Genomic DNA, 286,300 nt, shown 5'->3' with positions numbered 1-286,300 from the left:
GATTAGGGAGGGTCTTCACACAGAGGTTTCATTAACAGCCAATCGGTTAACCTGGCATGACTCCTGTTTGTGCATTTGGATACTTTAAAGCTGGAAGAAAAAGGGGAAAAAAATTTGTTAATTGGTATCATTATTTCCCAGTTCAAGAAACACTAATCATGCTGTGAGAGAGATTTTTCTTCCCATTTCCTTGATTTTTTTTTCTTTAACCAGTGTAGAAAACAGAACTGAGGGTTACAATTTAAGCCATTCAAAAACGCTGATCACAGTATGTGAATTCTGGCAGCACGAAGTACATCAGTAATCAAAGGGCACATTAAATATCCAACCATAAGCCATGAAAACTTGGATATTACAATCCAGCTTAATGAGGTAGGGAACGCAGGCCAAGTGGTTGCACTTTTTAAATATACCATATTAATGTGTCTGTGCCTATTATCATCTGTTCATCTTTTTGGAGGGGGAGGAGGAAATCTGATCAAATCAAATGGTTGATAGCATTATAAAATGAAGTTAAAGAACAAAGTCAGTATCATATAACAATATAACTATTATTGTTATCCATGGGAAATTTTGAGGTATTAGCGGCATATGGTTTTGGAATAGAATAACCACAGTTCCAGCAGTGACTCCCCATGTGAGCACAGCGCACCATGTCTCTGTGGTTTACAGAACAGGGATATATTATAAATGAAAGGATTAAATTTAGTATTTCATTATATCCTTAGAAACCAAATGGCTGGTTGCAAACCAGTGAAGTGTTCACAATAGCTTTACAGTTTATAAACTGATGAAAGCACACAAAACCTGCTAATTTCTTATTGGACTCAGAACTTGGAATAAAATGAACAAGTATCAGTGATTTGGGGCACATACATTGAAAACCTTGACAGAGGAACTGTGTGGGCTTATTAGTTGTGACTATAACAACAAGATGTAAAAATTTTGCAATAGTTTTAAATATTTGTGTCAATAACAAAACACAAGGCTCCGATGCTGCCTTCTATACAAGTTGTCACAACCTTTGAGTGTTTAGATATTTATCTATTATTAATGAATACCAATAGTCCACTGTATCTCAGACACTGTCCATACCATACTCCCTGAACCCCCCACCTCCCAGATGTCCAGAAAAACAGATGTGCTCTGTAACATGCCCTGATATTTAAATTATAGGAGACTATTTAGTACAAACTTTTGAAAATTTACTCTCTTTCATGTTAAGGTTACAGTTCAAGCCTCACTGGCATTTGCAAATGTGGTGATAACACACAAGAGAGAGAGACTGCTGGAGGAAAAGACTAGATTTAAGGCTTCATGGATAAAAAGCAGCAACCTTAACTATATGCAGGATTTTATTGGTAGTCAGATGCTTTTCCTGCTGGATTGTTTCCTGCATTTCCTTTACCTTTCATTACCTTTCTTTTTTAAGCCTTTGCAAGAAACATACAACAGTCCTATCATCAGTTTCCCAAAATGAGCACTCTCTTTTCCATGATGGCAAGGATATGAGCACAGCTACTGCCTTATACGTTCAAACTACAGGTCCTCTTTATCCAATAGAAACCAGAACATTTTCTACCCATCACAATGTTTTTGTTGTTGTTAACAATTGCATCCCTGGATATATGTTTATTATCCATATACAGATATCATATATAGTCTTTATGATACATTTAGTTTTCCTCTGTTTTCTGTGGTGATGAATTCCACAACATCAACAGCAACAGCTAGAATGCACTTCTGCTATCAACACTGCTAACACACTGCCACTGTTCCTTTGATTTTTATCTGCCTTACGGATTTTCTGTTGTCTTAGTAACATCAAAACTGTGTACCTGGGGCTGACTGCTCCGGACCAGCACACCACCTGTGACAAGAGGCTTTATCGTTTGGCAGGACACAGAAAGACAGGATGTAAGGTAATTTCATTTCCAGTGAAAATAATATTATTCCTATGTTAGAAGATAAGGCTGTGATCTATGATTTCTATATTTATTTTATATGCATTTTATAGATTTGTATGAGACTGAAAGGCATGCAAGGACAGGGAGTTTAAAATCTTTAAAAGTGATTTTTAACAGTTTTGTACAAATAGCGTATTTCCCCTCATAGCATCTTTCCCTGGTTATGTTGTTCATTTCTCTATGCTTTTTAATGTGGTTTGACTTCACAAAAAGCACTGTATAAACAGTATGTGCCTGTTTGTTTCATGTACTGAAATTGAGCTTTCCATAAAGATTAAAATTAACAGAAGCTATGTACATATCAGGTCTTTGGAGATTTTATTGCCAGAATAAGGACTGCTTCCTCAGACCTCTCCTGGCTGTAGCAGGCTTTGGATCTAGCCCCTTAGAATGTACACTGTTATGAAATAATGGGGCTTATTTTCATTATGAAGTTACCAAAGTCAGATGCTCTGTGGTGTTTATTTCTGGTAAAATCTGAACCTTTTCTTAGCTTGTTTTAACCTGACATTTTATAGTGGTTTGTACAAAAATCATTATTGGAGGTTGAGCGATAGGATGCATTGGCTTCTTACGTTTACCTTTAGCTTTGAAAAAAAAAAATAAAAAATAACATCAATTTCATATAAAAGATTATATAAGATTTTGGTTTTGTTGTTTTTCAAATGGACACCCACTTTCACCCACAGCCAACTCACACTGCGTTGAAACAGGGGTTGATGCAGAGATGGAAACAATCAAGCGAAGCAGCCAACGCCGCAGCCCATATCAAAGCATTCCTTTTCCAGACCATCAGCCACAGCGCAGGAAGCCTTCCCTGATTTCACCACTACTGAGCGACAGCTTGATGGTGTTTATGCATCGCAGGACCCCACCGGCGAGGAGACCTGCAGCTCCGGAGCACCAGAAGTGATGTTTAAGAGAAACGGGTACAATTGACAATGGAGCTGTTCACGGCACTAAGGCTGCAAGCCCATCAAGCATCCCCTCTATCATGTTTATTGCACATTACTCAGCTTTAAAGAGGCTTTTTTCCTGGAGCATTTAACTGAAATATTTGCTTTTCTGACATTTTTCTTATTCAGCAAATGAACATCAGGTTCAACAGACATCAGTGGGTCTAAGAGTTCATGGGTTACATTTATCTTAAAACTATGCTGCAAGGCTTATGCAACACCTCAGCGCAGGCTGTCAAACGTGTTTGTCCTCCCCGTTACGCTAACTAAAACTGTTGTGTCACTGGGCACTTTGTGTCCTTTTTCAGCTCTATTAGGAGTGCCTTATACTTTGACTACATGTTTTATGATGCTGAAACCATCCAGAGACTTAAGTCTTGTTTTTGGCCTCCAGGTGACCCTATAACACCATAAATGTGTTTACCTCAAAGCTTCATCCTCCTTCGCTCTTGTCGTCTGACACTGCAGCTCTAGTGCTAAGCCTGGGATGTTACAGTGATTTCCATGGCAAATGAATGCCAAGGAGCGGGGTTTTGCTTGATCCTGCAAGGAAGTGAGATTGGGAATCAGAAAAACTTTATCAGAAGATGAAGAAAAGATCTCTGACAGGAAAAAAAAAAAAGACACATCAATAACTGCAGTGAAAAGGCAGAAGCATTTCCCAAATGTTTCCAAAATACATTAATGAAAAATCCCTCCCAGCACATTCAGTTGATGATGATGATAAGATACTTTCCATTTTAATAGTAGCTCAGAAAGATATTAAAAATCGGTTCCTAAGAACAGGCATTGATGTGCTTAAATAACTTATATTTAGAGATTTCAGAGACAGCTTGCGAAGGAACTCTATGGGCCAATAATGTTGATTATCAATACATTGTGGAACAGTAGAGACATTGCAGAGACATGAAAGACAGCTATTTTTGTGCCAATATTTTAAAAGGGCAAATAGGATGACCCAGGTAATTATAGGCCTGTCACAGTGACATTGATCCTAAGGAAAATAGCTGGCTGATACAGGACTTGATTAATAAATTAAAGGAGGGCAATATAATTAATGCCAATCAACATGGATTTGCATCAAGCTAAACTTGTATTTTTTATGATGAAATTACAAGTTTAGTTAAATAGAGAATAGTGGAGAATTCATATATTTAGACCTCTTTACAACATTGATTTAGTACTCACTGATCTATTTATTTATTTATTAGCTAAGAAACTATGGTGACACAAACACAGCATAGCACAACCCCAGGTTCCAGTATAAGTTGGGGAATGACCTATTAGAGAGCAGTGTAGGGGAAAGGGACCTGGGCGTTCAGGTAGACAGCAGGATGACCATGAGCCAGCACTGTGCCCTTGTGGCCAAGAAGGCCAATGGCATCCTGGGGTGTATTAGAAGGGGAGTGGTTAGTACATCGAGAGAGGTCCTCCTTCCCCTCTGCTCTGCCCTGGTGAGACCGCATCTGGAATATTGTGTCCAGTTCTGGGCCCCTCAGTTCAAGAAGGACAGGGAACTGCTGGAGAGAGTCCAGCGCAGGGCAACAAAGATGATAAAGGGAGTGGAGCATCTCCCTTATAAAGAAAGGCTGAGGGAGCTGGGTCTCTTTAGCTTGGAGGAGACTGAAGGGTGACCTCTTTAATGTTTACAGATATATAAAGGGTGAGTGTCACGAGGATGGAGCCAGGCTCTTCTCGGTGACAACCAATGATAGGACAAGGGGTAATGGGTACAAATTGGAACACAAGAGGTTCCACTTAAATTTGAGAAGAAACTTCTTCTCAGTGAGGTTGACAGAGCACTGGAACAGGCTGCCCAGGGGTGTTGTGGAGTTTCCTACTCTGGAGGCATTCAAGACCTGCCTGGACACATTCCTGTGTAGCCTCATCTAGGTGTTCCTGCTCGGGTGGGGGGATTGGACTAGATGATCTTTCAAGGTCCCTTCCAATCCCTAACATTCTGTGATTCTGTGATATCAGGAAAACTATGTGACTGACAGGTCTCCAGACATAACTGCAAGTGGATGTGCATCATTGAGAATGTAGGGGGTTTTGTTTAGATCCCCACAAGTTATTTGTATCAAAAACCTGAAAAAAAAAATCTCTATAAATATATACTCATACTCACATACGTATATGAATCCATCAGGGGTAGTAATTAATGAAGAGAACGGCAAAGTGGTACAAGCCAGCCTATAACCTGACCATGAGCAAGCACTTTCATCCTAAATACTGCCACAGGTAAAGTAGTAACTCTGAGAATAATCACTAGTTCTAGATTGCAACCTCAAACAGTCTCTGAAAGAAAAAAGAAAGAGAAAGAGAGTTTTCAGTATGATTCTCTACTTAAAAGGCCAAATACAATTGCTGGGTACAGAAAGATTATGTTAAAATAGAAAGGGAAGTTGCATTAACGCTGTGCTTTGAAATTGTGCTGCTGAATTTGTAGCACTGCTCAGCACCAGTACCCAGAAGTAAAGAACCATCCTGGGGAATGAAGAGTTTGAACAGAAGACAAGAGAATGATTTGAGGATTAGAAAACTTACTTGTGGTACTTGAGAGCTCGGTTAAATAATTTATGGCAAAGAAAGCAAAGACATGACCATACTATATTCTTTAGGTACTTATTTAAGGAACAAAATTGAATAATAGAGGGCTTTTCAGTCCAGATGAAGATTTAACAGGTTCCTATTTTTATGAGCTTAAGTTGGGAAGGTTAGACCAGCAACAAGCTAAAACTTAAAGAATAACTGAAAAACTAACTTTGAGTAACCAGCTCTTTACAGAGTCCTCCTTTTTCTTGCTGGGCCCTCCCTCAGATCAATGATTCTTGAAGTTTATTTTGAATAGTTGTGCAGGGAGGCGAACATATTTTCACACAGAAATAGCCTAAAGCTGATTAGGTGGTCTAGTCCTTCAGGACATAGGAGATAAGGATTTTGAGCCTTCTGTGCAGAAGGGAGGATGTGCCCTTCACTCCCCTGTCCCTTGGCTTTTGCCCCGACCACTCACAGCTACAGGGCAAAAGCTCTCCCTGGTGACGATGTCACTTTCTGAAGAGAAATCAAAGCTTGCCGCTACAACTGATGTGGAACACCCTTCTATAAAAACATCCCATCTGCTATTTTTAAGAGCATTTGCAGGTAATTTTGATGGAGAAAGAAGAAATATTTAGTTTGTGGCTCTTGAATATGCACCCAACAGCCTTTAGCTTCTCCAGTGTGCTATTGATCCACTTTTTGTTACTCTCTAAAGGAAGACTTCAGGCTCCTGGAAACCTTGCAATTCGGTATGGAAGTTATTTACAGAACTGCGGTAACCTTGGACTTAGTCATCATCTGAAAAATATTTTTCAGGGTATCAGGAATATAAATTAAAAAGTAAAGTGAACTCCATTGACTCTTCTAGATCTAGGCCAGAATGCTTATGCTCTATCACAGGTGCAATTCTTTGCAAACAATTCAGGAGTGTACTTGGAAGCAAAGAAATTCAATTAAAAAAAAAATACATATTTTGAGTACTGTCTTCTCTGATAGACATAAGATTAAAAAAGAACACTATATAATAAAATAAATGCATATCAATACAATGATCTATAATCTTGCCCTATAAATACAATTTTGTCCGACAGGCAGTTTCCTGTAAACTTCAAAATGCAAATTTTAAATCTGTATTTCCACTTTTCTCTATTAAAAAAAGTAAACTTCACAAATGGAACTTACATATAGTTATTTCTAGGCAAACACAAGATTAGACAAAGGAGTTTACCCAGTAGCGCTCAACAGTGGTCTTGAAAATCCTGAAGAATATAATATAGATCAGAATTTCCTATTGGAGCTTTAGATTTCTTTGCTTTTACATTTTAGTCAGATCCTTAACTTTATTTAAATGTTTATTTATTGCATCCATAAAATATTTAAGTTTTAATATATGCAGCATCATTTCATTATTCAACACCGTGAGAAGCATAAAAGCACAGGAAAATAATAGCTTCCTTGATATACAAGAGGATTCATATGTATGAATTGAATTTTTTTTGTATTCTATGAACTCACATTTCATGGAGAGACCAAATTTATACATAGGGAAAATCCCTCATCCAGTTTCAGCTTCATAAGAGCTTAACACAGAAACATGAGGTATGTGTGGTCCTAGTATCACCTTTGCAAACTAAATTTCAAGATGGAGATCATTAGTGAGTATCACTTGCAGAAGTGATTTTTTTTAATGTTAGAATTTAATTTTTAAACCAGAGAATTTGGGTTTTTTGCTGTGCTATTTCAGAAAGCTGCAGTGCATGGTACAGAATAAAGATTTTCAAATAGTTGTTTAGGAACACAGCAAGCAATTTAAATTAAAGAATAACCACTTTTGGTCATCAGCATATTAGTATCTTCTAGACTTCTGTGACTTAAACCTTCTGCAAAAAAATGCACTGATAAAGACACAAGCATCTAAAATTGATTGTCATTAGCATAATTTAAAAAAATCCCCTGTGTTTGTAGAAAAACAATACAAACAAGAAGTATTACACAGCCCTTTTGGGGTACCTCTATAGTCCAAATGCCACCCATGTATAAAGAACAGTAGCATGAAAAGACATTTTAAAAAGTGATCAGACAGACTGGGTCTTACCATTTGAAAACATTTTTTGAAGAGTTATTCCTGTATTTCTCTCCAATGCTTATGTAGAACAGCAAGTGGACTGGTGTTGCTTTACTGTTCTCTCTCAGCATGTCACCAAGAGAGGAGTTTTGTTCAGCTGCAGTTCCTTAACTAAGGAACGATTTTGTTCAAATAAAATGACAGCAAGGTAATGCTGAGGTCAACTGTCCAAAGGCAATTTTCGAACTTCGCCATTTTGAAAACTTTTGCAAATATATATGGCTATAATTAAAAGTCAAATCCAGCACAACAGCAGAAAGTGGTGCCTAAATAAGAGTGGTGGTGGCTGTAATTCTTCATGAGGGTCCCTCTCGCAGGCAGGCTGCAATGTCATTCCCAGCTAACATATGGTAGCACTCAAGCATGTAATCTATCTGGGAGTCTTAGTGGCAATACAAACAGGCTACATCCGCCCACTCTTCTTTAAGGACATATCAACATGCACTTAGTTAAGAAAAACTGGCATTCCTTCAATTTCATCTCACCTGCTTGGGAGACTTATTTGGTGCGAAACACAATCGATCTGGTTTGGACCCACCCAGGCTGATGTCTTGTACCCAATGCATCAGTCTGGACAAAACATCACTTGCTCATTCTGCCCTCAGCTGCTCCTTTTGAACCAAAGACCATAGGAGAGTGTAGAAAACAGTAAGTGTCAGAGATAATATTTACTAGAATGGTAATACCACTCTCGAGAACATGAGTCAAAGCAATCAGGTTCCAAATGCAGATGCCTGCAGCTTCTTGTTTTGCTCTCTGTTTTGGTACTTGACCTGTAACAAGCTTCAGTTCAGGGCGAAAGCATCTTATGAATCAAAGTTGTTCCTGAAAATTTTATTCAGAATTTGACCTTGAAAATATTATTTTGCTCAGTACTTACACATGCACTTCTTTCATGACAAAGAGGAAAACAACAGGGAAAAGAAAAGTTTTTCTACCAACACCATAGTCATCCATTAAAGAAAAAATGACATAAGGTCTCAAAAAAATTCAAGTCTGAAGACATTTCAAAATAACACTCATGTGTTTACTCTCAAACTTACGCAGTTAGGAACACAACTTTTTTTTTTTTTGAGAAAAAAAAAGACAGTAAATCAACCTTTCACCCTTTTTCTAGACCTTTACAACATATAAACTATGCAAATCTGACCTTTGCTTTAAGAGAAAGCATAAAACAAAATACAGCCCAGGGGCCAGTTCTTGGCTGTGTGGGAGACCACTGCTTAGCACAGGAGTGAATTCAGTGACTCTTCCAAACACAGTGCAACCTCCATTGGCTGCAACCACACACACAGCCAGCCAGCTAACCTGCAATTTAGGTATTCCCATAAGTTCTTGTCTGTTTGCACAAGTAGTGTTATCACCTATAATTGACTACAGGACTTCAATTACGCTGGTAAATTTAGCAATAATTACACATCTTTGCCACCATTCAGGAATTACCTCTCAAGGCATGAAATCTGTTTATACTCACTTTTAACAAACTCAGAGTTCAGCATGTTTGCTCAGCTATGCAGGTTCATTTGGCAGGAACAATCTCATTCGTTACATGAAGCGCTCCATTAAAAAGTATCTTGATCCACTCCTTGGTTTCTCACAGAAACCAGTGTAGCTAAAGGACGGTTTGTTTGGCACGGAAACAAAAACATCTCTCTCCTGCTGGCACAGAACTTTCTCACACACACACCAAAAATTCCATTGGCATAGGAAATGAGTTTTGTGGTAGAAAGAGTTGCTGCTCAGAGAAGTCTAGCAGCATCTTAAATTCATTCCTTTCTTCATTAGGCTCACTACTTATTGACCTCAACCTTCCTGCTTGTTCATTTAAAAGAATGTTTTGGAGCTTAAGAGCTCACATAATTCCCTCCTTGCAGAGGCAGAGAAGAAAACAAGCCATTCTTGACAGGGATCAGAAGGCATCACTTTGCTTCAGAAAAACACTCACCTACCACAGTGGTAATGCATGAACTTCAGAAGAACAAAGCAAACTGTACTATGTGATTCACCAGTTTTTCTGCTCCATCAAATCCAGAATGATTTACAATACTTTGCTGCTGCGCTTAATTTTGCCCTTTTATTGGGTCTCACATGAGTAAATTTCCTCAGAGCTGCGCTGTCCTGCTGTACCCCCACCGCACTGCTCTTTGGGCATCTTCTATTCCCCCTTGAGCACATCCCCTACACCACAGGAAAGGAGGAGAAACAACACAGCACCTGGCACATGCAGATGAATGAACGGAGAGGAAATACAACATAATAGCCAAAGGGAAGGTTGAAATAGGGTAAATTCGTAGGGTAACATTGGCTGAAAAGGGAGCACTCACATATACCACACACGCTGTGTAAACAGCACCCCAGGTGAAAATGGTTTCACATCATTGCTTTAGAGTAAGCCCCAGCTGGGCTACCTGTGCCCACTGCTATGTCTTATCTCCCCCTTCATCCTTTTTTTTCTTAAGGGAACTGATTAATTTATTAAAACTAAAGCAAATTCCTGATATTTGTTCCATAAAATGATATATGAATAATCATATAGCAGTTGTGGTTGGAAGGGACCTTCAAAGGTCATCTAGTCCAACCTCCCTGCCACGAGCAGGGACACCTTCAACTAGATCATATGGTGTGAACTGTAGAGCTGCCATATGCAGGGGCAGGAGTTGGACTGTATGATCCTTGTGGGCCACTTCCAACTCAGGATATTCTATGATCAGGTTGCTCAGAGCCCCGTCCAGCCTGGCCTTGAATGCCTCCAGGGATGGGGCATCCACCATCTCTCTGCGCAACCTGTTCCTTTGTTTCACCACCCTCATTATAAAATATTTCTGCCTCATGTCCAGCCTGAACCTCCCCTCTTTCAGTTTAAAACCATTGCCCCTTGTCTTGTCGTAAGAGGCCCTGCCAAAAAGTCTGTCCCCATCTTTCTTATAGGCCACTTTTAAGTACTGAAAGGCCACAATAAGGTCTCCCTGGAACCTTCTCCAGGCTGAACAACTCCAACTCTCTCAGCCTGTCCTCACAGCAGAGCTGTTCCAGCCCTCTGATCACTTTTGTGGTCTCCTCTGGCCCCTCTCCAACAGGTCCATGTCTGTCCTGCACTGAGTGCTCCAGAGCTGGACACAGGACTCCAGGTGGGGTCTCACCAGAGCAGAGCAGAGGGACAGAATCACCTCCCTGACCTGCTGGCCACACTGCTTTTGATGCAGCTCAAGGTATGATTGGCCTTCTGGGCTGCAAGTGCACATTGCCGGCTCATGTCCAAACTTTCATCCCCCAGTACCACCAAATCCTTCTCCGCAGGGCTGCTCTCAATCCCTTCATCCCTCAGCCTGTACTGAGGTCAGGGGTTACCTGGTATGTAATATCTTTTACTACAAAAACTTTGCAGAATAAAACCTTTTAAAGCCTGTCTGGCAAACCTGAGTGCTTGCTGCTGATATAACAAAAAATATCTCACTATACAGCAAAGTTCAGTAAAGCGCACATGTAATACTGGAAATTGTTTCTCCTTGCAGCAGCACCTTTGGAAACTAACTCACTGTTCTTAAAAACTTTCTTTCTCCACATCAAACACTTGTCTGGAGTGCTGTGGCTTCTCTCTTAGGAAACATAACCACCTCTGCAAAGACCTAATTTCTCTGTGAAGGTTAATTAGTTTAATACAGGAAATAGCCTAGTGGAGTTGGGGATTTCTTCTTCTAATAAATTACTTAGAGACTTCAGTTTGGTAAATATTGCCTGGAAAGCGTGGCTTTTGGATGTAATGCTTCGCACCAAGAGCATCACTATATTAAAGAAGAGATAATAACACTCTGCAAGTTCTACCTGAGTTGGCAATCTGTTAAGCTTCCTATTAAACACTTAGAAAAACTGGAATGGCCTCATTTGTGGGGAGGAATTGCTTCTTGCTTGCTTTTGTAATACACTGTTTAGTTCATTACACACCTGATCTGAACCAGAACATGCCTGATGTTGGCATTTCTGAATGAGCTGCAGGACTGACATCTTGCTGAGATAAAGATGCGTAGTAAGGGGATTTTTCATCATGGCATATCAAAACACATTATTTTAATTTGCTCTAGACAATAGCAGTATGCAAGAGAGTAAAGAATTTATTTTTGTTGCATATCAATTTGCATTTTCAAGATCATCACATACATTTCAGATTGTAAGACACTGATCTCTGAAGCTCAGCCCTAAAACCACAGCCTATTTGGGCATCACAAACTTCATTATCCCAAATCATGTCACTTATGGAAATGCTTATTTAGGAGATTGTGTTCGAACTAAAAATTTAGGTCTCAGGGTTTGATTTGTGTTCCTTCTTTAATTTTAGGGCGCTTACATTTCTTCCCTGTCTTACCCCAACACATTCTCCCCTCCCCGGTTGATTTTCAAGAGCTGTAAACTGCAAACCACCGTGCAAACAATTCTGTTGATATAGCAGTAAAAGTTACCTCCCTTTTAATGAGTTGGGTAACAGGAGAGGCAACTGGATACACACATGGTCTGACAATTAGAAAAGGTCACTTTATTGCATGTCTTCTCAGAAAAAAAAAAAGACTACTTTAAAGAGGGTATTGTATAGGCTTGATGAAAACATTTCATATACAAACCTATTTTTCTGATTGTTTCGGTAGCCTGTGCAGTGTTTATTTGGACAGTTTCCCAGGGATTTCCTGCTTTATGAAGGAGACCGCATCCTGGAGCTTACATAACTTACCTACGTGATTAAATGAGGTAAGTAAAATACCTAGAGGATGCTTCTGATACCATAGGAATGATATTGAAAAAAGACTAGTTTAATAGGGAAAGACTAACAACAAACTTCTTCCTTCTTTAGGTACAATGACTATTTTTAAGTCATCAGGAAAATTTCTTTGTACATACACACCAGAACAGTTAATGCTTAGTAAGAACCTACAGAAAAATTAGGTGTATTTACCATGTACTAAGAACTGCTATGTTTTAGAAACTTGAACTAAATGAAGGCACTGGTGTAAAAGCACCAGCTGGCAAAAATGGCTGTTGGCAAAACTTCTACCCAGAGCTTGGGCTGCTAAAAGAAAACTTCAGATGACTTAAGATAATTTAACAAGTTTCTTTACTAAATTTAAATTATCTTCTCATTGATTTAGGACATTAGAAATACCACCAAAGATCAGTGCTGCCAGGTGAATAGACATTCTTTTTCTAAAACTTCTTTTTAACCATTTCAGCCAAAGCCTGCTTAAATTCTTGTTATGAGGGAGCAAAGAGTAATTTAAGTTTCTTGGTTGGTTGGTTTTTTTTTCCAAAAGGTTAAAATTCAATTAATAAAACACCCACAAACCTGTTATTGAATTTGGCACAGGGCTGCTTAAAGTGTAATTGCATACTACAGCATGCAGGCAAATTCATTATTTCCTATTTTGAAGCACTTAATTTTAAAATATAATTATTGTTCAGAAAAACTACATGTCATAGCAAAATTTCACAGAAATTACAATAGAAAATGTTGCTCAAAACCTAAATAACAGATAGCCATACATAATACTTATAAAATACCAGATGGTTACAAATGCCAACCAGAGCAATTTGGATATCATTGCTATTGCTTTTTGTTACCCCTCATGTTATACTTCATAACTCATACAATAATTTGAACTAATTCTAACACAATCAAAGCTGTAGCTAAAAGGATGCTGGTTCTCAAACAGATCTGCAGCAGGATGGCTTTAACTAATACTGCCCAAATCATTTATTTGTTGTGAATGGCAACAACCAGCAGCAAATAAAATCAAGTGCCCATTGGGCAATTCTGCATCATTTCAGTGCTTCTCCTCAGTCAGGAGACAGCAAACAAAGTGAGGCTGAAGCAGCAACAGTTTATGAAATATGAATTATATGACATTTCCATACCAGTTGGAATTTTTGAATTGAACTTAAATACATAAGATGGTCCAAGTTGCCTAGACATAAACTCTTGATGCTGTTTAGAGGCTTCAGGCTACCTGAATTTTCTGTACAGCGTTGGCAGGTACAACATCGCACCTACGGGAGGGAAACCTGTATCTTCCTGAAGTGGCAACGCATCCTGTCACCCACAATGTTATTAGCTTAAAGCTAACTAGAATCATCTGAATTTCAAAAATCTGTTCTCCGTATTTCATTTAGCTGTTTGCCCTTTTAATTTTTCTGCCAAATATTAGATCAAGCAAATCCCTTCAGGACAAGAGGAATATTCTGCTATATGCCTTAAGCACTCCAGTAAGCAGTGGAGCTCAGCAGACATAGGATAAGCTTCATGAACATACATACCTTTTATGCTCTCCAATAATAACAATCATTATGAAAGACCATGTCCTTCATGTGCTGAGTATCATTAAACAGCCTTTAATATATCATTGCTGCAAAGAAATTATGAAAGTTCTTGCCAGTCTGGCTGACACTCGGCAGACTACTACATCACTTTACCTCAGTTTCTCCATCTGTGGATATGGACACATTTGTCACAAACCAGAACTATAAACAAAAAGCACTGTGAGATGAAAAGTGGCTTTTGAAAACATTTTAAGAAGTGATTAAGAGCTCGCTCATCATTCACAGAATGTGTTAGTAACTGCAACTGGTAGCAACTTTGCAAAGTAGCAACTGTGCTTCCAACCAACTTGTCAAAGAGGTATTATTGTTAAGAGGATTCTTTACACAAGCCATAGGTTTTCCTCTCCCTCACCACTTGCATATCTTCGTCTATTGGCAAGTGTTGGTGTAACCGCAATTATAAAGGGTTTAAGTGTCTCCAGCTTGTACACTTTTCCCTATCTACAAGCAGAGGTGCAATGCAGAAGTGTACGCGCTGCTTGGTAAAGTTCACTCTTTGAACCAACCCCTCCATTTTTCTCCTTTCTTACATTTATCTAATCTGCTTGAGATGCACTTATTCTGCTAACCAGCTGAAGTAGGAGCCCAGCTGATTGCGTTACAGAGATATTCACATAAGTGACCACAGGCCAATTACCTCTTCAAATAGACCAGGCGCATTTATTTGTATGTGTGATTCCATAAACATGAGAAGACTGGAGTATAGGTTTGTGTTGCCAGCAGCAATTTTATCTGCTTTCACAGTAGCAAAACAGAACCATACTTAAAGCATAAGAGACCAGGGAAGTCCTGCCTTCAGAGTACACTAAAAGGGGGCCCCAGCTTGCAGTTTGGATGCTGAGTGGCAAACACCATCTGTATCCTTTTCCCTTCCATAAAAGGAACCTTTATAGGAGCGTAAAGGAAAACAAAAGAAGATTACTACCAGTAGTTAAAAATACTCAAATTAATAGCTAATCATCCAATAAGAATGTGAATTCTCTCAAGACATTGTACTAAAACAAATTAATCAAAAATACGAAGCTACTGAACAAGGGTGCTCCAATAAGCAAGTGATAAATTCAAAAAGGCAAACAAAAATCTCTCCCTACCCCAACTTTACAGCTATTATTCAAATGTAACTATATGGAAAAAAAAAACAAAAAACCAACAAACCCTTCAAGCTAGAATTTTTATTTTGCTCATGTTTCTCATGTCTTCCACTTTCAGTCAGAAAAGCTGAGGCACAGCAAGCACGCCTATGTGGGATTTGCTTACAGAGTTCTAAAGCCAGTAAATTGAGATAAATACTGCTGGGGGCACTTAGAAAAGCCCAATTTTTTCTGCTGTTTTCAGTCAGCCAGCCCTAGAAATCAACACTGAGAAGAAAAATAAACAGTTTTGACATGTACAGTAGCAAGAATTAGCGTTGTATCCAGACAAGGAGCAAGCCATTTAAAACAGAAGTTAGTGGATTAACCATCCTAACAGCTTAAACTGCGTGTTTATTCAAGCTGTGACAAGAAGTCAGCCAGGAAAGCAAGAGCCCTTCATTATGAGTTTGTGCTCCACACACACAGTTCTAACAGCTTTAAGTTCTTTTTTTGTTTAAGGAGTTTGTTTGTTTCTAAGCAGAAAAGAATTGGGAGAATATAATTGACCCAGTTGGAAGCAGGAGGCTGGTAGAGGAACAGCCTCTCGAGCCCTACGTGAAACACCAGCACCATCAAGAGGCAACCAGTGGTTAGTCACCTAGCGCAAAAATCACATTTAGAAAATGACATACATGTATTATGCATATTCCGAACAGCCTACAAGCGTATACACATATATGTATAAACACACAGATTAGGTACTTAATTTCAAGGATTATTGTTTTTTAATATCACTTGGAATATTCCCAATGACGAGATATACAACGTCACCCAATCCTAAATTCTGTTCTTACACATTTGTTGTCTTTACCTTCCAATGCAAAAACATCTTAATATCTGGAGTACAGATGTGAAAGGAAGTCAGTGCTTGGTTCATGAAAGGTAGTTAAAGCTTTTAACTGCAATCATGCCTACCTAGCTATATATGGCTTGTCACTTCACATTACTAGGTGTAAAGGCATGTGGATTCTGAAATAAAAATAAGACAGTGAACATCCAATGACTTAATGCCAGGGACAACTGTCTGAACTTAATTTGGTATAATTCCATTTACTTTTTTTTAACAAACTTTCCTGCTTTCTGGAAAAATGTGATGTTTTCCATAAAGTTCATGTTTTGAGTACCTTAAGACAGCAATAACTTAAAAGTAATATAAAAACCCCAGATCACATCCCTCAAAACAATTTCAAGTAGTTTATGTGCCATCTCACCTAAATACTTTTCCTAGAGATCATTAGGGCACCAGGGATTTTCTGTTGTTCAGCACAATATACAGTTCAGTTCTTGACATGTCAGCCAACCCTTAAAGGTTCCCAACCAGAAACTCTTTCCCCCTGTACCTCCCTCATGCTGCAATGTTTGAAGGCACATTGGCACAGTCCTCCTGAAAACAAATATACAGTAGGCCATTTTAGTAATTTCAGCTCCTACATCAAGGAAATACAAATTTTAAATAAGTATTGGCGTGTCTAATGTTATACACCTAAAGCGACTTCCATTTTGAGGAATGAAAAGAAGTCATGCTCAACAGCCATAATTTGTAATCATTCACTAAAGTGTGGATGCCCACCAGCTAATCTTGAAAGATATCAGCACTTTGAACATGTAGCAGATTTAGAATAAACGTTACACTCTAACAAAAAGATCAATGCTGGTAATATTTTGATTCCACGTACCTAACATTTCCCCCCGATTTAAAAGCGATCCCCAATTAAATATATAACGTGCACTTTAAACTAGATGGAACTGTTTTAACTCTCAGCTTCAATATGCGAACATGCATGATCTGTTTTCTCCTCTATCTAGAATTATTTCAGGCACTGCAATAAATTGATTTGGATTGATTTAAGGCCAAGAGATTTCATTACTCTTGTCCAACAAGAGAAGACCAATACAACAAATGGCAGAACCTTCTCTTACCAAGTTCTAATGACAAGCACTGTGTGCCTTTCCCTTCCCCTCTCAAAGTATATAAAAGGTATTAAAGAAACTATTCCGGTGACTAGTTGACGATAACACCATAGTCATAGTAAATTTAATACTTACATTTGTTTAATTTGATGAGAAATCTATATATTTTATTATAATAGCTAGGACTCTCTCTGCCCCCTCCAGGCACACACACAAAAAAAGCAGCACAACCTGAATTTGATCTAATTTTCATGGCTTACTACAAAGGGGACTAAATCCGACTGTTTTGTGACTAGAAGTTTTCATGAGGAAGGCAAAAAGTTATTTTCATTTTGCATTGTCAGGCATTTCCAATGACCTTTGATAGTTAGATGACAATTTGCGGGAAAAGTCACTGAAGTTTTTAAATATCATTAGAGGAGTCAGTAGAGAGAAAAGGAAGCTAAAAACCCAAACCGAATCAGACCACAGTAACTTCATCTGAACAAATTCAACCTGCCTGAAAACAGCACAAAAGGCATTAAGTACTTCAACTTAACACTGCTGCATGAAAAAGCTTCAACACAAGTGTGTTAATTCCCTCTGAACTTGGAGTATTGTAGAATTATTCTAGAAATTTAAGACACATGAACTTTGAGAAGCCAAGTAGTATAGAGCCAAAATGCAGCTATCAGCCTAGATTGAAGGTTTTACGGTAACCAATAGCTTCAAATACATACTTCAGGAAGTGTTTTTTTTTTTTCTTCAGTATCTTAAATATAAACAGCTGGGCAAATATGGATGCATCTTTAAAATGCCCAGTATGAAAAATTACAGTACACAGCTAGTTAAGTAAATTTTACATGTATTCTGCATAAAATTAAACTCTCCTTCTTCCAGATTTGTTTAACTATACTTGTATTTTCAACAATGCAAAAAGTCATCCTGCAAATTAATCCTCAAGGCAAGGCAAAATAAGAGAAAAAAAAAAAGCTCAACCATTTCATCTTTTGACCTTTTTATTTATTAAGACAACAGCTAACACAGAGTTAACAATGCTGAACACACTGTTCATCATGCAAGAAGTATATTTAATCTTAATTCTTTTCTAACTACTGCTACTCAGAGATGGTATGGGATTTTTGTATTTGCAGGGCAGAGCATTTATTAACTCAAGCTTGTCTCAAGTGTGGCACAATCAGAATGTTCTGAACAGCTGGTTAGGAAGATAGCCAAGATGTAAGAAAGACGTCTGAGCCTCCTTTTCAAGGGCAGCCAACTCTTGTACTGTAGGTGCCAGAATATCCACATGGCCTTTATACAGTCCACCTGCCAAAACAGACCCAATCTAAATGATGTGTTCAAGGCCATTTTTCAGTGACAGTCATTCAGAAAGTTAAAGGAACTTTGTTAACTTGTTAAAAAAAAAAAAAAAAAAAAAGAACAAAACAGAAACACAGGCATACATACACTTTGGCCACTTGCAACCCATAGGCTGCATGTAACAAATGCAGAAGACAGCAAAGAACTAGCAGGGTTTTTTTGATCTATCATTCTGTAGTTACGCAGCAGGCAACCAGGAAACTGAGCATTGCACGGGAAGGTAATTCAAGAGTAGTGCGTTACTTACCACCCAGAGCTCTTTTCTGCCCATATGTAACTTTACCATCAAAATCATCCACTGGTACTTTTATATCTGGTTCAACTTGGGCAATAGTGCAGTTTAAGTGTTCTTCAATCTCCCCCAGCAACTAAAAAAAAAAAAAAGCCTTGAGGTACTCTTAGAACCTAAGACTTCCGAACAATCACATTCAAGTAGTTTCAACAGGAACTATACGCTGAAAACAACTTCGTCACAGACACCAAAGACTAAAACATTTTTTGCTCAAATGGACTACACAAGTTTTTACATTACCTAGAAACATTTAACATACTACCCTGATTATGTGAGTGTATTTTATAATGAAGAGCTCACAGTCCACGCTTATTTTACCACAGATATTTCATTTACCCTTCTTTAATGTAGAAAGCAGTGAAGCACTGTGAATTTAACAAGTACTCATAGTTGGCACTTAAGCAACACACTATTTCCAAGTTAGAGGAATAACCATTTTAAGTTACTTATGAGTTTTTAAGAAACCATTTAAACAAAAATGCATAAACTAACAATTTGTAACTCTTAACAGCATTTCATCAGGATGACTTTCAAGAAGCTGAAAGTAAGACTCCAATAGAATTGGCTAAGAATATTAAAATAAGCTTTTATAATTAAAGAAATAACTTATTTTTTCCATAACTTGCAAAGTCTGATTCCATTTGAAGAAGAAATGAGAAAACATTATAAAGACACCAAAATTAGCTTTGTACTTCAGCAACACAGCTAGAACATGAACTATATCCCACAGTCCTTTAGGAAATTAGAACATTCTGGTTAAGCAAAACATTTACCTGCATCTCATTGTACCATATGGTACAACCTCCTTCTTCTTTCAGTCTAGTATTATAACACCCTTTTCCACGACTACTGCATACATGATACCAAACCTAGAAATAAAGGAAAACAACTTCTAAACTTTGTGAGATGGTTTAGTACCTTCATTTTGATTAACTATAGCATGAAAAAGAATTCAGATATTTATTTAAATTCCTTTTCAATTAAGCAAGAACGAACAAGCAGTTTTCCAATGCAGGATATTAAAGTCAGACATCAGCTGCAGACAGAACCTCAGTAAATAACGTCTGTTCAATTTTGCTTTGGAGTCTAATTACCTTTTCCTTCTCTTTTGCCACAAGAGAGATTGCCAAACCCATCCTGAAAAATTAGGGGAGAAGGGAGAGAGAAAAATGTACTTAATAACTGTTGCCAACTTATGAAACAACAACAAAATATCAAGAAAACATGGTGACTACTCTGAGTATGCACATACCTCTCAGCTCTGCCGACTCTCCCAATTCGATGAACGTAGTTCTGTTTTTCATCAGGGAGTGTGACATTGATAACTGTATAAGATACAATCCATAGAGAATACAAGATTTTTTTTTTGAAATATATGAGCTAAGGTCACAGACCAGACTCCTAAAATAAATATGATTTTGATTGCTGCAATCCTTCTCCTTGGCCCATATACACACTTTATGTTCTACTACAGCAGTAACAGGTATTATTAGCCACAATACCTACACTTAAGGCTTCCACTATAAAACTGCTTCCTCCATGATTACATTTTGACAAAAGCGGAAAAACAAATGAAGAATCCCCAGCAATGTAAAATATCATGATGTATTTCAGAAGGTATGGTGAACAATCAAAGTTGCAGTTCAAGCCTTTAACATCTATGACTTTTTAAAATGAAGCTGTAAGTCATATACCTGTTTTAAATAGTTGACAGGACTGTAGATACAGTGAAACTGTATGTAATTCAATAGCTTAGTTTAAAAATTAAGTCTTACCATATGGAACACCATGAATATCAATTCCTCTAGCAGCAACATCTGTGCAGATCAAGAAACGGACATCGCCTCTCTACAAAAACAAAGTTGTAAACAAGTGTTGTGCTAAACAAACCAAACAAAATCCCAGGCAATGAGACAGTAGTCTTTTGCATTTACCTCACCTGGAAGCACCTCTGTACATTTAGCAACACTTCAAATAAAGCCTTTCCACAGTGGAATGGTGCTTTTTGAGCATGAACTCATTGGTCAATTTATATCCCTATTTCCTTCCTCAACAGCATAAAGCAAATATAAACTGATGAATGGCTTAATCAAAAGCAAACTGTGTAATATTTAAATAACTTTGCTTTTTTTTAATGTTCAGAAACCAAAGACTTTTAAAATACAATGTAATCTGTCACTGAGCTTAAATTTAGGTTTAATTTATAAGTCCACCTATCCTGTCAATGAAAACTCAAAGGTCATATTGACAGTATAGATTTCCACCCACAGAAATCGTGCCTCACAGAATTTTAGGAAGTGAGTCATAGAGCATTCAAACACAGTTTAATTTAAACGAAGAACTAGCAACACAAATTAACATGATTTCAGATATCAGGAAGTAAGGGAAAAGCCGTCAAGAATGTGCTGCATCACCTTAAATCTTTCCAGGTTTTGCTTTCTTTCTTGAGGTTTTCTGTCACCATGCAGACAGACACATGAGAACTGATGTCCCTTCCTGTCAGGGCCTGAAAGAGTTGCTATGCATTAATAACATCATATATAATTTATGACACAACACCATAAAGAACCAGAAAAAAAGTACATTTTATGGGCAAAAGTAATCTCAGGGGAATGTCACTTAATTTATTAACAACATAAACTTGCTAGTGATAGAGGTACTGGGGAAAACGACAAAATTAAACAAACACCTTTCCTTCCTCCTCCCCAGAGCTGTGTGCAGGCACATCTCCTCACTCCTTCCTAAACATCTCTGTTTTTTCTACATGTGTGTCTTCACCTTTCTCCTCACACGTCCCCTTTCAGTGTCCTCCTGTGTTCTCTCTCACATTTCTCCTTCCATGTCTCCTCATGTGTGCACATTCGTACACATTTCCTCCTTTGTTTCCTGTCCCCAGCAACTATCGCTTTTTCTTATACACATTTCAGCAGAGACACCACAGGCTCCTCTCATTGGTTTAAGTTTTGGTGCACAATGGGTTATTTCCAGCCATTTCAGTGCTGTCTGGAACAGGTACAGGGCATTTCATTACCCCCTCCCACAAAGGGCACCCCTGCAACTCCTTCCTACCATAACCCTGACTTTTATGCCTAGTCAGTGTGTCAAAAAACTTAAGCACAATTTTATTTGTGTGGTGTCCAAACATCAGTGACCTCTGTCATACAATTTTGGCTTTGAAATAAACAGAAAAGCGAGCAGAATATGGTCTTTCAGAAAAATATTACCTCCGCCCTGTTGGATGAAGTACTGCTCCATATTATCGCAATCTATTTTAGTCCTGCAGAAAATAATGGCTTGGTCCATCTTATGTTCTTTGATTGCCCGAACAGTGTACTCTCCTTTTAGAATTTTAATAGCTTCAGACCACATTTCTAAGTAAAAGTAAAGACATTATTTCACTCAAATTGTTTAACAATATGAAGAGACTTTGAACAGCATACATTTCAAGTTTTCCTCTAGCCTTTTAGAAGACAGTTAGACTTTCATTTGCAGAGCAAGTGAGTTACACCTTCAGCTTTTTCCTCACCATGCACCCCTGCTCCAAGGTAATATAATACAGAAAGAACAAAACTACTCAAGAGTTTAAGGTTACTCATACACACCAAACACATTGTTTATATACCTACAAAATACATATTTAAGTTTTTTTCTCTCTCCCATAATTACAGAAACACATTTCTCTTCACAACTAAGAAAATTTTGGAGGAACATGACTCAAGGCTGATATCTACTATAATTTAGCTTTACTTCATAACATTTACAGGATTATTTCACATGCTATTACTTAACTAGTGTTGCCAATTACCTGGAGTGTTAGCACCAGGTCGTGTATTGTCTTTTGCATGTACTTCATCAGTCTAGAAAAAACAAACAAACAAATAAATTCTCCAAGTCATTATTAGTCCATAATTCACAAAGGAAATATTTCACTCTATTAAATTAAAACTAGCAAGAAACTGAAAGTTTAAAAGTAATCTTAGCATTCTGTTCTCCCATCAAACTAGCTAATCTACCTTTAGCTAATGTCTTGATTATAAGCACAAAACTTGTTCATAATAAAAGACAATAAAATAATTTATGTAGACACTGGATAGAAATCAACTGTAAACAAAGTGATGAATAAAAAAGCCAACCAACCAAAAAACACCAAACAAACACTAAACTGAAAACAATGTACTATAAACACAGCTAAATCATACAACAGTTGTTTCTTATTATTTTCCCTATGCTAGGCTGAATCAGATATAAACCTAAAACCCAAGAGAACTAAATTAATGCTAAGGTTTAATGAAGAGGCTTCAACAGACCAAACACAAGGATGCTCCAGAAATAAAGAGGGGTTAAAAAAAAAAAAATATTGATTGCAACTGTGTAAGAGGTGCTGCGAATTAGTTACAGTCCCAGTTAATTCAGAACTTGAAAATTAACAACTTCAACAACCACCACCACCATCTCACATGAATAGGTGTCAGGTTAATGTAGAATTTAAACTTGGGTCTCAAATGTAATTGAAGTTTTAATTGCTCATCTCACACAGGTTAGAGACAAAACTACTTCAGAGAATGATCTATGTTGGAAAGTTTACTTCTTCCCAAACAATCAGAAAAGACACGTACTAACTACAGTTAGGCCACAGACCATTAGCTGTGAAAAAGCAGCACAGTGCCACTGTTCTCTACTACAAATCAGAATGTTGCTCTGGTCAAGATCTTCCTCAATCATGTTTGTAAGACTGAGCCGTTCAGAAGTGGTGTTACGACATCACCAATATCACGATGCTAACTACCATGGGGAAAAAAAAAAAAAAAATTCACATACACTAAGCTGTTTCAATAGTTGGCAAAGAGCCTACAACATTAAACCCCAATTCTGAAGGTTAAAGAAATAAAAGTGGACAAATAATCTGAATTTTCTCCTGCAGACCACTTACGCTGATATGATTCTTGCCAAGTCTTTCCCAGAGTTTGTCAGTTTTTGGATTTACAGGCACAACTACATGGTGTACAGTTTCAGGGACAGAATCTTCTCCTTTCAAATCAACCCAGGTGGGAAAATGCATGATCTTTTCAGACAGTTTTTTCACATCAAAGGAATGTAGTGTTGCAGAACACACAATCACCTGAAAAGAAAAAAGCCATATAGATACCATTGAAGATCAGATTCTCCCACCAAAAACTGTCGGCACAGAACTAGAACAATGTTATGTAGTTTAACAGCATCATGTAGCACAACAGAAGGACACCCTGACTAGCTTTCCTCATCACAGGAATCACCCAGATGACAAGAGTCAAAATACAAAATAAATAACTATTCTCTCACAAAAAATAAAAAAAAGAACATTTAAGAGAAAGAAAGCAGCATTATTGAGAGCTGATGAATCAAGAGTATTAGAGCATGAGAAATTATAACATATGTAGTCACTTATTTTTCAGATATGTTTGTATCTAAATAACTCAAATACTGCCGAATACTGGGCTTCAGGATATAGGATCCTATAAAATACATATGCACAGGCAATCACCGAATGCAATGAAAGTATTAGTTTTGGACAAGAGGTATAACAAACTGTACTTCAAATAAGCTCTACACCGTGTAATAGTCAACAACTGAAAGCAGTGCACACCACACACAGAAACCTCAAACCCAAAACCACAAACAAATTTTATACCTGAAGTCTCTTTCCATCTGAAGTTATCTGAGGAATTTGACTGTGGATCCTGTTTATGAAATCTGAATAACCTTGGAGGAGAAGGCCATCCTACATGGGAATAAAAGAAATAAAGCTGCAATTCTTATTTCTCATTTCTCAGTCTAAACACACACGAGTTAAATAAGCAATACACTTGTAATCTCAGAAATTCTCTTTTTTAATTAGCTGGACAGATCAATGCCTGACTGGGATATTATTACTAAGGAGTTAAAAGAAAAAGTAAAAACTTGGAGTATTTACAAGTACAGCTGCTGTGCTTCACAAGAAATTGAACATCTGTCTCAGCACCTTCTCCTAAATAATACCCCAAGGCATTTCATCTTCGTGAATATTCAGTTGTAGTATAACAGATCAGATAGATGGGCACTCATTTCACAGCATATTGACTACAACATTCATTAGCTTCAAGACCTGCTGAGAAATCAAAAATGTTTCTCTTGCCTTTGTTTTTTCAGGCTCCCTGTACAGCGACAGGGAGAGACTTCACTACCTTGTGAATACGGCCTGATTTCTCTATCAGAAAAAATTCAAACAGCTTTACCAGAACAGCTAAGAGGGAAAAAAAACCCACAGGTTACTATAGCTACAAACAAAAAGAAAATTAATCTGGGATAGCCGATAGGTAGCTAATTGTTCCACTGAAGTACCAAATGCTATAGAACAACGATGTTTCACTGACTCTTTTAGGAAATGTCATATTGTGTTTAAGAACAGAACTTAAGTATCACTTAATTCTCTACATACAGCTTCATCCAGAACCAGGAATCTAACTTGAGATAAATTAAGCTTTCCCGTTGAGACCAGGTCGTCCAGTCTTCCAGGAGTTCCAACGACGATATCCACCTATGAAATACATAAGGGTATGAACTGGTCCCATAACTAACTAGAGGCATTACCATCTTTATATGAATTTAAGACTGAGACAATTATCAGTATGATGCCCTATTTCCTATTAATTATAACTTCATAGAAACTTCCAGTAATTTGCATTAGAGGGTTCTTCTGAGGTCATCTGGTCTCCACTCCCACCATTATATGCAAATCAAGGACAATTTCCAAGTTGCTTTAGGCAGCTGCCCGAGAAAATTTTCAGTATCTTCAAAGAGAGAGATCCCACAACCTCCCTGGGCAACCTGCATTTCAGTTCTATGACCATTTTATCAGCAGAATCTGCTTTAGGTAGGAAGTCTTCCCTTATTTTGGGAAGTGTTGTGACGCTGTTCCCTTCTCCCCGCCCCTGCCTTCCAGTCTGTGAAACTTTGTTATCTGAAGCCAAACAGATTCATTTTCAAATGGGGATAAAATGGGCTAACAGAATTTGACTAAGCACTATAAGCTTAGTCAATTGACAGTTGTCATGGATGTAAAGCAACAAATGCTAGACCAGGGTAAGATGAGCTTGCCATCAACTGCATAATTTCTTTTTATCAAGCTTACAGGTGTTACGAGAAGCACTGTTAGCACCTCTAGCCACAGCATGTTATTCAGAACTCAAATCATATGAACAAAAATATAACTTACTCCTTGTTCCAGTATAGAGAGCTGATCTCTTGCAGCAACCCCACCAATAATCAGCAGTTCCCTAAAATTACATCAACATATTTTAACTTTTGCTAGTTTATTATATTCAGAAGATACATTGAACATCTGACTGAAGACTGTTTTATTAGTAGTTGATGATTAACAGCTCTGAACAGTAACTTTAAGAATAAAAGAATAGGAAAAAAAAATATTTCAAAATTAATCCCTTCATATGTAGTGTACCATGTATTATTCAAGTGAAAGTTTTGTTACCAAATTGTATTTGAATTTGATTACTTTATCAAAATTGTACTAAACACATTAACACCTTAACCAATTTAATCTAAAAAAGAATCTGTTCCCTAAAAAAAAATCTCAAACATAAGTTAATCAACCTGTGTTCTTGAAAGCCAAAAATGCAAATAACAGTAAACTAGGAGAATCTTACATCATAGCTTGCCTCTCCCCACTGCTACTCCCCTGCAATTCCAGTAAAAGCACTCTCGTAAATTGATTGCAGTTTAGAATATGGAGACATTTAAGATTCGTAAGCACAGTCAAAAGAAAAAAATCTTTACAGCAAAGCAGTTTGTAGACAATTCACTTTTCAGAATTGCATCTCCATGCTAATCACCGTAACATCTGTCCTGTGAGCACACTAATGTAAACAGAGCAGACCTCGTACATAACTATTTGTTGGAGATGAAAAACAAACAAAACTAGGGTAGGGGGAGGAGGTGGGACAAAAAGATGGTCAGAAAAGTAAGGCAGTAAGCAGAAGACGTGCTTTTCTTGATTAAAAACATTAAGTATCATACACCTTAGACAATCTCCAGGAAAAAAAAAAATAGATTTGTCATAACAGAGAGATGCAGTCCATAAATAAAACACATCAAAAAAACCCTAACTGGTCTGACTATAGCTGAAAAGTCAGAAGGTTGGTTGGTAGCAGATATTACTGAGGCTATTCTCAGCAGCACTGCAGGTTAAGGTCCACTTAGCTATGAAGTGGAACACCGCTCATCCCTTGCAAAGTTATGTCCACAGACAATACCACAAATACACTTATAACAGATGCACTGCTACCTTAATTTGGGATTATCGACATATTTTTTGAACTGCTTCACATTGTTCAAAGTTTGTTCTGCCAGCTCTCTTGATGGTTCTACAATCAATGCTTTTGGAGCATTTGGAAGGTTCTGTGTTTGAACCACTTGGGCATTTCCTAAATTGGAAAAAAAAAATTAGTTCCATTAAGACAAGCTACATTCCTATCCTGAAATTTTTTACTAGAAACAAACTTGGACTGTTTACTAATAATCTAAAACCTCATGATTCTAAATGCTCCATTAAAGGGCAATATTATCACTCATTCAACTATGAATACTTCCATCTTAATATTCAGAGATTACAAGTGAATCTTGGTATATTGGCCATGCAGTATAATTAATTTCTGTGCAGACCTTAAACTCACACACACACTTACCTTTAAGATTATATTGTTGAGTAACTTAGCTGAGCTTCTCATCTAATGCAATTCTAATTTCAAAATATTAGACTATTTCCAGTTTAAGATTAAGAATATTTGGAATACTTTAAAAAAGCACTAATGTTGCTACCAGTAAAATAATTGTATGACCTCGAGTACAGCAGGAATTAAGCAGTTAAAGTTATCAAAAATGCTCTATAACACAATCTGAATATAGAACTGAGAGAAGTTTAAAAATCTAACCTACCTGAGTGTTGTGATTTCACAACGTTACCATCAGGAGCCTTGCAAAGACCAATATAGCCATCTTTTGGTGGAAACTTGAAATCTTCTTCACCAAAATTAAATTTCAATTCAGCATTCTAGATTTCAACAAAGTTGCATCATAGAGACAGATTTAAGAGACCACGTAAAATGAGAAACAATTCCATAATTTATTTCCCTATGAGAAGACAGCTAGACAAGGAGAAGGTGCTGTTTTCTCCCACCTTACACGCTTCTCTTCCCCAAGTAATTTAAAACCTGCCCGACACTTTGTGCATGATTCCAGCTCTTAAAACTCTTCTTCTACATCAAAACATTCCCACATTTACAGATACATGGGAACTCTTTGGACTTGTACATTTCTCTGACCACCAAAATGTTTTGCTAAAACCTTCACTCAGTAAGAGATCTTCCCAGAGAGACTAACTCCAGAAAGACACGAACTACTACACTACTGTAACACTGAGAATAAACAAAGACGGAATTTTGGCACTTTCAAGTTATTTGCTTATATCCCTTGAATCATAGTGTATCTAAGTTCAAGACAAGCAAGACAGCACTGGTACTAGGAATTACTTATCCATGCTATTCTACCCTTATATTCAAGTTTAAGTATATAAATTTGAACTTAAATATTCAATATTTAACTTGAACAGTACTAGTCAAAGCTAACAGACTGTGGTGACCACTCTAATAGTGAAATATTGGGAGATCAAAGGAAACAGAGAGTGTACAAGCACAACCAAAGTAATTGTGGGTCACTGTGCAAGCTTTATATGTAAGTATTAGTTACCAAAGCTAGAACAATTTTCATGATTTTACACATCTGTGATACTCCCAAGTTACCTTCAGTACACAAGCTGCAAAAAGCGCCTGGTTCCTTATGTGTGGTGGGATTTCAAATGCAAGGCCAAGGTCCTTCCCTGAAAGCAGCATTAGTTCAGTGAGACTTGGCATGTGTGCGCATCCTTCTCCCTGCCCCTCCCCCAATACAAACATCCCAATAAAATTCCAAAAAAGAAAGTGAGTAAAACTTACCATTTTTGGAAAATTTTATTTGTCCTTTATCTATGTCTAGATAACACCCAATTGTATCATGCATAGTGAATTCCTGTAACAAATAGAAATTCATGAAGCTGAGAGATTTAAGTGTTCAGTGAACTGAAAAAAGTAACGTTCTGTCAACTTTTACAATTTTACCACTTCTCCCTACTAAATGCTGTTTTTTTGAGAGAAACAAGTTCAATTTATTCCAATAATACTGCTGTAAATATCATGCATATTTTAATCTGATTGGAAATCTTCAGTGAACTGCCCAATTTATCTTTGATATTTAAGCATTTATTGCTGCTTTAAATTTACTTTAAAGTCAAACACTTGGACAATGATAAATTTAAGTCATTTACCTGGAAGTACTCTGCATTACAGAAAAGTGCATTAATCATGTATTTATTAGCCAATGTAATCTAAGCTTAGGGCACCAAAGATGGTAACAGAAAACTACATTTAGACTATACCAAAAGACTAACTTTTGCAGGAGGTACTATATGCATATTATGCGTACTTCAGTACTTCATTCGAATATGCTGAAATCGGTTGATTGTAAAGGTATTCAATAAAATCTGTATATTATAAAGTGCATCTAATTCAACAGCTCAGAACTCACTACTATAAGAAAAAAAATTTACAACAGTGATAAAAGTTGCGAGTTATGTGGCACTGAGTGTTCATTAATATCACAAACACATTTGAGTTTCTGCTGTATTATCCATATTTATATAAATTATGCTTAAACATCTGAACTCTTGACCGGCATACTGCACAAAAACCACCAGAGGTATTCCTAGTAGACACTTTCAGAAGTGTACGTTAAAGTAACAGTTTCAATGGTAAACCCAACTCAACAGCCAGAAGTTGTTTCTTCTCATATTTAAGTGGAAACTCCTGTGTTCCAGTTTGTACCCATTGCTCCTTGTCCTATCATTGGTTGTCACTGAGAAGAGCCTGGCTCCATCCTCCTGACACTCACCCTTTACGTATTTGTAAACATGAATGAAGTCACCCCTCAGTCTCCTCCAAGCTAAAGAGACCCAGCTCCCTCAGCCTTTCCTCATAAACGAGATGCTCCACTCCCTTCATCATCTTTGTGGCTCTGCGCTGGACTCTCTCCAGCAGTTCCCTGTCCTTCTTGAACTGAGGGGCCCAGAACTGGACACAATATTCCAGATGCAGTCTCACCAGGGCAGAGTAGAGGGGGAGGAGAATCTCTCTCAACCTACTAACAAACCCCCTTCTAATACACCCCAGGATGCCATTGGCCTCCTTGGCCACAAGGGCACAGTGCTGGCTCATGGTCATCCTGCTGTCCATCAGGACTCCCAGGTCCCTTTCCCCTACACTGCTCTCCAACAGGTCATTCTCCAACTTATACTGGAACCTGGGGTTGTTCCTGCCCAGATGCAACACTCTACACTTTCCCTTGTTATATTTCATTAAATTTTTCCCTGTCCAACTCTCCAGCCTGTCCAGGTCTTGCTGGATGGCAGCACAGCCTTCTGGCATGTCAGCCACTCCTCCCAGTTTGGTGTCATCAGTAAACTTGCTGACAGTGCACTCTATTCCCTCGTCCAAATCGTTGATGAATATACTGAATAATACAGGCCCCAGTACTGATTCCTGAGGCACTCCACTAGATACAGGCTTCCAACTTGACTCTGCTCCATTGACCATGACTCTCTGGCTTCTTTCCTTCAGCCAGTTCACAGTCCAGCTCACTACCCGATCACCCAGTCCACACTTCCTCAGTTTAGCAGTGAGGATGCTGTGGGAGACTGTGTCAAATGCTTTATCGAAATCAAGACAGACCACATCCACTGCTTTGCTGTCATCTCTCCACCTCGTTATGTCCTCATAAAAGGCTATGAGGTTGGTCAAGCACAACTTCTCCTTGGTGAAGCCATGCTGACTGCCGCTAATGACTGTCTTACCTTTGATATGCCTTGAGATGGCACCAAGGATAAGTTGTTCCATCAGTTTCCCAGGGATGGAGGTGAGGCTGACCGGTCTATAATTACCTGAGTCCTCCTTCTTGTCCCTTTTTGAAGACTGAAGTGACATTTATTTTCCTGCAGTCCTCACGCACCTCTCCCGTTTCCCACAACTTAGCAAAGATGATGGAGAGTGGTCCAGCAATGACCTCAGCCAGCTCCCTCAGCACCCACGGGTGCATTCCATCCAGACCCATGGATTTATGGATGTCCAGACTGCTTAGTTGCTGCCTAACCCAGCCCTCATCAACCAAGGCAACCTCCTCCGTTGTCCTGACTTCCTCTGGGGCCTCAGAGGTACGGGGCTCCTCAGGACAGCCTCCTCCCATGATCTATAAACTCTCCTCTTCCATTTGAGCTTACCCAGCAGTTTCCTGTTTAACCACGCAGGTCTCCTGGCTCCCTTCCTTGACTTCCTACGTGAGCCTGGTAGAAGCAGTCCCTGAACACTAACCAACTATCTTGGGCCCCTTTACCTTCAAGCAGCCTTGCCCATGGGATTTCCCCTAGCAATTGCTTGAAAAGGCCAGAGTTGGCCCCACTGAAGTCCAGGGTTGCAATTCTGCTTGCTATTCTGTTCCTGCCACACAAGATCCTGAACTCCACCATCTCATGGTCACTGCAGCCAAGGCAGCCCTCAACCTTTACTGCTTCAACCAGACCCTCCCTGCTAGTGAGGATGAGATCCAGCAGTGCATCTCTCCTAGTTGGCTTCTCCACCATTTGCATCAGGAAGTTATCATCAATACACTGGAGGAACCTCCTGGACTATGGCTGGCTAGCTGAGTAGTCCTTCCAGCAAACATCAGGGAAGTTAAAATCCCCCACTACAACCAGGGCCTGTGATTGTGAGGCTTCTCTCAGCTGTCTGCAGAAGGCCTCATCAAATTCCTCACCCTGATCTAGTGGCCTGTAATAGACACCCACAACAGTATCACCCCTGTCAGCCTGCCCCTTAATTCTCACCCACAGACTCTCAACTCTCTCTCCTCATCCACCTCGGACAGCACTCAATACATTGTAGTTGCTCTCTCACGTAAAGAACAACTCCACCACCTCGCGTGGCTGGCCAGAACACTGGAACAGGCTGCCCAGGGAGGCTGTGGAGTCTCCTTCTCTGCAGACACTCAAAACACCTTCCTGTGCAACCTTGTCTAGGTGCTCCTGCTCTGGCAGGGGGATTGGACTAGATGACCTTTCAAGGTGCCTTCCAATACCTAGCATTCTGTGATTCAATGAAATAAAGCATTACTAATTACATCTTATTAACATTTAAGTATGTGTTTTGATGTACTGGAGAGTTGTGTGATTACTTCTACTTTAATTATCAGTAAACAGGATACGATGCCCTTGCTTAGACAATCACCAAGGTATACAGGCTGCCTGGCATTGTTTGAGCTAACGCGGAAACTAAGTCAAGAAATAAATCTGAGAGATGAGTTCACCTCTAATCTGTAACACACAGAAAAGGTTTATCTTCTAAACAAGAGTCAATATATTTGCGGTCTAGCCACAATCACATGCCTCAAGCTGACGACTGCTTTTGTTAAGCCTGTTAACGTGCTCTAAAATCCAAAAATCCTTCAATATCTCATAGTAATTTTGTTCAGTGATCTACCCTTAAAAGTTAGCACTATTACAAGACAGTTGATTGTTACAGCACAGAACCAACATGCAAAAACCTTTCATAACATTTCCACCAATAATCAATTCAAGCTTACCTCACCATAGCTGTCAAATTGCTTGTTGTGAGATTTCTTACCAGTGCCACCAAAGCCAAAGCCAAACTTATCAGTACCTGAAGACAAGACAAAACACAGCTTTTTGTCTTTTGGATGACAAGTTACATTTCTTCCTCATTGTATCAGCAACTGAAACCTCTAACAGTACCATGTAAAAAAATAATACACAGTGCTAACTAAAGAATTCTAGCTTTGATATACCCTAAATTAGTAATTTTGTACCAGTACATTTATTGCTTTTACTCGTGTCCAGTCATCTTCATTAAAAATTCAAAATAAAAGGGATAAAGTCCCAAGAGACAAGAATCTTTGCCATCACCTAAGCAGATTTCCTCTTAGAAGAAAAGCAACACTTGTAAAACAACTTTTAAATTCCCTGATATTGCTATCCTTCCCAAGGGGCCCATTCTCTGCAAGACTACAACAGTATTCCAGCCATTCCATGCAAATACAAAACTGGCTATGGAATTCTTCTTTTGAAGGAAACTCACCCAAATCCAGTGAAGCCTGCATAGTCGACCAACCAACTCTGCACAAGCCTTGGTCATGACAGGAAACTTCATAGTAGTATTTCCCTTTAAAAGACAAAGAAAGGATCCAAAATGACACCTAAATTTCAGTTTCACCAAGGTGATTCAGTTTGTTTACTTCCACGACCATGCAAATCTAATTTCCACCCCAACTGAAGAGTGTAACAAAATCCCGTCTTGCGTTAGTGTGAAAAGGTTGTGTGGGTACCTATATATGTACGGAAGAAACAAATTATCAGAGAACAGCAGGCAAAAGAGAGAAAAAGTACATGCTGAGAGATCGTGTGTGAAAGGCTCCAAGTGAGTGATAAGCTAGAGAGATCAGTGCTTCTATTGAATCCACAAGAACTGCTAAGCTCTGCTGAATCAGTACACGACCACCAGCATGCACTAGTGCCAACAAATGGTTGTGTAACTTGAACCACATCCAACTGGCTGCTATGTACAGACAGATTACAGGATTATCTGCACACCTGATGAAATGAGACCATTTGAGGGTCTTTCTGAACACCCATCTAGAACCACTGGGGTATCAGTGTGACTCTGCTTTCGAGTAAGGAGCTGTGATTGGCCTCTCAATTCTTGCTTTTACCATGTAACCATGAAAATTGTGCATGTATCTGTGTGAGGTGTGCAAGGAAACAACTGGAAATACTGTGTGAGTAGCTATTTCCTATTAATAACACCTTAATAAAATGTGTTCTAATTAATACTAGCTACGATTCTGTCTGCTCTGACTCAATCACCTATAAAGGAAAAAGTAATTTACAACACAAGGAGAGTAAAACAAAGGTATTTGTCATTCCAAAGTTTTCAGCTAGCAATAAATTGAGTAATGGCACACTTGCCCAGATGTTTAATAAGCTTTAAATGCAACCATCTATATTAACAATGGGTGAGAAGCAGGCATTTCACTTGAAACTTCTAGAAGTCTCTAAAATGCATAATTTTATATTTACCTTTAGTCACGCCTCTAGTTGCTCTGCATCCATGCCATTCTTTTACCTCTCTGCTTTGACAACACAAACCATCCGATCCAATTGCTGAAAATTACAAGACAACTTTAGTTAAAGAAAGCCCCTCTCTAACTGCTTTTAAAAGAAATTTTCATGCATACTTTCTTCTAGTTAATTATTTTTTTCATCAAGCAAACATTTTAGGTAGCATTAGGACTACTCACCAAAAGCCGATCCTCTATCATACGGGTTCATTTGCCATTTATTGAGAACTAGGTTTGGAAGACAGCAACAGAAAAAGCATTAAACCAACGTGATAAGCCTGGAAAACTCAAATCAGAAATTCATATTTGCTCTATAGTGTTTGGCTTAATTTTCTGGGGAACCAGCTTTGTTCCAATGCAATTCATACATGGTCAAAACGAAGGCCTGCAACTTGAAGGAGGGGCACAGATACATTAGCAAAGGTATTCTATGAAATTTTGGATTATTCCATTAAGGAGAGCACAGATTAAGTTACTTAAAAATACAACTGAAAACAATGAAGACATTTTTAAAATAAGCCAAAGTTCCACATAATCAAAATCAAATACAGCTAGAAAATATCCAAAGCTACAATAAGAGCAATAAATTTGAAATGTATTTCCTATTTGTGTTCCAAGTTTACATTAAAGAATTTTTCAGGGTATCAGTTAAAATGTCATTACTGAAGAGGTAACATACATGCACATATAGCATGTAAAATTTGACTTAATTTTTCATATGCCAAATAACATGTTGCAGTAAAATCCAGAAGTTCCACGACATATGGATTTTTTTATACAATTAGATGCCATTTCAGTTAGGATTACTGACTGTATTTACACAACATTATTTCAAGGAGGTTTTTTTTTTAAGTTGGCTGTAATGTCACCACTTTATTGGTAGTTATAACGAACCTAAAAGATAAGAACTTCTGTAACATCTTCAAAGTGGTGTTTGTGCAGCTACAGTCACTTACCTAAACCTCAATCTATAAATATCACAGACTGGGCCTGGTTACCAGCTTTCAAGTTGTAAACTTATTCAAATGGATGTATAATAGGCCCTCAAACACTGTGATGACATTATCAAGGTTACAATCCATTTTATTTCAGTGGATTCTGGCCCTGTGCGTTTCTTGCTCAGTTTAATGTTTACTAGCTCAAATCTGCAGCAACTCAAGATGTTGTTATTCAGCTTCCAAACCTACCTAGGTGCCAAAAGGAATGCAACAGCTTTATTCAGCACAGCAGGATTGAAAGACACACTCCAGTGCTACCCCAGCCACACAAAAATAAGTTTGACCCTAGAAGAGCTTTCTGCTCAAGCTCCTCCAAGAGGCCCAAACCAACTGTGTGGAGTCACCGCTGATGTCTCATCTATCCCTGCAACTGAAAGACTTTCTTAAACTTTTTTTTAAGATGGACGCTACTACCTCTCCACATCTTGCAATGCACTAAACCAGTATGGCTTTCAGAAGAACACTGAAGAGCATGGTGTGGATCAGCCAGCCTTGATCATTACAAAGAGACCGAGTTCAAATGCACCCCAGTTCTTTCCATGACTACACTACTAAATTTATATACAGTGTTTTATAAAATCCGGGGTGATGATATTTCATTTACACTATCCCAAAATAAGGAAAAAATACTTATCTAATGGCAAGTTAAGTTAAGTTTACTTTGGGAGGTGATGGAATTGACATTAATTAACAGTGTTCCAAGCTTGAGAAGTGTGACATACAAAAAACTTACCTGCCCCACCGGTTTTAATAGTTGCTTTCCCTTTCTTGCCTTCCATCTGGTCCTTCAGCGTTTCATAGACAATCTGGATAACTGGAATGCTAAAAGCCTAAAATGCAAAGTTATTTTCATTCCACAATTTATACGGATATTTCCAGATACAAGGTCAGCCTAGTTTTCAGTTGCAATACTCAGCATCAGAGACACTTTAAAACGTGACTGTGCGCGTTTATAAAGACTATTAATAGTACTGCTTAAATATATACACAACACACACATGTTCTCTCTGTATATACGTGTACACACAAGCACACACACCTCCTCTCACCACTTAAAAACTTTTACTTTCTGCTAATATAAGTTGGATTACTTACACCAGTTTTTCCACTCCCTGTTTCAGCAGCCTGTAGGAAGAAAAATTTAAGAGTTTAATCAGGGTTGCAACTTACACTGTAAGGCCTGTTCTACAGTTCTTATTAAATAACTATAAACTAAGTTTACTTTTACTTCTGCATAATACAGAAAATCTTAGAGAATAATGCCATTGCTTCACACAAATTAGATGCAAATACAAACACAGAAAACTTTGACAGTACCTAAAAAAAAACCAAAAACAAAAAACAACAACCCTCAGAAAAACTATCTGTATTTCTGGAGGTGATAAAGAAGATTACAGGAAGCATTACTTTGGTTACAGAATCAAAAACACTGACATCTACAAAAGATGTGATGAACAGGCATGCTAATCTGGTATCTTCAAGGATATTGATATTGAAGCATTTGTTTAGGCAGTATCAGTCATGTTCCATGTCAGGTGTTTATGACAAAAAGGAGAGTAGCCTAGAAAGAATGAACCCCATCTGCAACAACAGCTGGAAGCACACCAGAAAGTCAAAGAGGTTTTTAGCTGAAAAATATACTTTCCTATTGAAAAAAGACAAGAGACCTAGTCTAACTATGGGTCCTTCTGGAAAGAAGGGAACTGACACACAAACAAGAATTAAGACACAAGCTTTCTAGGATTAGGGCTATCCCGCACACATACCATAAGTACATCGCCACCTCCCAGGATCAGTGGGATGGATTCTGCTTGGATATCCGTAGGCAGACTACAGGAAAGAACACGTTAACACAAATTGATGATACCAGTAAAAGAAACGATTTTTGTTTATATAGGAACCCACAAAAACCACGGTCATCTGCAAGATGGGAAATAGCAGGTAAATGTTATTCTTCCTGATTTGCAGCTAAGGAAGTGAAAAGGATTCCATTTGCAAGGAGAATGTGGACCAAGAACTGTACCTTGACAGGAAGTGACTAGTGGATTCAGCTGCACTCTGACAACAGGGCTACATCTCACATTGCTATGCTAAACTATAAAAGAAACAGATCAATCATCTATTTCCTGTTTTACTTTCTTCAAATGAGTTTCGTTTCTAAAGCCACTTGCACAGTGGCTATTTAAAACTGGAAAAGAAAGTAAAGATAGCTAAATGTAACCAGCATTTTCAGACAGCCGCAGCCAAATAATACCATGCATATGAGAAAAGAAATACATACACTAAGATTGTCCATACTGACAACATTCTGAATGACAATTCAAAACAAGCTCTGAAGTCAAATATTTTAGCCAAACAAGTAACTAAAACCAGGAAGAATAACTTTTGTAGAAGATTGACACACAAGCATCAACTTTGAAGAACACAAATTCAGACCACACTCTGCAAAACATTTACTAAACTAGCATCAATCATGTGACAATATTTCATCCAATAATCCCACAACACACACACACACACACAAAAACCCAACAAAAACAAAAAACACCACACAAACCAAAACAACAACAACAAAAACCAAAACCAAAACACAACACCAAAAAAACCCAGAAGCACAGAGGCTTTTATGAAACAAATGACACTGGAGTATAAGCGGTCATGCTTTGCTCGCCCAAGTTTACCATTGCAGTCACAGTTTGCGTGCTTTGGTCATTCACACTAAAAAGAAGTGCATGAGATGCAATGACAGTCAAAGGAAAACACAGATCTACTTTGTTTTAATGTGACAGCAGAGGTATTTTAAGAAGCATGTCATATATCACTGAAAGGCAAACTAGTTTTTGCCGGGCCCAAATGCATTCCTACTTACAGCCAGTCCATCTCCTCCACTGCTTGAGCTATCTCAGGCATAACACCCATTTCTGCAACACAAGAAAAAAGGAACAAGCAGTGTTATTTACCTCAATACAGCCCAAAAGATTTTCAAGCATCAACACTTCTAACTACAGACAAGAATAAAAAAGCACTGGTTTTGGCAACAGCACATGCAGCCTTCTCAACAGAACTCAAATGATAAATAAGAAACATTCTCCCTCTCCCACACAGAGCTTTGACAGCTGTCCCCACTTATACTGGAGTAAGTCAGGCATATACTAGGCACAGGAGCAGGTGCTGATACAGCAGCAAATCAAACACACTGGGAACTGAGTGCCATTTCAAGGGCAAGGCACTTATCTTTGCACATTGAAGGACAATGCCTACACAAACAACAGGGAAGACTTTGTTAATCATAAATATCCTGACTCTCTCTACAGCTGAGAGTTTTCAAATAACAGAATAAAACCTGCCTCATATAAGGATTCAAATTTGAGAAAGCGAAGTTTCTTTTCACCCAATCATGCCTTACACACTCACAGCAGATACATTAACTAGACAATGCTTTGATTTTCATACAGTGACTAATCACATCCATCTCTGAAAGGTTTTTTTCCTTAGAGGCCCTTCTGGTAAACACACGCCAAGGTCTGATAGTTGTACTGCAGATACAAGTTAAATATGAAGCCACATAATAATGTTTGTACATTAATAAACAAATTCTACTTAAATAAAAAATAATGAGAAACCTGCAGCTATTCAACGTGGTAAGAGGAAAGCAAGTGTTAACCAACTCAAACAACAGCATTATACCATCAAAAGAACAATTTAGCTGCTGTTTGTATTTTTCAGGTGCATAGGGTTACTCTAATAAATCCATTTCTTTAGATATGAATATACACCTTCCTAAATAGAACTTTTACGTGCTAGCCTTTACACTGTCACATGCTGGGTTTGACACATCCCATACACACGTACAGACAGAGAGCTAGGCTGACATTATTGATTTATGCAGCCAAAAAATATTCTTCCATTTGCTATAACACAAATGCTAAAAGAAACATGTTTATTTCTAACATGACTGCAGAAAGGTTTAATATTTTCAGGCTTTAGCCTGTACTCCTAGAAAATCAGACAATCTACATAAGCAAAAAAACTTTTCTCCATAGCATGAAAAGTACCTATTGATTCCAAATTATACATAAATCCCCACACTTTTTCCTTTTTTAATACACTTCAATTTCACATAGTTTAATTCAATATAAAGTACAAGATTTTAATCCAACAATGACACTATGACATTTTCCTCAACTCTAACCAAATTAATCCCGCTGTCCAGCATCTAAACTGTAGCTCAATGGAAGAAGCTTCAGCATTTTCCCTCATGATTAGACGTTTAAAAAAATCAGTTACAATAAGCAAATCATAAACCTCATATGCATTAAAATTTTACCCGAATGTTGACTGATCGGCTATGTGTGCACATAGGTGCATGGGGGGTGGTTAAACAGTGATGCTTTCTCCTTAGAATGCTTCAGCAGTGAACTTTCAGATTACAGTTAAGACTTGCATTTCAAGCCACATCACAGACCAGAGCTGCTCCTATAAAATCCATTTGCTACCCACTGCAATACACAGCACAATCAGAAAGCAGCTGGCCTAAGGAACCATTACGACTTTCATGCAGCTCCGTTTGCCGGATGCTCACACACCACATATGCGCTAAAACCTGCAAATCCATTTCGATAACCACTGCCGAAGGCCTCCGAAAGCCCTAGGGGCCGGCAAGAGCAATGACAGCCCCACAGGCCTCTCGACCGTAATCCTGCTACGCGGTAAATCTCAGAATCTGGGCCCGTCCGCGGCGGGGACACCGGGAACTGCCACCCCCACAAGGCATCGCCAGGCCTAGAGGCAGGAAGAGATGCCGGTGCTTTGCTACCGGCGGCACAGTCGACACCCCCCAGCTGCCCCAGCACCACGTACCCGAAAACGCCGCCATCTTCGCACCACGAACGCCACCACCCACCACCCGCAGGGCGCAAGCGCCGAGCCCGTCCGCGGTTTAATGGCGTCGGGTGGGAGGCAGGAGGCGCCGCGCCGAGCGTTCCGGGGCCGGCCGGGGTGCGCAGCCTACGGGCACGGGGACGCGGACGCGGGCTCCGGCGTGGTCCCGCGGCTAATACACCAGGGCCAATATCGAAGGAGGAATTATATTTGTTCTGGTTGCGGATCTGGAATATTATGTCCAGTTCTGGGCCCCTCAGTTCAAGAAGGACAGAGAACCGCTGGAGAGAGTCCAGCGCAGGGCAATGAAGATGGTTAAGGGAACGGAACATCTTCCTTATGAGGAAAGGCTGAGGGAGCTGTGTCTCTTTAGCTTGGAGGAGACTGAAAGACGACCTCATAATGTTTATAAATACATAAAGGGTGAGTGTCACGAGGATGGAGCCAGGCTCTTCTCAGTGACAACCAATGATAGGACAAGGGGCAATGGGCACAAACTGGAACACAGGAGGTTCCACTTAAATTTGAGAGGAAACTTCTTCACAGTGAGGGTGACAGAGCCTGGAACAGGCTGCCCAGGAAGGTTGTGAAGTCTTCCTCTTGGGAGACATTAGAAATCCGCCTGGACACATTCCTGTGTAACCTCATCTAGGTGTTCCTGCTCCAGCGGGGGGATTGAACTACATGATCTTTCAAGGTCCCTTCCAATCCCTAACATTCTGTGATTCTGTGATCTAGTCCAACCCACCTGTTAAAGCAGGTTCACCAAAGCAGATCATACAGGAATGTGTCCAAGTGGGTTATGAATGTCTCCAGAGAAGCCTTTCTCAAATTCAGATCGTTATATGATACAGGGTTTTTTTTAATGTCAATTGAAAACTTGACTTCTATAAAGCTGTACGTGCTGTTGCCAGAAACAGTGCTTTTTTATTTTTGTCTCTACAACCTCTCTGGGCAGCCTGTTCCAGTACTCTGGCACCCTTAGAATATTCAGATGGAACGTCCTGTGCTTCAGTCTGTGCCCGTTGCCCCTCATCCTATCATTGGGCACCACTGAAAGGAGTCTGGTCCATCCTCTTGACACTCACCCTTGAGATATCTATGAACATTGATAAGATCCTCTCAGCCTTCTCTTCTCCAGGCTGAACAGACCCAGCTCTCTCAGTCTCTCCTCATTTTTAGAGGACACTCAGGTCACCTGCTCACGATTTCACAATTTTTTTCTGAAAGCCCAGCATGTTGGTTTTTTCTTTTCCCTGCAAATCAAAGCTGAAGTATGTGGTGCCAGGCCCTGTTGTGGCAGGTTCATAGGGACAGCAAAGTCAAGAGAACATATATCCCAGTTAACACCTGGAGGTTACCTGGGGGCGTTTATATTTTAAACACAAAGCGTGTCTTTACAATGAGCATATGCTTTACATTTGTGTAGAGCACTGTCATATTTCCATTTCATCGGTGTAATTCACATTTGCATAGCTTTCTACAATAAGCATGTTTGGCAGAACATATTCTGGGTTTTACATGAGCAGAAGTACCTTCACACATAGGTAACACACCAATTTATTTTTTTGTACATATGTTAATGAGGATACATTCTTCCCCAACTTTTTACAGATGTTTCCTCAAATTCTGCCCAATCTCTTTTTAAGGATAACTTCTAGTGAAGTTGCAGGTGAGAATCTCTGGGGTGTAAAAGTAAAATTAGATTGCGAATAAAAAATGCAGCCTCTACAGTTACACCAAGAATCAATGGTACATTTGTCTGCTAAGTGGAAGACACAGCATAAAGTATTACCTACTGTTTTCTGCCATGAAACATGGCTTTTCTGAGGCAGCCCTCAGGCACAGACACACCTTGTTCAAAGGCCAAATAAATGACCACATCTCTGACAACACAGCTCTTCTGACTACTGTGTTGCAGTTTCAGTACTGGTTTTGTCCTGAGGTTTATTTCAAGCCCTTTTTTATAACACTCACTGAGCACGTATTTTGTGTCTTTAGTACCAGGCTGTTTGCATCATGACAGCTTCTCATCTATTTATAATTCCTTTGGGAGTATCTTCATTTGATATGCTTCCTTTCTTTCACTATTACTTGCTACATCCATCAATCATTATTTTGCTTGCTTTTGGATAAATGACAAATCTAATAATTTTTAAAGGCACAAATATGAATAATCTACAGAGTCAACATTATTCTGAGAAACTGTATTTGTAAGCAGATCTCGATATCAACACGTAGTGCTGCCTGTTGGCATGGAACCCAGAATGTAATTTACTATAAAACTCTCGTGATTCTTGAAAACTCATGAATGTGATGTTATACTATTTGACATTGCTTTACAAACTGTGTTGTCTTATACAGCTAAATAAATGTTATTAAGTACAGAGAAAGCCAGAAAGCATTTTTTTTCTCATTTTCCTATTGCCTTGAATCCCCAGTTTCAGAATTTAATTTTTAGTTTAATCTAATTCTAGGCTGCACAGTTGCTTGCAAGACTAAGAGGCTACTAAACAGAAGCTACAATTAGAGTACAAGAGCAGAAGTGGCAGAGTACGAGGTAATTTTCTTTCAGTTCTATGATAGGATAGGGACTAAAACCTTAGTTCTTCCATAATGATTTATACATAGCTCATTTTTGTCTGCTTGAGATAGCTGAACTCTATGAGTGCAAACATCTGCAGGACTGCAATATTTATAAGTTCTACATAGCAGAGTTGTGTCTATCATTAAACTTGAAGGAATAGTTCGTGAGAAATACATGATTTTTTCTTTTTTCTTCTTCCACCCTTCTCGCCCCCCCACTTTTGCTGAGGGTTTTTTAAACTTGCTCAGGCCTTAACTACGTCAGGTGCTCCTTACCCTAAATTTCCTCACTACCAGCTTTCTGGACAGTGAACACCAGGCTGCAGCTGCAGGAATTTCCCCTGAGCAGCCCTATTGAGAAGGAGTGACAAGCTGTGGATCTAAAGGCTCTCATACATGCTCTCTATAGGTGTACATCAGATATTATATTCGGTAGCTGTCTCCTCGTTTCTTGTCCCAAAAGTGCATCCCGCCCCTCGTGGCCCAGCGGCAAGGCTGAGGTTTCTGAAGCCGCAGCCCAGCAGAGGAGCCGCCGAGGTGGTGAGGGATCCTCAGCCTCGCTCCCTTGCCTTCAGCTTTGAGCCTCCCCCCGAGCAGATGCCCTTTCAGAGCTCCAAAGCCCCTCGGGCAGGGAAGACTACGGCCTCTCTCCCCGCGGCCAGCCCAGGAGCGCAGCACTTAGCTGGCAGCAGCGCTGAAAGAGTTAAAGGCACCGGCTCCGCGAAGCCGCTGGGCGTTGCTAGTTTGGCCTCTGCCGGGCACCGTCGTCGCTGCGGCGCAGGGTGGGCCTGGGCCAGCATGGCAGCTGCCGGCGGAGAGGGCAGCGGAGCGGGGCCGAGAGAGGAGGGGATGCCTGGTGCCGGCGAGGAGGAGGACGGGGAGGAGAATATCCTGTACGACCTGCTGGTTAACACCGAGTGGCCTCCGGAGACGGAGGTGCAGGTGCGTGTTGTCGCGGCACGGCCGGGGTGCGGGGACCGGCCACGTAGGCGCGGGGCGGGATGCGCCTCGGGGGCCCGGGACGGGCCGTAGGGACGGGGTGTTTCCTCCAGGGGGGCTCGCCAGGCTGCACGCCCCGTTCCTGACGGACACACGAGCCGGAGGGCGGCAGGGGCAAGTGCAGGAGGTCTCTGCGGCCGCCCTGCCCCTGTCATGCTCCCGTGTCACTCACTTCCCGCGTTGTCACCCTCGTTTGTGCCGCCGTGGATGCCTTGAAGTCTCTCTCGTGCATTACCTGTGAACAATGTATACCCGGTTTTACTGTCGAGCTCATGCAAGCAGAGCTGTCATGAAGTCCAGGTCTCGGCTCCTGAATCAGCTGTTCTGAGAACATAGCAGCTGTCTTGGGGGAAACAAGGTCTCCATCGAGCATGAGGAAAACGAGATCTGTCTCCAGCTTGTACATCAGAATGGGCATATCTCTATTATCAGGAGTGCCTTAAGAGAGAGAAGTGTATCACTTTGTGTTTGCAAGGCACACAAATGGATACTGAAGCTTAAAAGATGAGAAAACCTTGTTATTGTATTACAAGTTTTTGCTTGCTTCTGTGTGTTCTTTATGGGTCAGTGGAAAAGCAGATAAGCTCTTTCATTTTTGCTTTTTCATTTCTTCCCCTGCAGTGTGCTGAGCTTTATGTATACTCCTGTCTGATCTGAACATAGAGGATCCAAGATATGTGGTTTTATTTCTTTCTTCAGTGGCTTTCAAGTCTATTGCAGTCGTTAACGCATTTCCTACTAAAAGTAGTTTATGGAAGTATTTTTACAAAGTTTTATACTTAATGAAAACATCCGAACAGAGAAGATGTAAAAGCATCACAGGTGGAAGAATTTACCTATTCATAATTACTAAAGCCGTTCTCATATCCTTTTATTTATCAGAAATACTTTTGTTTTTGTTTCTCTTGATCTGTAAGTCCCCAGCTGCAGCAGCAGATATGAATGTTTGGAAAATATGATTGCAGTGTTACCAATTACTAGCCTTATAGATTGTTCGTATAGTTGAGTAGGCAGTTGTACCTATTTTTATTTAACTGTGTTTTGAGAGATGGTAAGTAGCGTTTGTTTCTAGTAACATAGGAAAGTGATTTACATGTCTGTGAACCATGAGGAGGACATAGGTGCGGTGGCACAAGACTGTGATTCTACAAGTCCATTAAGGGGGCACGTTACTGAGAAGTAACCCTTCTCTTCTGCTGCCATTAGTGTTCTTTAAGTTGTATGGTAGGCTGATGAAAGAATATATTAACCTGAGAAACAATCATGTTGTTTCATTTCCTTTTGTTGAGTGTAGGTACCAAGGGGGGTGAATAACACATTGGTCAAAGCCGAGTGAAGTGTGAGACCTCTCTTTAGCAGCAGCATGTGGGTATCCCAGTTTAAAGTGATTATGGAACATCAGTCTGAGGGTCCTCATCTACCCTGATAGTCAGAATTCCTAAGCATCATAGAATTCTGCGTGCCAGCTTCAGCAAATGGTACAGACTCTTTTAAAGTTGATATTTCTTGCTTGTTTATTTTCAAGATAATTTGCCTTTTGAATGGCAGAAATAGGGAGACTTGAAAATAATACGCTATGTAGTTTGTTTGGATTTACATCCTCCTTGAAGACTGTCAATAGCCAAGGACACTTCTGAGACTTTTTTTTACACTTTTGTCAGCATAATTCAGTTTTTGCCTTAGGGTGCCTTAACAGTGATATTTAGGTGATTGTGACTTCCCCTTTGGAACACCTGCCTCTTTTAATCCTTGTTTATTCATGCTCTTTCCAAAAGTCACAAAACACTCTCTGCCTTACTTCTGGTAGAACTGAATGGTTTGGAATGAGTGAGGTGAGGGACAGCAGAAAGGGAAAGGAAGTTGAATGCTGCACTGGGAAATGAAATTAAATGTCTTCCTATACTGTCACCTAGGATACAATGCAGGGCTTTAAGACACATTTTTTCAGGTCTCTGTTGACTTAGTTTTATTTTTGTCTTATCTCATTTGAGATGACTCATTTTTAATTGCAGAGTGCTCAGCACTTGCAACTGTAATTTTGACCATTGAAAGATGAATCCTGTGATGAACATGTAAAGTGTTAAATCCAAGACACTGATAAAACTAGCATGGATTTCTTTAATTGGAGCCCAAAATAGCTTTGGTTTTATTTTATGTTAGTATACCTGTGTTGAATTTCCCTTTTTTTTTTTTTTTTTTTTGGTTGGGGGAAACAACAGATATTTGTAAAGGAATGTGCAAGGAACTGACAATGCCAGAGAAGAGAGAGGTGTGGAAATCAAGCAGTCTGTATTCACTTTACTGATGTGACTGTGATACTGTGTAATGTACGTAACACATTGTTTGGGAACCCCAAAAATATATAATGAGAATAAAAATAATTATAGAGTAGTTGATCAGTGAAAATAGTGAACAGGGCAGTGGATATGGAGGAGGTTGCAGGGGAGGACTTGTGGAATCATTTGTGTAAATACAGACAGACTGAACTTCCCCTTTTCTCCAGTAGACAAGTACTGTCTATCTCCTGAAATGTACTGAATGTATCACTTGATTCTGTGTTGTTGGTTGGTTTGTTTGTTTGTTTGTTTGTTTGTTTTTTAATTACCATCTAATATTTTGAGATTTCCCCAACACCCTTCCCTTCCCCTGCCCTAAGAGCTTCCTGACTGTGCAACAAAATCCAAAATAAAGTAGGTGTTTTGTCAGCGAGGAAGTTACTCAGGTTTTGTTTCTGGAATTCTGTAGTGAAGGAGAACTTGAAGTTGTTTTCCCCAATGGGAATGAATTAAAAAAGAAATATAGCAAATCCAGTAGCCACTGCTGTTACTGAGGTGATAGGAATACATTATAAAAGTTGTTCAGAGTATAACAGTGAATCAGCTTTGTGGAGGGTTTAACATGCAAGGAGTAGGAGCCTGTAGTTTAGACTTTGGAGTGGACACTAAGATTGTTTCAAAAAAATTCTAAAGAGGTAGAAGAAATTTTTGGAAATGTTTTTACTGAGAACTTTTCTTAATCCAGAAACTTAAAGAAGCTCTGCTTTTAACCTCCCTAGGGAAAAGCAGATCTCCCCAACGTACTATGATACCTGTAAGAAATAGTTTATACTTGCACTTACTTTACAGTAATGTCTTGTTATTTCCTGGTTGATCAACCTGAATTTGGAACATTATCTCTTAGTGCGGCTGGATTGGCTTCTTACATACTGTGAGATGACAGCTTGATTATTTGAAAGACTATTTCTGGATTGCAAACTTTTCATAGAAAACTGCTAATCTTTACTTCAGTAACTTAAATTTGGGAGCCAATTTTTTTTTTTTAAACGTGGACGTGCTCTGGAATTTTGATGAATTTGTGGGTCTTTCAGTGTTTGTAACTTGGAGTTGAGAGGTCTGAATATTTCAGTTAACAAGTAATAATCTGCTTGATGTATTCTGTACTGAAGGGAAGAGGAAATTCATTACTTATTCTAATGCTCAGTTTGTGGTGCTTAAGTATTTTCACTAGGAAAGATAATCGTGATTGCTTATTTTGAAGATTTGTTTGTGATGCATTCCTTATTGGTTATCTTTCCTGTCTTTGGACTTTAATCCCTTTTTCCTGCTTTCTTATTGGCAAATAATTTTACATCTTATAGCTAAGAATATACATCCTACATTGCCTTGCATTTCTTTTTCCTGTGTTTGGAGACTGCCTTCATTTATAGAGTGAATGTAGTTGTTCTCCTCTGCCTTAAGCAGAACAGGACTGCTGGAAAGGCTGTGTGGGCACAGTGGAATACAGGTGGTGATCTGAGTGGCTGTGTCACCTAGTACAAATTGACATAAAAAGAGTTTCTCCTCAGAAGGTCTTGGTTTTTCTTAATATTTCTTAAACTTTCATGAGTGATCTTTATGTAGCTGAGCAGTTATATATTAGCATAATCTTGTACACCAATTGCTTTGACTTCTGGGCATTACAGATCAATCTGACATTCATTTGGCATAGAAAAAATGATTTATAATACCTTACAGGAGAACATAATCAGAAGTCAGTGTCTTTTGTTACTACCCAAAGGTCAAGGCAAAGCTGAATCAATAGACAATCTGTAGTACATTTTGTTTATTGCATCATGTAATTTAAAATAGTTGGATTTATAGCCTGTTTTAGCTTATGCAGTTGAATTACTATATTAAGTTGCAAGTAATAGAAAATACGTAAGCAACTTGTAGGCTAGCAGGCAACTGAAATTTAATCAATGAATATATGTGTAAGTGTTGTATTTAAGTTAAAATGTATTGCTTAGTATTTGACCATTACTGTTGTAATTGCAGCCAAGAGGCAACAGAAAACATGGTGCGTCATTTATCATCACTAGAGCAATTACAGGTAAAGATGACTTGTTCTTATGTTCATGACTCGTAAGAATGTTGTGTGGATTGCTTGTAAAATTTACAATTTCTGCACTTTAACTTGGCTAGTATAATGGAAATAGAGTGCAGGATGTGTTTTATCAATATCACTGTTATTTTTATGTCATTTCTATGAACTTTCTTGTCTGTATTATCTTATTGGGCAAACTAATAAACCATACATCTAAGGAGTTTAGAAGCTCTATTATATTTTGCAAAATGTTGTTGAGGTTTTTTCCTTTACCAGCTCCCACACTGAGCTGTTTGCTAGTTAGATAGTTCTATAAGGAAACTTTACATTCTGATTATATTACATTGCCGTTCAACACTGGGTTCATGCAGTAACTGCATCACTTTTTCATCCAGTAGGAATTCCTCTTAGAATTTCCAGAAAATGGGTAGTTAATTTTTTGGTCTGTTGCTTGCATTTAATCTAATCTAACAATTCATTGACCAAGGATAGAGGGTATTTTCCCTTACCACATTTTTCTTTTGTGAGAATTTCTGAGATTCTATGTGTAGGAAGCTGGAGAGTATTTTAAAACCCCTACAGGTGTAATTTTTGCCTCTTTTTTCATTGCAGGTCCTGCATTGTTTTTGCTTCGGTACATCTGGTACAGATACAGGTAGATTTTATGAAAATACTAGTTCATTTTTTTTATTTGTTAATACAGCTTTTTTGATTTGATGGAAAGTTATTTTTCATGTGAGTAAAATTGAACACTTATTTAGAATTTTGTCCAAGCGATGCTTAGTTTATTCTCTGTTTGAGTTGTAGCTACTTGAGTTGTAGCTACTTGAGTTGCGGCTGAAGCCTATCTAGAAAAGAGCTAGTGTATACTACTATGACTTTTTGCTTTTATCAAAAAGCCTCAGTAAACTTGCTATTGTCCTTCTCCCTCCCAGCTGAGATATTTCTTAAGCCTCAGTGACAGGTATGATGGCAGGATTTGCTGCTTTTGGAGTAATAATTTGGATTTTTTTTTTTTTGACATTTCAAACTGTCATACAAAAAGCTTTATAACTACTTGAGTGACACTCATGCCATTTAAGAGTTTAACTTCTAATTCAAAAGGCACTTAAATGGTCCCAGAAACATATTGGGATAAATACAGTGTTCCTGGAGAATTTCAGCTCCGTGATTATACCACTCTGTTGAAGATATCGGCTCTCCCTTTTTAGGGGTATTCCGTTGGTTTTGAGATATATGGAAAGGGACATAAATGTTTCTCCCAGTGAAACAATACTATAGTGGAATTTAGTGGGCAATGCTGTTTTACTCTATGGTTGGTGTTCTACTTTATTTTTTGTAGGGTGCAGTGTTCATTCATGTTTAGTTGCTCAAACCTCCCAGGTGACTGATGATTGCCTTGAATCTAAGTCATCTAGCATGGCTATCTCAGGTACTGCTTTTGTTAGATGTAAGTTCTGCTTTATCTTAATGTTTTTATTATTTCAGCCCTGCAAAGTTTTCTCTTCCTACTGGACTGATTCGTCTAGTTAGTAAGCAGATCAACTGGCACCTAGTGCTTGCAAGGTAACTGGCTTACACGCTTTTCCATTTTGGCAGCAGTGAATGTATTAATGCTTCCTCTCCTCCCCCTGTCCCCATTGGTAACAATGCTGAGTTAATATTGTGCTAGAGTCACATTATTGTTTTTGGTCAAGAAAAATGCTGGAGGCATTCACAAGTAGCCGTGGGAAAGAACAGTCAGTCCGCTACCTAGCGGCTTCCACGCTGCTTCCCTTCATTTAATGCATCTCTCACTCAGGTCTTAAAGTCCTTGTAGCTTTTGAGCAAAGTGGCTTGCAGCGCAATCGTTCTCAAGCTCAAGTCTTGAATTCGATCATTTAAAGACCTATAACTTGGCAGGATATGTAATAAAAAATGCTTATTTTAAAATGGGTGGAAACTGAGTGCACAACCTCAAGACTTGTCTGCTACAGTATGTATCGAGGAGAAGTGAGAGATCCAAGGCTAGAACCAGCTGTTCTGCAGTCATTTTAGCAGCATCAGTGAGATCACTGGCTTTTAAAAATAATCATAAATATGTACAGAAAAATGGTTCAATGACATGAAGGTAATATGGGATGGTTTAGTTCATTGTGTATGATCCCCAAATATGGTAAGTGGTTCGTGAAGAGTTCTGTACTTATGAGAGAGGTGGTGATTCTTTGAGGGAAGTGATGATCCCTTTTGGTGCACAACATGCCAGATGCAATGTTGTGTGTGAGGTATAAAGACAGGAGACCTGAGGAGATGATATAACTTAATAAAGTATTTTTAGGTATGGCTGTTAAAAAATTATCCCTAAGAAACATCTGACTCTGACCTCCCCTGCAGCAAGATTTTAGACATTATTTCTGTTTTCTTTACTGCTACTAGAAAAGAGTGACAGATGCATTACAGTGACACGAAGGGAATCTTATTACAGCACTGATTTTTCTGGTATACAAATCGATATTTCCCAATTTGTTGTGATTTATGAAACAGGTAATTTATATCTAACCTTGCAGAAAAGCACCCAGAGCTCTCATGCATGTTCTGAAAGGACTGTACTTGAAATGAACTTTCACGCCTGTATTTTTCTCTTTCAGCAATGGTAAATTGTTGGCAGTTGTTCAAGACCAATGTGTAGAAATCAGGTAACTTAGTATTATCTGTTGCTTCATGACCACAGTTGTAGAGTTCTCAGAAAGTGTTTCTAGTAATTTATAAGTATCTATCTGTATCTCTCTTGTCCTTTTTTTCAAGATGTGAAAGAAAAACAATCAAGATGCTTCAAAATGCAAACCCCAAATCGTGGTCTTCCTAACCTTTGCCTTCTGTTCCCTCTTGAAATTCTCCTTTAGTCTCTCTGTAGAGTCGCTGGCATGTGTAATACTTCACCTTATTTTACAAGTGATATGGATTGCTGTAAGGACCAACACTTTTCCTTAAGCTCTCTAAAAACAAGCTCTCCTTAGCTGGTTCAAGAACACATTCAGCTGTAGAATGGATCTTGATTGAGTGTGTTTACTTGCTTCACAAAAATCCATTTGCCAGAAGGTCAGACCTTCTATTTATATGTAAAAGAAGCAAGTGTATGAAAATTGTTCAATCAGAAGGGGTATGAACACCATAAATGTCAGCTTATAGACTATAAAATAAATCTTGTGTTTCAACTGTATTAATGTAACTATATTCTTGCATTGTTTCTAAAATTGTAACCTAGAGAATACTGACTACTTTTTTTTTTTTTTTTTCTAAAGTTACATGCAGAAGTTCTGAAAGGCTGCTCTCCTGTTTTGAACAGCATTACTACTAAATTAGGGTTATTAATATTTATCCATTGGGAGGAAGGTTTCTAAAATACTAGTATTAGTTGCTGTAGCTGCCTAAGGGTGAAGACCTTTCTGAACAAGTAGTTAAATACATGAAGGCCTTTTAATTGTGCACTTAAGGTATTCTTATAGCCTTCTGTTTATTCTAGAAAATTGAATAGTGATTATTCTTCTGATTTAAATCCATATGAGTATTTTTCTGCAGGTCTGCAAAAGATGACTTTGGATCCATAGTTGGAAAATGTCAAGGTATACAATATGGCAGAAGCGGTGCTGTTGGTTTACTCTAAAGATAATGTTGTACTTCTTAAAAGCATTGTGAAGAATCTCTTAATGATTTTGCTTGTGACTAGCTACATTACCCTCCCTCCCCCTCTTCTTTTCATGATGGTTAAGGTATAAAACCTGAATCTGAAATGAAATGATAGTTAAAATTAGTGGGTTTAGAAGACATAGTGGGTGTTGGATACTTTTTTTTTTCCCTCTGAGATGAGCTTGTAATGATGGTCATCACCTTCCATTTTTTTGATGCAGTTGACTTTTTGTTCTGTTTAAGGGATTATATTTATGTTTCACTTTTTAATAACTTTTTTCCTTTTTCATAGTGCCAAAGGACCCCAACCCTCAGTGGAGGCGAGTGGCGTGGAGTCATGATTGTACGTTACTTGCTTATGCTGAAAGCACTGGCACAGTGAGAGTGTTTGACCTAATGGGTAGTGAGCTTTTGGTCATTTCACCGGTAAGTGCTCATTTAGATTAAATATTAATATAGTAGAATTTTTTGTAAGGACAGTGTTACTTCCATTCTTTGACCTTTTTTTAATCATGGCTTAGTTTGGTAAAAAGGCTTACAGTTTGAATACTGTGCACAAACATACCATGAAGTGTTTATCATGCTACGCATATATTATAGTTAAGTCATGTGTGCACTTATAACAGCACAAAGAATATGCTTTATATCTAGTCAGAATCTTCATTTTTCTTAGAATTGTGGTAGATCTGCAGGTACATCAGATCATGAAAGTATAGAATCGCCAAATTAGTAAATGTGGAAATAATTAAAATTTGTACTACTAGATTACAAGTCTACAGTTTATATGCAGAGTCACTTATAAATCAAGAAATATTGCTGATAAAGCAATATGAAGGCTTTATATTTTAGTTCGTATTAGAATAGATAATTATTGTTGGCTTGCTCCACACAACATATGTTATATTTTGCATATTCAAAGGTTGCATTAAACTAATTTGGTAAGGTGGCTCAAGTGTATTTCTGTAGTATATTGTCTTTGAAGACTTTATAGTAATAAGATTTCTGTAAAATCAAGATAAAAAGAAGTGTATTTTTTACTGATACAAACTATGAAACTTCATTTCTTGTAATAAATTTTTGTGCAGTATAGTATATTTAACTCCTAGTTCTTTCAATAATGAACACTTTTTTTTTTTTTTATCCCCTTTCTCTCTCAATGTTTGTCTGCATTTTTGGGTGAAGACAGCAAGTTTTCCAGGAGATCTGAGTTATGCTATTGCTGGACTGATCTTTCTAGAATACAAAGCAAGTGCCCAATGGTCAGCTGAACTCCTTGTCATTAATTATCGTGGAGAACTGAGAAGTTACCTTGTAAGGTAAGCATAAATTTTTACTCGTTTTGAGAAGGCATGGTGAACTTCAAGGGAATTCTTTCCACTGATTAGAGAAAATAAATCTGAAATAATATGTGTCATTTTTTTTTCCCCCATACTTAGTGTTGGAACAAATCAAAGCTTTCAAGAGAGTCATAGTTTCAGCTTTAGCAGCCACTATGCCCATGGAATAACTACTGTCATTTATCATCCTGGTCACAGGTAAGTGTTCTGTTTGCTCCCTGCCAATAACATGGATGTGGTGAATGAAGGTGGTGAAATAAACATTGAAATGTGTTGGATAAGGAGGGTGAGGGGAAAAAAAAGTATTTTAATATTGATGTTTAGTGAATCAGTAATAACAAGTCATGTATCATTGTACCTATGTGTACGTATGAAGGAAGCCCTAGCTGATCTCACTTTACCAAGGGAATAGTGAAAATTGAGTTATGTCTTCTACTGTTTGAATACTGTACGTAAGCAGCGTTTTTTATAATGTCAGGAATAGCTTCAAAAGATGTTTCTGAATTTGTGGGTGTAAAGGCTGATATAGAAGTTTGTTTGGTTCTGTGTTTTGTTTTGTTTTGTTTTTTCCTGTCTGGATATGAGAGCTGGACATGCTGGCCAGCCCATTTTCCATGGTGTTCTGGCAGGAGCTGCCAGGCTTTGGTGTTTGGCATTGTCTGGTGATATGTTTTCTCTGTTGATAATGTGTTGGGTACAGATACCAGACTTGAAATATGGATGAATTGGCTGCCTGCTCTTGAACCAGATGTAGTTGGAATAGATCTTGGTTAGCCAGTTACGTATGCTAAAAATGTACTTACCTTTTTAATATCTACTTGTTATACAGCAAGATAAACTCAGCAACTTATTTTTCTATTTCTCTGCAGTTGTAGGAACTGTACTTCCTTCCAGATATTTCTCTTATATTAAATCTAGTAGGATTGAATTTGTCAGTGCAGTATGTTATATCACTGTATTGTATTAAATGCAAATTAGGGTTAGCTATAGAATACCAGAAGAAACTCACAGTTTAAAACTTGTTCTCATTCGTCAGTGTTACTTAAGAAAAACAAACAAACAACAAGCGGTTATTAATGAAAAGTAATGGTCTTCTAGCTTTGAGAGATTAATTTTGAGTATGTTTTTTTCTTTCTACCTAGTTATATCTAGTAATTCCACATGATTAATACTCACCTCAGAAGTCTAGATTTCTTATAGTAGTAGGTGTGGGTTATGGAGCTTTGGTAGCGCTGACTGCGCAACAGAACTTCTTTCCTTTGATCAGGCCAGGGTTAATGGTTCTCGACAATTGTTTCCCAAGTTATATTTTCTGCTCCTAATATTAGGAAGTAGATTGATTGTAATAGTGAGTGTTGCAAAGAGTATTGTTAATATTCAGAGTATGATAAAGTAATTATTCTGACAAAAAAGCAAGCACATCCATCTATTATAATTATTTTTGGTGCGTTTCTGAGTAAATGGTGTCAGAGCTTTTACATTCTTATAGTGGATGAACCCATTAACAAGTAAATACATAGAAAGTCAGCTGGCATAGTTGTCAGCCAAATAGTACGGACATTGCTTTGTGTGTGCTAATGGCAACTTCTTGCCATAGAGGTTTTAAAGAGGAGAGGAAAAAAAAAAAGGTAAAAACTTAGTTTTGTTTTCTTTATTTCATCTCCAAGAGAAGTAATACCTTTGGTTTTCCTACTATTCTTACAAGATCTGAGGTTAACATTTTTAAAACTTGATCTTAGCATGAAGTAAAAGAGCAGGCGACAATGCTGGCTTTGTGCCTAGAACACTTTATTGACAATATTAGGAATTAAAGTTATCTTTTTATGGAAGCTTATGGTTGGCTTTTTTGTTGTTGTTTATATTTCGTATTTTCTAGGGAGACAAATGCCCTTTCCTTACATCAAAATATGTGGTTATATCTACTGATGAGGTAATAAGTTTGTGTAATGTGTGTGGCATACACATTCAGGAATTACTGTTTTTATCAGGAAATATCATGACTTATTCCATGAAAATGGAAACAGTCATGTGGAATCCCCTGTGATCTTAGTATCTCCTGATACGTGCTGCCAGTAACCTTGCTTAGTAAAGTTGAAAAACTGATACTTGAAATAATACAAAATTCCTTGGAATGGATGGGAAGCAGAAACAACCAGTGTTTTGCCCTTCATGTAGACAAGTCTTTTCTGTTTTGAATTTACCTTGTGGTAGAAACTTCTAAATTTGACGTTAAAGAAGTCTAAATTAATGAGCAGAGTCTCTTGCTGAAATTGTCTTGTTATCAAAAAAACCAAACCAAAAGAGAACAGAGTGAGTTGAAGGAGGCAGTTTTTTGAAGTTGCGTGCAATAAAGAAAATTGTAGATACATATGAACACTTCAAAGTTTTCATTCTGAATAATGTGAACTTTGATGACTTAAGTTCAGGTTTGTCACTTTATGCTTTCTTGCGTTTCATTCAGTTTCAGATGGTGAAGTTATACTGATCTATCTCCACTGCTTGTAAGCCTTGACTTACTGCACTCTATATTGCTGTGTATTTGCTCGTTATCTATTACAGTGCAATAAAATACCACGTAAGAAATTAATAAGCTTAAATTTTTCCACTAGGTGTATTATAATTGCAAAAAGAATAAGTCAGTAGGGAATGTGTCTGAATCTGTAGGAAAACTTGAAACAATATCTTTGGGAAAAAGTCTAATAATGATTTTCACTGCAGTTGAAAAGCTTTATATACCTTTCTTTAGATGTGTATTGTTGGTGTTCTCATGTGATCCGGCATTCATCTGTGATGGAATTTATGGTGCATTTTAGTAATGTCTGCTTCAGTGTGTGAGCTCTCTGTGGGCTCTAATGGAAGGTTCGATACCTGCTTATTTTGAGTATCTTAATCTTGGGTTCTCTGCACTTGCTACAGAAAATGTTTGATATTGGAGCCCAAAATTTGTGATGATGATTGGAGGTGAAGGGTTTTAGATTCAGTTGGAATTTTCTTACTTTACCAAAACTGATGAGTGAAGAATTGTGTAGAAGTCTGAAGTTTTTTGTGGACGTCTCAATTGAACTTGCTGTTCTACTGTATTATACTACCTATCTTCAGCCCAGTTTCACAGAAACCATTGAAATAGAGTGCAGTTGAGCTGCTGCAAGGGCAGTCATTTTTTAAGACTGAAAAAACCTCTGGAGATCATCTAATCCATTCCCCTTCACAAGCAGGGTCAGCTGGAGCAGGTTGCTTGGAGCCATGTCCTTGCAGCCCAGGATGTGCACATCTGTGTCCTCCCTGAGGAGCGTGGGCTGTGTCAAGGCCTATGATGTGCTGGGGTGGCTGCTCCAGTGGGTGCTGGGGACTGAGCCTGATGGCTCATCACCACAATCGATGAGAATATCTACTGAGAGAGTTTCTGGCCATCATTTGCTGCACAACATGCTGAATCCACTGGCTATGCTCTAGGCCTGGCACTTCCATAGGTGTTTTTCTAGGACTTGTTGCAAGAGTTCTTGACCCATACCAATCAAGAGTTTGCTGGAACAAAGCTCGAAGCACCCTTTGATCAGGAATACATGAAAGACCTTGTTAAAAGCTTCTAGAACTTACTAGCTGGCTCTTCCTGGCAATGGTGGGCACCGTGAAGTTCCTCAAAGACTTCCCAGGAGACTTCTGATGGTCCCAGAAGCATTCAGAAGATTGAGAGGTTCTAGAAACAGAGTCCACAAGCTGCTGCATGCTAGTTATTCTCTGTAGAAAACACACAAAAGTAAAAATTATTTAATATTTTAGCATCTTAAGTACTAAAGGAAGTTGTGTTGATCTCAGTGTCCATAGCAGCATGCCACACAAAACTTTACCTAATGGGAAGTTAACTTTTAGGTGTTATATATTGAGTTAATGTTGCTTTGTGATCCCCCTGGAGTGATATAAAGGTGCAGTTGATATGGTGTGATTTAAGAACCCAAATGTTTGGCCAGGAAAAGTAGTTTTTCACATCACTGGGACCAAGAAAGTTGTTGGCATGGTATCTTCTTCTTCTGAGTAGCACTAACTTAAAAAACCCCGATATAGTAAACAGGAAAAAACCCCTCTCCTGTTGCTGCTCCCAGTCTGCCTGTCAGCTTGTTGGTTTGGAGTCATCTCATGTCTAGTCCCCAAAAAAAAGTAATTGGTAAACAAGGCCACATCTTTGCTGAGGCTCTCAGGAGTATCTTTCATTTGCTTTTGATGTCAGTTGTGTTATTCATCTTAATAGTTTCTGCCCCTGCTGTTGCATTTTGCTCTCTGAAAAGCTTTTTAAGATTTTAAATATGTGCTGCCATAATGAATTTCTCTGCAGTCCTGGGAAAAGGCTTTTTGTCTTGAGGTTGTGTGTTTTTTGTGTGTCTAAGCTGAAATGACATCTTCATTCCAGCTGTCATTGAATTTCCTTTATCCTAAAAGATACTTCTGAATATGTTGCACTGTATGTGACAGTTTTTCCAAAATTTATATGAGAAGATTTATCTTGATGGAGCTTTTGAGAGCTCGTTCAGGCACTTTTGGAGCTACTGCTGTCACCATTATTGACAATTCTTCTCTTGGTCTTTGTGCTACTGTTTGTCTCTTAAGTTACTTCTAGCACAGTGTGGTCAATTGTAGTTGAGTTCTAGTCACTGCTGCTGTTGAAATTTTTCATTCAGTGGCATGTTGCAATACAAGGAAGAGCTTATGGAAGAATTTAGGTGCCTAGGAATGGACAAGATTATAGATAAGTTAAACTTTCAGAAGGTTATGCCCACTCTCTCTTGGTTATTAGGAATTGACAACTGTGTTTTCATGATTTCTTGAAGTTCTTGTTTACTGATTTTTAATTGTATTTTTTAAAGCTTTCCTCATGGTGAGGCTGTGAAAGAGACATGTGAAACTTGCTTTCTGTGCTAAAAAATGTTAGGAAGTCCATCACTTCATATGTAATGATTGACCTTGCCAACATTTTTCAGAGTTTTTAAGTTCTGATTTCATGTTCATTGATACTAGCCTGTGTGCTCAGATGTAAGTAGCCTTACATGTTTATTCTTGACTGGCTGAAACATGCATAAACTGCATCATGTGCAGTAGGGTGGATAAATATTTTGCCCTAAAACCTTTTAAGCTGTTACAAGGAATTTCATGTGGTGTTGAATTTCATGTGGTGTGCTGTGTCTCTGCTGAAACTTGATTTGTTTGGAGGTATGTCCTGCAAGTTATTTGAAAACTTGTTACTTCCTTGTTTTTAGGTGAAGTTGCTCAAAAGAACTGTGTACTGTGTCTAAAAGGTGGCTTTGGTATGAGTTGGGGGCAACTCTCATGTTCTTTGACCGGTGGTAATGTGTAAAGCTTCTCCGATAGAATGATCATAGGCAAAGGAAAGTCGCAGAACAGAAATATCTGGGAGAAGGAAAATAAAAAAAAAAAACCAAAACGCAGAAGAAAAACAACGAAATGGTTTCTTAAGTATACAACATTTGATCTGTGAAATTTTTCTCTTCCAAAGGCATGTTTCCCCAGTAATCAGCAGGAAGTTTGATATTGAAATATTTTGTGTGGTTCTAAGAGCCGTGTTATTTAGTGCTGGCTGTACCTCAAGTGTTACTGTTTTCCGTGTTCCTGGAGGACTGGCGTTCTTTTCTCCAAGCTTCCCTCAGTTAAAGTCACTTTCTTCATGAAAGAAAAATGAACTGTTCAGTTAGTTTCTAGTTATTTGTTGATCACAGAATCACAGAATGTTATGGATTGGAAGGGACCTCAAAAGCTCATCCAGTCCAATCCCCCTGCCAGAGCAGGAACACCTAGATGAAGTTACACAGGAAAGCGTCCAGGCAGGTTTTGAATGTCTTCAGAGTAGGAGACATTCAAAACCTGCCTGGACGCCTTCCTGTGTTCCAAAGTTGAAGGAAAATTAAACTTGCTGTGTTGTCCTGCTTATTGCTTCTGATTTCCTCGGTTGCTTGACTACAGAATTGCTTAAATATTCTGTTTTTCAATGTCTGCCTTTCCATTATTGTGATTTTTAACCAAACCCGTAGTCTTTAAGAGTCCTGGTACCAGAGACATCCTCAGATTGAGCTTGATTTTAATATGACTTGAGGAACAAAGTATTCTTACAAGTATTTTGGATTAAAGTGGTGTCTTGGTAGGTTCCTCTGAGTTCCTGTCCAACTATGTACTTGAGAGTTGTTCTGCTCTCAAGTTGACCAGAATGGACAACAGTTGCTGTTGATTGGAAACAATTAAAATGTAAACCAACTTGGTTTCATTTAAGATGTAAAGTTTTTCGCATAAAAGCGTTGATGCAGTCTTATATTATTAGCTTGTTCAGATAAGAGATCTGCACTGTAGGAGTTTGTTGGTATTTTAACACTGGGATTGCTGTGCTCACTGAGCAACAGTTGGATTCTCTGTTTAACAAGTAGTATTTATGGTGAAGTTTGTTTTGCAATCTACATAATGCTGAAGTACAGTCCTCCCTTGTGGCTGCGTCTGTGTTGGAGTCCTCTCGCGGACTGTCTAACACCATGCTTTTGCTAATCATTGTCATCTTCATAAACCAAATTACTTTGAGTATCTACTGGAAAGCTATAATAGGTGAATTTTGTGTCTGCTTTTTTTTTCTGATGTTACTCCTACAAAAAATGTATTCTAATGACTCAAGATATGTTTGCTTCCACATGCTGTTCAGGTTACCGGTTTTAAGGAGTTTGAAACGTGATCTGCGCTGCTCATGGTAGATTTCTTTAGGTCTGATAGGAATCTGTTTGTTCCTTAAATGATAACATGGTTTCTTCTTGATATGCTACAGCCAGAAACCATTGCGTCATGGGTGCTCAGTCAGAATCTTCATGTATACTGAAGTTAAATAGCATCTCCTTAAGGGAGAAGTAGTTAGTCCTAGCTGTGCTATGCTTTACTTTCTGATCATAAGAACAATGCAAAATTACCCACTTTCCTGTTAATTATGGTGGTAAGTGGGGAGTCTTGGAGAATGGTAAAAGGTGTTTCTGTTCTGCTGTCTCAGGCAACTCTTTACACCAGGGGCGTCAAACCCATTTTCGCCAGGGGCCACATCAGCCTTGCGGTTCAGACAGTCCTAAAATTACCTCCGGCCCTTTGAAGGCAACCGCAAGGCTGATGTGGCCCCTGGCGAAAATGCGTTTGACACCCCTGCTTTACACCACAAAATAACTAAAACTCTTAAAAACTTTATTGGACTGTAAGCATCCATGGTATAAGTCATGTTGTTGTGAACAGCATGAGACCTGGGAATGTTAGATAAGTTTTAATCCCCTTTAAGAGGTCAGTAAATGTTGAAGGAGGTTTTTTTTTTCTTTCAATTAACTCTCACAGGAAATGTTTTGAAATGCATCCAGATCACAGCTGAGAGCTGTATGAGCATCAGCCACTAGGTGGTAGAGCATTTCAAGAGTAACGCAGACTTTGAAAATTCATAGAGTTCTCAGTGTTGAACTTCTGGCTCTTCCAGCCTGTACATTTTTTGCAGATACTTTACTTTTTGATGGGTTGTTCACTATAGTGATGGTTCCAGACAAACATAGGCATCTGTGTTCAAAGTTTTTTTTGTCAAAATAATCATTAGTTAAATATAAAATTGCTTGCTTATAAGGTGAAAGAACTTAAAAGGAAGACATTTCAATACATTTTAGTGGTAATCAGCAATAATTGAAGTTTCCTCAAAGTTTTTAAAATATCCATCTACTGTGTGCAATGAAATTATTGCATGCACATTTACAATTGGTAGAGTGGCTTCAGAAAATGAAGTTGAAAAACTGCAATGCATTCGGTTTCCTGTTAAAAGAGAAGCAGCTTTTTTACCACATCTGAATAAATGGAAGCCTAATGCTTAAACAGAATTATCAGAACTCTTCATAAGCTTAAGCTGTAGCTGTTATTATTCTTTGAGGGTAAGAGAGAAACCCAGATTTGTAGCCAGATGTATTTTAAGTGTTGGGAATTATGCCTTATTTGGAAAGCTAGAGGTGAAAATGGATAGGGATAAATGCCACAAATAACAAGTGTTACTGAAGTAATATTTCAGTCTTTTTGTCTGTGAATAAGCACCCTGAAGTTTGAAGTTTATTGTTGCTGTTAGATATCTTAATATAGTAAGACTTTCTGTTACTGCAAGCAAACTACTATAGTTCTGACTTAAGACAATTAAAAAAAAATCTCATGACAATATATGAAACCATAATATGCCTTTATATATTTTACAGACTTCTGCTTGTAGGAGGGTGTGAAACAGATGAAGATGGAGTATGTAAAGCAGCCGGTTGTGGAATATCTGCTTGGAGAGTTCTGTCAGGCTCTCCCCATTATAAACAGGTCACTAGTTATGAAGATGACATTAGAACAGTAAGTATGTGTTTTCATTTTACTGGGTGAATATTGTCACTGGCAGAATTATCTAACTGGGAGTTCAATATGAATCTCTTGTTGAAAGAAGAATTTAATGCAAAGTTTTGCTATTTTGTAAGTTATGATGTGAACATCTAATAATTTGTATCTTCCCCCGTAGCATCTGTCTATTTTTGCTATTTCTGTAGCATGATTTGAACTTCTAAGTTCTTGATTATTGCTTGTGGTTGGTTTGTTTGTTTGTTTGTTTTAAACAACAAACAAAACCCACAAAGAAACAAAACCACACAAAACCCAAGCAAACAAAGACCCCAAACAAACAAACAAACCAACAAAAAGAGCCCCACCACACAAACAAACCCCCCCACCACCAAGAAACAACAACCAAAATTTGTAGTGCTGAAATATACAAACTCTTTAGTTGTGGACTGGGATATGTTACCTGTCTTTGTTGGAAAAAAGTCGTGTTATTTTTGTCTTTTTATAACTTCATAACAGAAGGCAGCACACGGTTTGTCTGACTCTTGATTTCTTTTGCTTCTTGTAGAGGTAAATGTTTGACCTGGTAACAACTACTGTGTAGATGTACTGAAATCTATTTAGAGTATGCTGGGATAAACCCCAGTATTTTCTCTTATATGGGTATTGCTTACTATTAAAAGTGAGCTGTTAATTTTATTGCAAGTGGGTAGCGCTTTTCTGCGGCGTGAGACATACCTAATTAAATGGGCAAAGTTATACAACCTGCATTTTATTATCTGTACATTATTTTAAAATAGGCAGTCTTATGTAAGTTTAAAAACTCCTGTAGAGTTATTTTAGTACTAGTTTTTGGTGCATAAAACACTGTATGAGATTGTCTTTCATTGTATGATATGTTTCTGTTCTTACAGGCACAGAGAAGAGGATTATTAAGGATTGTGAATTTAAGGTTTTACAGCAGACGGGGAACAGAACAGGTATTAAGGTCTAGGGCTACCTCAGAAATGTATTTTACTAACATAATTGTCCGTTAATGACTGCCTGAGAGAGTGTTTGAAAGTAGTATTTAATTTATGCAACTTAAGAACTAACATTTTGATAAAATTTATCAAAAATAATACACTTTTAGTGGTAAATGGAGTAGCTTGCCATTTGTTTGACTCGTAAAAAAAAAAAGTTAGTTCATGTGCTGAAGCTTGAATCTTGGATTTTCAGCATGCTGGCAGAATAGGTCTAGAGATGCAGAGGAAGGTGTAAAGAGCCATCTAGTTCCTTGTTAATGAATGTAATGATCATAGCATGTTAGGTGTGTTATATATCTACAAGAAGAGAGTAGGTTGTGATGATGTTTCTCAAGTATATACCCAAGAGGGAAATAAGAGGAACTCTAAAACCCAGCCTTTGGTACTACCCCACTCCCACTAGAAAACAAACAAAAACCCTCTCATGGGCCAAAATTTTCATGAAATGTGGGGAAGAAAAGATGTGCGGATTCAAACTAGTAATTCATGACTTAAATGGGGCAGATACAAAGACATTAATTTTTACAGTCTGTTTTGACATACTATGGAAACATTTTGCTAAGTAGCTTCAAAACTTTGATATTGGTCAAAGTTCTATGACCAGGACACATGCAGACCTAATGAAACTGCTGATCAGAATCGGCTTGTTCTTAACAAACCCTGGGTGTGGGCCTCGTGTTCTCCTTTCCCCTGAATGAGTGAGTGTTAAATCTTGACTGTCATGCTGAGGTGTAGGTGTTTGCTTTCTGTATTTCTAAGGCTTAGCACACAGTGCTCGTGGTTTGCTTCTACATGCCTTAGGAGCTACTCATTCAGCACTACACCACCTTCTGTTTCTTGTCTAGTAGTTGTGTGTTGCCTTCTTTTGATTCTTTTTTAATCCCTTTTCCCTCCTTGTAAAAAAATTGTATTCCCTTCTTTTGCTTTACAAGGAAAGAACAGTAAATAATCCCTCTATCACCCTCACTGTATCCTCCTGAGAGGAAAATGGCTGGTCTGAAGTTACATGAACTTTGGAAATGACCTTAATATATTTTTTGAGATATTTAGGTGATTGGTTATAAGAAGAAATTACATGCCTGATTAGAGGAGAACATACCTTTTTGAATCTCTCTGAAGGGTGGAATGGGGAGAGATTTTGTTACCTTCACCGAAAATACAAAAGAGAAGGCTGAAGTAAACTTTTTTTTAAAGAAAGGCTAATACTGAGTGTTGCGGTGTTCAGCTTCACTGTGCTTGCCAGTACTAAATTTACAAAGAAAAGCAGTGTTTTAATCAGATTTCTGAGATTACAGTTCAAATATGTGAAGTATAGTTTATATTCGTAGTGGGAAATTGGCAAGTGTTAACAGGCACAGCAGCTAGAGAACTTGTATGTTAGAACTGGCTATACTGGGACTTGATTCTTAGTGTTGCTAACTTAAATGACACTTGCAAAATGTGTAGTGACAACCTGCAGAGGTTTTTAGTGTCTTGTTCAGTAGTTCCCTTATGTTGACAAGCTGTTTACTGAGGCAGCATGGCCTGCTTTGCCAAACGACTGATTAATCTCTATAGATGACAGTGATTGGGTGGTAGATTTGAATGTGTTAATGGCCACCCAACATCTAAATTTAACAGCGACAGAATTATTACTGACTACTGAGTAAATCTTTAATCCTTGATAAGGTCCATGATATATACCACTGACCATTTATCTGAGTGGGTTATATATCTCTTCTTTGCCCTTTGTGCATGGGACTTGATTTGTAAAGACTGAATTGCCATTAGTAGGCATGTACAATTCCTTAGCAAGCTGTAATAGAGATTGCAGTACTCTAGCTGCCTAAGAATATAATTGGAGAATACTTGATAATTATTTATATTAGAAAAAAAAATCATAATTTGTATAAAAAAAAAAGCCTTAGTAATTCTCTCCTTTTCAACTAACAACACATTTAAAGGTTGGATTTAAGCAGTGCTTTCAGTACCTGCAAACCATAGTACAACATCAAGTGAGCAAATCACTTAATCATCATTTTTGTGCCATAGCTAGAACTTAAACAGCCTAAGAAATAAAGTAAAAATCATAAAAAGAAACCCCACAAACCCAAACAAACCTCAAAATAATAGTTGTCTTCAAGTGATACCTACCACTTATGTCTTGTAGAAACTGTATTCAGACTTCTTCATTGTATGGATGGCTAGTAACTTTTCTGTACTTCTTTCATGTCGGAGTGTTTTCCAGGAGGGGAGGCACTGGCTTAAAAATTGATTAGCTGCAGGCTTTTATAGTTCTAACATTACTAGGTTGAATCTTTCATAGAAAGTTTTTAAAAGTGAATTGCACTAACAAAATGGGATTTTAAAAGGAATATACATTTTGGGAATCTACATCCTACTGTCTTTCAGTCAAGACTAGACTCTGAGAACCTAATGACCTTTCTGAAAACAGAAGTTGTGTTGAGGATGGGGGGAATAAATATAAACTGTATTCTCAGAAATTGTTATGCATTGCCAGTGACACTAAGTTTGACTTTAAAATTTGAGTGTATATTTAGAGCTGTTTGTCTTGTGGAAATAGTGTCTAGATTCAGCTGTAATTATGTGGGACTTTGTGAATCCTTAAGGAAGTATTTTGTTGGAAGTACATTTTGCCTCTTAAGATACACCGAGCTAAAGGAAAACTTCAGCCAGAATTTTTGTAGCCTTGAAGGACTTGTAGATGTTGAGTTATTTCTTCCATATGGGCTTAATTTGATGTTTGCTATATTGCTGTTTAGTTTCTTGTTACCCAAGATATTCTTAAGCTCAGATTCAGTGGCCTGTAATGAACAATGTGCTCCTTCAAGATCTTCTTATCTATGTATCTCTTGTATCCCCTTCATTTTTAATTGTATTAATGCCCACCCAAAAGTTTGTTTCTAGGGATGGAGAGCTGTACTAAGCTGTGTTTGGGCAGCACTCACCCTGGGTGGACCTGAGAGGCAGGACAGTAGAAAACTAATGTTGCTGAATGTTTTTTCTGAAGAGATGATTGGAGAACAACCTGCAGTTTCTCCTCCAAGTAGCTGCATTGCTCTCTGCGCTGTTCTTCTGGGAATGTCACACTTCCAGATTTTGTTTGATGTATGACAGTGTGATACAGTTCATGTTCCTAAAGATTTGTTGGTGTTATGATGGTGTTCTTCCTTTATACAGGTTGTTTTTACTCTTCCATGGCACAACTGGTATTTTACCTTTACTCTGACTTTTAACATAGTGGTGGTGGTGTTGTTTTTTTCTGTTTGTTTGTTTTTCCTTAGGGGCGGTGGGGGAGGTATTCCTTGGGTATTTTTGTTTGTTTGCTTGTTTTTTTACTTTGCTGACAAAATGTTTGGCAGGATGGAGTTTTCAAGATGAATCTTTCCCCTGATGGAGCTCTTCTGGCAGCTATTCATTTCTCAGGAAAACTGACAATCTGGTCTATTCCATCTCTCAGACAACAAGGAGAATGGGACCAAACTGATCAGGTAAGAAGGATGTAGGAAATTTACCCTGTTTTAATCCTCTAGAGGTATGTTTTCCTAGGAGAAGACAGTAGTTCATGTAACTGTGTTTTAGCTCAATACTGTCTTTTCAGTCAACTGCATACTTTTCAAGAGTGCTCTGTTTACTTTTCAATAATCTGTTTTAATGATAAGTCTTAAACTTTAAAAATTAAGAAAAAGAACCAACTGTGTTGGAATGAAAATTTAATGAGGCATTTTGATGCCAAATGGGTAACACTGGTAGAGGTCGACTGAAATGATATTTTTAAAATTATAGTGGAGTCCAACACCATTAACTTTGAATGGCTGAAACCACATTCTGTTTCCCAGGTAACACTCCAGAATAGTTTGTTCATCAGATTGGTGTTAGTAAGTCACATACTTTCTACAGGAATAGATTAAATATACAGATTGTCTATGTTACAAAGACTTACTTGCATATAATCTTTTTTTTCTAGCCAGGTTATGATGAGATCAACCCAGACTGGATACTTTCTAGTGAAAAGAGAAAGAAAATAAAAGGTATGTGGTACAATTAGATTATTATTTTATACCACTGTGTAGTTAAAACTATTTACACAAATGTATGGAGATCCAAACTGTCTTAATTAAATCTCAATTAGAGTAGTTGCCAAAATTGTATGTATTATTTGTATTTGTAGCGTGGCATAGCTAAATGAGCGTCACAATAGGTTGTATTAAAATCCTCTCTTGGGAATGCTTTTGCAGCCATAACCATAAATAAGAGGATATTTTGGTTAGTGCAGAACTTCATTTATTATTGATCATGCAATTATGACTCTGTAGAATGCTTAACATTCGGCAGACATCTCGGCTTGTATCAGAAGCCACTAGATCATACTGTTGTAGGTAGCGCATTGTTAGAGTCCACAGTTTAAAACCTACACTTTACCTTTTATTTCTGTGAATGTCTTCTAAATCTTAAAAGCTAATGTAATTTTAAAAAATTGTTTTAAAATCCTGAAACAAAAGGGCTTTGTTTCCTCTGACTGGATTTGCCTCATGTCAATCTCTCCATTCTTTTCCCAAAATTCAGGCCACCGCATGCAGCCATTTATCACCTGGTTATTGCGTGGCTCTTCCAAGAGTGCAGAGATCAATAGCTATTCCATCATCTATTCCCTATTGCTTATACACATCTATTTTATTAAAAGATTCCTGTTTCTTTGTACTCTTTTTCTTGGTGATTCTGTCTTTGGGTTAACTCGCCTGACCTTCACAGCTACGCTGTGACTAAGCCCTGAAGTGGCAGACAAGTGATAAACTCTTCTGTTTCTCAGTGCTCTTTGGGGAAAGGCTCATCAGAGAGGTGAGAAATGACACGGTAGTGCACAAATTGAGGTAACTCTCTGGTGAATCCAGTTACCATAGTCAAAACAACCTTAGAAATTACACAGCTTCCATCCTCAGTCATGGTGACTTTTGTGTTTGTTTGTTTTGTTTCTTAACAATGTTATTTTGTTGGCTGTTTCAGGAGCCTTGTTCATCGTTCTCACTTGTCCTCAAAAGCAGTGTAACCTTTTCTGGTTTTCATCAGTGTTGTCTGTTGCCAGGAAGGTTTGGTTAAGGATGGCCCAGAAAGTATTGAAGCAGATCTTTATCAAATATCTAAAATTTGTCATGTTTTGTGCAAATAAATCAGTTTACTGTTTTTTAACCAAATAATATTAAAAACAAATAAGTCCAAAATTAAGGATTTTTTTTCTCCTCAACAGTCAGCTTTAGTTAATGAAGAACTGATGTAGTAAAATATAATTGATCTAAAATACAAGAATGCATATACAGTAATAAATGTTTGTTAAATTGGGCCACCAGATGAAATGTTTTAATAATTGAAGTCACTTGTGTTCTTAGCAGGTGTTTAAAGTTCTATTCTTTGTATGGTATGTTCTTATTTATTTATTTTAGATAAAGAATCTTATTACCCGCTGATAGACGTAAACTGGTGGACAGATAATTCTGTCATCCTGGCTCGCTGCTCTGGTGCATTGACTGTTTCATCAGTCAAGACGTTAAGAAACTTGCTGGGCAAGTCGTGTGAATGGTTTGAGAGTTCTCCTCAGGTCACTTCAGCTCACGATGGAGGATTTCTAAGTCTGGAGGTGAGGAATGTGCACAGGCAGGTATATTTTTGGAATGCAGTAGAAACAGTTTGCTTTTCCATGTGTAACCTAAGGGTGTTATGTGTGTGTGCTATGGTTTAAAAAAGTATAAATTATTATTGGAAAAATGATTCTGTTTCCTTATCTCTAGGTAGGTATTGCAGGAAATTTCTGAACTTGCTCTAAGTTAACTGTCTTAATAAAAACTTAATTGTTGAATAACTTCTAGAGAGTAGATGCAAGACTCCTAGAAGGTTGAATCTAATTGAGAGGAATCTTGCTGCAGGAAAGTTTGTGTTGACAGTTTTCACCGCTTTGTATGTTAGTGCATTTGAAGAATACTGCAAGCATCCCTCTGCCATTTTGAAACAGGTACCTCTTATAGAGGGAGTATATTTAAGAAAAATGAGGAGCACATTTAAATTCAGGCCAAGCCGTGTAAGTGATCTATTTTAGTATGTCTGTAGTAGACTTCCAGGAGGAAGTAGAACATAATTTTGGTTAAGAAATTAGCCAGGAATTTCCTTTGAAACCAAGAGAATGACTGTTTCTTAACGCTTATACTGAAATAGGTCTTAAATATCTTAAACAAGTGTTTACAATAATATTTATCAGAATATCTTAATACATACTGAAGCTTGCATGTGTATTTTTTGAATGTTTTGTATTATTCTGGAAATCAGATCTAGCCAGTGACCAACACACAGAAGATCTGGCTTTGGATAACTCAGGGTTGAAAATATTGCCGTACACTTCAGTAAGCTCTATAACAATGCACCAGGATGTCTCCATAGTTCGGTGTTGTCCAGGGGGTGTAGGACTTTCAGTGTAATAGTGGGTTACTATTACAAAGCCTTCACTCTTGCTTTAGCAGATAAGGGATGAAGCATCAGACCTAGGAGACTGACTCTATCAAGGTTTGTGGATTATATTAAGTAAGCAGATAAATAAAGGATTTAAAGGAGTAGAAGGGGAGGAAGGATGTTGATTCTGAAATTTGAAGTACTGGAAGTGGAGATGTACTCAGTTCTCACGAAACCAGTTAAGATGTAGTAGGTGGACGCTTCATATTCTACTCCTTAAAAATTGTTTTCTGTGCAGTGTGAGATAAAACTCGTTCCAAAAAGATTACGCTTGGAGAGCAGGCCTGGTGATGAAGATGAGGGAGAAGATGACTCTGACTCAGATGATGAAACTTCTGCTAAGGACAGATACTTCAGCTACCTAAAGCAAGGCCTGTACTTTGTGACAGAAATGGAACGATTTGCTCCTCCACGGAAACGCCCACGAACTATTACGAAGAATTTCCGCCTGGTCAGTTTGAGATCTACGACTCCAGAGGAACTGTACCAGAGAAAGGTGCGTGTAGAAGCAAAGGTTGTATCTGCTAATGAGTTTTATTTAGAAATTTATTTTTTAAATAATTTCTTTATTAGCAGAAGGATTTAGGCACATAATTCTAAGGGTCTCTTAGTTGACAAGGGATTATTGTTTAAAACCGGCATTATAAAAATTCAGATGAGATGATGTTTGCAGGTGACTGAGGAGACACTGTGCATCATGAGTTTGGCCAGATCTGGAAGCTACTCCTGTGAGCATTTACAAATAATGGAAGACCTGACAAATATAACTAATGTAATTAGTTTAGCTTGCTTTTGACCAGGGAACGGGTTAACTTCTACTCTGATGTTAATATAGTTTACTTTCATGTTATTTCAGACATAGATGCAAATTAACCCTTTGACTACCTCTGACTAAAGAACAGATACTTCTTCTGGACAGTACTTTGTCTAGGCCATTTCAATTGTACTGATGGTAAACTAGCCCAGTCTATAGCTATTAGAGTTTCCAGGGACTGTTGATATAATGCCAGTTATCTAAATAACTTCTTCCTTTTTCTTGAGGAAAAATTTCTAGAGGTTTCTGTGAGATTTAAGGCTTACCTATATCTTGAGCAGTTATCTTTCCTACCTGCTTGAGCGTACCCACAGTAATTTTCCCTCTACCTGTTTTAACATGCAGAATTAATTAACTGATTGTTTAATATGGAAATAGGATGACTTTCATGTGTTTGCATTTTAGATTGATAACGAAGACTATGGGGAAGCTTTGTCTTTGGCTCAAGCATATGGCCTTGATTCTGATCTTGTGTATCAAAGACAGTGGAGGAAGTCAGCTGTTAATGTCGCTTCAATTCAAGACTATTTGGTGGGTTTGTTTTTTGTGACTTGCAGGCTTTCTTATCAGAATGTCTGTGTTATCTTTACAGAAATTGAATTCTCAGTTGCGTTCTAATTTATGCAACATAAGTTGGTGGCAAATTCCACTTCATGTCATCTGGAAGAGAATGATCTTGTTAAATTAACTGAAGGCCTGATCTGGAGACCTTGGAAGTTAATAGAAATCTTTCCTTTGGAGTATCTTCTAATTTCTGATGCAGCAGCTTGCTTTCTGTATTGTAATCTCTCCCCCACATGCAGTGGTAGATTGTTGCATGGCAAATGATCAGTAATAATAATTGAAAATATAAAGTATTTAAATAACTTCAAAGTATTTTAGAAAAATAAATGGGAAGGTGTAGTTGGTATCAATAGCTATAGCAAAGTTTGAATAACTAAGTTTATATTAAACTCTGTTACCTGTAACTGGAGTTTTTCAGTAGAATGAAATGTGGGGTTTTCTGGCTTAGATGAAAGACCTCAAATTCAGCAGACAAGCATTGGCAACAATGCGCAACTTAATGTTACTATAGTGTAAAGCTTTCCAAGAGATCAAGGGAGAGTCCCAAGTCAGATCATAATTTAATGTAAAAATAAGATTTTACCAGTAGCCATTCTCCTTGTGCTATGCAATCTCAACTGAAGATTAGCAGATAAGGCCAATAATATTTTGTTACCCTGGTGTGTCCTTCCTATCACTTGATTCTATTGGCATGTTGACATTGATACTGAAAATGACTTGAGTGCTGTTGTGGAATATACTCAGTCTATAATATGCATTTTAGCCTCAAAACATCACATTTTGTTTAGTGTGAGGAGGAGTGATACTAATTAGGGAATACAAATAATAACTTCTGTTTCTGTTGTTGCGAAAGTTCTGCTAAATCACTTGGCATTTCTGTGCCCTTTTCTGCCACATATACTCTGAGGGAATTATGCTTTTCGCATACTTTGGTTCTCTTTCTATTTGTGGGCTTTATACTGTGGGTGTTTATTACCTTCAGGATGCAGCTTAACTTTCTGCAGGTGGGAATCGGACTTCCGCTAATGAACAAACAGTCATTAACAGAGCACTGTAAAGAGGCTTAGTTCCGTTACATTAACCAAATAAAATTAAGTCCATGTACTGATAAACAGAACTGGAGGCTTAACGTTTGGGGGGTAGTATTCTCACCTCTTTAGTTGGTTGACATTGCCAGTCTTCAGATTAACCTGATATTTTCTGAAGTGGAAGAAACACATTAGAAGATTTTAACTTCTGTGATTTCACTGCTTTGGATTGAAGCATATAACATTGTGCCTATGCTCTTGTTCTTGGACAGAGCAAAATTAAGAAGCGTGCATGGGTTCTTCATGAGTGCTTGGAAAGAGTTCCAGAAAATGTGGATGCTGCTAAGAAGCTGCTTCAGTATGGCTTGAAGGGCACAGACTTGGAGGCTCTTGTGGCCATAGGAAAAGGAGAAGATGGTGGCAGGTTTGGGAAGAGTATTTTTTTGTTCGTTTTCTTTTTTAAAGAATGATGGATTAAGTATTTTGTAACAGTTTAAAGTTTTTTGTTTTGGCTTTGTTTGTTTGTTTTCATTTTTTTTTTTTTAGTCGATGGAAATGTTAAGATGCTTTGAAGGATGTAGAAAAGTAATGCTTTTGAATCAAGGTATTCTAAAGATTTCTATAGGGTTCCTGTTCTCATTTTACCTTTTATAAAAGTAAAATTGCTATTTATTTTGTACTGCATTTGCCCTCTTCTCTGGATGTCCTTTATTTTCTCTATTATATAAAACTTCCGATGTCACATTTTTTCTATGAGAATTTGTTTTCTGCTGCCTCTTTTGGAAGCTGCAGCTCTAAAGGCATTTTATTGTAATTCTTAATTGTTATAATGGTCTTCTGTTGATCAAGTGGGGAGGGGAGCAAAGCAAAACACAATGGGTCTTTGGGGAAATACATGCAGAGACAATTCTCTTCAGTATCCAGTTATTGGTGGTGGGAATAGAACATGCTGTTCTTTCGTGCAATCCGCAGTTACCATTGTATGCTGTAGAGCTGCTGCCAGTCCCAGCGGTACCTTTGGAATTTAGAAACTTTTCACAAGCATCAGAACTGTGTAGTTGGTGTTTTAATTTTGTTTTAGGAAGAGGGTAGAAGCAAGAGGTGATGTCTCTTGTAGACTTGTGATTAGTGCCTGCTGCTTTACAACGGCCAAAGTCACCATTATAATTTTCTATACAAGTTTAGATTTTTAGTCAAGACATAAACAGAAAGCTGTGTTAGTATGTTTATTCAATAATTTGTTTGTGTCAACATTGATTACATTGCTGGTTTTGTCCTCCAGATTTATCTTACCAGGAGATGTGGACACTGAAATTCCCTATGAAGACTTTTTGTCACCAGATGAAGAAATGGATACTAGAAAGGAAAAAGAGGCCAAGAAGCGTCGAGAACTGCTATTATCAGTAAACTTCTCAAAGTAAATGAAATGTTATAGTTTTATTATCACTACACAATTGTAAGAAAGCAGTTACTCTTCACGTATGTTATTCCTAAAAGGAAAGTGGTTTAAATTTTAATTGGCATTATATTGTGTTGAAGTTCTCAATTTAGTTACCTTCTTGATATATTCCAGTGCACAAAGTCATTAAAATGTGTAACCATTGTCTTCATATGTACATGATGTACAGTATCAATTCCAAGCGTGAAATTCCTGTTTTGCACATAGGCTGACACTGGAACAAAAAGAGCTCTGCCGGTCCAGGCTGAAGCTGTTAACCTACCTTGATCGCCTTGAAACCTATGAGGTGAGGAAACTCAGTAACTCGCTACAATTCTCTTGTGTTCTCATTCCATAGGTATGTCTGTAATTTTTTCATCACATGATGAACTGCTTATGAGGAGTGGTTGAGGGAGTTGAGGCTGTTTGGCCTGGAGAAAAGGAGGCTGAGGGGAGACCTTATGAGGAGGTTGTAGCATGGAGGGTGTTGGTCTCTTTTCCCAAGTAGCAAGTGGTAGGATGAGAGGAAATGGCCTCAAGTTGCGCTGGGGGAGGTTTAGATTGGATATTAGGAAAAAATTCTTCCTGGAAAGGGTTGTCAGGGATTGGAACAGGCTGCCCAGGGAAGCAGTGGAGTCACCATCTCTGGAGGTGTTTAAAAGGCATTTAGACCAGGTTCTTAGGGACATGGTTTAGTGCTAGAGTTAGGGTATGGTTGGACTTGATGATCCTAAGGGTCTCTTGCAACTAAAATGATTCTATGATGATATCATTTTTGCTAAATATTATAGTATTAATATTTACAGTATTCTTGAAATGCTACAGTCTCTCACTTGAGAAATTAAGCTGTTTTCTGTTAAAGTTACTGTTTCTCCTACTTCTCTGTGGCAAATGGCCGCTTCTTATGTTGAGAGGTCTAGTTGGGCAGAAGCCTCCTCTGAACGTATTGTGAGTGAAGGGGATTAGGTTTTGTAACAGCATGGAATGTGGAGTTAATGCAGAATTATTATTTCCCTCTGTCGGTCGAATTAGCAAGTTCTACTCAGATTCTCTAATGAATGTCTTTCTTCCATGAACTTACCAAAGTGGAGGTTTTTGAAATGTCAAACTGTATTTTGCTTAGTTTTTCAACTTTGCAGTTGTTACTAGTCACTTAATGACTTTTCCTACATCTCTTTGTAACTCATGTTGGCTAAACCCTAACTAAAGCAGAAAATTCTCTTAGCTTATAAATAAAAAAATGCGTCTTTTTTTTTCATACTGAAACAAGTAGAAAACAAGAGCATACTTTTCCACATATATCTCATACTTATTCATACTAAGATAAAGAAATGTGTAGACTTTTTGGTGCATTTGTGAATCTTGCATAAAAGCCAATCTTTTAAAAGTGCCTTTTTTTTTTGTTTTGGTTAAAGGAAATTCTTGGCGGGCCTCATGCAGCTGAACAGCACTATGATGCTGAATTCTTCAAGAAGTTCAGAAATCAGAATATTGTACTTTCAGCGAGAACTTATGCTCGGGTATTAATATTTATTTTGCTAGAATGTAATTTTGTTTTGGTATTGCTGTTTTCACTTAATTGCATTTTTTAACCCCTTTGGAACTTGATTGGTTCTCAATGGGAATTTAAGAGGTGGAGAGGGGTATTTGTTTGATTGTAAATAAATAAATGCAGTCTCTGTGAGATAATGTTCTTTCTTGCTAAAGAAAATTTTAGAATTAAATGTTTGTTTCATAACCTAAGCTTGTATTTCCTGCTCCTTTTCAGGGTAAATCAGTCTTAAGCTAGTTCTGCAACTTTTAACATTTTGTTTCTTAGGAAAGCAATGTCAGAGCTTTGGAAATTTTGTTCACTTTCCATGGATCAGCTTTACTTCCACACAGACAGGCAATTCTCTCCAATTTTCCAGAGACTACTTCACCACATGAATATGCTTTCCTGTTGCCTGAAGCTTGGTAAGTATTTTTTTTTAGGTGTATAAATTAGCTTCCACGTATGACAATCTGCAGTTGGTTATTACCTGGAATCAAGAGAGCAGCTTTGTCTTCATGTACTTGACCAGTCTTCATTTTCTGCTATACTTTGTGCCATTCATGGAAGCTTTTTGCTCTCTTTTGGTTATTATTAGGAAAACAGGGATTTTAAATGTTCTTGCCTCCATTACACGTAAGAGGAAGCGTGGCCTTTTCTGACCTGAAACTGCCCAGATTTTCACAAGTGCAAGTACAAGTCTGTAACTAGTTTGTAATAACAGTCAGCATTAGGAAATAAATAAGGCATGTGTTTAGCTCCTTGGAAGCAATTACTTTTTTTCTGGATTTGTTTTGAAATGCAATTTAACACTCAAGCAATCAGTAACTTCAAAATCATTAATCTTCCTGTTACTGATTTTTATGCAGCTTGCTGTGGTAGAGGCTTTAAATCCAGACTTTTCTACTCTTTCCTTTCGGCATCCAATGTTAGTTTACTGTCAATTTAATATAAATTTTCATAAGAGAGTCTTCCTTGAACATCATAACAATGTTCTGTGTGTTAATTAAAATAATTTTTTACTTCTAGATTAGTTCTTTCAAATACTTCAATTATTAAATTAGTTTTGAAGCATACTGTTCAGTGCCCATAAGAAATTTGGAATATTTAATTATTTAATATTTTACAATAGGAGTTTGAAGCTTTACTTCAGAGGGGTAGTTTTTGGAGTAACTAATAGAATTTTTTTGTAGTCTTCCAGCATTATAGTTTAGTTTTTCACTTCAAAGTTTCAACAGTCTCATTTGGATAATTCTCCATGTGGAAGAGGTTTTTTATTCATCAGGTAATTCCTCTGACATTTTTCCTACTTGTAAAACTTTTGTCCTTTCTGAACAGAAGTTAGTATTTATTTTATGATATATAATGCTTACTACTGCACTTTTTATTATGTTTGTAGTATCAGGAACACATGTAGTTATTCACTTATGGTGTGAAAACACTTCTATTATCATTTTCTGTAAGGCAGCAGTTAGGACCATGGAGACAAAGTATTGCAGTAGTTATAAAATTTGTAAAATATATTCCAGTTTTTCTCTTTTGTTTTAATAAAATTTATAATGAGAGAGGCAGGGAAGAAGGGTCTTAAATGTGGTTATTATATTTTTTTTGGTGTTCAAAAATGGGTTCCCCTCCGTCTGAAGGGTCGTTTATTCTTGATTTTTGCATTTTTATTTAGTTGTTTTTGTTTAATTTGGTTGACAAACTGACTTATGGGCCAAGAGGCAAAATGACAGTTAAAACATTTCACCAGTGTTCTACTAGTGGAGATGTGAAGTTGTGGGTCAAGAACTTCATTTTTTCTGCTCTTGAAAAATTCAAATATGTAGTTTGAATGTTTATTTGTGTGGCAGACAGAACTTCTCAGTGCTGGGATCAGATATGTCCAGGTTCATGCTTTTTTTTCCTCTGGTTGCAGAACAGATAATGCTCTTTGTCTTTGAAATGTTTGTCTTTGATCAACTACAAAATGGCCATGAGAGAAAATCCTGTATACCCAGATCCATTATAATCCATTAATGAGAATAATAACTAATGAAATAGACTTAAGTTGTACAATATAATGTTTTCTTATTAATTTAAAAGAGATTTTTTCTTTTGAAGTGGGATGGGTCTCCCCACTTAGTCCAAATAGCTTTAGCTTCCAGCAATTCTTGTTTCATGCGAATCAGAGTGAACCCATGTTAATCAAAGAAAAAGGAAGTTCTTGGTCATTTTAAGGGAGTGGGCCTTTTAATTCTAGCATTTATTTTTTTAATGGGATGTTAGTATGAATAGAATTACTGTCATTCTGTAGATATGAAATTGTTATGAAATAGGGTTTAAATGAGTGTGCTATTTAGTTTACTTCTCTGTAGAACACATGATATAGCTGTAATTTGCTTTAAATTGACTGCCTGAACAAGGTTCTGGTTTTGTGAGTTGTATTTCATTACCACATAGTACTAGAAAGTTGCAAATGCTGACTGTAATTAATACAATTCTGAAAAAAAGGGAAACATTGCAAAAATATAAACCCCAATGTTTTAATTGGTAGAAATTAGAATTATAACTTTTCAGTTTATGCAGCTTGTAATTACAGTGGTCTTAGGAAAGGAGTGAGAATGATTCAATCTGTCGTTGTGAACTTTGACTCTCGACAAGTGTTATAAAGGAATCTGAGTCAGGCAACAATTTAATCTGGTTTTCCTTTCTAAATTTCACACTGTTGCAGTTAGGAAATAGGATTTTCTACTTTCACCTGCAAAAAAAAAAAAAGGCAGATCTTTACTGTGATTTCTTTTAGCTTGCTGCTTTTCTGGAAAGTCAAGGCCATAATTGTTTTGTACCAAGAGATTCTGAAAGGTGCTGTGGTGCATGCAGTGAGACCACTAACATGGACCAAGTGCACAACAGCGCCCACGTTAAGCCAGGAGCCTGGTTTAAAGCTGCCTTGGTCATGCGCTGTTGATGCTGTGGCTGCTCAGCCTCCTGCAGCTCAGACCTGCTGCTGAGCACTGTGCAGCTCTGGAGGCTGAAAAACATTTTGATGGAGGAAAAATATACCGTAGTTTGTCTTCTAGGTCTTCATATATGGTCCTGTGTGTGTGTAGGATGGAATACTGCTTGGAATTGACCATATTGTGCCTGTGTATATGGAGCACTTTAAACAACAAGAGGGTTGGTTGCCAGCTGGAGCACTCTGAGGTGGCCCTGGTCCTTATGGAAATTCATGACATGGCTGTGTTCTCTTAGTTCCTCCATCTATAGGGGAATCTGGCTGAGGAGAAACTTGAGATGGTATAGCAGGAGCTACCTTTTTTGTGCATGAAACAGCTGAGATGGGACAAAGAAGCGCCTGCAGCTATTGCCAAGGCAAAAGCATTGCAACACAATTGCTTGCTGTACACCACCAGCAACATGAATGCACACAGAAGTGCTATATCTGAAGAATTTCATTACCTGTGAGAAATGTCTTTGTAAAGGTTGCATTATAATTGCAGTTTCCTTTCATCTGGAACCTCCAGTTCAGCTGCAGATGGTAAATTCTAAGTACCTAGTGAAAGGCTTGTTTTGCTAGTGCATTCTATAAGCATAAAGCAGTTGTTGTTCTTGTTACTGGCACATGTCACTTACATTAGGATGGCATTTAGAGGCCAGTGTCACAAAAATTTTAAGGTCTTATCAGTCAAGGAAGAGTTGGCATGACAAATGGGGGGGGAAATAAAGGTAGAAGAATTTATTTTTTTTCTGTCTTGTGGGCCACTTTGTTAGGAAATATAGACACATTTTTTCCCTGTATTTGCTTGTAAAAAAGTCTCAAGTGGTAGATATCCTTTTGCTTCTTGTTTTTGGCCTGTGTTTTGTAGCTTAGCATCTTTAGAGGTTGCTCTCACTGAGCCAGCAAAGTGCGCTTGCAGCCCAGAAGGCCAATCGTATCTTGGGCTGCATCAAAAGCAGCGTGGCCAGCAGGTCAGGGAGGTGATTCTGTCCCTCTGCTCCACGCTGGTGAGACCCCACCTGGAGTCCTCTGTCCAGCTCTGGAGCACTCAGTACAGGACAGACATGGACCTGTTGGAGCGGAGCCAGAGGAGCCACAGAAATGATCAGAGGGCTGGAACAGCTCTGCTGTGAGGACAGGCTGAGAGAGTTGGGGTTGTTCAGCCTGGAGAAGAGAAGGGTCCAGGGAGATCTTATTGTGGCCTTTTATGACTTAAAAAGGGCCTGTAAGAAGGATGGGAACAGACCTTTTAGAAGGGCATGTTGTGATAGGACAAGGGGTAATGGTTTTAAACTCAAGGAGATGAGATTCAGGCTAGATATGAGGAAGAAGTTATTTTACAATGAAGGTGGTGAAACACTGGCCCAGGCTGCCCAGAGAGGTGGTAGATGCCCTGTCCCTGGAGACATTCAAGGCCAGGCTGGATGGGGCTCTGAGCAACTTCATCTGGTTGAAGATGTCCCTGCCCGTGGCAGCAGGGTTGGACTGGATGAGCTTTGAAGGTCCCTTCCAACCCAAGCTATTCTGTGATTCTCTCAGAACTGTTCAGGAGGAGGTTTGTGATGTCTGAGCAGAAGATTTATATATTCAAGAGACTCTTGGAAAGGACTGTAAGTTACATAAGCTCAACAGCTCTCAGAGCTGAGAAGAAATCTTAAATACTGAGTCGCATAGGTGGCCATACATGCTTGTCAGCTTCAAATTTGTGTTGTGATAGACTGACATTATTCACTAATGTGTTTTTGCAGAATTGTGATTGTAATGTTTTCCTACTGGTTTTGTATTATTTCTCTGTTTCTTCTATGATGATGGCCCCTGAATCTCTGCTGTCTCTTAGTCATTGGGATTCATGCTTGTTCTCAAGGATCCATGAGATGCACAGACTTCGTGTGTTAAGATAGCTAGAGTGATGGCTCTTTCTAATTTCGTTTTAATAGCTACAGCTTGCGTTCTTAGTCTATAGTTAAGATTGTTGCCCTCAGGTTTTTAGAGGTGATGTCGGCGGAAAAGAATGCTTTACCACTGTTATAAATACATAACCAGAGTCTTTCTCCTTTTCTTTTAATTTTCTTATCCTTTTTACTACATTTAACTGCTATATTGCAACATTACTGCTCACATTTCAAACTCATAGAAGTTGAGAAATTCAAATGTATGGTTCCCTCAACTGCCGTAAGTCTACTATATTGCACATTACACCAGTAGTAAAAACCTTCCCTCTGAGATAGCAACTTTTTATATGTTTCTGCTTTTTTACTCCTTAACTTTTTTGAATTTTGGTTTTAAGTTGTGGCTTAAAGGGAATTTTTACTGGAGAATTGTGAACTACATTTGCCAGGTGGACTGGGGAGGGAGTGAAGTATCTTCTGAAAACTTACTGAAACTTTTAAAACTTGAAAATTTCCACATAGTAGACTCTCATCTATGAATAGATAAATACTACACAATTAAACCTAGAGGTTCATAAGCAGTTAACTTTGCCTTTCCGTAATGATATCTTCTCCTGAACTAGGTTTTTAGTTATTGCCTGTGGCAACGCAGTTTCGATAAAGCTCTTACAGTTTCATCTCTTCACTTCTTAGTATGTGTATGTAAATAGGTTTGATGACTGAAAGTCTGCAGAACTGTTTAAAATATAGTCCTTATTTTTTCCTGTTAGTTTTTCTTCTTCTCTTCTGAGGTTGAATTGCTTTTGTTTTTAGTGTAGTTTGGAAGTGTTCATGTTAAAAGAATTATTCCCCTGATCAGACCTTTTTTGTTAGTTTGTTTGAATTAATTTGTATAGTGCTACAGCAAAATAAACGAGATGAGCATAAGTTTTATGTGCACTTCTTTTCCTTTGCACTAAGGGAAAAAAGAAAAACAGTTTAGAGGTAGGAGGGATCAATATAGTTAATATTATTTCAAGGATGTGTTTGAGGAAATAAAATCTTAGATCTTACCTTCTACTATGAAGTAGGAAAAATAACTTTTGAGGGAAAGATTAACTTGTATTGTAGTACTTGTATTCCTGTCTAGATTGACTTCTGGTAGGAACAGGGCTGAGAGAGCTGCTTGTGTTCGGAGGAGGTTTCTGGAGGTTTCACATGGGTCAGTAACAGCTTTTGCATACATTCCTGTAGCGTGTGAGCTGAACAGTGCTTGTGCTGTTTATCCACAGAGCATTAACAAGGTTTTCTTTATATTTCTGGCATGTTCATGCCTGAGTTGTCCTGTCTTCATCTACCATGTGTGTCTGTTGCCTGCATTGTCCTGACCTGTACCTTGGCTTACCTTTACCAGTCTTCTCATGAAAATGCATTGCTGCCATTGTCTTATTTGTCTGGCACCTTTTTGCAGGGTTTAGAACAAAATTTCTTCCCTGAACCTCTATTATACGTTATACAATTCTGAAGGACTATTTTCACTCTATGGTGGCAGACAGCTTTGATCGTACTTGAAGTTCAGCTGTGTCCTTAAAATAACCCATTTTGATTTTGTGAACTGTTGCCTCACAATTTTGGTTGTATGCATCAAGGAAAAAAACCATAGTGAGCTTCTGAACTGCGATTCTACGGTGTTGGCTGATTTTTCTGATGTTTAGATCATTCAGTCTAGATTGTTTTAGGAGGAAAAAGGAAGTTCCCCTCTCCCAAGGTTCTGTTAAAGTTTGACCATGTAGCTAAAACATAGCTTGATTTAGTTGTGTGAAATTAGATATAACTTTTCTTCTCTAGTGGCAGAGTTGCTTCAGAAGACCTGTCGTCACAACGTGCGCAGCAGGAATTCTGAAGGGTTGTTAACTGTGGCAGCCAAAAGCACCCGAGATACCTTTTCCACTAGTTAATGTGGATCAGTTTTCCCCAAATGTGGGGTGTTTCTGGCACTCTGGTTTGGGCACCACCTGTACTTAAGTCTTGATGAATTTGTGGCATGTCCTGTGGATATTCCTGGAAAATGAAGACCTGCTCTCTCTGCCCACCACTTTTGGGTCACATAGTATATTGAATTATTGGAAACCTAAAAATATATGTAATCAGTTATATAGTTACATTTATTAATTCACTCCTAAACCACTATAATTGTAGAAAAGAGTGTTTTCACACAATATAAAAAATGCAAAACATATCGTAGCTGTTTAAGACTACATATCTGGGATGCATTTGTTATTATATTTCATCCTCAGTTATAGAATAATTGTGGCGTCATGAAGCTATTTCAGAGCCATTAGAATTGCAGAGCAACAGAAACTGGCACTGATTTCCCCATTGCTGTCTGAGAAGATACAAATTTTGGCCAAATGAGTTTCTGGATTAAATTAAAAAAAGAATATTTTATAAAACTTCTCTTGCAGATCCTGTATTATATACAGCTACATGTATTATATATATATAGCCTACTTTCAGTGCCTTCGTCTGTATGTAGTGGGATTACAGAAGTGCTAATTTGAATATGAAATCTAAAACACTTTACAGTGTGCCTACAGTAAAATATGGAAATCATAAATTCTGATAAGTCTGCAAGGGGGAAAAGAATATTTGAAGGTTCAGGATTTTATATTCCTCTTATCACAAAACATACAGTTGAGATAATTCAAAACATAAGTGTCATGAAGTTGGAATCAAGCACATTCTTCAAAAACATTTTGAATGGATAACAAAACCATTTGATGGAAACACTACCTTATTTTATAGTTCAGAATCTTCACATATAGCTTTCTTACCTTTAACAGATCAATACTCAGTGTCTTACTTAAATGAGTTATGTTCAGAAGTATTCTAGTATGTAACACACAAGCTTTCAAATGTAGGATTAGTGTTTATAACTTTTTTCAGACAATGAGATGATTTAAAAAACATTAAAAAAATAAAGTTTCATCTACTTCCAAAATTTTTTTTAGAAAAAAAACCCCAGACATACTCTTAAAATTGTGCATGTCTTTCAGCAAAAAAATAATGTTTCCTAAATGTGTTGGGGTGAATTGCCCTTTTGCTTGGAGTCTGTATTCAGTGTGCACAAGTTTACAGGGAAAAAGTTTTTAAAGAATCACCTAATCCTTAACTACATGAGTTTCAGAGCCAGAGCTGCTGTATGAAATGCTTGAAGGAAAAAAAACCCACAAAAAACACGGAGTTGCCATCAGTCATAGAAAGAATTGAACTCTGACCTTAAAACTGAATTAGACCTTCCTCTTTTTAAAGCCTGTCCTTGGAGAGAAAAAATAATCTGCAGGTTTGAATAAATGCAGTTGGTAGGATACAGAAACTACAATAGCATAGACCTCTTTTGTCAACGCAAAGAATGGGAAGAATTGCCAAGCCAACGTAAACAACAGTGAAAAGAGCAATACAGGAAAGCTCAGCTCTTTTTGAAGAAATAGAGTTGAATACTGTCAATTTACTGGGCTCCAATCATATTTTTTCTGCTGTTGAAAATAAAAGAGAGGAAAGGATGGGGAAAGCAGTGACTCAGGAAAAAAAAAAATACCAAAAACCAAAAAACAACCCTGTGCTAATATTTATGTAGCGTTATATTATGGCACAGCTGATCGTTTCTTTTAGTTGGAAAAGGCTCCTCCTGCCTCTGTGGCTGCCGGGATCTGTCCCTGTATCTGGAATTTCAAGTGGGTGCCCAGCGATGCAGACCTACGCTGCCCGTGCTTCTGACCTCTGGGGGGTTTCAGTTTCCGGAACAAAACTGCAAAGGTGGGCAGGATAAGGACAGAGACCGAGTTCTGGATGCCATAGGACAGAGTCTGTGCCCATCTGACAAGCTGCCTGTGCGTGCTGAATTCACTTTGTGCAGCCCTGTGAGGTGCACACGCTGTGCGCAGGGCCTCTGCGGTGCTTCCCACGGGCACCTCTGCACCTGGATTTGCTGCGTGTGTGTTGTGAACAAAAACATGGTAGAAAAATGAAGTCCTACCTCTTCATGTATGTCTTCATGTCTGTATCTCTTGTTCTTCTCTGTCTCATCTGCATTTATGTTTTCGAGTTTGCAGACTGCGAGTGTGTTTTGATGCCTGAAATTGTTCTCAGCTCTCTTGTTTCCATTTTACCAGCTACTACTTCTGCGTGAGTCAAAGGAGTCACTGCTAGTGGAAATTTGAGGAAAAAAAAAGCTATGCGAAAACTTAACTATCAGTTAAGAAAGATCTCGTGATAAATGTTGAGATTAATACATTGTTTACTAATTTCTTTGCCTTTATAAAAGCCTCAGGTACAGGGATCTCCCATCCTTTGCTGGCATCGAGACTTTTTTATTCCAGTCCTCGTATTTGAATTCAAATATGAAGAGTTTTTCTAAAGTCTTCGTAAAGAGGAGAGAAAGTAAGGACAATTGGATGCAGGCATGTAGGGGGCAGGAGGGAGTTATGGATTTTTAATTTTAGCCTTGTGAGGAGGTGAATGAAGTTACAAGTTTTAATTGGTGTGGTTTTAGCTGTGCGGTTTGTTTGTTATTTTTTATTTTTTATTTTGTTTTTTGTTTGGTTTTGTTTGTTGTTGTTTTTGTTGTTGTTCTTGTTTGGGTTTGGTTTTGTTTTGTTTTGTTTTTCCCTGAACTTAGCAAGAAATGTATCTCTTAAGACTGATTTTCCATTATTGCTGATTTCTACTATGACATTTTACACTTTTTTTTTTTTTTTTTTGGTGGTGTTTTCTTTAAGCATTTAGAGGAGATAGTTATTGAGTGTTGCTTGACTCTTGGTGAGAGCTTCAGAAATCTGAAGTTTTTCTCTCAACTTATTCCTCTGCTGAACCTGAATGCTTTTAAAATGGGAAATCAAGCCAGAGCAGAAAATACTTTTAAAAGAGTTTTCCATGGCTTATCCATACACCTGACTTAAAATATTTTAACTCTAACCTTTTCTGCTGTGAGAAGGGAAAAAAGATGAAGCAGACTTTTCCCAGTCAAGATAGCAGTTCATGATGATTCTTTTCCATGAACTGAAAAGTCTTTTCCACTTTAGTATTTCGTGGTGGGGTCTGTTAATAAGCTTTCATGAAAAACTTTTGAAGTATGCTTATAGTACTTCTTCAATTGATGTGTCTGGACAACTGTAGGTTTCATTCCTGCAAAATCTTGTGCTGAAACATGAGATTGGTCTTGGTAGCTTTGGCCAGAATGCAAATGGCCAACAGCAGTTGCAAAGGGAATAGAATATAGATACAGGCAACTGCAGCACAGCATTCACCTGGAGTTTCTCAAGTGGCTCAAATATTCTACTAGATATTTTCTAGATGTAGTAGACTCCTGTGACACTTTATTAGAAGAATTCTTAATATTTTTGAGCCCAAATACACCTTTTTTTTTTTAAATCTATGGCATGCAGCAAGTAGCTAACAGCTTAGCTGCATATTGTGTAAAACAGTATCTGCTGCTGTTCATATGAAATGAGGCCTCGATGGTCTCCTCAGTGCTCACAGTGTTGTAGGGAGTAAAAGCAGTGAAATGTCATTTCGTATTTAACTGAAACAAAAAATGAACAACTTTTTATCAGTCTTAACATATTCATTGCTTTCTTCAGGGATTTTTCAATCTGCTCTGGCTCTCACAGAAGGGATGATCACACACTTCTTACCTTTTGCATTCACGTTGCTTGTCTCTTTGCTTTGCAACACTTCTCTGTTGAGGAAGGCAGGCAGAGGGAGGCAGAGCTGCACTTTGCTTCCTCACTTGATGGATTTTGGAGGTGAGGGGAAAGGGTGAAGCAAATCATCTGTCATACAAAGAGAGCAAAGCCTGGCAGCTTGGATTGAGTGAGATCTTCCTCAGTAAGCATTTTTTAAAGCATTAAGCTGTCAACTTCAGTTGAAACTATAAGACCTAGTGTGGTGATGGAGAAGTTATTTTGAATGAAGTCTGTACTTAATTCATGACTTCTGTTAATTTGAAAGGATTCTATTTTAAAGTGTATTTTGAAAAAATATTTGAAGCAGTTGCATTTTATAGGCAAACCCAAGCATGTTTTGTGTTACTGGAATAGGGAGGAAAATATTTACTTTTAGATAGGGAGAAAGAAGTACAAATTATTTTCTGAATGGCTGGATAGGTGATTGCATCAGTCTACAAAAAGCAACTTTGATTTTAGGCTGGGTGGATTGCTTGCAAAAATTTATTTAGTCTCAAATATTGTTTACAAGAGTCAGGAAAGGGACGCAACTAAGTTTAGAATAATTGAAGGGAATAAACATGTAATTCATCATTGTATTCAGGTCAGTTAAGAAAATTTGCAACCCTTTTGTCCTATTGCATCTGTTAAGAAACAGTTTCTTAAGTGGAACTATAATCCCAGAATGTAACTTTGCCATTGTCTATGGTTATTATGGCAATTATGCAGGATGTAGCAGCTTAATTAAGAAGAACATGTTCAATGCAGTATTTGGCAGTACAGGCTTGAATTGGTAGACTTTTTTCTTCTTTTTCCTTTTTATTTTTTTCTTCAGGTCTCAAGCGGAGGGCTGGTAGCATTAGGAGAGTGTGTATGAGTTCCCGAATGTCTTGTCATTCGATATCACATTCATGCTTCTGTAGCTTTAATTTCGTGATCTAAACTTCTGCTGTCTTTATTCTTTTAATAATTTGATAGCTAAAATAGGAGAACTTGGAAGCTTAAATATCAATTAAATCTGTGCACCTCTTTCCTTACTGTTTTGCATGACTTCCTTCTGTCACTGACAGCAAAACCAGTGAAAGCACAGCCAAACCAAAGCAACCTTCCCAGAAGTTCCTCCTGGGTCCCCGAGATTACTCAGGAAGACTTGTTCCGATGGGACGCTCTGACTTGACAGAGCCATAGGCACTCTGCAGGTGACTGCTTGGAACAGGAATTTGCCTTCAGAGTAAATACAATAAATGCTACCTGCTGCAATTTTCTAATGGAGCTTGATGTAAATATCTACTTGTCATGTGTACCCTCTGTCTCTCCCCCATAGTTAGGTGTTTCAGAGACTCAAGCAAAAGCCAGAGTTGGGAAGAGAGGGGTAGGGGCACAGTTTGTGTTGTCTTAATTAGGGGCTGGGTGAGAGAGTGACTTGCAAAGAGAGGCTGCCACAGTTTTGCAGGTTCCCCAGTCATATTCCTGCTGTTCTTCCCGAAGCTGTGGGAAGGAGACTAAGGGAAGGGCAGGATGTGCTGTGAGTGCTCCTCCCAGCTCAGCTCCGTGGTTCTTCAGCTTCCGAAACTGCCCAGGCCCTCGAGCTCCATTATGAGAGCTTCCACTGCCAACTGGTCCTCGCCAGTGACTGAATCTGCTTTTACTCCTGATATTTTTATATAAAAGCTTGTTAAAATGATTTGATTTGATGTAGTCAAGTCTTACAGGCCCATACTGTATCTGAGACTTTTTTTTTTTAAATACAGTAAAATAACAAAATCTTAGCATTACAGTTCTTGAAGGCAGAACACTAGTTAAAGTATTAGTGTGTGTAGAGGAAAAAAAACTGTAATGTAAATTTGTGTTGTTACCTGAAAATCTCCTCTTACTGTTGTTCTCTTCTGGTAGTTCTGCCTCAGTTTTGCAGACATGATTTAACATAGTTTCTAGAATGAAACCCTTGTCCTCTGCTGTATAAAACCTCTAGTTTTCCTTTTTTTTTTTCCCTTTTTTCTGTCCCCTTCCTCCCCCCCATAAGACACTATTGGGCAATAAAATTTTGTCTGATTTAATGTTTTTATTTTGGAAGGGATAGTTAATCACACTTTGGCTTTTGACATTTCAACTGATAAAGCGAACACTTCCATAATTACTTTCTCATGTATGATATATGAAATATGACCTTATGAACCCAGTTTTAAATACTTATTTTTAAAATTAATTGATAATGTAAGACTTAAACAAACCAACCCCTAATTCCCAAAGTACGTGGCCTGAATGTTTCCTAAGTCAGAAGGTGACTTTATTCCTGGTGCTTATACCATAAATTTTAATTTGGAGTTTTCTTTATTAATTATTTTTCAGTGATGTTACTACATGGTGTGTAATTATAAAGATAATTGTGTAGCGTTTTGCCCAGCTGAACTGGAATTGAATGCAGATGTTACTGTAGCTGAGACTTGGCAATTAGCAGTTTTCTGTCTTCTCCCCTCCTTTCTTTTGACTTTTATAGCCTGCAAATCTGTCTCTGTCAATTTATTGCTGGATTTCTACTGCATGTTTCATTTGGAGGGTTGGAATCCCTGTGATAAAACATGGGGCATTATTGTTAGTGCACTGAGGGGGAAAGGAGAGGCGGCTGACCTGGGAGAAACGTGTGCTGGGATGGACATGCCTCAGTTTCTTAAATGTGTTTGTTGGCTGTTGCTAAATGAGATGGACTTACTGATTTTTAGTTTGTTTTGGCTCTTAATATATTGTGAAATCAATTTGTGTCTTGGAATTGTGTTTCTTTTCAGGCTACTGAGTTACAGTGCTGCTCTTCAAGGGGTGAAAAGATTGTATCAGTTGTTAATTTATAAATAGGGATTGTCCATGTAGTGTTGCTATTGCTGTTCATTATCAGGGTCAGGAGAAGACGAATGCGATTTAAAATAGCTTATTGCTGTGTATGCTGAAACTTTAATGTCTTTGTGCATGGTTTCTTTCTTATTTCTACAAATGCCAGAACCTATATGGCTCTTCTCTCCCCCCTTAGTTTATGTTCTACAGAGCTTGACATGGTTTTCTTGGGTTTTACGCTGCTTAAACAACGAGCCTTCAACAACAAGCCATAACTAATCACTCTATAATAACCCATGGTGTTCTTAATATGCATTTTAAACAGATTTTTATTTTTCTTCAACCTCAATATTTAGAGAATGTTTCACTGTGGAAGTTTGTAGGGAGAAAACCACATTAAACTTAATTGAGAAGATCAGTACAGCAGCGCATATCTTGTTTCAGTTCAGTACAAGGATTTGTGCTAAAATTTGAAGAATTACATGGGTATTTTTTATGGCTGTGAAGATCATAGATTTTTGCTCATTTCAGGCTTCCGTGACAGCACATGGAGTCAGAATATTTACTGTGAAGCAGTAAAAATTCTTAAAGCATGTCATGTGGTTTTTTTCCTTTTTTAAAAATGTACGATCAGTAAGAAATATAGGTAGCATAGAAGTATAGGTAGAATGTGTTTCTACAGATAATACCATACAGGCAAAATCACACTTGTATAGCTGCATTAAGAAGTGATGAACCTTAAAGAATTGGTACTGTAATTATATGCCTATGAATTCACTGAAATACTTGCTTATGCTTTGTATTCAATTAATTGAATGCCATCACAATTTTAAAAAACCGCAAACATTGTGTAAAGTTTCCCTTTTCTGTTACACTAGTTATAAGCAGGGGAAATTAAAAATTCTTCCTTGGGATGAGCAGAAACATCGTGAAGAAGACTGGTGTGAAAAAGCAGAATGCAGGTAAGTATATTGAAAAGGCAAATGTTTTTTTTCTATATTATTGTATATTTCAGATAAAGAATTTAGTTACTGATTCCTAAAATGTCGGAAATATCCAGTAAGACTCACTTCTTATTTTTGTGCACAGTAACTAGACTTTTCAGCTTTCTTAGTGAGACTGAGCAAACCCTCTTTCCTGTTACAGCCTTATGCTCTGCGTGATTATGTGATGAGTGCCTTTTGCATGTGAGTGGGGGGAGGTTAATGTTTTCATCCTGCCATGTTACTTATCGACTGTAATATTGTCATAGAGCATTAATGGGTCACAAAACTGCCATTTACTGTGCACGATTTGGACGAGGGAATAGAGCGTACTATCAGCAAGTTTGCTGATGACACCAGGCTGAGAGGAGTGGCTGACACGCCAGAAGGCTGTGCTGCCATCCAGCGAGACCTGGACAGGCTGGAGAGTTGGGCAGGGAAAAATTTAATGAAATATAACAAGGGAAAGTGTAGAGTATTGCATCTGGGCAAGAACAACCCCAGGTTCCAGTATAAGTTGGGGAATGACCTATTTAGAGAGCAGTGTAGGGGAAAGGGACCTGGGGGTCCTGATGGACAGCAGGATGATCATGAGCCAGCACTGTGCCCTTGTGGCCAGGAAGGCCAATGGCATCCTGGGGTATATTAGAAGGGGGGTGGTTAGTAGGTCGAGAGAGGTTTTCCTCCCCCTCTACTCTGCCCTGGTGAGACCACATCTGGAATATTGTGTCCAGTTCTGGGCCCCTCAGTTCCAGAAGGACAGGGAACTGCTGGAAAGAGTCCAGCACAGGGCAACAAAGATGATTAGGGGAGTGGAGCATCTCCCTTATGAGGAAAGGCTGAGGGAGCTGAGTCTCTTTAGCGTGGAGAAGAGGAGACTGAGGGGTGACTTCATTAATGTTTACAGATATCTAAAGGGTGAGTGTCACGAGGATGGAGCCAGGCTCTTCTCGGTGACAACCAACAGTAGGACAAGGGGTAATGGATACAAACTGGAACACAAGAGGTTCCACTTAAATTTGAGAAGAAACTTCTTCTCAGTAAGGGTAACAGAACACTGGAACAGGCTGCCTGGGGAGGTTGTAGAGTCTCCTTCTCTGGAGACATTCAAAACCCGTCTGGACACATTCCTGTGTAACCTTATCTAGGTGTTCCTGCCCTGGCTGCAGGATTGGACTAGATGATCTTTCGAGGTCCCATCCAATCCCTGACATTCTGTAATTCTGTGTGATTCTGTGAGGAGCAGATGGAAAGCAGAGCTTGGGCATACCTGTGTCTTCAGCACAAAGGATTTCTTTTTCTTTCATGATCTGTTTCGTGTTTGGAATCTCTTACTAGTTACTTTGCTGACAAAAAATAACAGTTACTGTGACTGGCCTTTGAATATCATCAAATTATTGGTGTCATTGTAGGCCGATTATATAATTTCATTTCAGAACAAACAGATCTTCAGGAGAAAGACTGATGTGAAAAAATGTGAGCAAATGTATTCTTAAACATACGCTTTTTTTCCTTAAAAAAAAGGGTGGTTGTTGAACCAACTTTACAAGATGAAGGTGAATTTCTGTATGAAACACAACCTGAGTTACTGAAGTACAGGACAACTGACCTTTCAGTTGGTCTCGTTACCGATTGGTATTTGAGCAGAGCACAGGAGATTGAAAAATACTCGATGCAGGTGAGAACAGCAGCGAGGAAATGATGACGGGTGACTTGGGCTGATCAACTTTCTTCAACAGGATCCTGTCGTAATGTGTTTTGGTGGGACGCCTTTCCCTCAGTAATATACACTGCGTCTCAATCTTCATTGTGGCTTTTGAAGGTTATTTTGTGTGTGTGGGGGGAAGGGTTTGTTTTGTGGTTTTGTTTCATGGTTTTGTTTTGTTTTTCTTTTTTGCCTTTGCAGCATACTTATGCTTGCTCTAAAGTTTAGTTAGGCAAATAATTAATCCATAGGAATGGAGGCCCATAGATTCCCTTTCACCTGGCTCTACCATAGCAGACTGTAGCACTTCCATAGTCCATGAAAAATGTTTACCATTACATTTTATGTTTGTAACATGTTTTATTATCTGTCATGTGATACTGTGCCATATATATATATATATCCCTGTGTGGCAGCTGCATGTGTCACTCATATACCAGTGTGTGGTACTGTCATTATGTCTTCCTGGCAGGTTTATTGTGAGTCTGTGGGAGAACCATGCAGCTTATTTTTGCCTTATTTACTTCATATTTTAAAAATATTTGAATCTCTGTGTGGTAGAAATAAGCACTGCAAGTAAGAATAGAGCTCTTCACTGATGTGCACTGGTATTTTATTGCTTCTCAAGCCAAATTAGCTGTGTGAAAAGGAGGCTGACTGGAAGTATCGCTATGAGTTAGTTCCGATGGACGAACTCTTTTATTCTTCAAGTTTGCAGCCCTCCAAGGTTCTTTAATCATAGTTCCATGTGATCTTAACAGCCTATCAGTAGATATGGAAATAAAAGCAACTTCCAAGGATCAATTAAATTACTAACACATACATGAAATTGCGGTCTGCTCTTCCAGACTTACGTCTGCCTCACTGAATACATGCAGCCAATATTACGCTGTTTGAAATTGAAACAGAATCTTTCATATAAAGTTATTTTCAGTCACCAGGGAAAAAGACTGTCATTATCTTCTGTGAAATAAAATGCAATAATTAAAGTTATTAATTCATGGACAGCTACAAAAGTCATGTTATGTGCAGAGATATGCATGACTTCAGTCAGTTAACGGATTATTTTAGTTTAAAGCAATCCTTTCAATTCGTTGCAGTGAGATGAGGTGATGTATCTCTGTGTGTGATCTTGAGAAAGAATAAAAACCAGTTTTCTCCTAATTTACATGCATCAGTAGGGCACATCTGGGTCAAAAAAGGTGTAATGACATTATCCACTAGGATTATGCATTTTGTTTGGTCTTTATAATGCTGAGAAGAGCAGTCTGTTGAAGAATATACAGGCCACAAAAACTTGTAGGAACTTAGAACTGCCTACTAAGGAACAAGGGAAGAAAACTGACACACAAGCAGGACACAGACCGCACTTGAACTTGTGTTTTTTTGAAACAGTTACATGGTGGTTTTTATTATTTTTCAGGTGGACTGTGCTCTGTCCCTTGTTCGTCTCGGTATGGAAAGGAATATTCCTGGTCTGCAGGTGCTTTGTGACAATCTGATCACTCTTGAGACAGTAGTTTATGAAACTGATGGTGATCGAACCTTAACTTTGAAGGAACTTGTAGAGATGAAGGACATTGAAAAGCTGAGACTGCTGATGAAGAATGTAAGTATTGTGAATAAATCAGTAAGTATACCTTGATTTCCGCTAATGCAGGTTACCCTAGATCCTGTGTGTATGAAGATATTGTTATTGGCTGTCATTTTTCTGATGAACCACCATCTGTAATTCAGCAAGAATTCAACACTTTTACTGTTCCTTTTTGTTGTGGTGGATTTTTTCCTTTGTTTATTTGTTTCTAACAACAACTAAAACGGCTTTGTTTTCTCAAAGACCTGTTTCTTCATCCTAGGCATAGGACTAAATGTTAATAAATCCAGTCTTTTGAAAGCTGGGAATTGCTTTTTCATTGACCTTTTCTAAAGGATCTTCAGGGTAGCTGTTAATGCTGAAGATACAACAGCGATTGTTTTCTTTGGATGTTTTTTGGTGTCTTTAAATATTGGGAAAAAAAATCTTAATATTTGCCTCTGCAGCACATGTGTTTTAATCTTCTCTTTGTTCAGCCTGTGCTGGAAAAGTTGAAAAATACCTAGAGATTGAACAGGGCTCTGAAATTCAATCGAAGAATATGTAAGCACCAGAGGAGAGTATTCGTGCATTTGAAGCTCTTCAGAATTTTCAAAATTCTGCTAGGATTTGTGTAACTACTCAGAATTTACTTTTCTGTCTTGGTTTCTTGCATTCTGAAAGTAATGCTACTCTGACATGAATGCAAGCTGATCCTTCACTCGTCCCAAAACTGCAGGAGGAAGACAGCGAGGCTTTCCTTGCAGAAGGGGCTTTATGCCTGTATGGCTTAGTTTCCCCAAGCCATTGGGTAGCAGAAAGATGATGGATTGTTTCAGTGCTTCGTGATGTAGTGATCTGGGCAGCAGTGGGGAAAGTCAGGCTTCAGCTCTTGGTTGTGATAGGTGAAGATACTGTTTCAGTTACGTTGATCAAAATATGTTCTGTGCTTTTTTTTTTTTTTTGTGTGTGTGTGTGGTCTTTTTGTTTGTTTGTGTTCTTTTTGTTTTGTTTGTTGGTTGTTTTGTTTTCTTGTTGGTTTTGGACAATAAAGCTGAACTAATTCTTTTTTTCCTCTCTGTAACTCATTGTGCTTGCCAGTCTTCTGAGGAAAAATATGTGAAAAATGTTTATCAGTGGATGATCCCTTTTCTTCATCGCTGTGAAAACCAGTCCCCTGGTCTTGCAAATTCACTTTTTAAAGAATATTTAGTAACATTAGCAAAGGAAGACCTCACTCTACCTCTGAAGATATTTCAGAATTCAAAACCTGCTGTAAGTATAGAGCCCTGTTGATTCTACTGGTTTATTTGGATATTCTTGTCCTGAAGAGGTGATTTCATAAATAGGTTTTGTTTGCCGTCTAAATCAGATTGTCTCATCTTTCCCTTCTTCTTGGAGCCAAGTTTGGCTATGTTTTATAAAATATTAATTAAAAGGTATCTATATAAAGTATGGTTGAACTAAACTTTCCTTGATGAGATTGTCAAACCAATGTAATTATGATCTTGACCTAGCAGAACAAAAATAATTGTAAAGATTCTTCTTTAAAGTAATTTTATGGTGACGCATTTAAAGTAATGTCCTGGCATATCTGGTTTTTAAAAAGTAATTATGAAAGAGTTTGATCTCACTACTATTTTTTCCTGAGGAATTTATTAGCAGTATATTTCCAGCTATTTCTCCCTACCCTGCCCCTACCCCTCTCTTTCCACAACCAATGTAAAAAATAAAATGGGGGCCATTAGAATGGAGCCAAGAATTCAGTGAGTAAGGGTTGAAGTTACTTTCCAGGTGAGTATTTCATGCTGCTTCTACAGTTTAAATAATGATTCCAGGGCCCATAAGCACATTTTTGCGCATTACTCAGTGTTCCAAGTGTATGGACGGAAATCAACCAGTGAAGGTAAAACGCAGCTATTTTATATGTATTGATAGTGTTGTACATATTAAATAAATCTGACAAATGTTTTCAGTGGTCGCTTTCCTCTGCCCTGCACCGTCTCCACCTCTCAGATTCATAAATGACATAATGACGTACCACTGTTCTTTCCAGGATCTGTGGTGTAGGAAACCAGCCAAGTTATGTTTCAGGTTATACTTGCAACAGGTACTTCACTAAGTTGCTGACAAGAGATCTTCTAATTACAACTGAAGACAATTTATTTACTTGGAGTACACATCTTTTTATAGAAAAAACTTCACTGGTGAATTAGAAACAGAAAACTAAAAATAATGTGCTTTCTTTTCTTATTAGTGTCAGCAAAAAATTATTCCTGATCAAGACCAGCTTATGATTACAGCATTGGAATGTATTTATAGTTGTGAACGAGATGACCAGCTCTCTCTCTGTTACGATATTTTGGAATGCCTTCCACAAAGAGGATATGGGTAAACATTTTCAGCAAGTTATTTCTAAGTATTTTAGATAAGTTAAATATAGTTGTGAATTAATACTTTAGTCATTAAGTCACTGAAAGGTAGGTAATGTTACCAGAATTTTCTGTTCCTATCTGAGTTGCTGTGGTCATACGTATGCTTGTGCTGTATATGTACTCCATCAAATAATGGAACAAAACATGGTTTAAAATAGCAGCCTGGACCAAGGCTTCTGTGTTAGTCTCGTAGACTTTATATCTTGGTGAATTAAGACCAAGTGTTAGGTCTATCTTACTGGTTTTGTTCCGGTTAGTGGCATCTTGCACTTAGCTTGTTAGCAGCAACATGGCCCTGTGAGAGAGGTCTCTGTATGGAAGACCTAGATGAAGGACAAGTACTTCTCAAGAAAGAGAAAGCATGAGGAGGAGATGTAAATTATTCTCCCAGTATCTTTTAAATGTGGGAAGGAGACAGCTGGAGAAAAGTGTAAGGAAGAAGGAAAAGCTCCGTTCTTAGGAGACTGAGGGACCCCTCTCACTTTTGGCGTCCTTCCAACGTGAAGCCAACTGTTTTAATCTTGTCAAGCAAACATATATTTGATTTTCATCAAGGAATGTTCCAAACTGCTTGTCTTTATGTAATGGGAATTATATGAAGAAATTACAAGAATTATGGAGATATATTTATTTAATATTAGTTGTATAATATCTTTGCAGGCCTGAAACAGATAAGACTAACGCTCTTCATGATGAAGTAGATGAACTGGAACAAATTCTGAGGTACTTAATTTTGCTAAAATAAGTAATACATTCTTACAGAAGTCACTAGGCATAGCCAAGTACTTCTATGACAAGCAAGCAGCAAGAATATTTATCTTCTTTTTAGTGCTGTTGAGAAGATAATATATATGTTTTTTATATTAACAACTTAGAAATTTTGAGCTGAAATGCTACTGGAATATAATAAAACTGTATGGGTGTTTTTTCCTTGAAATAAAAGCCTTTTTTTTTTTTTTTTTAGGAGGAGGAGGGAGGTTACTTTTGAAATGTCCTGGGAATTTGGTTTTGCTCTTGATGCTCTGTAATGCTTTGAATAATCAAAACCTAAAAGCTGTGGAGATATGCCATCAGGTCATTGGTGATGTGCATTTACCCTAAAGTATTAAATTTTTTTGAGTAAATAATGTTACTCTGGTTCATCCATGCTGTTATGGACTTTATGGAGACTGCATGTGCAGTGCATTATCTGAGACAGCTTTAAGACAGCTGCAAAAGAAGTAGTTTTACAACTATACAGGATTAAAAAACATTGTCTGTCCATTTACAGTGTGTCAGAGCTGTTGGAGAAACACGGACTTCAGAAACCTGTTTCCTTTGTGAAAGACACCAAGGACAATGCGGAGGAGGCCCGGAAGCTGATGATTAGGCTGACGAGGCACACAGGTCGCAAGTTAGTATTCAAAGGGAGATAAGAGGGAAAGGACAGGGAGATAACAAGTACTTGCAGTCAGAGAGTGTACTTGTTTTGTTGCAGTGGGGAACCGCAGTGTTCAAACCGCACATGATATACAAATAACACATTTGTTAAACTGGTGATTAACATGATTAGTGTTTTTGCTGCATTTTCCACATTTGGAAACTCTTGTCTTGCTTTAAACCTGTTTCAATATGTTTGTGTTCAAGTAAACAAGCCTAAATGGCACACTGGCTGTGAAATACTGCAAGATGATGAACAGTAAAAGTTAACATTGTAAATGAGATCCTTTAAGACCTATTTAATTTTATTGAGAGTGTAGGATTTGTGAAATAACACTATTTTTTTTCTGTCGTGTTTTCTTAGGACCTCTTGTAATAGGGTAATTTATTGATTTCTATGTATCGATTCTACCTCTTTTATTTCCAGTATAATTTTTCAATTTTGCTCTGTAAGAACTACTTAATTTAACTCGTCTTCCAGGTGTAGATGAATTATTACACAGCTCTTGCAATAAGCAGCTAAAAAGATTTGGCCCTAGGAAAAATAGTGTTGGTTGTGCTTTGTTTTGTTTTTTTTTTTTTCTCTTATTTAGAGGACACATGTACAACAGTTTACTGGTGATGGTAGGGTAGTATTTAACTTGGACATGCTGAAAGCTTTTTGGCTTCTAAGAACCTTTCTTTAGAAAGATCAAGTCAATGCCTCTTAGCAAAAATGTTGATTTTTCTCTTTTTGTACGGACCCTTTTCTTTGCCAAAATGAGAAAGCTAATGCCACATGAGAAAATCACTTAATTGGACAAGCTTTTGTAGCTTTAAAAAGTCTTTTTTTAATGTGAAAGGCTCAAGATAACGTCAAAAAACTTCCACAGTGTTTTTACTAGTAAAAGGTTTGATAGAACAAATGAAGTTTTATAGGAAGCTTTGTGGGTAAACAGAAATCCATGGATCCAGAGGGTCAAGAATCTGAATACCATTCCAATTTAAGGAACAATATAAACTTGCAGCTCTATTTGCCAGTGATGGCATGCAATTGATTACTCCTTTGAGAATTTCCTACAAGAAATAGCATTTTAATGATCCTCAGTTGCTGTTACCAGTTGTCTTTACCCAGCTGTTCCTGGATCAGCTGGAAGACAGCACTTGCAATGCCCTGATATACCACTGGGGGTTACCAAAACCTGTTTGGGGGATCTTGATAAAGATTGCTTAAATCTCTGTATTATCCCGCAGAAAACAAACAGAAAAAGCACTTGGAGTACTGCGTTGTTGTCATCAAACAACTTTATCCCACAGACATTGTTTTAATGTTAATATTAAAAGCATTTTGTCTTTAAATCACTTTTGGTTAAGAGTCCAATTAAACATTGACATAGCATTTGAGAAAACTCATGTTTTTGGTGATGGAACTGTAGTGTTATCTACTGCTTTTCTTCAGTTTGTTGAAGAAGAAAATATTTAATTTTAAAAATGTTTGTAGGCAACCACCAGTCAGTGAGACACACTGGAAGGAGTTGCTCCAGGATATGTTAGACATGCAACAGAAAGTATATACATGCTTGCATTCAGATACTTGCTATGAGGTGAGTTTTCTTACTGATTTGTGTCCTAAGTAAGCTACAAATTCTCATTTCATATTGTTGCACACAAATGTAAATATGTTTTCATGTGTTATGCTGCTTTGTTGTTTGTTGGCCCTTTTATGGTATTTTCATTCAAATTAGAATCTTCCAGTGTTAATTCAAAAAATTAAAAGCTCTTCTATTAAATATCCTCTGTATCTTTTAGTAGAATTCAACATTTTAAAAATTGAGTCAGTTTCTTGAGACTTTGTAATTCTATGCACAAATGTGTTTATTAACAAACACTTAAGCCTAATGAAAATAAACAACCTTTTAGCTAAATATTATCTTCAACCAAGCATTTATTTAACATGGAGTTCTGGTTTGTTAATATTATCTGATATCATTATAGGACTATGGACTTTCTACTGCTTGCACTTGAAGTAAAATAATGTGAGATGAAAAATCCAGTTTCATTGAAGGAAAAAAAAAACCCTAGCATGTGTATAAACTCCAAACCCATGTCATTCATATTTGCGAAGGACAGCTATTAGACTGATGCAGAATTTGCTGTGACCTGTATTGTTTATCTACTTTTTCCACTTTAAAATACTGCAGTTTATTACAGAAACAGTGCTGTGTCCTCTATAACTGGTGTTTAAATAGTCGCATTTTCTTTTAAGAGTAAGTATTATTACAGTCAACAGATTTAATTGCTTAGGGCTACGAATCTGATTAGCTCTTGGGAGAAGTTTAGAAAGAAAACTAGAAAATAAAATTGTAGGAAAAAAGCAATGCACTTATATATAAAAAAAATCACTCTGTAGTTGTACAATTTGAAGTTGCTCAAAGAGAAGTGGGATGTATTTCATGTTCATGGTTTTGTGATAGGCTAAGGCTTAGTGTACTTGGAATTTTTTCTTAAGTGCATTTTAAAGAATTACAGTACTAGAGTACTCTGAAAATAATAGCATTTGCTTTACTCTGATCTTAATGTAAGTTTTTAATTAATATTTAATTATTTTTAACCTCTGTATTATGTGATTTTAAAAAAAAACACAACAAGGGCTTTTGAAAAATGATCTAGGAATGCTGAAAATGCTTTGAAATGTAGAGCTGTCACACAATTATACTTTGAGAAATGGATGAGGCAGTAAGGATTTACAGTCACGTGAGGTTTGTATTGGGATCTTTTTTAGCATGATGCTTACTCAAGTCTGCTTGCACAGAAAGTGAATCTTGTCCTCTGTAAGAGGGACTTAATGTCCATGAATTTTGAGAGAGGTAAATTGTATGTACGTGATCTTTAAGGAAGAAGGTTCAGCTGTCATTCTTTCCAGCTTTCACTGTTCATTGAGGATTAAACTATTGTGAAATGGAAGATGATCCAGTTGTATTATGTGTTTTAAGATGCCCTGAACTGTATTCCTTTCTGGAGCATGAGATGGTTTGGAAAGGTTCTTCATAGTGAAGAAACATTTTAATTTCAAAGTGCAATTGGATAGGGTGCTGGGTGGTCTCATCAGTTCCCCCTTTCCCACAAAAGGTTGCACCAGATGAATTTTCAAGGTCTCTTCGAACCTGGCTCTTCTGTGATACATTCGTTCTCTTGAATTTGTTATGAAATTTAAAACCTTTGATAAAGGTGATATTGTTGCAACTGCGATATTTTCTGAAGTGATTAAATGCATGTGTTGCTCTTCATTAGGACAATGCTGACAGTAATTAAAAAAAAAAAAAAGTAAGGAATTGAGATTTTTAGTGTCTTAAAGTGGGTAAAACTTTGACCTGAAAGTAACAGGTGTTTTGTGGCAGATGCAGCATTATATTAGTATGCATTCTTTGAAAAGAGTCTTGATTGAAACTTAAAAAAGCATCTTATATGCTCAGTTCTAAATATTTTTAGTTTCTTTGGGGATACAAAATTTCTTCTCATGTTGTTGGTTTTAAGGCCTTATTACCGAGCTGCCTTTTCAGATTCTAACACCCTTTTAACACCTCAGAATGTAGGTATAAATAATTTCTGATCTCTAAGTCATACTGTAAAAAGGCAGTTAATAAGCTTTTTTTTTTTTTTTTTTTTCTGCAGGAAGTAGAAATAACTCACTACTAGTTAACTTGAGCTTTATTTAAATGAATCGTGGAAATACTTTCCCTGGTACATGTTACTTCTTGGACTGAATATATTCTTTTGACTTCAAAGATCCTTTTATTCAAAGGGGCTGATTCCATACAATGCAGATAAGCTTACTTGAAGCTGCTGCTGCAGATCATTCAATTATTGTTCTTTCTTTTAGATATTCACAGAAAGTCTTTTATGCTCAAGCAATATAGACAATATCCACTTGGCTGGGCAAATGATGCACTGCAGTATTGGGTCTGTGGATCTACCAAGTTCATCCAAAGGGAAGTCACAGTACCGGGTCAGCTATGCAAAAAGTATTGAACTAGTTTTGGCTGCTGGCAGAGAATATTTTAATTCTTCAACAAGTTTGACTGATAGCTGTATGGATTTGGCCAGGTATGTTTACCATTAGATATGTAAATACATATGTCACTGTTTTAATGTAAACCGTTATTTCGTTTTCTCTATAAAAGGGGGTGAATCTTATGTGGGTTTATCTTCACGTAAAATTACATGGTAAATGGAAACAATATCTTTGGCTTCTGTAAGATTTTTTTTTTTTTGTTTGATTGATTTCTTTCGTTTGTCTTTTGTTGTGGGTTTATTTTTGTTTGTTTTGGTTTGTTTTTTGTTTGTTTGCTTTTTTTCTTCTTCTCTGCCTTGCGTGGTGTGAGTGTACACCATTGCTGCCCCTGGTTGCTGGAATGATCTGTTACAGAATTCAGGTTGAAGAAGAAGAAATATGCAAGTCTTTCTCTGTGGATAAGAAGCTTTTTGTGTGTGTCAAATGAACCTTTTCCGTGTTACGGTATTGAACCACAAATGTGGCCCCCAGTAACTATCACAAGAGAAAATAGTGTTTTGCCTCTTCTTTAATTTCTTTTATTGCTTTGGTCTTTCCCAGTTCTGAGAGTTCATTTGAGGCTGTCTTTTTTTTTTTTTTTTTTTTTTTTTTTTTACATTAAGAAATAAGCCAAATAATTCTTTAGAAAGGAGTTCAGGCATAGAGCAGCCTTGTAAGGTTGCAGTGTGGGTGTTCATTCTTTTATAGATTTAGATATGGAAATATTTTCTTTCACAGTTTAGATGCAGATAGGTAAAATAATGGGCTATTGCCTCTATAGAAGATTGATTGCCTTCGCTTACCATAAATATGTAAAATACAGGCATGTTTTAATATTTCCAGCCTTTCCCTTTTACTCTAAGAATGTGCTGTTTCATTGTTGTTGTTATGCATTAATCCAAATGAGTTTTACTTTTTTTTACTTTTTCCTTAAGGTGTTTACTAAAAAAAAAAACCACCACCACCAAAACACAAACCCATAAAAACCAACCAAAATCCCATAACCAAACAAAACTATTTATGTTTCAACTACAAAGGAAGACATGTCTTTATAAAGTGCTACTTTCACTTAGACATGAGTACACTTACCTACTAATTACAAGAAAAAGATTAAATTTTTCTTCCCCTCAAGATATGAATTCATCTTGAGCCATAATGGTTGGTACATACACGTTTCCAGGTTTTTTCGAGTACCAACTAGAGTAATACAGTCAAACTGTTTGTAATTAATTATCCTTTTTAAAATGAAGTTTAAAAGTTTTCCTCAGTGAGATATTGCCACTGTAAAATTTTATGGATTGACAAATCGTGTATTTTCTGTTAGGGACTGAAGGAAGAATACTTTTGCAATTTGCCTTGAGTGATGGTTATGTTCTCCATAACTTAACTGGAAAATGACTGAAAAAGCATTTTTATTCTCCCTAATCAGTCTCAGCTTCTTCCTGTCTCTCATCCCAAATGCACACACATAAATATATATGATGAGGCTTTTTTTTATTTTTGTGGGTTGTTTTTTTTTTTTTTTGTTTGCTTCTTAGTAAAGGCATTATTGCATTAGATGTAAGTTGGAACACAGTCACTTTTACAGTATTAATTTTATAATGCTGGATCTATTTCTACCTTTTTATTGAAAACACAGTTTGAATGTCATTACCTAGAGTGATTATAAGCAGTAAATAATTGCGTTGGAGGCCTAAAGGGCCCAAGAGTCACTAGCTTTTTAAATTTTATTTTTCTTTTCAAATATTTGAATATTTAGATAGATATAGTTATCATTTTAAAATCAGTTGAGCATTTTTACATTTTGGACACCAGGGCTACTAGATATACAGTGCAAAAGCTGTGATCACAATGAAGCAAGTGCAAGAATGTTATAATATCCAAATTACAACTGAATTTTATCTGTATGCATATAATTGCCGCAGTTAAATCTCTCTATTAGCTACTTAGTTTTATGGGGAGAGGATGCTGTAGTGGTGGGATTTCCTCTATGTGTAGGAGAGGAGCCCTCCTGAAGGAGAGGCAGAGCTTGCTTGGGTTTTGCAGGTGAGAAGCTCCACTTCAGGGCAGCAGGAACAAAATACACTGTTATTTGGAACAGATTTTTGGGTCAGCAGTCCAGTTATTTGCTGTTGTAATGTAGCTTCACCTCTGTGCCTGGGAAGATCACGGAACAGATCCTCCTAGAAGCTGTGCTGAGGTACATGGAGGACAGGGAGGTGATTTGAGACAACCAGCATGGCTTCACCAAGGACAGCCCTGCCTCACCAACCTAGTGTGGTGGAATGACTTTATCAGTGGACAAGGGAAGGGCTATGGATGTTTATCTGGACTTCTGTAAAGCCTTTGACACAGTCCCCCACAACATCCTTCTCTCTAAATTGGAGAGATACGGATTTGATGGGTGGACTGTTTGGTGGATGAGGAATTGGCTGGATGGTTGCATCCACAGAATAGTGGTTAAGGGCTCAATTTTCAGCTGGAGATCAGTGACAAGTGGTATGTCTCAGGGGTCTGTGCTGGGACCAGTGTTGCTTAGTATCTTCGTCAATGACATAGTGGGATTGAGTGCATTCTCAGCAAGTTTGCAGATGACACCCAGCTGAGTGATTCAGGTGACATGCCTGAGGGATGGGTTACTATCCAGAGAGACCTGGACAGGCTAGAGAAGTGGGCTCATGCCAGCCTCCTGAGGTACAACAAAGCCAAGTGCAAGGTCCTGCACCTGGGTCAGGGCAACCGCTGGTATCAGTGCAGGCTGGGGGATGAAAGGATTGAGAGCAGCCCTGTGGAGAAAGACTTGGGTGTCCTGGTGGTTGAAAAATTGGACATGAGCTGGCAATGTGCACTTGCAGCTCAGAAGGCCAGTCTACCTTGGGCTGCATCAACAGGAGTGTGGCCAGCAGGTTGAGGTGATTCTGTCCCTCTGCTCTGGTGACACCCCACCTGTATCCAGCTCTGGAGCCCAGAGTACAGGACAGACATGTATCTGTTGGAGAGGGGCCAGAGGAGGCCACAGAAATGGTCAGAGGGCTGGAACAGCTCTGCTGTGAGGACAGGCTGAGAGAGTTGGGGGTTGTTCAGCCTGGAGAAGAGAAGGCTCTGGGGTGACCTTATAGCGGCCTTTCAGTGCTTAAAGGGGACCTACAAGAAAGCTGGAAAGGGACTTTTTACAAGGGCCTGTTGTGATAGGACAAGGGGTAGTAACTTTAAACTGAAATAGGGGAGATTTAGATTAGATATAAGGAAGAGCGGTGGTAGATGCCTCATCCCTGGAAGCATCCAAGGCCAGGTAGGATGGGGCTCTGCGCAACCTGATCTGGTTGAAGATGTCCCTGCTCGTTGCAGGGGGTTGGACTAAATGGCCTTGAAAGATCCTTTCCAATTCAAACCATGCTATGGTTTTATAATCACTATGAAAAACTCATTTAATGTCATAAAGTCAGGGTTTATTTACTAGTTTGTTGCATGGTGGGTTTGTTATTGTTGTTTGATTTTTTTTTTTTTTTTTTTTTTCCATCTTGTGTGTTTGTTGTGTGTTGTTTGTTTGTTTGTTTTTGCCTTCCCTCCCAGTCTTTGAGAGTCTTTTCCATTAGCAGGCTCTGGAGATAGAAAGTGTCATTGGTTTTGATATCTTATAAGGGCCCCATGGTCAATTTTTATCTTATGATTTCATGGTGATATTTCAAAATATGCAGTGTATAGCTGGAACGCTTGTTATGAATGTGTGACCATGTGTTTATGCTGTTTAGCAAGATGTTTTGGTCCTTCTCAGACTTTCCTTCAACCAGTTATTTCATGGTAACTTATTTCCATGAATGATTATCACAGTGTGTAGGTCTCCTAGTAGCCTTCCTGTATGAGTTGTGTTAGGTGGAGCGTATTTATTGTCTCTTAAGCTCGTTCTCTTTCCTTCTACTCCTGTTTTAATCTCTGCTTCACCCTGAAATGTTTGTCAGTGATCCTGAAAAATGTGACAAGTTCAGATGGGAATGTAGCTAACATACAATTTTAGTTTTGATGTAAAAATGTCTATTTGTTAATCAACATCTAGAGGTAAAAACTGCATGACAAAATGCACAAATGAAATAATTTCCTGATTTAATGTCATGATGAATTGAGCCATTTTAAATCATTGAGACTGTCTCACATGTGAATTTTTGTTAAGCATGTATTAATAAAACTATATATGAACACACTCTACCAGAATGCAGGTTTTATATAAACAAGAGCAAACCAAACCCAAACCAAACCAACCAAGTCCTCCCCCCCAAAAAACAAAACAAAACAAACAAAAAAACAAACCCACACACAAAACCTAAAGGCTTATTATGTCCATATAATATTAAATAAACTTAACTGTAGTAAAGATGATTTTTTTTTTTATGTGTTAAATTCAAGAGTGTTTAGGCATTTAAATGTTCCTGTTGCACCTAGGTGAAGAAGATTGTGATAATAGGATTTTGTTACAATGTTTAGCCAGCTGTAACAGAGAAAAAGTGCCAAACACTTTCCATGTGTCCTACAGGGCTAGTTGGTATTTTGACATTTCATAAGCACAGTAAATTATTGTTTTGTTTTGTTTTCTTAACTCACAGATGAGCTTACCCCACAAATTTAACTTTGAATGTATTCAACCTATTTTAGAAAAAATTGTTTCCTTCCTGTTTAGGTGCTGTCTACAACTTATTATAGACTGTCCAAGTGCTATTCAGGAGGAGCTAGATCTCATTCGTGCTCTTGGCTACCTTGAAGAATTTGGTGTGAAAATATTACCGTTACAAGGTACTGTATGTTTTTATTCTTTATATGACTACTTGAATTGCAGGCATAAATAGTATAAGAAATGGTAATTGTATGAGTGTTGCACGAGTAAACTAAAGGGTCCCTTCTCTGCCTCCAAACAGCTTACAAGCACATACCAAAAAATTATTTTTTAAAAAAACATTTTTCAGCTGATGTGAGATAAGAAGGATGTCTGCATATGGTATCTGTGTTTTGGGACTTATTTTTATTATAGCAAGACTTTTTAGTAGGTAGAGTACTGAGTATCTGAAGCTCCTGGTGACTTCAGAAGAAATAGTTTGAGTTCACCTTTTATTTACAAGATAATCTGCACTTGTTCATGTGCTGATGAGCTTTAAAATAATAGGTGAGAGAGTGGTACTTCATGCATAGGCAGTTTTCATGTCTTCACTGGGCTGTTTCATTTTGAAGTTATATAAAACCCTATGACAATGGAAGTGAGCTTTTACAAGGTCTTTCTCCTGATGACTTGTGTAAAACTTCAAATCTGTTTTGGAGCTCTGATTCCAATGGTGTGGAAAGTTGCTGGACAGAAGTTGGAAAGAAAGGATGATTATAGACAATGAGATAAAGGGGAAAATGGAATATATTACAATATATTTTATTGCTTATAGATTGTGACAAACTAACAAAATTATTATAATTGCTTTGTGGTGGGTTGACCCTGGCTGGACACTAGGTGCCCACCAAAGCTGCTCTGTCACTCCCCTCCTCATCTGGACAGGGAAGAGAAAATATAACTAAATGCTCATGGGTCAAGACAAGGGCAGGGAGAGATCATTCACCATTTACTGACATGGGCAAAACAGACTTGGCTCAGGGAAGCTGATTTAATTCATTACCAATCCAATCAGAGTAGGATAATGAGAAAATAAAAACTACATCTGAAAATACCTTTCCCCCACCCCTCCCTTCTTCTCAAGCTCAACTTCATTCCTGATTTTTCTGCCGCCTCCCCACAGCAGTGCAGGGGGATGGGAAACTTGAGTTGTGGTCAGCTCATCACACGTTGTCTCTGCCGCTCCTTCCTCCTCACGGGGAGGACTCCTCGCACTCTTCCCCTGCTCCAGCCTGGCGTCCCTCCCGCGGGAGACTGTCCTCCATGAACTTCTCCAACGTGAAGCTTTCTCATGGGCTGTAGTTCTTTACGAACTTCTCCAACATGGGTCCCTTCCGTGGGGCACAGGTCCTGCCAGGACCCTGTTCCAGCGTGGGCTTCCCAGGGTGTCACAGCTTCCTTTGGGCATCCACCTGCTCTGGTGTGGGGTCCTCCCCGGGCTGCAGGTGGATCTCTGCTCTACCATGGATCCCCATGACTGCAGGGGGACAGCCGGCCTCACCATGGTCTGCACCATGATCTGCACCATGGCCTACAGGGAAATCTCTACTCTGGTGCCTGGAGGAACTTGTCCCCTCCCTTCTTCACTGACCTGGGTGTCTGCAGAGTTGTTCCTCACACATACTCTTAACTCCTCTATCTTGCTGCAGTTGTGCTGGTTTTTTTCCCCCTTCTTAACTATGTTATCTCAGAGGTGCTATCACCATCACTGATGGGCTTGGTCTTGGCCAGTGGTGGGTCCATCTTGGAACCAGCTGGCATTGGCTCTGGTGGACATGGGGGAAGCTTCTGGAAGCTTCTTAGAGAAGCCACCCCTGTAACCCCCTGCTACTGAAACCTTGCCATGCAAACCCGCTATACTTTATTAAAAAAAAACCCACCACTTTTCTAAGTGAAAGCAACACGAGAGCTCATCTACCTGGCTTCCAGTGAAGCTTGAATGTGTGGTGTGTGGGCAACCATGTCAAACTTCATGAACACAAGTGCTAAAAGCACTTGAAAACAACTGGCTGAGAAGAGCACTGAGTACTGATGAAATGTGCTGACGGTTGTTTTATTCTGGCATTGTGCAGAGAAATATTGGGATTTATGGAAAGCACTTGTGGGTCTGTGGAAAACGAAGTAGATGCTTTTAGTGGCTGTTGTGAATTTATTGTGGTGTTCTTTTTGTTCCTTTTTTTTTCCCAAGTATTCCTTCAAAGTGAGCTGGTGCTTCATACGTGACATTCAGCAATCTTACCTTCTCTGGACTGAGAATAAGTCTGGTTTCTAAATCTTGCAATATTGCATTGTTGACTTCCAGAGCAGAATTATTTTTAGTCAGTTTGTTCATTCTGTAGAAAAGTACAGTTGCTTCACATTTTTCAGCATGGGCATAAAAGTATAGTTTAAAAATGTGGCAATGTAATAGTGCATTGTCAGTATGTTTAATACTACTGATCTAGATTAATTAGAGTGTGTGAAATTCCTGCAATTTCACCAATGATCCTGACTTATCCTTCATTATCTTTCATGTACATCAAATTAATTTATTAAGATTAAAATTGTATTAAAATTTTAAGGAAAGCCTTTAAAAGGTAAGTTACTTTGACAGAGTGTTATTAAAATAATGCTGGGGATCAGTTATCCCCACAGTAAGAATTAGCAATAGACTTTTATTTGCTCTTTTATGTTTAGTCTTCTGTAAAGCTTTCTCCCCTACTTGTATTTTCAGCAAACTCAAGGGCTAAGGTTGTGAACTACTATTATGATGTATTTTAATAAAATCTGGTTTGGAGATTCATTTTTAACATAAAAGGTGAAGAAAAGTCCATCTTTAATGAAAGTGCTTGACCCATGCTATTATTTCAGATTACTTTATTTATCTTAGATATTTCAAAAAATCTTGCTTATGTAGTCCATGAGCGAGAACATTTTATTGCTGCATGCTAATATATGTGTGTGATAGAATAGTAAAAATGAAACTGAAAGTGTAACCTTTTCCCACTCCTTCACTCTTATTTTTAGTCTAATTTGATTTCCAGAACTTATTGGTAGAGTTTTCATTATGCGAGTGCTTCTTTGCTCTTTCTGAGAGGCCTAATATCATATATTTTGAGCCCAATATGCCAATGCAGAGTTTGTCCCCATGTGCACAGTGATGTCTTACTGAATGTGAAGTGGAAGATCTGCAGGCTGTTCCTCTGTATTCTGAGAACTTGCATGGTATGAAAATTACCATTTTAAAGCAGCAGCCTGAAGTTAGCCACCCACTAACTAGCTAAAAAGAGCACTGAAATCAGTTCATGATATTAAATTATACAAGTAAGGTAACTGTTTAATTCTTGGTGAAATCTTTTTGAAACACAGTACTAATTATAAGCTGCTCATGATACAGTTAACACAACCTGGTGGTTTGGAGGCTATCCTTCCACTTGCTTGGAAAATATTTATTTCCATTAAAACAGCATGAATAGTTTGCCTGTGATAGTTGTTCCGGTCTGTGTGATGTATCATGTTCACCCTAAAAGAAAATACAGCATAAAATATTTCTTATTTGCAACTTTCTGAATGAAAGCTAATGTCTGTTTTAGAAGTCTTTCTGAGAATGTTACAAAAATGTTATTTAAAAGAAAAGTATAAAGGTTAGCCACGTTAATTTCAAAAACATTTAGTCTGAAAACGTGAAACAAAAATAAGTTTTTGTTCAGGTCAGTCTCCCTCTTCTTCCTCCTTTCCCAGGCTGACTTGCTAGGGTCTGGGGCTGGATATATTGTAGTGTTATTTTAACTTTCTGTTTATAGGTATAATTGAGGATCTGCATGCAAGTAACTTTGGGCTGTTTTTCAGATTGTTTTGTTCATTCTTGTACTCTCTAACGCTCTTTCTGCGTCTGCATCGTGTAACCAAAAATACAGCAGTAAGGTTAATCTGCACAGTCTCTAACACCAGCTCTTCTTTCAACAGTGCGATTGTGTTCCGATCGGCTTAGTCTCATCAAGGACTGTCTTGCTCAGTTGTCAACAAACTATAAGCAGTCTGCTAAGCTCCTGGGACTTGCAAATTTGCTAAGGGTTGCAGGTAAGCTGTGCTAATAAGACACTGAATTGCAATGCAACATGCATTTGTGTTATGCTTTAGGACATTTGAGTTGATTGCTAGAATGTGTGTTCAAGGATATCACTAAAAAGTCATCTGGAAGAGCAGTCATTGGGGAGGAATGAAATATTTCACCCAAATGAAATATTTTGTCTGTAAAACAGCTGATATGGTCAGCTGCTCTGACTTTTCACTAATATGTAAAATAAAACCAGCCCTGTCTAATCTGGATTTCGACTAAAAGCTCATTTCAAGTTGGAGGAGTTGTGACTGAGATTATTGCGTCTTTCAGTTAATTTGTAGTACTAAAATTCCAATATATCTTATTGTCTCTGTCAAATAAGATAGTTTGATTTAATAATAGTCCCATTTAAGTTAGAGGGAAAATGTCACCTGTAATGCATAAACTTCAGGTGTTAGACTTTTGTCTGTGCTTCATATATCTCCTGTGCGCACTAAAAATGATACGTTATCTTGAGGATAAATTTGAGGAACTGAACATCTTCATGAATTGAATTCTGAGGTTATTGGTTTGGTTTTGGTTTTGGTTTTTTTTTGATAGCCTACCAAAAGTGCCTGGCAAACCTTTTGATTTTTGGAAAATACTTCATCAGTGCAAATGCAAATACAAATACAATGCAAATGCTGTATTTTTATGATGTAGAAATAGAATATAGAAATATAAAATACAAATTCCTATTTCATGCAGTGAAAGGTGGCAGATGAGAGGGAGATGGTGCCGTTTTAGTGGGGCTGGATTCAGTCCCTGTCTATGTTCATGTACCATGTCACCTCTCTTTCGAACTGGAAAGACAGTCATAACTTCTCTTTTTTTTTTTTTTCTTTTCTTCACTTCCAAGACTTTTGGGAAAAACTGTCTCAATAACAGTTCATAAGACAAGATTGCTATACAGCACTTTCCCTCTCCTCTTTGCTTCCTCCCACACCAAGTTAAAATCTGACAATTTTTCTTCTTAATATTCTGGGTTCTTTAGGCTAATGCTGCTGATATTTGGTTTACTTTCTGTTTGGATCCAAATGATTCGCTTTGTATGAGAGAAGGAAAATCAAAATACACAGTGCTTAAAACCACAAAATATTTTGTCCAGTAGTGTTATCCTAGTCCTTGAGTTGTAGATCAGCATCTCCATTACCCTGGTATGTACTTGTGAAGAGGCAACAAACTCGTGTCTCCTTCCTCCAGAGACTAAAAGATGAGAGGCGATATATATTAGGTAGAGAACTTCAGGGCATTCATATAGAGCTCATTGAAGTGGTAATATCTGTGTGCTAGTGCTGTAATCACAGTGGCACTTATTGAGACACCACTGAAACCAGAGATTTAGAGCCAGTCAATGACATGGCCTCCTGGTTTTCTCTTCCATATGGTTACTGGTCTGGAGAAAAGCAGAAGGTGAATGTACAAGGTGATTATTTTTAAGCAGGTGAACAATTTAAAAACTTCTATTTATATTACAAATTAAATATTCTAAGAGTGTTGGGCGCTCTGACTTCAATGGGAATTCCTTGGGAATAATGCTAATGATGGTTCCTGTGCTAAGTGTGGAATTTTAGTAGTACAAGTGTATTTCAAGAGTGAATCTTGGTAAGGAATACACTTCCTTGGCACTTGTTTTTCCTTTCTCTTATGGTAAATAAATAAGTCAATCACTTTCAAAGTTATCTTTTGGTTATAGATTAACATATATTGGAAAGGAAAAAATAGCAAAAAAACATTTACAGTAGGGACTTTCTGTGGTGGTGGATGTGGTGTGTTTTGTTTTGTTTTTTTAAAATAAGTAGTTTTAAGCTTTTGTGATTAAAAACCATTTTACTGTCACTGAGTCATTTATACAGAAATACTATTTTCTGCACAGGTCGTTAATTTACAAGGAACATATGAATTCAGTATGAAAATGGCCATAGTTCTGAATTTTATCTGTACTTATATGAATTTTATCTGAACTCTTAGGAGATGTGCTGCGGAAAACAGGGTTCTTTCATTTTCAGAAACTCAGTATTTCTTTCATCTTTTTTAGTTTTTCTGGGCTTGAAAGCTGTAAACAGCATACCACTTCCATGCTATTGATGAGTATGCAGAAGAGCATCCAAAAGCATACAGAGAAAACACAATTGTCATCACTGTTTTAAGTCATGCATGCAGATGCAATATTTTTTCCAACGGATTAAAGAAAGTCTATAGAGCTTCAATTCTTTATTTCTGAATTACTGCTGTATGTATTTCCAGTGGGTGCTGGAATATGTAACCTTACACTGAATTTAAAGTTGCATATGATTTTAATACCTAGGTTAATAATACCTTTAAAACCAGATTTAAAGTGGAATGCTGGCATTGCCTTAATCATAGTCAGTGAATGAAGAATCTCATAAAATTTAATAGTAGGTATAAAAAAAACCTGAAAGGAAGACATGTAGAAATGTTATTTGTGTATCTATCGACTCAAAATTTAAGTTATCGAGTTACAATTAATTATTATTAGGATTAAGAGTTTTTTTAGGACTTGGTAGCAAACACTAATTTCTAATTTCTACAAATTAGTTTTGTAGCCAAAAGGGCAGCTCATGCTTACAGATTTTAAGTTTCATTCATCATTTAAACTGAATATTAGAAAAAGAAAACCTTTAAAAAAAACCCCAGTTTTATCACAGATAGTCTTTGTTAGCAGGTTTAAAACTGCTGGCAAAGGGTAACTTGATTTCTATCAGCTTATGATGAAAGGGAACGGTTTTATGGAGATGCATTGGGAAGGTTAGGGATATTGAAAAAGAATCTAGGGATTGAACTTTATGGACTTGCGTAATGAAGAATTAGATAAAGCCCTGCTGGAAGAAAGAATTGGTTTTCGTCCCTAGTTGGTTTTCACTACCTATACAATTATCCTGATTTATGAGCTACCTTTGCTTTAAATGAAGTTCTGATTTTGTGTTGTGGAACATATTTACTGGTATTGGTTATATGTGTTCAAATTTGCAGTCCCTTCTGTTCCCAATTCACCGTGTATGTTTCATCAGAGTGATTTCTTGTGCTTTGCCTGTTAGCTGGAGGCATTTGTTTCAGCATTTTCCCCTCTTTGCACCCCACCCCATGTGGTCACTGATTGTGAAAGACCTGCCTTGCTACATTTAGCCATACCTTCAAAAATGTTACACATGTGTATATATAGTGTATATAGTATATACTATGCTATACTATATATAATATATAGCCTATAAAATCCTATGAGCTTATATATTTTAATTCCAATTCTAAAATAATGCATTTGCTATGCATACAAGGGAAGAGTGCACACAGTCATCTTCAAAGAGCTTTGGGAGCTGTGTTCTCTGAATACAATTTGTTTAGAGAGCAGCACTGGAAGTGAGTGATAGAATTTATATTCATACTTATCAAAGCTAAAATATTGCTTATGTAATGATATATCCACTAGCTTCTTAATTGCTTTAAACTATTTGATTAATGACAGTAAACTCCACTCAAGCCTCACGTCACTACCTCTGTAAAGTAAGCACACAAGTATTATCTTAATTTCACAGATGGGCAAAGTGAGTGAGGGAGGACGTGCTCAGCATGACAGCCAGAAAATCTGCACCTGCTCAGGGAGCTGGAGCTGTTCTATGTCTTGTGATCCTCACTTAATCCACACTCTCGTTTAAGAAAAGGCGTGAAAGAATTCACTTTATGTGATTACTTGCTTACAAAATAGAGGAGCAAAAAAAAGCTTATGTTTCAGAAATTAGGAGCATCTTCTCTACTGTGTATCAAAAAGATCTAGTGAGCATTGCTCTATTTCTTGTCAGGTTCTCTGTAAAAGTGTTCTGTTCATTATTCTCTTTTCTCACAGCTTTCTACAGTAATTTGGTTAATTTTGATATCTACAAGCTGATCTAGTAACTTCAAGATGATCAAGGGAGTGGAGCATCTCCCTTATAAGGAGAGGCTGAGGGAGCTGGGTCTCTTTAGCTTGGAGAAGAGGAGACTGAGGGGTGACTTCATTAATGTTTACAGATATCTAAAGGGTGAGTGTCACAAGGATGGAGCCAGGCTCTTCTCGGTGACAACCAATGATAGGACAAGGGGTAATGGATACAAACTGGAACACAAAAGGTTCCACTTAAATTTGAGAAGAAACTTCTTCTCAGTGAGGGTGACAGACACTGGAACAGGCTGCCCAGGGAGGTTGTGGAGCCTCCTACTCTGGAGGCATTCAAGACCTGCCTGGACACCTTCCTGTGTAACCTCATCTAGGTGTTCCTGCTCCAGCAGGGGGATTGGACTGGATGATCTTTCGAGGTCCCTTCCAATTCCTAACACTCTGTGATTCTGTGTGATTCCTAAGTCAAAGCTTATTTTTGAAATCCACTTTTCTCAACACCGATTTTCTTGCTTAACACATGTGGAAGTAGCCATATGGATGGTTTCCAATCTCCTAAATGTAGATGATATGGAATTTCTGGAGTATGAATACAATTTCTATACCATTTGACTTTTACATTTTTATCACATGGTTTCCACTCAGGATAATGTTGTTTCATCTACTCATAAATACAGCTTGCATCTTACTCAAAGTGTTTCAATAAGCTTTTCCTTTATATGGCCCAAATTGCATCCAAACTTTGAAATTATATTGAAACATCCTTTGTTTCTCAAGAAAAAATGGTTTTCCATTATTTCTGAGCGTCTGTGTTTTTCCTATCATCATATGTCATCATAGAATTCTAGAATCATTGAGGTTGGAGTCCACTCTGCCAAGTCCACCACTAACCCATGTCCCGAAGAACCTCATGTACAGGTCTTTTAAACACCCTCAGGGATGGTGACTCAGCCATTGCCCTGGGCAGCCTGTTCCAGTGCCTGACAACCCTTGCTGTGAAGAAATTTTTCCTTAATATTCAACCTAAACTTCCCCCTCGTGCAACTTGAGGCGATTTCCTCTTGTTCTATCACTTGTTACTTGGGAAGAGAGACTCACACCCGCCTTGCTAGAACCTTCTTTCAGGTATAATGCTATATATGCTTGTATTAACTCCTATCTGAATGCTAAACGTCGTAACAAAAGGATATGAAAAGAACTTTGAAGACTTAAATCTTACTGAATGGAGTAACCCTTAGAATATAAATGCATTTCCCTTGTGACATAAGAAGGGAGTTGTCTGAAGTAACTGAACACACACAAACTTTCACAAATAGTAAAAAGGGGAAAAAACCAAACCCTAAGGTGTCCTTTCCAGTTTCTGAACCTGATTTGTTTGAGTCTGGATGTCAAACATTAACATTATGCCTTAATGCAGAATTACTATGTAATATAATAAGGTCACCATTTTAATGTGTGGGTTTTTTTTTCTCACTGAACCTTTCTTGCTTTTAAATCTTCGATGTCTGTTGAAATGGCAAGGGGAACAATTTAGGATTCAAAACTTGCACTTTCATAAGGCTTTATTATTGAAAATGCCTTCAAGTGAGGTGTCACAAAGCTGAAGCAGTGAATTTTGTCATGTTTGAATAGAAGAGTGAGACTGTGCTGCTGGTCTGCGATGAGTTGTATTTTAAGTGGCTGCACTGTAGAGGCAATGAAAGCCGTGTGAAAAGGGACTCGGGCTGTGCGTGGGGGGGATTCACTAGTTGTGTTGCAGCTGATGGTTTTTCTGTGGTGTAACAGCGTGTGTCAGAACAATGAAGTTTAAATGAGTGGAGGTAAGATGAGCAAGTATTGCCATGGACTGAAAGGAGAATAATCCTTATATTTTATGCTTGCACTTTTGTAAAACATGCAGAGATGTATCCTACTACATCAAAGCTAATGAGCTAAAACATTGGGAATGGGGAACTTGTCAGGATACGACTGCTCAAGTGTGGTTAAGAAGAAGAGCATTCCTTACTACAACTACCTGAAGGGAGGTTGTAGTGAGGTGGGGTTTGGTCTCTGCTCCCAAGTAACAAGCAATAGGATGAGAGGAAATGGCCTCAAGTTGTGCCAGGGGAGGTTTAGATTGGATATTAGGAAAAAATTATTCCCAGAAAGCGTTGTCAGGCATTGGAACAGGCTGCCCAGAGAGTGGTTGAATCACCATCCCTGGAGGTGTTTAAAAGGTGTATAGATAAGGTTCTTCGGGATGTGGTTTAGTTACAGTGTTGGGTTAACGGTTAGATTTGATCTTAAAGGTTTTTTCCAACAAAATGATTCTGTAAGTGTTCCTCCTCTCTTCCCTCCATTCCCACTGATTTTTAAGTAGTAATAGATAGCAGTGATTATTTTGTCTAGCTGAAATCTGAGGGACAATAGTTTGGTTGTTTCTCTTGCCTTTTATTTGTGTTTGCTACTTAGTCACATCTCTGTAAATAGAAAAGCTGTCAGGGTGAAGTGGGCATCAGAAGGTGAGTGGCAAGTACGGATCTCTTGCTTATAGAAATGACAGTTCACATTTAGCTTGAGTAGACAGAAGCACGTCTTTGTCATCTCTAATTGCTTTTGCCCGGATGAGAAGTTCCCAGCTTCCAGAGGGCAAATTTTGCAACAGAGGAGCCTTGACTGTGATTAATTTGCAACATCATGTGTTGGCACTATGTAGAGGAAGAGGCCAAAAGATACAGTGATGAGAAGCCAACCTGTTCTCCCAGCTGACTAGAGTTATAATGTGCTGGGATTAGGGGAATCTTGATTGAGTTCAATAGTTAAGGTAACTTTGCTTCTCTGAATGTCATTCTAGTGCAATTGCTAGATCTTTTCTTTTGAGAAAGCTTTAAAAAGAAGTTTGCTATGCTTGCATTGATGTATCTGCAATGTAGAGTTAAAAATAACAGCTATGCAATTTAAGAACATGTACTCTTTAAATGTTTTTTGGAACCGGATCTGTTTAACCTTCTGAAATATTTGCATTTCACGAGTTGTAGTAATACACTTTCATAAACCGGTGCCCTTTTCAAATGACTGTAACAGCAGTGACTGCGTAAAATTGCTTTTAATAATAGGGGGAAACATGAACAAGAAGCTTGCATCAAAAAAATCCACTCATTTTTATTAGCTTTTTGCCATCCTTCTTTCCTAAATTAAAATGAATACCATGATATTATTTTTCTTGTGCGTGTTTAGTCACCTTCTCATTTTGTACATGGACATGCACGCTATTTTGAGCAGAAGCGTGGACGAACCGGTTTCAGTAAAATAAATAACTTTCGTTCTCCTGTGTTCATTCTAAATTGGAAAAAGCTTAAAAAAACAGATGACTGGTAAAGAGTGACAGGTATAAATGTTATTTGTATTGACTATAACTGGCTTTTAGAAGGAGATGAGTTGTCTGATTAGATTTTCTTCTGTGAATGCTGATGTATTAAAATTAAGGTCAGGACATTTTCCTACAGTGATATTGGATGAAACTTTTTAGTCAGAAGGGATCAATAGTATCTGAAGTGTTTATTTTGACCCGTAACTGGGGGAAGAGGCATTGTCCAGGAGCTCTGGTGACCAAGATACATGTATGACCTGAAAAAATAGTTTCAGTTCTACTCGCTAGGTCTATGAGGGTGGGTACTTTCAGGTACCTGTGTCTTCCAGGTCCTGTGAAAACAATTAAAAATTTCAAAATTCTTCTATTACAGTTTACAGAAGCTTTTTCAATGTCAGGATTTCAATTTAGATTTCCCTTTACCTCAAATATCAGTTTTAATCTATGACTTGGCCATCATATAAATGCAGTTTTCAAAACTCCTTCTTTGTTTTTTAACCTGGACATGCTGTGTAGTTCTTTTTAGCCAGCTATGATACCAATGACTTTTAAAATACATGACTGTTTTGATTGTTTCCTTCAGGAAAAAGCAGATAATTTCATATCTGCTTCAATTTGAAGACAAGCTTTTCATGTTTTTGCATATAGTTTTCTTAAGAAATAAAGTAGGAAGCTTAAGTCAACCATTAATTCCGATCATCTAACTAATTAAAGTGTTGAATTTTTCTTACAGGAGATGACCAGATGGAGAGAAAAGGTCAAGTTTTAATCCTTTTAGTGGAACAAGCTCTCAGTTTCCAAGACTACAAAGCAGCCAGTATGCATTGCCAAGAGCTCATGGCCACAGGTGAAGTGAATAAATGGGGGTGGTATGGGATGATGGTGGTAGAAACCTGAGAAACCTTGACTTACTGTGAAGTGTGATATGTCGATTGGTCCATTTCATTCAAAAATCAATTGCATTTTGTTTGTGGAAATCAGCTGACATCAGCATGTCAACTGTAGAAGGCAGGTGGTATGAAATATGAGAAATCCTGTTGTCATGGAGGAGGAACTCCATGTGGGCGTGGAACTACAAAGTGCTTAAGCCACAGTGACTTCCGGAGCAATGTTGTCTTTTTCTAAATCAGTTTAGTTCACTGATGTCTCTCAACTGAAGTTGCATACTGCCATTGAGATAATCCTTTATTTTTTGCATTAGAAGCTAAAAAATATAACCCAGTGAGGATTCCATTTTTAATTTTACTTCAGTATGTTTTTTTATTGCAAGAAATCAAAAGAAATAGCTTTAATTTGTCATGTTTAAATTGTCATGTGGTTTAAATTGTGTTTGCTGTCTTTTAGTGTTATGTTTTTGTGAATGCATGTTCATATGCAACATTATTCAGATTAAACATGTATGTTGGTCCATACATATTCATTATCATTTATATGCAGTCATATTTCTTCTCAGTAAGATTCTTTATGGAAATATATTTCAATATCTTTCCTAAGTTGTGTTTCAGTTTGCAAAAGTTCATTCATATAGTGTAAAGTCTTTCTCTATGGTCACTATCCCATTTGTTCATTTTAATTTTGTTAGCCAGTTGGGATGGGGATCTTATATTTAGTTTTCAATCTGTATTCTAGACTGTAGTAATAAGGGCTGACTTTGGCTTCCAGCTAACTTGTGTGCACATTATAAAATACAGTACAGATATCTTTAAACTGGGCTTACTGATAAAAGATATGTGTGATGTATAGGAGCTGATGGGGTGACAGCCTGATTCCTGTAATCTCCTCCTCATGCAGAGAAAATGGATCCTAGCTGTGATATTCCTTTTGCAAGATAAAAACATGCTAATATTTTTGCCATATGTAATAAATAAATACATGGAATAGATGTATACAGCAAATACTGTATGTAATAAGGCAGTTACTGAACTATTAAACCTGTAACCTTAGAGGGCTTTTCTATATGCCTCTGGGAACCACAATTTCTTATTCTTTCTACACTGTACTCCTCTCAAACAGGTAAAAAATATGTGACTTCAGGTAGCAGGGATGTGTAGGTCTTTTAGATGTCTATATTTCTATCAAAACCCTTAAATATTTGTGCTGTTTATGTAATTTGTGTATGCCAGGGCATGAATGGAAGTAAGGGACATATTTATCAAGATACTAAGGAATATGCAATTTGTTTCTTTGATCTCTTTCCTGCCTTGAGATTGATGGAGAAAAAAAATCTCGGATGAATTGAGGTTTTCTTAAAATATCAAGTAATATATTTTACATTTAATTTTTTACAGCCATTCCAGTAAGGTGTTCAATATCATGCTCTGAAGTAAAATATGTTTTTGTTATTGCAATATGTAAAAATAGTGTGCAGTCTTCCACATACCTATTGTACCGATATCTACAACATGATAATAACTAATTTTCTATGTATTTGGTCAGTCTAAAGTTGAGTTACGTCTCTGTTTGATGGAGCCTTTATGGTTCCTTTCTCAGGGGCTGTTAAGCGTCGGCAGAAATGCCGCCTGCCCTCTTTTATCTCATCCAGTAAGAACTATGCAGCGTCCTCCTATCACTTGTGAAGCTTACAGACCTCAGGACAATATTTTGTGTTCCCTTGTAGGTTATTCTAAAAGCTGGGAAGTCTGCAGCCATCTTGGGCAATCGGAAGGCTTTCATGATTTGGGGATGCGTCAGGAGCTCATGGCTTTTGCGCTGACACACTGTCCCCCAAGTGCCATAGAGGCCTTGCTGGGAGTGAGCAGCTCGTTGCAAACCCAGGTGGGTGTTTCTGAACCTTCTTTCATGCAAGTTCGATGCTTTCCAAAGTGAAGGAGACTTAAGTTTCTTCCCTAAAGTTCCACCCCTCAAGAAGTTTATATTTGTTGTACTGTATTTGTCTGCTTTCACTGTTATATTTAAACAAATAAGGTCTCTTTATAAGTATTTTATATTATGAGTTATCTTCTCAGGGAGAAGTACAGTCGTATTGTCTATCTTCAGTATTTTTAATCTGTTAATGTATTGCCTAATTTAAACATTTTATTTACAAATGCAGTTAAATATTTTTTCCAATGTTTTCCAGATTCTTTTACCTGTTTACACCTTGTAACAGAACTTCATTAAATGCCCACATAAATGCTGATTAAATGTGTATTCTTACATTTTTATGATATCTACCCAATATACAATGAAGTTCTTTTCTTACTGATTTCAACCATGTAGTGGTTTTAACAGCTACAGCAGGCTTCGTGTCTGAGCCATCTTTATTAACTCTTCAATGACTGTCTTAATAGAAGCAGGTCTTAGGTGTTCAGTCAATCATATTCTATATATGAGAACACATAATTGTGTCATTTAAATGCAAATTATGTCACAATGACATAGCAGACCTTTTAAAAACTTTTATTTCAAACTGCAGTGCAGTAGTTTGGATTGTCAGAAAGTTTAATTTCTGTTCAGTGTAACTATGACTTGGCACTTGTACTACTACTTGTTTAAAAGTTCATATTTGTCTTAGTTGTCTACCAGGTTTACAGTGTTCATGGAAACATCTTGGAGGCTTGCATTCTGTGTCTGAAGAATGGGGGAGAAAGGAGCAATAGCTACAGTACATATGCAGTCTAATTAAGGCAGCTGCAAGCATGTAGCCTTTTTGTTTACAAAATTGCTTGTATAGCAACGTATATGAGAAATACAGGCAACATATGGAGGCACTCTGTGCTGCTTCAGTTGTGGGATAGCAGAAGAAAACACTACAAAGGATTTGAAATAGAAAATAGCTTGCAGGAGCTAGACTTTATTTCTTTCACCATGAAAGCACTCAAATTTGAGAGAGGTAGGTTCAATTATGAGCTTAAACACAAGTGGAATCTTTGCAGAACTGATACCTGTACAATATGGAAGTACAAGCTTCTTTCTCCCTTTATGTACCTATATCTAGAATTAGAAGTCAAATAGATTTTTCACATTGCATAAATGAAAATTTGTTAGACTTTCTGTCAGTTCGCTGCCTCTGTATCGGTGTCTCATTCCTTCTCAAGGCTTCGTGTCCTGTTAGTTGCAGTGTAACTGGGTGTTACCCTCTTGCATTTGACTTCTCCAAGGGCAAAAGTTCTGTCATCTCCATAGTGCAGTATCATGTGTAGCAAAAGTGCACTGATGATTAATTCAGTATTTGCCCCAAAAAGCCAAGCTCAAATTGTGATTTCTGTTGGAGGATGTTTAACCAGTTTCTTCTGCAGTTACATTCTCTTTGAACTAAGTGTAAATTTTTCAGCTCAGTTTATTAATGGTCCTATATGTTCTGTCCAAGCACTCTGTATGTACATAGGTAGATGTATGCAAAAAACCTTTATCAGAAGGTCATGCTGACCAGATGACTCTAAACAGCTCTAAGAATCTTTTGTGGACCTTCATCAGTTCTATGGCCTGTAGAAATTCTGCCTATGGAACTATTACCTCAGGTAACGCTTGCCTCTGTGGAGTTGCCCAGTACCTCAGAGGCACAGTTCAGATACTGGATGTTTTTCATGAAAGTTCTGTAGCAGAGCAGGTTGCATGTAATTAAAAAAATAGTTAAATATAATTTAAAAAATATTCTTACACTGTGTGAAAAATATTGCACAAAATTACAGAGAAGGGAAGGTCATTTTGCCTAGGGACTACAACAGTGAGAAGATGTCAAAGATACCTTTATGTTCTTCTCTTTGTCTTCCCCTACACGGTTAGTTTTCTATCATGGAAGCTTTTATGTCAGAATTTCTTGGGTTTCCTATGATGTCAGGCGTGATTCTTGCATTTGATTATTTGATTGGTAAGTGATGATATTTATTTTGTGTTTATAGATCCTTTATCAGGCTGTGAATTACCAATTCCTTCCTTCAGAAGGAACTGAGAATATAAATGTATCAGGACATTCTTCATCGAACAGTAAGGATGCAGAGGTAAGCTTAGAGAGAATTTTTAAAGTAATAATGATTTTGTTCTGCATTATGCTGAAAAGTGGAATTTGAGCAATATCTACCTGTTTACTACATAAAGTATTTTTACTAGATTAAGTATGTTTACTAGATAAAATATTAAAGACATCTACTAATTTCTGGTTTTAGACTTCTAAGTTCAAGGTTTTGCTTATTCTTAGTCTTATACTTACTGTATACTTAATCCATGCTGATTTTTCATTGCTTCTTTCTACACAGTCTTAGCACCATATTAAAAAGCAAAACAAACAACAACAGACCGAACAAACAAACACACCATAAGCTCAAAGTCAGGTGAAAGTGCAACAAAACTTAAACCAATAATATACATTAATGTTGGTTTGATTTTATGTCCAAACTGCAGAGCAAAGCATTTGAAAAGAAACCTGAGCTGCATATTTAATTTAAAACTGTCTTGAGTTAAACTTGTTTTTTCCCTTTGTTCTGTGCATCATGAACTTTATGACTTCTTAGCCATTTTATAACTTTCATATTACTATATTGCATGGGAAAATATTTTTATGTGTAAGATTAAAAGGAACGTTGAGTTTTGTGGGAAATAGAGGCAGGGCAGCAGGAAAATAGTCTATTATTCTTTCTACTTTTCATGTTTATTATTTAAACAAGTTTTGTATATGTACTATTATAAGCATATTTCTCTCTTTACAGAAGATGTGATTACCTATTTATGAATGTTTTTTTTCATCCTCTTCAGAGTGGAAAATTCTAAGTTTAATTTATTTTTTCTCTGTTTTCTGTTTAATGACATTTTATGTAGATGATAAACAGATCTTGGGGGGCTGGAAGGGGGAACCTAAAAGAAATACAGGAAAGAAGAGAGAGAGAAAGGAAAAAGATGGTTCATTTTGCAGAGTTGAGAAAAGTATCTGAGTGGTAGTGTCCTTAATGTCATTATACCCTTGAGGAATTTTTGCCCAAGAGAGCTGTAGATGGAATACACTGGTCTTTACCTTTGGTAAATTTAACACCATGTGGCTTAAACCACACCTCTCTTTCATGTTATTGCAATGGGAACAGGTAACTTCTATATATAAGCCGATATTTTGAGTATGTTTTTTATATATGTATAGGCATATGTGCATACTTTGTATTTATATATGCATATGTAAACATACATGTATGTATTTGCACGTGTGGAAAATAAATGAGCAGAGAAGTAAAATAACCCTGAAAACAGTGTGCAGAAGAGGAGAGCTTAAGATGTTACTATCTGCTAGAATCAGTGATATGAAGAGCAGGTCTGTTCACTGGCACAAATGCTTTTTATTTTCTGAAAACTGGTAAATAAACCTCTTTGAGAGGAAGACTATTAAGTAGATGTTGATAAAATTGTGGAACCTTCTCATGTGGGTGTGGGTATGTGTGTTTACAATATTTTAATGTATATAACAAATTTGTCATGCATCACCTTTCATATGCTGTAGTACTATTGACTGTATGTTGTGACAGAACAATTATACATACATATAAATGATTCAGAGGTTACGCAAGGGTGTATCAGAGTTGAGTAAACTCACTAATTAACTTCATTACCGGTTCAGTTTGGATATCTGAAGCAATTTTCATTATGCTGGGGAATTTACATTCAGAAAATTATCCACTCTTAATTTCTCCAATATGTCTTTCACTTCCCCGCCCCCTTTACTTGTGATTGGTTGTCTGTTTAGAATTGGAAGTGGGCAGAGAGTTGACCAGGCAAGTTTGTATGTTGCTGCATTGAGGTTTGTTTTTCTTTCTGTTTTAATACAGCTTCTTGGCATGTCATATTTTAGACTGTTACGCTATGAAATTAGTTCAGTATATTTTCTAATTCTGTCTTTCTGTTCTCTCTCGGTTGACTTAATAAAGATTTGTAGCTTCTTTCATTTCTTGCAATGACACAGGAGGAAACATAGCCAATAATTTAGTCACTGTATAACCCTTTCTTTGTTACAGACATCTGAAATGTTAGAAAAGCAATATATTCAATAACCTGGTTTCTCTGAATCCCATAACTGCAACCCCCACGTCAGCTAATTCCTCGTCCTTCACCTTCATCATCTTGCACAGAATTTCAGTTTCTTCAATGAAAAAAATGAATAATATTTTTTCCCTTTCTTTTAACTTCTTTTTCACTTATGTCCTGATTAACTTATAGCATCCTTTTCTCAAGGAGTTCCTTGCTTACTGATACCTTTTCAAATTGGTACTCTAGATGTAATTTTCCTTATCTTGGTTTGACTCAGCTTTTTCTAGCATACATGTGTTGGGGCATCTCTGTCCCTGTTACATTAAAAATATTGATCTGTAAGTAAATCAACTTTCTCTGTCAAAGCTTTAGTGATTTTTTTCTACTTCTTCTTACCTTTATCTAGTATTGAATCATTAGTTGCCACTACCTTTTTTTTTAATTATACCGATGTACATTACCAGCTGTTCATACTTGTCAATTATTCTTCTCTTGAACTCCTCTCTAGAAATGTCTCAACTACTTTCATTTTATTGTTTTAACCTTTTCCTCTGAAACTATTTTTCCAATGAAACTTGGAGAAATCTTGCTAGTAGCTGGCTACATATCTTCACAAATTGTATAGAAATGTGTCATTTAATATTGCTGTCATATTGACTTCCATATAACTTAAAGTTTTTGGTGGTCCTGCTCAGAAGGAAATTTGCGATTGTCATGGTAAAGATGCATGTAATTATTCTGTAGGAGCTAATACATTTGCACAAGGATGTATTTAATTACCTTATAGTGCCAGCTTGTCACTCTTGATTCAGCTCATGGGATCCAGTGGAGAAATTATCCTCTGGAAGCTACAATGATTACAACATAATGGATTATTTTTTAAGCAAAATATTCTGTTTCACCCTTTTTTTTTTTTCCTCTTTGTGTGCTGCAGATGCCTTAACAACTAATCTTGTGCTTCTTAAACAAAATATCCCAGTGAGAAAATTAAGATCTTGATTCATGAAAAACACTTCAGAGTAGTATTGCTAACATTGTTAGATTAAAATGTAACGCTTGGTCATGGGATGCTGTGTTGTGTATAAGCAGCAGAAACAATAACCATCAGTTGCCTCATAAACGATTTCTGACTTTATGTTACATCTGCATAATACTTAAAACATGCATTATATCTGTTATGAATAAAATAATTCTCTTACATATTTGAACATGAAAACTTAATTACTGTGAAGCGGCACATCAGCACAAGAGAAATGTATAGTTTCAAGTTCCCTTGAAAACAACCTCTTTGGGAGCAGACCTGGTTTCTAGAGAAGAGCATCATCAAATTATAGGAATAATTTTCTTAAAAGTTGCTTAAGAAAATAAGATTTCCAATTAATAGAACATTAACATCTTCTTTGCATTTGGATTTTCTCCAGGAACTAAATCTGGGAAAAGACAGGATTTTTTTAAAACATTTCTGTACTTTAAATTGATATGTCATGCATTTTTATCACCACTGGTTAGAAGTAGTTAGGGAATGTTCTGTTTATGTAGAATGCACTGGGAATTCTTACACCTGGAGTCTTTGGAACCTCAGGGCAAAATTAATGCTCTGGCTGCTGTTTCAGATAGTTGTGACTTTTTTTTTAATGTTTATCTTGAGATTAACAGGAGCTGTGTTTTCTGGTTTAGTAAATGTATTGGTTTTAATTCGGTGATACCTCAATTAGGATTCTTCTCTTAGGAAGAGGTTGCTGTAATTCCTGAAGGAATCATGTTCATTTACAGTGTCACTGAACTCTTGTTCATATAAGGAGAAAAATCTCAATGTGGAACTCTGGATGTGCGATATTTAAACTCCTGTTGTACTCAATGGAGATCCAGTCAACGGTGCACAGAGAATAATACAATTAATTAGCCATTAGGTGCTTCATTCAGTTACTTAATCATAGATACTAACAGTTTGAGATGCCCTAAGTTATCTTCCCGTCCTTTAGCTACTGACCCAAAAACGTCTGCGTCCTCTGTCAGATTTACAAGTGTTAAGCAGATTTCTTAATTACTGCCATGGATCTCAGAGGGTCGTCAAAGCCTGTGTTTAAGCTGTTGAATCAAATGCATTGTGTATGCTTAAGGCTGGATAGCTTTTTCAGCACTAGTGAAGTTACAGATCTAATAAGAACTTAGACACTTGATCCAGTGACACTTGAATTTTGAACTGAATTGTTTTTGTAGTTTCTCACCTTGTGTCTGCAGGACTGGAGTTTTCAATTAGACTGGTTCATTAGCTGCAACGGACATTACAAAAAGAAAGAACAAACCAACCCCAAACCAAAACCCTCCAAGGCATGAAACATCAACGTAAAATGAACATGATTACTTCTGTAAAAGAGACTATTTTAAATTCTAGTTTTCCAATGGGGGTACCAAAAAGGGAAAAAGAATACAAAAAGGCTAATACTTGATGTTGTGTCTTCTGAACAGAATCTATTCCACCTCATTTTGTTTCCTTCATAATCATAATTCATATTGACTCTTAATGCATAATGTGTATAGAGTGTGTGGTTTTTGCATGTTTTGATCCTTGCACTCTGACTAATTGTCATTGAAGACAAAAAAATCCATGTTGCAGGTGTATTAATTTATTAATCTCTCTTCTCTGCCTTGTATAAAAATAGTTAACTTTCTTACTTGTCCTTGCATATGTGTGTATACATATATATACATATATCTAAATACTTCAGCTGTTATTTTGGAGTATCTTGATAATTCAGAATTTGACTGACTTTTTTACGTCAACTTAGATTCATACAATGTTTTAAGCTGACAATTTAGGATTAATAACTTGTTATTTTGTTTTTAATCCGAAGTGCTTACTTTTATAAAGGATATCAAGAAGCAATAATACAAGTAAATAATTTTCTTCCAGGCTACCCCTCAAAACTTTGAAACTATAACTTCCTTCTGAAGATACAATTAAAGGATATAATTAAAGTAGTCTTCTTAAAATGGGATTTCCAACTATCTTTAAAATTAATTTCTTTTACTAGAGGTTGATTCAGGATAGCAAAAAGTTATAGCCTGATAGTGTAGCTGTTTCAGGTACACAGAGGAATGGCTTTTCAGAAAACAGAATTCTCGTTTGTGCAGAAAAGACTGTAATTACTTGTAAGAGTTGAAAATCTTTTTAGAAAAAATCAATATAATTTATCTGATAGCAGTAGAGTTATAGCAGCACACACCAGCATACAAAGTGGCCGATTAGTTTTCACAGTGCTTAAAGAGCTTTATTTTTAAACCTGTGTTTTGCTCAAATGCAGTTGAGATCTTGGGGAAGGGGACATTTTTTTCATGGTTCTGGGTCTTTCTTTTGTTTGGGTTTTGGTTGTTTGGTTTTATTTTTTCCCTCATAAAGAATCACTTAAGTGTCTCATGGCATTTGCTTGAAAATGGAGACAGAAGGAGAAACTAGTATTCTCTATATAACATTTAAAATACATTACAAAAAGCTTTCATACTAAGTAGCCAGACTGATTTATTTAAAAACAACACGAACAAGAAACTCGCTCCTACCCCCCAAGTCACCCGACCTAGGATTTTCTGTCACTTTTTACTTTTCAGAGGAGTAAGAATTCTGGCATGTTGTACTTGGCATGCTCACTCTTCATTTGGAGAGGTAAGAGCTGAAATTTCCAGTTTTGTCAGTCAGTTCATTTGTGATGCATCTGTGAAATGCACAATATAATTTCAGAAAAGCTTGGAAAAAATAATGCTGAAGCCTTAATGGAAAGAAGGACTTAAGATGGATCTGCTAGTTCAGTGGTCAGCTTGAGGCAGTGATTTACCGCAGAATACAGTAACAGGCACTAAATAATAGTCTGTCTGCAGTAAAGTTCTGCCTTACTGAAGCTAACATGTTTTGTCATTGAAGTTAAGGTAGGACATAATTCACTTGAGCGTAGCTTGTGCCGTTTTGCTGTGATGTCTGAAATTTTGTAATTCTAATACCTCGCATTCAGTTACACAGGTAGATTTTTTCTATTTCAATATGCTTTGGTGTATGGGGAAATGAATAATAGAGTTGTTAGGGAGAAACATTGGATATAAAGTTGTTGAAGTTCACTCTATGGAGGAACATACTGTATTCAGCGACAGAAAATATAAATTACCATGCTAATTACATATTTATGTTTAACGTGTAGGTGTTGCGAAGTGTGCAATTAACACAAACCTTTCAGGATTGGCATAGCACAGATCAACCAACATGGATTTTCTGGATATTATTTAAATGCTTTACATGAGGAAGGGCTGGTACAAAAAGCACAATGTGTGGATCATGTCTTCTACTTTTAAGCAGTGAGTTAGGTATAAGTTTACTGAGCCTGAATATGTTTCACAGGGTAACCTGTCAGTGCATACGTGTGTGTATTGCAGAAGCAGTTTGGGATTGAGAACAGGGTGGGGTCTCGATTCATTTTTGTAGTCTTTCAGTCTGCTATATTAGGTACCTTGTAAGTGCCAACTGCAGAATTTCAAATCTCAGTGTTACATTTTCAGTTGGTGTGGAGATGAATGTTTACATCTCTTCACCATTTCCCCCACTGAGAATTCAGCTTAATTAATGCTACTTCTGTACAAACACAAGATTGTCTCTACTATCAGCTTTCTTGAATTATTGAAGATTAATTTTAGCATGCTTCATCTCCTCATTTGTAGAAAGATTGTTACTTTAACAGAAACATTTAACAATTATGTAAAACAGTACCATTATAAACTTTGGAATTAAAACCAACTCGTGTCTGTGGAAAATAGATTATAGTTGAATAAAGGGCAAAATGTTGTACTGATCGTGCTGCTCATTTCAGATTGAAACTTCTAAATCACTTTTAACTTGTCTATTGTGTGTTTTTATGACAGCTGTTACTTAAATTAATGATCATTAAAATATGTTATTAATATAGTGTGCCTGATCTCTAATACATTTGGCTTTGGGTCGTGAGCCTAATTAAAGCATGAATCTAACACTTGCTATTGTGTGTTGGATATGCTCACAGGATGAAACCAACATCTCCTCTAGCCAGTCTGCCGATCTGTTGTACTGGACGACATCAAAAACCATGAAGGTGTTGACTAACACAACCATGACTACAAAAGCCATGCTGCATGCTGTCAGTGATGGACAGTGGTGGAAGCGATCATTAACCTACCTCCGACCATTACATGTAAGAGATTGCTGGTGTCTCTGCAGATGTGCGCACATTTACTGATACCTTAGTAGGCTCCTTTGTAGGTATCTGATAACTGAAGACCTCAATGAACTAGGGACATCACAGGGTTGTTTGCAAGCAAATCCCAATGAAAGAAGGGGTCTGAAGCTATTTCCTGTTTTCTAATCTGTTTTCTCCCTCTTTTAGCATAATGTGAGAAGGCATAGTTGAAATTTGGCAGAACCTCAGAACTTTGGGGAAGAAGGCACAATTACGCTCGCTCTTTAAATACTGGCATTTGATATTCAGAGCTGCTCTTTTTCAGTTTCTTTTCTACCTTCCCTATTTCAGTGGATTTTCTATCATGTTTATGAGGCTAGTTTTTCTGATACTGCTTTTGAGCATGATTCTCTTTCTTTTTTTAAGAATACCAGACCTCATTCAGCACTGGTTTATATAAGATAACTCCTGTCTTGCTCCCCACTGAACTCAGTGTTATTTTCATTTACAGTTGTTTCCCTTCTGAACAGCAGTTACAGGCTTTTTAATGAGATTTTTACAGCTAGGCTCAACTATACTTTTTTTTCCCAGGGCCAAGACTTTGGAGATGTATTAAAAAGTGGGCCTGGAGAAAATGCCACTGTGGAAAAACAAGGCTGTCATCCGTTTTATGAGTCTCTAATTGCTGATCCATATGTTGCAGAAGTAAGTTTCTTTTACAGAATTCTGAAGTGTTAGTTTTTTTTGTTGAGATCTTATAATTAAGTAATAATAGAGATTTTGGATAATTTGTGTGACCTGAAATTTTATGCAAGAGTAGGAAAAAGAAGTCCAGAATAAAACAGAAAAGAGAGCAAATGCAGTAACCAAGGTAGATAATTGCATCTGATGCAAGTGAGCTAAGTATAGCTGTAGGGTGTAGTGTGCGTGTGTCAATTATCTTATTTTACTTCTAGTCTGAAGTGAACTATGGCACGTATGAGAACAATTCTTTGGAAAGCTTTGCAGAAATATTGCTGAGAACAGAGAAACTAACGGAAACGAAGAGCAAAGGAAAAGACCTACTTCCAACTACAGAAGGTATGGGTACATGGATATTCACTTCTGTATTTACTATATGTAGTAAATGTAAGAGAATCTATGGATGGGTTTCAATATGGAGAACTGCAAAAAGTGATTTGAAGTGTTTTCTGGTCATTTTGTATGAACTGTGATTTGCTTCAACATCTTACGTTGATAAGTTGTCTTGATGGAAGTAGCTGCAGAGTTTTGAAGACAAGTGGTATTTTTAAAAGAAGTTGCTCAGTAAAGACTAGAAATCTGAAATCTGACAGTTGTCTTTAAATAAGCAGAAACTGGTATTTGGGGGCTGACAAACATAAGAACATTTTGGGGGAAAAATTGTTGAAGATTTCCTGAATAGTACCATGTAAGATATTTAAACAGAAATTTGCAACCAGTTGTTCATGTCCTTTGTACGTATGATTGTTTATTCACTTCTTCAGATTCTCTGCCATTGTATATACAGCTTTCAGTATTGCAATTTCATTACAGTGTTCTATTTGCTACTTAATGCTTGATTGCAGCTTCTGGAATCATTAGAACTTTTTGTGATGTTCTGAAATGTCTACATTTTATTGGTTATACTTAATAATTTGTTATCTGGAAGTTTCACTTTTTTAACAACAAAACAAAAAACCATGCAAAACCACCTATGACTGTTTGTCTTTCCTTTTGGCTGTCTCCTGCTGGTTTAAGAAATTAACTGTTTAAATATTTACATGCTCTTAGTGTCTTTTGAAGGAAGATATCTGTATTGTATTTTACTCTGTGGTAAGTTCTGCCATGAAAAATGAGTGTATTAAATCACTTGCAGAATGAGAAGAGTTTCAAGTGAGACTTTCCTCATAAGCTACACAGTTTTATTTCAACTGGTGCACGAAAAGCAGCGTATTTGTCCTACAAGTATATGATTCGGTAGTTTGAGATACATGGTACTTCTACAGCTAACTGTACAGTTGTAATATAATAACATTGTGAATTAGAAAAGGTCAGTAAAGCTTGTATAAATGGAGATGTATTAACATTTTGTTCCTTTCCTTCTCTCTTAACGCAAAAATAGTTCTAAATTGGTACTTATCTCTTTCCTTGCATGCTGAAAGCCCACAAGCCCTAGATCTCCTTGTGTCTTAAAGGAGGCGGAGGCAAAGATTAAAAAGTATTCATTGCTTTCTTAGGGCAAATTGTGTTAGCTGGCAGATCTTTGTTAATACTTCCTACTCCAACCTGAGTAATTGGAACAGGTTGTTTACAATTCAGTGGCTGCCTTTGAGATGGAAATTGCAGTTTTGAGGACTTTTGCTTGAAGAAGTTTTAGATTCCAGCTTTAGTTTTAAAGCCTCTATCTTCCTCTTCACAAGTGTGTGGACTGCTTTTACAATTTTAATACTTCTGTTCTCTTCCACCACTCATATTCTGTGGTCAATCTAAATTTCACTTACAAGTCCCTCCAACTGTGCTATGGAACTGAGAGTTCTGTCTTTTCCTCTGGAAAACTAAGCAGTCCTGCTGTATGACACCTTTAGGTAATCAGTAGTCAGTGTTCTTATACATGAGTGTAGTGTAGCTTTCTGTAAATGAATGGATTGGTAATTTTCTAATTGTAATGCAATTAGCCCTGGATTAACAGTATTGGATCCCACTTGTTCCCACTTCTTAATTATTTGCTTTATCAATTCCCATGATAGTCCTTATGCTGAGTTACCGCTTTCAGGATTGTGAAGCTTGAAAATGTGCATATTAATAGCACACTGCCAAAATTTTAAATAAAATTACACAGATATGAACCCCATTTATAATTCAGTGGTTTTTTCCTATCTTTTCAGGCCTACTTTAAGGTTTTGGGAGAATTTTGCCCTATGAAATGCTCATATGAGCTATTAGCTACTATGCTAGTAACTAAAAAACATGTCAGCAAAATCAAATTAAATGTGCTAAGATTGAGTCCCATTTGTTTACTTCTAGTTGTCTTATAGGATAGCTACAGCAACAGGTTTCAGCTCTGTTTGATGAATCGACAAACCTGGAAAAAGATGCATTTTAATAAAGAAACCCCAGTTGTACTTAGCACGTTGTCTTGGGAGAATTTGATGTATCAGACTCTGTTTCTATTATGGTAGCAGCATCGTGCTCCAGGTGTGAGGGAACAGCTCAACACCTTCCCCAGAGGCAGCAGTGTGTGTGACAAAACTCAAGATAACACTTGCTGCTTCTTTTGTGGATTTGATATGGTCACAAGCCTTGAACTTTGACTTTCTTGTCCTTTCTATCTGGATGTAGGTGGTACAGTGAGCATTTCTGAGTGAAGTGGTAGCACCCATCACTTTGGACCCAGCAAAATATTCTGTCCTCAGTTGTGCCGTTAAAGTGCATCCAGACTTAGTGTAACCAAGGCAGTGTTGTGCATCTCTGTTTAATTGTGGTTCTCCTTCTCCATAGCCCTTAGGGGTTTGATGGAGAGGTTGAAGATGAGATCTGAATGGGAAGGTACTACGACTGATTGCTGCGTTTCGTTATAACCAGGTTAGCTACTAAACTCAAACCCAAGAAAGCTGGTCATACCTTCGAATCCTCAGGAGTTTTAGAAGAAAGAATAGCTTAATATTTTCTATAATTTTGTAATTGCTTGGAGATGTGGCTGTTTAACTGCAATGTATACTTTTAAGTTTAGTGAGATTTATTACATGCTAAATGAACAATTGAGGGCTTGAAGCAGTTTTTGCATTTATTTTTCAGAGAAAAAAAACATTGAGAAAGAGTCAAAACTCCTTAAGTATTGATAAATTCCAATGTTCACAAATACACTGTTTTCTTCCCTGCTTTGCCTTTCAAATGAGCTTGTGGCATAAAGACCTGCACAGTCAATAAATATTATTCATAAAATCATTTTTTATGTGTGTTTTCTTAAGGAAATATTGTTTGTGGGACAGCAGTGTTGGCTCTTAGCATGTCACTGCCTGTCCTCCCTGTTTTGCCAACGCTGTAACATTTAATCCCTTTGGCAAATTTGGCTGTGGTCTGAAATGATACTAAGTTCCTGTAAATTTTGTAAGAGGCATGAGAGGAGAGAACGGCATCCTGCTGGTGTCCATAGACTGCAATTTGAACTCAGCCCTTTTAGACATCAGTGAATTCCTGTGGAGCTTCACAGGGAGACAAAACTGTGAAATCAATCTTTGTGTAAATATACGTGTTTGTGCATGTGTAAAGTGGGCATCTCTATGTGGATGCACAAACACCTCTGTGCACAAGCACACAGAAAATTTATATTTACTGAATCAGTACAGGCGATGTGTTTTTCTCAGAAGGGAGGACAATGGAGGCAGGTCAGTTTTAAGTACATTCTGGCAACTGGGCTGCCTTTGTGTTGAGCACTAGAGTATGAATAAAATCATATTGTTTTCTAGCTGTGTCTTGGTGGTGTCTTCTTTGTCATGATTGCTATCTGAAGGACGAAGATGACAACCTCCAAACCAGCAAAAAGTTATGTTGGGGATGTTAAGTTGGAGGAGAGCCCACAATTTATTATGTATTCTGGAGGCTTTGCAAGCATTAATTTTCCAGAGTAAAAGGAGAAAAGGGCAGAGCCCAAATTCTTTTTTCCTTCTTCCCATTATTTTCTGTTCAACTAGAGGTGGCTGTAAGAATATGGAAAGTAACTTTGTGCTCAGAGTAGGAAATACCAATTTTGCAAACTAATTCATCAAGATTTTACTGTTAGATATTTCTAGAGTACTATTATCTTAGTTTGGGGAGCATACAGGTTATTCCAAATGCAGCAGAAACGAGCTGTCAGCAGCAAGAAACTATTGGTAAAAGCTATTTGAAGCATAGATCACAGGTGCTGTTGGACAGGCTTGTACTTGTAGTAACTGTGACGTATTGCCATGTAGACAGACTCCGTGATGTCTTGTCACATAGAAATTTATATTTATTTATCTGGCTGACGGCCAGCATGTAAATCCACTTCAGGCTGATGGAAAATTAATGATAATCTGAAAATTGAAATTGGTCATTCAAGCCTTTTATAAATCATTCTTTGGAACAAAGAATTCACTGGGGGACTGTGTGTGTTAAGTAATCAGGTTTCTTGCCAGCATGCCCTCAAGAGCAGTTTTTTATAATGTGGGAATATAGGTATTTGAGGCTTCTTTAAAATAAGCAAGGAGCTAGGTTGCTGGAAGATGGCTTCTACTGTTTGGAATAATGATAATAATAACAATAATAATGATAATAATAATAGCATCTATAGAAAAAGGAAAACATAATGTTATTTTCCTGGTATACTTACAATTCCTTATGCAATTTCTGGTCCAGGTTTCATAAGATTTTTGAATCACAGAATGTCAGGGATTGGAAGGGACCTCAAAAGATCATCTAGTCCAATCCCCCTGCTGGAGCAGGAACACCTAGATGAGGTTACACAGGAAGGCGTCCAGGTGGGTTTTGAATGTCTCCAGAGTAGAAGACTCCACAACCCCCCTGGGCAGCCTGTTCCACTGTTCTGTTACCCTCACTGAGAAGAAGTTTCTTCTCAAATTTAAGTGGAACCTCTTCCAGTTGGAACCTGTTACCCCTTGTCCTATCATTGGTTGTCACCGAGAGGAGCCTGGCTCCATCCTCCTGATGCTCAGCCTTTATATATTTGTAAACATTAATAAGGTCACCCCTCAGTCTCCTCTTCTCCAAGCTAAAGAGACCCAGCTCCCTCAGCCTTTCCTCATAAGGGAGATGCTCCACTCCCTTAATCATCTTTGTTGCCCTGTGCTGGACTCTATCCAGCAGTTCCTTCTCTTTCTTGAACTGAGGGGCCCAGAACCGGACACAATATTCCAGATGTGGTCTCACCAGGGCGGAGTAGAGGGGAAGGAGAACCTCTCTGGACCTACGAACCAACCCCCTTCTAATACACTCCCGGATGCCATTGGTCTTCCTGGCCTCAAGGGCACAGTGCTGGCTCATGGTCATCCTGCTGTCCACCAGGACCCCCAGGTCCCTTTACCCTACGCTGCTCTCTAATAGGTCATTCCCCAACTTATACTGGAACCTGGGGTTGTTCCTGTCCAGTTATAAGACTCTACACTTTCCCTTGTTATATTTCATCAATTTTTTCCCCGCCCAACTCTCCAGTCTGTCCAGGTCATGCTGGATGGCAGCACAGCCTTCTGACGTGTCAGCCACTCCTCCCAGCTTAGTGTCATCAGCAAACTTGCTGATAGTACACTCTATTCCCTTGTCCAAATAGTTGATGAATATATTGAATAATAGAGGCCCCATTGCTGACCCTTGAGGCACTCCACTAGATACTGGCCTCCAACTAGACTCTGCCCCATTGACCACGACTCTCTGGCTTCTTTCCTTCAGCCAGTTCATAGTCCACCTCACTACCCCATCGTCCAGACCACACTCCCTCAGTTTAGCTGTGAGGATGCTGTGGGAGACTGTGTCAAATGCTTTACTTTAACCAAGGTAGACCACATCTACCACCCTGCCATCATCTCTCCACCTTGTTATGTACTCATAAAAGACTATGAGGTTGGCCAAGCACAACTTCCCCTTCATGAAGCCATGTTGACTGCCCCTAACGACCCTCTTATCCATGATATGCCTTGAGATGGCACCAAGAATAAGTTGTTCCATCACTTTCCCAGGGTTGGAGGTAAGGCTGACCGGTCTATAGTTACCCAGCTGCTCCTTTTTGTCCTTTTTGAAGACTGGAGTGACATTTGCTTTCCTCCAGTCCTCAGGCACCTCTCCTGTTTCCCAAGACTTGGCAAAGATGATGGAGAGTGGTCCAGCAATGACCTCAGCCAGCTCCCTCAGCACCCGTGGGTGCATCCCATCTGGACCCATGGATTCATGGATGTCCACATTGCCTAATTGCTCCCTAACCCAGTCCTCATCAACCAAGGGAAACTCCTCCATTGTCCTGACTTCCTCTGGGGTCTCAGGGGTACGGGGCTCCTCAGGACAGCCTCCGGCAGAGTAGACAGAGACAAAGAAGGCATTCAGTAACTCTGCCTTCTCTGTATCTTCTCTCACCATGGCACCCACCTCATTCATCAAGTGGGCCTACGTTGCCTCTGGTGTTAGTTTTATCTGCCACATATTTGAAAAAGCTCTTTCTGTTTTCCTTGACCTGCTCACAGGTTTAATTCTAAGGAGTCCTTGGCTTTCCTAGTTGCCTCCCTACATCCTCTGACAACAGCCTTATATTATTTCCAAGTGGCCAGCCCCTCCTTCCATGGTCTATAAACTCTCCTCTTCCACTTGAGCTTACCTAGCAGCTCCATGTTTAACCACGCAGATCTCCTGAAGTTGTCCCTGGAAGTAATAAATTATATTCTTTAGCCTCAAACCTAAATATTAAATGTATCACAAGAATCGTTATTCTGTAATTGTTCGTTGGAACTTTCATAGCAACTGCAGTGGTGCTTGACTTTAGTGCAGGAGATAACTGCATGAAGGGGAGATCCTATAAACAAATTGTGGGCGCTCACATTGTGTCTGTGTATTCCCTCTCCTATTTGAATAATGTAAAATATTGTGGGGTTTTTAAACAAAAATAAGAACAAGCGGTCTTGTTTTAAACACAAACTTAGTATATGCAGTGTAGGAAAAGCAGGTATTTTTTGTGCTAGTTTTACCAGAAATGTATCTTTTTGTCATCAGAATAGTTATTTTTCTATGCATTAATTTCAACTATGTCATTGTGCTGATATTTTTGTTGGAAATCCGTGACAGGACCTAGTTTCAGTGCTTCACTGATCTCATTGAAAATTCATAAGACACTTGCAGGTTCTTTTTTTTTTAGTTTTTTATTAAGACAAAAATTTTTAATATAGTTTGTTGTGTTCAGTGATAAGTGAATCAGAGCTCAGGCTTGAAGAGAAGACATTTTGTACTGTTCTCTGGTTGGTATCTTCAAACACTTACGACACTTACTGCCTTGATTTTACAAGCAAAAGATTTACTTGTTGTAAATCAGTGCTGGTGATATTTTAGTGGCTTTGTTTAGCATCTGTTACTCCATAGTTGTATTCTTGTTTGGTTAATGCATCAAACGCTTTGCCTGGAAGTCAAGGTAAAGCTGTGCTGCAGTTTAATTACATATTATCTGTTTCTGGATTGCACTGATAAGTGTTTAATTAAGTATGTATAGAGTGCTTCAAGCTGGTGTCTAATAAAATACGGTTACACTGAAAACATTTCACTTGCTAACTGTCAAGGCTCGATGGGTCAGTAATCAAAGCTTGATTTCTGCTCCCTATATGTTGCAGTTCTGCTACAACTGGCGAGTGATGCTTTACCAAAGGATATGACCTTGTCTCTTGCATATCTACTTGCACTGCCACAGGTATGTTGCTAGAGATTTTCTTTGGAAGTTTTTGCCAGGAAAGACTATTCATAGCATTTCAGAAATCCATAAGAAATGGAATTTCCTTAGGGTTTTAAAATCTAAGTCTTTCAATTAATTCAAGTACACATTTTCATAGATTGGGCTGATGCATTTAAAGGAAACTCTGAAAAAATGCTGTTGGACTGGCTTATGTGCATGGCACTCATGAAAAGGCACGTTTTCGTACTTAAAATAGTATTTGGGCCACCTGTCATATAGTTTGAAGGCAGCTCAGAAATATGGATAATAAGTTTGTGGTATAGAAGCAGCAAAACTGTAGTTGGAAAATCATTTTGGTTAGGTGTTTGTGCAAGGGGAGGGGAAACATCATAACGTAGAATTATCTTTGTGTATAGGTTACTGATTTACTTCTGTGCCAGAAAAAAAGTGTCAGAGCGACTTCTAAATCACAGCAAGTAGCTTTTGAGAAAGTTTGTGCACTTAATGTTGCATGCTTGCTAATTCTTTCATCTAAATTAATGCTCTCTTTCTCCTAGGTGGTGGATGCCAACAAATGCTTTGAAAAGCAATTACACTCTGCGTTATCTCTCCAGCTGGCAAGTTATTACTACAGCCTGCAGATCTATGCTCGTTTGGCACCGTGTTTCAAGGACGAATGCCACCCTCTCTACAGGGTTAGTACTCTTGCGTTTTAAAATCATATTCATTAATGTGCAGCATTAAAGCTATTCTAAAAAGCCAGTACATGAGTTAAGCCTGTTAAGGAGTTGATCTGACTTACACTGTGAGCAGCCTGTTAAGTAACGCATAATCATTCTTCTAGAGTGCTCTAAACAGGCAAGTACTTCACGGTTTGTGGAAGACTTTTTGAAGCACAATATCAAGTATCATTTATAGGTAATAGCACTATCAGTCTTCACAGTAGCTTATAAACACCAAGCACTAATGAGCGTAGCCAATACTGTCATCTTGCAAAACCGATACAGCATAGTACTTTCTAAGAAGAGTCAAGTGTTCATTTCAACAAGAATGGTCAAAAAGTTTCCATAGCCTTCCTTGAGGTATACTGGTTTGTATTTCATTTTACTTAGGTTGTTTTGAAAACTCATTCATTGATGAATTTGTTCATTTCCTTTGACAAATGTCTTTTTTTGAAATTGCACAGCTTTGCTTCCTATTCATAGACTGTGATTGAAGCAGTTACATGGTAACTCCAAACAAAAGTTTATTAAGCACCAATTGCCATTCTTACTAAGATGCCTGAGTAAAATCTCTCCTTTGCCCCTCCAAGAGAGCCTTTCTGAATTTATGCTAGTCCTTTTGTCCTGTAAAGAAGCTCACTGGACTGTTTGGTTTTCAGCCTGGCTTTGCTTTACAGCTAAAACAACACTTCTGGTCACGTCTTCTGAAAAGAGAGACCATTAATCACCACCGTGGCATGAGAGGAGATTTTTTTCCATGTTCAGAATGACTCCTGATTTACAGAGGAAAGCCTATTTTAATATTTACGCAGCAGCCTTTCATGTTCCTGTTGAGATTTGCATTCTACTATCTTCTGTTTAGAAGCTAAAGGAAAACTTAGTCCATAATTGAAATTTGTGTGACTTGCAAAATATATTGGTTGTGAGGAATTCATTCATGTTTGTTAAATAGCTTTCTTTGAGCCTAGGTCCACCTGCTGCAAGACACCTTGGATGAAAACTATGGGATTTTTTAGTTTAGCTTTTATAAACAGTCTTATTTTACAGAAAGAGCTATGAAGCCTTTTGAAAGAGTAACTTTTAAGAATGAAGACAGAGATGTTAAAGATTGAACTATTTCTACTCCAATTGCTATTTGATAAGTGAAGTCTTATCAATAGCACCATGTAGTTTATCTCTTACTGATATGATCTGAGGCTAAATCTTTTGTTCCATCTTGGTAAAATACTTTATGTTACTGTGAGAAGCAGTGTATTCTAAGTTGCTTGTTAAAAAGGTACGTGCTGTGTTTAAGTACTACTGTTAAACAGTAGCTTTTGAAAACAAGTTTATGAGAAGAACCTGAGTGAAGAGCACACCAAGAAAAAGGGGGGAAAAAAAAAGGCCTGAATGCCCAGTAAGAAAACAAAACAGGAGAATACATTCATTGTCAAGTAATTCCAAAGGTACTCAGTGTGGGACTGTCACTGAAGTAGAAAAGGAGGCATAGAAGCATGTACTTTTGAGCAAAGTAAGTACTTTTTTTTTTTTTCTCACAAAACAAACAAACACAACAAAAAACAGACTTAAATGCTGTTTCCACTGCAAAACAGCCATTTGTTTTAATGTGTGTGTTAGATGCTGGTAATAAAGAATGGTTCCGTTTGCAAGTTGCTTTCCTCGATGTTATACCAGTTGCTGTCCATGGGAATAGATCTGGCCATGGTTTATATTTTTGTGTTTCCTAAGAGCTCAGGGGAGCAGGGGGGATATTGTTCATAAGCTTTTATAGTAGAAGATGATAAACTCCATTGCAGATGTCATTCCACAGTCTTCCAGCTCATGCCACTGGTGTCTTGCATCACCTTTATCTTCTCAAACCAGAAGAGTGTCCTTAGGTCCTTCAACTGTATAATTCAAAGCTGTACATTACTCTTAAAAGAGTGTGTTTTGGATGAGGGTGTGTAACCAATCCGTTTTTGCCCCCTGCTCTAAACATTTACATATTCAGTAAAGATCTAAATCTGGCACTTCAGTCACATGCTTAGAAGGTGGATCCTCAAGATCATAGAGTGTATATTTTTGTTTAAGAGCATCTGAGTCACAGTAAGTGTGATTTCGTTAGTCCATTGAGTAAATATCCTGTCTGAAAACTCCAGCTGAATTTATGAGAAGCTTTATAAAGCATGGAGAAGTCTACACTTCCTATTTTTATTTTAAAATATCATTGTATAAATCTTTCAAAACTGTGTATGAGTACCTCTGGCATAATGCGAGAAATGTTCTCAGAGTGAAAATGACAGATGTGTTACAAGGGTCATGGGGAGTAGGGGGGTAGAGATCCTCTTCCACTGGCTAAGAGAGGCTTTTAGGACTTGCTAGTCAGTCAAGAAAGACACTTTGAAGGAATGATTTGGTCTGTTGTTTTTACTGTGACGTGAAAAACTGACAGCTAACATCTGCACGTCAAAACAGAATCATACATTGTCATAAATTCTCATTAAATTTTTTGGACTGTTGATGTCCAAAAGGCAATCAGCTTGATAATTTCTATATTTGATTAAGTTATTACTTTGCCTTAAGGAGAAACAAAGGGATTTGTTTGTAAAGTACTGCTTTAGTTCTGTACCCAAGATAATTTTGAATTTTAGCTGTTATAATAATATAAACCTAAATATAGTTTAGAGCATCTGAGCTGTATTTCTTATTCTGAGGAAGACGTTAAAGAAGCTTTACAACTCAATAAAACCAGAGATAGAAGTCTGTAAGCATAATCCCAGACAGAAGAAGAGAACAAAATTTCCAGGAATGGGCTGTCTGTGGAAAGCATTGGTGTGAGGACACTCATTACCCTTTGTGAATCTGTATTTATTTTTGCTTTAGGTGTGTAGTGGGCCTGGCACGGATGGGGTTAACTTTCTTCATAGCAGCCCCTATGGTGCTGTGCTTTTCATTTGTGTTTAGAAACCTGGATAACACACCAGTGTTTGGGCTGCTGCTTAACCTTGCTCAGCGCCCAGGCTGTCTCCCCACTGCTCACCACTTCCCAGTCTTGATGAACGAGGAGAAAAGCCATACAGCGAGAAACCCGCTGCATAGTTTTTGCTGTTAACAGTTTATCTCCTCATTTGTCCTGTCGTGGTGATCCGATAAGTGACCAGAATAAATATGTCTGGGGGATTGTTTACTCTAGAAAGGAGTGAAAAAGTTTGATTACTTAAGGTTGATATGTTATATCCTGGTCCTTATGCTAATAATTTAATGCTGAGCTGTTACTCTGGTTTTAGAGAAGAGTATTTTACTGCCTGTAGATGGGGGGCAAGCTTTTTCTTGGAGCATCAAACAACAGCTCTAACAAATACAGTTCTAAGTTGCAGAGGGGAATGGGAATTTTGCAATTAATAGCAGATAAGGTAAGTTGCTGTTAGCAGAAAATTCTTCGTTTTTTATTTTATTACCTGTTATTTTTATTCATAAAAATGATTCATGTAATTCTGTGCGTTGCAGCTGGCAAAATGTTGAAATAGTAACCTCAGACCTTCTCCTTAGTGATGCTTTTGATGCAGCTTAGAGTTGGTGAAGAAGCTGGGAGTTCAGTTCCACAGGTTAAGTAGCCTGATATAACTGGCTTTTGAGTCACTGTGTGACAGAGTTCATTTACACAGTGAACTTGTGCTCTGTGCACTTAACCTGCTTCTCTTTTCTGTTGCTGGCAGCTTAGGGAAGCCTCCATCAATCTCTCTGTAAGAGGCAGAATTAGGTTTGCTTTCACCTCACAGAAATTGACTGTCTATCAAGTAACTTTTTTTCTAGTTTTGTTTTTGTTTTCCCTCTCTGTTTATATCACAGCTGGTTTATATTTTAGTTCCTGTGCTGTTTCTCTTTATTCCTGTCCTTGCTAGACCATTATTTCTGTCTATTCACATCTTCCTTCTCGGGATTGTATTTAGGCTTTCTATACTACCCTCACCACATTGGCATCTGTAGATTTTAAGTGCATTAAGTGTCTGTGACAATTATGTCGTATATATCTTACTCTTTTTCATTGCCTTTCCCATAGGGGAAAAACAGCATGTGAAACAGGTTTAAAATTGTTATATGCTGATATGTGTTTCTCTTTTGTTGCATTAATGAAAGCAAGGTCAAAAGAAGATCTTGGGACTTAATACATAGAAATTTGTGTTGATCTTATGGGATTTCATTCTGCAGGCTTGATGCTTTTTTGTGTAAGATTGACCTTAGTTATACAGTTATATTAAACCAGAGAAGCCGCACTCCCAGCCATGGTCCTTATGCTACAGCTTTAGGTAATATTCTGAATGTAGGATGTTGACAATAAAGACTTGATTTGAAATGGAAATAAATATTATGTAAGAAGACTGTATATAGGCAGAGGGAGAGAGGGACATCTTATGGGCTACCACATGCATTAGCCATGTTGAATGAGGTCTAATGGCTTTAACCTTGTTACATGGTACTGAAGTTAAGTCTATACATGAGGTAATCTCTCACTGGGAATCAAATGTTCATTGAATGTTGGTTTGTGTTAATTAATAATATCCAGTCACATTCCTAAATCATTAACTTAACTCACTCGAAACAATATACATATTTTTTTATCTCAAATTGGACTTGTGTACATGAAGTTTTACTGGAGTCTGTAAACACTGACATGCAAAACTGACAGATTGTGTCAGACAGTCTTGCTTCATTCTGTCTTCACATTCAGCTTTTTATCGATAATCACAATGGATAGCACAAGTCGATTGTAGATGGTAAAACGTTAGTTCTCTTTCTTGTTTGTGTATGATGGACTTAAAACATAACCTTCTTTACTTTCATTACTAGTTGAACTCCTGATTCAAGCCCTTGTTTCCTTTTGACCCCCTTTCTGTTTGGTTAGTGATGCTGAAAATCAGCACATTTCCTTTGGCAGTGTAATTTCTCCTGTTTGCTTCCCTGTTTGAATTTTCTGTTGTATGTTCTGTATGAAGTTTCTTTAGTCTTTTGGTTGCTCCGCTTCTTTATCATGCTGCTGTTTATGCCTGCCACATCTTATCCTCTTATATACCAGGCTGCTATTATCATCCCCTTGAGATCCATTTTTTAGGTGGGACTTGCACTCTGACACTGTGATTTTTTTATAAAGCTCATTGATGCACCTTAGCCTGCCATTTAATGTAATTTCAACTTTGCATTCTTTGAGAACTGAGGGGTGAAAGCCATCTGGTCACAGTGTTGTACAAGCACGTAACTTACCTGATTGCCTGACGCTTCCCAGATGTTTTCATCTGGCTCTTCTGAGCTCTCTCCCTCACATCTTCAGCAGTGAGGGCTGACACAAAGATCTCATTGATTTGCTCTGCTCTGGTTTTGTCCATGAGTCACTCTCTGTCACCAAGAGATCCAACAGCTTCTCTAGCTGGCTTCCCGATTTTAAGCAACATTTCAGAACTTTTTGCTGTCAGCTTTAGCATTCTTTTATAAGGCACTTGCCAGGTACTTTTTTAGGCCTTTTAATTTCCTCTTTGGCCTATCATATTTTTTGAGTTTTCCTCATTGATTGGCTTATTCCTCAGTGATGTCTCAACCAATACACACTTTATTTTTTTTTTTTTTTAATGAGTGATTATCTAAGCTAACAAAAATTGGGAGCTCACTGAACAATACTGTGTTGGAAGGCTTAAAGCTCAGTTAAGCTCTCCTGAACTAGCAGTCTTTGTGGATATTTTTGAACATCTTCCAGTATGATCCTTGAAACAGTAATCCAGCAATTAGTGACACTGCAGTCAGATTGTGACAACTGTGTTCCTTTGGTTGGGGTGTGTTTGATATCAATAAGCCAGTGTTTCACAGATCCTCCTACTTTTTTGTTAAGCACACAACACTACAAAGCATCATCGTTCTTAGTTGGGACCAAATATTTAGGTGACTCAGAAAAGAGCTGTTGTTAAGTAGTTTTTGTTTTGTTTTGTTTTTTTCTTTCCCCTCTGTTTTTTTTTCTACAAAATGAATTGTGCCTAAGAAAGAAATGGTTACAGTATTGTTTATTTTTATTTCTCAAGGGTTGTACAAGCTATTCTGTTAAATCCTACTTTTGGAAGCAAAGCGAGTGGTGTTCTGGAGCCAACTGTTCAGAAATGCTCTTTTAGAAACGAGGATCTTCAAACCAACCTTTTATTTCAGCAGAGGTTTGAGATCTGATTTGCGTGTTCCTCTGGAGGCATATTTGTGGCTTTTCATGCGAAGGAGGTAGTTGGGATAAGTACTAACACTTTGATTCTTACAAGGGATTTTGTTCTTCTCTGGGTAACAGAATAAAGGTGACCAACAGCTTGGTGAAACGGTGTTCCCCCACTCAATTGGCTTTATTTTATTTTACTTTCCTTTTCTGTGTTTCTGTAACTATTTTCTCCAGTCAGTGAGCATCAGTAACTTTCCAAGCAACCTGACTGAAATTTTCTGTTCATCTTAGAACACAAAATATTTTAGCAAAGTTTTATTTGTCTGGCTTGGCAATATAGTCAAGTTGTCTGACTATATTGTTTGGTTGTTTGGTGATGGGGTTTTTTAATTTGGTTGAGGTGGGTCGGTTGAGGTTGGTTTGGGTGGGTTGGTTTTTGGGTGGGTGGGTTGGTTAGTTGGGGTTTTTTGTTGTTTGTTTTTGTTTCTTCCCCCCCCCCCCCCCCCCCCCATCTTGGAGAGTTGAGGATAAATGCTAGGTTGGCCTGTATAAATTTAGCCTAAGAAAATTCATGAAAATTTACATCACAGTAAGAGAAGGCAGTCACTGAGAAATTCATGCTTCTAATCAAAGTGCTAGTAGTGCTCCTGTAGTAGGATGAAAAAAGTATTTCACTCTGGCATTTTAATAACTGTCAGAGAAGAGGAAATTATGTGGTTGGTTTTTTTTTTTTTTGTCATGGAGCTCAGGGAATATTTAGTTTTCAAGCTTTAAATTAGTAAGGCATAAAAGTATTTGCATGTATCCAGTCAAGTAACTGTACACATTAAAAAGATACCATATTGTACTTAAACTGTATCATATTGTAATGAAGTTTTAAAGCAGGAGTGTGTGCTTGTTCCAAAGTCTGTATATGGCTGCAGCTGTTTCCACAGAGATCAATATTAAAGACACATTCTAAAAAAAAATGTACAATAACATTATTTATTCAAAAAGGAAGCACAATGCTTTTTCAGGGAAAAGAGAAACAGACAAAAAGGCAGGTTAATTACCTATGCTGTGACATTATTTACTGAGAGTAATGCTGACTGCAAATGGGAAGTGAATTATGTACTATGAATTTAGTAGGTACTTCACTCAAAACTATGTAGTAATTTTCTGTTCTCAGAGGTGTGCTTTCAGTTGACATTGTAACCTTTTATATATCATGTGTTAGTTCCACTCAAACAGCTTTCAGGTGAAATGATGAGATGAGATTTTTCTACTTAAACCTGACTTATCAATATGCTACCCAATAAGAGAAAAGACTGTAAGAGAACATGAAGTAGAAAAGAAACTATGAAAACATTTTCTCTTGGGACAAATTATTCCTCACTCTTGCTGGAATAGCTGATTGAAAACAAAGCAAAAAAGCATTTAAAACAGAGCATGAGAGCAATTTGTTCAATTCTTCAGACACAAGTCATTTAATGTAACTGTAGAAACAACTGCCTGGACAAGTTTTCAAATTATTTTTATGTTTTATTACTTAACAGCAGCCTCTTGCATTATTTTTTTTTTTTTTTTCCTGCAGCAGTACTGTCTTCTGTATTGGAAACTATGTTGATTTAACTTATACCCGGTAGTTTTCTTTGGGCTTAAAGTCACTTTGTTGTTTCTTCTGCTGCTGGCTATGAAAAGATAATGTGTTACTTCTGTAACCAAGTTTCATCTGTTAGGTATTTTCCTTAAAACGTCTTCAGTAAAAGTTCAAGGCAATTTCTAGACTAACATGCAGTAGTCTATAAATACTGCAAATATCCTGGCTGACTATATGATTTAATTTTGAGATGGCTGGCTCTTTGACCTTAAAACAAAATGTATAGATGAAATCAAATTGGTTAACTGCATTTTCTTCCCAGTTTTGAATATTCTGATAATTCTAGCCAGTGATTGTGGTACCTCTGGATATAGAGTTAAAAAAATCCTGCAGAACATAATTTTGTATAATAGATGCTGTACAGGGCTGAGCCCAATTCTAATCCCATCTTCAGTGTAATTTCTGAAGCAGAAATAAAACCAACAGGTAATATTATTTTAAGATTGTGTGCTAGCAACATCTGATTCATAATTCAAAACTAACAGCTTGACTCTCAATCCTTCTTATTCAATCTCTTCTGGAGGCTTTGTTGACAGAAAATATTCCTGAGATTCCACTTACATCATACCTTTAATTGTACCAGCACCTTGGGAAACCTTTTGTCCTTATAAGATTCAGTTGTTTTCCAACATAGCGATCTTGCAGCTGCAGTGGTGTATGCTGCCTTCCTATCCAAGTGTCTAGTTCTCAACCACTATGTTTCAGCATTGCTTATTTAAAACATTTAACCTTCCTTCTATTAAAAACAAAACAAACAATCAAACAACAAACAAACAAACAAAACAAAAACAAATAAAAAAAAAAGCAAAAAACCCACCACCACCACCACAAAAAATACAACAAAAAGAGATTTTTTTTCTTTTTAGACTCCAGTTTTGAAATATTGTAACAGTATTTCTGTTCATAAAACAACTGTCGCATCCCACACAGAGGTATGGGGGGGTAGAGGTCACTCAAATTTGTTGGTCCCTTTAGTTAGAAAAGAGCATATGCAATGCTCAAGGTCCGTAAACAAATGAATAAAAAACACCTTGTATTTTGCAGCTTGGTCCAATTGGCAGATTATTCAGTGGCAGAAAGATTTACGTCACTTAAGCCTAACTGATGAACAGTTTAACAGCAAAAGGATTTACATAAGAGTTCTGCAGCACATGTGGGGCTGTAAGCCTTATTTTATTGTATTACTCATAGCAGGAAAGGCAAAGAAATAGGGGTATAGGAAAGAAAAAGGGAAGGAAAGGAAGAACAAAAGAAAAAAGAAAGAGAGGGATTCTGCCACCCTTACAGCTCCACAGTGTGAATGATGGGACTTGTAGTCTGGATCCAGTGATATGTGTCGTCTGGTTCCGCAGTGAGGACGATGGGTTTTGTAGTTTGGATCCAGCAAAATGCAGCATCCTCCTCTGTGTCATTCGGTTCCTGCAATGAGACTGGTGGGCAGGGTGGTCCTCAGGATGGTGGGCACCCAGTGCTGGTTTAGCTGGGCTTTTGTATAGTCCTTTGGCTTGCCTGGCTTGCCTGCTTGCGTAATCTTTGGTCTTTTGCACAGGCGTTTCTCGGGGGTGATTGCAAAACATGGAAATGCCCATTAGCTTGTTGTTGACTTGTAAATCATAATTCACCATATTGTGAGTGTCCCATCCCTTGCTCCGTGTCCCGTCTCCTGTGGCTGGATGTTGCAGAGCTGGTTTTGCCACAATGTTTGAGACATGACCCTTTCAGTCTCTTACAGCTACAAAGCCTGTTTGCATGAAATGTTGTTTATGGTCATATGTTTTCAGTTTGAATTGCTGTTCTGGGTCTTTATTGCCTGATAGTGGAGGGAAGCAGAACTTTGGAAATAAAATTAACTGGTTCAAGTTTTGCTCAAGTTGCAAGTGCTTATATGCAAACTGTTTACCTGTTTTTTCTCTCATAATTCACCCACTCTTTTGGTTTTGGCTCATTTTTTTCATGAATTGATTTGTTCTAATTTCACTGCAGATGTATGTGTTTGCTTTTCACTAATTTCCCTGGAAATTCAAATAACCCTTTTAAGTTAGTACTAGCCTTAAACCCATAAGCAGACTAGCACTGAAGCCCTCAGTCACCTGTGTAATCTGCGTTCTGTATAACATATTGTAAGTTGTCTCTGTACAGTGTGTAAGTTTGTGAGTGTTTGAAACTTGGCTACTTTAAGTGAGAACTAATGGTATTGTCTTTTAAACTGTGATCCAGGAACATTTATTTTATACAGCCACTTATCTGGAATGAAGTTATAAAACATCCAGGTTTAGTTCTTGGAAAAAAGAGAAATCTGGATGAAATCTTTGACAATGAGAAGCCATGCTAGAGAATTGTACTCCACAGCTGCATTCCTGGATCTACAAAGTCCAGATCTACCTTTTCGAGTACAGTATAAAACTGCTTCTTGGCATCGCATATGTATAGTACTGTGGTGACAAGAATTTTTTTAAAGAGTATGAACAGGCTTTAAAATTATTACACTTAAATATACCTGAGACATTAGAGCAGGAGTGTCAAACTCATTTTCACTGGGGGCTACATCAGCCTCGCAGTTGCCTTCCAAGGACAGAATGTCATTTTAGGACTGTATAAATGTAGGAGTAGTTACAGCTATGTTACATCTGTGTTAGAGTATGTTACAAAAACTTCCAATGCATTTTTTAAGATTATAAATCTGAAATAGAAAATTGTTTTAATATTGTCTGAAGGTGTAAGACCTACCTATAGGTTTGAAAATTAAGGATTTATTGCTCAGCTCATCTCTACTTCACCTTCTTGTTAGTTTGTGTGACTTTATTGTGACAGATCTTATAGATCATAAAAGGTGTCCTAGTAGGGATCTTTCTTTGTTGACTTGGTGTGGTTTCACTGATGGGTGATAGGATTTGCTCCTTCCTTTATCCACTTAAAAAATGGTTCTGAAAGCTGATCCTGAACAAATCAGTGTTGTCACTGAGCAATATATGCAGTTGCAGCAGTGGGAGGATAAAGAAAGTTGAGGTATCCTTTCACGTGAGTGATGTGACAGTTCGACTTTTATTTCTAAGATGTTCTGGTCTTCCATCTCAGCCATACACTTTATCTTTTGCTTTGAGCAGGTGAGACATGAGACAGTTGTGATCTGAAAGGTTGGCCACCCCAAATTCATGTGGCACTGTTCTAAGTTAATGTACTCTTGATTCACAGTGTGACAACAGACTCAGGTGAGGACAAGTGTCGTTCATTTAATTAATGAAAAGCTGTCCTATGGAGGGATGGATTTTACTTCTTGAGTCAACAACCACATTCAGGATCTTACTTCTTCAGTGAACTGTTTCTTTCCTGTAAATCTTTTTTCCTGCTTTGCTATGTAAGGAATAGTGTTGCCCGTGCATGCTTCTCTTCATTCTTTTTTTTCTTATCCCCCCTTCGTCAAATTTATAGCACATTGAATGTCTTGCTGCAGGGATTGTAGCAGTTGCTGCAATGATTAGAGAGAGCTCTCCCCTCCTCCCTCAAGTGGAAGTGCTTTCCAGAGCTGTAGTTTGGTTTGTCTTAGAAGTGCTGGAAATGGGCAATGCCAAGAGGCAGGACGGTGACCAAAGTGTGACCGTGTCTGCAGCAGGAATTCTGCACCCTGCTCCCTGGTGTCTCTTGCTTTGCTCATGTGTAGTCATCTCCTGGTCTTGCTAACCAGTAGGGTTTTACTTGGTGTATGTGTCTTCCTCTGCAGCATCATCTTTTTCTTAAGATCACTTAAAATGTTTTAGAACAAATCTGGCATTAAAAGGATCCGGACACAATGTAATGTGTCCTCTGCCTTCCCATTGGGATTCCTGTGGCTCACTGTGGCTGCAGCTTTTGACCATTACCAAAAAAATTACAGTGCAAAAGGTGATGGAAATACTCTGCAACTTAAATCCAGAAAGGTTCAGAACATCAGTTATGTATCTGGATTGATTATAAGCGGATTAGCTGCAATCATGTGAGCAGCTTTTCTCATCAGCGTTCGTAGTCGTTTCTCTGTTATGGTCTAAAGATCATTACATTAAAGCCAAAACCAAAACAATAATACTCCTTTCTAGAACAATTAGAGAGATTTTTGGTCTTAAAAGAAGTAAACAAGCTAAATACCCTTACAGTGATCTAATATTATCTGTATGATGTGTTTACAGTAGCACTTTTTATGATTTATCTCTCTTGATTTAGCTGTAAAATTGTTGCCATTTCTTGAACAGGAACAAGAGAAAAACCAAGTCAGATTCTTTTTTTTTTCTCCTGATGTGTATGGCTGATTTAAGTTTTTTAAAGAGATTTGAAAGAAAAAAAGAAATAGCAACTCACCAGGAAAAAAAAAAAAAAAGATAATTTTAGGGATTGCATCTAATGGCATGAAATTAAATTAACTTTATGCTGATGTGATAAGTGCTTTTTGCTTTTATTTTTTGTTGTTGTTGTTATTGGGTTTTTTGTTTGTTGGTTTGTTTTTTTTAGGTGTTTTTTGTTTTTGTCTTTTTTAGGTTTTTGTTCGGTTTGGTTGTGTTTTTTTGGTGTTTGGTTGGTTCGTTTGTTTGTTTTTGGTTGTTTTTTTCCGTAATTCCCAAGTGAAGCCTATGCCAGATTGTTTCACCATTGCCGAGACAACACTATTACAGTACGAAACATAGTGCTAGTCCAACAGATGAGTAAAATGCGTGGATGGGTAGCTCCTGAGGAATTTCCCTTGGCAATGCCAAGGAGGCTCACAAATGAAAGGTCTGATACCTTTGGGTCAGCGCTTGTGGCTTCCCTGGAAATCTACCCAACCTTTGCTGTGTTATGCCTGTGTGAAATCCCCTTCCCAGCTGAGCATGGAGGCAAAGCCGTGCTCAAACATGTCTGGAGTACCGGAGGAGTTTTATCTGGCAAAGCAGAGAGTTGGACACCTAGGCACAATTTCTAGGTATCTGAAAAACTGAAGAGCTAACAGAGATAATAGTGTAGGAACAGTTTGGGGTTTTTTGTGTTTTGACAGACAATAGAGTCATATAATAGTTGGGGTTGGAAGGGACCTTCAGAGCTCATTTTCTGTACCCTCTGGAATGAGCAGGGACATCTTCAACTAGATCAGGTTGCTCAAGAGAACAAGTTGAATATTACTTCTTACTGGTCTTGCCTGTCAAAGTTCCTTTGTATTTACACCAATTACTGTATAGATTTTTATTTTTAAGTACCTGTTACAATTTTAAGAAAGTCAAAGAATTTGTAAACTCTGGATGCTGCAGTAAGAGTCAGCCTTTAATGATGTTAATTTTATTTATGGCCAGCTACTATTACTAGCTAGTTATTATGGTGTTTTCAGTTAAAAACAGTTAAGAATTTTTGAGTACTATATTAGTGTTTGTTAGAACCACCATCATGTCTAAATGTAGTGGGTATCCAATGGATATAGAAATATTTGTGCTTACTTTTTAAAAAAATGTATTATTAAAAATGTGAAGATGTTAAAGAATGAATACTTAAAAATATGAAATACAAGTTCTACAGAGCTTGATACCAAACACTTTATCTTTTTATGTTTTTCAATCGAGCTTCTGTTGAATGCCTAATAAATACTGCGTAAGCAGCACTGTTATTTAAGGAAATGTTTTAAATCTATAGAAGCATGACAAATCTGAGAGATGGAAAACTGTGTATCATTCCAGTAAATTAATTTTGCAAACAACTGCAACTTGGGAGACATTGTTTTTTATAGATTAAAGAAACCTAGAAAGTCTCACTTGAGGTATCAATATTGTTTCTTGCAGGAAGCAAGGCTGTGGGATTTCTCTAAATTAGTATTTGATTTCATGTGCTCTTATAGTTTGGAACATAGGTCTTGGAAGGGATAAAAGAGGACAAGTCTTGACTGAAAGATTTTTGGTGGTGAAGAGTTCAATGCAATCCTTGGCAACTTTTTGCAATAATAAAAAACAACAACATCCCCCTACCCCTTCCAAAAAAACGCCAACCAAACAAAACCAAACCACAAAAAAACCCCACCATCTTGTGGTTTTTTTAATCTGAATCTATGTCTGTTAATTTACCAGCTTTCAGATCTCATACTTTTATCTCCTAGATTGAAGAGTTTTCTGCACTTTCTTGTCTTATATATGGATACACATGCATGAGTGTTCGTACATGGTGTAATTCTGTTTTTCCAACTCTGTCATTAATAACCTCAGTAGACCCTAAGACGATGTTTGCAAATACATTATTTGTATATTACTATAAGATATGTTGCTTAAATCCTTTAAATAATTATTGTGATACTTTTCAAAGCCATCCCTTTTTATAATATATTTCAGAGCTTCAAAACCCCAAAATAATCTAATACTGGAAATTAATTATCTTGATGACAAACATCAATAGAATTTTTTTGTTTCTCCTTCCTCATATGTACATCCAAGGACCACATTGGTCCTTTAAACAACATATACATCAGTTTATCATCCGCTTCCTTCTTTTTCCCTCCTTGTAACAGTTTTTCATCATTATTATTTGCTGTGGTACTTCTGTATCACACAGTGGTCCTTCTTCCAGGGTTTTTTTGTAATTTTATTTTTATTATAACCTGATGGTGAAACAAGATGTAGAAGGGGTTCCTATGAGAAAAACAGGGAAATAGTACTGACCAATTTGATAGAGAGCAGTTGTAGTGGAAACGCACACTCATCGTTGCATCTTTGTAGGTATTATATGGCAAAAGTATTAGCAGGAGAATGATTAAGCTGATCAGGTAGACTTAGGGTGTTCCTTTGAAGCATGAACAGGCAGCATGGAAGATTACACACAAATGCATTTAGGGAAGTGTAACAATTGGGGAATAAAAATTGTCACTAGTGATAGATGTCATTTGAGAGGGTGACAGCTTGGTCAGAATACCAAGGGTAGGTCATGCTTGACCAACCTCATAGCCTTTTATGAGAATGTAAGAAGGTGGATGGATGATGGCAGAGCGGTGGATGTGGTCTACCTTGACTTAGGTAAGGCATTTGACACAGTCTCCCACAGCATCCTCACAGCTAAGTTGAGGAGGTGTGGTCTAGACAATAGAGTAGTGAGGTGGGTTGCAAACTGGCTTAGGGAGAGAAGCCAGAGAGTGGTAGTCAATGGTGCGGAGTCTAGTTGGAGGCCAGTATCTAGTGGAGTGCCTCAGGGGTCAGTGCTGGGGCCAATATTATTCAATATATTCATTAACGATTTGGACGAGGGAATTGAGTGTACTATCAGCAAGTTTGCTGATGACACTAAGCTGGGAGGAGTGGCTGACACACCAGAAGGCTGTGCTGCCATCCAGCGGGACCTGGACAGGCTGGAGAGTTGGGCGGGGAATAACCTAATGAAATTTAACAAGGGCAAGTGTAGAGTCCTGCACCTGGGCAGGAACAACCCCAGGTTCCAGTATAGGTTGGGAGATTACATGTTAGAGAGCAGTGTAGGGGAAAGGGACCTGGGGGTCCTGGTGGACAGCATAATGACCATGAGCCAGCACTGTGCCCTTGTGGCCAGGAAGGCCAATGGCATCCTGGGGTGTATTAGAAGGGGGGTGGTTAGTAGATCGAGAGAGGTCCTCCTTCCCCTCTACTCCGCCCTGGTGAGACCACATCTGGAATATTGTGTCCAGTTCTGGGTCCCTCAGTTCAAGAAGGACAGGGAACTGCTGGAGAGGGTCCAGCGTAGGGCAACGAAGATGATTAAGGGAGTGGAGCACCTCCCTTATGAAGAAAGGCTGAGGGAGCTGGGTCTCTTTAGTTTGAAGAAGAGGAGACTAAGGGGGTGACCTTATTAATGTTTATAAATATATAAAGGGTGAGTGCCATGAGGATGGAGCCAGGCTCTTCTCAGTGGCAAACAATGATAGGACAAGGGGTAATGGGATCAAGCTGGAACACAAGAGGTTCCACTTAAATTTGAGAAGAAACTTCTTCTCAGTGAGGGTGACAGACACTGGAACAGGCTGCCCAGGGAGGTTGTGGAGTCTCCTACTCTGGAGACATTCAAAACCCGCCTGGACATGTTCCTGTGCGACCTCATCTAGGCGTTCCTGCTCCAGCAGGGGGATTGGACTAGATGATCTTTTGAGGTCCCTTCCAATCCCAAACATACTGTGATACTGTGAATATAATGATTGGCAGATCATTTTTTAGGATTTTTTTTAGGGATTTCACATTTAAAGAGGATGATTTCCCAGTGTATTGAAGACAGCAGTGGACCAAAAATAAAATGGTTTCAATCTACCTGCCTTAGCATTATTTTGTTTTTGTAAATACTCAAGTTCAGTTCTGCCTCATGGTGAAAAATTATGTGCTATTCAGGAAACCTTCAATGTGTTACCTTTTCATCTTCAGAAGCCGTTTCTCGAGGAAGAGTTCTAGCATATTTGTTTGAAAATACTTTCTAGGTTGTCTTTGTGTGCTTTATGAACAATCAGGTGGGCTGTGCACTGGAAGGATAGCGCTGGCATTGGATTCTACTCTTCTTAATGGAGAGAAGGGAAACCTTGCAAAAGAGAGCAAATTTAGTATTATGGGCTGTCAGAGAGACCAGCCTCTCTCAGCGGACTGTACAGAGAATTTAGGCAATTATGGTAAACAGGTTTCCTCATCTTGCTCTGACATTTGCTGTCTCCATGCTCTGTTTCTAGTGTATCACCTAAAATGAGATACCAGGGTACATAATAAGCAGTGGATTGGTTTCCAGCTGATATAATTGTATTGTAGAGGCACTGCTCTGCATGCCTATCTCTTTTCTGAGATTTTATTATTCTGTTACCAATCTCCTAAGCAACCTTGAAAGAACTACTGATGTTGTTTATAAAATCAATGAGTTTGGAATTTTTAGAGGGCTGCAGAAAAATATCATGTGGAGAGGAAAAAGGATGCCCTGTAGCATTTAATATGACTTGATGAGCAGCCCGTCAGCTAAGACTTGGGGAAAAAAAAGAAAAGACCAGCAAGTGATAGAAAAATTCATCCATACCTCAAAGTTCAAACGTTTAGTGCATGTTTTACCCTGCTGTGCACTCTAGTTAATGTTCATAAGTTTAATTTCTAATTTATCAGAGTCATTCTGCAATATAAACAAAGTACATTTGTCTAGTACATTCAACATTATTGAGAGCGTAAGGGTTGAATCAGCTGTTTCGTTTAGAAAATATATCAGCTACGGTTGGCATCCCCAAGTGTTGTTTGAGGCTGTTTTGGCAGCGCTCCTTCCTCAGTGGGTGCTATGCAGGAGTCACGGTGCTTCCACAGGGCATAGGGCTGGAGGCCTCGTTTCTCATGGAAGAGAGAAATGAAGATATTGAGTGTGCTGGGTACGTATCGCATACAGCCGTGTTCAAGTGGGGGTGCCACTGTCCAGATCTGGAGTTAATTTGGAACTGTCTACAGTACATGCGTTCCTTCTTCATTTCAGACATGCAGAATATATTTGGTTTGTTTTCCAAGTTGTTGCTTTGCTATGTGGGGTTTTGACTACAGAAGTTAGTGGTTGATTAAATATGCACTTGATGCATAATTTCTGATGCAGCAAAGTTTTATTTGTGATGAAGGTATTTTGAAAACAAAAGTTGTTCTAATCCATGGCTGATCAAGATTTAATTATTTGAAGGCTTCAAGGTGTAGCCGATGCATTGTGTGTAATTTGCTGTTCATGCAACACTTCTCGTTCTTTGAAAGTATCAGTACTCAACACTTAAAATGCTAATCTGTTCCTTGTATGAATTCTATATGATAAAGTGTATCAGAAATTCAGTAACAGAAACACCAGTTTGCAATATTACTTGTTTTCTTATTTTTGAGGTATTGTCTCTCTGCTTTAGAGTAAACTCACAGTGTTTGTAATTGAGGAGAATTTTGGTAAGTTTTCTTTGAAAGGTTTTACCTATCAGTTGCCTAGTTCAATGTTAATAAAAATGAATGTTTTAAACACAAATATATTCAGCCATAGTGAAGTACTTGTTACTATTAATTTGGTTAGGTATGTTTATTCGGATTTTTATTGCATATGGAATAGTTTAAAACGTTCCAAAAGGATAAATTTTAACATCATAACAAATAGCCCTTACAGAAAAATTGAAATCCTGTTGTACTTAAAACTTCTGAGAAATGGAAACAAATATTTCAGTTCTGAACACAGGGATCAGTTAAATACATATATATATATATATGTTTGTTGGTTGTTTGCTGTTTTTTGTTTGTTTGTTTTTCTCCAGAAATTTACAGGGCTTTTTTTTAGTTTCTTGTCAATTATTTTCACAGGCTGATCCAACAGAGTTGATTCAGGTGGTCACGAAGCACGTTACTCAGTACGGTTATACAGACTGGCCTGAAGAAATGGCAACTTTGATAAATCAGCTGCATTACTACAATGAACGGCTGCTGGATTTCACTCAAGCTCAGATTCTGCAAGGACTTGGCAAAGGAGTGGATGTGCAGAGGTTTACAGCAGATGGACAGTACAAGAGAGAAACGATACTAGGATTGGCAGAGTAAGTAATGTCTATTATGTTTATTTTCTTTATTTTAAAATGGAATTACTTTAAGCTTTAAATCAGGAAAGTAAATTGAAAGTAGTGCTGACCTTTACAAGGGATAAGTTACCAGTTGCTTTAGATATTTACACTGTAATGCTGCTACAATTGAAGCCTTTTCTATTTAACTACTCCACTTAAATGAAATGTTGCTCAAATAAATGGGTCGATAACTTTTAATGGAAGCTATAACTCTTTATTTAGTAACTACTAATATTAAAGTTGATCAGGGATGGATTAAATGAGAGCATAGGTGAAGGTCTGATCTTTTCCTCTCTGGTAAACCTGCCCTAGCAATCTATTAGGGTATGGTCAAGCATCAAACTTGAATGAACGCTATTTTTTTAAAAGATTAATAAACTATTTTTTTTAATAATTTAGGTAAAGCTACTGTGTATTAAAATATTTTCCCCTGTAGTCATTTGGAAGCAATGGAGCCTTAACTTCACATGTTCTGATATTCAGAATGTTTTCTCTCATCTTTTAGTTATCCATAATAGAAAAACACGAAAGATACAGGATTGTACTGTCTTGTCATTTAAAAAGTACCATTAACATCTGCATACAGGTACTTTAAGCTGTGAACAAGTCATGAATGTACTTGAGCTCTACATGTTTTGAAGACGATCACAGCTAATTAGTGCTAGACTGTCAGTGGAAGAGGTCTGTCCAATAAGAAGCTTTTAATATAGTTTTTAACCTAATTTTAAACTATTCTGTGCATAAAGCTTTTGAAGAGTCTATATATGTGTTTAGAGCCTTCCACTTATGTAGGTACTTGTAACTACGATTCCAATAGAAACTTGTTAGTAAAATAAACGCTGATATGAAATGCTGAATAATAGTACTGTAACCTCAGGTTTTGAATACTCAGCTCCTCTTCTGTGAAGAGAAAGTTCCTTACAATAAGCAGAGATTGAAACATAATATGCAAGTGTTAGTAAAAATAAGGCTTCATAGCATGTGGGTGAGAGTGGTAGTTCCATATTAGGCAGTTGCAAAGATCCAATTAATTAGTTGTTTGGCTTGCAGCTTGCTTGCTTTAATCTTCTCAGTTGACACTTAATCTGCATTTTCTAATCAATATAATGTGCAAATTCAGTATAATTATGTAGCATAATCTTCATAACTTTTGAATTACCATTAAGTGCCTCATGTTTTCAATATTTTATGAAGTGCTGTTTGCAGGAACAATACCTGGAAGAGATGGTATCTTATTCACAAAACAGCTTTGTACCAGAATGAGCAATTCACTAAAACTACTTAACAAATAGTTGTTAGTTTTATCTTCCATATTTGGCGCACTGCTATTAGAGCTTATTGTGCCTTATTTATCAAATGTTTAAAGATCTGGCTGCCTCATATCACAGTATCACAGTATGTTTGGGATTGGAAGGGACCTCAAAAGATCATCTAGTCCAATCCCCCTGCTGGAGCAGGAACGCCTAGGTGAGGTCGCACAGGAACATGTCCAGGCGGGTTTTGAATGTCTGCAGAGAAGGAGACTCCACAACCCCCCTGGGCAGCCTGTTCCAGTGTCTGTCACCCTTACTGAGAAGAAGTTTTTTCTCAAATTTAAGTGGAACCTTTTGTGTTCCAGCTTGATCCCATTACCCCTTGTCCTATCATTGTTTGCCACCGAGAAGAGCCTGGCTCCATCCTCGTGGCACTCACCCTTTATATATTTATAAACATTAATAAGGTCACCCCTCAGTCTCCTCTTCTCCAAACTAAAGAGACCCAGCTCCCTCAGCCTTTCTTCATAAGGGAGATGCTCCACTCCCTTAATCATCTTTGTTGCCCTGTGCTGGACTCTCTCCAGCAGTTCCCTGTCCTTCTTGAATTGAGGGGCCCAGAACTGGACACAATATTCCAGATGTGGTCTCACCAGGGCGGAGTAGAGGGGAAGGAGGACCTCTCTCGATCTACTAACCACCCCCCTTCTAATACACCCCAGGATGCCATTGGCCTTCCTGGCCACAAGGGCACAGTGCTGGCTCATGGTCATCCTGTTGTCCACCAGGACCCCCAGGTCCCTTTCCCCTACACTGCTCTCTAATATGTAATTTCCCAACCTATACTGGAACCTGGGGTTGTTCCTGCCCAGATGCAGGACTCTACACTTGCCCTTGTTAAATTTCATCTCTTATTCAAATTTAGTTCTCAAGCAGTTAAGAATTTATTTGGACAAAATAGGGACAGAATGTGTCTGGAAAGGGATTAGACTGAATGGGAGTTCTTGAGTAATCGAATGAAGTGACATCTAGCTTCAGTCCGTGTACAAGGTCTCTAAATGACTCTTTTACTTGAGTCCAGCTTTTGGGTGGCTTTTTTTTTTTTTTGGTTCACTTTCTTTGAGGTCTTCAGCCCTTCACCACTGCTCTTAAAATGTTGAAATGAGAAGTTATTTTAATGTTTTAATACCAGTTTCTTATTTGTCTTATGTCACTAATCTGAAATACTTATTTTAGCTTTTTAGAAAAATTGTGCAATTATCATTATCCATTTCATATCTGAGCATTCAATAAGCACAGGCTTGGAATGAATTTGGTGCATATGTCCCTTTCCAGAAGAGTAAAGCAGAAGCCCCTGTATAAAACCACTTTGAATGTACTTTACCTCTTATTAGTGCCATGTTCTGAACTGTTGCGTGTGCTTTTGCAGTGCTGATCTGCACTGTTGCCAGTGTAGGCACAGCCCCTTCTCCTGTATGCATTGCTGCTGCAGGACTTAACCAACAGCCATAGCCTTCCATCTCATTTTCCTGCTTGAACCATGAGAAGATACTAAATGCTCTCGGCTTAAATCTTCATTTCACTTCTTCGAGTTGGACTTTTTTTTTGAGGATGGGCAACTGGAAAAGTTGATCTCATTTCCCTCTGTTATGATTGAATCCAGTGGTGGTTCTAATGCTTTGTAGCTAACTGATGTCAACAGAAAGCATTGAAGACAGTGATTATGAGCAAAGACATGCACGTGTATGATACAAGAGGCTTTTGAGAACAGAATAGAAAAAAAAGTGCTCTGAGCTGCCAAATTTTGTTTCTATGAGCTTGAAGATTGTCAGCAAAATCCCAGCTGAATACCACTGCACAGGTGTATTTTTTGATACTTTCACAGGCATGGTTTTTGGTACTTTTGGACGTGCAGGCTATCACATGGGCAAGGTGACCAAGAACCATCCACAAGAACTGCCTCTGACTTTGTTTTTGAACCAGTCTCAGAAGCACATCCAAACTGTGCCTGCACTGGAGCCTTCAGTGGGGATTTCTCTGGCAATCCTGGGGCTCACAGAGACAGGCAGTAAGGGCTGGGCATGTAAAGGGGTCTGTAAAATAAACTTAAAAGGTCCTTTACAAGGTAATGGCCATTTTTTTCAGCTTTTCATTGTGTCACAACTACTTGTTCTTGTCTTGTCAGTGTTATCTTGACAATGAATAACTTGTTACTCTTCTTCATTTATACAGTGTAATTTCCTTAAACCTCCATTGCCTTGTGCTGCCACTGCATGCCGCTCTTAAGACAGAAAGACAGGATTTTAATAAGTTTATAAAGTGCTTGGGGGAATGGATCCCACCAGCTCCAAGTACCACTCCAGATTTGTATGGTTGACTGAGTTCTTGTGCAGCTAAAGCGTTCGTATCATCTTCCTCTTTCCCTGAATCACCAAATCACAGAATGGTTGAGGTATGAAGGAACGTCTGGAGATCATCTTGCCCAACCCCCCTGCTCAAGCAGGGGTGCCCAGTGCCAATTGCCAAGGAACATGTCGAGCTGGCTTTTCAATATTTCCAAGGCTGAAGACTTCAGAGCCTCTCTGGGCAACCTGTGCCAGTGCTCATTCACCCTGACGGTGTAAAAGTATTTCCTGATGTTCAGATAGAACCTCCTGTTTTTCATTTTGTGCCCATTATCTCTTGTTGTGTTACTGGGCACCACTGAAAAGAGCCTGGCTCAATCCTCTTTGTACCCTCCATTCAGGTATTTACATACATTGATGAGATCCCCTTGAGCCTTCTCCAGGCTGGACAGCCCTAGCTCTCTCAACCTCTCCTCCTAGGAGAGATGCTCCAGTCCCTTAATTCCTTCAGTGGACTCTCTCCAGTAGCTCCATTGTTCATTTCAGAACTGCTCAGTTCATTCCAGAAGTTGTTGTGGTATTTACTTTTTAAGCATAGGGTTATTAGATCATTCCTAAAGGTCACCCTTTCCTTCTGTCAAGATATTCTGTATCTCAATCGATGATACAAATAAAGTAATATATTGTAGGGTTTGTGGGGTTGTTTGGGTTTGGTTTGGTTTTTTAGTTAATTAAAGTACTGAGATCAGTGTTGAGGACTAGCCTGCAGAATAGACATGAGGAAAAAGGTTTTTTACAATGAGGGTGGTGAAACACTGGCACAGAGAGCCCAGAGAGGTGGTAGATGCGTCATCTCATCTCATCCAAGGCCAGGCTGGATGGGCCTCTGAGCAACCTGATCTAGCTGAAGATCTCCCTGCTCATTGCAGGGGGGTTGGACTAGATGACCTTTGAAGATCCCCTCCAACCCGACCCATTCTGTGATTCTGCGAATACTGCTGTTAAGCTTGTCACCTCCAGCATATTTTTTCACAAATATCCTGTTTTCTTCCCCTTAGCCAGTGGCTTACTCACTGTGCAGTTCTTTCATCAATGTTCGCTTTAACTAGTAATCCTTGTGTTGACAGCACATGAAATGATTTCTCAAAAATGCAAAGGAATGTAAGTTTACATGTATTGTGATTTGACAACAGTTGTTGTATATACTTGGTTAAAAAGAGATCTGCTTTTATGTACTGAATGACAACCTGCACAAACTGTGGCTACTAATCTGGAATTTACAATGTCATTTTGTCGTGGTACTTCTTAATGTCAAAAAATAGAATAGAACATCTTCTAAAAGATCACGTGAGTCTTACTGAGTATTTTTGAAAAAGTTTAGATCATCATCCTCTTGCACATACATCATTGCTTGCTGCCTTAAAAGCATCTGTTTGTGTTGAAGTGTTGAGTCTAGTTTCAAGAGGTTGGGTTCAGGCAGCCTTGCCGTGCTGGAAAATCAGAGGGAAGGTGCTGTGGCCATTGGAATAGAAGAGACAGGATAGTGTGTGGAATTTTTTGTCTTCCTCTTCTTCAATGTATTTCAATACATACTTTTATTTATCTTAAAATATGTTTCTTTTAATTGTAATACTTGTCTTATTCCCCCTTTACTTTGCATACGTGTCTTTCTACGTAAAGTGCCTAATATTTTTCAGGGTTTGCCATATCACTACTTGTGGATTTTGTCGTTGTTTTTATAATTTGTTTTTGGTTTTGTTTTTTACATGTGTTTGTGGGTTTTTAACTACTATAGCAATAGTTACAATGCAAAGGCTATTCTGATAGCTGATTGTGAAGTTTTTTTAGCATTATGTTCTTTCTTGGCATTCTGCTTTTCTACTCTGCATCGTATGTCTTATTTTAACTTTACAGTATCTGTCACAGTGGAATGTAATGATATGTTGGATTGAGTGTCTAAAAATCAGAATTGAGGTGTATGGATATGTCAGCTGTGCACCTACAGTGGCAAGAAAGTCATAGACTCCAGCTGTCAGCCTTGTTTAGCATAGATCAAGATAAAGTATAGAGCTATGTTTGTAAATGACAAAGAAAAAGAACAGGGAGGATTTGTTCTCTAATCCGTAGGGTTTTCCACTTTCCTTTTAGTGACATATACGGATCATGCTGTACTAAAATGTACTAGAAGTTATTGTTGCCTGTGCCCTACCCCCTCAGGGTTGCAGAGAACAGTGTAAAGAACCTAAGGAAGGTGTTAAACAGAATATGATAAAGTCACTCAAGTTTCTGGAGTTAACATGTGTCCTATATTAATATAATTTTGTAAACTAATTTACTGAGAGTTGCTATTGTATATTGTGATAGTTCTTGTTCTGTAAGGCTTTTTTCCTTATTCCCAAATGACTTTTTAATTACAGAATCTAGACAAATAGGGTCAGCAGAATTCACATTAAATGCAGTTTTAAAGAAGTTGTTCATGACAGGTGACTGATAGTCTTTTTCTTGGAATTATTCTGATGAAACAAACAAGCAAACAAACACCACAGCATCAGCCTTAATAATATTGCTCCTATACCAGCCTAAAAACAAGAACCACCTGTGTCTGTTGAACCATATGAACTTTAGTAGATTAGTAGAAATTAATATGAAGTTATCTTCAGGCTTTGATCACTTAACAGCTTCTGCATCTGTTGTTTTGTTAAAAGAATATACAATAATAAAAAAAACAGATTTTGATATTTTTAAGACACGTACGGAGTGGAGCTGGACATCTTCAAACCTTCTTTTAGTCTGCAAACATGCAGAGTCTTTCTGCCTGTGAACTTCTAGGAAGAGCTTTAAGGACCTACATACCGGTCGTGCCAGAACACTGTAGGTGCCAACTGCAACACGTTACATCCTTTCTCACTTTGTAATAGAAATGAAATGAAAACAGAAGGTTTTTCTTTGGCACGAAGGTGAAGCTGAAACTCTCATTAAGAACCAGAATGCTTTGTGTATTTTCATTTAACTGTGATTCTAGTTTCTTGGTTTATGAAGAAAAAAATATAAAAAGAAATAGTTTTCTAATGTAAATATTTATTTTCCTGTGGTGTCTCTAGGGGCTTAGTGTAACTTTTCCTTCTTTCCTCTCATGTCTCTCCTCTATAAGAACACTTGAAGAAAATGTCTACAAGATTGCTGTTTCTTTGGCTCAGCGATACAGTGTTCCGCTTTGGGAGGTTTATATGACCCATCTGGAATTTTTGTTCACTGACAGTGGGTAAGTTGTCTCCCCTGCAAATACACATACAATTTCTTTACACAGAAATATGTGCTAACCTATGAGAAAATTGAAGTATATTGGGGGTATAGTTTGGTTTGTGTTTCCGTATTTCTTGTGTTGTGATACTTTGGGAATTTTTGTCTCTACCATGCGATGCTTTTGTAACTGGCCATGAAAATAGGTGTTACAAGCAAGGATAAAGTCCATCGGTGTCTTATTGTTCTTCTGAGTTTGTTTCTGTGTTTAGGTTTCAACGGCTTTGAAAGCTTAGTGCTCTTCTCCAATAACAACTTATCTTATTTTTACAACCTCTTGGAATATGTCTTGAAGCTTAATAGTTTTTATACAATGATTTAAAAAAACCTCAAACTTAGCTGTTTATTGATCTCTCTTCTACATAATAGGAAAGGAAATTAATATATTGGAGCTTTCCATTCATATTATTATCTATTCATTTCGCTTTCAGTTTTTTATAGAAGCACTTTTTTTAAAAACTGTTTCTTTGGAACTGTTCCAGCCTACAAGATTCTAGCAGAACAGATGGGGCATTGGTGGGGGCATAAGGAGAGGGATGCTTTTTGTTTCTGTTCCGTAGTTGGTTCCAGACCCTTTTTATTTTATTTTTTTTTTAACTTTGACATCTTGTCAGTAAGACAAGTACTTTTTGCCCACTGAAAGATGAATAAAGCCATTTGATGAAAGACTGAGCTACTTGCCTGAATAGTGCACTCAGACGACAGTGATGTAGAGCCCCCTGTGTAATACAGCAGCTCTTATCTACTGTTCTGACAGACATGATCAAATTAGTCTAGTTTGTTTCAAATTTTAAATTGTGAAAGCAGCTTTAGCTTGCAGCAGCATTTGTACCTCTCTTAACATTAACTATTAATTAAAAAGCATTAAAACGTTTTATAAAACATGAGGCATAAAAAACAAAGTCTGATAGATGCTGGTGCAAGATCTGAGAAGATGAAATAGCATTCTAAGATTTTCTTTGCTTCCTCCAGAAAACAGAGGAGTCATACCCTCTAAATTTTGATGCTGCTAAATTATTTAGTGCTTTAAACAAAATAGACAGTCAGGATATAAACATAGCAACACTGGGGTGAATGTGAAAGAGCCAGCTGACTTCTCCGGGACTAGAATAATACCTAAGGTATTTTGCAACAGATTTCTGTCGTTTTCTTTGTTCTTGTCCTCCATGAGTTAGTATTCATAGAATTCTGAAATCACTGATGTACAAAGTAACAACCTTTTCCCTAATGAAATTCAAAAAACTCTTGAAAATTGATGTATAATAGCATAATATGCTGCTGAGTATGTTTTTGTTGTATCATAATCTCATTTTAAAGTTGATTGACAGCATATGGCCATTACAGTCTATTTTAGTCTTGGGATTATGGCATTAATAATGCATGTCTCGTTATGCATTCATTCTGAATTGAAAAGAAGTTTATTCTAAGACTTAATCTCTTTAACCAAATATGCAGTATTTCTATAAGCCACTTTACGAAGGGAGAAGCTCAAGAGAAGCACTTGCATAGTTTGTATTAACTGTTTATTTGATTACTTGTTGACCAATAAATAGCACATCTTTTTCTTTTATGCTGTGAATTTAAGTCGTGAAAATTGTTTAGAATTGCATTTTTTTTTAATTTGATAGAAATTCCATTGATTCTTTTGAAAAATCTGATCACGTTTGAATACCAGAAATCAAAAAAATGCATTTGGTTATATAAGGAACAGGAAATTTAATGTTTGCCTGTCACAGAATCTATTATTCAAGAATCTTTCTGAACAGCATGATGAACCCTTCGTATCCACCACCAGCCCCACCGCAAAAAACATGGCAAACTTCTGTAGATCCTGTTAGTATAATTTCATGTCCATCTAGCATTTAGTTTGAACTTTGGGTCTGGACAGAAAAATCTGTTCAGATTACATTTTTGAAATACATCAGATCCAAGTGTCTGTTTTATCTGATGCTAAGAGTGACTGATGGTTTATTTCCATTAATATTGTACTTATTTCCATTAATAAGGTAGAACACTTGACAACAAGAATTTAGAGAATTAACTGGGTTATATTCTAGATGTAAAAATAGTTCAAAAATAACTTATTCTCCCTCAGAAATCAGAGAAACTTTTTTAAGCTGAGAGAAGGTTGTGTTTGTAGTATTTTCTGTAAGAAAATCATCTTTAAGAATGAAACTGGAATATATTTTACTTGGATATCAAAGAGAAACACTAACTTACATGTGGCATTTATACTCAGGAAAAAGTGATGTTGAAATTCTAATTTAATCAGTTTAAAGGCAGAAGAAAATCAAATGGGTTTAGAAGACATCAGATTTCCAAATGAAATGTACCACCTCATGTGGCATATGATTGGACTCTGGGGAGAGTCAAGGTGATAGTCATCTGTAGCTTACTTCTTTCCTCAGATTTTAGGTAAAACTTTCAGTTGAGAAAGGTATAAACTTGAGATGATGCTCACCTGATATGCACCCATTTTTCTCCCAGGTGAGGAAGAAAGGAGTGATTGCATTCAGCTGTCTTTTCTGCAGTCAGCTGGAGGTGTCTGGATACGTGCTGTGAAAGAGCTAATGTATTCTTTTCAAAAGGCTCAGGAAAAAGATTTCCTGAAGCAGTGAGACTGGGAGACTGGCTGAGGTCAACCCAAGACATGCTGGTATTTTCATAAGCTTTCATGGATGACAGTTTGAGAAGCAATTTGATAGAACTGTCAAATGAAATATGCTAAGCATGAATAATAGTGTCAAATAGATTAACCAGTGAACACGAGCCAATTTTCAGTGATAATATCTCAAAGCACGCATAGGTCCTCATTGACTACAGAAAATAGAATGTAATAGGTTGAGCTAACTTAAAATTGGGCAATAGGAATTTCTAGCATCATTCAAACATAAGTTTGTTTGTTTGTGAGGTTTTTGTTTGTTTTGTTGTTTTGTTCTAAAAGGCTTCCTGTACACATACTTGGGACATATGTCTACTTTTACATATAGGTATGCTTAGAGATCTGAGATGCTGCTTTGAATCCCACATCAGTGTTCACAAACCTTAATCTACATGTCCAAGTCAACAGATCAGGAAATAAAAGTGCTCCTTAGCTTTTGTTTTTGGAGAATAACAACCATCTAAATATTTATGAATGACTATTTACTCTTTCAAAATGTCTTACAAAGTTGAACCTTAAACGAAGTGTTGTCCTGTCTCCCAAATGCACAGCTGAAGCGTCTTTCATGGCTTGTCCAGGCCTTTAAAGCTAAAATTATTTCTAAACGCAGGTTATCGACAGTGGAAATAGAAGAAAGAGCACAAAGCCTTGGTCTGTTTGAGACTTTGAAAACCAGTCCTGAAAGCTTACAGGAACACATGGCTAAATACGTTTACCCAGGCATTGAAGGCAGAGATCACCAGCGGTTGCTTTATTACTTTACACTCCTTGAAAACTGTGGTTGCTCGGAAGTGGTGAAGCATCCTCTTAAACCTGAAACTCACATCCGACTCCTGAAAAAATTCAAAGCAGTTGCGCCAGGTAGGAGAGTTCCTATTTCTTTTCTTCATAGCTGTGTTTATTATTCTTTTATGTGAGTGTTGACACGGTTGTGCTTATCTAGCTTATAGTCTCCAGGTAATTTTTTTTCAGTGAGCGTATCAGATGAAGTGATTTAGTAGGTTAGTCATATCTTGTAGGAGTAAGTTTCTTCTCTTTGTACTACTGGAAATTTGGTTTATCACAGCAAGCAAAAAATATTTTAAAGCAGGGTTGGTGATACAAGTTAAAATTAGTGGCAATGATTCATAGTGAATTTTTAAGGAAAAAATACAGACCTCCTAGAGCATGCTTTTTAACACTGCAAGTTTAACATGAATATTCTCAAAGAATTTAAGACAGTTTACCTTTGAAAAGTCTGAGTTACATAGTATATTAGGAACTTCAAGTGTTCTGTTTGTTTGTAGTAGAGGGTAGTTTTATTTTATGTTTTATTGTTGGTGTTACCTTTTACTTTAGCAGAACTGCAACATTATTTGTCCTCCTACATTATCAGACAATGCCTATAAAAGTGAACTGCTGGAAAGCACTCTGAAATTTTGAACACAAGTTTCAATTTGCTTCTTAGTCAAGTGTCAGCAGTATCTTGAATTTCATTTGAATAACTCCAAATCCAGCTTCGAAATGAAAAATATACACTGTATGGGATGACCTGCCATGGGGCTGAATTACTTGTTCAATACTGGAACCTCATGTGTGTCAGACACTAACTTTGCTGCAGAAGCTTGAGAGACTGTGCATATGAATTTATGTGTTGCAGGAAGGCAAAAAAAGGCAGTATTTTTTGGAGGAGGAGGAATTGCCTTTAGTTCTTATTGATGTGTTTAAACACTTGAGTTCTGTGATTCTTGTCAAAGAAAAATCTGACAAGAAGTTATTGTTTCCCTTCAAAGCTGTTTTTAAATGTTGCCCCTCCACCCCCCAAAAAAAGTTCTAGAACCATACATCAGACATAAATTAATCACTTTGTACAGTGAAAAATTGAATCTATTGTATCACACAATTAAAATTCTCAGTGTTGAGCATATTCATAGATCTTAGGCAAGGATCAATATCAAAGTGTTTGTAGAGGTTGCAGGCCCTAAGCATATGAAAAAAACCATGGCAATAGAAGTTGGTTGTCTTAGGAATTATATGCTTAGAGAATAAAGTAGTATTGTTCCTAGAAATATTTTGTTGTTGCTAGGATGATTTGCAAGAGTTTTCCTGTGGGAACCGAAGTAGTAACAGGACTCTTGTATTATATAGTTATTCATGTAAATGTATTTGTGTGTTCTGTCTCTAGTTGACCTCATTTAGTTTACCAATTGTTACCTGACCAGAATTCATCTTTTTTAATTATTAAAGACTTATGTCTTGAGGTGCTTGGGCTTTTCTTGGCTTTATATTAAAAACATAGTAGCACAGTTCTGTATACTATATACATATTATTTTTTCTTTGAGAATTACTTTTTTAGTTTGTATTGATATGTAACGTTAAATATGCTCCAGGGAGTGAGAGGTTTCACATGCATCAGGACATCATAAAATCCCAGCATTACGTGTACACAAACCTGTCTTCCTCCCCAGTCTGTCAATATGTATGATTGTCAAAGGAGAGGGAGGGGAGTCTTTCTGGTTCTGCAGATACTGTTTTAGTAATGATTGTTTTACACAAAAAATGTAGAGTTTTAGTAGATTTAACTATGAATAACGTTTATTTTGTTTGCCTCATTCTCCTTGTGTCAATAGGTCTTAATTACAAAAAGCTAACAGATGAAAATGAAAACCCTCTGGAAACACTGGAGCCCATCCTTACAAGTCAAAATATCTTATCTATTTCCAAACTGGCTCACAAAATTCCTAAAAATGATGGCAGCATGCTGTCACCAAGCTCTGTTTATACTGTCTGGTTACAAAAGCTTTTCTGGAATGGTGATCAGCATCTCATTAAAAAAATACCAGAGACCATGGAGGAGTGGCTACATGCATATGATATGTGTTCAAAGTACTTCGATAGACTTGATCCAGCTGATATTGTCACTTTTATTGATGAAATTACGTTTTCCTCAAGAGCTGTCACAAAGGTAAGCAGATATATTTAAAGAATTTGAGGCCTCAGGTGAAGCATAGTTGAATGTAGTATGAAGGAGAAAGTCTCAACAAAGTTTACATTCTTCATTTTACAGTTTTTAAAGATAAATTCATAAACCTGTCTGCCTCTGCCTACCCCTTCCTTTTATACCTGCGAGTATAAAAAAAAGATTTTTATTCAGTTAGAGGAGTTAGCTCTCTGGATAAGAGAGTTTTTGGTGGAATCCCAAAGTCTCTGTATTCTGGTTCAGCAGAGAATAAGATATTCTTCTTGTGTATTTATTTATTTTACTTGCACTCATCCTAAAATTCATTGTGCCGCAGGCTGGTGTTTAGTAGCAGGTTTTTGCATTCTGAGTAGGATACTCCACAGAGAAGTGTTCTGGGCAATGCATATGGTTTCTAGGCACTGTAATAATATAAATGATAAACTCTGTCATAATCTCCATCTGGCTGAAAGCCTGTTATTGAAAGAGCGTGCTTTCATGTCTGTAACACATATTGCCAGATCTGCAGTTTCTTTTTACCCAGTGAAACCTACTTATGAGGATATTTCTAACATAAGGTTTTACCTGTGCTTTCTTACATACCTTTACTGCCAAGCACAAAAAGGAAAGAGATGAGATTTATTAGAGATTTCCTTATTAAAAGATCTTGAGATGTCTTCACTAACTTCATCTGAAACAAAGAACTGATGAAGAGGAGGTGTTTTGTGGGGTTTTTTGTGTCATTATCTTCCCTGTTCTGGATTGTGCTCATTTTCCAGAGGTGTTTATTCACTATGTTCAGTGATATGAATTTTAATTTGTTTCCTCTTTGGATACTGCTGTAGTGTTCCCATAATATCAGTATAAATTTATTAGAGCCCATCTAACCTGTATCTATACCAGAATTGGGTGGAAAAAATTCTTTGAAATCCTTGGAAAATGAAAAGCTTTGCCAGCTCCAAACTTGTGCTTTGATCTCGTTGTGATGCTAAACCAACATGTTTTATCGCTGATTTCATCAGCTGTCTCTTAAGCCTGTTCAGCAGAACCACTGTCTTGTTTAGGTGTTGTGAACCTTTTTATCACATGATCGTACTGAGTGTTTCATGATTATCGGGAGATCCTGTCACTCATCCTGAGATCTCAGTTGCCAGACCTGTCCCTGGGCTGGGGCAGCCAGGGGTTGACTGTCCTCTGATGAGAAGGAAATACTGTCCTCATGTATGATCGATGCTGGCATATACTTGAAACTCTTGCTATTAATATATCTTGAGCATTTCAAGATGAGTTCTCATTTATTCCAGGTGAATGGTGCAGGGAGGGGATGGCTGGCCTCCACTGTTGGCTCTGTTTTGAAACACGCTCTTTATTTTTCTTTATTTCTGTTCAGGATTCTAATACAGTTTCTCTACTCTCTTAAGATGAGTAGGAAATATTGATGACAGGATTATTGTGGCTGATGGCCAAGCAGAACTTTTATAGCAGAAATCTGTTAGCTTTGTGGCCATGAAGGGTACTCAAGAAGTGTTTGAAACAGTTGGTCAAATCAGCTGATTTAGTGTGTCTACTGCATTGGGTTTGGGAATGAAACAGCTGTTTCACCAGTTTGCAGCTAGTTTTGCATCAGGATCCCATCCAATTTTCAAGTGGAAGTGTACAATGAAAAACTGTGGTTGTAGAACCTGGATACATTTCTCAGACATCTCTTTCCTCTAAGTTTGATTTGAAAAATGCTTCATATATAAAAACTGCCTTTTGGCTTGCACTTTTTACTTAAAATTTTATCCTGTTCTGAGACTACACTGGTCATGTGATCACTCTTATAATCACTAATTCAGCACTTTCTTCCCAGCCCAGTTCTATGGCCAAGTACTTTTTATATCAGTTTCCCATTCCCACAACAGATGCGCATTTCTGTATTTCATGGAAATGCTGCAAAAAAAAGTGGTAGTTATGATCAAATAATCTGTGTTGTCGCTAAGACAGCTGAGTTTTCTCACACACAGAAAATTTATGGTAAACTGAAGTGGACCTTGAGAGAAAGCTTAAAGCGAGGCAGTGTAAGCAGGTTTTTTAGGAGTGCTGAGAGGTGAATTGTCTCCTTCCCCATTTGCAAAAAAAAAAGATTAAAAAAGCAACTGCTGCACACACACCATCCCCTTCCCACCCACTCAGAATTAGAAAAGGAGAGGGGGGAAGGAGAGATGGAGTCGGTCAGTGAGGTGATGAAACGCACTCCATCATTATCCTTGTGGAACAGCACTTCCATCTAAAAGCCCTTCTTGGTCAGAAATGATCAAGCCCTTCTTGGTCAGAAATGATCAAGAAGAGTCTTGCGTGATGAGGGGTAGTGCTACACTACATAGCAGCAGAGGCTACATGAGTTGAACTTCAAGGGTACCAGTGCTGTTGTCATGATGTGGGAATTTAGGAAGCAAGACGTCGTATTATCCCCCACCCTTTCAATATATCAGCAGTAGTAAGCAGAGGCAGGTGACAGGCCAAAAAAGCAATAGGAAGCTGCTTCTGCTTCTGTGTCCCTTGATATGACAGAGAACCTGGGAGCAGAATATGTAATTGTACCAAAGGGAATGAAAACACAGGGATTTAGTGCTGACTTCTGCAACTTTTCATTCTTAGTGAGAAAGACAGGAATGTGCTGGAATTTTGCAGGAGGCCCTTTTCTTCACCTATGTCTTTCCATTTGCTCTTTTTTTCTTTTTAAAATATATATTTCAGCATGAGACACTGCATTTGTGTGTAATGTCAATAATTACAGCATGGTTGGTAAACAAGAGAGGGCAACTAGAAGTCTGATGTATTAATATTTCAGAATCTTCTTCCTGGTCACATAGAGAAATAGTTTGCATTTACATGGTGTGAAGATGCTGTTGCTGTTAAGTGCATTGTTGCTCCTTCTGTCCTACTAGTAAATCACGTCTGAGAGGAAGGAGGTAGTATTGAAAAATTGAAGGATAATTAACTTTCCAATGAGTTGGACCAGCAGTGACTGAATAAGAGGGTGGATGAATGAGCAGCGCTTGACTGGGCAAAGGACTTGAAAGAATGTCTAAATTGGAGAAATGGATGAGGAATTTGCACTTGTGAAAGGGCAACTAACGTTGTAGCGTGAACTTGTGGTTTAGAGTGTGGTGAGATTTCAGATGCTCTTGGCTCTCAGAGCTCAGAGATTCTTTTCTCCCATGTTTCTTGCAATCATTAGAAAATAGTTACTACCTGGAAGATGAGATTCAGTTCCCCAACCCTAAGTGTTCAGAGATGTGGTGACATTGGATGGTGGGAACTGTGTGAGCAGAAATGCATCATAGTGGGACTTCAGTAAATCATAGACCCAAAGTAATATGCTTAATGTACTGTATATTCTGTGTGAGACAAATCAGACTGCTTCTAGTATTTGTTGATCTGCAACATATCCTTTAGGATGTGTTTTACATTTTTTGAGGAGTTAAGGGTAACCTGTGAATCCAGAGTAATCCTTGATTGCTCTAGCAGCTAATTATTCACAGCTTATTTTTTAAAAATGCCTTTTTTTGCTAAGCTGAATTTTTCTAGTTTTGAATTCCACCTATAGACCTTTTGTCTTCTATACTAAAGAGGTATTCATCAAAATTTACTTCCACAGTCAGACATTCAGCAGAGGCAGCTTAAACTTGGCTTTGATAGCCTGAATAGACTGACCTTGGGAAGGTTTCTGCTCTCTTTTTTTTTTTTCTTTTTTTCTGTTTTTCCCAGTTCTTGCGTTATTATCACAGCTTTTCTTTGGATCCAGCATCCCCGTTAAGTTGAAGAAAGTAGAGACTGATGCAATATTCCTGTTGCGTTTGTGGTAAATGAAACAGGTGAAGTCCTTTACTCATCAGTACCCTCCTCACACACTGAAGGTCTGAGGTATTGATCTTTTGGCCACAGCAGCTCACTGCCGCAAGCAGTGGGAGGGTGGCACTTCTACTTAGGAACGTTTTTATTTCTGAACAGCTTTTCAAGTTTTTCTGAGTAAATAATAATTCAGTCCACCTCCGTAGTGGCACACGAAAGCTATTTGCATGTATGGAACAGATTTTTCCCTAAAAGGGAGATAGTCCAAAACTTCAGTGGAACTTCTGCTTATATTTTTGCATGCATTTTGAGTTGGTCATCTTTTCTTCCAGGAGCCCTGTTTGCTTTTAAGTAATGCTGACTTCATAGATTCTTAATTACATTATAGTAATAATCATATCAACTTTTTAATCTTGATTATTTCCAATTCCTTTTGTGTGATCTGTGTGAAGCATTTTAGGTAATTTGGGGTTTGTTTTTATTGCTTTGTTGCCAACATTTCGTTCCTTGTGCTATAGCTATATCTACAAAGAACCATCTGTTTCAGAGCTCATAGGCCATTGCCCTGATCTTTGTTGATTAACAGTACTCTGGAAAAAAATCCCAGCACAACAAAACCCAAAAACAAAACCACAGCTGAAAACAATTACTTTTTTAATTGCTGTGTTTTCGTTATTGAGCACACATCACAAATGGGGATGGGCACAATATATTGATTAGGAAGAAAAGACTATAGCTTTAGACAGCAAAAGTAGAATAACAAGCAGCGGCATCATCAGGTAGGTCTTCTATAGAGAAAGAGAAGTTGAAATTTTGTGTACACAGGCTCTTCCATAGGCTTGGCCACATTTGTTCAAACTGTGGCTGACATTTTTTGTTTACTATTCCATCCAACTTATTCTCCAGCTTCTGATGCAAAGAACGAACTTGGCTTTCAACTTGATGTTTTTAATGGAAAGGTTGACTCTTCTCTCTGTCAGTAATGCTTTTTTAACCATTTTCTTCTTGCTCAAGCAGGAACACAATGTCCACATTTTGACCACACACCAAACGGGTGTGGAATGGGAATATTAACCTGCATCATTTTATCTTTCAATTTTAATGACTTTAAATGTCATTTGAAATAATTGTATAAAAAAGCTTGGTTTAAAAAAAAAAGCCCAAAGTAATGTTCAGTATCTTTTGTCTGGCTGATTGATTTCTTAATGCTGTATAAAATGCTAAGGAAAAAGACAGGACATGACATTGCCTGAAGATGTACAAGAAGTGTGTTAATAGTGTTCTTGCATAGCATGACTGCATTCAGATATTACCTTTTGAATTACTTGGCTTCTTTTTATCACTTTTGTATCACTATGCCCCAGTTCAGTTGGTTTGTTTTGTCTGACCTTGTTTTCTGCTTTAGTATTGACAGTACCTCTTTTTCTAGTACATTTTTAGATACTTCATTGTGCCTTACCATTAATGTAGTTGTTTGAATTAGATCTACTTCAGGACTGCATAATAGGAAACTTCATGAATAATGTCTTTTCTTTAGCTAGTTCCTTACATGCATTAAAACTTTTACAGTGATCTCCATATGAACTGTACTGAGTTTGGCAGGGATGGAGTTTCTTCATAGCAGCCTCTATGGGGCTGTGCTTTGAATTTGTGACTAAAACAGTGTTGATAACACCCAGCGTTTTGGCTGTTGCTTGCACAGTGTCCAGGCTTTCTCTTTATATCAACACTCTAGCCCTGAGTAGGCTGCAGGTGGGCAAAAATTGGGGAGGGGGCACAGCCAGGACAGCTGACCTGGACTGGCCAAAGGTGTGTTCCATGCCTTATAACATCATGTTCAGCAGTAAGAAATGGTGGTGGGTGTCCTCCAAGATGGTTGTTGCTGGGAGATTGGCTGGGCATTGGTCTGCTTGTGGGAGATGGTGAGTGATTGCCTTTGCATTGCTTAGTTTTGGTTTGTTAATATTTTTTACCTCTCTCCTTCATGTATTAAACTATCTTAATCTCAGTCAACAAGTTTTGTTGATTTTTGCTCTTCTTTTTCTGTCCCACCTCCCCGCAATGGAAACTGGGAACAAGCTTTTGTTATTCCATAACTGTTTAACCTACATCTGAATTAACTAATGTAATTTACTTTTCATTCTATATTATCTGGTTGGCTTGTGGCTACATGACATTTAGTTGATGGAATATATAAAGCTGGGATTTAGTGGCAGAGATGGGAGCTGGGCCAAACTGTTCCATCTGAACATCAGGAAACATTTTTCATTATGAGGGTGACTGATCACTGGCACAGGTTGCACAGGGAGTTTGTGGAGACTCCCACTCTGGAGATATTCAAAAGCCACATGGGAATGCTCCTTGGCAACTGGCTGTAGGTGGTCCTGTTTGAGCAGGTGCTTTGGAGCAGGTGCCCTCCAGAGGTCCCTTCCAAGCTCACCCATTCTGTGTTTCAGTGTTACTGGGATCCCAGGTTCCTGTGGCAGTAAAAGGAGGGGACCTGTTTCCATCATCTCAAAGTTGCCTGCCAGTCACTGGCAATGAGAGTGGCACGGTCAACATCTCCATGTGCAAGTGAATATTACTTGTACAATACTTTATTAAGAAATACTTATGTGTTCTGCAGGAAATTGGATCCTGAAATGAGTTCTTACCCTGAGGAGTGAAATCTGTTGAGCTGAAATAGTATGTGATGTTTCTTGATTTGAAAATGAAAGAAAACAGATTTTGAGGATTTTTCATTCCACATTATAGCCTATAGAATTAAAAATCTTTTTAAACTGTAAAAGCTTTTTGAAGAGAAATCTCCACATGCAAACAAAGATTGAACTGGCCCCTAAGCTACTCTTTTTTATCAATGGGCATGATACCCAATCTCATTACTGAAGCTGACTAGAAGTATGGAGGTTAGCCATTCATGCTCTGTAATAAAATAACCAGAGAAATGATATGTTAGTAGTGCTGCATTTTGCACTATGCAAATATGAATGAAAAATTAAATTAGTCTTGGGAAAAAACCTGTATTTTTTTTTCCTAATGCTTTATTCTTTATGTGCTTATGGCATCATGACATCTAAACTGGCAGTATATTCATGCTGTTCTCTAGGATATAACAGTTAGATGGAGTACTAAAATTGTTTGCTTTTTGCATCTCTTAATTGCATTTTGAACAATAGAATGTACAGTAGAAGGGGAAAAATGAAATATGTTGCTGCTTTCATCTTCTATCATGTTTATAAAACAGATACATAAATCCATCTGTGGCTGTTAAATTTCAAGGTGATGAGGAGAGTATCACTTTTTCCTCGCTTAGAGCAAAACCTGATATGGAGACATTGTTCAAAGTAACAAAATCACAATTAATTACTTTTGGTGGGAATGGAACTGAGTTGTGTTTTGAACTTAATAATAAAATACCCTTTGTATTTACCCTGCTAATACTGGCAAGTTTTCTTAGCTCTTACAATAATGTCCATCTATTTTGCTTTTATCATTAAAAGACATCCGTTAGACCACACTGTGGTTTGCAGCAACAGCATGAAAACAGAGGAGTAAACCCAGCATCTTTCACTGGTTGTTTTTAGGGGGAGCATGGAGGGGAGAAGCTTACAGACCATAAAACTTTCTGCTAAGTAATAATTATCAAGCTTTCAATGGCTTTATAAATAAATACTTTAATTCATGATGTAAACATCAGTTTGACTTTCATATGACCAGTGCTATAGCAGTTTAATTTTCATCTTTCTGTGGTAATTCAGCCTCTTTCCTTTTCAATGTGTCATGCAAATTTAAGATTTGTTTTCTATTTTTATGTATTTCATAATGAAAATTATTTCTATGTCTTTATCCAGTTTCCAGTAACTGAAAAACCTAATGCTGTCGTTTAGGCAGAGGAGACTCCAACCTGTTACAAAGTATCTTGCATCTTTAAAAACTGTCCTTGAAGTTATAAAGTAATGAATTATACATTAATGTTTAAAATAATATTTCAGACTTTGTTTTGGATTTATAGCTGAAATTGTGTCTGTCATGACTTAAAAGCACAATTTGCTGCAAGTACTGTCTGTATAAAGAGTATTTCCATCTATGTCCTTTTCCAACATACTCTTGGTTTCTGGAAGCCTGGGAATCTGTGGTAGCTGCCCAGGCTCCATTCTGAAGTGTTAAATTCCATTCTGACACACTGTAATGACCCTTTCATCATAGGATCATAGAATAGTTTGGGTTGGAAGAGACCTTCCAAGGTCATCTTGTTCAACCTCCCAGCAATGAGCAGGGACATCTTCAACTAGATGAGGTTGCTCAGAGCCCCATGCAGCCTGGCCTTGAATATCTCCAGGGATGGGGCATTGACCACCTCTCTGGGAAACCTGGGCCAGTGTTTCAACCACCCTCATTGTAAAAACTTTCTTCCTCATGTCTAGCCTGAATCTCCCCTCTTCTAGTGTAAACATATTACCCTTTTGTCCTGTTGTAACAGGCCCTGCTAAAAAGTCTGTCCCTATCTTTCATGTAAGTCCCTTTTAAGCACTGAAAGGCCACAATAAGGTCTCCACAGAGCCTCCTCTTCTCCAGGCTGAACAACCCCAGCTCTCTCAGCCTGTCCTCATAGCAGAGCTGTTCCCAGCCCTCTGATCATTTCTGTGGCTCCTCTGGCCTCTCTCCAACAGGTCCATGTCTGTCCTGTACTGAGTGCTCCAGAGCTGGATGCAGGACTCCAGGTGGGGTCTCACCAGCGTGGAGCAGAGGGGCAGATTCACCTCCCTGACCCGCTGGCCACACTCCTTTTGATGCAGCCCAAGATACGATTGGCCTTCTGGACTTGTATCAGGAATAGTGTCGCCAGCAGGACTAGGGAAGAGATTGTGCCATTGTACTCTGCTCTGGTGAGGCCCCACCTTGAATCCTGTGTTCAGTTTTGGGCCCCTCATCGTGAGAAAGACATTGAGGTGCTGGAGAGAGTTCACAGGAGGGCAATGAGGCTGGTGAGGGGTCTGGAGCACAAGTCTGATGAGGAGTGGTTGATGGAACTGGGGCTGTTTGGTCTGGGGAAAAGAAGGCTGAGGGGAGACCTTATTGCTGTCTACAGCTGCCTGAAAGGAGGTTGTAGCATGGAGGGTGTTGGTCTGTTCTCCCAAGTAGCAAGTGATAGGACAAGAGGAAATGGCCTCAAGTTGCACTGGGGGAGGTTTAGATGGGATATTAGGAAAAAATTCTTCCTGGAAAGGGTTGTCAGGCATTGGAACAGGCTGCCCAGTGAAGTGGTGGAGTCTTTAATTCTATGTGATTCTTTAGTTCTATGATTGCTTGCTTATGTCCATTCACTGATACCACCAAGTCCTTCTCCGCAGGGCTGCTCTCAATCCCTTCATCCCCCAGCCTGTATTGATACTGGTGGTTTTTTGTTTCATTTTGTTATGGGGTTTTTTTGTTTGTTTTTTTGGGGTGTGTTTTTGTTGTTGTTGGGTTTGTTGTTTGGGGGTTTTATTGGTCAGTTTGTTTGTTTTGGTTTGGTTTGTTTGGTTCGTAGTTGTTGCTGTTTTACTATGGTCTTAAGGAGATACTTTAAACATTGACCTAAATCTGACAACACTAACCTTAAGATAATTTTCAGCATTTGAGTTTTTCAGTTAATCTTGTAAAACAATCCCCAGACATCTCAGTGCAGAATAAAAAAAAAAAAAAAAAAAAAAAAAATCACAAAAAAAAACACAAACAAAAAAAACTACAAACAAATATTATAAGGTGGCAGTCTATAAAAACTATAAGTATTATTAGGGAAAAGAACTTTCATATATTTTAAAATGAGCAGGAATCAACATCAATAAAAGGAAGGACAGCAGAAGAAAATAATGGAATACGTATCCTTTTTAAATAATGACTATTAAGAAATAAATTTGTTTCTCATAAAACACTTAATTTAGTTTTCTGCTGTGCTGTAGAGCAGTGGAGCCACCTGACCTCTAGGCACAGCTATAGTACAACTAGTGGCGTACAGATGATGAATGATTAAATATAGAGTAATCTTTTTTCAGCTGCCAGTTGAAGCCAGGATAGAAGTGACTAAGAAGGCTATTAAGGCAGTCAAGCATCTTTCTGAGAAATCAAGAAAAAAACCTTCTGAGAATGACGTGGAAGATGCTGAAAACCCATCTGTTGCTTATGAAGAAACTCTAAATCACCTGCAGCAATCTCTTGCTCATCTGGAAACACTCACTCATAGTTTTATCACTTCCTTGAAAAACAGCGAACAGGTAATGATTACCGATCAAATGCTTCTTTTGAGTATTGCCGTGACTAGCACTGATGGACATCAGTCTTCTGTCAGACTTTATTCATGTTTTATACCTCTGTTTTTGTTGATCTGGTTTTTAAAAATTCACTTCCATCAATCTTTTCTTTTTTGTAGTGTATGTTAAATCTTGGTAGAAAGAAAGACCGAATGATACAGCCCTGTAAATAAAGAGTACACTGATTTGTGTTCAAAAATTCTCTGTTCACAGGATACACTACAGAAGTATGGCTATTTATATGATCTGTCAAGATCAGAGAAAGAAAAAATCCGTGACCAAGCAGTAGCTATGTGTATAGATGGTCAGCCCCTGGACATGATACAACAGTTGTTACAAGTAGCTGTTGGAGATCTGGGGTTTTCTCCCAAGGATATTGTCCAATGTGCGATTAAAAATATTATATGTATATTAAGGTGAGTACATTGCTACAAAATAAGCTCAAAACATTTCTTCTGGGTTTGATTTTTTTTTTTTAATTGGTTGGGTTGGGCTTGTGTGGCTGGTTGCTTTTTTTTTTTGGTAGTGAGTACTTGTTTGCCTTGAATGTCTGGATTTTGCAGAAAATTGGGCAGTAACAGGAAACGAGTTCTTGGATCATTTATGCTCCTGTCTACCTATAATCTGATATTCAGATAAGACAGTTATATTTTTTTGAGTTTGGGAAGCCTGGGCAATATGAACAAAGCAAGCCGCAGAGCTGATCCTATTCACTGGAGAGTGCTTTTCAGTTAGAAATGTTGGCTTTACAATATTTTTCTGCTACGTATGTGCACTTGTGAATTTTTGGCAAATTTACAATTGCGTGTGATTCTTCCCCCTAAACAGAGTCAAAAGGCATGTTTGCTGGAAAGGGAGGGTCTCTCACGCAGGTGTCTGGACAGTAGAGGCTGAGCAGTGGCTGCTGCTACAACAGCTGCTCCTACAGGAAGAATACAATTTTCATCTTTGGAATAACTTTCTGGGGTATTTCTGGGAGTTGTTTTTGTGGATTGGTTTGGTTGTTTGGTTGGTTTTTATTTACAAGGTTTTGAAAAATATGTTTGTCTCTCATTAAAATACAGACTATACCTTTTTCTTCTTTGTTCTCGTAAAGAATGTTTCTTGGAGTTTTTGCCTCTTTTTTTTCCGTCTTCCTTTGTGTCACACCCTACCTCCAAATTAAACTGCAAGTGTGAGCGCTTATGCTTCCTACAGCACTTAAAATTATACCCTGAACCCCCCCAAACTGCTAACTTCTTGGAGAGAAATAGGTTTCTGATGTGACAAAGGGGATTGTTTTGCTCAACTCTATCAGTGTTGTTATTGTTACTGTTTCTAGCTGTTATTAGTGTCATCATACTGTGAGCCATCCTGCACACTGTACCAGAAACAGGGCTTTGTCTCCTTCTTTTTCTGGGATTCACAGCCCCAAACCTGATGGATTATCTTTTCCATGTCATGACACAAAACAGATAACCAACCTGTTCATGCAACCCCAGCAAACTCAGTCATGTCTTACTCTAAAATCATGGAGAAATAGGGCAGGATTACAGAAAGTGCAAAACAAGCAGCTTCCACACCGTTTATACTTACACATCCTTGAATAATTCTGTTGAAATCTGGGCAAGACATGGATGACACAAGGAACATGAAATACAGTTGATGCTGACCATCTGAATCTTTTTAGCAGCGAGTTTAAGGTTTGTGTTAACTTCCATACAATGACCTTTTAGTTGAATACGTTCTTTAAAGTCTTGCTTCCAAATTAGAGTCATAACACTTGTGAGAAACAGTCTAAACCTACTGTGGCCATGGTACATGTCATCAGTACTAGTTGTGTCGTAGGCCAGGGAGGAGAGAAGAGTCCTGCATACAAGTTCTGCCTGCTTGGTTACCTGCAGCCTCTGAACTTCATGGTTGTAGCCTTGATGGGACATGGCTTTTCATCACAAGTTTGAGGTTGAAACTTTTAACTTGTCTGGCATTTGGGTGAATTTAGTCGTATCTGGGAATACAGAACTGTTAAAAACACCTGCTTATGGACGTGTTTGCAGACATGGTAAGGATGTGAGCAGAGGTGAGGGAAAGCTAAGCACAGTGTTTCAAAGCATTTCAGTGAAATATGATGTTATTGCTTGCTTTTTTTTTTTTCGTTTATGCTCAATTGTAACTCAGTTTCCCATTTGTAACACCCTCTTTTAAGATTTGATAAGATTTGACAGCTTTTGTAGCCATAGTGATTCTAAAATTCCTTTGGCATGTAATGTGAGACTTCAGCATGTCCTTTAAGGTTCAACTTTTTTCCTGCCACAGCAAAACTGAAGATACTTATTAGGGTGGTGAGGAGATCGGGGTTGTGGTCTGGGGGCTCACATGTCAATACACAAGGCAAGCGTACATTGAAAATGTATGAATCTGTGAACATGCCGTTGTTCTTTAACAAGGTGCAGGATATGTGGAAGCCCACAAGGTTTTGTAGCTGGACAAGAGCAAGCTGTCCTCTTTTCTACCAAGGAATTAGCTGTGCTCTGACCTTGCCTTAGTATGATGGAATCTGTGTGTCTGTCTTGATGTTCCCTGTCAGAACAACTTAACCAGAGAGCGCACTCAGTCCCCATTGCAGTTGAACTAGAGCTGAGATGTTAAGTTCTAGAGACAGCAAGCAGAGAATGAAGTTCTGGGGTTTTTACATCTACATCCCTGTCAGTATTTGTCAGTATTTGTGTTCCCAGGATGAAGAGAGCCTGAGGTGTGGGGTTTTTTTCTTTTTTTTCTTTTTTTTTTTTTCTTCCATCATTGTTGACAGAATATCAATGAGCTCTTCAGAATCCTTCTGTCTTTGGTTCTCTTTCTCCTTCAGAGCAGCATAAAAGTATTCATTTTAGGTTTGGGTTTGTTTTTTTTGTTGTTTGGTTTTTTTCTGCAGTCAGGTGAAATTAATTCATCAGGAATTTTTTTTTTCATTTGAGGAAGCTCTCTTAGATTTAATGTTGCTGAGTGCTACCTGTTGCTTCCTACTGGCTAGTTCTCTCATGTACTGAATATTCCAAGTGAAATACCACTGATTCTCTAACCTACTGGTTTCAATAGAAATATTTTATTTCCCACTTTCCTTTTTGGGTGGGGGAAAGAGAGGCAGAGAGAGAAGATAATTTTATATCATCCATGATAAATCAACAGATACTTCTCATTTAACTTTTCACAAAACTCTCTTCTGAAGTATTTCTGTTCCAAAGGGATATATGCAACAAGAGAGTATTCCATTTTTAGAGGGTTGCTACACACTGTTTATCACTTCCAATACCAGTTCAGATAGAAAAAACTTTGAGAATTTATCTTGTTCTGCATACAGAAAAATTGTGTGGGCAGGAAGATCTGAATGGACATACCAGGAAAAGAGAAACAAGTTGAGCATGGAAAATAATCTATGGCTTTACCTTTTCTTCAGCATGTATGTGTGTGTTACAGCAGATTGAAGTGGCTCAGATGAAAAGAAGGCAGCCTATCAAAGTGCCTGCAATCCTCTTTGGCGGAAAATTGATTTTTCCTGTCACTCAGTTTAAGAGTTTTCATAGTATCCTCAATGATGGTAGAGCTTTTGCACAGCAACACAAGTAATGTTGTCTGTCTTGTCTGAGCTTGTCCATTTGATAAAGAATATTTTGGCTTTAGATAATCACTGTCCTGCTGTTTCTGACTGGAATATAGTCGTGTGACGCATCTGGACATAAAGCCCACAAAGTCCAGTTATTTCAACTGTAATGAGTCTCATTAACATGCAGCATATGAGAAGCCTATTAAAATTCTCCTTTCTACTCTGCTTCTTATCAACACTTTTTCTGTGAACGGAATTATTTGTTCTTTATATGCATTGCAAGGCTGGGATATCTGCAAGTTGGTTTAAAGTTCTAGGGCTGAGACCATGACCAGTAACTCTTACACAGCATATTCCCAGTAAAGAAGGGGATGCAGAGAAAATGGTAGAGGCAAAGGTGGGAGAGTTAGTTGGAAGCTTCAGATAAACAGCTTTGGTGTGTGATGTGACCTAATGTGATCAATATAATTTTATCTTTTTTCTTCCCCTCTTCTTTCAGGGGAAAGGGAAGATCATGTCATTCATAATAAATGAACAGATAGTGACCTATGGAAAGTTTGTCTGTTACAATGGTAAAGAATATGAAGTGAAAGTCTAGCATAAAATAAAATAGAAAACACTTGAAATAATATCCTCCCTATTCTGAAATTCAGTAAGAAGTTAATATTATGAAGTAGCATTGCTGTAAATATAGGGAGCAATTAAAAGAAATGTTGTTGCTAGGCATCTCTTAAGCCTGCTGGTATTCATGTTGTTACTTCAAATAAAAATGGATGCATCTCTTAGATGTTACACTTAGATGTTACCTTTCAAGCTAGACCAGAACACAAATTAAAACTTATTATGTGCAATACTTGCATTTCAATGTTAATGGGCAAAAACTGCAATTAAACAAGTAGTCTTGCTTGTGTACCTGGAATGGCAAACTACTACTCAATAAATGCAACATTTCAAGGGAAAACTCTTCAGGTTTATTTAGTGGAGCTGTGATAAGTCACACTGTGTGGTTATTTTATACAATAGTTTCAAAGGAGATCATGTTGGAAAATTCCTTCTTTGACAATTAACCTCCAAAGTAGCAGGTGTAAGGTTATAACACTGAACTTGGATTTTCTGTAGCTATGGTGACAGGGAGTCTAATTAACGTATTGTAACCTTAAGTGAAACAGGCCTGTGGATGTGAAAAATTATGGTAGTTGTCGGTGATTTACCTGGAAGCAGAAATTCACCACTTCTGTGATTCGTTTGGTTTCGTAAGTACAACTCCCCTTCAAACACATTAAAATATCTTTTGTTGTTAGTATATTTACTGGCTATTGCGGAGTAACCTTCTTGAAAGTATTACCTTTATGAAAGATTAAGTTATTTTTAGCCTCATTTTTCAACAGCATACGATATCACAGACTTAAAAACTACCACACCTTCTCAGAACACAGACCTCTTGTTAAATATAACACAGTTATTTGCCTAATATTAGGTACCTACATTGTAATATACAGAGCAATATTTTCTAGTTCTGTTAATTCCTTTTATCTCTCTTGGCTTTCTAGTTTTGGCACACAAAATTCAAAGTAGAAACTCTTACACTGCTATGTGTAAAATTTCTCCAGCAGAGCTTATCTGCATACGTTGTATGACATATGTGTTGGACATGTCCTTGTTTGCCTATGGAAACAGCTACTATCAACAAAAATAAATTTGCCTTTTCAGTAGAAATTGTGAACTTTTAGAAAAAAAATATAATTATAGTAGTTTGATTAGACTTATATAATATTCAATTTAATCCGTTACCTACGATCACTCAGATGATATACTGGAGATTTTCCTTGATACTTGAGTGGAGGCATGTCCATGGATGGATATTCAGGGAAGGCATGATGGTCTCCCTCATCTGCAGCTCCCAAATTTCTTACCTTAGCTGTCCAGATGGGCATAGCATTTAATTGAATTTTGGAAGTAAAAAAGGTTTGGTGAAATATTGAGTTCTTGTTTAATGGCCAATGTGTCATGAAGAAGGTAAAACCAACTTTATTAGACTGGGTAGCTAACTTAGAAGGAAAACAAACAAACAAACCAACCATATTTTTTACTATGTGATCTCACTTGAGCAGGGGTCATGCAGAGTAATTTTGTGACTTGAATATCATAACTTCATGGCATTTCTGATGGAAACAGTGGTTTGGTGTTATGACCTTTTCCCCAGCTTTGAATGATCACACCAACAATATATTGTTTTCTTATTTTCCTGATATTTAGAGGAAACACAAACAAAAAGAGGAAAATAAGGCTGGAGAAATAAGATAGTATGAAGTATTTTCAATAAATACTGTAATTAGGTTAAAACAATTAGATGAAGTTAATTTATTCTCCTTTCAGGCATTTTTGTACTTTACTGTGTGTGAGAAACTTGATTAAATATGCATCACTTTTTCTGAAGCTGAACTGAAATCAGAATAAGCCTTTATCAGTGTAATTACACAAGGCTCATAACTAGGAGTTTTGATGTGAACACTGAATCCTCTTTGGTTGCTTAAAACATGCATATAATCTGTGTGGAAGACTAATCCATCATTAATTATATTTGTTTCTGTTAGTAGCTGCTTATTTCTAATCATTAATTATTAAGAAAAGAACAAGGCAACAATCTGTGGAAACTTGACATGATTGTTTGTCTCATGAGCTGTAATCTCTTTTTAGTTTCTCTAATCTTTAGGCAGTAAAGGCAATATTAAGGTTAAAAGCATGCCAGCTTTCAATCTTTCTAGATTTCTTTTTAAAATACTTCCTTATTCTAATTAACTGCAACTTAGTGTTTAGATTCTGCTTTCCTCTTGCTTAATCACGGAGTCACAGAATCACAGAATGTCAGGGACTGGAAGGGACCTCAAGAGATCATCCAGTCCAATCCCTCTGACAGAGCAGGAACACTTAGATGAGGCTACACAGGAATGTGTCCAGGCGGGTCTTGAATGTCTTCAGAGGGCCCTCTGGGCAGCCTGTTCCAGTGTTCTGTCACCCTCACTGAGAAAGAAGTTTCTTCTCAAATTTAAGTGGAAACTCTTGTATTGCAATTTGAACCCATTACCCCTTGACCTACCATTGGTTGTCACCAAGAAGCGCCTGGCTCCATCCTCGTGACACTCACCCTTTATACATTTGTAAACATTAATAAGATCACCCCTCAGTCTCCTCCAGGCTAAAGAGCCCCAGCTCCCTCAGCCTTTCCTCATAAGGGAGATGCTCCAGTCCCTTAATCATCTTTGTTGCCCTGTGCTGGACTCTCTCCAGCAGTTCCCTGTCCTTCTTGAACTGAGGGGCCCAGAACTGGACACAATATTCCAGGTGTGGTCTCACCAGGGCAGAGTAGAGGGGAAGGAGAACCTCTCTCGATCTACTAACCACCCCCCTTCTGATACACCCCAGGATGCCATTGGCCTTCCTGGCCACAAGGGCACAGTGCTGGCTCATGGTCATTATGCTGTCCACCAGGACCCCCAGGTCCCTTTCCCCTACACTGCACTCTAATAGGTCATTCCCCAATTTATAATGGAAGCTGGGGCTGTTCCTACCTAGATGCAAGACTCCACACTTTCTCTTGTATTTCGTTAAATTTTTCCCCGCCCAACTCTCCAGCCTGTCCAGGTCTCGCTGGAGTAGCACCTGTATATGACAAACTTGAAGCTTTTTGTAAATGTTTGTACATCTACTGTACTTGAGAACTGGCTTCATAGGTGTATTTTATGAAACAGTGGCTTTCTGTTTTCAGAAATGCCCATTAAGTGTTGGGTATGTATTTATTTTGAGCCAAGTTTTTTGAGGTTCTCAGAGCCTGGTTGCAATGGAAGCTAAAGACTTTCATTTCTAATTGGAGAGATGAAGGGCTTTTGAAGAGCAAGTGCCAGGGCTGTTCAGAACCAGTCTTCAAATTTGATAGTACCTAAAATATAAGGTTTGCTGGTCATTCTCCTTTGATATGAAATTTGCTTATGTACACTAAAAATGATTTAAGCTAAGTAGAGCTAGTAAGATCTTTTCTGTAGTCCACGTCCTTTTCTGTTTCAGACAATCATCATGCTCTTAGTATGTCAGCTTTATAAGTAATCTTCTAGGTTTCTTAGATATGCCATGTTAATGGCCTTTGTCTTTTTATTACAAAGTTAATTGAAAAAAAAAAACCAACACAAAATGCATAATAAAGGAAAAATTAAATTTGGCCTGTAAACAGAACATTAATGAAGTGGCTTATATCTGCCTTCACTCTGGTATCTTAACTTGGCTTAGCTTTTTGTATTTTTAAAACAAACTTAATACCATCTCCTAATGCATGTAGCTGCTTGTGTAAAAATATTACTTTAATACTCCTTTTTTTTTTAACCATTTCCATATTTCTGCAGTATTCGTGTAATGTTAAGGATGAGGGTGTTTTTATGGGGTTTTTTGTTATGTTTTTGTTGTTGTTTTGGTGGGTTTTTTGGTTTTGGTTGTTTTTTTGGGTTTTGTTTGTTTGTCTGTTTGTTTTAATGCATGATTCAGTTCCGTTGATGTATTGGATTATTTTGATGTGTTGGATTTTTGTTTGTTTTTGTGAAAATAGATTTTTATCTTTTGTACAGATATCCTCTCTCTTTGGTAATCTGAAATCCTGGATATTTCTGTACCATAAACTATAACAACTGTAATTTCATTGTTACCAGTTATTCTGAAGATGGTTAGGAAAATATCTGAGCTATAAACTTCACTCTTCTAAAATCTATTTAGATGGCATATGGTGGCATGGGTGTTAATAATCACATTTCTATCATAGTCATATGTAAGATTATTTTTTGAGGAAAAGAAGGCTGGTGTTACAAGCTTTCTGCTCCTGCTTTGAGATTTTGTCATGCAGCACATTATCTTGCATCTGTTCTGAATGGAGTCACGTTGACTTCAAATCTAGTCTTATTCACTGAAGTGCTGATTACCTATTAAGATAAAAATAAAACCAGAAAGCTGTGAATGCAGGAAGACATTGGAGGCTATAAAAATTCAGGTCTCTATGCAATATAATATAATCATTTTTTAGATAATAGATTTACCTTACTGAAGTAATAACTGGCAAAATTATAAGCACTCATGATTCTTGACAAAAAATGAGAAATATTGCAGGATTTTACACATGACAGTCAGTTCTACAGCACATTTTGGCTTTAGGCAGGCCAGGGTAGTCTGGACATATATTCATTTTTATTAATATCGTATAGGAAGAGGCTGACATCTTTAGTAGCAGAAGAGCTTTGATCTGCTGATTAACCGTAGAGAGAATATCTCAGCATTTAGTAGGCTAACTTGGGAACTATTTGCCTTTTTTTTTCTTACTTCAGTGCAGCACTGGCAAACTTTAAGACCGGCAAAACTGTTGTTTTTCTAACTGATCCAGGTGTTGCTGCTGGAATGGTTTCAACGAAGGGACACAGTGTAATATTCCTCCCTCATTGAGCACCAAGTCACATCCTGGGTCTGTTTTGCTGAAAATCTTAGCAGAAAATGTCACTTGCAATGGATTAGGAGTGAAGCTTTTTTTTTCTTACTGAAGTGATTTTTAAAATTATTTTTATTTCCCAATACTTACTAACTTTTGACCTGCAGAAGAACATTATTGTGTAATTGTAATGTGTGATGGGCAACGTGGTTCACCTTTTTCTTTTCCTGCACATGCGCAGTGGATGCCACTCGATGGGCAGCTTAATCTTCCCCTTTCTGACATGCCGTTCTTGACCACATGTTCCCTCATTTTTAGTTTTGTTCATTCTGGTAAGCATCGTCCTGACTTATCCAAGCAAAACTAAATCTCAGAGAGGGTGGCAAAATAAATCTGCTGAATCATCAGATAGTGCTGTTTTGAATTAGGTCATAGTCAAATTGATCTAAACCAATAGTGATACTGCAAGATGATATTTAAAAAGATGGTGACATTTAGGTGTAACTTTTAATCTGTTTAGTCAATATAGATGAAATCTTTCAGGTAATGAGATTACACATGGATATTTTGCTGACCTAATCTGTGTTAGAAGTGCTAAATGCTAACTATTCTTTTTCTTGCGAGTTTCACTTAAGTATTTTAGTATTTCTCTTTCCCATTTTTGTTGCTCCTTCCATTACTTTGACATAAAAATAGAGGCACTAGTTAAGCAGGGAAAATGAAAAATTGGTATAAGTATTGAACAATTAATGTAAATCCTACAAGGGGATGAAATTAGATATGATATTAAGGACTATTTTAATGGTAATTTTGTCTTCCCTTAACAGTGGAAATAGTGGCTCATCTCCATCAGTGAAAGATCCACTTGGAATCCTAGAAGGCATCGTTTCTGCTGTGCATGCAAGTGTTGAGAAAGGGTAAGAAGTTACTGTATGGGTTTTTGGTTACGATTTTGACAGATACTTCTCTTGGAAGCACTGAAGGTACGATACCGAATAGGGACGATTTTTCTTCATGGATATGCATAATGGGTTTGCACTCAAATTTCTAAGACTTTAGCCTGGAGCAGGCGATCATTTATCAGGTTCAAACTCTGAGCCCTGATAGAAACCTTTACTTGATTGTTTGAAAGAGAGCAAGTCACTGCACCTAAAATTTAGATAACTATGTTTTATAGTGCTTTGAGAAAACGTGTGGGTTTGTTTTTTTTTTTCTGCTGTGACTACGGCAGATTGTATATCTACCAGGAGTACTTCACTTCTTTTGTTTAGAAGATAAACCACAAATAATAGTAACAACTCACTTTCAGATATCTGAGTGTAGATGTCTACATTTGTCAATTTTTGTAGGATATAGTGCAGAAACACTTCTACAAATGCTGTGTGATGCTTCGCCACATTTTTTTCTCATCTTTTGGAGAGATCCTTATTTCAGGGCGCATAATAGTCTGTATGTCTCACGGACATTTTCCTTTGCTTTTATAGTAAAGACAAGGAAGAAAAAAAAAAGCAGTTTTCTTTCCAGATGTACAAACTAAGAATTCACGTGTTATAAACTCATGTATGATAATAGTAATAAACCACATACTCTCTAGCAGCCAACAAAAACAGTTATACTATTGCACGAGGCTTCTCCACTGATGTCAAATTAGTTAAATATTGGACTGAACAGATGTCAAAATCTACAGTAAATCTCATTTGCAATATTGTAAGGTAAAAAGGGAGAGTTGTTCCACTTTCTGGAGTCTTTTATTTGTATACTTCATCAACATTTAACTGCTGAAACAACAAGCTGGAGTGAAAGTCATTGTGGTTACAAGAGATTGTTTACATTCATGTAAATACTTGTTCTTATTTATCACCTTAAACCTCAGCTCTTCAATTTACAAAATGTAAATCTTTCCCTCAGGAAAACACATATGAACATCAGGTGTGAGCTCTACAAAAGTCTTGAAATATTCCAGCAGGTCATCTTAATTCCCAAACTTTTAATTTACAGTTTGCATGCCACCTATTCAGCAGGGGCATGTCTAATTTAGCTCAAGTTCTGAGCTAACAGCATCATTCAGACAATATAAAGCCTAAGTAAAATTGAAATCTTTATAATATGAAAACCTAAGCTGTCAATGTTTATTATTTCAGTGCTGCAAGACAGGTTAAATTGCTGTTTTCTGTCTGATATTACTTTCCCGTCTGTCTTGTTAAGACCAATAAGGGAGCATTAGTTATAAATCACACTCCAGCTGGAACCACTTTCTTGATTTTATTTTTTTTTTTTTTTTTTAAAGAGAAAGTTAGTTTAAAATACTACTGAAAGATAGCAGAATATCATTTAGTAATTTATTATATGCTAGTTTATATCCTTTAAGTGACATAAGAGATCACTATGCTGCTACTAGCTGTTTGGTGAGTTCATGGTATTCTCTCTAATGTAAATGCTTTCAAACAGTTAGAATGTACTCAATGTAATACACTTTTTAAATCAAATTATTTAATTAAGGCCTTTTTTCTAATTGCTAAGTCAGGAAACCCCCAAGACTTAGGGTTTTTAACATTTCTTCTTTTCTTTGTAGGGATTATGGATATTCGGCAATCATTAACATAGTAGAAAATACAATAATCAAGGTGACTAGAGATGGTCCGAAAAAAAATAAATAAGAAATGGCTAGAGCTACAATCAGGAAAAACTAATTTGTGTATGTAGAGCATAATGGAATAAGGAAGGAAAGATAATATAGGGCAATATGAATAAACACCAGATACAAAAATGTCATACTTAAAGTGCAGTCAAGCTGGTTTTCTATAAAGTCAGGATCAGTGGGAGTACAGGCATCAGTCAGGACCAGGCACCATAGAAAGGCTTGGATTTCCAGGTGCTGAAATCCAGCACCATTACAATACAATCTACAGTCACAGTAGCATGTGAAGAAGTGTAACTGTATAGATGTTTTTCAGCAGTATTACGTGGTTATTTCAAGTTCAGAAATAGTTCTTACACCACTTAGCTTTAGGCACCTGATTTGCAAAGGCTGGTTTCTCTGCAGCCTCACAGAGGTGAGCTTTTCCATTTCCAGTGTTATATGTTTGTTATGTGTACCCATTAAAGCTTTGAAATTACATGTAGTACTTTCATTAGGATTACCAAAGACTGTTTAACACGGTATTGTTCAATTACAGGGAAAAAGTAGTTTCTTCAGATGACCTTCTGGAGTGGTTGAGACCTTTCTGTGGTGACGACTCTTTAGCAGTGAAGCCTCGCATCAGAGTATTGCAAATTCTGGAGCAAGCCTTCCATCTCAGTGATGAGGATAGCAAGCTACTCGTGTACTTCAGGACACAAACTGTTCTCAGAGCTTGCTGGCCTGAAACAAAGGTATTAATATTGATTGCTGTAAATTCTAACATAAGATTGGTTTTATACAAGGATTACAGGATTAAATGCTAGTTGGCAGTATGTAGTTGCTGTTGGTATGGGAACTAATCCAACCTTCCTTTTGAATCAGGTTTCTAAAACATTATGATTCTTTGAAAAACAAAGTTAGTAAAGTTAGTGGATTCCTCAGCTTTTGTTTGGGATCAGGAGTGTGTAGTACCTAACTTGATTAGATACTAATGATTTTCCTCCATGTCAAACGTTAACTTTGAAGTTTTTGTATATTCTTTCTTTTTTTGATCATTTTTTTCTATCAATTTTACCTTCTTTCTTTGTCTTCTACTTGATGTGACATTGTAGTCAGGATTAGAATAAGGATTACTGGCAATTGTCCCTTTTTTCTGGGGGTCTTCAAGTATTATTCCATGTAGGAACATACAAACCATCTCAAATGGAAAGATTGGTAGCGAATAGAGGCATTCAAGACCTGCCTGAACGCCTTCCTGTGTAACCTCATCTAGGTGTTCCTGCTCCAGCAGGGGGATTGGACTGGATGATCTTTTGAGGTCCCTTCCAATCCCTGACATTCTGTGATTCTGTGAATGCATTTGGTCATAGTTAGTCTGCCACTGTCTCTTAAGAGGCATCACGTAACAATTGAAAGACAGTGATTGCTTAAAAACAGTTCACAGCTTTATCTGCTGAAGTGATAATTTTAAGTCTTTTTCAGTGTAAAGTCGGGGGGGGGGTGGGAGGTAAAACCATTGGCAAAAGAAGTTACTCTTAACGTTTTATTTGTTTCTAAGAGAAACAAAGGGCTTCTAGTTCAAGTTGTCAAGTCTAAAACAGATTAACTTTCTGAATTAAAATAAAACAAAATTCTTAATTTTCGTTTTTTAAGTATATGTAAAAGTTGATCTAAGATCAATAAGGATCATCGGGTCGATGTTCTTAGGAGTGAAAATGCTTGAGTTTGCCAAGTAGAATATTAAAAATTTCATATATACAAAAAGTTCTTGTTGGTTATTCATTAACATTTTAACTGCTTTATTTAATGACTCATTTTGATGAAGTGCGTAATATCAGCATATGTATTTTTAGAGATTCTACATTTTGAAATACAGTGAAAATACAGTAAAGGCTTAACAGGAAGAAGTAGTCTTGTCTTTGAAGCTTTTGCCATTTTCAAATTGTATATGTATCACTTGCTGCATGTAGAATTATTCAGAAGCAGAGTTACTTTCCATCCATTTTCTGAATACCACCCCCATATGCCAAGACCTTATGGAACTAAAATAGATTATTTCTGATAGTTCCTCAAAAAATCTATGCACAAAACCATTTTATATTCATATGAAACAAAAGTACTTTTGACTCACTGTGTGAAGATCATCCAAGGGAATAATCATAATAAAAATCTTAAAAGAAAAAGAAAGTACTTATCTGTTGCTTTCTTTAGAAATTACTTTTTCTCTTGCTTTCAGAATAATACCAGCACTTAACTCCTCACCTGCTCTTCAGGTGACTGTGATTGGATTCTTCACCTTCAGTTCAGTCCTTTGTCAATATTTGTGTTGCCTGTGACCCACTTTCTCATCCAAAAGCATTTCAAATCTAAAAGATTCAACTAGAGTACGTTAAAAAAAAAGTTACAGATAGAGAATAGCTTTCAGCCATGTCTATACAAGACAGAAAAAGAACCTGTATTTGACAGAAACCTTATGAGACCCATTACGCTGTTTTGAGAAATATATAAGATCAGATCACTTTTATTTTCTCCCATAGTCTGATAAGTCAAAATACAACTTTACAGCATTAAATTGCATCCATTTCCTTTTCTGTGGTGATGTTGAAGGAATTAACGGGCTGCATTACGCGTAGCTCAGGGCCCAGCAGGGCCCACAGGCCCTGGGCAGAGCTGCTCCCAGCCCCGCTGTCCCCACCTGCCCTGGCCTGGGGGCAGCACGGTCCTTAAACCCCCTGCAATGTGTGTTGGCCCAAACTTCTAGCCTGTTTAGGTGTCTCCATATCATATGTTAATAATTTATGTCTCCTGAAGTGGTGGGCTTTTAGAATACTCCAGATTTCAAGCAGGAAAACATACCTGTTTTTTGTGAGGGAAGAAGTTTGCACTGACTACCAGCTCAAGTGCGTTTGCTTATAATACAGAGTTGCTGATCAGTTCAATGCTCTGCTCTTTTCCTGATGAGTAAGCAAGTAGTGCAAGAAGCCATGTAGTAAAAAGCTTAAGTACTGTGCTAGATAAGCTCAAACCTTTCAGAGCTGATTGTATAAAGATGTGTATTGAATACTGCAATATAAAATTCTCTACATCTAGTATTTATGAGTTAGCTCAGTTCAGAAATAGTTTTCATACTTAGCAATAGTGAAATCTCTGCTTATATGTACATGTATAAAAATAACTGGGTTTCAACCCACTTCCTGCCACAGAGTGCAGTTATAAGAGTCTTGTTGGAACATATTTAAAAATTATTCTAATTTTCATGTCGGTTCAAGCTAAATGTGATAGATGAGAACACTTTGTTGTCATTTAATATTTTGTGCTAGGTAACTGATGTGGGATTTAGTCAGAAGAGTCATATTAGTTTGTCTGTTAGGTACCAGTCACTGAAATTCAGAGTTCTTCTCAAATGTCCAAGAAAACAAATGAGTGATCCACTACTTAGACTGGTTATTTGATTTTATGTTTTTTCTCTTCTAGTCAGCTGATGTCAAATGCTAATCTACAAGTTGATAACAGAAAAGCAAGTGATGACCTTATTTGATAATTAAGTTTGTTATTTTATGAATTAACAGAGAAAATGGCACAATAAAATAGCATGCAAGAGAAAATAGCATAATAAAATAGCATATTGAAAGCTGTTCACTGTATTTTTGCTAGGTATATTTCACAATCATTCACGGTATGTTAGTGGAACAAGAACGCTGCAGAATTCAGTAGTTACACGACTGCTGAAAAACTGAGAGATTTCTGTATGAGCTTTTTGGCAAAGCATTAATTAAGCAAGTTTCTTTTGTGATTAAATACTTCAGGTGCAAAGACCTTCAAAAACAACCCAGTTCTACAGAAGGGGATGTTGAAGCACAATTGAACAGTTTTACCAGGTTGCTGGGTAATCTTGGGTGAAGCAGGGTTAACAAGTGGACAGAAAGAATTTCATCTTTCAGACATGTTCAGACTGCTATGTCTGTCTGCCTTGTCTGTAGGTATCCATTTCTCTAACATCATTACACTTTTATTAATTTGGTCATCCTTTCCCATGCAGTGAACCAATAAAACCCTTGATCACGTTTTTTTTTAAAAAAAGGAAGGGTGTGGGTGGATCAAATGCTATTTTAGCTTGTAAATGAATGCATTTGAAGGCTTGTTTTGTTTTAATGAACTTTAAAATGTAACTATATCAAAAAATTATTCATTGTCTTGCTTCCAGATTGTTTTATCCTTACTTGCTTGACATTTCTTACATGCTTTTATGGGATCACTCTTTTCCTTTACCATTCCTTGGTACAGAAGTGGTCAGCTGACACTGGAAAGGATGAATGTGGATTTCTATTGAGTAAAGATAAGTTTAATGATATTGCAGTGTTCAATTAGCAGAAAATGTGTGAAAGCCACCCCCAGTGTGTCTACTAATCCTCTTAGTCAGACTTTGCATACATCAGGGAGGGACTTAATATTTAATTATGCTCTAGGTGTTGTAAGTAGTGGTCCTACAAATCAATGTGCTGCTGGGAAACAGGCCAGCTTGTAGAAAATTAAAAATGTACTTTATGAAAGCAGCTATCTATCAAACAGTCAGAAACACAGCAATTTCCCGTTTTCTAATGATTAGTTAACAAAATTAAAAATTCAGGGGTCCTCATTTTTTAAAGGCTTGAGAGTCTTTAATTCACATTCCAGTACCATCCCATGCTAGTGGAGGGAGGAGGCATATGTTGTCTTAATGCCCTTGGTGAACTGTATCTGAGCTCTTCAGGTTTTGTAATTTTCTAGTTAAGTGGTGCATGAAAAATATGGGTCAAAATACTGACTTTTTTATATATTAAAAAAAAGCTGGGGGGGAGGGGAGAAAAAAGTGGTTTTGAATGTTCCTAACAAATTTTAGCTTTATCCAGCTATGAAGGAAAATGCATTTGTTTGCATATAATATGTAAAAATATAGTCTGCAATGACTTACCGCACTAACATGTGTAATGTATCAGCTAACAGGTTATGTGTGCATACAGTCATTCAGTTCAGTGACCAGTTACAAGACATAAGTTACAGTACTAAGAGTTTTGCCCCAGTAAGTTACAACAGCATTAACAAAGCCTCTGTGCATAAAGCAAGGGTTACTTTAAGATAAGAAGTTAATAGTTGTGAAGCTTCTGTAAGACACACCTTGCCTTAAAAGGGTTGTTTAATTATTATGCAAATGCAAAATGTAATTACTGTTTGCTTGGCACTTAAATGCAAATAGCTTTGCCATTTAGAGAAGGTAATGTCATTAGGCTTTCCCTTCACATTGTTATATTATGTTTTTTTCATGATCTTGGGGTATACAGAGCATTTTTGAAAACTGGAAGGGATTTCTAATATGAATTTAAGATTGTAACTTTAGGCACCTTTCTTTTTTTTGTGTGTTTGGTTGTTGTTTTCTTTCCCCTAAAGTTTAGCTTTGAAAAATTCCCAGATTAATTTGTATTTATGTCGTGTACATTCCCCACACATTTGCTCGTGTTTCATATAGACAATTTATAGGTACCATATGCAAGTTTTATGTGTCTCAGCGACCTTAATAATGTCTACATTAACATAATGACTTTCTGATAACTTGAGTATGGCTGTCAAATGTCCATTGCTCTTTTTCCCCTCTTCCCCTAGTATATGAAGAACTTATATTTGTTTACATGGTATTTCTTCATATGACTTCATAAAGAAAGGCCTCAATTCAGTGTCTTGTGTTTTTCAACCTTTTCCCACTGCCTTTACTTGTGTCAGCTGCACTTAAATCTCAGTATTGGGAAATCAGAATGAGATTTAAGAATTCCAATGTCATTTTGCTGAAGTAATTTATCAGGTAACAAGGACCTGTGTTTAGCTTGACTTGGCAAAATATAGGTGAAGGAGCTGTACCTGTTTAATCCTCAGCCAACTTTTATTTGTGAAATATGCTTAATTAGAAGAAAGATTTATGGTCCTATCAGCTTTGAGTAAATTTGTTACAACATTGTTTGTAATTCTAGAGACATTGTTTCTCTACTGGTAATGCATAAAAATTAAGTTTAAGAAATTTAATTTAAATTTTAATTAATATTTTGAAACAGTAATTTCCATTCCTTGAAGATGCAATTTATCCATATGCGAACATGTGAAATGTTTTTTTTCCTAAGAATATAAATTGTAGCATGTATGATTAATTAAGTACTTTAAGATGCAAATAAAATATTTTCCATTAACTACGCAAATAAAACGGATAAGACAAAGTGGAGAGAAAAGCAGTATAGCTTGAGTGAGCATGATGGTTTTGAATGGGAGCCCAGGGTGCTCCACATTCTCTGGCACGCAGCAGTTGCTTCAAAGGGAGATAAGAATGCTCTGGAGTGGATTCACGGGTGATAATCCACTCTCTGTAAGAGGTCTTCTGTAATGAAGGTATAAGTGGAGAATGGTTTAAATCTTGCATATTCTGCGTCTATCTCAGTTTCAGAAAAATTAAGAGCTCATTAGTGATGTATTCAGAGTTCTCTGATGGTGTTGCAAATAAATTGGTGGATGAACTGTGATTCAACCTTGAGTGTCTCTTGCTAAAAGCTTGGCATTGGTGCACTGTGCAGCATTGACTGTAAAACTTTGTAGAAGAATTTTTTTTTTTATTTTATATTTTTTTACCTTTTTATGTTATTTGGTATGTGGTGGTGTTCGATTTTTTTATAGGGTATCAAAATCCAGAAAATCAAGGTCCCTTCTCTGTTTTTTGTACTTCGTCACTTTTTTTCCTTATTCTGTTGTTTACTTCATCTGCGTAAACAATTCCAGTCATGTTACCTCGTCCGCAGTGTTATCGATGCCTGTAACTATTCTCCCTCTATCTCAGAGCCCACTCTGATATGCATTATACATCCCGAAAGGAGATAACTGCAGAAGTGAATGCGATGTCCTTGTGGAGATGAGCAGTCCATGCATAGGCATCCCACAGCCTGGATTGCCCTCTTGACTTCTGCTGTACATCAACCAGAGGTCTTTGTTTTGCATTCAGTGAAGTTCAGGTTCCTGTTTTGACTCAAGGAAGCTAATTTAGCATACTTGAAAATGTGGTGGTTTTACCATTGTTCTGTTTGATTTGCTATCATATGGTCATTTACTTTGCTTAGATTTTTTTTCTTTTGGAGTCAATTGAGGGTTGCTTTCTACAGTGTCATTGGCAAATGTAAGGTAGCTCACTTGTGTGCAGTATTAACTGTTCAATGCTTTCATTCCTCCAAAAGTATCACTTAATTTATATAAGCATAGAAGCAGTCATGAAATCATTAAAAATTCTGCTTTTTACATTTACTGTTTGATCATAAGCTGTTTATTTGTTTGCGTTTTCTGGTTTGTTCCTGTTAGTGAATCAAGTTTTTCAGTGGTTTCTAGTCAGGCATATTGTTAAAAGCCTTTTGAAAATATAAGTACATTATAAAACTGTTTTTCTTTAGACATTATTTTGTTAATAACTTAAATGAGTTTTTTTTATATATAAGAACTGTGATGTTCAGTTGATGCCATGCTTTTTTTAAAACAGTTTTATCTTATCCGTCAACCATCTTGCTAGCTGACACTTTTTATTTAGAGGTCTGTAAGCTCTATCATCTGAGGAGCCTCTCTCAGGTATTAAAAGTAGTTCCTACTTCTTAATAATTTCTGATAGTTCATGTTGATTGAGGAAGTGAGGGGTTTTTCCCCCACACTGTTGCTTTTACTACACAGAGACTCGCCCATAATTACTGTGACTGCTAGGACTTGTGACTGCATCAAATCAAAAAGAAAGCCTCCATTTGCAATACTTACATAATGCCATTTAGTATGACAGTTGCATGGCGATGTCTGCTGCCTTCTGATTATTTTTATGGCTGCAACAGAGCTACTCATTTATTTCAGTTTTTACAGCTTAAATAAATATTACTTAAAATAGGAGTCAACATCAACAACATGTTGTTCCCAAAAGAGGATATCTTAGTTTATTGTGGGTTGTTCTGTTTAAAAATGCATCTTTAACTTTGTCAGTTTAGCCTATCTGCAGGATGACATTTTGGAAAGGTTAATTTTGACAAGTTTTCATTTACATGAAAATGGCTTTTAAATTCATTTTTCCTCTTAGCAAGAATTGCAGACTTTGATTATCAAGACAGCAGTTATACATACAGTTGAATACACATTGCTTCTTGATGGTAGTGATGATCAGAAAAGGTAGATTGAAGAGCCACTTGTACAAGGTATGAGACGAAATGGCTGATGGAAATTTAACAGTTTAAAGTTCAAAGTCATATTTAAGGATTAAAATCTTGTCATTCCCAGGCTGCATCTTCCAACACCCTTTTCTGTTCTAGATGTAGAGTATCTATGTTATACATAGACTATGTGATATGAAACAGTTATTAGTAGCTGGGACATACAAGTAAAATGGCTTACATGTTTTTAAGTCCCTTGCATTGCACAGATGTTAGTTTTAGCCATGATTTACATAGATCCAAATTATTACCTATTATGTGACACCTAGTCAATATACATTTTAAATTACACATATGTTAATCCTGTCCCAGCTTTAGCTAGCTAGTTATATAAATCTTTCAAAGGCATATTTTTTTCTTTATTTGCCCTTATCTCTCTATCAATATCTATGTAAAGTCTTCAGAGGTTTTCTCTGTGCTGAAATGTATTGGCATATTAGGAGATAGTCTGCAGAATACAAATGAATGGATTTTATTTTCTGCACGAGTTACACATTTTTATGCATTAGGCAACACATTTGTGTTTACTGACTCTATATGCATTTCTTAGTGAGCTGCATATCAAGCAGATAAGAAATTAAACAACATATAAATCAGTTTGGAAGAAAAAAGTTCTTGGATATTTCTACTCAACAAGCAACTTAACATGTGTCCGAGTCTTTGTTTAATTCATCACCAGTAGACTTCTGGTTGATTTGTTTTTATACTTGAATCCCATAACTTGCTTATCCTGTTTGCTGGCTTGAGTCTGAGCAGGATTTGACCTGTGAGACTATGCACATCCCTCTAGTACCTGTGTGCAGCAAGCTTCCATGTATGGTCAGCACTTATATTCACAATAATTTTAATATGTGGCGCCTAGGTTTGGAGGAAAGCACAAAAAAGCCTGACCTCAGAGTTCTCCCTCCTTTAAGGTAGAAAACTATGGGTTCTGAACACACTTGGTCATGCAAAAGTCTCGACCTCAGTTTTAATTTTGTACTGATTGCTCTAAGATTGGTGTTTCGATAGCAGAGAGTTCTTTCTGGTCTGTCAAGCAGTGGCTGTTTTTCCAAAGCCTGGGTCATAGCAGCCAACGTTCTGTTTGTGAGTTCAGGACTAGTAATGGAAATCAACAGCATTTTGAATGTGCTGGTGTTTTGTTTGTTTTCGTTGGTTTTGTTTTGTTGGGTTTTTTTTAAGTAGAGAACATGGACTGAACTGCATAATGACATATAGATTTACTGATTTTCCTCAATAAAGTTGTTGCGTTTTATTATTTAGGATAACTCCATAGGCATAGCCTCAAAAATACTTCTTTCAAGCAAGGGAATGTAATCTGCAACATTGGTCCAGGCTCAAAACCACTACAGTGTTTTGTCATAAAATAGGACTATATTCTATCATGCTGTGGGGGCATTTGTGAGACCAATAGAACAGTTTCTAAAAGTTACCATCTCTCAGCTTTGACTTAGTACTATGTAATATATTTCCATTTACCAAGATCCAAATTGAATTGAAAGTTGGATTATCCACAAGTGAACTTGGGTAGATGGAAAAAGTAAAATGAAAAAGTCTTATTTAAAACTGACAGGTTTCTCTGCCACAAGGGGAGTATATTTGGAATATATTTCTAGGAGGTGAAACTCATCTGTGCTAAAGGAAAGATGGACTTCTCAAATGACACCCATCGGCATACAACTTTTTTTTTTATGTAACTTGGTTCAAAGGTAATCTTGCAGTTTGTTTTTACTGGTGATTTTTCACATTCGTGTTCATTGTGTGAGTAATTAACTTCACCTATTTGACTTAGTCTTTAATTTTATGTGTCCTTTGTAACAAGGTTTGGCTTTGCTTTCATGTGCTTCCAGTATGTTTCAGTAACTTATGTTTGTGCAGGCTTTCAGTAGCTGCATAAATACCAGCAGAATAGGGAACGATGGACCCTGGGTTGACCCGGGACGGGAAGATCAAATTCTTCAGTGACCAGCCCTGTCTGGCCTGTTGGTGTAGGAAGGACAGTGTTTTCTTTGCTGATATGCCTGATTATAAACTCCTTAAGACAAGACTTTTGTATTTTTGTGCCATGAACATCACACCAGGAAGGCAATTACAGAAGTTCTATCGAATTGTTATAAATGGTTTCAGTCATTGCTTGTAAGCCTTGCTAATCCCTACCTAATGAGTGGAAGCAAGTTTTAGCATCAGCATTCCCCTTCTCAAATCTGAAGAAAATCTCTCATGTCAGATCTACCTAGTAATTTAAAATGAAGTATAGATGAATTCTCTACCACTAGGGCCCAGGTGTCAGGTGGGGAGGTGGGGAAGCTAAATAAAAACCTAGTGCATTTTACAAGGGAGTCCTGATGAACTGAGAATGCATTGTAGCAATAAGGGACTACTCAAGTGCCTGCTTAGTGTTTCTGTTTTCAATGCCGTATTAATTCAAATTTATGCTGCAGTGAGGAACATGAACATATTTTGAAATATTTACATTTACAATCTGGTAGATGTAATAAAATGAATTTTATAATCCTCTAAATCAGTAGGGTTTTGGTTGCAGCTCTTGGAATCCACAAATGTCTCTGACTTTAATATAGGGACTCAGTTTTAAGCATGGATGCAGCTTTTCTCAGTAAACAAATGATTATAATGAAAGAAAATATTTTTTTTTGGTTTCTACGTCTGGATTCTTTGGCTACAAACACACCCTTATCGATAGGAACAGAATAGCAAGTAGAATTGCAACCCTGGACTTTAGCAGGGCTAACTTTGGCCTTTTCAAGCAATTGCTGGGGGAAATCCCATGGGCAAGACTGCTTGAAGGAAAAGGGGCCCAAGATAGCTGGGTGGCATTCAGAGTTTGCTTCTTCCACGCTCAGGATCAGAGCATCCCCACACGTAGGAAGTCAAGGAAGGGAGCCAGGAGGCCTAGGTGGTTGAATAGGGATCTGTTGGGTATGCTCAAGCAGAAGAGGAGAGTTTACAGGTCATGGAAGCAGGGGCTGGCCACTTGGGAGGAATATAAGACTGCTGTTAGAGGATGTAGGAAGGCAGCTAGGATAGCCAAGGCCTCCTTAGAATTACAGCTGGCGAGAGGGGTCAAGGACAGCAAAAAGAACTTTTTCAAATACATAGCAGATAAAACTAATACCAGAGGCAATGTAGGCCCACTGATGAATGGGGTGGGTGCCCTGGTGGCAGAAGATACAGAGAAGGCAGAGTTACTGAATGCCTTCTTTGTCTCTGTCTACTCTGCCGGAGGCTGTCCTGGGGAGCCCCGTACCCCTGAGACCCCGGATGAAGCCAGGTCAATGGAGGAGTTTGCTTTAGTCGATGAGGACTGGGTTAGGGAGCAATTAAATAGTCTGGACATTCATAAATCCATGGGTCCAGATGGGATGCATCCGCGGGTGCTGAGGGAGCTGGCTGAAGTCATTGCTGGACCGCTCTCCATCATCTTTGCCAAGTCTTGGGAAACGGGAGAGGTGCCCGAGGATTGGAGGAAAGCAAATGTCACTCCAGTCTTCAAAAAGGGCAAGAAGGAGGACCCGGGTAATTATAGACCGGTCAGCCTCACCTCTGTCCCTGGGAAAGTAATGGAACAGCTTGTCCTTGGTGCCATCTCAAGGCATATCAAGGATAAGAGGGTTATTAGGGGCAGTCAGCGTGGCTTTACCAAGGGTAGGTCATGCTTGACCAACCTCATAGCCTTTTATGAGAATGTAACAAGGTGGATGGATGATGGCAGAGCGGTGGATGTGGTCTACCTTGACTTCAGTAAAGCCTTTGACACAGTCTCCCACAGCATCCTCACAGCTAAGTTGAGGAGGTGTGGTCTAGACAATAGAGTAGTGAGGTGGATTGCAAACTGGCTTAGGGAGAGAAGCCAGAGAGTGGTAGTCAATGGTGCGGAGTCTAGTTGGAGGCCAGTATCTAGTGGAGTGCCTCAGGGGTCAGTGCTGGGGCCAATATTATTCAATATATTCATTAACGATTTGGACGAGGGAATTGAGTGTACTATCAGCAAGTTTGCTGATGACACCAAGCTGGGAGGAGTGGCTGACACGCCGGAGGGCTGTGCTGCCATCCAGCGGGACCTGGACAGGCTGGAGAGTTGGGCGGGGAATAATCTAATGAAATTTAACAAGGGCAAGTGTAGAGTCCTGCATCTGGGCAGGAACAACCCCAGGTTCCAGTATAGGTTGGGAGATTACATATTAGAGAGCAGTGTAGGGGAAAGGGACCTGGGGGTCCTGGTGGACAACAGGATGACCATGAGCCAGCACTGTGCCCTTGTGGCCAGGAAGGCCAATGGCATCCTGGGGTGTATTAGAAGGGGGGTGGTTAGTAGATCGAGAGAAGTACTCCTTCCCCTCTACTCCACCCTGGTGAGACCACACCTGGAATATTGTGTCCAGTTCTGGGCCCCTCAGTTCAAGAAGGACAGGGAACTGCTGGAGAGGGTCCAGCGTAGGGCAACCGAGATGATTAAGGGAGTGGAGCACCTCCCTTATGAGGAAAGGCTGAGGGAGCTGGGTCTCTTTAGTTTGGAGAAGAGGAGACTAAGGGGGGACCTTATTAATGTTTATAAATATATAAAGGGTGAGTGCCATGGGGATGGAGCCAGGCTCTTCTCGGTGGCAAACAATGATAGGACAAGGGGTAATGGGATCAAGCTGGAACACAAGAGGTTCCACTTAAATTTGAGAAGAAACTTCTTCTCAGTGAGGGTGACAGACACTGGAACAGGCTGCCCAGGGAGGTTGTGGAGTCTCCTTCTCTGGAGACATTCAAAACCCGCCTGGACATGTTCCTGTGCGACCTCACCTAGGTGTTCCTGCTCCAGCAGGGGGATTGGACTAGATGATCTTTTGAGGTCCCTTCCAATCCCAAACATACTGTGATACTGTGATACTGTGATAGTATCCTTAGAACATTAGTTTTAATAGTGAGCAAGGTCTATTGATGGAAATCATGGCTTTGCCATGTTCACAGGGAGTAAAAATGTAATTTGCAGAACAGATTTCATTGGGCAGAAGGAGGCAGAGGTCTGTTTACATTACTTTCCTTGCTCACTGTTCTCATATGTAAATAAGCAGCTTTTTGTATTTTATCTTAGGGGAAGGAAAGGTTTGGATTGGCTGGGTCTTTTTATTGGCATTTCTATTTCTTCAACAAAACCCTCTCTAGGTTATCAGCCGTGTTGATCAGTGACAGAGTCTCAAATTATATAGCTTTAGCAATAAAACATTTATAACTCTATCAGGTGTGTCTGTCATTTATGATTGTGAGAATATTATATAGTAGATATCTATGCCTCAAGGACTCAATTAGAATACATATATATTCCACTGTTGCTGTCAGTAATGATTTTAAACTAACTTCCCTTTCAAGACTGACATAATGTACTGAACTAAATCCTGTGGACTGCCATGCCAAAGGTTTTCTTTATCAGTCATGTATGATGTACACAAATTTATTTAACCTTGTCATTCTTCAAGTGTGTCATCATACAGTTTTTATAAAATATTACATAACAAACTTTTGAGGGAAGTTTTCATATGGGGACTCCTTCGTGTTTGTCATGTGTGATAAGTATCTGTAAAGCAATAACAAATCTATGGAACAAGGTGATGAGTCAAAACTTTGCACATTGAAAGTGAATAAAATGTGTTGAGCGTTTTCAACATTTTGGGCATCTAATAGAGGGAAGAGGACTATATAAATCTTTGAAAGATTTTATTATCAGGCAGAACAGTTTGGGAAGGGAATGTGAGTGTGTTTTCATTTCAGCAATGGATATAAAGAATATTCCTTCCAAGTTTGCTCAGGATGGCTGAAGTCAGACAAAGGCTTTGTTTGTCCTCAGGTACTGTATAGCTGAAGAGATTACAAGTATCTCAACCAACTGCCAGATTCCTCATTTAGACTTTAGCAGTAAAGCACCTGTGCCCATATAGTTCACATGGATTTTATATAAAACCAAATGTTTTTAAAAGCTTGTAGGAATTCTGCCTGCTATAACTTCCTACTAGCAAAATGATGTAAGAACTAAGACATTTTGTCCAATTGTTTGATACGTGTACTCCAGCACTATTTTTTTCAGCAGTGTTTTAGTTTTCTTAAGATTTGCAAGTTACAGCAAGTTCAGAACTCTCCCTTTAAGAGGATGGGTTATTGAACATATGCTATGTCAGGTCTTTGCTACTGGGGAGTCATCTACTTGAGACATGCAAAAATCTGACTTTTGTGTTTAATGAACTGTAGCTGCTGCACATTGTAACTGCAGTTCGCACTCCCATTCAGAAATGCTTTTAATTTACTGTCTTGGTCAGTATTTGGGAAAAATGGACTGATTTTTGCCTTTATTAAGCAATGATAACATAGGATGAGTCAGAACTCCTTTATGGGCCATCCTAACCACTTAGGATGAATAATAATAAAATAACAGGAGAAACTAGGAATATATGTAAAAGCAAAGTGCTCAGGAGGAGAACATACGAATAAGAGGAGTTTGCACTGATTCAGACAGCTGGTAGTATCTAATGCAGTTTTAAGCAACACCTAGTGCTGTTTCTGTAGCCTCTATTTTGCTTTGTTCGTTTCCTATATGTTATTTTAAGGAATATTGACATAGGCAGATGTTTGTGTGGTCTGGATTTTAAACAGATGTAGTCCCTTATTGATAATGAAATTGTGTATTTTAACAGTTTAACATAGGGTTTGGTTTTACTTAATTTGTATTTCATTTTATAATCTATCATGAGTATAATTTCTAAAATTAATTCTCCTAATTGACTTTCCCATTGTGGTAAATATTTGTGCAACCTATTATTTTAATGAAAAACATGAAGCCAGGTGTGTTCTACTGCCAAAGAGAAGGCATGAAACTAGGGAAAAACAAGACAGAATTGAGCCAGTCTGTTGTTAAAGTGAAAGTCCTTGCTTTCTGTTTCTTTTTTCTTCTTTTTTCTTATTCCTTTGGGATCATCTGAAATTCAAGCGTACTCCTTACTGCCCTCCTCATTATTCTGTTTAGTGACAGATTCTTCTTAACAGGCACTTGTGCTATCAAGGCTCTGAGCTATTCATGGCAGGTTATCCTTGCATAGCCTTTGAGTAGTTCGAAAGGATGTTTGGGGGTTTTGTTTAAAATAAAAAATGGGAAAGCTGGGTTACACTATCCCATTACTGTGATTTAAAGATGATCACACTGGTAAAAATGCAGCGCTGTTGCGTTACAATATTCAGAGTCATCTGAATGGGTCATTCTGAGTTGCTACAAAGACTGTTCACTTAAAAGTGGAATTTTTACTCTTTTTTCCTGTGTTATTACCACAAAACAACAGACTTATCTAACCATGGTAACTTCATCTTCGCTAAATTTCATCTCTGTTGAGATGAAATTTCTTCCTTTTAACACAGAACGTGCTCTGTTTGTGCTGTGTGAGGTGTCTGCTTCCTCACCGTGCTCTCCCTCCACCTTGCGAAGAGGAGATAATGCAGAGGAAAACCTATGTTCTATGTGCCTATGTACACACACACACACACATGTATGTATAGCAAATATAAATAAAAACCCCCTTAGTTCCAATGTGCTGTTTCAACATATTGCTTTCTTGTAGCAAGGAACTCTCACTTTTTTTCATGGCTTGATTGTAACTCCTATTTCTGGAGAACTGTGAGGAAAGAACTAGAGAGAAGGCAAGGTACCTTGTCATCCAAACTATAAAGCAGTGTGCAAGATGTTTAAGCCAAGTGCCTTGATTTACTTCATAATAGGTAATATTGCTACTTTACTGATATTTGACTTTAAAGTGTATCTTTGTTTTATAAGAACAACAGTACCTTGAAATAAAGATTTTAAATGCGTTTCTGGTGCATAGTGTTAGATCTTCTCATTAGGATTTTTCTAGTGATGCTAGTGAGCAAATCGTGCATAGATTTCAATTATCTTGATTGTGCAAAGGCACATACACACAAATGAAATACAGCAGCTTCTCAGAAGGTACAGTTTTGGACATTATGCAATCTCATTTGAACCAGCAGGACTACTTATCAAAGTGCAATGTGAAGTGTGGACCCAATCTTTGCAGAGTTGGCATGTATTTGACAATGTTTTCAACTCCGGAATACTTCTGAAAAATATTCCTGATGCATTTGACGGTGTGACCATTGTGACACAGGCATTCTCAGTGCCTGAGCATGGGTTTACATCTGAACCTCAGCTTTTCTTTTTCAAAAAAAGTTAACAGCCACGTTACCACAGGAGTGAAACACAGATACATGTGAAGCGTAGGGACACCTGATAGATGCAGCAGAAGCATAAGATACATTGAGGAAGGGAAAATAGCTAAGAATTAAAAGATGGAGCGGTGGGGACTTGAAGGCAGGATAACAATAGTAATTTGATTTTTTTTTTTTTTTAAAGTAATCATACTTATCATCTACCCATCAATACTTAGGTATTTTCCATTTATTCCTCTTTCATTAACCTTCCATTTCATCTGTCTTTAGTGCTGCAGTTTTAGATCACCACATGCACTCTTAAAGATAAGCACACTTAGGCACTATGACGCTACTTTCTTATCTCACCTGTTTCACAGTAAATGGAAGTGACATCCACTTAAAATGCTGTATAAAAAGTGAATTTCCAATAATTTTCTTAAAAAACTATAAATAACTAACACCATAGAAAGTTCATTGTAGGTGACTTAAAAAAGGCCATTGTAGAAAGAAATGTTGCAGAAATGCACACAGTGTTTAAGAACAGAAAGTTACTTCTGATTTTCTTTGGTCATATTAATATGTGTGTTGTTATGAACAATAATGTTGCAAGGATCCAGCTGTCCAAAACACAAGATTATAATGCTAGATTAGTTAACCTCATAAAAAAGCTGTAAGCCTGTACAACTGTAAAAAAAGGTGCATTATTAGGCAGAATTGTTGGAATTCAGTTTATGTTAAATAGGATGTCTGATCTATTCTCATTTATTTTCTGCTACTAATGGCTCAATTTCTTTGACAGCTTTTCTCATCTGTGCTGTTTCTTCCATTTTTACGGTTATCATTAGAGAGATATGAACATTTAGTCTGTGTTTTGAAGTAACATGCTATTTGTGCAAATATACTAAAATGTACTCAGTGGACCATCCAGAATGCTACTTACTTGGTTTAAATATTTAAAGAGTTAGTTGTCTGAAAAAGGAGTTTGGGGATAGATGAAGCAATGTGAGAGTTTCTGTTGTCTAGATGTTACATAATTTGCTAAATATTTTTGATCCTTCGAGGTTAGCATGGCTTATGTCCTTTTTACCCTTTACTGTTCTCCCTTTTCTTCTCAGCCTTGTAATTTAAATATAAGATAATATTTTATATTAACAAGTATAGATGGAATTTCAGAATATTGGAAGTGGGTAACTGATACCTGCTATGTGACATTTACAGTACATAAAGGTATATTAGATGGACAGATTTCAGAAACATTTCTTCATTGTGTAAAATGTTTTAGTCTACAGAGCTTTCAGATGTACCCTGGAGACAGAAGTGAACAATTTTTCAACACTATTTTAAAGTTACAAATTATGTAGGCAGCTTAATAAATACATCAGTGATCTTTGTTTTCTGACCTCTTTTGAAAAATTTGCCCTTGATATATCAGAGTTGCTTTGAAAAGATGGGAGCATGATCTTTAATCTTTCAGAGTAGCTGTGGAACTAAGGAAAACTTTGTCCATCTTTGATGTCTTAGAACTGCTTGGGCTGAAACGGAAAAGTTAACAGTTAATGCTGTGTATCTTCAGCGGAATTACTTCAGATGGAACTGAAGTGCTTGATATCCTGGAACTTCTTAAAGTTTGGAGGAAATATTGAATGTTAGAATGTGTTAATAACACAGGGGAAGCTACCTTGTTATTGTAAGAAATTATTTTTGAACTCCAAGAACTTCTGTATGTCAGGTAGAGACAGTGAATTTCGTTTTGTGAAAGCCCTCCTAGTGTGATAGCCAAACTTTTGAACAGAAGCTGCTTCTCATTTAGTGGCAAATTGGTTTTCATTTACAGCAACTTTCCTTCAACAGTTAGACCTTTTACCTTGTGCTTTTTTACCATGCAAACTGCAAGCAGTAATTATCTATAAAAGAACCTGCTATCAACTGAAGTGAATTCAAGTCCTGGCAGAAGCTGCAGGATTTAAACTTAGGTGGACACTTTTCCTGAGATAGAGTCGTCTGGTGGCTGGGGTTTTGTTTTTCTTAGGTTCAAATAGCTATATTGAGAAAACTTACAGTACCTGTCAGTAAAGGTTCATCACTGGGTAAATTAATTTAGAATCATCTTTCAGGGCTCTTTCCTGTGGGAGAAAAGATTAGATGCTATAAATTGAGATAAAACTATTGAATTTTCATAGGTGAGTGAGAGTAATATATATTAGGGAAGCACTAGACATGCCTATTATTTAAAAAGACATATAAGTGTATGTATATATGTCTATATATCAAGAAAAGGAAATTAAAGGAATTTTTGGTTGGTTAAAGAACACAGACATAAGATCCCCCGAACTCATCACTGAAGGTACTTGTGTGGGGTTACATTGTATTAAGAATGTACAGTTAAGTCACTCACCATCATCTGTGGGCTTTCCTGTTTTATTTGCTTGTAATTGAAAATTATATCCTTCACAGATAGTTTGTTGATTGATTTTTAAACCATTGATTTCTTAAAAAAAACCAAAACCAACTTTTTTTTTTTTCCCACCTCCCCAGGTAGAGATAACAGATGTTGAAAATGAAGAAAAAAGAGATGCTCTTTTCCTGAGACTTCTTGAGTCCAGTCACAGTCCATCGGAGTTTCAGCATTTGGTTTTACTCCTTCAAGCTTGGCCACCGGTGGATGTGAGCAACAGGTAAACATTTCTTCAAACAATCCTGTGATGAGAGTTCTAAGTCAATTCAAACACAGCTAAAAGGAGTATGACCTTTGGAAAAGGTCGTAGTGGGAAAAGTAAATGGTTTATTTAAAGCAGAATTGAATAATCAGTTTCTTGTAAAAACTACCTATGCGTATGTAGTATGCATCATGGAGTAGGCAGAAAACCATTTTTTTGCCTGAACCGTTGCAGAGGAGGTTTTTCTATTAATATCTACTTAAATTTAAAGTTACGTGTTTTGCTCTTATTTTTGGCAATATGTACAAAATCTATAAAAAGGAATACAAAGTTCTGACTATTTTTTCCATTCAAAGTTATACTGTACAGAAAACCCTTTGAAATTCAATGTTCAGGAGGCTGTGGCAGACAATCTGCAGGAGGTCTATGAGGGTAATGGTACCAAGCAATGGCGCTTCTCTTTTCTAGACCTAGTACCTATTATTTCTGTCTCTGAATAAAGTATCCAAAAGCAAAGAATGTATACTAGGGCAGACATATCCTAAACCACCAATTTAAAATGAGAATAATTATTTAAAACTTAGGCATTGCACCCATCAGAGTGGGTATTTACTGGAACTGTTAGTTTGGAACATCTTAACTACATTTTTTTTAGCAGTTCTTTGGTTTTTGTGTGTGATTTTCTGAACACATTTAAAGGTAAAAAATTTGGCTGTTCTATTCTATAACTGATGATCGCTTCTGAGATGTAAGGATTCATAATCTTATGTTATGAGGCAAAAGTCAGATATAGTTAAAGCACAGCACTAATATTAATTTTGGGGTAGTGAGTACAAGGTGCCATGTTTTATCTGATGGTAGTGAGGTTAGACACATTAAATGATGCTTCCATTGAATTACTTTGGAGCATTGATTACAACCTGTTTTAACTTGACTACACTTCCCAAAGTGTTGATGTGCATTGATTTGTCAGAAAAGTGGCTTTTTATGAAAAGTAACTCTTTAGTGGACTTGGAGAGAACTGGCTCATTAGAAGGTAATCTGTAAGGGTTATTCACCTTCAAGCCTGCAGCTTGTTTGCAATTTCTGGATAAGCATTAACCTGAATTCTTTATGACAGTTTTATGAGATAGAAATTGTCTTCAGTGCTTAAAGAAGTACAAGGACTGCTATGTAATCTGTCACAAATTCATATTCAACTTTCCTCTTTAGTTTTGTTTTAATCATAATTGAAAATTGGATCCTCACAGTGTGCGGGCACTTAGATTTAAAAAAAAAAAAAAAAAGTGTTACAGTTATGGAACAAAGGGTCGAGTTAAATATTGCTGCAGTTAGCAATATTATTTTTCCTTGGGTTGAACAGAAAAACTAAGAATTTTGTGAAAGCCAAACCCTTCTCATATATAGACAGCTCTTTTCTACTGCTCTGCAGGAAAGGAAATTAAAATAATTTAATTTTATCTCCCACTTGATGTTCTCTTCCTTCAGACTGACTTCCTAAAGAGAAGAACAAAAAAACAAAATAGGAATTACATGTGATTTGTAGTTACAAGTAACAGTGGATTACATTTCAGAGGTGGGATACTTCTTAGTTCCAAGAGCAGTGAAGTCTGAAAGTTTGCACAAAATGCTTGGATCACCTGTATCATAATTCATATAGGGTCTAAAGTATAGCTCCTAGGCATTTAATAGTCACAGTTCTGACTTAAAGAAATCAATTTGGCTAAAAGGCCAAGAGAACAGGGTAAATTATTTCATGACCTTATGTCATTGTGTGATTTTAATGTGTTTAGCAGTGGCTGAGGTCAGAAAGGATCTCTGGAGATGTCTACTCCACTGGCTCTGCTGAAAGCAGGGTAGGCTGGAGCAGGCTGCTCAAGGCCATTGCCTTGTGTTTTGAAGGGCTCCAAGACTGGAAATTCCACAACAACTACAACAAAGAGTTTTCTCTTATGTTTTAGTAAAATGTGTTTCTATTTGTGCCCATTGGCTTTGTGCTGTCATTGAGCATTACTGAGCTGAGTCACACTCCCTCTTCTTTACTTTTCCCATCAGGTATTTATACAATTGATAAAATTCCCCCAGTCCTTCTCTTTTCCACACTGAACTTGTCCCAGTTCTATCATCTCCCTCAGCCTCTGCGCCTGGGACAGATACACCAATCTCTTCATCGTCTTTGTGGCACTTCCCTGGGCTCACTTCAGTATGTCCATGTCACTTTTGTACTGGGAAGGCCAAAAACAGTCTGAGCACTCCACATGTCTCACCAGTGCTGAGCAGAAGGGAAGAACCTGCTGACAACACTCGTCCTGATTCAAGCCAGGATGCTGTTGCCTTTCTGTGCTGCAGGGGTACATTGCTCACTCATGGTCAGTGTGGTGTCTATCAAGACCCTAGGTCCTTCTCCACCAAATTCCTTTCCATCTGGTTGACTCTCTCTTATCTACAGAAATAATATATTTAGTGTGCAGAAATGTTCTTAAATTTTGACTTTTATAGTCAGCGTGCTGTCATTAAAATTAATTTGAGTGAACTAGAGACGTCTGTCTTAACAACTAATAGCGCTTCTGAGGTGAAGCTTTGTCCTCATTCCACCCTCAATCCTGCTACCTCAAGTATGATTGGTTTTCAAACATCAGGTACAGCTCTCTTTTGGATTCCTTGATATGTGACAGGATTAATTTCATAAACTCTTGTCAAGTAGATTTTTTTTGTTCAACTGCCTCTCGTAAAAGTGTGCTGGGAATGGCTTACATTGCTGTCATTTTGAATTTTATTATTTTGTATTATTTGAGCTTGTAAATCCTGGCATTATCCATGCCAGCCAGGCAGCAGAGGCTGTGCTGTAAGGACCAGGCCCAGCAACAATCCTTTCTGGTCCTTTCTGCCTCCTTTATCTGAACCTTCTCTCCTCTCTCTCTCCATTGTCATTGGTGGTCACTGTCATATGCCTGTCTCTGCATCTTTAGTAGGGCTGCTGCAAATGTCCTTGGCTCTGAGGTCTCCTTTTATTCTTGCTCGGTCTTCCCTCTTCTGCCACTGTTGCTTACTGCCATGTTAACAGCATTCAATTCCGCTTACCAGCCTGGTGGTGTGTTTTTTTGGTGTGTTTTTTTTTTGGTGAGTTGAGTTTTTGTTTTGTTTTGTTTTTGTGTGTGTGATGGATTTTGGGGTTAGTTTGGTTGTGTTTGTTTGGGGTTTGTTTTGTTTATATTTTGTTGTTGTTGTTACATACATCTTCCTGAAATTGTGTTACTGAAACAGCTGCCCTTGTGGCTGGGTTGGAGTAAGGAGCAGGAACTGTGTGGTTAGTGAGGTTTGCAACAATTTCATTTTAAAGCAAGTTGAATTAAGAAACTCTTGAGCAGAGAGGAAAACTCTGAGCCAGTAGTTTAGCCATATGTGTTAAGATTTTTTTTTTTTAAATCTTAACTTATTCTTTCCTCTGCTTCAGAAAAGGGTTGTTCTTACTAACTCATTGTTTGCTGTCAATGTAATGATATGTGCAGGATCTAGGGAATTTAAGTCTGAGTCATCTGAATATTTAGAATTTTGGTTTACAACCTAACAGTAAATATATAGTACTTAGAATTGAATATGAAGCTAGAAAATACAATTTACATTCTGCAAAGCCTCAAAAGAGAATCAAAACAACTGAAGCTTGGGGATTTTTTAGTAGCTTTTTTTTTTTTTAAGAATTTTTGTTATGTCTCTGTTAACAGTAAGTCTGTGCTTTTTGGTGTTTGAGTTCTTGATTTTAAAACATTCCACCTAAAATAATGTTCGTTACTCACTTGCAAATGTGATTCTCTTCATATCATAATATGGCACATTGACTGTGAGGAAACAGAAGAGATTGCTTGGTTGGTTCAGTCAGCACTCAAAGCCATATCCTTTTAAAATTGTATTTTCATACGCTTGTTATGCATACATGCTTTTCCGTCTAGATGTCTCATATTTAGATGTCATTCTAAGCAATTCTTAAAGATTTTTGGTTTTTAAATGATTGACAGTACCTGAAGCTCTGCAGTTCTTTGGAACTTGCAGCCTACATACAGAATCCATTTCAAATATTGGAAGGGTGTTTGGGAACTCAGGAAGACCAGCTTTTAGGGACTCAGTAGCTTAGTTCACCTTTCTATTATAACTTAATCCAAACTTAATCCAAATTGTCTGTCTTTTAGTAGTGGGGGAAAAAAAATGTTCATGCTGAGTTTTTGAAATAATTACTTTTTTCATGTTGAAAAAGTAAGTTTGATTTTTTTTTTTTAATCATAGTTGAGCTAAGGTAAGAGAGAAGAAAACTGAATTCTGCCTGTAGGTGTCAGAGTTTTGGTAACTGAATCTTGTTTTTATTTAGAGTTGGCAGGTAACAGATATTTGGTAATCAATCACACAAATATTTGAAATAATTTTAAGGAGTTGTGTTGAGAAAAGCTTTATATATGTAGACTATATCTCTGATACTTAAATAAATAAAGCTGCACATGGCAAGCCTTGCAGTCTTGCATCTTTCTGGTTATTTCTAACTTCTGTGTTTTGTAGTTTGATTTCTGTGTTCTTTTTCTAATGGGGAATTCTTGTAGGTTTTCTTAATGTACTCTGGAGGTAGCAGCTGTAAAAATGGAAATTCATTATGACTCTCTGTGCCTCTGAGCAAGAGATGGATCACATAGCAGGAGCTGTCAATTCAACCAGTGGCAAAGATGGAGCTGTAGGTTTTTTTTTCTTCTCCTAACCTTACTGGGGGTTCATAGATTAAGTGCATCACGTTCTGCTTGTTGAATATGCTGATGTCTTTGGATTCAACCCCTCAGGTTGGAAGGAGAGGAGAGGAGAGGAGGAGCTGGGCCGTTTCCAGCCAGGCTTGTGGCAGCTCTGAGCTCAGTGACTGTGACTGATGGAAAAGTTCAATTAAGTTGTCAGAAGGAATAAAGATAATGACTTCTATTTAGTTTGCATTTCAAGTTACATGTTCCTAGTCATCTCTATGTCTCGTTTTCAGGTTGGCATATAGTGTCAGCTTCATGTGGAGCTGGTTTTCTTTGACTACAACATGTACTTTTGAAAGATGAGCAGGAGAAAGCTTTAATATATGAAATAGTATATATTGGTAGTTGTCCTCTCCAAAGTTGTCAGACCTCTTCCTTGATATATGTCAATCCAACAGACTCTAACAGACTCCATTTGCAGTGATATTAATGAGTTACTTTCAACAATTGCCGCTAAATAATACCTTTGAAAAGCAGCACTTCACTACTCCTTCCCACATGTGCTGTATATCTTAATTTACACTAAATTGTAAAACCAACCTGCCAGATTTGGTCTTGCTGTGATTTTATTTTTTCCTTCAAGCTAAAATGAAAAGTTTCCTGTGTCTTTGGGAGGCTGATTAATAACAAAAGAGATGTTGGGATGATTTTTAAACACGTTTTCTGCCTTCCTAAGTTCATGCACAGATGAACATTGTGGTTGTGTTACTGTGGCTTAATATAATAATGATCTAAACTGTGATTGTGCATGATTTTAGCCCATTGTAGATGGTAACTGAAATGCATTAACTTAATTCACATTAGGAAAATGACAGTGTGGATGTGTTCCAGTGTTACACTTCATGCTGTCATTTAAAAGCTCCGATCTGCTCCCTGTTTCTGTTGATACATCTGGTCCTAGCAAGGACACCTGACAAAAGTAGCCAGGTATCTCCATGATCTAACAAGTAGCACCTGCAGGCCAAGAAATGTCCCAGCAACAAAACTTCATAGTTGGGGCACCAAACCTCGTTTTCACTGGGGGCCACATCGGCCTTGTGGTTGCCTTCAAAGGGCCGAAGGTAATTTTTGGACTGTATATATGTAACTACTGCTACATTTACACAATCCTAAAATTACCTTTGGCCCTTTGAAGGCAACCGCGAGGCTGATACAGCCCTCAGCGAAAATTAGTTGGGCGCCCTTGCTTTATAGCAAACATTGCCTTGCTGTCATGTGTGATAAATATTACTTGGATCTACTGTCTGCCATCGATGTAAGTCTGACTGTGTAATAGTGACATGGCATGAAGTTCTATGTAGAATGAAAAGACCATTTTAAATATGTGAAACAAATGTATCTGCATCCGTATCTGCTAATGAACAAGTACAGATGCATGTACTTTCACTCTTTATGCTGCTTGGTTGGGCTATAAAAAAAGTTTATTTTTGTTTGTACTTATTGAACCTGAAAATTAAAATGTAAATCTTGAAAATATTTTCTTTGTTCAGAAGCAAGACACAGATACGTGAGAGGCAGATGCTGTTAGAATGTGATCAAAGCAAACAGAATTAGGAATGCTGGATTTCTGTCTCCCCTCCCTCGATACCATTCTCTTTGGGAAATTAGCTGGTATGAAGCCAGGAAAAGCTGTTCCTATGCTATTCCAATTTGATCAATCTTTATCCGGTGCATGATTCCTCAAGGATTATAGCAGTGTGTCGTAATTCAAAATACTTTAAGCTTCTGTGTTGCATTGAAAGAATGATGGCATCAGGATAGTAGCTTGCCTCGAAACTTTTTTCTCTCTCTTTCATGAGATTGTACCTTACAATCACAAAACAATCAAATGAACAAAAAACACCTACAGAAAATGGGGGCGAGGGATATCTATTTATATTCTAAACACATCTCTGTTTATTTCTGGGCAGATTGCGCACGGATGATAATCCCTGGGTGAAACTGGGAACTGTTATGCTACAGAGAAGCCCACCTGAGGAAAAGGAGAACACAGGAAATGAAATTTTGAAAATCTGCCGTTCTCTGTATGAAACAAAGCACATGCTCCCTGCTGAGGTAAGTTTTAACTTAGGGTACCGTGGAGATGGGTCATGTTTTGGGGTCCTAACTACAAGAAAGATGTTGCCATACCAATGGAGAGCTAACAAGGCGATTAGGGGAGTGGAGCACAATAAATGCAGAGAAACTGAGAGAACTGGATTCACTCCGTCTGAAGAAGAGGTGGCTGAGGAAGATCATACTGCTGTCTTTAAATATACGGATGAGGAAACACGTAGGGGAGATGGAGCCAGCCTCTTCACAGAGACGCTTAGTGGTAGGACAAGAGACAACAGAGATGACTCTCATGCAGAGAGAACATTTTTCACCGTTAAAGTGGTGAAATATTAGAATAGGTGGATTCTTAGAAGAGACACGGAGTCTCCGTTCTTGGAGGTATTCAGAACTTGACTGGATCGTGTCATGGGCAATTTTATCTTGTTGGATTTGCTTTGAGTGGGGGCTGGTTGGATTAACTGACCTTTAGGTGTCTGTTCTAGTATAAATTATTCTTTGAAGTATTTATAAAAATTCTTAAATAGTGCATTGCCATAGGCGTTATTGTGGAAAAGTTGTTAATTATATAATCAGTTATTTTCTCACTAATAAATGCATAAAGATTTAGTGAGAAAAATGTGTTGGTGATGAAAAAACTAATATACAAGTAATTGCTTTGTGATAGTCATGGTGTTCTGTCTTAACTATGTATGCATACTTCAATACAAGCATCTCTTAAGCATAAAATTACTGAAGTGTTTTGAATGTAAATATTGTATACTAATGAAGACAGATTTGAGAAATGCTTAATAAACTTCACACAACTTTAGAGTAGTCATGTGCATATTTTTAGTAGGCTGATTAATGCTTTATTATCATCTTCACACAATCACAGTCTGTTATAGAAAACAGCTGATGTTAAGACTATAAGTAGAATAGAAACAACAACGTTCTGCTTAAAATACAGACAGGTGGAGTGTGGGGTTTTGTTTTTTTTTAATAGTCAGATTTGAGTCAAATTTGATATCTATATAAAACATGATTCTAGAAGGTGTCGGAAAGCTGAAATGATTAATATGTTTCTTAATTCATTCCACCAAAAATTTTGATGGAAGGCAGGTGTCACTATCCCTGGGACTGGCCTAAGTATATGTAGCTTTTCTTTACAAGGCATTGAGTGGTGCCTCATAGCTTGTAGACTCATAACCTTCCTCATGCACAGGAGTAGACAAACTTAATCAAATTAGAATTTCCTAACTCACCTCAGTGAACCAGGGAGACAAATCTCACCAAGGGTCTTTGTCTTACAGCAGTCAGTTCACCAAGAGTTCTGCTCAAGAATGGGTCATGGTTTGCTTAGTTCTCTTTATTGAGTAAACTTTTTCTTATATTCCATTACAAGTCCTTATTTAGACACAATTTTGGTCTTGGTTAGCAGCTTTGCTTGGAGGTGCCTGCCTTTTTTAATGGTACAGGAGGTTGGAAGAGCCCTCTGTATAGGTGTGAATATACAGATACAACATGAAGGTGCTCTGATCCTCAAGCATAAAATAGCTTCACCAATGTAAAATAATTTTTTTATTATGAGAATGCTGGGCAGCAATATGTGTTGCACTAAAATGTGTAAATGTACAGTTACCTACAAAGGCAGGCTGTATTGCTTTAAATCTCTGTTTGAGAAGAGAGGGGAATGACATGGATAAATTTAAAGTAACTTATTTGTATGCACGCTGCAGTACTTGGTGCACAAGTTAGAGAGTTGAGATCGTGTGGCTGAATAAGATGAAGATCTGATTACTGATAATTAACCTGTTTAGATTACTTCACATTTCAATAAATACACTGATTAAGAAGACAGACCTAGAATGACAGAATTCTAAAATCTGAGAGATCAGTTTATCGCCATGAATAACATTTACCATTCTGAAGTCCGAAGATTGTGATGGAAAAAACAGTTTAGCTTCAAGTCATGATGGTCTGGAAGTTAGAAAAAATGTTTCTTTAGATTTAATGAGAAAGGTTTCTCTATTTACCTCTCGTTGGCCTTTCTACTTTTTTTATAACCAAGTACTTTTTTTACTGTGTTTTGAGGAGTTGCATAGCTTTAATATTTGTGTTAGTTGAAATAAGCATTTTCTTATTTGCTTGGAAGGCACACGTGTTTGAACTGACAGCTGCACTGCTTGCACTCGTTTTTCCATTTTTAGCTCGTTCCTGGTTTTTACATATGAGTACATATTGTATGTTTTTCTTTGTTCACAGTTGTCTCTCTTCACTTTGTTCAGATAATTTTGAATATAAATGCTGCCCTTCCGTCTGCTTGCAGCCTCTCCAGACACAACACTGTTTGAACTCATTATGCAGCCCTTAAAACTGTCCTTGAAAATACTGAATAACACTGGACCCAAAACAGACTCCTGTGAAATCCATTTTATATGCCTCACTGGTCTTACAGTGAACCATTGATGGCTGCATAGATCAGTGACTAGAGTTATCTTACAAGGGTTTCGGCTAAATCATGGTGTTCCAGATTTTGATTTAGGACTTCCCTTGTCCCTCTCAAGGTACCATCATTCCCCTCTAAGTGCAGCCTCGCGCTGCAGACAGGCACTGAGACGCTTCCAGGTGCTTCTTGCAGACTGAAAGGCACTTGTGCTGCTGAGAGCAGCGCTGGGAGCGGTGCCTTGCAGCCCAGGGCTGGATTTCCAGCTGCTCTCCAGGGCAGCAGTGCAGTTATTTGTGGCAGATGTACGAGGAGGTGTTTTTTGGTATTTTGACAGTCTGTGCTTGGCAAGCTCTCCTGTGGAAAAAGCTATGGAGGCCACTCCAGGGGTTTGCAAGTTGGACCGCACTATTCTATACCTTATTTCCCTGGTGCAGGGGACGGTGTTTCATGTCACATTTTTTAAGTGTTGCTAAACTTAAAATATGTCATAGTGATGGCCTTTTCCTAAACTACAGAACCTGGTGCAGGAATGTGTTTCTGTACAATGTTTTTGTTTTTTTCATTGTATGTTTTGATGGTTTTCATGGACTGGGAGTGTTGGTAGGTCCATAATACTTTTCTCCCTGAGTGCCTGCTTTCTTCTGCCTCTTAAAGACAGACTGCATTTCTCTTTTCCAGTCTTCTGTAACGTGTCTCATTATCAAGCATGGTGTCTCTTAACTTGAATTATCATTTCTTTATGCATTTTGGGGTAAATTTTTCAGCCCCAGAAACATATATTTTTTTTTAGACTGAATTTACAATACTGAAGTCTCACACATTACTATTGTCAACTGTCTCATTTGCCTGAGATGTTTTAATAAGAATAGAAGCCAAAAAGATATTTAACACTTTGGCTTTTTGTTGCAACAACATTATTAATGACATACTGATAAGCAAAAGTCAGTATCATCAGTGTACGAGGAAAACAGAGGCAGTGCAGTCTTATAAGCGGTATCAAGTGAAGAACAGTAGATAAGAAGTACCTTTCTCCATAAACCACTGGTAAGACTGGCATTAAAATAAAATACCATGTTAGGATAGCTGCATTTTAAGAGGACACTGAAAAATGAGAGGCAAAAGAGGCAACCTGCAAAAATTAGTACACACTGAAAATACCTTGAAGTAGAAGGCTGAAGGAGTGCAGTGTATTCGCTTATCAGAGATTGACAGGTGATTGATTTTATTCAGATATTTTTAGATGGAACAGAAGCTAATAAAACTGATTTGATTTGCAAAGGTGTAGCAAGAACCAGTTGAGTTTAATTTATACTATTTCATTTTTTAGCCTAAGATCTGATATTTTGACAGTAAGTAAAATTAATTGTTGGAATGTATTTTGTAGGTAAGAGTGGATATGTCTGCTAGTCATGGTATAAACGAGCACAAAGTTAATCAAGTCATCTGACTGTTACCTACCTGAAATCTAATGAAATTTAGCTTCAAAATCTGCTGGTGTAAGATAAGCAGAAGTTAATTGGATAACAAAGCCTGTTTTCTTACGTAAAGGCCTTTATGCCTCTGTGATGAACAAAGCAGATTGTGTTAGAACACATCTCATTAGAATGTGTAACCAGTGCTAGAGTGTAATTGAGAAGCATCTAAGAAAACAAAATGTTGGCATATCATTTGAGTTAAATGTTATTGCTTTGAAAATAGCAGTGTTAATATCTGTATTACTGCATTTGTTTGCTGAGAGATAAAATTTTTATTTATTTTAAAGCGGCTCATTGAGTCAACAAACTTGGATTCAACATCTGCATCTTTTCTCTCCCTGCCCTGTTGCTTTAAAGATGTACAGTACCTAGTTACATTTTACAGTTTGCTTACTTTCCTTTTCTTCCTCTCAAAAACCCCAAACTATGTTCCGAGGTTCTTTTAGAGAGCCTTTTTATAGTTATGGATTATTTCTCATGGCACAGCTGCTCCGTTTAGTTTTGAGAGGCTTTCAGACAGAAAAAGCAAGCATGGTAAAACTGCTGTTTTGTTCAGGTTGTGTATTTTATGGCTCTCAGAATTTATTTTTTTTTAACATAAGCTACATTTATTGCCATGGATACACCTTTTCAAGAAAAGGAGACAGGTAGTGTGAACCTCTAACTTTGCATTTGGTAAGTTTGCTGGTATGGCAAGCACACTATTGCTCAAAAGAAATACAACGGAATATGAAATTATCAGAGGTTTAATAGGCATATGACTGATCAGACAAAGCCTAACATATTTATTGAATCTTCTTATTCCTTGATCCTATATCTGGGGTGTCAGATTCATTTTCACGGGGGGCCACATCAGCCTTGATGTTGCCTTCAAACGGCCGAATGTAATTTTAGGACTGTGTAAGTGTAGGAGTAGTTACAGTTATACAGTCTTAAAATTACATTCGGCCCACAAGGCTGATGTGGCCCACAAGGCTGATGGTAGCCCTGGTGAAAATGAGTTTGGCACCTCTGTCCTATATCATATCCTTCACTCAACACATCATCAGTAGCAGAACAGAATGCAAGTGGAGAGGAACAAGGCTGGTTAAGAAAACAAGCCTTGCCTCAGTGACTCAGTGCTCAGTCTTGACAGAATTTGTCCTTCCAGGTAGTGATTCTTGAAGGCATACATTTAGAAAAGATTGAACAACGTGTAGCCAGACTGTTCTCTGTGCTGGGCAAGGCCAGGTGTCCCTGCAGTGTGTTACAGTTGAAGCATTTAACATCTCTTTGTCTTCAAATAATTTCAGGCTTTTAGGCTCACAGCTACTAAAACTGTGCTGCTGCTAAAAGTACAGTTGCATTATGGTCATCAAATTGCTACACTTGTCATTAAAGTGTAAAAGATGTAAAAAATGCATAGGACTTGTATTCTCCCAACTTAATAAATGGCTGATGAGATCCTTCCACAATTGCTCTTTAAATGTTGGAGTGAAACAGAGAGACCCTCAAAGAGTTGGGTACTATTTTCAAGGTGACTGTCATACATACTCAGAACACTTGGTGTAAGTTGCCCTGGAATGTGGGACATCTCTGGTGCTCATTGGGAGGTGGTTGTGACAAATGACCAAAATTCTTGACAATGACAAAAAAGGGAGAAGGGAAGTTATAATTTGATTTATAATGTAATTTGTTAGCTTAAATACTTTTTGATGTATCAAAGAATAACTCACTGCGATGTTGAGGGAAAAACAAAACCACAGGTTACATGTAGGAGATTTCTATTTATTTTTAACAAAAGGCCAAGGTAAAATTTTGGAAATGCACAGTAGGTTTGTTGTTTGTTTTAAAGGTATTTCACTGCCTAGTTTCTTCTTGCAGATGATTTATGATGCTAAATTTGTGCTGTATGGAAAATTAATTTGCTAAGCTTTAGTTGTGTATAAAATTTGAAAAGATTTTGTGACAGAGCTTTATAATGCTGAGCTCTGATATGTACTGTTATTTGCTCTTTATTTTGTTCAACTTAGTATAATTGTGTAATTGAGTTACAGAAATGTCACAGGTGTCTTTTAAGTTTCTTCCTGTGCTTTGCCATATTTCAGTAAGCACAGATATATTAGTCCCACAGAGAGCTGCGATGGCTCTGTTGTTCTTTCAGTAACACTCCAGGTTGTAACGGTGATTCAGTACCTGCCTTGTCCTAATGTAACAAATATTGCACTTACAACCCTGTATTCCACATTTCTTTTTAAATTTGTCCTTTCAAGTTTCCAGACTTATTTCCAACAGGGAGTTCATTGCTTTAAAAGTTTGATTTTCATTTTACATTTCACATAGAATTTTCATAAATTTTAGTGTTAATGATGGTGTTAATATCTCCAGAGATAGCATTGAATTAGTTTACTTTTATTTTCAGTGTATAAAAGAATTATGTTTGCTGCTGCTTAACCAGTCCCTCCTGCTGCCATCCTTGAAACTGCTGGTAGAAAGCAAAGATCAAGATCTTCATGCTGTGGCACTGGAGCAGATTACAGCTGTTGCTAAGGTATGAGCTGTTGAATTAACCACCTTTCAGAGTTTGAGGTAATACATTAGCTCTTTTATCTTCATATAGTAAGCAGAGACTATTAAGACTTATCATTATTAAGATTTTCCACAGCTATTGTGTCCACAGTGAGCAGTAACACAGGGCTAGTAAGATCTTTTATATCTACTTATGGTGATTAAAACTCACAGCACTTCCATTGAATTATCTAGTATGCTATTTTAAGTCAGTGTGGTGGAACAGGAACTATTCTGTTATATAGAGTAGATTGTTATCACTGTGTTCATATTCTAGCACTTTGGGGTTGTTTTTTGGTGATAATAGTACAACAAATGAGTTAGCTTGGTTCTAACAAATTTGGCATGTGGAGAGCTGTTACATCACTGGTTTTGTTGTAGAATGGTTAAAATGCAAGGTGGTGTGTTTGGGAACTTTCATGGAATTCTAAACAGGTTTTATTCGATACTGCAGCAAAGTTTCTGGAGAAAAAATAAATACTGTCTCTTTTTCTTTAGACAAGAGATTACTTTATATTTTTCAATTGTTACATAAAGTTCCATTACTCTTTTTTTTTCCCCGAGTATTTGCTTTTCAGTTAAGAAGGAACACCTAAAAAGATAAAAGCTAGTCTCCTAGACAAAAGCATTATATTATCTTTTATCCATTTTTCTAAAAACTGAGCTGGCTTTAAAACTTCTTAAAGCTCTTCATTGAACACATACAACCTGAGTTTCTTGGATGTTTGTGAGCTGTGGTCTACGATCTAGCACTCTACCACAGAAGAGAAGGGAGGTATTGTCTCAGACGTTTATATGAAAGGGAATGGCTTTCTCATCTGGCTGAATGAATTGCATTGAACATTTCCAGAATTGTAATATTTTGGTAGGAAAACCACGTATGTAATATTTCCAAGTTCTGAACAATATCTTAAGGAGCTCTTGGTTGTGTATTACGATATAAAATAATAATTGATGGTAAATTTCCTGGGTGCTACTTCAAAATGAAACTATCCGTATGGAAACGGGAATTGAACTGTGTATCTTTTTAAAATAAGCATCGCCAAAACACAAAAGCATTAAAAATGTGATCTGTGGGAATTCAGATTGGAAGTATAACTTTTTTTCTGTGACACATGAAGTAGGCAAACGTCCCATTTCTGCAGGAGCTTCATAGGGCAGGCCCTCTGCTCTAGTTATATTAATTGCAACAAATTTTTCAGATTCCTGGGTTGCGGCAAACGGTGCAATCCTGCCCCGCACTTTTCACACCATTCTCTGTCCCCTAGGAAAGATGTTGTCCATCCTGCTCTTCCCCTACATTTCTCATCATCGTTTATTCTTCCTCATGTGCTGTGTCTTCCTTCTTACACCGCACGTTGTATTCCAGAAGCTTTCTCTTTTTGCATCCATTGGGTGGCTCGAGAAAGGATTTGTCTGCTGTCAGGAGGACTCCAGAACACAGCGGTGGAGACCAGTCAGGAACAGCAGATCCAGAAGCAGAGGCTCCACATGAGATGTTGCTAATTTTCCTTCAGAAGGGCTTGGTTACCAAAATGGTTGAAGCACCGGCTTTTTTAACCTGTTCTCTATCAACATTTAAAATGGTTGCATGGAAGGCAGCAGGGCATATGATATCTAGTACATACATGCTTGTATCAATATTGGTCTATCATACATACCTGCTTATATCAAAATTCCAGTGTCATAGTTAGCATCCATTATGAATTTCGAGCATTTCCTGGTTGAGTTTGGCATTTTAAGCGAAGAACCACAGATTTTTATGAAGGTGTTCCTGTTCCCTTTTCCTTCTACAAATAAACCACAAATTTTGTAAATTTTCCACGAAATGTAATTTTATTACTATTAACCACCAAAACAATAGTAGATTATCTTTAGTATATTCATAGTTTTCTTTTGCCCCTTGCAATTTCAGATTTGGTGTCTGCAAAGCAAGAGTTTTTTGTAACTGTTTTTCAACAAGATGATCTCATAGGAAAGCAGTCGGGGATCTGATATATGCATGCACTTTCTCATCTATATGTTTTTGTTAACCTTTTAAAATTGACTTTTTTGTTAACAGATGAAAGCTGCTGTGTGACTAGCTCTGAAGCTTGCCAGCAGGAATTCATGTCCGAGTACATTTTATTTAACTATTTTTAAAGCACAATGCTGTGCAGTAGCACTTTCTGAATAGCTGCTAATTGTATTGCTCTCTTAACTGCCCTTTTCTTTCTGGTGTGCTACAGCTTTCCATTTTCTACACTCTTAGGTTGATAACATTATCTTGAAGTTTTAGGGCCAGGAACCATATTATCTTCTTACTAATATAAAGCACTTTGTACACCTGCGCGTGCCTAAAATAATACTCTTTTGGGCCTTCTTATGCAGGAGGCAGCTTGTTATGCTGTTTCTAATTTTTCCTTCTAAATTCAGTAATCATTTGAGCATGTAGTTCTGTAAGAGTGCTGCATAGCCTAGAATTTTCAAAGCATTCAGCTTTCGTCTAACATTTCATCTTAAGTCAATGAAAATTTAACTTGACTTCTGTACATTAGGCATAGAGTTTATCCAGTACCTCGAATGTGACATGCGACTGCCAGTATTAGAAAAGTAACAAGTACAAAAGAGTGACATGCTAAATTTAAAAGCTGTTATATTGTTTAGAAAAGTAGCTGTTACTCCTTGCTTCGTACGCATCTGTTATAATTACATTAGTTTGTGTGGTACTTCAAAGTGCATTTATTGCTTAGCTGTGTCAATATTTATTCAGTATAATTTTATATGTGTATTATTTGCTTTTTAAAAACAATGTTCAGACTGTTGATGTTTTTGTTGTATTCTTAATGAATTTTCATAGGAAGCCCATTTCTGCTTACATCAAACAGGAAAAGGACAAATAACATCTGGCAAAGGGAAGTCATAGCTATTGATTCCCTGACATAGTGCTAACACAGCTCACAACCGTGGCTGTGAGAAAAATACAGCACTTGCTTGCTGATACGATGTATTAGTTAGCCATTTGTTCTGTGTTGCTGACAGCTTTATGGATGTTTACAGTTAAGGATGATGCTGAAATGCTGATACTAGGAATTGTATAGCTTTTGCCTGTAATAAAACAACCAAGATTTTGTGTAAGCTTTTTTTGAAATTGCAGACCTCTCTTTTTATTGTGTATCTTTTTAGAAACTGCCACTTGTCTTTTCTGGATAACAGAAATAACTGTTCTTCCTCTCCATTCTGTGGTGTGTGAATAATTTTAAAAATCAGTTTACTTAAATAAGCATATTACTGCCAATAGGGCCCAGACTTTGCCCTTAAGAGTCAGATTGTTTTTGAAAAGGGTTTCAGTGTTGTCTGTTCCTTGGTTGTCTTTCAAAGATTAAGACTGATTTTTATACTTTTGACAGAGCCAAATTCTGTTACCTGTTGGTAGTTATACTGTTAAAACAACTAATAAATGGGAATTAATAATATAAACAGTGCATATACTTCTTCAACCAAGGCTTTAATAGAAACTAGAACTAGGAAATGCTTTTAGTTAATCTGAAATAATTCCCTAGCTCAGTTTGCATACTGTACTTTCAATAGTGAAGTACTGAGATGAGCTTTATGACACGATTTATGAAAAATGTAATATGGAAAATCATAAAGAATGTGTGAAATAATGGAATTTCCAGTTTTCTACAATCTCTTATGCCATTTATGGCTATTCACTTGTTGTGACTTACCTTTTAAAAGATACCTTGTTAAGTTATATGTGTTTAAGGTAAAATCTCTCTCTCCAGCCTAATTTTCTAGGGATTTTAATTTCTCTTTGTTTTCTTCTCCCTTTGTTTGTCCTATACCTGTAGACTCCCTTCAGGAATAAAATGAAAAGCATTTTTATCTCCAGTAGTAGTGGAGACGTAATACTCTGGGAAATAGCAGGCTCAGTTCTTTGCTGCTGCTACATGAGCAGCAGCTCTTATCTTTCTGTTATTGTCCATATTTCATAATGCATATGTTTTATAATGCATAACTTAGGGATGAAATATTGCCTATTGCTAATACCAGAACCTCTGAACACCTTGCACAAACAACTTTGACAAGGAATTGTGCAGACCCTGACTTGCTCCTTAGTGAGGCAAATGATACCACCTTCTCTTGCTTATCTGAAATTCTCGTTACAGGAGAGAATTTTTTTTCCCTCCGCTATAGATACAGGACATCATAGCAAATATAGCTCCATTGTCCATGTATACTGTGTTAGCAACCACAGAAAACACTGGATGCAGATATAAGTTGTGTCCTTGGTCTTGGAGAGCGGATCCACAACATTCTTGCATTTGTGGTTGCAAGAATTTGTGGAGGCCTCAGTGATTTATTAGTAAAGCCTTCTAGATGTCTCAGGTTCCTCTTCTGAGTACATCAGCAGAGGTGCCACCTGTGGCAGAGCTGGTATTCACCCACCTTTTTCACACACAAGCTTTCTTAAATTTGCAGGCTCCCTGTCTCTGCTTCCCCAGGGGACCTGCTGCTGCGGGATTGCTCAGCACCTCCAGCCTGAGCCCATTTACCATTCGTAACATTAATGTGCTGTTGGCAAAGCCCCAGGCAAGCATGCTTAACCCTTGCTGATTATGCACTGACAGCACTGAGTTCAGCATTAAGACACAAACTGCCATTCTGATTCAGGAATACAGCAGTCAGCGGAGGGGGGAATACGGGTTGTGCAACTGCTTTGTGTTCGGATCATTTGCCAGGCTGTTAGAGGAACAGCTGGAATCCCACAGCCTCTCTGAGAGCAGCACTTGGTGATCTGGGATAAGGTTCCTCCCCATCCTGCTGAAGATGTGCCAAAAGAGTTTAAGACTCGTGGAGACAGAGCACAAGTGGGTCCTTAGTTCTGTTGATGGAAACCTTGCTGAGTTGTGGTTTTCCTTCTTTAGATGCAGATGCATTTATAAATCCTGCATTAAAGAGACATTTGATAAAATGCACAAGCCCTGTTTGAAGCAGAGTGCTGTAGCACTGCTTCAGTGGAAATGATGAGTGCACCTGTTGTGATTCTGTTTCTGTTCTCTCTCGCTTTGCAGATGAATATGCATGTCCCTAGCAGGGAAAGGTATTGATTATCACAGTCTAAAGGAGAGAGCTAGTCATCAGAGACACCACTTGAATACCTACATCTTGAATGTAGATTTCAGCCAATACCTAAGTAGGTATGTAAGTCAAGGAAAAAAAGTCAGGATTTCCTCTTCTTAGCATAACTATCCTCATTAGTTCTTTTAAGTGTACACATCTGCATTGTGTGTGAGCACCATGCTAAATCTGCACTGTCAAATCCTACTGAAGGAGAGATAAATATGAAAAGGATTCGCCCATTTAAGCTTCCAGAAGTAACAGATTTTACACTAATTAAAAATTTAGCACCCTCAGCATGGGAGTCTAGATAGGCATAATGATTTTTCTCCATCGTATATACTCTCAGTTTATCATGAGTGTGGTTTATAGTGTATTCTCATGTTCGCACAGTATGGAAAGTGGTTGTGTATTCTGTTGTGCAAAAGATACCTGCACCGCTGAGAGTTGCTTAAACTGCAGTCAGCTGCATCCCATATCACTGGAACAGTGTTTCTGGGATCAGCTGTAAACTTTGCTGGAACCAGGGGTTTAAGACTTATTTTGGATCTTGGGATAGTCAGGGCTCTGTGTGTGCAGGCAGATCAGAAGTGACTTGTTAATAAGATCCCACCTCTGCTGTTGGCCCAGAAGCAGCAGCTTTTTAACACTGATGGTAAGGTTGCTTTTCAATAATTGCCTTAATTGGGTTTTACTCTTTTTTTTTTTTTTTTTAAGAAAGAAAATATAGTACAATTTAGAGAGTCTGTCTAGTATAGCTTAATATTTGGTATGCGTGCTAAAAACATATGTTTGCAGCCAATCTGTGCTAATTACAACATTTCAAATATGATTTAAATCATTGACAAAAATAACCCTTAAGGTTGTTTTGAATTAATATTTTTTGAAAAGGTAGCATTTTGAGGTCCATTGGAACAGTATCCTGGCTCCAACAGAGGGGAGAATTACAAGTCTAGCAAAGTGTAAGAATACGGCAAATGTGTACGCTCTTTTTCTGAGATACTACTCTCCTAACTTCCAGGTGTTTCCAGCTGTATTTGTGTACTAAGTAACTGCCAGTGGGTTTATTCTTCAGTTTTGTCCTATTTTTCCTTAAACTTGGACAAGCTTTTATGTTCTGCAGTATCATTTGCCAAAGAGTTCAACAGTGTAAACAAACAAACCCAACTATTTCCTTTCACTTACTCTGAATCTGATCCTACTAGGTTCATTTGATGCTCAAGATTCTTTTTTATTTTTAAATGAGACAGTGTATTTAATCAATTCCTGTATACTCTAATGATGTTATCTACTCCATACCCTCTAAGCTGCCTCTTTTCTAGATTGAGGAGTCCTAGTTTTGCTTAGTCATTTCTTGCACAGACACCATATTGTACTCTGTGGTGTATTTTTACTTTTAAATATATGCTGTGTGTATTTGTATTATTTCAGGCTTTTTTTTTTTTGCTTTAATGCTCGTTCTAATTTTAAATTAATTTTAGATGTCTTATATTTAAATTGATTTAATTTAAAAACAACTTACAGTTTTATCTAAGCATCGTTGCTCCTGTGTATAAGCTCTCTTAATTAAGGTTATCAAATATACATTAATTTATTGACAATCTATAAAGGTGTTGGTAAGGAGTTTAAACTAATGACTGTGACTGTCTCTTCATATGCAACTGATACGCAAAACATTGGCATATTCTGGAGCTGCAAAACTGGTAAATGGTTAATCTAACTTTCTCAGCTCCCCATTTTTATACAGATTCCTCATTAAACCTTGGCTTCTCTGTGTTCTTCCCACACACACCTGTCAGACTTTGCTTAGGGTGACCAAAAACTTGCAGAAGAGACAGTGGTCTCAGCTATATGAAAAGCATTGATGGGGTCTGGTTGCCATCTTGTGTCTCCATCCAGTTGCCTGGAGAAAATTGCATTGCAACAGTTTCCTCTTTCTGACCAGGTCTTCAGACAGACTTGAAGTCAGAAGATGGGAAATGTTAATCAGTTTAGACCTACTGGACTATTTGAGCTTAAAGATGAGCTCTCAGACAGCAACTAAGAGCCTCTTATGTCCCCTTTTATTATTGTTATGTGTAAAGACACAATTATCTCATTTATGCGTGAGTACAGACAGGTTGCTCTGCTTCTGTGTTACATGCGGGCATCTTCGTCCCCATGGTATAACTGAGATGTTTGGTGGTTTTATGCTAGAAAGGGTCTTTTACTTTCCGACTCCTCTCTCTCCAGTGTGTAGGTTTTTGACTTATGTAATTCCACTAATCTATAGGACTTTTCATTAACTGAATAATAGCCTTAAAAACTAATTTAAATCAGCCCTCCCATCTGCTGCTATTCTCGTGACTGTAATTACTGTTTGTGTTTTATGTTCATTAAAATCAAACACTGAAGCCCTGTGTGAAGTTGCATCCTACACACAGGTGAAGAACAGAGCACAGGGAGCTCAGCAGTGGGGCAGAATATCCCTCCAGCCTCCTGTTTCAGAAAATATGAGAGCGCTTTGTGTAATGGCTTATTATGTTGCATGGTATACTACAAGATGCCAACACCAGGAATTTTGTTTAATCATCAACCTGTCTTCAACAAGAAAACATGTCAGTATTTAACTGGACCTAGAACTGCAATGCACTGTTGCATTAGATTTGTAAACCATAAGAAGTTTATGTAACTAAGTCTGAAAATGTTGAAGACTTAAGGGGAATCAAGTTTATTTTTAAGCTTTCAGTGGAAAGACAAATATCTAAATGAAACAATGGGAGAAGTAGCATAAGAACGAAACAGCAAGTTCTCTTCCTTATTAAGGTGGTAAAACCATTCTGTTTTTCTAGAAACCTTCTGATGTTCCAAAGGAAGTGAAAATAGTAAATTGAAAGTGATTATCATGTGTTATTAATTCTAAATCGAAGGCAATAAAAAGAGCTATTTGGTGAATAGTTTCACCTGTACTGGGGTTGAGAACCTGTGAAAAGTCTGCAAAGTTGTTCGTGTAATCCTAGGCAGGTTGTTAAGCATCTTTATTCCTTAACTTCGTGCAGGTCAAGTATTTATATTAATGTGACAGAGACTGTTAAAGGCATACTTTTAAATATTCTGTCATATGCAAATTGTATATCCCTGTTAATCCCTATAAAATTCTTATCTGTCTTTCAAGGTCACACTGTGCAGCTAAAACAGTCATGACATGTTTTAGTACATGGTTGTATCTGGTAATTAATTTTGAATTACTTTGGATTTTTCTTTCTTCATAGGTCGATGATTCCAGTTGTGATGCTGAAATACTTTCCTTGCTCCTCGATGCCAAGTTAGTGGTGAAGTGTGTATCTACTGCCTTCTACCCTCACCTTATTGAGCACTTGCTGGCTGACCAGGGAGAAGGAGGCTGGGACGTGGAGGAAATAGCAAAACAACTTAAAGAAGCTGGGTTCAATGCAGAGGCCGGGTCCCTCTTGATGTCCTATCGAGGGACTCATCCTGCACTCAGGACTTTTACTACTGCCCTCCAGGCTATTCAGCATTGGATCTAAAAATGCTGGAGTTCTTCATTTGTCTGCCTATGTTTTTTCTGGAGATCTTACACAAAAGGGAGAAATTGTCATTCTAGTGAAGTAACAAAGTTAGTTATTAACTATGTTTTGTTGAAAATACAAACAGCACATTTATAGTGAATTCCCATATATTTCTAATCATTTAAAAATTATTAATGTGGACTGTATCATTCTGTTATATGACTAGGAAAGCATTGAATCTAATAATGCTTTTCAAATCAGAGAAAAATATTAAATGGTTACACTCTGTGACATATAAATGAAACATTAGTAAGCTGGCTGGTTATATACCATTTGTCTTAATTTCTGTAAGTAATTTACTCTTGTCATAATGTAAAACTAATGTAAAAATATAATTATAAAGATATATTAAAAAAACACCACAAAGAGTAATTTCTGCAAACTTCAAAACCTTAACATTTGATATTGTGCAATGTTGTTAGCACAGCTTTTGTTTGCAATAAGTAAAATATTTTGCATTTAGTGTAGTTTCTTTTTTCCTCCTATTAGATAGATAAGACAAATATTTTCCTTCTTCAGCTGCTCTTATTTTTTTTCCTGTCTCTCCTCAGTGTTGTTTATTCATAAGGACAAGTTGGACTTTTTTGTACTTGCAGACAGTTCTAGTTTTTGAGTTATTTTTCTCTGCAGTCTGGGAAGCTTCATCTCAAATCCTAAGCGTTCGTTGATACCTTTTGTGAATGCACTTTCAAAGTATTATACTTTTCCTGAGCTCTGAAAAAATAAATAGGTGTGTTTATTTCCAAATGCCTTGCTGTCTAAATAAGGCAAAGAATTTCTGATTGTTTGCTAAGGTTTTTTAACAAGGGGTCTGTTTATTACACTGCATTACCAGAAGTTTTTGATGGTACTGTGTGCTTATAGGAATTTATTCTTAAGATTAATCTATAAATCTTTTGCCTAATCTTGTGTTCAGATCTAATTTTGATTAAATAATGTGGAGAAACAGTATACGTGTTAGAATAATAGGATAATACGGGTTTGAAGCGATCTGCAGAGGTAATGTGGTCCAACCTCCTCCTCAAGGCAGAGTTCCTTTGATGTTGGAGCAGGTTGCTGAGGGCTGTATTCAGTTGGGTCTTGAAAACCTCCAAGGAGGGATGTCACCTTGCTTGACTGTACCTGTGATGAAAAGCTTTTTACAAATATCCTCTTGTTCAAACCCGTCTCATTGCAGCTTCTGCCAATTGTCTCTCATCCTTCCACCATGAATACTGTGAAGAATCTGGCTTCATAATCTCGATAACCTTCTTGGGTTCCCCGTAGCCTTCTTTCCTGAAAAGAAACAAAACCCAAAAGAAGAAGAAAATTATAGTGCAGTAATTGCAGTTCAGAGGTGATTTAGCTGGCTGTACCATGCCTACAGTGCAGACAATGGTGATGGATTGCATTAACGCTGGTAATACTCAGTCAAAATTTGGCAACAGGGGGATCCATTTTGGGTGCAGTTGCTCTGTGCTTCAGTAATAACACTCATATCAGGGCTTTCTGCTGCCTGGGACAGCCAGACACTTTGTTATGCAATATAGTATCAAGCTGACTGTTATTGAGACAGTAGTTTCTAAAATCCCTCTTTTTCCTAAATGTCATCTTAAATCATAAAGAAGGAAGAAGAGTGGGTTAAGAGCTTGAAGTAGCTATTTAATTGGAAATTTGTATTGCCAAGTTCTTTCCTAGGCTTCAGGATTTAGAAATGGGAGATGACATTTGTGGAACCAAAACTGACTCTTACTAGCATTGTCTTTGACTTAGGATCTTCTTTTTTTTATCTTTGTTTTATCAGCTTTTACTGACGGTGAAAATTGTTCAGATGTTACCCTTACGCAGGCTTCTTAAGATTTTTGGCTGTGCTTTAATTCTTCAGATTGTTAATCTTGTTTTTGTACTTACTGGTCCCAGCTGCCGTGTGTTTTAAGGAAGGTTATCTCATCTGCGTATCTGACATACATATTGAGTTCAAATTTACATCATTCAGACATATTTCCTTAATTCTGTTCTCTGATGCCAGCAGTCCCAAGAGCTTCAGACTCTTAAAGTATATTGGAATTGCAGACTAAAGAGAGGACAGACTTAAAAAAGGTAACATAACTGGAGATCAGTAGATGCAAGCAAAACACAAGGCAAACCTCCAGCAAGAAAACCTTGGATTATTCTGTAGAAGATACTCCTGTACTTTAGAATGGAGCGTTTTGGTCTCTCTGCATGTTTTGTTCTCAGGTCAGTAAGTTCAGCACTAGATTTTCTGACCGTTCTCATTCAGGATCACGAAAAGTTTGTGTTTAGTGTCACTGCAGAGCTGAGCTGCAGATAAAGCTCTGATGAGTGTTATTGATCTTCTGGCCATTTTCTGTTTTGCTGGCATTACAAATCCACGATAAATGTTTTCCTTGCAGCGAGGACTACTCCTGTTTATTCTGTATTCAGAACTTTTATCTATAAGGAACAGTTTTTTATTATATGCATCCAAAATGGTCAGCCTATGTTAGTGTATGTTCCAAATAACATAAAGTTTAAAAAATAAAAGTGAAAGAAGAGGCACATGACAAGGACTTTTGTATCCCAGTGCCAGTCTTCTGGTATCTTCTGTAGCGTAGAATAACACTGAGGGTCTGGGAGTGACCAGGATACACTGGTGTATGTTAGTGTGTTGGGTTGGTGTGTTTTGTTTGTTTTGAGGTTCTGTGGGGGCTTTGGTTGTTTTTTTTTTGTTTTGTTGCTCTTGTTTTTAAAAGGTTAAGAAACTCATCTTGGTGTTATTAATAGTACTTTAAAAAAACATCACAGAAGAGTGGAACTGGCACTTGAGACAGTTCAGTTTTGTCAGTTCATTTGATTTGCAACTGGTAGCTGTTCACAATAAAGCATGAGCTGATGAAGTTTTCACCCCAAACAAGTCCATGCTCTGGAGATGCTTGTGCTTCCAAAACTGGGTGAATAAAGAGTTCAGTTGTGTCTCGAGGAGCAGAACTTCCTAGTGCCATTAATCCTCTTTTGCCTGAGAAAGTGTTTGCATGTTTGATGAGCTTTTTGCTGCCTGGTGGATGTACCAAAGCAGCAAAATACATCACCTTTCTTTGGATAAGTAGAACCAGAGATGAGGGAAGAAAGATCATAACTCACAATTTCTTTCACTGCTGGAAACAGTAAGTGGAGATATTACATCAGTGCAACAGATGCAGAGTAGACACTATTGAATTTATAATCTTTTTGAAAAGTGCAATTCAATGAGTGGGGAGGGTACATATGATTCAGATTTACTTGTATAATGATTCTTTCTGTGATACATTGTTTTTGACATCCTACTCTGTAAAAAGATGCTTTGAGAGGATGGCCACAGCATATGGATACCTTAATCACGTGGGTAAGAATTCCTACATTTGTGTTGATGGTTAAGATTGCGGGGTGACAATAAAACCCTGGCAGATGTATTGTTAACCTCCTCGCCCCCCCCACTTCCACCTTTTTTCCCCCTCCCTCTCCCCCCTTCCCACTAAGGACAGGCGATCGGGAGGGAAAGAAGGACAGAGAGAAGAGAGTTGGAAAAATTAACATTGTTTTACTAATGCTACTAATAAGAATAGAGAAAATAATACAAAATATACAAAACCAATCTTGAAAGTCTCAGCAACTGCAGAGCCTGCACCCGAAGTCCTGGATTGGACTCTGCAGCCAACCGGAGCTGGATTCAGTCTCTCACTAGGCCTCAGTTCGCAGGGACGACTAGCAAGATCCTCTCCTAATGTCGGCCATAAACAGAAGGGGAAAAGCAAAGGGAAAAGGGACGAGATCCTCGTGATCTCCCACTTTTATATGAAGTATTCACGTGAATGGAATGCTATACACAGTTGGTCAGTTTCTCGGTCACCGGTTTCTCGTTGCCCCTCTCGCGAGATGTCCATCCATGCTTATCAATAAGTTTGCATTCCATTGCTAAGTTTACCAAAACATGTGTCTGGTTCTCCAGGAAAATGCAGTTAATATGAAGGCTTTAGCTGACAGGCAAAATTCACTGAAAGATAAACTTGTTTTTAACAAAACCAGGACAATTTGCAAAAACACAATCATTTTTAAGGTTCTTTTTTTTTAACCTGTACTGCTTTCCCTTCAAAACCCAGCAAATGAGGCAAGTACTGGGGGCAAGGTTAGATCTCACAAAACAGCACAGATGGTCACGGTGCCTCTGTTACCCACAAAACAGGGGGTGCCAGGTGAAACCTTAGGCCATTTGCTCCGGAGAACGGCAGTGGGTGGAGGGAGTGTCGACCTGCTGGAAGGCAGGAGGGCTCTGCAGAGGGATCTGGACAGACTGGAAAAATGGGCTGATTCCAATGGGATGAAGTTCAATAAGGCCAAGTGCCGGGTGCTGCACTTTGGTCACAACAACCCCCTGCAGCGCTACAGGCTGGGCGCAGAGTGGCTGGAGAGCAGTCAGACAGAAAGGGACCTGGGGGTACTAATTGACAGGAAGCTCAACATGAGCCATCAGTGTGCCCGGGTGGCCAAGACGGCCAATGGTATCCTGTCCTGTATCAAAAATAGCGTGGTCAGCAGGACAAGGGCAGTGATCCTTCCCCTGTACTCTGCATTGGTGAGGCCACACCTGGAGTATTGTGTTCAGTTCTGGGCCCCTCAGTTCAGGAAAGAGATTGAAGTGCTGGAGCGAGTCCAGAGAAGAGCAACAAGACTGGTGAAGGGACTTGAGCATAAGACCTGTGGGGAGAGGCTGAGGGAGCTGGGGTTGTTTAGTCTAGAGAAGAGGAGGCTTAGAGGTGACCTCATCACTCTCTAGAACTACCTGAAGGGAAGTTATAGCCAGGTGGGGATTAGTCTCTTCTCCCAGGCAGTTAGCAATAGGACAAGGGGGCATGGGCTTAAACTCTGCCAGGGGAAATTTAGGCTGGATATTAGAAAGAAATTCTTTACAGAGAGAGTGGTCAGGCATTGGAATGGCCTGCCCAGGGAGGTGGTGGACTCGCCGTCCCTGGAGGTTTTTAAACTGAGATTGGACATGGCACTTAGTGCCATGATCTAATAAACAGACTAGAGTTGGACCAAGGGTTGGACTCGATGATCTCTGAGGTCTTTTCCAACCCAGTCGATTCTGTGATTCTGTGATTCCCACCCAGCCAGCTCTTCTCCCAGGGGCTCTGTTGCTTGCGCAGAAGCACATGATGACAGCAGACCGTGCAGGAACTGAAGATTTTACCTGCTTTCATCTGTCAGCAGCTGAGTACGGAACAAGGAGGCTCAGATGAGAACAAATCAAGGGCAGGGCAACATGAAAACAACAACCACGGCAATTGAAGTCAGTGAAAGGGGGGCAAGGCAAGGATTTTTCTGGGGTTACATTTCACTGCACAACACACAGCAAGTAACATCGAACACCTTGCTGGTTTGTCCTACTGATTGATGATAGACTGAGAGATTCTGAAGGAAGGGAATGAACACAAAACTAGAAGTGTTCCACCTTCAAAATGGATTTATTATTGTAGCCTTGCCCACCATGCTGCCACATTTCCCACTTTAAAATTTCCAGCTTCTTAAATTGTAGTATTTGAAGAAGAGAATACAGGAAAGTATGCATTTTTAGTAAATCCTTGAGACTTGTCTCGCTTCCAAGGTTGTGTGACTTGATCTGTATGCCCACCTAGAAGAGCCACATCCATTATTTATGTGTTTTCATTTTTCATTTGTTTCAAATTATGTCCTTATATCAGAAAATATTGAAAAACTAAATCTCTCTTCTCCCACCTGTTGAGTCCTGGCATACTTAGATATTTCTCTGTATCCTTTGGTCATCCTTTTCAATAAGCTCTGTGTCTTTTTCAGTATATTTTTGAGACATGAAAGGAGGAGCAGAGCCATGCCTTGTATCAAATGTTGCAGACACACTAAAGGTTCATCTGATGCCATAAAACTGTTTTTCAGTTTGATGATTTAACTGTTACTGAACACTTGAGGTAGTGTTTGCATAGAATTATTTGATTTGACCCTGAGTTTTCCTTTCCCGTTGGTAGCAATCATCTGAGATTACTCTATATGGTTTTTTATTGTTTATTTTAAGATTATTTTTTGCATGTATATCATCGTAGTTACAGATCGAAATCCTTTTACCAGTTAATCACCCAGACAGTACATTGCATGAAGACTTACAACAGTTTTTCATCCAGCCCTTGCTCTTACTCGAAAACTTGTCTTCATCAGCACTCTGACAACTCTACTATTGGTCCCTTTTTGTAGATAGAGAAAATACTAAACTTGGGTCTCTTTAGCATCTGCCTGCATTTGAAAACACCCAGCTCATTTTGCTGAAGGTGAGGCACATACAGAAAAACAGAAGAGTAGATAAATGTCCTATGGATGGTCAGAAACAGGCTCGCTCTTTTATCTTCATTAAATCATCTGCTGACACGATTCCATTCTCCACAAAGAGCTCAGTGCCTTAAACTTGGGTATGTTTGTCCTCAGTGATGCTCTTACACTGGGTGGAGATGGAATATTGAGTTTCCAAGGTGAATGAGCATCCCATCGTAGAGCAGGAGGACTCAAGCAACACAGGTACAGAGCCTCATCTTTCCTTAGTGCTTAGGAGAGTTGGGGTTTAACTCCAGACAGTATCTTCAGCAGGTAATTATAACAGCAAAGACTTTATAGGAAAACAAATCTCTCCCTGACTACTGTGATATTCAAAAACATGAAAATCTTATTTACTTTGATTTATTCACAGTGACAAATTTTATCTGTCATTTTTCTCCACTTGCTTTGAGACTGGCCAACAAAGGGGATGGCTCAGTGCTCATGCTAATGACTGTGCTGACTGAACAAAGCGGGGTATTTTATCATGTTGACTTCACAGGACACACTAAGCTGTGCAAGCAGAAGATAAAGTCTTCTTCAGCTTAGTCATAGCTAGATCTGGCAACCTGGTCAGCATTTCTGTCTAAAAATAGAGACTCTGCTGTCTGGAGCTGCCTGGAGAGGATGGCAGAGACCACAAGAGCTTCCTTGTTGCACAGCTGTGTCAGTTCCAAACCTTAGCTTCATGTGTCCCTTATCAATACCAGAGACATGACAGTTAGTGGAAATTTTTTATGTATAATCAATTTGTATGTGGTTGCTACTGAAATAGCTGTAGAAGCTGAAATATCTGATTTAGTCTCACTAAATGCCTAACTCCAACAAAGCTAAGTATTAAACTGAGGTTTGTTCTTCTGAAGATATGAAATGCTAAGATGTTTCCTGATAGTGGTTGCTGCAAACCAGCCCCTTTTCTCAAGGCACAAAGGTAATAAAACACTAGAACTGGTGCACTATTTATAAGGAAAAAGAGGGAAAGTTAGTAGTAACCTCTGAAGGAAATAAGACTTAGTGGTGAAACCTTAACCTGAAAAATGTGATTACCATTAAAACTGAATCGTCTACTTACAGTGTATTCCTTGGCATTTTCTGTGAAGCTGTTCTGACACCCTGTCACCGAATGTCTTCTTAGTCCACCCTGCGAGGCTCCCCTTGCTTGCAGGCCATGGTAATGGGGGAGCCACCTTCACACAGAGTTCTGATTTATAGTCCAAAGTCTTTGCAACCCAAACACAGAAAACTGCATGGCAGCCTTTTTCTGTGAGAATCTTTACATAATGTGCATGTAAAATATTTATTCTAATGAACAAAGCAGATGTACGCAGTTTAAAAATAAAAAGTAATGCTAGAAAACAAATAAGCAGAAGGAGTTTAAATGGGAGAACAATACAGAACATAAACTGCGAATGAAACTGGGGGGTGATTTTAATTAATCTGGTAGTACCATCTGTGCTGGTTCTGGCTTTAGAGGAAAAAATACACAACAGTATCTGAATGCAGCTTTCAATAGTATGTGTGTGAAATATGTATAAGCCATGTCCTATATCATCTCGGAATGGTAGTGGAATTTAAGGTCCAGTGCTGGAAGTGTTTCTTTTTTTACCTGTTGCATTCATTTAAGCACTTAATGAATGATTGTCATAGTGCTGCTTGAAATGTTATTTCTAGTAAAGACATTGCAGAGAAAAGTGGAGCAAAAACCAGCCTAAGCCATTTGGACTTTGGAACTGTAAATGCTACAGCTGTTCTGTAACAAAGATGTTCCCAAGATGCATTTTTAAAGTCTTTGTCACTTCCTTAAACTGTTCAAAATCACTGGACATAAGTGGAAAAAACCCTAAAAGGGGCTCTCAGATATGGCTTCCTATAAGAAGAAAAATCCAGTCTTAGATGGTTCAAGATATTTAAAGATTTAAGTTTTGGATTATTGTTAGCTTAATATCCAGGTATAATCTAGAGTGAAGAGGAGTGCAAGCCACCATTTTTAATCAGACCACTAGATTTTTAATTAGCTGTTGATTCCTTAATATCATCTTGCTTTTAGAAGGCAGTATTTATTATAGTGGTAGTCCCTAGAGGCCCCAGTAAAGACTCGGATTGTGAAAGTACAGCATCTGTATGACCCTGCAACAGAATATTTACACACTGTGTGTTAAAGGCGATGTGGTTAGAGAACATGAGCAGTGAAGACATGGCAATAACCTGTGCATGAGTTTTCCTACATTCTGCTCAACAATTGCTTGGCTTTACCAACATGAACCATACCAGGTTGAAGATGTCTTATTTTTTTTGGTTTGTTTCCTTCAGCACCTTTATCTAATGATTCTTAGGTCAAACGAAAGTTCGATCTTATGTGCCAATTAGCAGAGAAAAATACTACAGGCTCATAAGATTAGTTTGCAGCAGTCATAAGCCATCAGTCCTCTCTGGAGCTGGAAATAGTAGTTTATTCTTTTTCTTATCATTCTGTAATCATATTTATGTATAAAACTAGCAGTATTGAAAAAAAGGTAAAGGGAAAATAACTTTTCCACTTAGCACTTTACTAGCTGCAGGAGCTTTTTAACACATTTACATCTAATTTCATGAAATGCCAATAAAATACTTTTCACTTGCCCACATGAGGCTTTTAAAAATAGTTTGTACTTTTGATAACACTTCTCTGTACTGCAAGATCCTGCTTTAAATGTGGTGAATATTATTGGCTTAAAAATTTGCTTTTTCCATCCTGTAAGCTGAAAAGTCACAGAAGTAAGGACAGAGGGCACAGGTGGTGCTTAAGCCAATGTCTTAGTTTTGGCTTTATTGAAGAGTGACATCCCTGAAAACTGAAAGACCTGAAATACAGGGAGCACCTTGTAAAGTGTTTCCTTGTTCATTGAGATGCTCACTGGTCTCAATGGATCCAACACCTGCTGGAAAAGGCTCAAGGTCCTCAGGATTATCAACAGTAGAACCAAACAGGGAGCAGAATCACCTCTTTGCGTTAAATTCCTTTCTAATGCTGTGACTGAAGACACTGGCAATGTTCTTCCTCTTTCGTGTTTGCTCTTTTTCAGGAGATTTTGTGGCATTTGAGGTCTTTAGCAAGGATTTAATGTTGTTCTATGTTGGTGGGAGAGGCCTCTGACAGCACAGAGTAAATATTCTTCCTGACTTACAATACCAGTCTGATTTATTGTCCAATAGATATAATACAACCCAAGAGGTTGGCACCCTCTTGGTACCAAGAACTAACTTAATTGCGAAGATCTCCTTTCATTACCATGTTCTTATCGCAGCTGCTCGTTTCAGTTTCTGGTTTTAATCACAGTTCAATAATTAAGAATTAAATATGCGGGTGAACAGAAATCAGCAGTTTGGATTTTGTTATCGAGCAAATTTCATGTCTACGAAGGCTTAACCAGAGGAATATTCATACAAAAAAAAACAGCATCATAATTGTGGGGAAAAGTGTGGTATTAAATAATTCCTGGCATCCTTATCCTAAGTTTGAATAACACAACTTCCAGTGTTTACAGAGCTGCCACTGAAGATTACTGAGAAGCATCGCGCAACTGTGTGTGGGAGATGGTGGTTGACAGCAACATCTCAAAGCCCTACTTTACTGATGAGATTGGCTTAACCCTAGGCCTGAGAGCTCTTCCCTCTGTGAAAGACCAGTATTTAGCATTGCTGTGGAAAATAGCATTTCAGGGCTGTTTGATGTCAAGAGTGTTAACTTTTAGTTCTTAGAGCTGGCAGCGTTTCCAGCTCCTAAGAGCTGCAGATCAGTTTGCATCGCTGAATACATTTGTAACTTTGGACTTTGTAAATTTGTAAATTTGGACTTTGACCTTATGGGATGAAATTTCTCTTGCCTGTTCTTTGCAGTTACTGGTGTGCATGGTGAACTACAAAAAGCAAACCGTGAGGCAGAGGAAGGGTCACTTGCTGGCTGATTGTTCTCTTGCAGTCTGCCAGAGTTTTTTCTCGTTGGCCTGGAGAATTGTAACAGATGTGACTACTCCTGTAGCCCCAGGGATGTACAGTCGCTGCTTCTGAAATTACCAAAAATTGAGAAATCTGAAGTGAGCCAAAGCCTTTGGACAAAACCTGTCAGTTTATTAATGTGTTTTTGGTAGTCACTTTTGGGAACATCTTCTTAGGAGGTGCTTAATCCTATAGCCTAGTAAAGAGGATATGTAGCTCTAAGACTGAGTGGACCAACCAAGAACTGAATCATGTTCTCTCTTTCTGGTGACTCTATAGGATGTTTTATCAATATTGTTTTTACTAAGACTACACTATGACCCTGAAAGAATGGAAGTAGGTCTTCTTTAGAACTATACCAGCCTTTTTTGATAGAAAATTAAATGGACAAATGTAGCCTGGTTTTCCTGTTTGAGTTACTTCCAGACATGCTTAGAATTTTACTGATTTTTCTTATTTCAAATATTCCAATGGCTATTTTCACAAGAGTTTTATTCTCCAGTCTGCTTACCAAAACCTGTTACTTTTTAGAGCTTCTAGTGTTTTTAATTAATCTGTTTATTTGGCTAAGAGGTTTTAAGAGGCCAACGCATGCTATTGTTTTGCTCCTGGATTACTTAGCCAAAGCTCTTTTAATTGTTTGCACAAGGAAGACAAGGTGGTGACAGAAGTGCATTAGAATCTGTGATATGTAAATTCCATAGATATCCCTGTTTATGGCAGCAAAAATCTCCTGTACAGATGTTTAGAATAAAATGAAAAGAGCTTCATATCCCAGTGCTATGAATTCGCAGCTTGTGTCCTGAAGCGTGCTTGTGAATCGTTTATGACTCGGCCTGAGAGAATACTGTGAAATAATCTATCTGCCAATAATTAGATGATGTTACACAGATGCATGAGCCCTGTGCTTTGATTTGGCAATGATTTCTGTCTGGCCTGGAACTAACTCCATATGGTGAATCATAGAATCTTAACCTGTTTGAAGCGATAGGGCTTGTCCAACCTTCTGCGTGCAGGTTGCCAATGAAAAGATGAGTTAACTTCCATCTTTTAAAGGATGCACATAGTGTCCGATGTTCCTGTGCGTAGGCAGATGTTTACAAAACACTGTCGTGACTTGTCCTTTCCCGCCCGTATTTGGTGAATTCTGTAATTGTGAAACACAGGTCTGAATGGTCCCAGGCAGAGATCTGAGACTCAGCAAGATGGAGAGAGGCTCTGGTCCCAAAGCACGTACACAGCTGTGCAGCATTGAAATGCCGCATTTTCCTCCCTCTCACCTTGATCTCAGAGCTGCGGCTGGAAGGGAGCTGAGGAGAGGCTGCCTGGGGAAGAGGTGGGCAGCAGAGTTATTCCCAGAGAACTTTTTCATTTGGAGCACCTGAGGATCCGTGGCTGAGGCTTGGCCAGGCCATTGTGTATGCTGGTGCTCAAGAGTAGGGCTGGGAGAGAGACAAAGCCCAGAGGCCCCATTATAGCAGGGCTCCAAGGGGCTTTCAAAGGAACGTGTTGACTGCTGTGAGATTTCTCCCCTAAGAAAAGGTTAATGTCCTTTCAAGGTCAGCCCCACACTATTCTGATTAGACAGCTTCCAATCTGGTTGGTTTCCCAAAATGCGGGCAGAAAGGGCATCCAGTGTCAGCTTGTGCCTCATTATAAAATATTATTAACTCCTATACAATATGGAAGCCAAATTAACATGTCATTTTTTTTTTTTTTAGCAATTCACTTTTTGTAGCACCTAATGTAAAGGCTTGTCCCTAACAAAGGATAAATTTACATGGGAGAGAATTATTAAAACGCCTTCATAGTGAACATACAAGTCCGCATTGTAGTCCTGCACATTTCAGCAATGTAGAATGTGAAGGCCCTTGTCCTATGGGCAGGGAGTTTCCTGGGGTTTTGCCCTGCTTCAGATGTGGACTGTTCTGTTTCTGTACTCCTGTTAGCTCATCTACATTCCCACCCTATATTCATCATCATAATTTTTCTAGAAACACTGTATCCCAATTTCCAGTGCAAAGCCTCATTTATTTTTTGCAAAATGTGGGAAACCTTTTTCCTACTTAATGTGTTTCAATACTTATAGCTCAGTCAAGTATCACTTTATTCTTATGCATCATGAACTCTAGGATGCATCTGTCTCTGCTAATTGAGCCATTTCCTCATAGCTACACCTGCTCTTTAATATATTATTTTCTCTGACTTTACGTTGGAAAAATGATGCCCCTTTTAACTCCAGAGGAAGTGATTCACTGCATCTGCTACCACTCTGCTGCTGGGCTGTTTTCAGAGTTAACATGGGAAGAACTCAAAGTCTGATGCATTTAGCAAATAGCCAGTTTTTGCCCTTAAAGTTCATTATTTAAAAATATCTCTCGTGGCCTCCTGTAAATAAGCAACTGCAAATATATAGCATCAGTAAATTCCCTGCAGAGATAAAGAGTTTTCCGTCACAGTCATTACCCAAAGAGAAACCAGGTCAAACATCTTCAACACTGAGACAGTCAACCTAGTGACAACAGACAGAAACTGTGTTCTGCATTATTGGGTATTTACCCTTCCACTCTGTTTCAAGCAGTGATTTGACAATAACAGAGGCCAAATTAGAAGCCATGCTAGGTATTCTCCACAGGTAATTAGTCCTAGAACTTAACTGCCACCATGTTGTAAAGCTTTCTTTTGTTTAACTTCCCTAAAAGTGTAATAGAAAAATGTTCTTTTCTCAGATTGACTGTTAGCATCTTGGAGAACACCTCAGTGTTGCCTCCTTCATTATTGCGAGCTCTTCTGTTTTGAAAGGCCTTTTAAAAAAATCTTGTCTAGTTTAAACAAATATAATTCTTTCCTTTTTTGAAATCTTTTTTTCCCCCTTTTTTACTTTTTAGGACACTTCCTTTGGTTTCTCCTTGATTTGTCAGTTTTCATTTGAAATATTGTACAATAGTTACAGCCTTGCAAATGTTTTGCAGAATGGAATAGCGAATTTTCATGGCCTTCTAGTCCAGGATTACTTTTGCTCTGTACTCATGTTCTCAACTAATTTTGTTTCTGGTTTACTGTAATCCCAACTACATTTCTGCAGTGGTGATGTGTAAACAATTAATCTCATTTTGTGTATTTATATCTTTAATTCTTCTTTCTCAAGTGTACTGTACCATCTTTTTGGTTAAATTTCATGGCATTTCTTTGATATGAGGCTTTAATAATGTCCTTGAGAATCTTTCAGGCACTTCTAGCAGCCACAAATGGTTTCTGCTCTATCAACTGTATCACTACTGGGAATTTAGAATATAATTCAAAACCTATGACAGATCTTCCATTTCATCTCCCACCTTTCCAGGCTAAAAATAAGTATTCATATGTTGTTTTCTTATTATTTTCAATTAGTTGTGCAGGTATTTAATATTAACCACACCTGAATGATGTATCCTTAATTGTTCTATGTAAATGCCAAACGCCAGAAGCTTTACTAAGAGCATGATGCGTTTGTTAAACTTTTTCCCATTAGTCTGATAGCCCTGTCAGAGAAGTAAATTTGATTAGTGTGACACTATGTATTTTAGACAATCTATTCTTATAATTCTTGTCATATTAATAACATCTAATAGCTTACAAAATAATTGCTTCATATTTTTTCCACTGTCTTTCAGATATCAGAGTTTGATCTTCAGCTCCCTACTGACTGATGTATTTTTATTTCTTTTCATTTAAAGGTAGGTACTTTTTTTACTCTGGAATATCTCATACCTTCCTTGAGCTCCTGAAGGTAATCATTAATGATTTGGAGGCTGCTTTATCTTGTTTCTTAAATACATAGTGTAAATTTTCATGAGGCTTAGCTGCCTTGACTGTATCACTTATCTGTAATGAAGTCTTTCATTGTTTTGGCTTGTTTTACTATAGCTAACTACAAATGCTAATTGTGTTAACTGATCTAGTCATGCTTAATTTTTCCTAGGAAAATTGGAGCAAATTTCAGTTCTTCTCATAAGCTGTTATTTACTTTGCCAATGAGTGCCATATTTGTTGGGGTTTTTTGTCTTTAAAATTAATTGTCTATTATGTATCTCGCTTGGTTTTGCCTCCTCTCTTTCCTCTCCATTACCTCACCAGCTTTGTTGAAGGAAGTTGGCCATTTCTTTTGTTCCCTCATGGAATCTCCTTCCTGATTGGTAATATGTGATTGGTTCATATTTCTCGGAACTCAGTTTTACTTGCCATTTTATCACTGGTTACTCAGTATTACAAGATTCTCCTGCAGCTGTTCACATTCAGTGTTTTAGTACTCTGAAAATTCTGCCACGTTATGATGACAATAAAGATCCTAGCATAAGTTCCTACACTGCGAACATCAGTCCCTGCATTGAGATAAGTGACTGCTTACTCATGCCTTTTGTTTTCCTTCTTTGGTGTTTTTTGTTTGTTTGGTTGGTTGTTTTCTTTGTTCATTTGTTTTGGGGGTTTTTTGTGTGTTGTTTGTTTGTTTGTTTTAATTTCCTTCCCTGTTTGCTAGCTAATTAACCAGACAATTTGTTTTCTTATAACTTTTTTCTTTTTTTGAGGAATGGGAATTGATCACAACAACCAAATCTCTGTGTCCATACACTTTTTGACTCTTGCAAAGAATTTTAATGGGTTTTTGAGGCATGGCCTCTCTTCGTGTCACATTTGTGGCACACAGCATCAGACATCTATTGCACAGATATCTACATGTGAAGAAATCATCCTGTTCTTCCACAGAGAAAAATAAACAGTCTTGGAGTTTAATTCAGTTTAGCAGCATAAGTAAAACTCTGGGATTTAATCAGATACTGTAGTCTTTCCCAATATTCCCAATACTTGATATCTATCTGTATGTCTATTAACTACATTATTTTTAACAGCTTTGGTTGTGCAAGTTGTGTGATATAAACACTGGCCTTACTGGTCTGATGTTTCTTGAAACCTGAGTCTCCTCCCTGATTGCTTTCGTGATCAGCACAATTACAAGGAACTTGATTAGCTTTTTTGCTATGGATGTGTCTTTTCTGGATATTTCTTTTGCATCATCTAGTAGCCCTAGAGACACCCTTGTCAGGCTTTCCACCCTTTCTTTGAAAGAGTAGTTACTATTTTTTTTTTGATGCCTTAAGCAAGGTTTTCCTCGACAATTTTTTGCTTGCCTTAATTTTTCTTCAGAGTTTGTTCTTTTCTACGTCCCTGTTTGGACATGACTCAAAACACCATCTTATTCCTAGAGCTTCTCTAACCTTGTGCTTCATCCCTATCAGCCATCTAGTCTTAGTTTCTGTTTGAGGAGCAGCCGCTTATCTGTGCAGCCTTTAGGATGATATGTTTGAACAATCTCTGTTGTAGCTGCAAAATTTTGATATTTTTGCTTTCATTTCTGATCTGAAAATAGTATTTCTTATTTTTATGTGGTGTCCCTCTTGAGATGAACCACTTTATAATAGATTTGGGGAGGAAGAGGTGGTAATTTTTTAACATGCCTATAAGGTGAATGCATATATGAAAACCAAAAATGTTCACTAATATAGCTGTGAATTTGGTGGCCTTTTTTTGTTATTTTGGTTTGAGTTTGGGTGTTGTGTTTAGTTTTGTTTTGGTTTTGCTTTCTTACCTCTGTGTAGTTGTATATGTATACTTCATCCAGTTTTCCAAATTTTCAGGTGCCATTTAAAGGCCAAATATTTTCCTGTTTGAGTTTTCTTCTCCTCTGTTCTATTCTTTATTTGAATGTACACAAGGTATTATATTTTCATCTAATTTTTCACCTTCGCATTACGATTTTACATCTGTCTGCTTATCCACTAATGGGTAAGATCACGGGATGCTGTCACAGATTTCCTGGTCTTTAGTGCCAAATGTAGCAACTTGCATTTTGCCTCCAGAACCTCTCTCACCCCATTTTTTAGGTCATGGGCATGTCAGTGTACCATAACTGTTGTCTTGTCCCCGGATTTCCTCTTAAGGTACTTTATATAACTGCCATTTGCCCCCCGTCTCAGTCAGAAAATCACCAGAAAGCTCTTTCTGGTATCATAAAGCTTGTCATCAGTGTTCTTGATAATTGAACCTTCCACCTCTATAACCTCCCTCTCCTTGCAAATGTCATGGTCTTCTGAGAATTCTCCTCCTCTTTTGTATGAGTATTGTGAGCTTGGAGTGAGACCACTCTACATCATCTCTGCACAGCATTCTTCCTTTTACTCATAAACTCTACAAATAGGAAGCTGCATAGATAAATATAGTCTTAATAAAAATGTCACTGACAATGTGTCCTGTAGAGTCACTTGAATGAGAGAAATCAATTCAAATCCTGGTTGGTTCAGTCAATCTCAGAGCTACGCTTTCCCCTCACTTGACTGCAGAGAAAATTTAGGGTGTCAGTAGTCCTCAGACAAGCAAGATGAGCATGAGGTACATCAGTTCCACTGATGTGAATGTGAATTAATTGCTCAGCCTATTTGGGAGCTGAGCAAATCCCACCAGTTCCAGTTTCAGGACTCAAAATATCTTTGAAAGTTGAATCCACCAGACTTACAGTGTGTGTACATAGATGAATGAGCTTTCGTTCTGGGAAAGGCTGGTCCATGTGTTATGTGAGTGGAGATTTGATGTTCAAATGATTTTTGGCACAAGAGGACTAGACCTATGTTAGGCAATCCAAGAGGTCCTGATTCCCACATTGATTTCTGAACTATTCTTTTTCTTCTGTTGTTTCTTCTGAACTCAGTGACCCATAATAGATTTTATTTCTGTTTCGGTGCCCTCTGGTGTTTGTATTTTCCTTTTGTTTACTTCTGTTTTCTTCTTCCTTTTTCTGGAATCCTTATACACTGAGACATCTTTCAGCTACATCCCTTTGTCCCCTGCAATGTTTTCTTCTGACTGATCACATGTAACAATACTATGCTGTCCTCCTTTCAAAAATGTTTGCAATGCCCTTGGTTTGTGATATTTATTACACTCTTTGTCTTCTTTTCCTTTCTTCTTTATTTTATTTTTTTTATAAACTCTAAAAGTCTGGGGTTTATTATTCCTTGGACCACGCACCTGCAGTGGTTTCCATGGCAACACGATTCTGCAGCCCCCAGCTGTTTCATCCCTGATTCTTATTAGCAGTTTGCTGGATGCTAGTAAAAATGCTGCTGGTTTGGAGAGGCAGCCTTGCAGCTGATATCACAAGCATTTACGCACTTCGCAACCACTTGTCTGCTTGCAAGTCCAGGCCCTTTGCTTGGGATGAGAACATAAGTCAACTATGACTATTTAGTAATCTCATCTCATTAGCTGTGCTTTCTTGTTATCTTCCCAATTACATGCTTAAGTTGATAGCTCATACTCAGTCAAATTATTTCTTATGATCTAAGCATATTCAGATTTCTCTGGTTCTTCCTCGGTCTTTCAGGAAACCTGAAAAAATAACAGCATTCCTTTAAATAAATTTTTAAAACAACTTACTGCAGACAAGTAGAAGCTGTGCTGTCAAACTTCTTAAGTACTTTCACAAAAAATAGCTCCATCATGTCCTTGAAAGTAAAGTCCATATTACTCTGAGATTGGGTTTTGAGCAGAGATTGTATTGAGATAATATGGTGATCTTTCTGTCTGCAAATCTGTCTTAGTTTTATGCCCCTCATCACAGTGGAATATGAATGTCTAATGAATACAAATGATCAGTGAGGATTCAAGGGGAAAATCAGTCTTATTTTACTTAGTCCCTACCTAATTTCTACTGGTCAATATCTAGTGAATAAACACCCATTGTAAACACCAGTAAAAGCTATGGTATTGTAATGACAATTGCTTTGATTTAGCTATGCTTATTTTTTTTATTATTCCCTCAAAACTAAAGGCAAAATAAATGCTGACACTATGAAGAATATCAATAACTTCTATTTTATTTGTACCTAACTTTGTAATCTCGTGAAATTATGTATATAAAATTATGTGGCTAAACAAACATACAAATGCACACACAATTTGAAGTACCAGTAACATGAAAGATAGTTGATAGCTAAAAGAGGAATATTTTTGCCAGTCAAACAAGAAGGAGAAAAAAATCCCACATCATAAAAACCCTCATGTCAAACTTTGAAGAATAAAGTTATAAGAGAAAGCAACAGAGAGGAACAGTCTGGAAAACTGGGAATTTGAAGATGGCTTGGTAGAGGGTTTTTGAAGTCTAGACATATGCCAAAGAAAACTAGCTAGCTGAATCACATTTTTACCTTACCATGAAATGTGAAGTCACTGAAATAGAAACTTTTCATTGAAAAGGGTTGTTTTGGTGGCTCTTTCAAATAATCTTTTAAAATAGTTCAAAAAATACACATAAGCTTTATTTCAAAATGACTTTACAAAATGAATTGTTTTGTTTACTTTTATGCCACATTAAATTATAAGAATTATCCAAATGAGATATTATCAATGACACAAACAACTTTATTACAATTACTGTTTTGTTTTGGTTAAAATTTGTTTCTGCTGAGCTCCACAAAATTATTCTCTCTGGCAACCAATGACAGAACCTGAGGGAATGGCAGGACGATGTGCCAGGGGAGGTTTAGGTTGGTCATGAGGAAAAGGTTCTTCACCCAGAGGGTGCTGGAGCACTGGAACAGGCTCCCCAGGGAGGTGTCACAGCCCCAAGCCTGACAGTGTTCAAGAAGAGACCGGACAACGTCCTCAGACACATGGTGTGAACTGTGGGGTTGTCCTGTGCAGGGACAGGAGTTGGATGCGATGATCCTTGTGGGTTCTTCCAACTCAAGACATTCTATGGTTCTATTAAATTATTTGAGATACGGCAGAATGCTAGTCTCCTGTTTTTGAATAAGTTTGAATTTGCAGATTTTTTTCTTATAAACTGTAAAATAGATGGATTAAATTTGTTTTTTACATGAAGAAATTATATTCTGTGCACTCTAAAAAAAAAAAGTGAGGGAGTCTGATGGATCAATTTCCATCATTCTTAATGTGACTTTGAAAAGCTTTTTGTATTTTCCAGTTTGCTTTTCTCCACCTGCTGGAATGATGATATGATTTTGGATTAAGGATTTTTCACTTTCTGTTTTTAGTGAAATTCTTAATGACTTTTCACATAGTAAAGTGGTTTTTATTAGATCAGATAAAATAATTAAAAATTGTTCTCTAATATTGCTCATGCATTTCATTTTATATTCATCATGCCTTGGGCTTTCAGTTGAAAAAAAAAACCTTTGCGTCCACTGACTTCTGCAGATATAAGCTCTGGTGTTTCTTCACATTAAATGTGTAGGTAGTTGCTATTTTTAGTATTGTGTGTTTCTGTATTCCTGCAAACCTTGAAACAAAAGGCTGGAGCTGAATGGAATTTAGGTGGTGTTAACAGCTTCAGCATCACTCAGTTTTTACAAATGCTGTAAAGGTGTGGAAGGGCAAATGTCCGGTTTCCAATTCAGAAGTTTCAACTAAAGCAAAGAGAAAAAAAATGTTGCTTCTCTCTTCTCACCCACAAACCAACCTGGGATCTGCAAGCCCACCTTGAATCTCCTCTCATGTCACCTGGGGACCTGTAAAAAGATTCAGCACCTCAAGCGCACAATACTGTCTGCTTTTACTGTTTTGGGTGTGTTTCCTGCCCTGCAGACATAGTTTTGTAGTCACAGCCTCTTCAAGTGAATCCTTGGGTATATCTGTGTGTCAGTGTAACCCAACAGAAAAAAGCAAGCAACCAACCAACCAAAAAAAACCACCAAAACCAAACCAACCAACCAAACAAAAAAATCCCCAAACAACAAACAACAAAAAAACCCCACAAACACACACACAAAGAAACACCCCACCAAAACATTCTGAGCAAGTCTTACTAAAGATATCAAATCAACTTGTTTTGTGGAGAGGAATTCAAAAAGGAAAATATGAAAACTGGCCAATGTAGGAATTTTCTAGGTTTTGGGTATGCAACTGAGATACATGAATGATTGGAAATCTTTATTTTGTGTTTCATATACATACATATATACGTACTTACAATAGAACTAGACATCATCTGTTAGCACAATTTTTGACAAGTCGCACTTTTCTTGGTGTTCTGAGGCTACTACAAAAGCCTGCCAGTGATCTTGGGTAGGAGGCTTCTGCTGCAGAAGTGAGTGTTGGTGGGTTTAGCATGTGTTTTTTCCTGAAGGCTGAAGACATTGCTGAGGTTGGACATCTGTAGCCAAGGTGAGGACGTGAACACAGCCTGACTCCGAGGGCGCACGGGGCTCTGCAGCTGGCGATGGGTGGCTGTTTCCCAAGGAGCAGTGATCACAGGTGAAGGAGAGAAAGTGTGATTTTTTTTAAGGCACAGATACACCTTGCTGGATCTGTGTTTCTTGGGATTCCCTCACTATTCCTGTGAACTCCATTTTTAGCGGAAAGTCAGAACTACGTGCTATTTTTAATGGATGGATTTATCTGGATGCTTTTTGAGTCAATATTTATTCTTGGAAATTAATTTTGTTTTCAGAAAGACGTGGTGCGTGATTTGCTTCCCCTCTGGCAATAGGGCTAAACAGTGTCATCTTGCATCCACTAGAACTTCCTCTGGTTCAACAACATCTTTTTTCTTTAAATAATTGTCCGGAAGAGTGGATGCAAGACCTGGATAAGTAATTAATTGGTTATCCTAAAATTAATTCAGGAGAAGCTCTGCAAGCTTAAGGATATTGTCTCTATTTCTGCCCCAATACAGAACAGTATAGCTGTTAGTTAATGTTAGTGAACTTATCTGAAGCCAAGCTGAACCCCTTACTAATTGTGGAGAGTACCAATCTGTGTCTGTATTCCTGTGTGGAGTGGGATGGCTTATCTACTGAAGCAATCACACACAATGCGGTAAATACAGGATTTAAAAGGATCGAATATCCCCTTTTACATCCTCAAACCCCATAAACATTATATTAGCAGATATTATATTGGTGCATGCTATTTTTTTTTTTTTTTCATCTACCATCAGATTGGAAAGAGTCAGAGAAGACTACTGTGGATCAACCCTCTATAAATACCACCGTCTCCTCTGCTGCCCCCTGCAACATCAGCCTGCTGGTGGTGAATGAATTACCTCTTCCAGGGAGGAGCAATAGAATTTTTTTTGGCCAAGAAGTTGCAGTTCAGCATTTGTCTTCTTACTGGTGAATTTTTATCGCTAAATGAAAAGGGATCCTAACAACATTGCTTGCAAAATCCAAGCTTTCCGCTAGAAATGAGAGAAATGATGTCTTTAGGCTGATAAAGAGGGATGTGAAATAGTCAGACTACTGCTTTTTATGAGCGTACTTTTTTTAAACATTTATGAATAGAAGCATAGAAAAATGTAGCAAGAAGGACTTCGGTCTTAAAGCTGTTAGTGGTTAAAGAAGCTAAAGGCCACTGGCATCTTCAGGTATCTTCGTGATTATCTGATGCAACTGCATCTCTGCTGCAGTCTGAACTCATCTGTACTACAAAGCTTTCTGTGGCTACTTTTTTTTTGCTTTTATGATGCTACCATAAGTGCCACCTGCTGTATGTACAGAGCATTGGCCTCATCTGCAGCGTGGGGAATGATACTCTCTGTGCAATGCACATGCTTCATGCAATAGAGAGACATTGCATGGCCAACATGCTGATGGATCTCATCACAAGCAGGCCATGACAGAATTGTCAATCCAATCTAAAGAAAACTAGCTAGCTTGGCTTCGCACCTCTTTGACAGTATGCACTTTCAAAAACTTCCAGCAGGGGTGCAAATATTGAAGAAAAGGATAGCTGTGTAGTGAATGTCCGCAGTCACAGAGGCTGTCCTGGTGGAAAAAGAGATTTCCATGACCTAGCTATGGGTGCACAGAATGTGCTCTCTTAACCCTGTCCTCAGTCTTGGTTATAGCACACGGTCATCCTCATTCACCAAACCTCTTCAGACTTACTGTGACGACTCATCTGTCCCAATAGGTAGGAGTGCTGCGTTAAGCAGAAGGTACTTATCTTGATTTCAGACTTGGATGAGGATTAGATTTATACAAGTATGTGCTGTCTTGACAGGAATGCTTTTAAAACCAGAGCTTTTAATATTTGAGACTGGAGCCTGCTTGTCCCTGAGCACGAGTCTATGTCCCATGCAGCGGAATAACCTATCTTGGCTCCTCTGAATGCAGAGCTAGCAGGTACATTTCTCATCAGATTGCTGTGGCCGTGATTTACATGAGTTTGGACAGGTTGTTGGGGAAGTCAAGAATGCTCAAGAGAAACGTGTTTAGTTTAACAAAATAGTTAGAAGTGCTGATACTTCTGGAAAGAAAGTTCCTTTTTATCGTCCATTGAACACCTAGTGAGATTCAGGGTAACAGCTACCCTTGTGAAAGAGAAGATGAAATAAAAGATTATTTTATTACCTGAGAAACAGCCTTACTTCAGTCTTACCTTTCCACAGTGGCATATAAACCTTCAGTATTTCTTGGCATCAGAAATGTATAACAATGAGCAGGTTTTGTTGTGTTTTTTGGAGAGACCATCTGTGCAACAAAATGTAGATCTGTAGGAATGCTTACATTGTGGCAAATGGAGCTGGGAAATGGGCTTGAACTTTACAAACAGTTGAGTTTAATCTACATATAGCAATTACTTTTGCGGTCAGCAGTTTAAATTCACCAGTTCACAAAGGTTTAAGAGAATCAGATTTCCTTTAAAATGAAGAATAAGCTACATGTAAATGGGTGTACTCTGCCCAAAACTCCCCTTTAGTTCTACTATGTAAGGCAGACTTGCAGGGACTTGTTATTAATTACCTGACTGTAGGTGGGAGATCCCAGTGGAGCCTGAAGGTCCATTTTACTGGCTTTATGCACAAATACGTCATTTGCTGCTGTCTGTGCCATGAGGAAATAATTCAAGGCAGGCAGAATAAATACATAAGTCAGTCCAAAGTATTCTTTTACAGGAGAAAGAAAAAAATATTGCAGTTGGAAATGTGCATGGCAGATGTGCCATTTACTCCTTATTTGTATTTACTAGTGATAGCAGCCCATGTGCTTGGCTGGTAGTCAGAAGGAGATGGGTGGGACAACATCCTAAACACACTCAGGGTGGGAATGGGCCCATTTAAAGATAAAGGTAAGATAATAAGATCCAGTGATTTAATCTAGGCCTCAAGTCTTAAAATTGATTTGGTTGCCACCAAGCACATTGCTTTTCAATAAAAGGCCAGCATTACTTTACCACAAATGGTATAGGAGACAGCAAATTTTGCCCTGTTCATATTTTGAATGCACTTGCAGAATAATAAAAAATGCCAAACCTCTGATAACATTCCAAACTACTGTTGAGTCTGCCTAAAAAACAACCCTGGTATTTCTGAAAGGTGGACCTGACATAGATGTATCTAAGTAAAAATTCTATTGGCAGAAAAATCTATTCGCTATAAAGAGAACTGAGTGGAAAAGTATGCAGGGAGTATCTGATTTACTATTATATTCCACATTTGTCTTAAGTGTAGTGCAAATTAAATTGTGCAACAGGCCTTTGTGAGCTCAAGTTACCATCTGTAGTAAGAAAAAATGTTATGCTGAAACTAATTACATGACTTCAGAGATCTTGCAAAAGGAATGTCCAGGGGATTCTCTTGGAGATCCATTTTCTCACAGATCAAAGGAAGTGAAGAAAAGAAAATCCTGGAGCCAAGCCAGTGGTTATGTGAATGATTTAAAACTCAAAGTCTTGTTTCTGAAAAAAAAACAACCGTGCCCTGTTCTAGTGCTTCAGCCAAAAATGGTTGTAAAATCGGAATTGTTCATCTTCCCTTGAGGGTGCTAATTCTATCAGCCAGCAGCTATCTGGGACAGCCACAAGTGTCTTAAAATAGCAGCACGAGAGAAGACAAAGTAAGTGTTAGACAAACTCAGTCTTCCATGAACAAGCTGAACAATGAATCTTTTGGCTGGAAGCTCCCCTTTCCAGGGCTAAGGAGTTGATTACATGCAATAAACTCAAGCAAGGCAGCAGTATTTTCTTCTACATAGTTAAAATATGTATTTGCTATGGATATAAAAACCTGAAATACGTTAAGGAGTCTTCCGTTTTCCAAGTTTCTAATAATATGTTTTGGCACATAAAATGTCATTTTTTTTTGCTAGATGAAGCATTTCCAGTTTTCCTCAGGCCCTTCTAAGAGCAACAGTTGAAATTGAGGTTTTGGCTCACAAAACAGAGATTCTCCTTGACCTTCATCCAATAGTGAAGTGGTGTCAGTACTCTGGCTGGTGAAGTCACCTGGTGGAATCAATGCCTTTTCTTTGGTAGGATGTGAAAAATGTTTTACCACACACTACTTTGAATAATAATATATTTAAAAGAAGTCTTAAACCAAAGTGATGGCCACCATCAGTCATTTGTTTTGAGGGATTTTTCGTGTATATTGAGTGCTGCATTTCTCTTCCCAGACAAAAAGTGCTTGAAAACATTGTCTCAAGTTTTAGAAGACTATTGAGAATCTGACTTAGATATCTCACTGAATGTGATTCTTGCTGAATAAACTTTCTACTGCTGTTGTGCACATCTGTGCGCTGGCATCTAAATGTAGATATCTTAATCTGGAACTGAATCATGATTCTAGCCAACATATATAAATATCTATGTCGAGAGCAATGTCTGTGTGTCATAACCCAAAGCTAAATCCTACCTATAAGGTCACACTAAAATATGACATTCTTGAAAAGCAGTTTGTTAGAATATTGGCAGGACGTTGCAGTGCAACATGCTCTGGTAGACAAGGCTAACTTGATCCTTGCGTGCTGGATAAGGAAGGTAAGTGAGTGTGATAATAAAGTAATTTTTGTCTGGCATTGCTAAGCCAATGAATTTGTCACTTAGGTCTTCACAAAGACAGTAAAATTTGTGAGAACATAGAACTGATTCATACCTATAAAAATATCTTCTGGTGAGAGACTTAAACAGCCGAAGGCTCTGTAAAGAAGACTATGAGGTGATTTGGGTGTTGCAGATAGGCCTCTTCAAGGTAGAGAATGGGGAGTGCTGAAGAGGTTTTACTTTTTGCCAAGAAGGTTAGAAATAACAATACTTCAAAGAATCTAGCTTAATCACGCAGATTTCTTTTTCAACAGTAGATATAATTAACCACTTAAACAAATATTTAGAAAAAGGTGATTTCCTTAACCTTTTAATATTTTTGTATTGGTCTTCTCTCTCTCAGATGACAAACCTTTAGTAAAACTCAGATGCAAATTGTGCATTAAATGCAAGGAGTAACCAGTAACTTCTTGTCAGATGATCTCATTTCAAAAATTATTTTCTCTAGATCGTAAATCTAATGTAATGCCATCTTAGACTCAGTGTCTTTCTGTGCATAGGTGTAGATCTAGGCACGTAGGTTTCATTCAACACTACCAGGCACTGTTACTCACATGAAAGGTCAGGTAGAAGGTGTTCAGTGTTCAAGCACAATCTCTCTCCTATCTTTATTTATATGGACAGTTTTCAAAGCTGCTTTTTGAACTATTTTGTCTACTTGCTATAATTTTATCAGCCGAAATAAAACCAATCATGCTTTCAGGTTACCTATTACCTGTACTCATGCGATTTATTTACATACTTGTTTCCATTTAGAGATTTCACTGCTCACTAAAATCAGGCTGTGTTATTGAAGTTTTATAACTATGAGAGGTCCAGGCTATCAGATTTGCTTTGGGGTATGAGCTAAAACACAGAAAAATACTATTACTACCATAACTTCAAGAAATGCATTTGTTAACATTTAGTAGAAATATCCCTTTTCTTTATTACTGCAGCAACCCTGTAGCTTCAAATGCCATTATGTCTGGCAATGAAGACCCCCCGTATTGGAGGGCTATTTAGAAAAGGCTTTTCTGTCCCTTGAGGCTGAATTCTATTTTGTTCTTCACAGCTGTGACCCTGCAGTCATTCAGAAAGTCTATCCTGGAGGAAAAGCTGTGACCATAATGGCAGAACAGAGTTGTAAGCATCATAAGTCATCCCTGAGAAAGTGAGCAGGGAGGAATAATGAAAGCCCTGGCTCCTTTCCTTTCATACACTTGAAGTCCAGACACATTGTGTAACATGTGTCTTGTAAGTCACAAAAAGCAATCATTGATCCAGAGCTTAAGTAGACAAGAGCAAGGAGAAGAAAGGTGTAATTGCAAGGAGAGATTAAATGATTGACCTGCTCTGAAACCTGACAGAGGAGGAGTGCTGCCTTTCCTCTGCTCCTGAGACCTCTGCAGGGGTGAGCAGCAGTATATTGGCATCTATATGGGAGTGAGAAAATATGACCACTTCATTTCCATGTCTAGTTTATAATATTTGATTGTATTTCTGTCAAAGATAGATGTGTTGTAAAGGTGAGAGAGCTGTAATAGTTATAAACACGTTGGGAAAAGTTTCTAAAACCTGGCTAGTTTGTGTAAACATGCCTGCCCAGCGACGCAGGAGCATCGGAGGGAAGAGCACACAAGCAAGAAGGATAAAGATGGTTTCAAAAGAAAGAGCAGTCTATCTAGAAAGCTGCTTTTCGTGGCATTCAGCGTGTGAATCTTGTAGGTGATTTCATGTTCTCTAAAATAATTTAAACTGTTGCTGGGCTTCTGTGAGAGGAGGCACAGCAGACTGAAACAGAGATGGCTCCAGAGCAAGATGGCTGACAGCACAGCAGACCTGTCCGCCTCAGGGTCTGAGGGCTCGAATGCTTCTTCTGGTTTGGCCTTCTTACCAAATATCAGCATTATGAGTATTTAGGCTGTGGTAGATTTCATAGGGACGTGTTCTTTAGGATAACAAACCGAGTTGATAAATTCCATATTGTTATGTCAGTAATCATTACCAGGAATAGGAGGTGAATGTGGTCTGAAGTGGTCAAAGTGAGCCATGAATTGTCTTTACTTCTTCAATTAGTTTGGATTTCCACTTTGTTGTGGTATTGTGCTGTCATTTCCCCTTCTTTGCCTTCTATAAGTATTTAAATACGTGTTTGCAAAATTCAGAAGACAGCATGTACAGATAATCCTTTCCTTTTCTGCTTGTTTGTTTTTGAGTAGGAACCACTTGCTGTGTGTCAGCATGGAGGCTGACCATCTGGAAAGCAACTTTTCAGAAAAGGACCTGAGGGTCCTGGTGGACACCAGGTTGAACTTCAGCCAGCATGTGCCCTTGCAGCAAGAAAAGGCAAATGGTGTCCTGGGCTGCTTTAGGAGGAGTGCTGCCAGTAGGCTGAGCTAGATGACCCTTTACCTCTGCTCAACAGTGGTGAGGATACACCTGGACCACCATGTCCAGTTATGGGCTCCCCAGTACAAGAGAGATATGGACATATTGTAGAGACTCCGGTGAAGGGTGACAAAGAAAAGGCTCAGGGGTATCTTGTCCGTGTGTATAAACACCTGAAGTGAGATTACAAAGAAGACAGAGCCAGGCTCTTCTCAGTGGTGACAAGTAACAGAACACAGGAGGACCCATCTGAACATCAGGAAATGCTTTTTCACTGTGAGGGTGACTGAGTGCTGTCATAGGTTGCCCAGGGAGGTGGTGGACCCTCCCTTCTTGGAGATATTAAAAAGCCATCTAGACACAGTCCTGGGTAACTGGCTGTGGGTGGCCCTGCTTGAGCAGGGGGCTTGGGCGGTATGACCTCCAGAGGTCCCTTCCAACGTCAACCATTCTGTGATTTGTTGATGAGACCTAGGAACATCCAAGAATTTTCTGTCCTCTCGCTGACACCATTCATCTGTTGTACAGCTAGCAGAGCAATGCCACCACAGTCATATTTGCAGACACATGTACCTCACCCAGATGCAAATGGACACTGAATTGACCATCTTGTACTCCAGGCTGTCCAGACTCCTTTGCAGATTGAGCATGCAAGTACTTTGATTGCTTCTGCACGGTGTGGTACCTTTGGTAATATATCAGACTCTTAACAGGACATTTTAACCTGATCATGGTGCTGTGCCCTTCTACTTGAAGCAGATCTACAAAATGGTTGGAGTTCAAGTAGAGGAAGGATAGAGAACCAGCAGGATAGATAACTGGTCTTCTTGGTCTGTGTTTTATCCTCTAATGGTAACTAGTTGTGTGATGGATCTTTGTTACTTGTATGTGTAATTTGTTTATTTCTGAGGAAAGAAACATCTTCACAGTACTCACAAAACTAGTGATATGCTTTTAAAAACCTTAGAAGCATTAAAGAAAAAACAGAAATAAAAACATGAGGATTCTGCTCTTGGAAGCGTATTCTGTAGCTGGAAGGAATTGGTATTATCCATTGCATATGTGCTAAACCAAATCTGTACAGGCAACCTGAAAATAAAGTAAAATGTCATTTTTCTGTATGAAAAGCACTTCAGTAAAGCCAGTGAATATGACTACTATGATTTTATTTGGATTCAAGCAAAGTCTTTTCATATTAAAGAGATTATTTTTGGCAGTATTTGAAAAATGACAGAGAAGCTGGTGTTTAAAAGGCAGCATCAGAGGACATGAGAGTTTGGAAGGAAAAGCAGTTGGAGTCCTCCTCCCCTTTTCTTGTCTAATGCTGTTGTGTTCCATTTAATTAATAACAATAATATTGAATCTCTGGTAAAATGACTATTCAATTTTTTGGATCAATAATAATCATCGTAGTTTATATCAAATGTGTGATAGCATATCTGTATAGGCATTATTTAGACTAAAGCAAATTAAATTCAAGGCCTTGGTTCTAGCAAGTTGCTTGGTAAATGGAAGCTGCTGTGAAGCATATTTTCAAATACTCTGAGAAATGTGGATGAGAAATACTGTAAGACCTAAGTATTTTTATTGTAATTATTTGTGTTTCATCTTTAAACTTTTCCTTAGGATAGATTTTAAAAAATACTTATTAAATACTGTAGCAAATTAATTCCACTTTGCAGTTAATTGCAGTTTGTTTGCAAATGAGTGTTCAATAATTTCTGTTTATAATTCTTAATCTGCAAATTTTGAAGAAAACCCTGGTTTTAAGGATTCTGCAGGCAGTGGTGAGGTTTTTTTAATTCTTAATATGACAATAATATTTTGAATCTTACTGGATATTTTCTCTTTTATTTTATCTTGAAACAAAATTGCTTTCTCAAATGTTCTCTTCCTACAAACTCACCCTTGCTACAGATACTAGCTAGGTTAGCATACCAAATCAATATCAATGATGCAGGAATAGAACAAATCAAGCCAATAATTTGTTTTTCCTTTTAGTTGGAGCCAGTATTCAAGGAGGGTCTTATAATTGCAGTTTGCCTTTATCTGGTTACTTCAACTGAATTTTGATCTATTAAGCACACAGTCTTAATACTGTTGTGGGTTTTTATTTTCAGAGCATGTTCCACTGGAACCTCCCATGGATATATATTACTTCTTTAGAATAAAATGGGTTCTACTTCATCTGTGAAATGCAGCAGAGCTAGCTCCTCATATCTGAATCAGCTGGAGAAGAAAAGGTATAAATTTTATATCTCTAATATTGTCATAAATTACTAAAATAAGGGAAGGTTACCAGCAAAACTAAAAAATAGTTCTGTTTTCCTAAAATGTTAACTAGCCAGAAATCTTAAATATTTCATGCTGACCATTTCAGAAGTAAACTATTTATACTGCAAATAACAGCATCACTCCGTGACAGCAAGGCTTGTACAAACTGAAACCTGTGTTGTGCTAGGTAATCTTGCATTAAAATAGCTCTTTATCGTAGCTTACACACATATATCATTAAAGATTTCATTCCAAATGAATCAATGTGATGACAGAATAGTGACTATCTTCTTGTCTCATGTATCCATTGCAATATTTATTTCTATTTTGGTTCTATTCTTGTTGTAGCAAGAATAATATCAAAGAATAAAACTAAACTTACTGGTAATGTGAGGATATGTTCAAGAACCATGGGCACTGGAAGCTATGACCTAGGCTTGCCTGTTTCAGAGGTAAATTGGGTAGGTTTATTTCTGACTTTAATCTTAAATGGAAGGATATAAAACAAATAAAATGGGATGGATTTTTACCATAGGAAAAGTCTACAACTACTACAAAAGCACAGTCCAGAGCGATGTAGTTGAATTTCCTCAGATGGCTGAATCTGTTCTCCCTGTCAATACATCACCATTTTGACTGGGCAGGTGTTCTGGCATGATGATGCACCTATTACTGTATCACAATATCATTCCTTAGCCTGACATTGCAAAAAGCAACTTGCTTTGAGCCTTATGAAAAACAAAACCAACCAAACCAAGAAAAGCCATCAAAGCGGAAGTCCTGAAGGGCCTCCAAGGTAAACTTAGACAGGTTTTCATGGAAGACAAGAAACAGCGAAATGGAGGCTCTGAACTGTCTGTAATGCAGTTTACAGATATATGATGGTTACATAGATAAACCTTGTATTGCATGGGCAGTTTTGTTGTATGAAAATGTATTTAATATAGAGAGGCATGTTTTATGAGAGAATGAAAATATCATATAAAAGGTGATGTGAAAAAGTGAGATTCTTCATATTAAACTGTGCTGGTGCTCTTGATAGCACACAAAGAGCTGTTGTTTGCTTAGTGCTTTTCACATTACTTCAGTGGGAAACTGGTAGGGCACAATGAATTAGCTGCAATCAGGCACTTTGCTGTGGGCACAACCTGTTGCTTTCACCATGTTGATTGACCAGACACTGTCTGTGAAACTCGCTCAGGTATTAAATGGAAAGCAGGAGTAACAGGTGGAGCTGTGTATTTGCTGTTTGAGAACTAATTAACTAACTACTTAATCTATTAAAGTTTTGTTCCTGTTCCCTCAGGGTGGCCAGCAAGTTACCGGAGGCCAACCTCCTCCTCAAGACCTTGCTCAGCCTGCTCTAGAACATCAGCAAGAATGCCACGGTCAGCAAGATGACAGCCAGCAACATGGCCATCTGTGTGGGGCCCAACCTCCTCAGTACCTACACCAGGCTGATGCAAGGGAGTAGCTCTCTCCTTCCTGGGTGGGAAGGCTCCTGATGCAGCGTGAGGTCTCTATAGATGCTGCATCAGGGTGGCAACAGTTCCCTCAGAAAGCAGTTTAAAGGGTTACTTTGTAGTAACTCAAATCATAGCTCTGTCCTCTCATGCTTGCACTTCAGAGATTTGTCTTCTGTGGGTAGAGGACAGAGAAACTCCGTCAAGGCCGTTGAGATGGGTCTCCCTTTTGTGCATGCAGGGATCTGTCATTTGATAAGTTATGTTGGCTGAGTTTGTCTAGTCTATGAACTCTACGGCACAGCCTACTGGTGTGGTGTGTGCTTGTTTTGTTTTGTTTTGTTTTCCTGAATGCACATCAGAAGTCTATTTTCATCTTACACTAACAAGCTGGTTAGGTCATCTTCCTTCTTGTTCATCAGAAGCTTTCAGAGACACAAACTAAACATGGAATCTGTCAGACAAATTCTGAAAAATACCCTGGAAATTACAAATTTTAAATGGAAAATGCTGCTAAATTTTATGTTTAGCAACCAATGGTAGGCTTCATTACTTTTGCACCTTTTAAAGACATGTTTGCTATAGAATATTAAGGCAAACCAACTTGACTAAAAGAACAAAAAATAAATACAGCTTGGCTGAAAATATCCAGGAGTAAATTCACACAACAGAACAGGAAAGGAATTATTTCCGAAACCAAAACACCCTCTGCCGTGGAAGAAAACTCTTCCATATTGCTTTCTGTTTCTTTACAAATTCAGTGAAGAGTTTTCTTCTTGAAACTAGAATTTTCTTCTTGAAAATAGGATATCAGTGTTGAGTTCCTTTTTTAGTATTGATGATGTTATTTGAACTGAAATAAGATAAAATGTCTGCTACTAAAAAAACCTTCAACAGTCAAAGAATTTGGCTCAAGAACAGTGCAGTTCTCACTCCCATGAGACTTCAAGGAATTAAGCCCAGTTTAATAGTATTCCTCTGTATGGACTATAGTGAAATTGAATGCAGGATGTAGTCTAACTTAATGTTAGTTCTAGAACATAATCTGCTGTTGCTAGCCACAGAATCACAGAATGTTAGGGACTGGAAAGGACCTCAAAAGATCATCTAGTCCAGTCCCCCCGCCGGCTTTATTTCTATTAGTGTACGTAGTTCTCCTTCTGGTCATAGATATGTTGATAGAAGTTAAACCTATTATAACAGTCGTGGCAATGACTGGATGTAATTTGCGAGTTAGTATGTGTGAAAAATGTCCTTCTTTTTCCCATCACAGAGAATATAAATCTTTTACATATTCTGCATGTACAGCCTGATTTGTTAGCTCAAACTGCTCATGTTCTCTCTTTTCAAAGACTCTTATGTCAGCGAAGCAGGAAATCATCCCATAAACAATGTCATTTACTAGTACTTAAGGGGATGTAATGTTTCTTTTCTTTGCAAGATTTTTGCTACTTGCTGAGAAATAATCCACCAGGCTGGTTTTTGCCATGAGGATTAATATCTGCCTGGAAGATCAATATTAAACTGTAAAGAAGTAATTCCTGCTAATGTTGTGTACAGTGCCCTTAATTTAGATTTTCTTTCTGCTGCTCAAGCAGTTGAAAATGAACAGACCTTTCTGAGTGTAATTTCAGAGAATATGCATGATAAATATAGAAACATATGTATGGAATAATGAACAATACACTAAAATTGTCCATTTCTTGTTTTAATGGCTGATTTTATAAATTGCTGGTTTTACTTTTTTATGGTAAATGGAAACTCTTTTCCTCACATTTGTTTTACATATTCTCCTAATTAAGGTAGAAAAAAATTAATTTTGGACCTGAAACAAGCTATTTCTTTTCTACAGTCTGCATTTTTAAATTGAATTAGCTCGTTTCAATCAAATGCACCCTCTAATTTAAAACTGTCAGCATAATCCATAATCACAAAAGATATCTCAATAAGCAGGGTCTGATAATCTAATTCCTAAGGTGCACACTTGGCTTCACTATCTTTTTTCTCAAGTAATGTTTGAATAGAGGCTTCTACAAATAAATTTTTACAAGAGTAAGACCAAAACTCTTTGGAAAAGAGCATACTTTTCTCTTTTATAATTGACCATCTTACATGCACTTTCAATTAAGCACCTACTGTGCTCCATACTTTGGCTTCCACAGCCAAATGTTCAGAGAGCTTCAGTTCTTCACACCATTTTTGACTTGGTCTTTATCTGCTGTGAAACTAGGACTTCATGAAATCACCTGCATATTTTGGTGAGAGGTGTTGAATATAATTTGGGTTGGGCTCTTCAAAGTTTGTGTGTTCCAGTTCAGACAAAAAGGCTGCCAAATCCCTATGGTCCTCAGTGGCTAAGGCAATTCATAAAAAAAAATGTGATCAAGTTTCTGGTTTGGTTTACTGCTCTTCCTCGAATGAGAACACTTCCATGTTCCAGTGTCTCATGTTACACACTGTCCTGCCTCTTACTAGATGAAGTAAAAGAAGTTCTGAGTCCATTTTAGAAACTGGGTTCTTAGAATTCATGACCTTGCAATATTCATTTAATCTTCCTTGCCCTGTCACTGAAGAATAAAGACGGGCCTGTGGTCACTTCCCTAACCATTGCTCAAGTATACAAGAATTATAATTCAGGTTCAAGAATGCCTCAGAGATCATAGAATTGTTTGGGTTGGAAGGGATCCTTAAAGGTCACTTAGTCCAACCTTTTCAACTAGATCAGGTTGCTCAGAGCCCCATCCAGCCTGACCTTGAATGTTTCCAGGGATTTGGCATCTACCACCTCTCTGGGCAACCTGTTCCAGTACTTTACCACCCTCATGGTAAAAACCTCACCAGAGCAGAGGAGCGGATTCACCTCCCTGACCTGCTGGCCACGCTCCTTGTGATGCAACCCAGGATATGGTTGGTCTTCTGGGTTGTGAGCGCACATTGCCGGCTCATGTCCCATTTTTCATCCCCCAGTATCCCCAAGTCCTTCTCCACAAAGCTGTTCCCAATCCCTTCATCCCCCAGCCTGTATTAATACCGGGGGTTGCCCTGACCCAGGTTCAGGACCTTGCACTTGGCCTTGTTGTACCTCATGAGGTTGGCATGGGCCCATAACTGGACTATGGCCTGTTCTAATACACATTTTGTCTACCTTTGTGAAAGACTATTTCTAGATTTCATGTCCACCGATGTCTCTTTTTTTTTGCCATCTTCTCTGCTGAATTAAGTCTTCTTGTTTGGTCCTGTATATTCTCCTTCAAAGAAAGAACACCACAGAGAGGTAAGCAATGAAGACTTCTAAAGCCTTGCTAAAGAAAGTGCTCAGGCTGCCTATTGCTTTGATATAAGGGAAATCAGGTCCCAGATTTATAAGCAAATGTGGAGGTAAAAGGTGAAGAAAATGATGGCTAGCCAGGGAGTACACACACATGAAAACTGAAGTTGTAAAAGCTGAAGGTGGGGAAATGTGAGGAGGAGAAAGTGAGCTGGGGAACAATGCTAGAAAGAAGATTAAATGGAGAAAAATGAGTGTGGTTTGTTCTTGCCACAGAGAATCGTAAAATAGATGTATACTTCCTTTCATAAGCAGATGGTTTCACTTTTTGTAGCACATTCTATAGCAAATGAGAAGTGCTTTAAAATGCAGTCAGGTAATTTAAAAATATAAATACAAAGAGTGTAGCATTGACATTCTTTAAATATGTGACTTTGAAATTGCAATTCTGCCAAATTGAGAAATATTAATCTTCATGCAGCACGGCACATTATAATCCGAATATTTTGACTAAAATGGGATATGTGCCTCCCTCCTCTCGCAACAGTGTTAAGTAGATGTGCCACTGAAGGCATAAGATGATACTATTTGACTTTTTTCTGGCCAGTTTCTTTCAGTTTTTCACTAGTTCTGTAGCATCAGATTGTAGTTCCTGTAAGGAGGGTACTTGAAATTTGTGCAGCTAAGCACCTCTGCGCAGATCAGAAGAGAAATAAAAGGCAGATGTTGTTCACGACAATTTGGATTTGGCAGTCAGCCAGTGATGACAAGACAGAGGAAAATATTGGAAAAAGAGTTACAAAATGAGGTTTATGATAATCCTGTAAAATTATACAGATGACTAAACCTTCCGTACTCTGACTTAAAAACCCACTGTTTTCCATAAGCTCAATTTCATGTTTTATCTCTCAGGTACAGCAATGGAAAATGGAATATGAGTAAATTGTGAAGGAAAGAGAAATAGAGATAGATTTTGCTTTAGAATAGGACAATTCCAATTTTAAAGGAAACAATAGGAAAAAGACATTATTAGTGTCATTTTTCCGGATAAAATACCATAAAATTGATTCTCTATTTTTTTTTTTAACTTTATTATGGATCATTAATTGTTCTGTCATGCAAAAGTTAAAAAGTGTCAGTGTTAAAATAAGTAGCTAAGCTGTTGAAAAATTATATATTTTTAATATGAATTTATTTTTGAACTATTATACTTGCTAATTCTAGCAGAAAATTATTGAATTTGTCATTGGAGGCTAAGTGACTTAGCCAAAAGTTTACTGACTGCAAACAGCATTTAAGGAAACTGAATTATTTAATTTTTTTATTAGTGCTTGATACATTAAAAATCCTCTTAATTTATCTTTTTTGTATAATTTAAAAACATGTACATGAAAATATAAACCAGAACAAGTGCTCATCAGTTCTTCTGAAGAGGTCAATTGTATTTTTGTTATCAGTTTGGAACTTTAATTGGTCTATTCCCGGACAAAAATCTTCTGTAGGAAGTAAGAAATTTTAGACAGTAGGCTTTCCTCCATTTATAGGATGCATTTTTTTTTTCAGTCCAGAGGAATTAATCTGGAGAGGAGAGGTGATGAAGAGACATATATGAAATAACAATGGCTGTAGCATGTAAAAACACATTATTTTTACTAATGATGAAGATGGCACATTTTGCTAGAAATAACTGTGGCAAAGTGGCATCTGGACGTGTATTTTAGGAAAAGACCTTTAAAATTTGTGTAACTTTGAAGAACATGGTAAAGAAGCAGCTTCACCTCTCGCTGGCATTTTTGAATTTGCTTTGAAATTGCTTTGGTTTTGCCACCAGGTAATTCAGCAATGAGTGAAACTTAGATAGTCAGTGCTTTGCTATGCATAATGGAAATCATGATAACTAGATCTAGCAAAAACTTGACTTGTTGGAGCTTTGGGTTTTGAGTCTGTCTTTTAATGGCATTGGTTCCTTGGCCATCTTTTCTAGAATTTCCAGCTAACAATAATTTATGTGTATTGTTCACTAGAAATTCAATAAAATAATTTAAATTATAAAAATATATTTTATCAATAATATTATAAATTATACTCTTTTTCCATTCCAACAATTTTCTTCCAAGCATTTCTGTTTTGTATTTTTTAACCATATAGTAATTTGTTGTCCAAAAATACAATTGCGTTTGTTAAAGAGAGAGATATATTTTCCATTATTGAAGGTACATTATTAAACAAATCAGACTGAAAAAAATCACCAACATAGTAGGTCTAAAGATTAAAGAAAATTTGGAGGCAGTTTTCTTCTGTGATTTATTGCAACCTTCTGGCTTACTTACTGTCCATTGATTTAGTTACATACACTTTATCCACTTGTAAGGTTTAACCTAGCCTCACACATAGAGTCTAAAATGTTTGTAATAAATGTGCATATCTCCTGTTTCCTTGTGGACTTCCATCATGAAGTTTTGCTATCACAGTTTAAACTGCCTGCGCTCAGCTTCTAATTTACTGTTGCCCAGGATGGGCTTTACTTAAGCTTTCCTGTTTTTCGTTTCTAAGGCAAATTGAGTATGTACGATCTCTGGTATCAGCTATGTAAAAAGTCATCTATGCATTTATGCACAAATGTGTGCTTCGTGAAGTCATATTTAAAGCTCATGGGGTCTGTAAGAGGATGGCAAATTGTGTTTCACTTCGAGAATATCAGCATTAATTATTCCACCAGTTGAAACAGGCGAAGCCTCACGTCTCAGAAGTACCTACAAGAACCTCTGTAGACTGATGACCCGCTATTAGCTGGATTTGAGCTGGCGAGCTTGACATAAAAGCTTATATATCTGAAAATGAATCTCCAGATTCAACTAGTTCTTGACATTTCTGTTCTTCATCGCCTGTGCTTTTCCTCTGCTGAATAAATGCTGGGGGCATTCCCATGTCAGTATGTCCTGGTCTTGTGCATACACCTCCCACACGTTTTTGCAGAGCTCTTAATATAACACCTCTCGCAGTAGTTGCAGACTTCGCCCAGTGGCTGCAGGACAAGTCCGTGGGCACAGTGGCTGCCAGGACCTGGGGCCTGATCCTGCTGCCCAGGAGTAGTGCAGAGCTCTTCTATTTGGTGGCAATTTCTTCTTCAAATGCCAATCTGTGTCTTTGTAATTATAAACATCGTCTTAATACCTTGTTCATGGGTGGATGAATTGGTCTTTTTTTTTTTTAAGTGTTGAAGGTAGTTTTACAATATTACTGCTATGGTAATGTCTTCTAATGTTTATAGAACACAACAAATTTCCTTTGTTCCCCTGTGAGTTCAGTGGCTCAGAAGAGAGACTTCATTTTCTCCATGCTTTCTGCAGTGGTATGAATATTTTAATTTCTTTGATTTGACAGACTATGTCAGTAAATAAACTTTAAAGGTAACGCTCAACTGATTTAAGATTAAATACAGTTTCATAGTTATTTCCTGAGTGTGAAGTAAACAGAAAGACAAAGTGCTCTTGTGATAATCTGTGTGGGATGCAGAGATTTAAAAGGAAAATTTTAGTTGTGTGCTGAGGTCCAACGTATAAAGCACATGGCTCACTGGTCCTGACTTTTGCAAAGAGGTTTGTCTTATGTCTAGTTCCAGGTTTGTTTGCCTCTGTTGAGAAAATCAAGCCTTTTCTGTATCCCCATGAAGAAGTGTGGAGGAATCCCTCTATTGATCACATTTTGTCATGTGTTTTGCTCTATAAACAGCTATAGACAGACTGATAAATAGAATGAGATGGGCTGTTTTCTCTGGCCTGAGGCAAACTGGCACAACACGGGTCATATCCTTTAAATTGGCTTCTCTTACACCCCTAAATCAGGATGGCTGCCTAAAAAGTGTCTGTTGGCCCTCAGCTACCCCCAAACTATGCCCAGGCACTGGGGATAGCCTCCACTAATCTTGTGATATGGAGCTCACTAAATGTCAAATTGTATGGATAATTGCATGCCAGTACTTGGGCCTGTGCCTTCACCCTTTTAATTCCTGGGACTAGATGTGGCTAATTTGGATGATCAGACCCATCTCACCCTAAATACTCCCTTTTCATTTTAAGATGTTACATGATAAATATCATATTGATTCAGTACTAGATTAAGGATTAAACACGTAAAAGTTTTAGTAATATTATTTTTTTCAGCATAATTTGTCTTCCTTCCTTGTAGTTTATGGAAAAGAAAACCAAAACCAACCAAACACCAAACACCCAGAGTCCTTCCCCTACCAAAAACCCAACCATTACTAACACATCTGGAAAAAATAACACATTTAAAACATTGCTTAGCAGTTATCTTTGCCAATTAGTCCACTTCAGAGCAACTTCAACTAGCAGGTGCATTTAAGTTCAGTGTGTCTGCCGCCTTCAGACTCTCAGGAAGAAGGACAGCTATGTATGTTTCCAAATTAGACTTTGAAAAATCCCCATCTCTCTCTGTTGCCTAGCTGTCTGAGTGACTGAAAGCCAGTCATGCAGAGGCTGAAGTGAAGATAGCCCATGTGATTGGGAATTGCATTTGTGTCTGAACAAAGAGATGGAAATAAATGAAAGATAACACTGATTAGCGCTCATGAATGTTTTTGTTTTTAAATATCCTCTCAAGAAAAAAAAAATCCATGGATTATAATTTAACTAAAGAATAAACACATTTCAAATGGTAAGGAATTTGTAGAATTTCTCATCATATTCCATGTAGAGAAAATTAATATGTGTGTGATAAGGAAATATCTGTGCATGTGTGTATGCACACGGATTTGAGCAGACTTTAAGAGTAACCAACAACTATTTATATGATATGGTATGTAAATGATGTAATTTAGGTTTTCTCCACTATGCCAGACAGAATGTAAATATAAAAAGTAATATGTCTCTATCCACATTTACAGTGTAAATCTTGACTAAAAAGGAAATAAAGAAAAAAACCCATGGCTTTAATGTTATTTTCTACATGCCTACCCATCTTTGAGCTTAAATATTAATAAAGCCATTTTACATGAATAAAGTATTAAGACTTTCAGATCAAGTCAGAACAAAGACATGTCAAAGCGAGGTTTTGATTTCAAGCTTTGTCAGTTTTGAATGTATCACTCAGGTTTTGTTCTGTGTCATTAGTCAGTTTTATCATAGATTCTCAGTCAGAAAATTCACTGGTGTTACTCATTGCTTGTAAAACAGATTTTGCTCCTCATTCCCTGGATGAGGCTTCTTTAAAAAAGAAATTAGTGTACAGTAAGGTAGTCTAATGCAATCACAGTATCCAGCTACTCTGCATTAACTCCCCATCAGGCTCTGACAGGCTCAGTAGCAGCAAAACAAGCATGATGAGGGGAGAGACCTTGACCACTGGTGTGTGATCATATTGGTAAACTGTCATCGTGGGCCCTAGTAAGTTTTTGGCCAGTGTCAATGAGAAGCATCCCAAACAGTGTGTTATCATGATTTAGGAGTTTGCAGAGGTGGGGGAAGATTCCCATTGACAGCCTGTGTGCACTCCCCTCTTTTGGGTGGGAACAGGTTCACCTCTACCCTGACATCCTCAGAGCATAAGAATAGAGGCTTCTTTATTTTATTTTATTTTATTTTATTTTATTTTATTTTATTTTATTTTATTTTATTTTATTTTATTTTATTTTATTTTATTTTATTTTATTTTATTTTATTTTATTTTATTTTATTTTATTTTCTTGTGTACATGTACCTTCTCACTCCTCCACTTTTAAAGTAAACTAATGTATTTCATATTTCAGACATCGGACATGTTTGCATGAGCAAGTAGTGCAGTGTAGCGACTGTGCTCTAAAAATCTCATCCCAAATTGCTGCAAAAGAACTGTTTGGTCAAGGCAAGCACTTAACATGTTAAAGCCAAGAATCATTTTCTAAATGTAAAAAGGCTGTTTTATTAGCCATTTAAAAAGAGCAAGATAATATACTTTTTGATTGGGATGTTTTGATAAGAAGGTCCACTCAGCAGTGATAATTCATAACCATTTTAGATCATTCATGTAGGCAGCACAAATTCTGTGTTTCACTACTTAATAGGGATTTCTTTTTTTTTTTTTTTAGCTCAGCAAAAAGTGGATTCCATGTCAGTTCCCTGTTTTCATTATCATTTCTTTTGAGTTTCTGGGATAATCTCGTGGAGATCCTATTTCCCATGAACAAAAATCTGAAGTTTCCTTCCACAGAGTATATCCTGCAAACATCTGTGAGCTGCTAGCTGATTTTCTAACCCTCTGTCTTGCATTTCTGAAGTTCTAACAAAATCTGTTGAATGCCTTGTCGTGCTGTGCTAACTCACTGCTGTGTTATCCCGGGGTTACCTCTGTTTGCAAAACTTTGCTCCTGGTATTTCCCAGAGTCCTTGTTATTAACTCACAGAAGGAACTGATCGAATTTACTTTGAAGACTTTGAACTGACACGTCCTCAGGTGTCCACGTCTTTTCTTTCTCTCTCTGTGTTTCCTGATGCTGAAGGTGAAAGCCAGGGCAAAAGAAAAATCTCTGCTGGGATGCAGTATTTTTACTTTTTAGCCATCTTCAGGTTTTGCGTCAGGAAGACTTTTTCTGTTAAACTACTTGATGATTTAAGGGAGAAAAACTAAGGAGGGTTCAGAAAAAATTAAGCTATCATGGTCTATTGTAAGTATATTCTAAGGGTGGGATAATCTCACCTGACTTAAGACGTTTTTTTGCAGGATTCAGTCTCTCTAGATTGTCTTTTTAGTTGTTGAGAGCAAGATAATCTGATTTAGACTTTTAGCAGGGAAAGAATTCCTGAAGTCACAAAAAATGCCGAAGAATCTTGTCTGCTGCAGAGGCCGCAACATACACTTGTTTGATGGTAGGTATTGGAGAATTCACACGCAAGATAGCTCTTTTAAGTATTCCCAAATTTGAGAAAATATATTATACGATCACAGCATAAGTCAACAACAGGTATGAATCCAGACAAACCAGGCTTCATCAACTCCTGTGATCTCAGAACTATTTGATTTGTAGAGCAAAGTCTGTGAACAGAAAATGAAAAGTTTAAAATCAAACACCATGGTTTAAAATGTGCTTATTCAGTCCTACTGTGAGGTTTGGAATAGAATAAGTTGCAATTTTATGAATGCAACATTTCATTTAACACAATTTTTTTCCTGAGTATTTCTTCCATCATATTTTTTTGCAGAGCCCAAATTGCAAGTGGAGAGTTCTGTACAAGCCACTGTGTTCCTGACATGCTGCTATCATCAGTACCTAACTGTCACAAAGTAGACATTTCTATCCTGGAATGTATTAATAGTGATACAGAACTGGGGTGTATACTGTGTTGGTTTTGTTTGTTTGTTTGTTTTTTTGTTTGGGTTATTTTTGTCTTTTGTTTCTTTTTCATCCTTAAAGTATAATTTCTCATGCTGACCATAACAAAATACTTAGGACCTTGGAGAACTCATTCATTTTAGCATTTGTAAAGCACTGGCTGAGGCAATTTCAGAAAAGTTCCCATTATTAATTTCTGAAAGGTATATGAAATACCAGAATGCTAAAACCAGGCAAATATGGTGTGCGTCTTTGAAGAGGTAGGAAAAGGAGAAGGGGTTTATAAATCAGACACTTATCTTCAATTTCTTCAATAATTCTGGTAGGTAAGAGGTCTTTCTACAGCAATAAATTGTAGATATCATATATCTTAGCTTCAGGAAGGCTTTTGGCACTGTTACTCACAGCTTACTCGTAAACAAGCTATTGAGATATGTTCTTGAGAAAAATACTATAGCATGGGTGCAAAAATGGTTGTACAAATACACAGAGAGAGTAATTTTCCCTTTTTTTTTTTTCAAAATGGAAATGTAAGGCATTGGGATCTTGTGTTATTAAAAGCTTTTATTAACTACTTGAATTATTGCTGTTTCAGACTATGTGAAACCAGGACAGAATCAAATTATTTTGGAGTGAGGATTAGAATTCAGCAGGTCTTAACAGATTGGAGATATGGTATGAAAATAAGACAAAGCTCTTCAAGACAACACAGGTGTTGTAATTTAGCAATAACAGCTTACTGCAGATATGGATCTGTAAAGTGATAAGACTGCACTGTCTAGTACTGGAAAGGTTTTCTCAGGAATGTTGTGTTCTCTTCTGGACACCAAATGAACTTCAGGAAATATATGAACCAACAGGAGTTGGCTGAGACAAGATTATATATAAAAACATGATTGAGACTGGTAATGTTTACTGGACTTAGATATTTAACAGGGACACAGTTACTGCCCAGAGTTACACAATTCTGTTGTAAAGAAGAGTGACCTTTCCTACAGGTTCAGGGCAGATAATACAACAAGTAATCTGTTTGAACTGCAACAAGAAAAATTCAGTTTACACACTTGGAAAAATATTTGAAGTGTAAGCTTAATATAGTACTGGAATAAATCTCCTGGCAACGTTGTAGATTCCCTGCCACTGAGTATCTTTAATAAGATAAAACATCTGAGAGCTGTCAGCTTGGAATAGATTTTGAGACCCATTTTTGCACCATTTTTACTGAAGTCTGTGATTTTTGTGAATTCTGTTTTCTGTGGGAAGCATAACTTGAATGTCTGCTAAACATATATGAATTGCATGGCTTCATTACTAGCTGAACATAACTTTCAGCACTGGCAAATTTCCACTTCATATTTACCTATAGAAAAGGCAAGATAGTGATAACTGTGGGTATGGTCTTTCTTCTTTTTTTTTTTTTTTTCTTTAATATATTGTTTTGATGAGCAATGCTGAAAGCAACTAATTTACGGAGTGGTGGAAAAATCCCATGTGATAGTTCCTAATGGAATATGTTTCTTGGTGCAAGTCAATGGTTTACATTAGCTGAATAACAAGCTGGGTTTTGAAAATGGTCATTTGTTGCATACAAGGTAGCAGGTGGTTGACTTGTTACCAGTCTGTTCCTTCACTTTAAATTCCAGGGTGATTGCTTATACCCTGCTATCTTCCCCTATCTATCTATCTATCTATCTATCTATCTATCTATCTATCTATCTATCTATTTATCAGCTCCTTGTAGGCTGGAAATAACCTCCAGTTTAAAATTATCTTCAGAGAAAGGAAATGTTTCTATTATTCAGTAATTTTTTGACTTGAGAAAGTTTTTATTGCTTCACTAGCACAGGGAGTAAGTAAAGTGAAATATGAGGAATGCAGGATGGAAGAAATATAGCTCAAAATTAATAAAATAAATGGTACATGGCTTACATTTTATGGTTTAGGAAAGATCTATTTGCTAAAACAGTTAGGGCAGGTTATGTAGAGCATTTGACATCATATGTTCATTTGCTCACAGAGGTATCCTCATTAGCCCTTTGTACTGATCCCCAGCCCAGCTACAGACCTTTGTTCCAATATAGAATACTGCTATTGTTGATTGCAACTGAGACTGTGAATAACAGACTATTTTTCTGCCCATTTGACCTAAATATACGTTACAATAGGATGGTTGAGTGTATTTTTAAGGAGAAATCAAGACTTTTAAAGTATGTTTTCTTTTTTTAAGTGTCCATAATGAAGAAAGATGTTGACTCATCTGCAGATGAAGGCTCTAGTCTTGTTTCTCTTCTATGCCTTTACATATAGTTTACATGCCCATAAAGATTTTTAGATGGTGATCAGATTTTTTAATTATTTATTCATTTTCAGATAACTATGACAGATACTGCTGCTCAGCACCTCACCACAGGCAGTATAGTGAAGTCATTAAGTAAGACAGACAACCAGATTTTCATAATTAAATTGAACTATGTTTTGAAGTTTAATCTAATTTGAAGCTTTAGAACAGAAACAAGGAAATTTAATACTTACCTCTTTTTTATTTAATAATTAACATTAGATTTCTGTGAATTTTTATTTATATTTGCTATGTATATTTTGGTGGCTGTCTAGAATCTTTCATCTGTTGTTATCTGAACTTTCGACATTTGTAAGGGGGAAAGCTCTCAAGATTTGTGCTATACCTTTTCTCATATGTCTTTAGTTACTTTGCTTTCAATTATGCATCTTTAAACATTGGTGTTTCTTTCCTCAGTTGCATTTCCTAGGAAAGCTTAACAGTCTAATGAAACAATAATGAAGAAAATAGAACACGTGTAGGCCTGAAATACACCACTGCAAAAGCAATAGTAACAAAAATTACTGCACTGGGACTTGTCAGAAGAACTAGCATGGGTTTGGATGGCACAAGGTGAAAACCAGGCAGGCCAGTCTGGCTTCTTGAATCTGTTCCTGAAGTTCCTATGCAGCTCCAGCTTTTCTTATGGAGGTTGTATGGGAGTGATATTCTTCATCATAGCAGAAACTCCTGGAAACTGCATCATATTCTGCCAATTATTAGCTGGAACCAGAACCACATCCTCTGTTTAGGTTTGTAACCTCCTTGCCACAGATTGAAGATGTGGGAGTTGTAAAATCAGTCAAAAATTAGAAAATTAACATGTCTATTTGGCCATTTACCAGTTTCAAGTCAGAAGCTCCATGTCTATACAGTGTGTTACTGACTCCAAATATACAATTATAAGGTGTGGTGTTAGTTAGTTAGTTAGTTAGTTAGTTTGTTTGTTTTCCCCACAGTACACCTTTATCACTCAATGAAAAGAACAGAAATGTAAAGGGGAAGAACTGAGATACTGAGATGGTGGAGGCTAACACAGATCTGGCATTTCCTTTTTACTTACTTGAGAACCCAAACAATTGATTTTCATTAACATTAATTTTAGGTCTATAAACTAGCATGTACTCATTAGCAAAAAGGTCACTATGTACAGTAAGAAGTCTGTAAAGGGGACATATTAATGTACAAGAGATTTATGTGTTACCTTTGAGAGCTGTTGTAGACTTCTCTGGGACTTCTTGTGTAGGTGTTCCCCAAAGTGAAACATATTTTTCTTTCCTGCTTCTTTGTTTATTTACCCTGTTCCCAGAAAAGAAAACTGCATAGTGCACCCGAGATACAGAAAGTCTTCACAATACTTATGTCTGATCTTTCTTTGCCTCTAGGTTGTATGGCTCTGGGGCTTGAATTTACTTCTGTCTTATGTACAGTGTAAAATAACAGCATAAAGAAGCAATTGGGGACTTTGTGTGAATCATAAGATAAACATTTATGTGCCTAATAAACAATCTGTCTTTGGGTTCAACACCTAAAAAAAAAGTGCACAATTTTAGAAAAGAGAAGGGCTGTCAAATGAGAGAGAGAATTCCACCTGATTTTTTTCACACATTTTCTACATATCATAAGTCCATTACAGAATAAACTGAGGCTCCAACTCTATTCACATAGGTAATCAGGTGTTTTTAATGAAGACTTTCAGTTGCTTCTGAGAAGGTCCAGCTCTGAAACAGAGATTTCATGTGTCTCATTCGTCTCCTGACATTATATCCATCTTGTGGCATAATGGGTTTATCATTCAGCTTTTATAATAATTAATTTTTATGAGAGTGGTTGGTTAGCCTTGTTCTTTTCCTGTTGTTGTTAGTTTGTGGTTTTTGTTTTGTTTTAGGGTTTTGGTTTTTTTTCCTTTTTTTTTTTTTTTTTCCCTAGGCTAAGTTTGGAAAATATAATGAGGTACAGCAGGGAGAGTTATTAATCTATTTAAGAGGAAATTAATTTGACATGAAGTGCCTTTGTTTAGAAGAGCACAACTGCATTGTCCTGCATGCTGTGGGCTTTGTGCTTTGAAAATTTATTCCTTCGACAAGATTTAATTAAAGTCAATGCCACATATATTTGAATGTTTTACAATCTCAGAACAAACAGTATCATTACTAATGGCTGCAGTTTTTGTCATGTAACTGCCTTTATGATCTTATAAACAGGAGGCTATGACTTCTCATTATAAGCTAGAAGGAGGAGGTAAAGATTTTATTATATGGCAGAGAGGAAGCTTTATGCCTTGCAAATGCCATCTTAGTACCTAACAAACTTTGGACAAGAAGTAACAGAAAACCTGTTCACAAACCTTTTGAATGAGTATGAAATCAATACTTTCTTTGATGCTTTTATCTGTTGCAAAAGTGATATATAATTTGTTTTTATAAGGAGTGTCAACTGTTAAAGGCATGTATCTTAAAATATCCGTGATCATTTACCCAGTGATATACAGAAATATCCAGTCTACTTTGTTTGGGACCACACCAGCAAATTACTTGAAACCCAAATTGAAACAGTATTATATCTACGTTGTGGTGAAGTAAAAGGTTACTGATTAAAGTCAGGGCTAAATGAATAATTTGTAAGGGATATTAATGAATGTTTCTGATAGGGTGGCTTCAACTGTCAATAACATCTATAGGAGAATTAGAAGGACCGTTTGATGTACACAGAGCCCAGATTAGGGAGTAAATTTCAAGCATACGACATTTCTTTTTCTATGTTTTAAAATATAAGAGATAGGAAGCTTGACACTGGCATTTGGGATAATTATTTGTGTTAATGAACGTACTAGAATGAACAAGGTGACTTACAACATCACGTCTACCAGCCTGCAGTAGCCTGGTGTTTAAGCAAGAAGTCTATGCTAGAATGAAAACATCACAGTGACCTAAAACCTAGAAAGAAAATGGTTTTACATTTCAGTTAGTGACTAAACAACTTCAAACTTCCTGGTTAGTGGAAGAATCCCAATTTAAAGATAACTCTAATTTTAAAATTACTTTAATATTTATTTAGGATGAAATATTATTTGCTTTGTTAAGATACATGCATGTAATATGTTTCTGGTCTGTTGATACTTTTTCACAATTAGTAACTTCATATTAAGCTCATTTGTTCAACATCGACTTAAATAAACTAATCAGGATGCAACAAAAGAAATAACAAAATGATTTCTTATTCTGCATCTGAAGTGAAGATGTCCTTACCCATTGGCATGATTATTGTCTTGAAGGACAATTTGCTATGTCTGAGAAAAGGCTTACATGCATTAGTCCCTATAAAAACAGAGGCACTTCAAGGAATGATGCATTAGTCTTTCTAAAAGACTATCTGAATTGAAAGCATAATCAAAATGTTTTTGAATATAATTTTATATCCTATGTTATTCATATTAAAAAACAAGAATTGCATATACAAAATTAAATTTTAGGAAGTTGTAATTATCCATATATTGGAGTACTTGAAGAGCTTGTACCATTGCTTGACACTGAGAAACAAGAGACTAGATTAGTCAAAACCATGACTAATATTATAAGAACATGGATCTTTACGCTTCATAGCAGTGCAGCCAGAAGGAAAGCAAAGAACCATAACACATTTGTAGACTAAAACATAAAGTTGAGCTGACTAGTTTCCTTTGGCAAATGTGAAAATTACAAATCTCTGCCTTAAATTATCTTTCTATCTTTGTTCTTTGCCAAGCATTTCTGATATCGCTCATACTTAATTATAATCTGTACTTCCCTTTAATCAGTGATGCATCATTTGTTTTCTCATGGTCAGAAATGTGCTTTTGAGGCATGTTAATTGAAATACATACAAAATATCTTCCTATAAAACAAACTACTTAGGCTTTGATTATGTAAAAATATATGGAATTGAAACAAAAATAATTACAGCTCTGTTAACAGCATTTTCAATTTTTGATAGTGGACCTCAAAAGCACAACAGAAAACTTTTAAATCCTTAAATTTAATATATAAAAAAATCCATAAAAGTAACATAAAACTTGAGAGAATTCTGCCTATGTGCATTTAGAGATGCAAATCTGATTACTATAATGACAAAAAAACCATATTTTTTTTTCTAATTTTCCTTGATTGTATTGGAGGCTTCTCACACCAAAGACACTGTAGGAAGCCAACTATCTTATATAATAAATGGAAACTTTGATTAAATGCCAAACCCAGGGCATCATTAGAAGTGTTAGAACCAAAAATGGTGTTGTTAAGTAAATTAATGCTAAACATTAACACAGTCAAATTAAAGCCGTATATTATATATTCAATTGTTTTGTTATAAATATAAAAGCTACATCTGTACCATTAAGCTGCAGAAGGCCAGGACATTTGCCCAGCATCGGCATGGAATTGCTCATATTGTTTAATCCTTGGTACATTGTTGTTCTTTGCTGATTAGCAACAGTCTAAATAATGCCATTTTTGGACTTGATATACATCAGGGACCATTCCTGAAAGATAGCATAGATGAAGCCACATTATTTTAGGAAGAAGGCAGTTGAGCTGTATAAAATGAACTAAAACACACTGCTTGATCTCAAGATGAACAAATAGACCATCACGCATTTTATTTACTAGTGCAGATATTGTCACATCCCCAGACAACCACAAGCTCTTTAACATACAAACCACATGAGAGAACCACCAAATCACAGAATAGTTGAGGCTGGAAGTTCTAGAATTCACATTGCTGAGCCCTCTGCTCATGGAAGGACCACCTAAAGCCATTTGCTCAGGACCATGTCCAGATGGCTTTTGAATATATCTGAGGAGGGAGACTGCACCACCTGTCCCATTGCTCAGTCACCCTCACAATGAAAAAGTGTTTCCTGATGTTCAGACAAAACCTCCTGTGTTTCAGTTTGTGCCCATTGGCTCTTGTTCTGTCACTGGGCACTGCTGAAAAGAGACTGGTTCTGTCCTCTTTGCACCCTCAGGTATTTGTATACATTGATGAAATCCCCCTGAGCCTTCTCTAGGCTGAACAGTCACAGCTCTGTCAACCTTTCCTCATAGGAGAGATGCTCCAGTCCTTTAATCACCATAGCGTCCCTTCACTCGACTCTGTTCAGTATGTCCATGTCTCTCTTGTACTGGGAAGCCCATAACTGGACGCAGAATTCCAGGCCAGGTATCACGAGCACTGAGTAGAGAGGTAAGCATGTTGTCTTTCTCGCTGTGAGCTCCAGTCTCTCTACGGAACAGTTTATATACTCTCAGAAAAATCCTGATTTTCTAATCTTAACATCTCTTTATCTACCTCTCTGTTCTGAAGAAATATAAGGTAGATTTTGACATGCTTCTAACTCAGGATTCAGTCAAAAGATATAAAGTTAGTATTTTCTGTGAGACAGTCTGATATTCACTGGTTCTAGGCTCTGCCACTGTCACAATTGTTTCATGAATGCAACACTGACATCTCACTTAGGTACTGCTGTTGCTAACTTTTAGGTTGCTTCTCTCAGCACTGTAATCCACACCTGGATCAAGCTGTTTCATTTCCTGAAAAACAGATGGGTAGAAAATTTATATTTTGGGTAGAGTTCCATGAAAAGTGGCAGACTGAGCAAGCAGCCTGCTGAGAATGAAGAAGAATCCCAAATCTTGGTCTTTTTGCATTTATATGCCTTGGTCCTTGCTTCTTTCTAGCTTCTTTGCAGTCAAGAACTGCTGCCGCCTGACATCTTCTTTTTAAAAAAATATTTTAGAGAATAAGTCTATACTAAAAAAAGCAATTAAGAATATGCATTTGGGAAGGGATGATGATAGTATTATGCTTGGATTTTAGTGTATGCAAGGAAATGGAAGACATTTCTAGTCTTTCTGAAGAAGCAGAAACAGCGTGATGTGAGAAGTAGGGACATTGGCCATGTGGGTATTGCCAGTCTCCTGCTGGACCTTGAAGCAGACCATTTAAAACAGGCTTGGCTCTGCACTGCCTTCATGGGAGCCATCTAAATGTTATGTATGTGCCTGAACTTGTCAACTGGACACAATGGTTCTGCGGAGAGAAAGAAAAATCACCTCTGAAGAGCAATCATCTCCTCACTGACAAGGAAACATGGATGAGTAGTTTAATTTAGACCTTCATTAACAATTTTGCCAAGTTCTCTATGTCCCACTGGGGAAAGCATCACGTATATTTGCAGTCCATTTTAGTCAGACACAGCACATATCTAAAGCAATTCCTATTTAGACTCTTAAGCACATGCTTAAGTCACTCAATATAGTTAAATCTGGAAGTGTATGAAGCAAAGCAAAGGTTTAAAGATGCTTTTGAAGACTGATTCAGTCAGGAATCTTATGAGATTCAGCCCTTCTAGTCATACAAAGAAAAGTGGGCTGAACAGACATAGGATTTTGTCAGGAGTCTTGCTGTATTTCATCTAACTACCTGTTTAAGACATTACTTTATCTACCATTGCACAATATACTGTGTTTCTAGTGCTCAAGGACAGATTTTTTTTTTTTTTAATTTTATTTTTTGTCGACAGGTTTGTTTCTGCAAAGCATACAGTCAATAATGACTGGTAACTGCCTATTCAAATTCCTCTTCATACAAGTATTCAGACTTTAACAGTGTGCTCCTTCACATCTGTTTTTTAAGATGAAGTTGCTTCAAACAGTATCAAAACAGAAACTCTTCTTTTTCTGAGTGCTTTTTCATTGACCTATACTTATCTGAAATGCAGTCATCTTGGACTTAGATGTTGGCAATGAATAAGGTAACCTTATTCCTCCTAATTCTGCCCTTTCTTCACATTAGATGCTGCCAACAATTATTTTATATAGTTATGCCATTATCCTCACAACCTATCTTCCTGCTTGCTTATCAGGCAAATCAATTTACTGATATATTTCTACAAATGCCAATTCAGGATTGCTTAACTCAAGATAGCTCATGAGCCAAAATTATTTAATGGATCAATCATTTAATTTTCTTTTAATTATAATAATTTGGTCTCTTTTGGGGCCAGACAATTTAAAGGAAACTTTTTTTTTTTTTGGTCTGCCAGGAATATTTCTGCTTTCCGTAGAAACCTAATCAAACCTAAGAAAGTACTATGCTTATTTGGCTTGGATTTCAGCCAAAGAAATCCTTTCTCAATGTCTGGTCTCAACCTGCCCTTCACAGAAAATGCTAGAAATTCCAGAAGATGTACTATAAGTCTTTGATACTTTTGTAAAAAGAATTGCTCACAATTAATGTTTCTAATTTTAACAGTTTGAAACAGACTTCTTAAATTTGAGCAACAGATAGAAAAATGTAGAAAACACATAGAGATAGGTTCATAGCTTTGTATAGTCCCATTTCCATAAGAAGGACAACACAGTAATTAACTTACCTGGCAAAGCTAGGAAAAAGTTTAAGTTGAGAAAGAGAAGCCAGGGAGAGGAGAGGCAGAAGATAATTAAGATATAAAGATGCAAAGCAGCATTTTCACAGTTTTACCATTTTTTTAATTTGTCAGATGATAGCAGCTCACTTCCAGAGCAGCTCAGTCTGTAACTGCTAGTTAGCAAGGTTGGACTGAAGGCATCAGGAGAGAGAGGTATGTTCTACCACACTAAAACCCAAATGCAGTTGCCCCTCTGGTCTGGCAGCTGGAGGCCAGGTCAGGTAACATATACCTCTTAACATGGAAAGAGATGACCACGCTGAGGCAACTCAGTCTTGCTCAGGGGCTGACATGCACAGAACATTTAAGCTGCTATTGTAGTAATTGAGCTGATAACCTTCTCTTACAGTGTTACTGGTGTTTGGGTGTCTTTTAGCATGCACAAAATCACCTTGGAAGTAGCACATGGATGAGAATACAAAGCAGTTATTTATTCGCTAGCAGAGGAAACATGTAGCTGGGACTCGTGCTGTACCAGACTGAGCAGTCGTGTGCTTGCTGCCCAAAGCACCAAGTGGGTCTTAGCTGGGCAGGCAGTCATCAGCTGGGTGGGGAAGGATGGGTAGGCTCTGTTCATTAGGTGCTGCTGGATTGCCTTCCTCTTCTCAGCCTTTTATATTCCCCCAGGAAAGTGTCCCTCTTCATATCAAAAGCAGCATGGCCAGCAGGTCAGGGAGGTGATTCTGCCCCTCTGCTCCACTCCAGAGAGACCCCTCCTGGAGTCGTGTGTCCAGCTCTGGAGCACTCAGTACAGGACAGACATGGACCTGTTGGAGAGGGGCCAGAGGAGGCCACAAAAATGATCAGAGGGCTGGAACAGCTCTGCTATGAGGACATGCTGAGAGAGTTGGGGTTGTTCAGCCTGGAGAAGAGGAGGCTCTGGGGAGACCTTATTGTAGCCTTTCAGTACTTAAAAGAGACCTATAAGAAAGATGGGGACAGACTTTTTGGAAGGGAGTGTTATGACAAGACAAGGGGTAATGGTTTTAAACTAATAGAGGTGAAAGGCATTTTCAGGCATTGGAACAGGCTGCCCATGGAAGTGGTGGAGTCACCATCCCTGGAGGTGTTTAAAAGGCATATAGGCGGGGTTCTTAGGGGCATGGTTTAGTGCTAGAGTTAGGTTCTGTTTGGATTCGATGATTCTGAGGGTCTCTTCCAACCAAAATGATTCTATGAGATTCAGGCTAGACATGAGGAATAATTTTTTTTACAGTGAAGGTAGTAAAATACTGGAAAACATTGCCCAGGGAGGTGGTCGACACCCCATCCCTGGAGACATTCAACGCCAGGCTGGTTGGGGCTTTGAGCAGCCTGATCTAGTTGAGGATGTCTCTGCTCATTGCCAGGGGGTTGGACTAGACACTTTTCAAGGTGCCTTCCAACCTAAACTATTCTATGATTCTATGATCAGTGTTTTTCTACTTGGATTCTAAAACATTTTTTATCATGTCAGCAATTACCCTCTGTGTTTTCACTTATACTGTCTTGCAGAGTTGCAGTTCACATACTTTCTCACACCTTTGCAACAGTTTTTTTCTGAGCAAGGCTGAGCCTGTTCACACAGCTGCACTGCACCTGTGCCACCTCACAGCACCTCACCCCCTGGGCTGAGAGCCACCAGCTCGTCCTCCAGTACATACCCAGTTGCTGATCAGCCAAGTGCTTCTTAGGTACCCTTGACTGTATTGACTAGATAATTTTCAACTATAACAGGTGCTTAGACTCTTTGGCTTTATATGTGTCCCCCAGGCAGATATTCTGGCCTTGAACAGAATCTCAGTTTGTCTATTTGGTCTCCTTCTATCCAGTTCTTAACTGCAGCCTAGTCCCAGAGATCCGATTATAGGCATACGTGCCGTTTCTTTCTCATGCTTTTTAGTACAGTGCTAAAATTATTTATGTACAATCCATTGTCACCAGAATGCCAGCATTAAAAAGAGGGTCATTTTGCACCACTCTTGTCTTCATTAATTATGGAGTTCTATTGTTGATGACTTTCCCATTAAGGGCTTTCTAGGAAAACAGTAATAAGTATTCTCTGTTGAAAAATGTGGATAACTTTTTCTTTGGCTACAATAAGTTCATCTCCTTTCCAGTTTACAGTTAATTTTTTATACTTCTTCAGTTTACTTCCAGATGTTTCCAGCTGTTTCTACCAAGACATTCTGAACATAGGTTTTACACCTGCTCACACACTGTAATTTGTATTTTCTCCCAAATGGAACCAATTGATATATTTTACCATTTTAATGTGTTGAATTTTTATACTTCTTTTCAATTCAATGCTATAGTGATCAGAGGAGGTTTCTGGTGACCCAAGAGGATGTTTGGGAATGGTCAGTATATGTTCACCATGGACAAATTTGTCTGAACAATGTCACTAATTTCTGATGAAGTGCTTTTTGTGTGGCCTCCCATGGCATCTCTACAGACAAACTGGTGAGATATCCTGTGAGTATATAGACTGCAAGGTGGGCAGGAGACTGGCCAGTGAGTACACGAGAAGATATGGACAATGAAACATCAGATGATAAGCACTCAGTCTCCACTTTGGGGACTTCAGTTTTGATGAGATTTTTTTCTGAAGACACCAAGCCTTCAGACTTGCATGTGCCATCAATTGTGTAACAGTTGTGTGACAATTTTAGTTTTGTTTTCCATTTATTACTTTCTTCTCCCCAGAGTTTCAGGGAGGGGTTTTGTTTGTTTCTTTTGGGTTTCTTTAACCTGGAGGTTTTGTGACTGTAATGTTTTGATTTTATTTTTGGTTTGTTTTCCAAAGTTAACATAAAATTGTTTAGCTGCTTGAGTCACATCACAAGCGACAGTTTACATGGATTGAATACCACTCTGCAGCCTCCCTGAGGATGTATTGTGGGACTTATATATTAGAAAAAATAGTAAGAATTATTTAACATCACAGCTCAGGACACAGGCAACTGTAAACTTCTTCAGTTTCTCATGAGATCTCCGATAAAAAAACCCAAACGTTTAGAGCCACTGAATAGAAGTAAGGTAGAAAGAACCTTTATTTAATAGCACAGGTTATATTTGGTCAGTTAGAAAACTAATGCCTGTGGCACTTAACTTAGAAGCATTTTGAAACAGTGTGATATGCCGATAGCTAGCTAACCAGTTCCTTTGTTAAAAGTTACTTGCAAGCGAGAAAATGACCTAGAAATGTTACACTTGCGATTTTTATTTTCTGAAACAATTGTCCCTTTTTTTAGACCAAACAGTACATTTCTCCTAGAAATGCTCTGATGCTATACTTTGCTGATCAACTGTTCCTACATGAGAAGTGTGCTCCAGTACTTTAAATGTCGTCTTCTGGGGGAAGGTGGGGAACAGGGGAATATGAGGGAGAGCACATAGTCTTTCCTGGAAAAATAAAAGATGCTAAAGAAAATGTTGTTTATTTCAAACAGTATCTCTAAAATAAGGTTAGACATTATCTGTAAAACATGTAAACATTTATTTGGACTCATCTTAGAGAAGATGTAGGAAATCTTGTATACACAATCTAAGATACCATTGACTGTGCAAAGATTCAATAATTGTTTTTTCTTAAAATTATTCCATTAATTTATATGCAAAAGCTCTTCCTCAAAAACAAGGACAAGCAACCAGCCTTACTATCATTCAGTAGTTGAACATTTTGTCAGTACTTAAAATTGGGAAGGAAAGACAAGGACAGAACCTTGTTATCTACTTCCAATCACTGTTAATATTTGACCTGGTCCTTTCTTTCAGTTCTGGAAACAATTTGTTACACACAAGAATTCTTAACCTTCTTTACCGATAAGGTATATTGCCAACAATTAAGTGAAAGTTCAAAGTAGTAATAAATGAAAATTCAAGCAATTCCTCCTGTATCTTTTTTGATATCTATAAAAATCATGATTTATCAAAGAAGCAGGATTTTTCATTTTAGAGGCTGGCCTGTTTGTTCCTGTTATGCCGTGTTCATTTAGAAATCTTTCTACTTTAAATGATTATTTTAATCAGTGCTCCTGATACTCATTAAGATGTAATTCACAGATCAGTTATCTTCGCTCACTTTAAGACTGGTTCTCTCTAAGTTAAAATACTGGCTCTAGTTTTGATAGTTATGGGCTATCATGACCTT

At 37.7% G+C, this 286,300-nt stretch overlaps 2 protein-coding genes across 3 annotated transcripts; one reads left to right on the top strand and one right to left on the bottom strand.

The window, feature by feature from the left end:
• Positions 1-17,962: 17,962 nt before the first annotated feature.
• On the bottom strand, positions 17,963-40,011 carry DDX1 (DEAD-box helicase 1). Its single transcript, XM_082049648.1, has 26 exons — positions 39,809-40,011; positions 37,818-37,869; positions 36,715-36,778; positions 36,044-36,073; positions 35,682-35,778; positions 34,131-34,178; positions 33,910-33,993; positions 32,912-32,995; positions 32,400-32,476; positions 28,670-28,742; positions 28,478-28,554; positions 27,615-27,729; positions 26,965-27,103; positions 25,879-25,939; positions 25,102-25,200; positions 24,316-24,405; positions 23,578-23,766; positions 22,453-22,504; positions 21,872-22,018; positions 21,062-21,153; positions 20,423-20,495; positions 19,900-19,972; positions 19,742-19,784; positions 19,421-19,516; positions 18,603-18,723; positions 17,963-18,301 (listed from the first exon to the last, which is right to left on the bottom strand). Exons 1-26 carry the CDS (start codon positions 39,822-39,824, stop codon positions 18,171-18,173), a joined length of 2,223 nt encoding a protein of 740 aa, XP_081905774.1. The 5' UTR covers positions 39,825-40,011; the 3' UTR covers positions 17,963-18,170.
• A 3,197-nt stretch (positions 40,012-43,208) lies between these two features.
• On the top strand, positions 43,209-233,421 carry NBAS (NBAS subunit of NRZ tethering complex). Of its 2 annotated transcripts, XM_082049167.1 has the most exons (52): positions 43,209-43,357; positions 47,728-47,782; positions 48,389-48,431; positions 49,265-49,342; positions 50,404-50,451; positions 51,335-51,378; positions 51,735-51,868; positions 52,625-52,758; positions 52,879-52,977; positions 61,023-61,161; positions 62,058-62,123; positions 65,531-65,659; positions 66,136-66,199; positions 67,607-67,800; positions 68,902-69,159; positions 69,883-70,008; positions 71,342-71,493; positions 72,352-72,486; positions 72,736-72,814; positions 73,923-74,027; positions 74,327-74,463; positions 88,314-88,397; positions 89,943-90,096; positions 91,547-91,732; positions 92,798-92,971; positions 93,954-94,087; positions 94,792-94,854; positions 95,402-95,524; positions 97,031-97,133; positions 99,410-99,633; positions 104,253-104,365; positions 108,171-108,284; positions 116,278-116,391; positions 118,162-118,319; positions 120,386-120,484; positions 127,529-127,696; positions 128,273-128,386; positions 128,638-128,761; positions 136,021-136,097; positions 136,637-136,774; positions 154,872-155,101; positions 161,875-161,985; positions 165,296-165,546; positions 167,296-167,630; positions 177,497-177,715; positions 177,965-178,167; positions 187,614-187,703; positions 189,963-190,158; positions 208,396-208,535; positions 215,200-215,344; positions 221,646-221,774; positions 230,146-233,421. In XM_082049167.1, exons 1-52 carry the CDS (start codon positions 43,214-43,216, stop codon positions 230,419-230,421), a joined length of 7,152 nt encoding a protein of 2,383 aa, XP_081905293.1. In that variant the 5' UTR covers positions 43,209-43,213; the 3' UTR covers positions 230,422-233,421. The 2 variants fall into 2 exon arrangements, with proteins under 2 accessions (XP_081905293.1, XP_081905294.1); XM_082049168.1 differs by lacking the exon at positions 127,529-127,696.
• The last annotated feature ends 52,879 nt before the right edge of the window (positions 233,422-286,300 follow it).

This window comes from Streptopelia decaocto (assembly GCF_964273445.1).
Source record: "Streptopelia decaocto genome assembly, chromosome: 3".
Taxonomy (NCBI): domain Eukaryota; kingdom Metazoa; phylum Chordata; class Aves; order Columbiformes; family Columbidae; genus Streptopelia; species Streptopelia decaocto.
This window is presented reverse-complemented; position numbering and strand designations above follow the sequence as displayed.

Bases quoted from the DNA above. Each gene is read 5' to 3' on its own strand.
- DDX1 (XM_082049648.1), bottom strand. The intron at 36,779-37,817 runs GTAAGTAGGAAT...TCTTTCCTGTAG, and splicing joins GTGGAGGAGATGGACTGGCT to TCTGCCTACGGATATCCAAG. The intron at 32,996-33,909 runs GTAAATATAAAA...TGTCTTTTAAAG, and splicing joins AACTAGAGGCGTGACTAAAG to GGAAATACTACTATGAAGTT.
- NBAS (XM_082049167.1), top strand. From the start codon at position 43,214: ATGGCAGCTGCCGGCGGAGAGGGCAGCGGAGCGGGGCCGAGAGAGGAG. The intron at 67,801-68,901 runs GTGAGGAATGTG...TTTTCTGTGCAG, and splicing joins GAGGATTTCTAAGTCTGGAG to TGTGAGATAAAACTCGTTCC. The intron at 90,097-91,546 runs GTGAGAACAGCA...ATTATTTTTCAG, and splicing joins TTGAAAAATACTCGATGCAG to GTGGACTGTGCTCTGTCCCT.